Source organism: Taudactylus pleione, unplaced genomic scaffold (assembly GCF_031769625.1).
Source record: "Taudactylus pleione unplaced genomic scaffold, aTauple2 ptg000079l, whole genome shotgun sequence".
Classification (NCBI taxonomy): domain Eukaryota; kingdom Metazoa; phylum Chordata; class Amphibia; order Anura; family Myobatrachidae; genus Taudactylus; species Taudactylus pleione.
Window position 1 is genome coordinate 2,073,453 of NW_028284481.1, and position 220,676 is coordinate 2,294,128.

The window sequence follows — 220,676 nt, forward strand, 5'->3', positions numbered from 1 at the left end:
GATAGATAGATAGATATGAGATAGATAGAAGATAGATATGAGATAGATAGCTAGAAGATAGATAGAAGATAGACATGAGATAGATAGATAGATAGATATGAGATAGATAGATAGATAAATATGAGATAGATAGATACATAGATTTGAGATACATATATATGAGATAGATAAAAGATTAATATGAAATAGATAGATAGATAGATAGATAGATAGATAGATATGAGATAGATAGAAGATAGATATATAGACGATAGACATGAGATAGATAGAAAATAGATATGAGATAGATAGATTTGAGATAGATAGATGATATTAGATAGATAGATATGAGCTAGATAGATAGATAGATATGAGATACATAGATATGAGATAGATAGATATTAGATAGATAGATACGAGATAGATAAAAGATTGATATGAGATAGATAGATATATATGAGATAGATATAAGATAGATAGATAGATAAATATGAGATAGATATAAGATAGATAGATATGAGATAGATAGAAGATAGATATGAGATAGAAAAAAATTGTTAGATAGAAGATAGACATGAGATAGATATGAGATAGATAGAACATTGATATGAGATAGATAGATAGATATGAGATACATAGATATGATATAGACAGAAAGATATGAGATAGACAGATAGATATGAGCTAGATAGAAGATAGATAGAAGATAGACATGAGATAGATACAGTAGATATGAGATACATATATGGATGATAGATATGAGATAGATAGATATGAGGGCCTATACTGAGAAAGGGAGGAGCTGTGGCCAGTGCTGGTCATGTGACTCACTTACATCACAAAAAGACATTGTGATGTCACTCAGCTTGGGCTAGAACATTCTGTTGTCAGGTATTTCTGCTGGCAGCACATCTCACAGTGTAAGGTAAGCTTATTTTATCCTAAATGTTACATGACAAATAAGTTAGATTTCACATTAATCATATATCTGAAATATAGTTTAATATCTTTATCCCAAAGCGAAAACTCCAAAATAAATAGGCTTAAACACTTCCATTCAATGTTCTGAAGTTGTTAACAACACAGGATGACCGAAGACTATAATATAGCCCCATCTGAATTTAAAAAGTTGTAGCCTGAAAAAAAAAACAACAACATTGGATCAATAGTTATACAATATTAAGATGATTAGAAAATAGTTTGATAGATATATAGATATGACATAGATATGAGATAGAAAGATGTGACACAGATATGAGATAGCTAGATAGATTATGAGATAGGAGATAGATATGAGATAGATAGATAGACATTAGATAGATAAATAGATAGATATGAGATAGAAAGATATTAGATAGATATGAGATAGATATATATGATGGATAGATATAAGACAGATAGAAGATAGAAGATAGGTGATAGATATGAGCTAGACAGATAGATAGAAGCTAGATATGAGATAGATAGATAGATAGATAGATAGATATGGTATAGACAGAAAGATATGATATAGATAGATATTAGATAGATATGAGCTAGACAGATAGATAGAAGATAGACATGAGATAGATAGGAGATTGATGAGATAGATAGATAGATAGATAGATATGATATAGACAGAAAGATATGAGATAGATAGATAGATATGAGTTAGATAGATAGATAGATAGAAGATAGATATGAGATAGATAGAAGATAGACATGAGATAGATACAGTAGATATGAGATACATATATGGATGATAGATATGAGATAGATAGATATGAGGGCCTATACTGAGAAAGGGAGGAGCTGTGGCCAGTGCTGGTCATGTGACTCACTTACATCACAAAAAGACATTGTGATGTCACTCAGCTTGGGCTAGAACATTCTGTTGTCAGGTATTTCTGCTGGGAGTACATCTCACAGTGTAAGGTAAGCTTATTTTATCCTAAATGTTACATGACAAATAAGTTAGATTTCACATTAATCATATATCTGAAATATAGTTTAATATCTTTATCCCAAAGCGAAAACTCCAAAATAAATAGGCTTAAACACTTCCATTCAATGTTCTGAAGTTGTTAACAACACAAGATGACCGAAGACTATAATATAGCCCCATCTGAATTTAAAAAGTTGTAGCCTGAAAAAAAAAACAACAACATTGGATCAATAGTTATACAATATTAAGATTATTAGAAAATAGTTTGATAGATATATAGATATGACATAGATATGAGATAGAAAGATGCGACACAGATATGAGATAGCTACATAGATTATGAGATAGAAGATAGATATGAGATAGATAGATAGAAAATAGACATTAGATAGATAAATAGATAGATATGAGATAGAAAGATATTAGATAGATATGAGATAGATATATATGATGGATAGATATAAGACAGATAGAAGATAGGTGATAGATAGATAGATATGAGCTAGACAGATAGAAGCTAGATATGAGATAGCTAGAAGATAGACATGAGATAGATAGATAGATAGATAGAAGATAGACATGAGATAGATAGAAGATTGATGAGATAGATAGATAGATAGATAGATATGGTATAGACAGAAAGATATGAGATAGATAGATATTAGATAGATATGAGCTAGACAGATAGATAGAAGATAGACATGAGATAGATAGAAGATTGATGAGATAGATAGATAGATAGATAGATAGATAGATAGATAGATAGATAGATAGATATGGTATATACAGAAAGATATGAGATAGATAGATAGATAGATAGATAGATATGAGCTAGATAGATAGAAGATAGATAGAAGATAGACATGAGATAGATACAGTAGATATGAGATACATATATGGATGATAGATATGAGATAGATAGATATGAGGGCCTATACTGAGAAAGGGAGGAGCTGTGGCCAGTGCTGGTCATGTGACTCACTTACATCACAAAAAGACATTGTGATGTCACTCAGCTTGGGCTAGAACATTCTGTTGTCAGGTATTTCTGCTGGCAGCACATCTCACAGTGTAAGGTAAGCTTATTTTATCCTAAATGTTACATGACAAATAAGTTAGATTTCACATTAATCATATATCTGAAATATAGTTTAATATCTTTATCCCAAAGCGAAAACTCCAAAATAAATAGGCTTAAACACTTCCATTCAATGTTCTGAAGTTGTTAACAACACAGGATGACCGAAGACTATAATATAGCCCCATCTGAATTTAAAAAGTTGTAGCCTGAAAAAAAAAACAACAACATTGGATCAATAGTTATACAATATTAAGATGATTAGAAAATAGTTTGATAGATATATAGATATGACATAGATATGAGATAGAAAGATGTGACACAGATATGAGATAGCTAGATAGATTATGAGATAGGAGATAGATATGAGATAGATAGATAGATAGACATTAGATAGATAAATAGATAGATATGAGATAGAAAGATATTAGATAGATATGAGATAGATATATATGATGGATAGATATAAGACAGATAGAAGATAGAAGATAGGTGATAGATATGAGCTAGACAGATAGATAGAAGCTAGATATGAGATAGCTAGAAGATAGACATGAGATAGATAGATAGATATGGTATAGACAGAAAGATATGATATAGATAGATATTAGATAGATATGAGCTAGACAGATAGATAGAAGATAGACATGAGATAGATAGGAGATTGATGAGATAGATAGATAGATAGATAGATAGATAGATAGATAGATATGGTATAGACAGAAAGATATGAGATAGATAGATATTAGATAGATAGATATGAGCTAGATCGATAGAAGATAGATATGAGATAGAAGATAGACATGAGATAGATAGATAGATAGATATGATATAGATAGAAGATTGATATGAGATAGATATGAGATACATAGATATTAGATAGATATGAGACAGATAGATAGATAGATAGATAGATAGAAGATAGATATGAGATAGATAGAAGATTGATATGAGATAGATATGAGATAGATAGATAGAAAGATATGAGATAGATAGATAGATATTAGATAGATAGATAGATATGAGATAAATAGAAGATAGATATGAGATAGATAGCTAGAAGATAGACATGAGATAGATAGATAGATATGAGATAGATAGATAGATAAATATGAGATAGATAGATACATAGATTTGAGATACATATATATGAGATAGATAAAAGATTAATATGAAATAGATAGATAGATAGATATGAGATAGATAGAAGATAGATATATAGACGATAGACATGAGATAGATAGAAAATAGATACGAGATAGATAGATTTGAGATAGATAGATGATATTAGATAGATAGATATGAGCTAGATAGATAGATAGATAGATAGATAGATATGAGATACATAGATATGAGATAGATAGATATTAGATAGATAGATACGAGATAGATAAAAGATTGATATGAGATAGATAGATATATATGAGATAGATAGATAGATAAATATGAGATAGATATAAGATAGATAGATATGAGATAGATAGAAGATAGATATGAGATAGAAAAAAAATTGTTAGATAGAAGATAGACATGAGATAGATATGAGATAGATAGAACATTGATATGAGATAGATAGATAGATATGAGATACATAGATATGATATAGACAGAAAGATATGAGATAGATAGATAGATATGAGCTAGATAGATAGAAGATAGATAGAAGATAGACATGAGATAGATACAGTAGATATGAGATACATATATGGATGATAGATATGAGATAGATAGATATGAGGGCCTATACTGAGAAAGGGAGGAGCTGTGGCCAGTGCTGGTCATGTGACTCACTTACATCACAAAAAGACATTGTGATGTCACTCAGCTTGGGCTAGAACATTCTGTTGTCAGGTATTTCTGCTGGCAGCACATCTCGCAGTGTAAGGTAAGCTTATTTTATCCTAAATGTTACATGACAAATAAGTTAGATTTCACATTAATCATATATCTGAAATATAGTTTAATATCTTTATCCCAAAGCGAAAACTCCAAAATAAATAGGCTTAAACACTTCCATTCAATGTTCTGAAGTTGTTAACAACACAGGATGACCGAAGACTATAATATAGCCCCATCTGAATTTAAAAAGTTGTAGCCTGAAAAAAAAAACAACAACATTGGATCAATAGTTATACAATATTAAGATGATTAGAAAATAGTTTGATAGATATATAGATATGACATAGATATGAGATAGAAAGATGTGACACAGATATGAGATAGCTAGATAGATTATGAGATAGATAGATAGATAGATAGATAGATAGATAGACATTAGATAGATAAATAGATAGATATGAGATAGAAAGATATTAGATAGATATGAGATAGATATATATGATGGATAGATATAAGACAGATAGAAGATAGGTGATAGATATGAGCTAGACAGATAGATAGAAGCTAGATATGAGATAGCTAGAAGATAGACATGAGATAGATAGATAGATAGATAGATATGGTATAGACAGAAAGATATGATATAGATAGATATTAGATAGATATGAGCTAGACAGATAGATAGAAGATAGACATGAGATAGATAGAAGATTGATGAGATAGATAGATAGATAGATAGATAGATAGATATGGTATAGACAGAAAGATATGAGATAGATAGATATTAGATAGATAATAGATAGATAGATAGATAGATAGATAGATATGAGCTAGATCGATAGAAGATAGATAGTTAGAAGATAGATATGAGATAGATAGATAGATATGATATAGATAGAAGATTGATATGAGATAGATATGAGATACATAGATATTAGATAGATAAAAGATTGATATGAGACAGATAGATAGATAGAAGATAGATATATAGAAGATAGATATGAGATAGATAGATATGAGATAGATAGAAAGATATGAGATAGATAGATAGATATTAGATAGATAGATATGAGCTAGATAGATAGATAGATAGATATGAGATAGATAGAAGATAGATATGAGATAGATAGCTAGAAGATAGATAAAAGATAGACATGAGATAGATAGATATGAGATAGATAGATAAATATGAGATAGATAGATACATAGATTTGAGATACATAGATATGACATACATAAAAGATTAATATGAAATAGATAGATATCTAGAAAGATAGATAGATAGATATGAGATAGATAGAAGATAGATATGAGATAGATATATAGACGATAGACATGAGATAGATAGAAAATAGATATGAGATAGATAGATGATATTAGATAGATAGATATGAGCTAGATAGATAGATAGATATGAGATACATAGATATGAGATAGATAGATATTAGATAGATACGAGATAGATAAAAGATTGATATGAGATAGATAGATATATATGAGATAGATAGAAGATATATAGATAGATAAATATGAGATAGATAGAAGATAGATATTAGATAGATAGATATGAGACAGAAAAAAAATAGTTAGATAGAAGATAGACATGAGATAGATATGAGATAGATAGAACATTGATATGAGATAGATAGATAGATAGATAGATATGAGATACATAGATATGATATAGACAGAAAGATATGAGATAGATAGATAGATATGAGCTAGATAGATAGATAGATAGATAGAAGATAGATATGAGATAGATAGAAGATAGACATGAGATAGATACAGTAGATATGAGATGCATATATGGATGATAGATATGAGATAGATAGATATGAGGGCCTATACTGAGAAAGGGAGGAGCTGTGGCCAGTGCTGGTCATGTGACTCACTTACATCACAAAAAGACATTGTGATGTCACTCAGCTTGGGCTAGAACATTCTGTTGTCAGGTATTTCTGCTGGCAGTACATCTCACAGTGTAAGGTAAGCTTATTTTATCCTAAATGTTACATGACAAATAAGTTAGATTTCACATTAATCATATATCTGAAATATAGTTTAATATCTTTATCCCAAAGCGAAAACTCCAAAATAAATAGGCTTAAACACTTCCATTCAATGTTCTGAAGTTGTTAACAACACAAGATGACCGAAGACTATAATATAGCCCCATCTGAATTTAAAAAGTTGTAGCCTGAAAAAAAAAACAACAACATTGGATCAATAGTTATACAATATTAAGATGATTAGAAAATAGTTTGAGAGATATATAGATATGACATAGATATGAGATAGAAAGATGCGACACAGATATGAGATAGCTACATAGATTATGAGATAGAAGATAGATATGAGATAGATAGATAGAAAATAGACATTAGATAGATAAATAGATAGATATGAGATAGAAAGATATTAGATAGATATGAGATAGATATATATGATGGATAGATATAAGACAGATAGAAGATAGGTGATAGATAGATAGATATGAGCTAGACAGATAGAAGCTAGATATGAGATAGCTAGAAGATAGACATGAGATAGATAGATAGATAGATAGAAGATAGACATGAGATAGATAGAAGATTGATGAGATAGATAGATAGATAGATAGATATGGTATAGACAGAAAGATATGAGATAGATAGATATTAGATAGATATGAGCTAGACAGATAGATAGAAGATAGACATGAGAGAGATAGAAGATTGATGAGATAGATAGATAGATAGATAGATAGATAGATAGATAGATAGATATGGTATAGACAGAAAATTATGAGATAGATAGATAGATATGAGCTAGATAGATAGAAGATAGATAGAAGATAGACATGAGATAGATACAGTAGATATGAGATGCATATATGGATGATAGATATGAGATAGATAGATATGAGGGCCTATACTGAGAAAGGGAGGAGCTGTGGCCAGTGCTGGTCATGTGACTCACTTACATCACAAAAAGACATTGTGATGTCACTCAGCTTGGGCTAGAACATTCTGTTGTCAGGTATTTCTGCTGGCAGTACATCTCACAGTGTAAGGTAAGCTTATTTTATCCTAAATGTTACATGACAAATAAGTTAGATTTCACATTAATCATATATCTGAAATATAGTTTAATATCTTTATCCCAAAGCGAAAACTCCAAAATAAATAGGCTTAAACACTTCCATTCAATGTTCTGAAGTTGTTAACAACACAAGATGACCGAAGACTATAATATAGCCCCATCTGAATTTAAAAAGTTGTAGCCTGAAAAAAAAAACAACAACATTGGATCAATAGTTATACAATATTAAGATTATTAGAAAATAGTTTGATAGATATATAGATATGACATAGATATGAGATAGAAAGATGCGACACAGATATGAGATAGCTACATAGATTATGAGATAGAAGATAGATATGAGATAGATAGATAGAAAATAGACATTAGATAGATAAATAGATAGATATGAGATAGAAAGATATTAGATACATATGAGATAGATATATATGATGGATAGATATAAGACAGATAGAAGATAGAAGATAGGTGATAAATATGAGCTACACAGATAGATAGAAGCTAGATATGAAATAGCTAGAAGATAGACATGAGATAGATAGATAGATAGATATGGTATAGACAGAAAGATATGATATAGATAGATATTAGATAGATATGAGCTAGACAGATAGATAGAAGATAGACATGAGATAGATAGGAGATTGATGAGATAGATAGATAGATAGATAGATAGATATGGTATAGACAGAAAGATATGAGATAGATAGATATTAGATAGATAGATATGAGCTAGATCGATAGAAGATAGATATGAGATAGAAGATAGACATGAGATAGATAGATAGATATGATATAGATAGAAGATTGATATGAGATAGATATGAGATACATAGATATTAGATAGATATGAGACAGATAGATAGATAGATAGAAGATAGATATGAGATAGATAGAAGATTGATATGAGATAGATATGAGATAGATAGATAGAAAGATATGAGATAGATAGATAGATATTAGATAGATAGATATGAGATAGATAGAAGATAGATATGAGATAGATAGCTAGAAGATAGACATGAGATAGATAGATAGATATGAGATAGATAGATAGATAAATATGAGATAGATAGATCCATAGATTTGAGATACATATATATGAGATAGATAAAAGATTAATATGAAATAGATAGATAGATAGATATGAGATAGATAGAAGATAGATATATAGACGATAGACATGAGATAGATAGAAAATAGATACGAGATAGATAGATTTGAGATAGATAGATGATATTAGATAGATAGATATGAGCTAGATAGATAGATAGATAGATAGATATGAGATACATAGATATGAGATAGATAGATATTAGATAGATAGATACGAGATAGATAAAAGATTGATATGAGATAGATAGATATATATGAGATAGATATAAGATAGATAGATAGATAAATATGAGATAGATATAAGATAGATAGATATGAGATAGATAGAAGATAGATATGAGATAGAAAAAAAATTGTTAGATAGAAGATAGACATGAGATAGATATGAGATAGATAGAACATTGATATGAGATAGATAGATAGATATGAGATACATAGATATGATATAGACAGAAAGATATGAGATAGATAGATAGATAGATATGAGCTAGATAGATAGAAGATAGATAGAAGATAGACATGAGATAGATACAGTAGATATGAGATACATATATGGATGATAGATATGAGATAGATAGATATGAGGGCCTATACTGAGAAAGGGAGGAGCTGTGGCCAGTGCTGGTCATGTGACTCACTTACATCACAAAAAGACATTGTGATGTCACTCAGCTTGGGCTAGAACATTCTGTTGTCAGGTATTTCTGCTGGCAGCACATCTCGCAGTGTAAGGTAAGCTTATTTTATCCTAAATGTTACATGACAAATAAGTTAGATTTCACATTAATCATATATCTGAAATATAGTTTAATATCTTTATCCCAAAGCGAAAACTCCAAAATAAATAGGCTTAAACACTTCCATTCAATGTTCTGAAGTTGTTAACAACACAGGATGACCGAAGACTATAATATAGCCCCATCTGAATTTAAAAAGTTGTAGCCTGAAAAAAAAAACAACAACATTGGATCAATAGTTATACAATATTAAGATGATTAGAAAATAGTTTGATAGATATATAGATATGACATAGATATGAGATAGAAAGATGTGACACAGATATGAGATAGCTAGATAGATTATGAGATAGATAGATAGATAGATAGATAGATAGACATTAGATAGATAAATAGATAGATATGTGATAGAAAGATATTAGATAGATATGAGATAGATATATATGATGGATAGATATAAGACAGATAGAAGATAGGTGATAGATATGAGCTAGACAGATAGATAGAAGCTAGATATGAGATAGCTAGAAGATAGACATGAGATAGATAGATAGATAGATAGATATGGTATAGACAGAAAGATATGATATAGATAGATATTAGATAGATATGAGCTAGACAGATAGATAGAAGATAGACATGAGATAGATAGAAGATTGATGAGATAGATAGATAGATAGATAGATAGATATGGTATAGACAGAAAGATATGAGATAGATAGATATTAGATAGATAATAGATAGATAGATAGATAGATATGAGCTAGATCGATAGAAGATAGATAGTTAGAAGATAGATATGAGATAGATAGATAGATATGATATAGATAGAAGATTGATATGAGATAGATATGAGATACATAGATATTAGATAGATAAAAGATTGATATGAGACAGATAGATAGATAGAAGATAGATATATAGAAGATAGATATGAGATAGATAGATATGAGATAGATAGAAAGATATGAGATAGATAGATAGATAGATATTAGATAGATAGATATGAGCTAGATAGATAGATAGATAGATATGAGATAGATAGAAGATAGATATGAGATAGATAGCTAGAAGATAGATAAAAGATAGACATGAGATAGATAGATATGAGAGAGATAGATAGATAAATATGAGATAGATAGATACATAGATTTGAGATACATAGATATGACATACATAAAAGATTAATATGAAATAGATAGATATCTAGAAAGATAGATAGATAGATATGAGATAGATAGAAGATAGATATGAGATAGATATATAGACGATAGACATGAGATAGATAGAAAATAGATATGAGATAGATAGATGATATTAGATAGATAGATATGAGCTAGATAGATAGATAGATATGAGATACATAGATATGAGATAGATAGATATTAGATAGATACGAGATAGATAAAAGATTGATATGAGATAGATAGATATATATGAGATAGATAGAAGATATATAGATAGATAAATATGAGATAGATAGAAGATAGATATTAGATAGATAGATATGAGACAGAAAAAAAATAGTTAGATAGAAGATAGACATGAGATAGATATGAGATAGATAGAACATTGATATGAGATAGATAGATAGATAGATATGAGATACATAGATATGATATAGACAGAAAGATATGAGATAGATAGATAGATATGAGCTAGATAGATAGATAGATAGATAGAAGATAGATATGAGATAGATAGAAGATAGACATGAGATAGATACAGTAGATATGAGATGCATATATGGATGATAGATATGAGATAGATAGATATGAGGGCCTATACTGAGAAAGGGAGGAGCTGTGGCCAGTGCTGGTCATGTGACTCACTTACATCACAAAAAGACATTGTGATGTCACTCAGCTTGGGCTAGAACATTCTGTTGTCAGGTATTTCTGCTGGCAGTACATCTCACAGTGTAAGGTAAGCTTATTTTATCCTAAATGTTACATGACAAATAAGTTAGATTTCACATTAATCATATATCTGAAATATAGTTTAATATCTTTATCCCAAAGCGAAAACTCCAAAATAAATAGGCTTAAACACTTCCATTCAATGTTCTGAAGTTGTTAACAACACAAGATGACCGAAGACTATAATATAGCCCCATCTGAATTTAAAAAGTTGTAGCCTGAAAAAAAAAACAACAACATTGGATCAATAGTTATACAATATTAAGATGATTAGAAAATAGTTTGAGAGATATATAGATATGACATAGATATGAGATAGAAAGATGCGACACAGATATGAGATAGCTACATAGATTATGAGATAGAAGATAGATATGAGATAGATAGATAGAAAATAGACATTAGATAGATAAATAGATAGATATGAGATAGAAAGATATTAGATAGATATGAGATAGATATATATGATGGATAGATATAAGACAGATAGAAGATAGGTGATAGATAGATAGATATGAGCTAGACAGATAGAAGCTAGATATGAGATAGCTAGAAGATAGACATGAGATAGATAGATAGATAGATAGAAGATAGACATGAGATAGATAGAAGATTGATGAGATAGATAGATAGATAGATATGGTATAGACAGAAAGATATGAGATAGATAGATATTAGATAGATATGAGCTAGACAGATAGATAGAAGATAGACATGAGAGAGATAGAAGATTGATGAGATAGATAGATAGATAGATAGATAGATAGATAGATAGATAGATATGGTATAGACAGAAAATTATGAGATAGATAGATAGATATGAGCTAGATAGATAGAAGATAGATAGAAGATAGACATGAGATAGATACAGTAGATATGAGATACATATATGGATGATAGATATGAGATAGATAGATATGAGGGCCTATACTGAGAAAGGGAGGAGCTGTGGCCAGTGCTGGTCATGTGACTCACTTACATCACAAAAAGACATTGTGATGTCACTCAGCTTGGGCTAGAACATTCTGTTGTCAGGTATTTCTGCTGGCAGTACATCTCACAGTGTAAGGTAAGCTTATTTTATCCTAAATGTTACATGACAAATAAGTTAGATTTCACATTAATCATATATCTGAAATATAGTTTAATATCTTTATCCCAAAGCGAAAACTCCAAAATAAATAGGCTTAAACACTTCCATTCAATGTTCTGAAGTTGTTAACAACACAAGATGACCGAAGACTATAATATAGCCCCATCTGAATTTAAAAAGTTGTAGCCTGAAAAAAAAAACAACAACATTGGATCAATAGTTATACAATATTAAGATTATTAGAAAATAGTTTGATAGATATATAGATATGACATAGATATGAGATAGAAAGATGCAACACAGATATGAGATAGCTACATAGATTATGAGATAGAAGATAGATATGAGATAGATAGATAGAAAATAGACATTAGATAGATAAATAGATAGATATGAGATAGAAAGATATTAGATACATATGAGATAGATATATATGATGGATAGATATAAGACAGATAGAAGATAGAAGATAGGTGATAGATATGAGCTACACAGATAGATAGAAGCTAGATATGAAATAGCTAGAAGATAGACATGAGATAGATAGATAGATAGATATGGTATAGACAGAAAGATATGATATAGATAGATATTAGATAGATATGAGCTAGACAGATAGATAGAAGATAGACATGAGATAGATAGGAGATTGATGAGATAGATAGATAGATAGATAGATAGATATGGTATAGACAGAAAGATATGAGATAGATAGATATTAGATAGATAGATAGATAGATATGAGCTAGATCGATAGAAGATAGTTAGAAGATAGATATGAGATAGAAGATAGACATGAGATAGATAGATAGATATTATATAGATAGAAGATTGATATGAGATAGATATGAGATACATAGATATTAGATAGATATGAGATAGATAAAAGATTGATATGAGACAGATAGATAGATAGATAGATAGAAGATAGATATGAGATAGATAGAAGATTGATATGAGATAGATATGAGATAGATAGATAGAAAGATATGAGATAGATAGATAGATATTAGATAGATAGATAGATATGAGATAGATAGAAGATAGATATGAGATAGATAGCTAGAAGATAGACATGAGATAGATAGATAGATAGATATGAGATAGATAGATAGATAAATATGAGATAGATAGATACATAGATTTGAGATACATATATATGAGATAGATAAAAGATTAATATGAAATAGATAGATAGATAGATAGATATGAGATAGATAGAAGATAGATATGAGATAGATAGATTTGAGATAGATAGATGATATTAGATAGATAGATATGAGCTAGATAGATAGATAGATAGATAGATAGATATGAGATACATAGATATGAGATAGATAGATATTAGATAGATAGATACGAGATAGATAAAAGATTGATATGAGATAGATAGATATATATGAGATAGATATAAGATAGATAGATAGATAAATATGAGATAGATATAAGATAGATAGATATGAGATAGATAGAAGATAGATATGAGATAGAAAAAAAATTGTTAGATAGAAGATAGACATGAGATAGATATGAGATAGATAGAACATTGATATGAGATAGATAGATAGATAGATAGATATGAGATACATAGATATGATATAGACAGAAAGATATGAGATAGATAGATAGATAGATATGAGCTAGATAGATAGAAGATAAATAGAAGATAGACATGAGATAGATACAGTAGATATGAGATACATATATGGATGATAGATATGAGATAGATAGATATGAGGGCCTATACTGAGAAAGGGAGGAGCTGTGGCCAGTGCTGGTCATGTGACTCACTTACATCACAAAAAGACATTGTGATGTCACTCAGCTTGGGCTAGAACATTCTGTTGTCAGGTATTTCTGCTGGCAGCACATCTCACAGTGTAAGGTAAGCTTATTTTATCCTAAATGTTACATGACAAATAAGTTAGATTTCACATTAATCATATATCTGAAATATAGTTTAATATCTTTATCCCAAAGCGAAAACTCCAAAATAAATAGGCTTAAACACTTCCATTCAATGTTCTGAAGTTGTTAACAACACAGGATGACCGAAGACTAAAATATAGCCCCATCTGAATTTAAAAAGTTGTAGCCTGAAAAAAAAAACAACAACATTGGATCAATAGTTATACAATATTAAGATGATTAGAAAATAGTTTGATAGATATATAGATATGACATAGATATGAGATAGAAAGATGTGACACAGATATGAGATAGCTAGATAGATTATGAGATAGAAGATAGATATGAGATAGATAGATAGATAGATAGATAGATAGATAGATAGATAGATAGACATTAGATAGATAAATAGATAGATATGAGATAGAAAGATATTAGATAGATATGAGATAGATATATATGATGGATAGATATAAGACAGATAGAAGATAGGTGATAGATATGAGCTAGACAGATAGATAGAAGCTAGATATGAGATAGCTAGAAGATAGACATGAGATAGATAGATAGATATGGTATAGACAGAAAGATATGATATAGATAGATATTAGATAGATATGAGCTAGACAGATAGATAGAAGATAGACATGAGATAGATAGAAGATTGATGAGATAGATAGATAGATAGATAGATAGATAGATAGATAGATAGATATGGTATAGACAGAAAGATATGAGATAGATAGATATTAGATAGATGATAGATAGATAGATAGATAGATAGATATGAGCTAGATCGATAGAAGATAGATAGTTAGAAGATAGATATGAGATAGATAGATAGATATGATATAGATAGAAGATTGATATGAGATAGATATGAGATACATAGATATTAGATAGATAAAAGATTGATATGAGACAGATAGATAGATAGATAGATAGAAGATAGATATATAGAAGATAGATATGAGATAGATAGATATGAGATAGATAGAAAGATATGAGATAGATAGATAGATATTAGATAGATAGATATGAGCTAGATAGATAGATAGATATGAGATAGATAGAAGATAGATATGAGATAGATAGCTAGAAGATGGATAGAAGATAGACATGAGATAGATAGATTTGAGATAGATAGATAAATATGAGATAGATAGATACATAGATTTGAGATACATAGATATGACATAGATAAAAGATTAATATGAAATAGATAGATATCTAGATAGATAGATCGATAGATAGATAGATATGAGATAGATAGAAGATAGATATGAGATAGATATATAGACGATAGACATGAGATAGATAGAAAATAGATATGAGATAGATAGATGATATTAGATAGATAGATATGAGCTAGATAGATAGATAGATATGAGATACATAGATATGAGATAGATAGATATTAGATAGATAGATACGAGATAGATAAAAGATTGATATGAGATAGATAGATATATATGAGATAGATAGAAGATATATAGATAGATAAATATGAGATAGATAGAAGATAGATATTAGATAGATAAATATGAGATAGAAAAAAAATAGTTAGATAGAAGATAGACATGAGATAGATATGAGATAGATAGAACATTGATATGAGATAGATAGATAGATAGATATGAGATACATAGATTTGATATAGACAGAAAGATATGAGATAGATAGATAGATATGAGCTAGATAGATAGATAAATAGAAGATAGATATGAGATAGATAGAAGATAGACATGAGATAGATACAGTAGATATGAGATACATATATGGATGATAGATATGAGATAGATAGATATGAGGGCCTATACTGAGAAAGGGAGGAGCTGTGGCCAGTGCTGGTCATGTGACTCACTTACATCACAAAAAGACATTGTGATGTCACTCAGCTTGGGCTAGAACATTCTGTTGTCAGGTATTTCTGCTGGCAGCACATCTCGCAGTGTAAGGTAAGCTTATTTTATCCTAAATGTTACATGACAAATAAGTTAGATTTCACATTAATCATATATCTGAAATATAGTTTAATATCTTTATCCCAAAGCGAAAACTCCAAAATAAATAGGCTTAAACACTTCCATTCAATGTTCTGAAGTTGTTAACAACACAGGATGACCGAAGACTATAATATAGCCCCATCTGAATTTAAAAAGTTGTAGCCTGAAAAAAAAACAACAACATTGGGTCAATAGTTATACAATATTAAGATGATTAGAAAATAGTTTGATAGATATATAGATATGACATAGATATGAGATAGAAAGATGTGACACAGATATGAGATAGCTAGATAGATTATGAGATAGAAGATAGATATGAGATAGATAGATAGATAGACATTAGATAGATAAATAGATAGATATGAGATAGAAAGATATTAGATAGATATGAGATAGATATATATGATGGATAGATATAAGACAGATAGAAGATAGGTGATAGATATGAGCTAGACAGATAGATAGAAGCTAGATATGAGATAGCTAGAAGATAGACATGAGATAGATAGATAGATATGGTATAGACAGAAAGATATGATATAGATAGATATTAGATAGATATGAGCTAGACAGATAGATAGAAGATAGACATGAGATAGATAGAAGATTGATGAGATAGATAGATAGATAGATAGATAGATAGATAGATAGATAGATATGGTATTGACAGAAAGATATGAGATAGATAGATATTAGATAGATGATAGATAGATAGATAGATAGATAGATATGAGCTAGATCGATAGAAGATAGATAGTTAGAAGATAGATATGAGATAGATAGATAGATATGATATAGATAGAAGATTGATATGAGATAGATATGAGATACATAGATATTAGATAGATAAAAGATTGATATGAGACAGATAGATAGATAGATAGAAGATAGATATATAGAAGATAGATATGAGATAGATAGATATGAGATAGATAGAAAGATATGAGATAGATAGATAGATATTAGATAGATAGATATGAGCTAGATAGATAGATAGATATGAGATAGATAGAAGATAGATATGAGATAGATAGCTAGAAGATAGATAGAAGATAGACATGAGATAGATAGATTTGAGATAGATAGATACATAGATTTGAGATACATAGATATGACATAGATAAAAGATTAATATGAAATAGATAGATATCTAGATAGATAGATAGATAGATAGATATGAGATAGATAGAAGATAGATATGAGATAGATATATAGACGATAGACATGAGATAGATAGAAAATAGATATGAGATAGATAGATGATATTAGATAGATAGATATGAGCTAGATAGATAGATAGATATGAGATACATAGATATGAGATAGATAGATATTAGATAGATAGATACGAGATAGATAAAAGATTGATATGAGATAGATAGATATATATGAGATAGATAGAAGATATATAGATAGATAAATATGAGATAGATAGAAGATAGATATTAGATAGATAAATATGAGATAGAAAAAAAATAGTTAGATAGAAGATAGACATGAGATAGATATGAGATAGATAGAACATTGATATGAGATAGATAGATAGATAGATATGAGATACATAGATATGATATAGACAGAAAGATATGAGATAGATAGATAGATATGAGCTAGATAGATAGATAGAAGATAGATATGAGATAGATAGAAGATAGACATGAGATAGATACAGTAGATATGAGATACATATATGGATGATAGATATGAGATAGATAGATATGAAGGCCTATACTGAGAAAGGGAGGAGCTGTGGCCAGTGCTGGTCATGTGACTCACTTACATCACAAAAAGACATTGTGATGTCACTCAGCTTGGGCTAGAACATTCTGTTGTCAGGTATTTCTGCTGGCAGTACATCTCACAGTGTAAGGTAAGCTTATTTTATCCTAAATGTTACATGACAAATAAGTTAGATTTCACATTAATCATATATCTGAAATATAGTTTAATATCTTTATCCCAAAGCGAAAACTCCAAAATAAATAGGCTTAAACACTTCCATTCAATGTTCTGAAGTTGTTAACAACACAGGATGACCGAAGACTATAATATAGCCCCATCTGAATTTAAAAAGTTGTAGCCTGAAAAAAAAAACAACATTGGATCAATAGTTATACAATATTAAGATGATTAGAAAATAGTTTGATAGATATATAGATATGACATAGATATGAGATAGAAAGATGCGACACAGATATGAGATAGCTAGATAGATTATGAGATAGAAGATAGATATGAGATAGATAGATAGAAAATAGACATTAGATAGATAAATAGATAGATATGAGATAGAAAGATATTAGATAGATATGAGATAGATATATATGATGGATAGATATAAGACAGATAGAAGATAGGTGATAGATAGATAGATATGAGCTAGACAGATAGAAGCTAGATATGAGATAGCTAGAAGATAGACATGAGATAGATAGATAGATAGAAGATAGACATGAGATCGATAGAAGATTGATGAGATAGATAGATAGATAGATAGATAGATAGATATGGTATAGACAGAAAGATATGAGATAGATAGATATTAGATAGATATGAGCTAGACAGATAGATAGAAGATAGACATGAGATAGATAGAAGATTGATGAGATAGATAGATAGATAGATAGATATGGTATAGACAGAAAGATATGAGATAGATAGATATTAGATAGATGATAGATAGATAGATAGTTAGAAGATAGATATGAGATAGAAGATAGATAGATAGAAGATAGACATGAGATAGATAGATATGATATAGATAGAAGATTGATATGAGATAGATAAATAGATATGAGATACATAGATATTAGATAGATACGAGATAGATAAAAGATTGATATGAGATAGATAGATATATATGAGATAGATAGAAGATAGATAGATAGATAAATATGAGATAGATAGAAGATAGATATTAGATATGAGATAGATATGAGATAGAAAAAAAATAGTTAGATAGAAGATAGACATGAGATAGATGTGAGATAGATAGAAGATAGATAGAACATTGATATGAGATAGATAGATAGATAGATAGATATGATATAGACAGAAAGATGAGATAGATAGATAGATATATATGAGCTAGATAGATAGATAGATAGAAGATAGACATCAGATAGATACAGTAGATATGAGATAGATATATGGATGATAGATGTGAGATAGATAGATATGAGGGCCTATACTGAGAAAGGGAGGAGCTGTGGCCAGTGCTGTGTGGGTGTGACCATTGCTTTGTGGGTGTGGCTAGAGCCACGTGGACATCCTAAGCTATGAGCCCCACTGTCTCCCTAAATACAGAAAAGTAGAAAAATTACATCATTTTGTGAGAAAACTAGAAAAAATATTTTAATACTTAAGACCACGGAGGTCATCCTTGTATGACAGGAGTGACATAAACCTCTGGTCTGGCACCAGGCACGCTTTGCAATGCAGAATGGGTTTAGCAGTTCTCAAGGAGAAGGGTTTTTTTAGAGCTGGTGATTTAGCCAATTAGCTCAAGTTATGAGTTAGCCAATAAGCACAAGTTATGGGGGGGTGGAGTTTGAGCTGGAGATTTATGGGTAAGTTAGACTCCATTCTCCCTCTTTTCTTCTGGAGATTGGATTGGTGAAGTACTGTCATCATTACTCTGTGTATTTGACTGTATTACGGTTGCCAGACTTTATATTTTGTTTAGTTGTGCTTTATATTGTTATAATACACCCCATCTGTTTCTACCTGTCTCTCCTTACACTTAACCCCTCTGCTACTTTTCTTACTTACTCCTTTTTCCTTCTCTTTCCATTCCTTTTCTCTTTCCTCACCCTCATGGATCGCCCCCGGCGTGCTGTGGGCATACCTGCCCGATACCTAGTTGATGCGGTGGCCGCGGGAGCGGGACCACATATCACCGTGCGCGGTAGGTCCGCAGGCCGCGACCTAACGGCTGGCCATCAGCGGGCGAGGGAGGGGGGCAGGCTTCGCGCGGGGGCTCGCGGACGGGCGGCCATTAGAGGGCTGTCTAGCTCACCCATCCCGGCCGCAGGGCCAGCGCCACGTGGATCACCGCGTGTAGCTGGTTTGGAGTCTGGCCGGGGTGGGGACGGGCCGTCCGCATCTATGGCCATGAGGCGCAGCAAGAGGAGGGGAGCGGCACCTTCCCCTCCTATGCATAATGCGATACCCTCGGCTCACGTCGGATCCAGCGGCAGAAGTAAAAAACAGAGACCTGCTTCTCGGCGGGGAGCGGCCAGATGGGGGGGATCGTGCCCGTCTCCATTAACTGTTCCCGCGGGGTCTCCCGTGCCGAGGCGTACAGTGCGCCCGGTGGCCCACAGCGGCGCGCAGTCCAGTAGGGCTGCGGTTGTGTGGGACCGGAATGCCCAAAGCAGCGGGATGGTAGGCGACGCAATGTGCGCCATCTGCTGGACGAGGGGGTCATTACGTCCCCCTCTGACACCAGTGAGTCCTTTTCCATCGATGGCGGGGCATCCGTTAGGGGCAGCACCCCGCCCTCAGCTGGTTCCACGGAAAGGACGGGGGGAGGTGTGCCTGTGCGGAGTTTTAATAGCAGGTCATATGCGGATGTGGTGCGCGGGTCCACTGCGCCCCGGACAAGATCCGCGTCTGCATCCCCGATGGAGCCAGTGCTGCGCGCAGAGACCGTATCAACACTGTGCGCTTCACTGCTCTCTGCGCTGGTGCCCTTGTTGGCTCAGAACAGCACTCAGACAGCTTCGGGAGGGGGCGACGTAAGCGTTGCAGCGCTGGTGGATAAGCTTGTCGGCGCTTCGGGTCCCCGGGCGCCCCAGGAACGCTTCAAGGTTTAGATAGTACGGGCATGGACGAATCGCTAGGCCAGGGGCGATCAGTTTCTGTACAAGACAGCATTGTTTGTGTTCCAGCAGGAGAGAGCTTATTCAATTCTACGATGCAGAGTCAAGACAGAAGCGAAAGGCCCCTAGCCACGGTCGCAGAAGGTGCGGCTAGTCAGTCGGATGGTGAGTCTTCCATCGATCCCGATTGGATCGGTAGCTCTAGTAGTAGCCAGGAAGCATCGGCGCAGCGAAGCAAGAAGCGTAGGCGACATAGCTCAGAGCAGGGAACAAGTAGTCTTTCCTCCACCTCCTCGGATTCCTCAGAGGTGTCACGACGAGCTGGCAGGAAGAGGTCCAGGCGATATAGGCGCAAGCACCGTTCGTCCAGCAGCAGCATGTCAGTGAATTCGGATTGTTCGGAGGGAGTCTTATGCTCTAACACAGCGGTGCTGCGTGGGGTTCGGCCCAGGATCCGGGACCGGATCAGGCGCGGACGTTATGTCAACGTATTCACGCTTACCAGCCGGGGGAAAAGAGCTTGGGTATCTGCGAAAAAGAATGGAGGGTCGGCCCGCGACGGTGTCATGTCCTATCATGTTTGGTTTAAAAACATGTATATCTTTGCCTCTTGCTACTTGGAGACACGTCCCGACGAGCATATGCGCGTGATTAGGTACATGTACTTAATTCATGATATGTTCACCAACTCCAGAGGCGGCGCATGGCGGGTGTACGACGAAGAATTTCGTCGTAAGCAGCACGGTAGGGAAGTTATAGACTTCGGGACAAAAGACGTCGAGATTTTTGTGGACGTCACACAACCACAGCGCACGCAAATAGAGGGGGCACCCTTGCAGAGGAGTTTTGGGGGACAGTCAGTTGCACCAGGCAGAGGATCGGCGCGGGGTGCGGGTTTCAAGTCAGGACATGGCAAGTGCTTTGCCTTCAACAATGGGCAATGCGCATTGGGCGGGCGGTGTCGTTTTCGACACACATGCATCCATTGCGGTGGCCCCCACCCAATTAAGGAGTGCTCAAAAGGTCCCAGAGGCACGTCAGGGGGAAAAGGAGGCAGTGCCAGCCGTGGCCCTAGTGCCACCTCCATCAAGTAAGTCAACCATTCTAAGCAGAGCCTCCACGCCTGTCAAGGCAAGGGCCATGGCACCATGGCTTGAGGCGTACCCGCTTCAGGACGTAGCCACGTTCTTGCGCAAAGTTTTTACGATAGGGTTTAGGCTTCCGTTAGCAGCTAGGGTGCAGGGAGGTTCCGGACGGAACCTTCGTTCAGCTCCTGATATGCCGTTGATTTTACAAGGGAAGGTAAATAAAGAAATAGAATTGGGTAGGATACTTGGCCCTTTCTCGGAAGTTCCAATTCCGGGTCTGGTTTTATCACCGGTTGGAGTGGTCCCCAAGAAAACCCAAGGTAGCTTTCGTTTTATTCAGCACCTCTCGTACCCGAGCGGTCTGTCTGCTAACGATGCTATCCCCAAGGAACTTTGTCACGTGGTCTATCAATCTTTTGATGACGCGCTTGACTTGGTTCGTTCTTTCGGGGGAGGGGCGCTGATGTGTAAAGTCGACATCGAATCCGCATTTCGACTGCTTCCCTGCACCCGGAGGTTTATCATTTAATGGGGTTCAAGATCAACGAAGGATTTTATTTTGATTAATGTCTGCCCATGGGGTGCTCTATTTCGTGCGCCTATTTCGAGAAATTTAGTACCTTCCTACACTGGTGCCTGTTTAGGGAGACGCATGAGCCGGGCATTGCTCATTACCTAGATGACTTCTTATTAGTGGGACCACGAGATTCCGTTAGGTGCGCGCAATTGCTCGAAAACACGCTCAAGCTGTTTTCCGATTTTGGGGTTCCCATTGCGGAAAACAAAACCCACCTCAAGACTTTCCTTTTTGGGAATCGAAATCGATACGGTTGCAGGTTTTTGTCGTTTGCCGGTTGAAAAGGTCCAGCGATTGCGGGATGAAATACTGTTGGCCCTGTCAGTGGGTAAGCTGACATTAAGGCAGACCCAATCGCTGTTGGGTCTTTTCAACTTTGCGTGTAGGGTCATTCCGGTCGCTAGGATTTTCTGTAGGAAGCTCGAAAGACTGACGCAAAAGGCTCGAAGCGGAGGTCATCCTTATATGACAGGAGTGACATAAACCTCTGGTCTGGCACCAGGCACGCTTTGCAATGCAGAATGGGTTTAGCAGTTCTCAAGGAGAAGGGTTTTGTTAGAGCTGGTGATTTAGCCAATTAGCACAAGTTATGAGTTAGCCAATAAGCACAAGTTATGGGGGGGGGGGGGGGGTGGAGTTTGAGCTGGAGATTTATGGGTAAGTTAGACTCCATTCTCCCTCTTTTCTTCTGGAGATTGCCCACCCACCGTCCCTCACTTGATTAGGTTTCTAGTTGATGTCGGCTTAAGTATGGCGGCTGGTCTTGTATGGCCTTTTAGTTTTGTCGAGTTATTGATAGTTTTAGTTCATCCCTGGGGGGTTGCCCGTGCGCCTGGGGCGGACTTTAGGGCATCGTCAGTACCACCGGTCCAGGTGGTACGGTCCCCCTCACTGGCAGGGGGGCCCCCCAAGTTGCAATCCCCGCAGGGTCAGGCAGAAGGCCAACACCCTGCGAGTTGTAGGGAACGGAGGGGCAGATGGTCCCGAGGTTCCATTGGGCGGGCTATTCAGGCCAGCTAATTTATTATTTTTCTTGCATTATGTGTGATATGTTGTGTTGCATAATAGGCCATCCAAGCCCCCGCCACCATTTTTCTCTCTCACATTATTAGATTTAAGAATTTAATAAATAGGTTCACTTAAATAGTTTACCGTAGTTTGAATAAAAAGCTGACCCATTTCACCCAACGCAATGTGTCTGTCTTTATTTTAGTTAAGGCGTTGTGTGATTGTGTTGCATGAGCGTGTGAGGTGATCTGACCTAGAGCGTTTAAGATATATTTTCGGCAGTGCGGTAGCTAGGCAGCTGGTCACTATCATGCTGCCATGAAAATGGGCCTATTTTTATGTGGAAGCCTGGAGCTGGAGCTCCATCCGCCCCATTGTTAATCTGGCCCTGGTTGGGGGGAGAAGTTTCTCTTAGGGCTTGCTCATATTTTACATAGGGTTTGAAATGACGGAGTTGGGTGCGAGCTCTTTCTCAATTACATTCTTAGGGGTCAATAAAATTAGCGTCGATGGCCACAAAATGCAGGCGCATCGCTTGGAACGCCGGCACTTCGTGGCCAGTAACATCGCACACTTTCTCTCGTTCCCCAGTAGCGCAGGAGAATGCGCACATCTCTATCGCGCGTTGCCAAGGATTGAATGGCCCCCTGAGCATCATACATAGATGATTATATGAGCACGTCTAACGTTGGGCGCTCAGGCCGGGTCACACAAGGCACCATTAGCAATGTTTTGGAATAGAGAACGATTGAGCCTGACCTGTCCTCAGGAGGGGCCACACTATCTCCATTCTCACTACCTGACTGGAATGTGAACAATATTAGCTTCTCATGGCCTCTATGCATTCCGTACGTGTAATCCCATCTCCAGCAGCCTCGCACTGACGGAATCCCTTCCATTCATGGCCCAGAGCGGCCTCTCAGGCTGTGAAGTGGTTAATACACAACTCATTCTTCAGATTCTGCTGCTGGCCGAAGGGGGCCGTGAAATGATTTACAGCCATGGGAACTGTTGTCGGGGGCAACCACAAAAATAACAGACCCCCTCCTCATTGTCACATCAATGAACAGATGAATAATAGACACTGGTCCCTGGTGGAAGGAGGAAAGACGGAGCAGAGCTCAGTGTATCCCAGAGAGATCGTGGAGGACCCGTATAAAGCGCAGGAGCGTGTAAGTGCGGACATCGGACAATGGCGGTACTCGAGTTTATTGCTGGGTCTGGCCGTTGTATAGGGGTTATAAAGTTACTGTCGTGTGCGGGGGATGTTAGGTGACTTTATCATGTCTTATAAAACTTTTGTGGACCTTTTTTATTAAATTGTCTGACACCTACTTCAGGGTGTAGAACAGCCTCAATTTGTGATTAATTTAAAAGTTTCAGTTTACATGTAACAGCATGCTGGGTGTGTATTGTCTACATGGCTGTTTACATACTGTATGCACACATACATATATATGTGTATATACATAGATAGATAGATATGAGATATATAGATAAAAGAAAGATATGAGATAGATAGATAGATAGATAGATAGATATGAGAGATAGATAGATATGAGATAGATATGCGATAGATAGATATATAGATAGATAGATAGATATGACATAGATAGATAGAGATACATATATAGATATATAGATAGATATATATATATATGAGATAGATAGATAGGAGATATATAGACAGATAGATAGATATGAGATAGATATAGATAGATAGATATGAGATAGATAAATAGATAGATATGAGATAGATAGAGAGATAGATATGAGATAGATAGATATAGATAGATAGATAGATATGAGATAAATAGATATGAGATAGATAGATATGAGATAAATAGATAGATATGAGATAGATAGATATGAGATAGATAGATAGATAGATAGATAATTAGATATGCGATAGATAGATAGATAGATAGATAGATGTGAGATAGATAAATAGATATGAGATAGATAGATAGATAGATAGATAGATATGAGATAGATAGATAGAGAGATATGAGATAGATAGATAGATAGATAGATAGATAGATAGATAGATAGATAGATAGATATGAGATAGATAAATGTATTTTTTCTTTTACTTAGATATTTTCATAAGATTGTTACACCAATTTTGGTGCCGTGAAGGAAAGCGTTTTCTATCCCTAAGGGGCCTATTTATCAATAATCACATACACAACGCGATCTGGGTGCGATATTAGCGCCCATGATCGTATTGCAGTATGCAATGATAGCGTCGAGATGTATTAAATAGCACCGGCAGGAGCTCCGAAAGGCCCAGAATTGTCCTCAAAATGAAGTGACCGCATCACTTAATCTCCATCTCGGAACTCCTGTGCATGTGCGTCTTCAGGCCACGCAAGCATGGCAGCCATTGCCGGGGAGGATCCCTCTGGAACATTCTCCCGGTAATTTTTGCAAAGTGTAGCCCCTAGGACAAAGCAGCACGAAGCCATCTACAGATTCGCATTCCGGAGCGTGGTAAATCTGCCAGCATGGCACCCCCCATAGAAACCTATGCCAGAGATATCTGCTGCGATCCCTCCATAATAAATCTGGGGGGTACTTAATATTTGCAGTGTTAATATTTGCGGGTGATTTCGGGGAATATGCCGCAGCAAAACCCTCAGGACCAGATTAAGGTCTATGGGGGCCCCACACAATATATACCCATATACAAAAAAAACACAATATACACCCACAGGGGAAAAAAAACCTACACATATAAGCACCCACATGAAATATTAGCCACCAGTTGCGCAATCTTATCCACATTACACTGCACATAGTGCCCCTGATTCACATTACACCACATAGTAGTGTCCCTTATTCATGTTATGACACACAGCAGTGCCCCTTTTACACAATGCCCACAGTAGTAGTGCCTCTTATACAATGCCCACAGTAGTAGTGCCCCTAATACACATAATGTCCACAGTAGTAGTGCCTCTTATACAATGCCCACATCAGTAGTGCCTCTTATACAATGCCCACAGCAGTAATGCCCCTTATGCACTGCCCCAAGTAGTGGTACTGACCTTTATGCAGTGCCCCTTATGCAGTGCCTCCAGTAGTGGTGCTCCTTATGCAGTGACCCAGTAGTGGCAGTGCCCACAGTGGTAGTGCCTCTTATGCAGAGCCCACAGTAGTGGTGCTCTTTAAGCAGTGCCCCCAGGAGTGGTGCCCTTTATGCAGTGCCCCCAATGTAATGTCCCCATTAGTAGCACCCCCAGTAGTCATGCCCCCAGTAGTAGTGCCTCCAATAGTAATGCCCCAGTAGTCATGCCCTCTATTGTAATGCCCCCAGTAGTAATGCCCCCTGTAGTATTGCTCCCAATAGTAATGCCCCTTATAGTAGTGCTCCAGCAGTAATGCCTCCTGTAGTAGTGCCCCCAGAAGTAGTGTCCCCTGTAGTAGTGCCCCCAATAGTAATGCCCCAGCAGTAATACCCCCCAGTAGTAATGCCCCTTGTAGCAGATCCCCCATAAGTAGTGCCCCCTGTAGTTGTACCCCCAATACTAATGCCCCCTGAAGTAGTGCCTTGTAGTAGTGCCCCCAGTAGTAGTGCCCCCAATAGTAATGCCCCCTGTAGCAGTGCCCCCAGTAGTTATGCCCCCTGTAGCAGTGCCCCCAGTAGAAATGCCCCCTGTAGTAGTGCCCCCAGTAGAATGCCCCTGAAGTAGTGCCCCCTGTAGCAGTGTCCTCTGTAGTAAAGCGGCTTATATGAATAGAAAAACACAATACTTACCTTAAGCCCCGCTCCCGCGTCTGCGTCCGTCTGGCTGGCCGCTCCTCAGAACTATGGGAGAGACGTCATGACGTCTCTCCCATAGTGCACTGCGGGAGCCGGAATCCGGAGCTCAGGTGTGAGCTCCAGCCTCTGGCTGACGCTGCGGGTAGGGAGCTGGGCGCCAGCTGGTAACAAAATCTCAGCCTGGCTAATGGAACCTCCCTGCGGCGCCGGGGTTAGGTGGGCCAGAGGAGGCGGAACTGGTTCTGTCTTCCATTCCAGCCCACTTTAACCCCTGGTGGGTGTGGGGGCCCCGGGACGACCGCCCTTGTCGCTCCCCCCCTTTAATCCGGCCCTGGGAATCCTTGTGGCTGCATATTAATAAAGGCATAAATAAAGGATAATAATAATAAATATTTAATGATAAACAGGCCCCTAAAACAGAATTGCTATATTCAAAGGCCAATCAAACATGCAGATGTGTTAGACTAGAGTACCCTGGTATAAACCCACACTGGTGCTCCCACAACCCGCCTAATTATGGCTTTTAAATTAGCAACTACAGTTTACTGTTAAAAAATCATGCACTTGGGTTTCAAAAACCCAAAGGCTAAATATAGTATCAAGGGCAGGGCCGGTGCAAGGTTTCTGGGTGCCCTAAGTAAAGATTCACCTTACCACCCCTGCTCCCCCCAGCAATCTAGATAAAACCTCACACATTTTTAACCAAACTTTGGGAACAACATTTGTGTGTACACTCTGGACAGTAAAATGCTATATACTGTATCAGTGCCCCCAAAACATAATATGTCACATAGCTGTGCCCTTAATACATGCTTATGCCAGACATCAGTGTCACATTCACAAAATGTCACACATATGTGCCCAATATGTAATTATACCACACATAAGTGCCCAATATGTAATTATACCACACATAAGTGCCCAATATTCAATTATGCCACACATAAGTGCCCAATAAGTAGTTATACCACACATAAGTGCCCAATATGTAATTATACCACACATAAGTGCCCAATAAGTAGTTATACCACACATAAGTGCCCAATATGTAATTATACCACACATAAGTGCCCAATATGTAGTTATGTCACACATAAGTGCCCAATATGTAATTATACCATACATAAGTGCCCAATATGTGATTATGCCACACATAAGTACCCAATATGTGATTATACCACACAAAAGTGCCCAATATGTGATTAACCCACACATAAGTGCCCAATATGTAATTATGCCACACATAAGTGCATACCTCCCAACTGTCCCGCATCCAGCGGGACAGTCCCGTTTTTCTGGGACTGTCCCATTGTCCCACCCGCGGGCTGCAGTGTCCCGCGGTGGGGGGGAAGTTGGGGAGAGCACAAACCGCTGCTCTGCATAGCAGAGCAGCGGGTGTGCAGGAGGAGAACAGATGCCGTGCGCATCTCAGAGAGTGCTTGGCACTCCCCCAAAGTGACGAAAATGGGCGAAGCCGCGAGGCTACGCCCTGCTTTCAATAGACCCGCACCTTTTTGTGCAAGCCACGCCGCCTTTTCGGCCGCGTGTGCCAGAGGCGCGCGACCTGTCCTTCCTTCATATCTTAAAATGTTGGGGGGTATGTAAGTGCCCAATATGTAATTATACCACACATAAGTGCCCAATATGTAATTATGCCACACATACGTGCTTAATATGTAATTATGCCACACATAAGTGCCGCAGTACATATTTATGCCACACACGAGTGCCGCAATACATAATTTTGCACACATCAATACCACAATGCACATCAGTGTGTCCAATCCAATAATCATACCATAACACATGTAAATACATCTGTTTACCTTAGGCCAGGTTGATGCAAAGATAGACAGAAGTGTAACTAATGGGGCATACACACTTGACGATTTTTATGAACAATAACGATATTGTCATCGTTCATATCATTCATATCGTCCAGTGTGTATGCAGTGAATGACCAACGATGCGCGCTCCTGCTGGTCGTTAACGATATACCCAGTCGCCTGAACATGTAGGATTTCGTTAACAATGCCATGTGGATTTCGTTAATGATGCCATGCTGCCGAATGCAGCATGGCCAACATTGGTAAGTGTGTATACACTTACCAATGTCGGCAGTCCCGCCGGGTCCCGTCGCTTACACACATTGTCTAGTGTGTATGCGGCTTTATACTCCAAAATGGTCATGGAGGCAGAAAACAGATGTCTCAGTATAGGAGGCAGCGCGGCACTAACTTCCTCCAATCCAAATGACTCTCGTTCGGAGCTCAGAGCAGCATTCCAAAAGGGGCTAGGTGCATTTTTCCATCTGCAAGATGGGCAGTGAACAGCACCCTGCTGAACCAGCCTGGCATGAACCTACACAACCTGTCTGTAAATCTATTAAACATTGCTGTATACTCAGAGAAACCCAATTTGCCTATTCACCTTCACCACCATTTACCCCAGCAACCCGCTCACCCATTTATCAACCATTAAATTCCCCCCATCCATCACCCTTCCGCTGAAGAATCCATGAGTTAACCCCTTATTAAGCAATTCCCTCATAGACCCACCAATCCATTATGATTACCTATTCCCGTCCATTCCATCATCATTTCACTCTCCCAGCACCCACTAACTCTTTCATCCACTCTATCAGCTCATATAAAAATCTCCGCACACAGCACCCATCATTAACACCCCCACTCGGCACCTAATAACTACCCTCCATCCAGCACTGATTAACCCATCAGTCATGTCACACATTCCAGTATCCTCTAAAGCATTCATTCACCCTTTCAGAGCTCATTCCCCTCACACACACACCTATATACACATACATACATACATACATACACACAAATATACATAGATACGCACCTATATACACATACATTCATACATAGTGCATACATACAGTACATACATGGACACAAACCTATACACACATACATAGACACCTACTGTATATACATACATAGACACACACCTATACACATACATGCATACATAGACACACCTATACACATACAAACATAAATAGAAACACACCTATACATAGACACACACCTATACACATACATACATATACACACACCTATATACATACATACACAGACACACACATACATACATACATAGACACAAACCTATACATATACACATATACATACATACAAAGACACAAACCTATACACATACATACATACACACCTATACACATACATACAGACATACATACATAGACACACTCCTATACACATACATACATAGATACACACCTATACACATACAGTACATACATACATACACACCTATACACATACATACATACAGACATACATACATAGACACACACATACATAGACACACACCTATAAACATACATAGACACACATACATACATACTATACATACATTCATACATACATAGTCACACACCTATACACATACATACATAGACACACCTATACACATACATACATACAGACATACATACATAGATACACACACACATACATACATAGACACACACCTATACACATACATACATACAGACCTATACACATATATACAGACATACATTTACACACACATACATACATACATACCTATGCACATACAGTACATACATACAAAGACACACACCCATATACATACATAAATACATAGACACACACCTAAACACATACATACATAGACACACACCTATACACATACATACATACATAAATAGACATACACCTATACACATACATACACAGACACACACATACATACATACACCTATACACACAGACAAACACCTATACATACATACTGAACATACATACATACATAACTACTAGACACACACATACATAGACACACACCTATACACATACATACATACATACATACATAGACACTCACCTATACATACATACATACTGTACATACATACATAAATAGACTCACCAATACACATACATACATACACAGATAAACATCTATATACACATACATACATAGACACACATCTATATACACATACATACATAGGCACACACCTATACACACATACATAGACACACATCTATATACACACACATACATAGACACACCTACACACATACATCTATATACACATACATACATAGACACACCTATACACACATACATACATAGACACACCTATACACACATACATACATAGACACACATCTGTATACACACACATATATAGACACACCTATACACACATACATACATAGACACATCTGTATACACTAGGGGTGAGCGGGTTCGGATTTCTGAAATCCGAACCCCCCCGAGCCCCCCGATCCGAGTCCGATCCGAATCAGGCTCGACTTTTCCCGCCTGACTCGGATCTGAAATCGAGGCAAAACGTCATCATCCCGCCTTCCGAGTCTCGCGGGTTTTGGATCCTATATAAGGTACCCGCGTCGGCGCCATTTTCTCACTCGGCTGTGGACAGTGAAGAGGGAGGGTGGGAGTTAGGGCTGTGTAGTGTAGTGTAGTGTAGTGCTGCTGTTGTCCACTACTTCAAAGTCCTTAGGGGCTGGCTGTGTTGTGCTGTGCTGCTGTTGTTAATAGGGGCTGTGTCCACTACTTCAAAGTAGGGGTGTGCACCGGCCACTTTTCGTGTTTTGTGTTTTGGTTTTGGATCTGGATCTTTCTTCGTGTTTTGGATCTGGATTGGTTTTGCCAAAACCACCCTTCCGTGTTTTGGGTTCTGGGTTTTGTGTTTTGGATCTGTATTTTTTGAAAAAAAGCATAAAAACAGCTAAAATCACATAATTTGTAGGTTTTTCTGCTCCTATGCTATTATTAACCTCAATAACCTTAATTTCCACTCATTTCCAGTCTATTCTGAATACCTCACACCTCACAATAGTGTTTTTATGTCCAAAAGGTTGCACCGAGGTAGCTGGATGACTATGCTAAGCGACACGAGTGGGCGGCACAAACACGTGACCCATCTAGGCGTGACACTGCAGTGGCAGACAGGATGGCATTGAAAAACTAGGCCCCAAACTGTACATAATGCAAAGAAAAAAAAGAGGTGCAAGATGGAATTGTCCTTGGGCCCTCCCACCCACCCTTATGTTGTATAAACAGGACATGCACACTTTAACAAACCAATCATTTCAGCGCCAGGGTCTGCCACACAACTGTGGCTGAAATGATTGGTTCGTTTGGGCCCCCACAAAACAAGCTGGCAATTTATCTGTCCCTGCACAAACTGGCTCTACGGAGGCAAGATGTCATCCTCATCCTCCTCATCCACCGATTCCTCACCCTCTTCAGTGTGTACATCCTCATCCTCACAGAGTATTAATTCGTCCCTGCTGGAACCACAGGTCCCTCTGTACGTTCTGGAGGCTGGTCTCCCTGGAAGAGTTGATAATTCATTTTATGAACATCATCTTCTCCACATTTTGTGGAAGCAACCTCCTACGCCTTTCGCTGACAAGGTTCCCGGCTGCACTAAACACTCTTTCGGAGTACACACTGGAGGGGGGGCAACTCAGGTAAAATAGAGCCAGTTTGTACAGGGACCTCCAAATTGCTTCTTTTTCCTTCCAGTACAGGTACGGACTGTCTGACATGCCTACTTGGATGCTGTCACCGATGTAATCCTTTAACAGACAGACGCACACGCTTGTCGCTGCTGCTTTGAGGATTCAAGTGCGGCTACAGCCCACACAATTCACAAAGACAGAAAAAAAAAAAGAATATTTTTATTGTTTGGGGAGCACACTTTGAGGGTTACACCACCCTTTAACAGACAGACGCACGCTTGTCGCGGCTGCTTTGAGGATGCAAGTGCGGCTACAGCCCACACATTTCACAAAGACCGAAAAAAAAAGAACAATATTTTAATTGTTTGTGTAGCACACTTTGAGGGTGTCACCACCCTTTAACAGACAGACGCACGCTTGTCGCTGCTGCTTTAAGGATGCAGGTGCGGCTACAGCCCACACAATTCACAAAGACAGAAAAAAGAAGAATATTTTTATTGTTTGTGTAGCACACTTTGAGGGTGTCACCACCCTTTAACAGACAGACGCACGCTTGTCGCTGCTGCTTTGAGGATGCAAGTGCGGCTACATCGCACACAAGTCACAAACACATTAAAAAAATAGTTTTTTATTTTTTGGAGCACTTTGAGAGTTACACCACCCTTTAACAGACAGACGCACGCTTGTCGCTGCTGCTTTAAGGATGCACGTGCGGCTACAGCCAACACATTTCACAAAGACCGAAAAAAAAGAACAATATTTTAATTGTTTGTGTAGAACACTTTGAGGTGTCACCACCCTTTAACAGACAGACGCACGCTTGTCGCTGCTGCTTTAAGGATGCAGGTGCGGCTACAGCCCACACAATTCACATAGACAGAAAAAAGAAGAAGAATATTTTTATTGTTTGTGTAGCACACTTTGAGGGTGTCACCACCCTTTAACAGACAGACGCACGCTTGTCACTGCTGCTTTAAGGATGCAGGTGCGGCTACAGCCCACACAATTCACATAGACAGAAAAAAGAAGATGAATATTTTTATTGTTTGTGTAGCACACTTTGAGGGTGTCACCACCCTTTAACAGACAGACGCACGCTTGTCGCTGCTGCTTTGAGGATGCAAGTGCAGCTACATCGCACACAAGTCACAAACACATTAAAAAAATAGTTTTTTATTTTTTGGAGCACTTTGAGAGTTACACCACCCTTTAACAGACAGACGCACGCTTGTCGCTGCTGCTTTAAGGATGCAGGTGCGGCTACAGCCCACACATTTCACAAAGACCGAAAAAAAAAGAACAATATTTTAATTGTTTGTGTAGAACACTTTGAGGGTGTCACCACCCTTTAACAGACAGACGCACGCTTGTCGCTGCTGCTTTAAGGATGCAGGTGCGGCTACAGCCCACACAATTCACATAGACAGAAAAAAGAAGAAGAATATTTTTATTGTTTGTGTAGCACACTTTGAGGGTGTCACCACCCTTTAACAGACAGACGCACGCTTGTCGCTGCTGCTTTAAGGATGCAGGTGCGGCTACAGCCCACACATTTCACAAAGACCAAAAAAAAAAGAACAATATTTTAATTGTTTGTGTAGCACACTTTGAGGGTGTCACCACCCTTTAACAGACAGACGCACGCTAGTCGCTGCTGCTTTAAGGATGCAGGTGCGGCTACAGCCCACACAATTCACAAAGACAGAAAAAAGAACAATATTTTAATTGTTTGTGTAGCACACTTTGAGGGTGTCACCACCCTTTAACAGACAGACGCACGCTTGTCGCTGCTGCTTTAAGGATGCAGGTGCGGCTACAGCCCACACAATTCACAAAGACAGAAAAAAGAAGAAGAATATTTTTATTGTTTGTGTAGCACACTTTGAGGGTGTCACCACCCTTTAACAGACAGACGCACGCTTGTCGCTGCTGCTTTGAGGATGCAAGTGCGGCTACATCGCACACAAGTCACAAACACATTAAAAAAATAGTTTTTTATTTTTTGGAGCACTTTGAGAGTTACACCACCCTTTAACAGACAGACGCACGCTTGTCGCTGCTGCTTTAAGGATGCAGGTGCGGCTACAGCCCACACAATTCACAAAGACAGAAAAAAAAAGAACAATATTTTAATTGTTTGTGTAGCACACTTTGAGGGTGTCACCACCCTTTAACAGACAGACGCACGCTTGTCGCTGCTGCTTTGAGGATGCAGGTGGAATCTAGACGGGATTTGGAACCGAGGACACACTACCTCCATCAATTGTCTAAATCCCACTGCACTAATGTCGGATACCGGACGCACGTCTAACACCAACATAGCAGTCAAGGCCTCAGTTATACGTTTTGCTTCAGGATGACTGCTGTCGTACTTCATCCTCATCGCTAGGGACTGTTGGAGGGTCAATTGTTTAGTAAAAGTAGTGATGTTCCTACTTCCTCTCTGGGATGATGAACAACTCCCAGCAGCAGCAACAGCACTAGGAGGAAGTGGTTCTTGATCTTTCCCTATTTTATTTTTATCGGAGAAAGTTTGGTCCTCCATTTATGTTATATTGATATATATACGTGCGGCTAAAGTGCACACAAACACAGAAAATATTTTTTTATTTTTGCTGGAGAGTAGTGCACTTTGTGGGTTACACCACCCTTTAAGAAATGAGCCAGCCGGCTCTTTACTTATGGGACACAGGCGCACGCTTGTTGATGCACGTGCAGCCACAGTGCACACAAGTCACAAACACAGAAAATATATATTTTTTTGGTTTGGAGTGTACTTTGGGGGTTACAGAACCCTTTAACGGTCAAGCCAGCCGGCCCTTTACTTATGACACAGGCGCACACTTGGCACTACTTTGTTGATGCACGTGCGGCTACTGCGCACACAATTCACAAACACAGAAAATAATTTTTTTTTTGGTTTGGACTGGACTGTACTTTCGGGGGTTACAGCACCCTTTAACGGTCAAGCCAGCCGGCCCTTTACTTATGACACAGGCGCACACTTGGCACTACTTTGTTGATGCACGTGCGGCTACTGCGCACACAATTCACAAACACAGAAAATAATTTTTTTTTTGGTTTGGACTGGAGTGTACTTTGGGGGTTACAGCACCCTTTAACGGTCAAGCCAGCCGGCCCTTTACTTATGACACAGGCGCACGCTTGGCAATACTTTGTTGATGCACGTGCGGCTACTGCGCACACAATTCACAAACACAGAAAATAATTTTTTTTTTGGTTTGGACTGGAGTGTACTTTCGGGGGTTACAGCACCCTTTAACGGTCTAGCCAGCCGGCCCTTTACTTATGACACAGGCGCACGCTTGGCACTACTTTGTTGATGCACGTGCGGCTACTGCGCACACAATTCACAAACACAGAAAATATATATTTTTTTGATTTGGACTGGACTGTACTTTCGGGGGTTACAGCACCCTTTAACGGTCAAGCCAGCCGGCCCTTTACTTATGACACAGGCGCACACATGGCACTACTTTGTTGATGCACGTGCGGCTACTGCGCACACAATTCACAAACACAGAAAATAATTTTTTTTTTGGTTTGGACTGGAGTGTACTTTGGGGGTTACAGCACCCTTTAACGGTCAAGCCAGCCGGCCCTTTACTTATGACACAGGCGCACGCTTGGCACTACTTTGTTGATGCACGTGCGGCTACTGCGCACACAATTCACAAACACAGAAAATAATTTTTTTTTTGGTTTGGACTGGAGTGTACTTTTGGGGGTTACAGCACCCTTTAACGGTCAAGCCAGCCGGCCCTTTACTTATGACACAGGCGCACGCTTGGCACTACTTTGTTGATGCACGTGCGGCTACTGCGCACACAATTCACAAACACAGAAAATAATTTTTTTTTTGGTTTGGACTGGAGTGTATTTTCGGGGGTTACAGCACCCTTAACGGTCAAGCCAGCCGGCCCTTTACTTATGACACAGGCGCACGCTTGGCACTACTTTGTTGATGCACGTGCGGCTACTGCGCACACAATTCACAAACACAGAAAATAATTTTTTTTTTGGTTTGGACTGGAGTGTACTTTCGGGGGTTACAGCACCCTTAACGGTCAAGCCAGCCGGCCCTTTACTTATGACACAGGCGCACGCTTGGCACTACTTTGTTGATGCACGTGCGGCTACTGCGCACACAATTCACAAACACAGAAAATAATTTTTTTTTGGTTTGGACTGGAGTGTACTTTGGGGGTTACAGCACCCTTTAACGGTCAAGCCAGCCGGCCCTTTACTTATGACACAGGCGCACGCTTGGCACTACTTTGTTGATGCACATGCGGCTACTGCGCACACAATTCACAAACACAGAAAATAATTTTTTTTTTGGTTTGGACTGGAGTGTACTTTCGGGGGTTACAGCACCCTTAACGGTCAAGCCAGCCGGCCCTTTACTTATGACACAGGCGCACGCTTGGCACTACTTTGTTGATGCACGTGCGGCTACTGCGCACACAATTCACAAACACAGAAAATAATTTTTTTTTTGGTTTGGACTGGAGTGTACTTTCGGGGGTTACAGCACCCTTAACGGTCAAGCCAGCCGGCCCTTTACTTATGACACAGGCGCACGCTTGGCACTACTTTGTTGATGCACGTGCGGCTACTGCGCACACAATTCACAAACACAGAAAATAATTTTTTTTTTGGTTTGGACTGGAGTGTACTTTCGGGGGTTACAGCACCCTTAACGGTCAAGCCAGCCGGCCCTTTACTTATGACACAGGCGAACGCTTGGCACTACTTTGTTGATGCACGTGCGGCTACTGCGCACACAATTCACAAACACAGAAAATATTTTTTTTTTTGGTTTGGACTGGAGTGTACTTTCGGGGGTTACAGCACCCTTAACGGTCAAGCCAGCCGGCCCTTTACTTATGACACAGGCGCACGCTTGGCACTACTTTGTTGATGCACGTGCGGCTACTGCGCACACAATTCACAAACACAGAAAATATATTATTTTTTTAGCACTTGGGGGGAGCACCCCTGATGGACAGAGCACCCCTGGACAACACTACAGCACCCCTTTAGGACTGGGACACTGCACAGGACTTTGGAGTGGACACAGCCCCTATGGAGAACTGACTGCACAACACAGTCCAGCCAGCCCCTATGGACTTTGAAGTAGTGGACACAGCCCCTATTAACAACAGCAGCACAGCACAACACAGCCAGCCCCTAAGGACTTTGAAGTAGTGGACAACAGCAGCACTACACTACACTACACTACACAGCCCTAACTCCCACCCTCCCTCTTCACTGTCCACAGCCGAGTGAGAAAATGGTGCCGACGCGGGTACCTTATATAGGATCCAAAACCCGCGAGACTCGGAAGGCGGGATGATGACGTTTTGCCTCGATTTCAGATCCGAGTCAGGCGGGAAAAGTCGAGCCTGATTCGGATCGGACTCGGATCGGGGGGGGCTCGGGGGGGTTCAGATTTCAGAAATCCGAACCCGCTCACCCCTACTTCAAAGTCCATAGGGGCTGGCTGGACTGTGTTGTGCAGTCAGTTCTCCATAGGGGCTGTGTCCACTCCAAAGTCCTGTGCAGTGTCCCAGTCCTAAAGGGGTGCTGTAGTGTTGTCCAGGGGGTGCTCTGTCCATCAGGGGTGCTCCCCCCAAGTGCTAAAAAAATAATATATTTTCTGTGTTTGTGAATTGTGTGCGCAGTAGCCGCACGTGCATCAACAAAGTAGTGCCAAGCGTGCGCCTGTGTCATAAGTAAAGGGCCAGCTGGCTTGACCGTTAAGGGTGCTGTAACCCCCGAAAGTACACTCCAGTCCAAACCAAAAAAAAAATTATTTTCTGTGTTTGTGAATTGTGTGCGCAGTAGCCGCATGTGCATCAACAAAGTAGTGCCAAGCGTGCGCCTGTGTCATAAGTAAAGGGCCGGCTGGCTTGACCGTTAAGGGTGCTGTAACCCCCGAAAGTACACTCCAGTCTAAACCAAAAAAAAAATTATTTTCTGTGTTTGTGAATTGTGTGCGCAGTAGCCGCACGTGCATCAACAAAGTAGTGCCAAGCGTGCGCCTGTGTCATAAGTAAAGGGCCGGCTGGCTTGACCGTTAAGGGTGCTGTAACCCCCGAAAGTACACTCCAGTCCAAACCAAAAAAAAAATTATTTTCTGTGTTTGTGAATTGTGTGCGCAGTAGCCGCACGTGCATCAACAAAGTAGTGCCAAGCGTGCGCCTGTGTCATAAGTAAAGGGCCGGCTGGCTTGACCGTTAAGGGTGCTGTAACCCCCGAAAGTACACTCCAGTCCAAACCAAAAAAAAAATTATTTTCTGTGTTTGTGAATTGTGTGCGCAGTAGCCGCACGTGCATCAACAAAGTAGTGCCAAGCGTGCGCCTGTGTCATAAGTAAAGGGCCGGCTGGCTTGACCGTTAAAGGGTGCTGTAACCCCCGAAAGTACACTCCAGTCCAAACCAAAAAAAAAATTATTTTCTGTGTTTGTGAATTGTGTGCGCAGTAGCCGCACGTGCATCAACAAAGTAGTGCCAAGCGTGCGCCTGTGTCATAAGTAAAGGGCCGTCTGGCTTGACCGTTAAAGGGTGCTGTAACCCCCAAAGTACACTCCAGTCCAAACCAAAAAAAAAATTATTTTCTGTGTTTGTGAATTGTGTGCGCAGTAGCCGCACGTGCATCAACAAAGTAGTGCCAAGTGTGCGCCTGTGTCATAAGTAAAGGGCCGGCTGGCTTGACCGTTAAAGGGTGCTGTAACCCCCGAAAGTACAGTCCAGTCCAAATAAAAAAAAAAAATATTTTCTGTGTTTGTGAATTGTGTGCGCAGTAGCCGCACGTGCATCAATAAAGTAGTGCCAAGCGTGCGCCTGTGTCATAAGTAAAGGGCCGGCTGGCTTGACCGTTAAAGGGTGCTGTAACCCCCAAAGTACACTCCAGTCCAAACCAAAAAAAAAAATTATTTTCTGTGTTTGTGAATTGTGTGCGCAGTAGCTGCACGTGCATCAACAAAGTAGTGCCAAGCGTGCGCCTGTGTCATAAGTAAAGGGCCGGCTGGCTAGACCGTTAAAGGGTGCTGTAACCCCCGAAAGTACACTCCAGTCCAAACCAAAAAAAAATTTATTTTCTGTGTTTGTGAATTGTGTGCGCAGTAGCCGCATGTGCATCAACAAAGTAGTGCCAAGCGTGCGCCTGTGTCATAAGTAAAGGGCTGGCTGGCTTGACCGTTAAAGGGTGCTGTAACCCCCAAAGTACACTCCAGTCCAAACCAAAAAAAAAATTATTTTCTGTGTTTGTGAATTGTGTGCGCAGTAGCTGCACGTGCATCAACAAAGTAGTGCCAAGCGTGCGCCTGTGTCATAAGTAAAGGGCCAGCTGGCTTGACCGTTAAAGGGTTCTGTAACCCCCAAAGTACACTCCAAACCCAAAAAATATATATTTTCTGTGTTTGTGACTTGTGTGCACTGTGGCTGCACGTGCATCAACAAAGGAGCAGCGCCAAGCGTGCGCCTGTGTCCCATAAGTAAAGAGCCGGCTGGCTCATTTCTTAAAGGGTGGTGTAACCCACAAAGTGCACTACTCTCCAGCAAAAATAAAAAAATATTTTCTGTGTTTGTGTGCGCTTTAGCCGCACGTATATATATCAATATAACATAAATGGAGGACCAAACTTTCTCCGATAAAAATAAAATAGGGAAAGATCAAGAACCACTTCCTCCTAGTGCTGTTGCTGCTGCTGGGAGTTGTTCATCATCCCAGAGAGGAAGTAGGAACATCACTACTTTTACTAAACAATTGACCCTCCAACAGTCCCTAGCGATGAGGATGAAGTACGACAGCAGTCATCCTGAAGCAAAACGTATAACTGAGGCCTTGACTGCTATGTTGGTGTTAGACGTGCGTCCGGTATCCGACATTAGTGCAGTGGGATTTAGACAATTGATGGAGGTAGTGTGTCCTCGGTTCCAAATCCCGTCTAGATTCCACCTGCATCCTCAAAGCAGCAGCGACAAGCGTGCGTCTGTCTGTTAAAGGGTGGTGACACCCTCAAAGTGTGCTACACAAACAATTAAAATATTGTTCTTTTTTTTTCTGTCTTTGTGAATTGTGTGGGCTGTAGCCGCACCTGCATCCTTAAAGCAGCAGCGACAAGCGTGCGTCTGTCTGTTAAAGGGTGGTGTAACTCTCAAAGTGCTCCAAAAAATAAAAAACTATTTTTTTAATGTGTTTGTGACTTGTGTGCGATGTAGCCGCACTTGCATCCTCAAAGCAGCAGCGACAAGCGTGCGTCTGTCTGTTAAAGGGTGGTGACACCCTCAAAGTGTGCTACACAAACAATAAAAATATTCTTCTTCTTTTTTCTGTCTTTGTGAATTGTGTGGGCTGTAGCCGCACCTGCATCCTTAAAGCAGCAGCGACAAGCGTGCGTCTGTCTGTTAAAGGGTGGTGACACCCTCAAAGTGTGCTACACAAACAATTAAAATATTGTTCTTTTTTCTGTCTTTGTGAATTGTGTGGGCTGTAGCCGCACCTGCATCCTTAAAGCAGCAGCGACAAGCGTGCGTCTGTCTGTTAAAGGGTGGTGACACCCTCAAAGTGTGCTACACAAACAATTAAAATATTGTTCTTTTTTTTTCGGTCTTTGTGAAATGTGTGGGCTGTAGCCGCACTTGCATCCTCAAAGCAGCAGCGACAAGCGTGCGTCTGTCTGTTAAAGGGTGGTGTAACCCTCAAAGTGTGCTCCACAAACAATAAAAATATTCTTTTTTTTTTTCTGTTTTAGTGAATTGTGTGGGCTGTAGCCGCACTTGAATCCTCAAAGCAGCAGCGACAAGCGTGTGCGTCTGTCTGTTAAAGGATTACATCGGTGACAGCATCCAAGTAGGCATGTCAGACAGTCCGTACCTGTACTGGCAGGAAAAAGAAGCAATTTGGAGGTCCCTGTACAAACTGGCTCTATTTTACCTGAGTTGCCCCCCCTCCAGTGTGTACTCCGAAAGAGTGTTTAGTGCAGCCGGGAACCTTGTCAGCGAAAGGCGTAGGAGGTTGCTTCCACAAAATGTGGAGAAGATGATGTTCATAAAATGAATTATCAACTCTTCCAGGGAGACCAGCCTCCAGAACGTACAGAGGGACCTGTGGTTCCAGCAGGGACGAATTAATACTCTGTGAGGATGAGGATGTACACACTGAAGAGGGTGAGGAATCGGTGGATGAGGAGGATGAGGATGACATCTTGCCTCCGTAGAGCCAGTTTGTGCAGGGACACATTAATTGCCAGCTTGTTTTGTGGGGGCCCAAACGAACCAATCATTTCAGCCACAGTTGTGTGGCAGACCCTGGCGCTGAAATGATTGGTTTGTTAAAGTGTGCATGTCCTGTTTATACAACATAAGGGTGGGTGGGAGGGCCCAAGGACAATTCCATCTTGCACCTCTTTTTTTTCTTTGCATTATGTACAGTTTGGGGCCTAGTTTTTCAATGCCATCCTGTCTGCCACTGCAGTATCACGCCTAGATGGGTCACGTGTTTGTGCCGCCCACTCGTGTCGCTTAGCATAGTCATCCAGCTACCTCGGTGCAACCTTTTGGACATAAAAACACTATTGTGAGGTGTGAGGTATTCAGAATAGACTGGAAATGAGTGGAAATTAAGGTTATTGAGGTTAATAATAGCATAGGAGCAGAAAAACCTACAAATTCTGTGATTTTAGCTGTTTTTATGCTTTTTTTAAAAAAAATACAGATCCAAAACACAAAACCCAGAACCCAAAACACGGAAGGGTGGTTTTGGCAAAACCAATCCAGATCCAAAACACGAAGAAAGATCCAGATCCAAAACCAAAACACAAAACACGAAAAGTGGCCGGTGCACACCCCTAGTATACACACACATACATAGACACACATCTATATACACATACATACATAGACACACCTACAGTATACACACATACATACATAGACACACATCTATATACACATACATGCATAGACACACATACATACATAAATTATCCATTCCTCACAGCAGCTCCTCGTTTAGTCATACAGGCAGTGTGGTGGACACCCCTTCCCTCTCCTCGGGTCTCCTCAGTGACAACAGAACACATCAGCTCTGAGGGGTCTATTTACTAAGCAGTGTTAGGAGACAGAGTGAAAAGTGATAAGAAAGTGATAAGGTGCCAGCCAATCAGCTCCCAACTGTCATTTTTCAAACACAGCCTGTGAGATGACAGTTGGGAGCTGATTGGCTGGCACCTTATCACCTTTCACTCTGTCTCCTAACACTGCTTAGTAAATAGACCCCTCCTGAGTCTCCGATGCTGACAGTCCAGAGGCCACCACGACAGAGACTGGCAGTCTGGAGTCAGGACAGGTATCGGTGGTTGCGACTGCTTAGACCAGTAGCCGCCACCAGTGCAATGTAAAAGAAGGATGTCTCTTTCAAAGACATCATTCTTTTATGTTTGGTAGACTCAGCGGCACCCTCCAGGGTCCGCGCCCTTAGGCAGCTGCCTAAAGTTGCCTAATGGTAGCGCCGGCCCTGAGCAAGGGTACTCTAATGGAAACTACAGAGGAGGAAAGGGACCTAGGAGTCACTTTTTCAGGTTGAGTACGGGATGTCAGCGCTCAGGATCCCAACGCCGACATCCCGACTTTGTTACAATACCGACACTTACCGATAAGTAGGCTAACTCTACTCGTAAACGTAACCCTGCCCCCCGTCCCCACAGTCTAAACCCACCCCCCCCTACAGCCCCAACCCTTTCCCTAGTGCCTAACCCTCCCCCTAACACCAATACTTACCATTGGGATGTCAGTGGTCAGGAGGCTGGCGCCGGCTTTCTGACTGAGGTCAGGATTCCGGCATTCTGAGCGCCGGGATCATAACTACGGAATGGGTTTAAAATACCAGCGGCTATGCCCGACAGGATGAAGATCCTGACTGGGGCAGTTAAGTACCCTAACCCTCCCCTGTCTCCCCTAACCCTCCCTTAGTGTGCCTAACCCTAACCTCCCCCCTAGTGCCTAACCCTAACCTCCTCCCAGGGGTGCCTAACCCTAACCCCCTCTTACCGCTCCCTATAACTAAGCCTAACGGGGGTGTGCCTAACTCTGATCTCTCCTTGGGGGTGCCTAACCCTTTCCCTCCCCCCTAGGGGTGCCTAACCCTAATCTCTCCCCCCCCAAGCCTAACCCCGCTAGACTCCCTAATCCTAACCCTCCCCCCGCGGCTAACGCTAAGGGCGCTCCGGACTTGCCTTCCTTCAGCCTGGCATCCTCTGCGTTCCGGCATCGGGATTAACATAGGCGTTGGTATTTCAACGCCTATGTTAATTCCCTTGCCAGGATTCCGATGTCGGGATTTAAACCGGTGATCATGCGGCCGCCGGTCTCATAACTACATCCCACTTAAAGGCAGGTAAGCAATGTAACAAAGCAATGAGAAAGACAAGTCACATGCTTGGTTTCATAGGGAGAGGAACCAGTATGAGGAAGGAAGAAGTAATATATAGGTCATTGATACAGCTTCATCTAGAATACTGTCAGTGGCGGTTCTAGGGGCGGGCAAGCAGGGCTATTGCCCGGGGCGCTGCGGCCTGAGGGTACATCCGCAGTCACCTGCCGGCGCCATCTAATTAGTCGACGTCCACCCGCTCTTGTCCGCCGCAGCACTGACATAATCTCAAGATCCCTCGTCACAGTCTTACTCCAGTCCCTCGACTCTCCCAGTTCCCTCCCACTGCCTCAGAGTGCTGGGCTTGACGATGTCACGAGGCGTGACGTGGTCGTGGCCGCGCCGTCGCGGTAACTTACCACCAATATCATTCTGGGAGTGAGCGGCCGCAGGGGAGAGAGCAGTGGCCGAGCACCAGTTTGGAGCCGGAGCAGCATGCAGAATCCTTAGCCTGGAGTAGCTAGAGTGGAGAGGGTTAGGGGAAGAGGAGGGCATTACTGAGTGTGGCAGGCATTTACACTGTAGCAATCAGCAATAGGGCTGCGATGACACCACACTCCTTGCAGCTATCACCTATACCTGCCTCCAGGGGGTCGCTGCAGCACATTTTGTGTAAAGAGCATTACTGAGTGGCATATTAATGTGTAAGGGGCATTACTGAGTGGCATATTAATGTGTAAGGGGCATTACTGAGTGGCCGACTAATGTGCAAAGGGCATTACTGAGTGGCATATTAATGTGTAAGGGGCATTACTGAGTGGCATACTAATGTGTAAGGGGCATTACTGAGTGGCTTATTAATGTGTAGGGGGCATTACTGAGTGGCATACTAATGTGTAAAGGGCATTTCTGTGTGGCATACTATTGTGTAAAGGGCATTTCTGTGTGGAATAAGGTGTAAGGGACATTACTGCGTGGCATAATGTGTTAGGGGCCTTATGTGTCATAATGTGTATGGTGCATTACTGTGTGTTGCATAATGTGTATGGTGCATTACTGTGTGTTGCATAATGTGTAAGGTGCATTACTGTGTGTTTAATGTGTTATAAGGGGCACTACTACAGTGTGGCATAATTTGTGTAAGGAGTACTACTGTGTGGCATAATGTGAATGGACTATGCTGCTGTTCCCAATTCCTCCCAGTCTTCCAGATTGGCGGTGGTGGCGTCGCCACGCATGGCATTTTGGGAGCAGCCACGGGAGACAATGGTGCAGCAGCACACAGTCCATAAATACATTAGAGACTGTACAAAGAAGGGCAACTAAAATGGTGCACGGCCTACATCAAAAAGCTTACCAGTTAAGACTAAGGGCCGTATTCAATTGGCGGCGATAATATGGGACGATCTTGCAGATGTTTGCGCAATATTATCGCCAATTCCTGCATGAGCACTCACATTTTTTAAAAAAAAAACAGGCAAAAACGGGTAGGCGCGATAATTTATTTAGAAGTGTATTAGTGGCCGTAATAAAATTATTTTGGTTACTTAAATTGCGTCGGTTGGCTGTGATTTGCGTATATGAAAAAATTTGGAAAAATGATAGAAATTACTGCTGCACATAAATTGGGGGTACATAAAAATTGGTGCAAGTATATTTTGGTGTCGTAAACATGCACTTTTTAAAAAAGTAAAAAAAAATACCTGCTGCAGCCACGTGCAATGTTGAAAACACTTGTCGCACTCATACAGCTCCCCAAAATACCAGACCAATACAGAAAAAACATTTTCAACAATTTTTTTTTCACCCAAAACTTGACAAGTTATTTTTGGCCAAATTACGCAAATTACAAACAACTTTTGGGGTAATTTATCATGGGGGGGGAGGGGGGTCCAAAGGGTTCTGAAAGAAATCCCCACATTTTTATCCAAAAATAGTGATTTTGCATATTTTTCACCTACTCTGAGATGGAGAAAAATTATCGCCTGTTTCAATCTGCCCAATTATCGTGGGTGTGATAATATCGCAAAATAATCGGCGATAATCGGCCGGTATCGCCGCTAATTGCATACAGTCCTAAGGGGTCTATTCATTATGTTATTTATCGAGACCCAATAATTAACATTTCATCTCGCCGTGAGCGCCAGAGCAATTCATCAGCCCCACGGAACTTTTCACTGCTCCTTTCAGAACAGTGACACAAGTGTGCATGTGTGACGTAGGAAGGTAAGCAGGAGATATCTTTGATACTAGTGTATGGGGACAGCGGGCCATTCCGGGAGAGGAAGGTAAGCAGGAGATATCTGTGATAAGAGTGTATGGGGACAGCGGGCCATGCCGGGAGAGGAAGGTAAGCAGGAGATATCTGTGATAAGAGTGTATGGGTACAGCGGGCCATGCCGGGAGAGGAAGGTAAGCAGGAGATATCTGTGATACTAGTGTATGGGGACAGCAGGCCATGCCGTGAGAGGAAGGTAAGCAGGAGATATCTGTGATAAGAGTGTATGGGGACAGCGGGCCATGCCGTGAGAGGAAGGTAAGCAGGAGATATCTGTGATAAGAGTGTATGGGGACAGCGGGCCATTCCGGGAGAGAAAGGTAAGCAGGAGATATCTGTGATACTAGTGTATGGGGACAGCGGGCCATTCCGGGAGAGGAAGGTAAGCAGGAGATATCTGTGATAAGAGTGTATGGGGACAGCGGGCCATGCCGGGAGAGGAAGGTAAGCAGGAGATATCTGTGATACTAGTGTATGGGGACAGCAGGCCATTCCGGGAGAAAAAGGTAAGCAGCTTAGATATATGTGATACTAGTATATGAGGACAGTGGGCCATTCCGGGAGAGGAAGGTAAGCAGGAGATATCTGTGATACTAGTGTATGGGGACAGTGGGACATTCCGGGAGAGAAATGTAAGCAAGAGATATCTGTGATACTAGTGTATGAGGACAGCGGGCCATTCCGGGAGAGAAAGGTAAGCAGGAGATATCTGTGATAAGAGTGTATGGGGACAGCAGGCCATGCCGGGAGAGGAAGGTAAGCAGGAGATATCTGTGATACTAGTGTATGAGGACAGCAGGCCATTCCGGGAGAGAAAGGTAAGCAGGAGATATCTGTGATACTAGTGTATGGGGATAGTTGGCCATTCCGGGAGAGGAAGGTAAGTAGGAGATATCTGTGATACTAGTGTATGGGGACAGCGGGCCATTCCGCAAGAGGAAGGTAAGTATGAGACATCTGTGATACTAGTGTATGGGGATAGCGGGCCATTCCGCAAGAGGAAGGTAAGCAGGAGATATCTGTGATTCTAGTGTATGGGGGGACAGCGGGCCATTCCGGGAGAGAAAGGTAAGTAGGAGATATCTGTGATACTAGTGTATGGGGATAGTTGGCCATTCCGGGAGAGGAAGGTAAGTAGGAGATATCTGTGATACTAGTGTATGGGGACAGCGGGCCATTCCGCAAGAGGAAGGTAAGTATGAGACATCTGTGATATCTCCTGCTTTACCTTCTTGATAAATGGCCCAAATACTTAATTTCTACAATTGCAAGTGAAAATTAACATTTTCACCTGCAATTATAAAAATTAAGTGATGATGAATAGGCTCCTAAAAGATCCTAATATGTATAGTCTGGAGCAGAGAAGGAAAAGGGGGGACATGATAGAAAGTTTCAATAATATCATGGGTTATGACTAGGGCCGTTTCTAGGATCTGGGGCTCCCAGTGCGAACAGTCAAAATGCAAGAGAGAGAAGCAGTAGATACTAATTTTGCGCTTGCCTACGGCGAGCGCACCTCCAGGAAGGGGTGTGGCCTCATTGTAAGGGGTGTGGTCTTACAGTAAGGGGACGCGGTCTCATATAATTGTGTTTTTCCTGGCCCTCCGAGGAGTGGGAGCGGCAGTTTGACCTTTTAATGCCCATTGTGAAATCAGTGATACAACTTAATTTAATAGTTGAAAAAAATGAAGGTTTGGGGTATTTTCATTTGAGATTCTGAAGGATGGATGAGGAAGATAAGTTAGACGTCAGCCCGGGATGCCGTCTGTGTGTATAAACACTGGCGTGTATGTGAGTTGTAGCTACTGAGTGACCGTCATTGTATGGCTTGGCTTACGCCTCTTTCTCACTACAAGTCATTACTGTATGTGACAGGAGATCCATCACCATCTGTGTGCGCTAGCAAAACACAGCATTGTATTCCCAAGCCAATATTTGCCTTCTGGAGTCTGTGATGTGAAACCTATTACTGCCTGTGTATACAGGCTCCCCTAATGCAACTAACACTTACAGTGCCAAGCCCGGAGAGCCGCTAGCAAAATGCTGGGATAACACAAGTAATATTATCAGGATCATATATACAGTATATGCGTGTGTGTGAAGGGCTGGCAGGGCTTAGCGCCTGTGGCTCACGGTTTCCTCGGTATTAGTAAAACATGTCAACACCCCAGGGAAAACAATTTTTTATTCAACCACTTTTCAATGATAAGCACATGTTTAAGCCAAAAGGACAATCAATTTTCAAACACGATAAGCATAAAGGGAATTGGAGACGAATATCAAGCAGGATATTTCCGAACTGGTCTCCTCCTCCTTCTCACTATAAGAAAATTTAACTGCTCCCCCCCGGCCAACTGCCACTCGCCGTTCCAACTGTCACTTTGCCTTACCATCCACCTGACCCTGCTCACATGACATACTCTCGACCCCTCTTCTCTTACTTGCTTATGGGGTACTTTTCCTCGGGGTGTTGACATGCTGTACAAATGCCGTCTCTCTCCTGTCTCTCAAGTGTGCTGCCTAGGTGTCACCATCGAATCCTTTCTTTCTTTCTTTCACCCTCCACATTCATTCTATCTCCCTATCATGCCGCATTCACTTAATAATATCTCCAGGATCAGATCCTTTCAGGCTACCAAATCTCTTACTTATGCCCTTGTCATCTCTTGCCTGGACTATTGCAACCTATTACTTATTACAACTTCCTATCTCGTCGCTTTGATTCAACCTTTTCTCTCTTTCATCTCCTTCACTGGGTCCCCTTCCCTGACAGACTCCAGTTTAAGCTTCTCACTATTACATTCGAAGCATTCAATCACTATTTCTCCGATTGCTGCTTCTCCACTGCTTACCTCCTCCCACTTCCACATCTGATACACCTCTAAAACATTATTTATCAAATCCCGCCAGCCCTCCTCACACGCTCAACTCACACCCTCTGTCCCCCTCCTCATCTCTTCCCAGTTTTCCACACAATTATACCACACACTCCCCTAGAATGTAGGCTCTCGCGGCCAGTGCCCTCCGCCTGCTTGTTTCTCCCCCTGCACTATCCTCGTCTCCAGTGCGACAGTGCCTCTGATTATTTAGTCTCCCTTCCCAGTGCCCTGTGTTATTGACTGTATTGCTATAAAGTAACTGTCATTCACTTAGGGACAGATGTACTATAGCGGCACTTATCATGCAGCTTTATCTCTTCCTGCCTCGCCTCTTTTCGCAGTAAAGCACAAGGCAATAATGCCAAGATGTACTGACAGAGAAAACTCCCCCCTCCAGCGATCTGTCCAAGACCCACAATGCATCAGCCTAGTGCTGATGGGCTGTGTGTTACCTCCTGGCCGGCTCCACTGCGCAATGCCTGAGATCCCCACAGAAGCCGAGGTTCAATGTGAGTGTCAAATAGTGCTGGCATTTACCACCTCTTCCTACATCTCCCCCTTTGTTGTTTAAATATCTCACGTTTGATTTTTTGGGATGCAGTCAGCACTGGCGCCGAGAAGGGGGGGGGTACAATTTACCTGGGCCTGGACTTCCAGAGGGGCCCGGCGGGGGCCCAGGTTCGGCGCCGCCCCCCCTTCCTCCCTCCCTAGCAGCAGCCCAGCTATCCGCGCTCGGCGGTGGGGGCCCAGGTTCGGCGCCCGGCTATCCGCGCCCGGCATCCCTTCGATCGGGATGCGTCGGCCTCCCGGCGTATGTCTAATGACAGGCGTCGACATATCAACGCCTGTCTTTAGACTAGGGGTGTGCACCGGCCACTTTTCGTGTTTTGTGTTTTGGTTTTGGATCTGGATCTTTCTTCGTGTTTTGGATCTGGATTGGTTTTGCCAAAACCACCCTTCCGTGTTTTGGGTTCTGGGTTTTGTGTTTTGGATCTGTATTTTTTTTTAAAAAAGCATAAAAACAGCTAAAATCACAGAATTTGTAGGTTTTTCTGCCCCTATGCTATTATTAACCTCAATAACCTTAATTTCCACTCATTTCCAGTCTATTCTGAACACCTCACACCTCACAATAGTGTTTTTATGTCCAAAAGGTTGCACCGAGGTAGCTGGATGACTATGCTAAGCGACACGAGTGGGCGGCACAAACACGTGACCCATCTAGGCGTGATACTGCAGTGGCAGACAGGATGGCAGTTTGAAAAACTAGGCCCCAAACTGTACATAGTGCAAAGAAAAAAAAGAGGTGCAAGATGGAATTGTCCTTGGGCCCTCCCACCCACCCTTATGTTGTATAAACAGGACATGCACACTTTAACAAACCAATCATTTCAGCGCCAGGGTCTGCCACACAACTGTGGCTGAAATGATTGGTTCGTTTGGGCCCCCACAAAACAAGCTGGCAATTAATGTGTCCCTGCACAAACTGGCTCTACGGAGGCAAGATGTCATCCTCATCCTCCTCATCCACCGATTCCTCACCCTCTTCAGTGTGTACATCCTCATCCTCACAAAGTTTTAACTCGTCCCCACTTGAATCCACCACCACAGGTCCCTCTGTACGTTCTGGAGGCTGGTCTCCCTGGAAGAGCTGATAATTCATTTTGATGAACATCATCTTCTCCACATTCTGTGGAAGCAACCTCCTACGCCTTTCGCTGACAAGGTTCCCGGCTGCACTAAACACTCTTTCAGAGTACACACTGGAGGGGGGGCAACTCAGGTAAAATAGAGCCAGTTTGTACAGGGGCCTCCAAATTGCCTCTTTTTCCTGCCAGTACAGGTATGGACTGTCTGACATGCCTACTTGGATGCTGTCACCGATGTAATCCTCCAACATTCTGTCAATGGTGAGAGTATCATATGCAGTGACAGTAGACATGTCAGAAATTGTTGCCAGGTCCTTCAGTCCGGACCAGATGTCCAAACTTGGTCCTGCCTGCCCTGCATCACTGCCAGCGGGTTGCTTAGGATACCTAAGTTTTTTCCTGGCAGCCCCAGTTGCGGTAGAAAATGAAGAAGGAGCTGTTGACGTGTCACATTCCGCTTCAGCTGACAGTGTGTTCACCAGCAGGTCTTTGCACCTCTGCAGGCTTGTGTCGGCCGGAAAGAGAGACACCACATAGGCTTTAAACCTAGGATCGAGCACGGTGGCCAAAATGTAGTGGTCTGAGTTCAACAGATTGACCACCCTGGAATCCTGGCAAAGCGAATGAAGGGCTTCATCCACAAGTCCCACATGCCGAGTGGAATCGCTCTGTCTTAGCTCCTCCTTCACTTTCTCCAGCTGCTTCTGCAAAAGCCTGATGAGGGGAATGACCTGACTCAAGCTGGCAGTGTCTGAACTGACTTCACGTGTGGCAAGTTCGAAGGGCTGGAGAACCTTGCACAACACGGAAATCATTCTCCACTGCGCTTGAGTCAGGTGCATACCCCCTCCTTTGCCTATGTCATAGGTGGATGTATAGGCTTGAATGGCCTTTTGCTGCTCCTCCATCCTCTGAAGCATATAGAGGGTTGAGTTCCACAGCGTCACAACCTCTTGCTTCAGGTGATGGCGGGGCAGGTTCAAGAGTGTTTGCTGGCGCTCCAGTCTTCGGCACGCAGTCGCTGAATGGCGAAAGTGGCCTGAAATTTTTCGGGCCACCCAAAGCGTCTCCTGCACGCCCCTGTCGCTTTTCAGAAAATTCTGCACCACCAAGTTTATTGTGTGAGCAAAACATGGGACATGCTGGAATTTGCCCAGATGTAATGCCCGCACAATATTGGTGGCGTTGTCAGATATCACAAATCCCCAGGAGAGTCTAAGTGGGGTAAGCCACTGGGCGATGATTTCCCTCAGTTTCTCTAAGAGGTTGTCGGCGGTGTGCCTCTTACTGAAACCGGTGATACACAGCGTAGCCTGCCTTGGAACGAGCTGGCGTTTCTGAAATGCTGCGACTGGTGACGCTGCTGCTGTTGCTGCGTAAGGTGATACATCTACCCAGTGGGCTGTCACAGTCATATAGTCCTTAGTCTGCCCTGTTCCACTTGTCCACATGTCCGTGGTTAAGTGGACATTGGGTACAACGGCATTTTTCAGGACACTGAGGACACTTTTTCTGACGTTTCTGTACAGTCTCGGTATCGCCTGCCTAGTGAAGTGGAATCTAGACGGGATTTGGAACCGGGGACACACTACCTCCAGCAATTGTCTAAATCCCACTGCACTAATGGCGGATACCGGATGCACGTCTAACACCAACATAGCAGTCAAGGCCTCAGTTATACGTTTTGCTTCAGGATGACTGCTGTCGTACTTCATCCTCCTCGCTAAGGACTGTTGGAGGGTCAATTGTTTAGTAAAAGTAGTGGTGTTCCTACTTCCTCTCTGGGGTGATGAACAACTCCCAGCAGCAGCAACAGCAGCAGCGGCAGCAGGAGGCGTAGCAATGCAGGATCCTCCGGAGGAATCCGGGATAGGAGAGTCAGTCATGCCAGTGACATGGCCTGCAGGACTACTTCCGATCCTGACTAAGGAGGAAATTGACGAGGAGGGAGTTGACGGTGTGGTTTGCAGGCGCTTGGATACAACAGGACAACGGGATTTAGGTGTCCCTGGAATGCTTACGGTCTTAGCCAAAGTTTCTGAACTTGACAGAAACTTATTATGAACGCGCTGCAGGTGCCGTATAAGGGAGGATGTTCCTAGGTGGTTAACGTCCCTACCCCTACTTATTCCACCTTTACATAAGGTACATATGGCAAGACAGTTGTTGTCCGGATTTGGATAGAAATATTGCCAGACCAAAGAGGTGGAATGTTTGGTCTTCTGCCCAGGCATGACCATGATGGGCTTTTTCATCCCACGGACAACAACTGTCTCCCCCGGAGCCTGATTTAAACAAACCACATCACCATCAGAATCCTCCTCGCCAACTTCCTCCTCAGCGCCAGCTACACCAGTATCCTCATCCTGTTGTACTTCAACAGTGACATCTTCAATTTGCATATCAGCAAGTGGACTGTGGGTGCTCCTTTCAGCACTTGCAGGGGGCGTGCAAATGGTGGAAAGAGCCACCTCTTCCCGTCCAGTGCTGGGAAGGTCAGGCATCGCAACCACCACCACACTTGGACTCTCCTTGGGGATTTGTGATATCTTCTTAGAAAGCACAGTTCTTCGCTGTGCTTTTGCCAGCTTAACTCTTTTGATTTTTTTAGTGGGAGGAGGGCTTCCATCGTCATGTGAAGCTGAACCACTAGTCATGAACATACTAGGGATCGACCTTAGCCGTTCCTTGCCACTCCGTGTCGTAAATGGCATATTGGCAAGTTTACGTTTCTCTTCAGCTGATTTCAATGTTTTTTTCAAGGTCATTTTCCTGAACTTTGTCATTTGGGATTGTATGTGCCCTCTATTATGACATTGGGCATCGGCCTTGGCAAACGACGTTGATGGCATGTTATCGTCTATGTCATGACTAGTGGCAGCAGCTTCAGCACTAGGAGGAAGTGGTTCTTGATCTTTCTCTATTTTATTTTTATCGGAGAAAGTTTGGTCCTCCATTTATGTTATATCGATTTGATATATACGTGCGGCTAAACACAGAAAATAATTTTTTTTTTGGTTTGGACTGGAGTGTACTTTGTGGGTTACAGCACCCTTTAACGGTCAAGCCAGCCGGCCCTTTACTTATGACACAGGCGCACGCTTGGCACTACTTTGTTGATGCACGTGCGGCTACTGCGCACACAATTCACAAACACAGAAAATAATTTTTTTTTTGGTTTGGACTGGAGTGTACTTTGGGGGTTACAGCACCCTTTAACGGTCAAGCCAGCCGGCCCTTTACTTATGACACAGGCGCACGCTTGGCACTACTTTGTTGATGCACGTGCGGCTACTGCGCACACAATTCACAAACACAGAAAATAATTTTTTTTTGGTTTGGACTGGAGTGTACTTTCGGGGGTTACAGCACCCTTTAACGGTCAAGCCAGCCGGCCCTTTACTTATGACACAGGCGCACGCTTGGCACTACTTTGTTGATGCACGTGCGGCTACTGCGCACACAATTCACAAACACAGAAAATAATTTTTTTTTTGGTTTGGACTGGAGTGTACTTTGGGGGTTACAGCACCCTTTAACGGTCAAGCCAGCCGGCCCTTTACTTATGACACAGGCGCACGCTTGGCACTACTTTGTTGATGCACGTGCGGCTACTGCGCACACAATTCACAAACACAGAAAATAATTTTTTTTTGGTTTGGACTGGAGTGTACTTTCGGGGGTTACAGCACCCTTTAACGGTCAAGCCAGCCGGCCCTTTACTTATGACACAGGCGCACGCTTGGCACTACTTTGTTGATGCACGTGCGGCTACTGCGCACACAATTCACAAACACAGAAAATAATTTTTTTTTGGTTTGGACTGGAGTGTACTTTCGGGGGTTACAGCACCCTTTAACGGTCAAGCCAGCCGGCCCTTTACTTATGACACAGGCGCACGCTTGGCACTACTTTGTTGATGCACGTGCGGCTACTGCGCACACAATTCACAAACACAGAAAATATATTATTTTTTTAGCACTTGGGGGGAGCACCCCTGATGGACAGAGCACCCCCTGGACAACACTACAGCACTCCTTTAGGACTGGGACACTGCACAGGACTTTGGAGTGGACACAGCCCCTATGGAGAACTGACTGCACAACACAGTCCAGCCAGCCCCTATGGACTTTGAAGTAGTGGACACAGCCCCTATTAACAACAGCAGCACAGCACAACACAGCCAGCCCCTATGGACTTTGAAGTAGTGGACAACAGCAGCACTACACTACACTACACTACACAGCGCTAACTCCCACCCTCCCTCTTCACTGTCCACAGCCGAGTGAGAAAATGGCGCCGACGCGGGTACCTTATATAGGATCCAAAACCCGCGAGACTCGGAAGGCGGGATGATGACGTTTTGCCTCGATTTCAGATCCGAGTCAGGCGGGAAAAGTCGAGCCTGACTCGGATCGGACTCGGATCGGGGGAGCTCGGGGGGGTTCGGATTTCAGAAATCCGAACCCGCTCACCCCTACTTTAGACCCTTGCCGGGATATGAGTTGGGAAGCCGGCTGTCGGGATTGGGTCTGCCGGCTTCCCGACTGCATGCAGGAGAGAGGCCACTTCTCATCTTAATAAATATGCCCCAAAGAGAAAAGTGGAACCAATTACACTCAAATGTATAATATGCTGATCAACTTGTAGAATAATTTATTGGGTTTATTGTGTTATTTTTTGTTGTTGTTGTTACTAGTAGATTACCATCCCCTTTAAAAGCATCCAGATTATTGGGGGGTCTCATGTTGGTTGGTGTCTACGACATACTATTCCAGGCCTCCCAACTGTCCTGATTAGTGATGAACATCGGAAACCGATGGTTAGCAACCATCAATGTTTCCGATTTGATGGAAGTACTTTTGCCATCGAATACCGGGAATTTGATGGTTGCCAGCCATCGGGTGCAGCTTTCCAATGGCTGGCTGCAAGTGGTAGAATAGATGCTGTGCCAATGCGCACGGTATCTATTCAGTGTTAGGGTGAGCCTGGGGGCAGCCCAGCATATCAGAGAGTGCTGGGCACGACCCCACAGTAACATGAACAGGGGTGCGGTGAGGCTCCGCCCCTTTTCACAGTGGCTCCGCCCCCTGCCTCTAGTCATTTAAATAGTTTTAACCATCAAATTATTTTGATGTGATGGTTAGTTGCCATCACATCGAAAGTTTCAATGGTGGAAGCCCAGCCATCATTTGATGTAGGCTTCCGATGTCCATCCCTAGTCCTCCTGATTCAGAGCAGCGGTAGATAGATGCACAAAGAGAAGTACTGGGGGTTGCCCAGCAGTCTGGGAAGTGCTGGTCATGCCCCGACCGTGCTGTAAAACGGGGGCGTAATGCGCGGCCATGCCCCATACCACGACTCTGAAATTGGGACAGTCAGACAAACAGAAATTGGGAACCAACAAATAGATGGTGTTTTATATATACACATAGCTCTTCAACACCCTCAGAATAAACAGATGTGCTGTGAGATAAGTCCCCACCAGGAAAGGCAGTAGTGGAACTTAGGGCCTGATTCAGACCCGGTCGCAAGCGCTGTGCGCTCGCAACCGGGTCGATGGTGGGCCAGTACGCATTCGCAAGAGCAAGATAGCGACGGACACTCCGTCTCTCCGGGTCTAGCAACAAAGGGGGCGGGTTGTCGATGTTGAGTGACAGCCTTTGGTGGGCGGGCCGGGGGAGTGGCTGCCCAAACGGAGGCGTGCCCATGTTAACGCCTCCGTTTGGGGGCGGTCTCCGTTTGGGGGCGGCCCCACTGACATCACGAGTGATGTCAGTGGGAGAGATTTCGGCTCTATCAGAGCCGAAATCTCTCTGGGGCTTGCGGCAACGAGACCCTACCACAAGGCCAATAGGTGATTGTTCTACATAGAGACATTAGTGATTTGTTACCTGCAATAGAAAGAGTCTGCGGATCAAGAATACACAGTACAAATACCGGCTACACAATATGCCCAGCTAACCCTCACAACAGGACTCTCATCTCCCTTTCTGGCTTTCCTACTTATTCTCCAAATCCAATCACCTGTCATGCTTATTTTCATGTCAATTGTCACAAGTAACCTGCAAGATGCATGGGGCGAGGGGCACTGGTTGCTATACTGTGTATGAGAGGGGCACTGGATACTATACCATGTATCAGAGGGGCACTGGATGCAATACTGTGTACCAGGGAGGGGGGCGGGTAAGGTCACTAGTTGCTATACTGTGTATAGTGGGCACTGGAAACTACATTGTGTGTGGGGGAACTGACTGCTATACTGTGTATGGGTAGGGGGCACAGGAAGTTGTATCGTGTATAGAGGGCACTGAATGCTATACTATGTGTGAGGCGAGGGTCACTGGAATGTATCATGTGTGTGGGCCACTGGATGCTATACTCTGTATGGGGCAATGGAATTTATATTATGTATGGGGGGGCCACTGGAAGTCATATTGTGTATGGATGGCATTGACTGCTATGCTGTGTTTGGGGAGGAAATGCTATGGCAGCTGTATTGTGGAAGGGGGCATTGCTTGCTATACTGTGTTTAGAGGTGAGGTGGGCACTGAAAGCTATATAGTTTGTGTGGGGACCTGGCAGCTATAATCTGTATAGGTAAGGGGGTGGGGGGCACACTGGCTGCTGTACCGTGCATGGGGCACTGGCTGTGAAATATCTATGGAAGTGTGTACTGGAACATATATTGTACATGGGAAAGAGGGCGGCAGTTATATTGTGTTATATTGTATGTCTTCTATACTGTGTATCGGAATGGGGGGCCAGTGACAGTTAGAATGTGTATGGGGGGTGGGCGCTGGCAGTTATATTGTGTATGGGGGCTACTGGCAGCTATACTGTATATAGGGGAGGAGTACTGATAGTATTATTGTGTATGGAGGTAATGGCAGTTATACTATGTACGTATGTATGGGGGTGGGCACCGACAGTTATCTTGTGTATGTGGGAACTGCCAGCTATACTGTGTATGGGGGAGGGGGTACTGACAGTTATATTGTGTATGGGGGAACTGCCAGCTATACTGTGTATTGGGGTGGGCACTGACAGTTATATTGTGTATGGGGGGGTGGTACTGGTAGCTATACTGTGTATTGGGGTGGGCACTGACAGTTATATTGTGTATGGGGGGGTGGTACTTGCAGCTATACTGTGTATGGTGGAGGGGGTACTGATAGTTATATTGTGTATGGGGGGGTACTGGCGGCTATACTGTATATTGGGGAGGGTGTACTGACAGTTATATTGTGTATGGGGGGGTGGTACTGGCAGCTATACTGTGGATCAGAGGTTCCCAAACTCGGTCCTCAAGGCACCCTAACAGTCCAGGTTTTAGGGATAACCATGATTGGGCGCATGTGATTAATTAGTGTACATCAGTCAATTTGATTTAACCATCTGTGCTCAATTACGGATATCCTTAAACTAGGGGTGAGCGGGTTCGGATTTCTGAAATCCGAACCCCCCCGATCCGAGGCCGATCCGAGTCAGGCTCGACTTTTCCCGCCTGACGGGTCTGAAATCGAGGCAAAATGTCATCATCCCGCCTTCCGGGTCTCACAGGTTTTGGATTCAATATAAGGTACCCACGTCGGCGCCATTTTCTCACTCGGCTGTGGACAGTGAAGAGGGAGGGTGGGAGTTAGGGCTGGCTGGGCTGTGTAGTGTAGTGTAGTATTGTGCTGTGCTGCTGTTGTCCATAGGGGCTGTGTCCACTCCTCCAAAGTCCATAGGGGCTGGCTGTGTTGTGCTGTGCTGCTGTTGTCCATAGGGGCTGTGTCCACTCCTCCAAAGTCCATAGGGGCTGGCTATGTTGTGCTGTGCTGCTGTTGTCCATAGGGGCTGTGTCCATTCCTCCAAAGTCCATAGGGGCGGGCTGGACTGTGTTGTGCAGTCAGTTGTGCATAGGGGCCTGTGCAGTGTCCCAGTCCTAAAGGGGTGCTGTAGTGTTGTCCAGGGGGTGCTCTGTCCATCAGGGGTGCTCCCCCCAAGTGCAAATAAAATAAATATTTTTTCTGTGTTTGTAAATTGTGTGCGCAGTAGCCGCACGTGCATCAACAAAGTAGTGCCAAGCGTGCGCCTGTGTCCCATAAGTAAAGGGCCGGCTGGCTTGTCCGTTAAAGGGTGCTGTAACCCCCAAAGGGCACTCCAAACAAAATAAAAAAATATATTTTTTTGTGTTTGTGAATTGTGTGCGCAGTAGCCGCACGGGCATCAACAAAGTAGCGCCAAGTGTGCGCCTGTGTCATAGGTAAAGGGCCGGCTGGCTTGACCGTTAACGGGTGCTGTAACCCCCAAAGTGCAAATAAAATAAATATTTTTTCTGTGTTTGTGAATTGTGTGCACTGTGGCTGCACGTGCATAAACAAAGGAGCAGCGCCAAGCATGTGCCTGTGTCCCATAATCAAAGGGCCGGCTGGCTTGTCCGTTAAAGGGTGCTGTAACTCCCAAAGGGCACTCCAAACAAAATAAAAAAATATATTTTTTTGTGTTTCTGAATTCTGTGCGCAGTAGCCGCACGGGCATCAACAAAGTAGCGCCAAGCGTGCGCCTGTGTCATAGGTAAAGAGCCGGCTGGCTTGACCGTTAACGGGTGCTGTAACCCCCAAAGTGCACTCCAAAAAATTTTTTAAAATATATTTTTCTGTGTTTGTGAATTGTGTGCACTGTGGCTGCACGTACATCAACAAAGGAGCAGCGCCAAGCATGCGCCTGTGTCCCATAAGTAAAGGGCCGGCTGGCTTGTCCATTAAAGGGTGCTGTAACCCCCAAATTGCACTCCAAAGAAAAATTATATTTTTGTGTTTGTGAATTGTGTGCGCAGTAGCCGCACGTGCATAAACAAAGTAGCGCCAAGCGTGCGCCTGTGTCATAAGTAAAGGGCCGGCTGGCTTGACTGTTAAAGGGTGCTGTAGCCCCCAAAGTGCACTCGAAACCAAATAAAAAAATATTTTCTGTGTTTGTGAATTGTGTGCACTGTGGCTACACGTGCATCAACAAAGGAGCAGCGCCAAGCATGTGCCTGTATCCCATAAGTAAAGGGCCGGCTGGCTTGTCCGTTAAAGGGTGCTGTAACCCCCAAAGGGCACTCCAAACAAAATAAAAAAATATCTTCTGTGTTTGTGAATTGTGTGCACTGTGGCTGCACGTGCATCAACAAAGGAGCAGTGCCAAGCGTGCGCCTGTGTCCCATAAGTAAAGGGCCGGCTGGCTCATTTCTTAAAGGGTGGTGTAACCCACAAAGTGCACTAGTGTCCAACAAAAATAAAAAATTATTTTCTGTGTTTGTGTGCGCCTTAGCCGCACGTATATATCAATATAACATAAATGGAGGACCAAACTTTCTCCGATAAAAATAAAATAGGGAAAGATCAAGAACCACTTCCTCCTAGAGCTGTTGCTGCTCCTGGGAGTTGTTCATCATCCCAGAGAGGAAGTAGGAACACCACTACTTTTACTAAACAATTGACCCTCCAACAGTCCTTAGCAAGGAGGATGAAGTACGACAGCAGTCATCTTGAAGCAAAACGTATAACTGAGGCCTTAACTGCTATGTTGGTGTTAGACATGCGTCCAGTATCTGCCATTAGTGCAGTGGGATTTAGACAATTGATGGAGGTAGTGTGTCCCCGGTTCCAAATCCCGTCTAGATTCCACCTGCATCCTCAAAGCAGCAGCGACAAGCGTGCGTCTGTCTGTTAAAGGGTGGTGTAACCCTCAAAGTGCGCTCCACAAACAATAAAAAAATTCTTCTTTTTTTTTCTGTCTTTGTGAAATGTGTGGGCTGTAGCTGCACCTGCATCCTCAAAGCAGCAGCGACAAGCGTGCGCCTGTCTGTTAAAGGATTACATCGGTGACAGCATCCAAGTAGGCATGTCATACAGTCCGTACATGTACTGGCAGGAAAAAGAGGCAATTTGGAGGCCCCTGGACAAACTGCCCCCCCTCCAGTGTGTACTCCGAAAGAGTGTTTAGTGCAGCCGGGAACCTTGTCAGCGAAAGGCGTAGGAGGTTGCTTTCACAAAATGTGGAGAAGATGATGTTCATAAAAATGAATTATCAACTTTTCCAGGGAGACCAGCTTCCATAACGTACAGAGGGACCTGTGGTGGTGGATTCCAGCGGGGACGAATTAATACTCTGTGAGGATGAGGATGTACACAACACCGAAGAGGGTGAGGAATCTGTGAATGAGGAGGATGAGGACGACATCTTGCCTCTGTAGAGCCAGTTTGTGCAGGGACAGATTAATTGCCAGCTTGTTTTGTGGGGGCCCAAACGAACCAATCATTTCAGCCACAGTCGTGTGGCAGACCCTGGTGCTGAAATGATTGGTTTGTTAAAGTGTGCATGTCCTGTTTATACAACATAAGGGTGGGTGGGAGGGCCCAAGGACAATTCCATCTTGCACCTCTTTTTTTTCTTTGCATTATATACTGTTTGCGGCCTAGTTTTTCAAACTGCCATCCTGTCTGCCACTGCAGTGTCACTCCTAGATGGGCCACGTGTTTGTGCCGCCCACTCGTATCTCTTAGCATAGTCATCCAGCTACCTCGGTGCAACCTTTTGTACATAAAAACACTATTGTGAGGTGTGAGGTGTTCAGAATAGACTGGAAATGAGTGGAAATTAAGGTTATTGAGGTTAATATTAGCATAGGAGCAGAAAAACCCACAAATGCTGTGATTTTAGCTGTTTGTATGCTGTTTTTCAAAAAAATACAGATCCAAAACACAAAACCCAGAACCCAAAACACGGAAGGGTGGTTTTGGCAAAACCAATCCAGATCCAAAACACGAAGAAAGATCCAGATCCAAAACCAAAACACAAAAAGTGGCCGGTGCACACCCCTACCTTAAACCTGGACCGTTAAGATGCCTTGAGGACAGAGTTTGGGAAACTCTGCTGTGGATGGAGGTGGGCACTGGTGGGCACTCCCCCCACAGCCATAGGAGACTGCTCTGGCTGCAGCAGCAGCCGCGAGCAGTCTCACACTGCAGCCCAGCACAAGCTGTATGCTGAGCTGCTGTGAGGGAGGGGGGGGGCGATGCCGGACTCGGGCCCCGCCGGGCCCCTCTAGCAAGCCCGAGCCCGGGTAAACTGTACCCGCTCCCCCCCATCTCGGCACCCATGAATATTATACCCAGCATTAATAAAGTGTGTGGAGGATATTTAGTTTGTCTGACAATTTCCTTACGGCGTAACCGTTAGACCCCCCACATAGTGTATATTGGAGAGCGACTTTGACCTACAGTATGGCACTGCCTATTCCACTTAGGCATAACCTTGGCGCATCCTGGCCACATCAACATCATTACGCTACATACCTCGCCCATGGTATGATACACAGGAATGTTGGATGGAACCACACTCCCATTATTATGGAGATAACTGCACTTATCACTCCACTATTACACAGCAAATGTCACTAATTCTGAGATCCCAGGTGTCACACAAAAACCTATGAGGCTGAGGGCCTGATTCAGAGCCGGACGCTCTTTCTGAGCGCTCGCTCTGAATCAGTGTCCTCCCTCTCTTTTTTTATCTTTCTATCAGAGCCAAAAGCACTCCCACTGACATCACTTGTGATGTCAGTGGGGCCGGCCCCAGACGGTAGGCGTTCCCATGGGAATACCTCCGTCTGGCCAGCCACGCCCACGGCACGCCCACCAAAGGGGGCGTGCTGTCACTCACCATCGACAGCACGCCCCCTTTGTAGCGAGACCCATAGTGACAGCTTGCCCGTCGCTATCTGGGTCTCGCGCATGCGCACGACAGAGCCAGGTCCGTCGTGCGCATGCGCACTGGCCCAACATCGACCCACTTGCGAGCGCTCAGCGCTCGCGAGCGGGTCTGAATGAGGCCCTGAGTTCATCCTGTCATCCTATGAGGTATGAGGCTGAGTTCATCCTGTCACTGAGTCTGACAGCAAAACAAATCCTTGTAGAAGAAGGTTGTCTTTGCTGGAGGTCCAGAGCATGGTAAATATTGGTGCTAGATAATGATAATCACCTCAGCAACTTATTGTAAATAGACTCCATAGGCTATTCTCTCAGTCTATAATAAGATACTTTATCCAGTGGTTAACAAACTGGGTGCTGTAGCACCCTAAAGTTCTGCGGGGCTTGATTGCGGTAGCATTCCCCATCTTCAGATGGCATTTGCTACCGCTACCGGCTCCTTTCCTATGGGAAGGAGTCCCGGGTCGTGAAGAGTGATCCTTTCGGATCCCTCCGCCCCTGTACTACTCCTGGTGCCGGACGTCAGGGCTCTTGTACACATGTGTGACCTGTGGGTCATGCATGCGCACTGCTCTCGTGAGCAGTGAAAAGATTCCCTACTCCAAAAGGAGCAGTGAAACCGCTCGCTGGGGCTGCTGATTTTCGAATCAGCTGCCTCAGCGCTGGAGCAATAATGAATTGCTCTGGCATCCGCAGCGAGTCAGGGTGTTAATTATCAGGGTCCGTTTGGACCTCGATAATTAATGTCTTGAATAGGCACTTTGTTAGAGAGCAGAATGGTTAGTGACCGTCACGTCTCCTACAGGAAGCAGACATTCTTTAAAATGCAGCCTATGAATATGTCTAGTGATGTTACCAAAGTAATGTTATTTCTGCCTAGGGATTTTAACTTAGTTGAATATTAAGTCCAGGAAAAATGTCTGTCTTCACTGTGTTTAGAGGATGTAAAGGAATTGGTATAAAATAAAGTTGGCTAGATGTACTTCCATATACTGACCACTAGATGTCACTGGACACCAGTATTGTGTCTCCTCTGGTATATTGTGCACTCACTATTTAAACTGTTTGTATCCACTCTTGCTGTTTCAGCACTCTGGCCAGCTCCTATACAGCAGCTTGGTGCACAATATTTTCTGTGACTTGCTTCACTAAAATCATGACTGATCGGCTCCCTTCTGTCACAGATAAATGTTTAATACACCTAAACTTTCCTCGGCCAATGCTGCTTACAATAGTGAAAACCCCATCAAAATCTGTCCAGTGGTTCAAGAGATTAGCTCGAACGAACAGGCCGATGCCTAAACCGGGCGGGGTGGTTATAACGCTCATGAAAGTTGTACCGTGTGTACGCACCATAAGTTTAGTCACACCGCCCGCTGTTTCTCCATCTGCAGCCGTAATCGCTTTAGTATCTGCACTTACACCATCTCTATGCTGGGTGCAAAAGAGCCGTCTTAAATTAATCAGGCTTCCCGACAGCATACGCATGAGTCTCTTAGTAGCGCTCACGACTCTCACACGTCACTTCAGCGAAATGAAACTCTTGCATGTATTAATAAGGTAGATACCCGCCTGACACCCTGAAACGCCCATTTCATGTACAGAGAGAATATACGTGTACATATTGGCTCATGCACAGTTTGCTAATAATCACTAGATGCTTTCACTTTTGGACTTGCATGCAATTCAGAATCACACCCTTAGAGGGCAGTATTCAGCCAATAAATTCACATGGAAACAGCGATATCACTCAGTAATATCACCAGGTGCTGGGGAACTGACAGGCAATCTCCACTGTCCGCAGGCGACACTTCCACTGCAACATACCAACGTAGAATGCAGGGACAGTCATAGGTATTAAAGATTTGTCCCTATTTTTCAGTGCTGACCTGCTGCACAATACAATCCCTATTCTCCTGCTTGTTACATGCAATTCTAACCATCTATTCTTATATTTATTGAAAAGCGGGATTATATATGGAGAATAGTTCTTTATTATGTATGGCATTCAGTGGGAAATCAGGGGACATAAGGACATACATCTGATACGCTCATATCCCTCATTACGGGGGAGGGGGTGACCACATAGATATATAAAAGTAAACTATAAATTAGGGGGAAGGGAGCTGGGGATGTCATTTAGTCATTCTTGCCCACTAACCCGGAATTTCCATGAGACTCCCGAATTTGGATCAGATTCTCCCGCTAGATTGGGCAAATAACACGCATGTCCACCAGCTGACACTGATCTTTTATGATCATGTGACCACCTTCCTCCTCCTCTCCTCAGGTCTCCTGGACCAAGACTTGCCAAAATCTGCAAATATGACTTTGGAAGTCCCAGATCATCTGCCTGTAAATGTTTGCTGTGCTAGGAGCTGACTGTTACCGTTTTATATGAGGGAGCCCATTTGCGGTCTCTGTGCGTCCCCTCAACCTCGCGCTGGCACATGCACTGAGAAGACGTGCGCAAGGGCACATCTTCGGGAAAAAGGTGCTGGTGCCATGGTGGAGGAAAGTTAAGTATATAAGTGCAGGGTAAGCACCCATTATAGTTACACCTCTTGCTGTTCCTTTTTGGGGCACTGTAGGGATCTAGGGTCTCATTCAGACCCAGTCGCAAGCGCTGAGCGGTCGCAACCGGGTCGATGTTAAGGCCCTGCGCATGCGCAGCGGCCGCACTGCGCGTGCGCAAGCCCCGGAGCGAGAGAGAAACTCTTGCGTTCCGGAGCTCACTACAAAAGGGACGGCTGTCGATGGTGATCGACAGCTCGCCCCGTTTTGTAGGCGGGGCAGGGGGGTGGCTACACAAACGGAAGCGTTCCCAAGCGAACGCCTGCTGTTTTGTGGACGGCCGCACTGACATCAGCAGTGAGATGTCAGAGCAGAGATGTCGATCAGAGCAGGAAGCTCCCTGGGGTTTGTGGTTGCCGAGACCCAACCTTAGGGTCTCGTCGCAAGCCCCGATAGTCGCGATGGTCTTGACCATCGCGACCATCACCCTGGTCGGTCGCTAAGCTGTGGGTGGTAACCCACAGCTTAGCTAGCGACCAGGAGGCCGCACTTAAACAAACAAGCGACCGCCCTCATTCAGAGCGACCGCTTGTATCTAGCGATCGACTCTGAATGAGGGCCCTAGTCCCGATCTGTCAGCTCACTCTTTAATATTTTAGGCTAGGTCGCAGAACAGGTCAATCTAGACCTCCAAACACAGAGAGACGGGGACGTGCAGTCATGGTAGGTTTATTGTAATAATTTTTATAGTTAACACTCCCCAGCTTTGTGGAGCTCCCTGGGACTGCAGGGAAGACGAGAGATGAGGCAGCAACAGCTCAGCCTCGCTTCTGTATAGTCAGGCACTGCTTGCAGAGCTGGGACCATGGGCAGTGAGCTGCACAGAAAGAGAGCTAATAGAGGCATGCCTCTGAGTATGGGGCATGTCTTGAGTGCTGATGGACACTTTGGATGTGTCATGTGACCAGAAAGTGCACTGCAGTGTTTAAAGATGGAGCTCAGTCAGCAGCAGCAAGAGAAGACACAGCGATGCAGGTAGGAGAACCAATGGACACTGAAGCTAAACCTGGCCACACACATAGCGATTTGCACACGATCAGCCGATGTGTATGATTTCCCTTGAAACTCTCCCCGGCAGCTCTGCACACGATCTGCACATGACTTGGTGTCCAATCTTCATACGATCTCTCCTGCATCCAGACTATCACAGTGCATCGCCTCCTAGATTGTCAGATCTGCCCTACTGCACGGCAGATCTGACGATGCGATGTACGACCAGCAGGGACGCGCATCGCATCATGATCGTGAATGGGGACTCACAATTTGCTCAGGATTTGGCCATATTTTACACAATCTGTCGTTCCAATGTGTCGGAATCGGCCAGATCGGGTAAAATATCGCTATGTGTGTGGCCAGCATTAGTGTAGTGAGGAGAGAGTTCCAGTGAGTAGGGGGAGAGACAGGCTCCCAGCACTAAGACCCACCTCCATGTGTGCCTCCCCAGCCTTTTTCCTCACCGCACGTCACTGCAGAGAGAACAATAAGTGTTACCCATCTTACATGTTACATGGTAGCTCTGTGTATCCTGCAGTCTGACACCATCACTGTATCAGTGACATTTCCATCCCCAGGGCTGCGTCTCTGTGACATGCTAATTACACAGGCACCCGTCCAGCAAGAATGTGGTTGTCATGGGCCCGGAACCCCAGAGGCACCTGGCTGGCAGCACCCCGGGGTGTAGTGTAATGCAGGAGCTGGCTGTGTGATAGAAACCTGGTAGAGAGCAATCCTTCAGACAAAGGGGCTTGTGCGTAACCTGTGCATGAATAGAGCTTTGTACTTCATACTGGGCACCGAGCCATCTGCACTTACTACAACAATAAGTCCCATCCTCGCAGAACGGATTGGACGGAAAAACCTCCAGGTGAAGAGTGAGGGGGACATTAAAAGGACTTTTCCTTCATCCTTATGAGAGGGCAGCACACACAGCTAGCTGTCAGATACTTTTCCTATCCGTATGCCTCAGTTTATTGTATCGGTAACGCATTTAGGAAGGAGAAAGTGGGAGTGCAGTTTCTGTAACAAATCAGTTGCAGGAACGGTGATCTGCTATGCAGTTTTGTTAAATAGAAGTTTATTATTGCAGTACAAAAAGGACATTGGAAATGTACAGTTATTAACACATACAGTATATGGTGCTGAAGAAAAATGAGCTATAAATATTGCAAAACGATCCTTGTTCTGCCTGTAGACTTCCCAGGTGCATGTCTGCTTCAGGAAATAATACCCCCATAAAACCAATCTGCTTTATACCCGCAACTGGCTTTTAGTTTATACTCTAGAAAATGCGTACTTGGAAACCTCATTCCACCTCAGTACCATGCATTTCATATAACAGCTTACTGTACATTTACGTAGAGATGAGCGGTTCGGATTTGGCTCGTATCTTCCCACCATGTTCCGATCTCAGGACGAGGCAAAACGTCATCTTTGTCCGTTCTGAGATCCAAACCTGGCGAGAAGATCTGAGCCAAATCCGAACAGCTCATCTCTACATTTATGTCCTAAGTTGCTGGTGAGTTTAGCTTCATTGTAGAGTCTCGGTGTCACTTTATGCCCACCACGTAGTTGGGTAGTGCCCATTTATCTAATTTAAAAAAGCACGCTGCAAAATGAAATCTCATTCTGCCTGTGGAATGGGCCTATTCCTTACTGATCAAGGTAAAACGTGGATCCAACCATCAACCGGTGCAAAATGGTCCAAAAGGTACCACCACCTTGGGCCACAAAATGTGCTTACCAGTGGTGTAACTACAGGGTGGCTAGACTGTCAAATGTCCAGTGGCTCACAAGATGAAGGGGGCCTACCGCCACGCACCCTGCAGTAGTGATCTGTAGTCCCCAAACTCACCTGGGAGAGTGCACCAGACACCCACAACAAACCTGCTGCTGCTGCGAGTGGCTGGAATGCAACAGTGCTCGCTGCCACTGGGAACGCACGTGGATGCGCAGTGAGCACAGAGAGAAGTGATTGGCTGGCCGCTGCATGCTGGGCTGAGTGAGGAGGAGATGAGCCCGGGCAGGTCGGACACTGTTGCTGCTATGGATGGAGATGATGAACGATAGGGATGGAGGCTACCATTGGAAAGCCGCCATCGAATGGTGAAAACACTTCTATCAAAAGGAAAACATCGATGGTAGTGAATCATTGGAAGCCGATGTCCATCCCTAATCTCAAGTGCTGATTGCATAATTAGAATCTCTCGCAAAAATGCTGGGGAAATGTCCTTGCTGTATGTATCTGTGACCTCTTCGGCTTTATGCAGGAGGTCAGTGTGACTTATATTTAGCAGAAACTTAGGTTCCAGAACGCTGACGTTTGACACCTCTTTCATCATCTCCATCCACAGCAGCAGCAGTGGTAGCGATGGCCATCCAATGTTAAAAAAATACAGCTGAATTTAGCTATTTAGCATGGGGTACGGCAGTGGGGTGCTATTGCGCTTGCGGAAAACAGGAATGTTTGTGCATGCGCCAATCATATCAATATTTTTTAACATCAAATTCTTTTGATGCGATGGTTAGTTACCATCGCATCGAAAAGTTTAAATGGCGGAAGCCCAGTCATCATTTGATGGTGGGCTTCCGATGTTCATCCTTAAATGAGATCACAAAAGTGGCAACAATCAGTGGACCCGCCTGTTTTCTCATAGTAAACAATCACTTTCTTTCATCCAGTTTTCCTGGAATTTGTACAGCTCCGATGTTGTTTTTGACCAATCCTGTCACAGCTGCCAGTGCGGAACGTTCTTTTTCCAAACAAAAAACTATCTGAGAAGCGCCAGGAGCCAGGAAAGCGTACTTGCCTACTTTTGAAAACTAGTTTCAGGTAGGTTGTAGGTGGTAGCAGAATGTGCCGTGCGTAGCCGGATGTGACACTGAGCTGCGCCGACGTCACATGTTCCTCACATTGGAGGCTCTGTGTCCGCCGGCAATAAGGACACGTTAGAGAGGGTTTCGGGTGACATGGCGCTGCGCATTGGGCCGGGGGGGGGGGGGGAATGCCGGGCATGGGATGTGGCTTCGGGGGGGGGGGGTGTGCCTGGCAGGTAATGCGGCATTGGGGCAGGTGATGCAGCATTGGGGCAGGGGACATGGCATTGGGGCGGGGGGAGTGCTGGATTGTCCATCACAGTGCAGGGGCGGTGTCAGCCTGGAGGGCTGAGATCCCTCTCCCTATATAAAAGCATGTGTGGGCTGTTCGGATGGGAACAGTCGCCTGAACATGCCCCACATGAGTCCTATGTCTACTCAAGTGGGGCCAGTATCTTACCAGTCCTAGTCGGGATCTTCACTGTTCGTGCTTCCGGCGTCTGTATTTGGTCCGCCAGGGAATAGATCCGGCGGCATTACATACAGATCCCCTTCTGATAATTATTTATTTTGCATATACAATAAAACTCCAATTCTTTCGAATGTCCTTGGCTGAACGGGTTTACATATGTTGTGTTGTATATGTTGATCGATGAATTGAAGTTTCACTATAAATTGTATTTAGAGTTGTTACGTATTTCTAATATGCTTGATGCAGAAATTATTTGGATATGATAAAACAAGTAGATCTAAGAGCTTATAGAAATCAAATAAGAGGCCCAACCTGAGAGTTTAACAGGGGCTTCCAAGCCTCTAGTTACACCCCTGGCCCTCACCCATACATATTGTATTTTCTGCAAAAATCGGGGCATGACCTCATAAAACAGCTTACTGTGGGGTTGTGCTTAGGAGCGCACCAAGTGTGTATGCAGGGGGGAGTGACAGATTACCTAGGATCAGGCCTCTATAGGGATCTGGAAGTGCAGGGGAGATGTAACCACGCCCCCTGCGATGCCGCAATCAGGCTCTGCCACTGCACGTGAATCGTAGTTCACAAGTCACAGCAATAAGGAATTTTTGCTCACCGGAATGTGCGATCTCTCATCAATAAGAAGTAAAGTGATTGCATATATGATCACTTCTTCCCGAATCTAACCTTCCACCCCGACACACCTCCCCGCGCTGCGCTTCTGTGCATGAGCCGACAGACATCAGCTCATGTGCAAGCGGACAGCACTGGGGAGGGGTCCTAGGTGCCAATTGCCGAAGCCAAACATTCCGGAACTTTGTAAATTCGGCAATTAAGCAGCCCCCCATAGAAACCTATGGGTAATGCTTTTGAGAACAAAAACAGGTGTTCTTGGGGGGAATATTTTGCAAATATGCTTTGCTAAACAGGCCCCATAGACTTAAAACAATAAGAACCTAAAACTAAAATAAAAAAAAATTTAAATAAGATTTTAAAATCAGTAATTTTCTCAATTTGTGGTGGCCAAAAGCGACGTGTTTTGCGGATCGCAGTCCGCTTCCTCCACTATTTTTTTTTTTATTTTTTTTAAAAAGGTAAATTATTGCTTTATTTAAGTCCGTTGAAGTTAAATCAATGCATTAAGGTAATCCTTAAGACAGACATGGTTATTGATTTTTTGAACATTTTTTTTTTTTTTAAAGGAAATAATTGATCTGTAGGTTCATTTCTGCTGTCAAATTCTGTTTCAAATGTGACCGCAGAAAAAAAGGGAGAAAAAAGGCGTAGAACATAATGATAGGATGTAAATGTATCATGGTGAATGGGGATCACAGGGGGCGTTCCCATTGTCTGATTTATAAACCTGGGGCAGAGAGCATCCCCGCTCCTAGGCATTGTGCAAATAGTGACCATGCAGGTATCTGTCGCTCATTCATAAAGACTGATCACCAGCAGGTACACTTACACAATAGCACAAGAGACAATTGCAAGGGCTTCACTAGAAGAAAGTAAGTGGCCTTAATCAACCTAGATAAACCTGTTTAATCGTCTGACCTCAGCCTATGACAGCAGCTATTAGGTGCTGTCCATCATCCGTCCAACGAAGCATAATGGGTGAAAAGCCACCCGCCTGCCCGGAGCACAGAGACTCACAAGTGAAATCGCATGTCATACTGGGGCTAAATTACGCCACGAGTAGCAATTTAAAGGTCATTCATTCCATGTGTCTCATTCACGTTTCGTAATGTTTTTACTCCAGTCGTTTTTACGGCGCTGACCTGGGAACACTCTCAAATTGTGCAAATTGCCCGTGGGTGACATAGGGGGTGAAAGCCCCAATCAGCCCAGTTCAGAAGACAATTTTGCGCCATCTATCGTCAGTACCATCTTGGAGCACAAACCAGTGTGCTTTGGTAAAAACAAGTAGAATGGCGCAAAGACCGGCACCACAGGACGCCGTGCTCTGCACCCTGCATTTTATTTGTTCTTTACAGCTATTTAAATGCCCCTTAATGTAAGGCGGGGCCACTGAGCGCTCTGGACAATCAGACTCCAACGTGATTGAATTTGATTGGCCAGCGCAGGAAATCTGGATAGTTGGAGGCCTACTTCAGACTGGAATAAACCATGCTGAAATGCAAAGGGTGCAAATACATGTATAATTGTACATGCAGTATATAAATAGTAAATACTGGCTCCTTATTGCATGTTGCAAACACACACTGGACAGCTTTAGTTTTACTCTGCAATTTATAATAAATCTAGGATATGTCCTTCCTATCAATAAATCCCTCTGCACATTTTATATACCCCCCTCCTCCTGCAGTGCAGCATGGTTTACCCACGGTGCAATATGCTCCTAGTTTGCTCTCACACCTATCTTGATTGTAAGCTCTCAAGCGCACAGCCCTCAAAGTTAGAGCATGTTAATTTGTCAGGAACCAGAGACATCTCTGAGGGAGGGTCTGGGTGCGAAATGTCGCTTTTATTTATTATTTCTGCTGTAATGTAACGGCCATAACTGCTCCAACCCCTTGTCTGCAGCGCAGAATGGCGGAGCGTTCAGGAGAAGATCCATCCTTTTACCTTGTCCCATTTATTACTCTATTCACCAGATATTTTGGATTACATTCTAAAACTAATTTTCTTTCTTAAACAAATTAAGGGGTCTATTTACTAAGCAGTGTTAAGAGACTGTGGGGTCTATTTACTAAGCAGCGTTAAGAGACTGTGGGGTCTATTTACTAAGCAGTGTTATGAGACAGAGTGAAAAGTGATAAGAAAGTGATAAGGTGCCAGCCAATCAGCTCCCAACTGTCATCTCACAGGCTGTGTTTGAAAAATGACAGTTGGGAGCTGATTGGCTGGCACCTTATCACTTTCTTATCACTTTTCACTCTGTCTCATAACACTGCTTAGTAACTAGACCCCTAAGTCTTCTTATTTTTGTTTTTTGTGTGGGCATTATTATCACTTGTCTATTCCATAAAATCTTCATTTAGTGACCTGAAGCTGGTGCAAAATGCGTTTCTGCCGTTTGTGAGCGGTGATACCAGACGCAGCCTGAGGCCTCATAGCGTGCACTGAAGTACGCAATTCCTGAGTGAGGTCTGACCCGCCTTACCTGTGTGTATAGGTCCGATGTTACCGATGTTACTGATTAAGGGGAAGTGGGCGTCCTTATGTCAGGCTGCGATCGCAATGTGAATGCGAACGTTTACATATTACCGCTGATATTAGCAACTGCGTTGCACGCGTATAAGCAGAATAGCGATCCTTAGTGAATCAGGGCCAGTGACAGCAGCACCAGGCGCTTGTCTTATGTATCCTAATGTCTATACATGTCCTCTTACAACTGATGCAGGATAAATGTTCTGTGATAGTATATATCTCTTTATAGTTTGAATAGTGTATTTATTGTGACACAACTTATTTCTCATGTATTAATGTAAAGTAATAATAACAATAATATTACTAAATAATCTTTATTTACATAGCACCTTTCTCCCAATAGGACTAAAAGTAATTTACATGATAATATAAATATATATAACGCTGGCTCCTCGTACCCATCACATATATATATATATATTAGGGGTGAGCAGGTTCGGATTTCTGAAATCCGAACCCCCCCGAACCTCCCCGATCCGAGGCCGATCCGAGTCAGGCTCGACTTTTCCCGCCTGACTCTGATCTGAAATCGAGGCAAAACGTCATCATCCCGCTTTCCGGGTCTCGCGGGTTTTGGATCCTATATAAGGTACCCGCGTCGACGCCATTTTCTCACTCGGCTGTGGACAGTGAAGAGGGAGGGTGGGAGTTAGGGCTGTGTAGTGTAGTGTTGTAGTGTTGTAGTGCAGTGTAGTGTTGTGCTGTGCTGCGCTGTGCTGCTGTTGTCCATAGGGGCTGTGTCCACTCCTCCAAAGTCCATAGGGGCTGGCTGGACTGTGTTGTGCAGTCAGTTGTCCATAGGGGCTGTGTCCACTCCAAAGTCATGTGCAGTGTCCCAGTCCTAAAGGGGTGCTGTAGTGTTGTCCAGTGGGTGCTCTGTCCATCAGGGGTGCTCCCCCCAAGTGCAAAAAAATATATTTTTTTTCTGTGTTTGTGAATTGTGTGCACAGTAGCCGCACGTGCATCAACAAAGTAGTGCCAAGCGTGCGCCTGTGTCATAAGTAAAGGGCCGGCTGGCTTGACCATTAAAGGGTGCTGTAACCCCCAAAGTGCACTCCAAACAAAATAAAAAATATTTTCTGTGTTTGTGAAATGTGTGCACTGTGGCTGCACGTGAATCAACAAAGGAGCAGCGCCAAGCATGCGCCTGTGTCCCATAATCAAAGGGCCGGCTGGCTTGTCCGTTAAAGGGTGCTGTAACCCCCAAATTGCACTCCAAAAAAGAAAAAAATGTTGTGTTTATGAATTGTGTGCGTAGTAGCCGCACGTGCATCAACAAAGTAGCGCCAAGCGTGCGCCTGTGTCCTAAGTAAAGGGCCGGCTGGCTTGACCGTTAAAGGGTGCTGTAACCCCCAAAGTGCACTCCAAACCAAATAAAAAAATATTTTCTGTGTTTGTGAATTGTGTGCACTGTGGCTGCAAGTGCATCAACAAAGGAGCAGCGCCAAGCATGTGCCTGTGTCCCATAAGTAAAGGGCCAGCTGGCTTGTCCGTTAAAGGGTGCTGTAACCCCCAAAGGGCGCTCCAAACAAAATAAAAAAATATCTTCCGTGTTTGTGAATTGTGTGCACTGTGGCTGCACGTGCATCAACAAAGGAGCAGCGCCAAGCGTGCGCCTGTGTCCCATAAGTAAAGGGCCGGCTGGCTCATTTCTTAAAGGGTGGTGTAACCCACAAAGTGCACTAGTCTCCAACAAAAATAAAAAATTATTTTCTGTGTTTGTGTGCGCCTTAGCCGCACGTATATATCAATATAACATAAATGGAGGACCAAACTTTCTCTGATAAAAATAAAATAGGGAAAGATCAAGAACCACTTCCTCCTAGTGCTGTTGCTGCTCCTGGGAGTTGTTCATCATCCCAGAGAGGAAGTAGGAACACCACTACTTTTACTAAACAATTGACCCTCCAACAGTCCCTAGCGAGGAGGATGAAGTACGACAGCAGTCATCCTGAAGCAAAACGTATAACTGAGGCCTTGACTGCTATGTTGGTGTTAGACGTGCGTTCGGTATCCGCCATTAGTGCAGTGGGATTTAGACAATTGATGGAGGTAGTGTGTCCCCGGTTCCAAATCCCGTCTAGATTCCACCTGCATCCTCAAAGCAGCAGCAACAAGCGTGCGTCTGTCTGTTAAAGGGTGGTGTAACCCTCAAAGTGCGCTCCACAAACAAAAAAAAAATTCTTCTTTTTTTTTCTGTCTTTGTGAAATGTGTGGACTGTAGCCGCACCTGCATCCTTAAAGCAGCAGCGACAAGCGTGCGTCTGTCTGTTAAAGGGTGGTGTAACCCTCAAAGTCAGCTCCACAAACAATAAAAAAATTCTTCTTTTTTTTCTGTCTTTGTGAATTGTGTGGGCTGTAGCCACACCTGCATCCTCAAAGCAACAGCGACACGCGTGCATCTGTCTGTTACAGGGTGGTGTAACCCTCAAAGTGCGCTCCACAAACAATAAAAAAATTATTTTTTTTCTGTCTTTGTGAATTGTGTGGGCTATAGCCGCACCTGCATCCTTAAAGCAGCAGCGACAAGCGTGCGTCTGTCTGTTAAAGGGTGGTGTAACCCTCAAAGTCAGCTCCACAAACAATAAAAAAAATTCTTTTTTTTCTGTCTTTATGAATTGTGTGGGCTGTAGCCACACCTGCATCCTCAAAGCAGCAGCGACAAGCGTGCATCTGTCTGTTAAAGGATTACATCAGTGACAGCATCCAAGTAGGCATGTCAGACAGTCCGTACCTGTACTGGCAGGAAAAAGAGGCAATTTGGAGGCCCCTGTACAAACTGGCTCTATTTTACCTGAGTTGCTCCCCCTCCAGTGTGCACTTCGAAAGAGTGTTTAGTGCAGCCGGGAACCTAGGCCCTCATTCAGAGCCGCTCGTTAGCGGCAGTACGCTCGTTCCGAGCGATGTTAGCACATCTGCGCATGCGTACGCGTTTTAGTACGCATGCGCGAACCAGTCAGTGCGGCCGAAAATCCTTTGTACGCTATATAGCGAGTGCCTGCTATTTTGAGTGACAGAATGAGGCGTATGTGGGTGGTAACAGGGGAAGGTGCTTGAAAATGGGGAGTGGAGATCCGAACGCAGGCGTGCTTAAAGGTCAAAACGGGCGTTTTATGGGTGTGTATATTTAAAACAGCAGCGTCATTGACCACGTCACTGGGTTATTTTATAGCCAGAACTGCACGCAAATTTGTGGTAGCAAACACCAACCACAAGAATAGCGAGCAGTTCATACGCTGGTCGATGTACTCGATTAATCTAATAAATAGCGGACATGACGTAGGATGCGAGCGGCCAGGGGGCGTTTTTAAGAAATAAACGAGCGTATGTTTTGCACGCTCGTTCAGACTTAGAGGTGTGAACAGACAGCAATGTGCGTACGGATCATTTGAATAGCCACCCCTCGTTTTTAAACGAACGACCGCAAATAGCGAACGGCTCTGAATGAGGGCCCTTGTCAGCAAAAGGCGTAGGAGGTTGCTTCCACAAATGTGGAGAAGATGATGTTCATAAAAATTAATTATCAACTCTTCCAGGGAGACCAGCCTCCAGAACGTACAGAGGGACCTGTGGTGGTGGATTCCAGTGGGGATTAATTAATACTCTGTGAGGATGAGGATGTACACAACACTGAAGAGGGTGAGGAATCGGTGAACGAGGAGGATGAGGACGACATCTTGCCTCCGTAGAGCCAGTTTGTGCAGGGACAGATTAATTGCCAGCTTGTTTTGTGGGGGCCCAAACGAACCAATCATTTCAGCCACAGTCGTGTGGCAGACCCTGGCGCTGAAATGATTGGTTTGTTAAAATGTGCATGTCCTGTTTATAGAACATAAGGGTGGGTGAGAGGGCCCAAGGACAATTCCATCTTGCACCTCTTTTTTTTCTTTGCATTATGTACTGTTTGGGGCCTAGTTTTTCAAACTGCCATCCTGTCTGCCACTGCAGTGCCACTCCTAGATGGGTCACGTGTTTGTGCCGCCCACCCGTGTCGCTTAGCATAGTCATCCATCTACCTCGGTGCAAACTTTTGGACATAAAAACACTATTGTGAGGTGTGAGGTGTTCAGAATAGACTGGAAATTAGTGGAAATTAAGGTTTTTGAGGTTAATAATAGCATAGGAGCAGAAAAATCAACACATTCTGTGATTTTAGCTGTTTTTATGCTTTTTTAAAAAAAAATACAGATCCAAAACACAAAACCCAGAACCCAAAACACCGAAGGGTGGTTTTGGCAAAACCAATCCAGATCCAAAACATGAAGAAAGATCCAGATCCAAAACCAAAACACAAAACACGAAAAGTGGCCGGTGCACACCCCTAATATATATATATATATATATATATATATATATATATATGTAAATGATTTCAGTAGCTCCTGTATGTAAGGTAACTTGTATTCTGGAGACATCTCATTGCAATGAAAGAGAGGGGAGGGAGAGGATCATACAGGTGATTACATTCTGGGCGGGAGGCTGAAGTGCTGTCAGAACACTATACATGTCACCTGGGCCCAGGCAGATAGACGGCACGGCAGGGGTTAAGCTCTGGTCTCCTGCTGAGAGTCCCCATGCTGCTAAGGACACTCAGGTGTGTACACTCCCAGGTATTAACATAACAATGGACAGGTCTGTCCCAGGAGTGACACTTCACACTACAGCTCCCTGGTGCCTGGTTACCTAGCAGCCCTGTTTACCTGTGGTATGTGGAGTTTACCTATGGCATGCAGAACGCACCTGTATGTGTGAAGCTGACACTGAACTCGTCTCTGCCTGGAACCCAGATACTAATCTCCAGCACTCAGCCTGTGGGTCAGTACCAGAGGCATACAATCAGGTAACAGCCCGTTGTGTGTGTTATCAGGATGGGTGTCTGTGTGCTGGGTCACCCCCAATATTTGTCTTTTGTCGCTACTGGGGGTGCAAGAAAATGTGTTTTTTCAATATAGGTAATAAATATGCCCGGTGGAACCTATATACCTGCTGCATACATATGCTAGTAGTGTAAAAATCAGCATCCTACTATCTCTATTGATTGTTTAGCTAACCCGTAGTGGTCTACTGCCCCCTAATTTGAAGGCATAATCCCATGTTTTTGTCTCTAAAAATCTCCCTTTTTGCACAATACAATCCCAATCTTTCCTGCATGATAAATGCAATTCTTAAGGTGCCCATCCACTAGGCGATTAAATTGAGCGATTGAACGATAGCGATATAGTTATTGTTCCATCGTTCATAAATTGTTTGTAAATCGTTTGCAAATCGATAAGAAAAATGTCCACAACGACCAGCGATGTGCACTCCCGCTGGTCGTTTAGACATCGATCATCGGGCAAACATGCTGGACAACCTGACGATATCGTCAGGTTCAGCATGTTTGCAGATGAAAAATGACACTATTATCCCATTCATTCCACATGATGTGATGGGGCTTCTGCTGCTGTTGTGGCCAAGTCAGTAAGTAATCCACAGTGGTGCACCGGCTCAGTGGCTAAGCGCTCCTCGGAAAATAACTTAAAATGTTTATGGTATATGATTTATATAAATCAGCAAGACGCTGCCACAGTTATAGACTGTGGAGTTACTTTTCAGCATATTTCAAACCTGTGATACGCCCCAAAATAAATCTTATTGGCTCTTTTCTTCCTGATTGTCAGAACTTTTTTTAGCATACAGTATATCTGTACATGATATATATATCTCTTTATTTGTATCGCTAGCTATTTATACTAATTGCAAGAAGGGTCAGTGTTCTTCTGCCCATCATAAAGGATGTTTTGTCTCATACATGATCTGGATATTTGGAAAGCAAGATATAGGGCCATATTCAATTTGAGGCGAAAAGTCAGTTGCCGGACTTTTCGCCGTCATCGGAGCTTTTCTGGGCAAAAAAGTATTGGGCGCGTGCCCGCATATCCCCGTATTCAGTTTCAAATTGGCGATAACGGGACCCGGCGAAAAGGTAATTATTGAAAAAGCCGTGTTATTTTTGTGGAAATCAGCTTGTCACCCCCCCAAAAAGATGCACTGACATGGGAGATTACTATGGGTACCCCCGAATAGCCCTGCTAAAGGTATTTGGGGGTCTTTAAACGGTCTTAATAGGTGTTTTTATGCGTCTTTGACAAAGTGGTGAAGAATAGCATTTAGCAACATAAAAATCCACCTGCCGCAGCCAATCGCAATCAAAGAAACAACTGGGGCGTACTTGGGGATCCCCCCCCACAGTCTTTTTTGCTAGTTTAAAAGTTGTCCCCCAACTTTTTTTTTCACCCCAAAACGAAAGGGTTTTTTTGGGGTGTCCTGTGGAACTTTTTGAATTTTTTTGATACACAATACCTTTGGGGGACAGTCCAAGGGGTGCAGGGTATTTTTTTTTTTGTTTGTTCCCCAAAACTCCAATTTCTGCACTTTTTTTCGCAACCTATTCTATGGTAATCTTTTCCCTGGATTTTTTAATTGAATACGAGGAAAAGTGAAAACGGCGAAAATGACGTCATCGGCGAAAAAGTTTCGCCGAGAACGGCTTTTTGCTCCAAATTGAACACGGCCCATAATATACAGTACTTATATGTAGGGGTGAGCGGGTTCGGATTTCTGAAATCCGAACCCCCCCGAGCCCCCCCGATCCGAGTCCGATCCGAGTCAGGCTCGACTTTTCCCGCCTGACTCGGATTCTGAAATCGAGGCAAAACGTCATCTTCCCGCCTTCCGAGTCTCGCGGGTTTTGGATCCTATATAAGGTACCCACGTCGGCGCCATTTTCTCACTCGGCTGTGGACAGTGAAGAGGGAGGGTGGGAGTTAGGGCTGTGTAGTGTAGTGTAGTGTAGTGCTGCTGTTGTCCACTACTTCAAAGTCCATAGGGGCTGGCTGTGTTGTGCTGTGCTGCTGTTGTTAATAGGGGCTGTGTCCACTACTTCAAAGTCCATAGGGGCTGGCTGGACTGTGTTGTGCAGTCAGTTCTCCATAGGGGCTGTGTCCACTCCAAAGTCCTGTGCAGTGTCCCAGTCCTAAAGAGGTGCTGTAGTGTTGTCCAGGGGGTGCTCTGTCCATCAGGGGTGCTCCCCCCAAGTGCTAAAAATATAATATATTTTCTGTGTTTGTGAATTGTGTGCGCAGTAGCCGCACGTGCATCAACAAAGTAGTGCCAAGCGTGCGCCTGTGTCATAAGTAAAGGGCCGGCTGGCTTGACCGTTAAGGGTGCTGTAACCCCCGAAAGTACACTCCAGTCCAAACCAAAAAAAAAATTATTTTCTGTGTTTGTGACTTGTGTGCGCAGTAGCCGCACGTGCATCAACACAGTAGTGCCAAGCGTGCGCCTGTGTCATAAGTAAAGGGCCGGCTGGCTTGACCGTTAAGGGTGCTGTAACCCCCGAAAGTACACTCCAGTCCAAACCAAAAAAAAAATTATTTTCTGTGTTTGTGAATTGTGTGCGCAGTAGCCGCACGTGCATCAACAAAGTAGTGCCAAGCGTGCGCCTGTGTCATAAGTAAAGGGCCGGCTGGCTTGACCGTTAAAGGGTGCTGTAACCCCCGAAAGTACACTCCAGTCCAAACCAAAAAAAAATTATTTTCTGTGTTTGTGAATTGTGTGCGCAGTAGCCGCACGTGCATCAACAAAGTAGTGCCAAGCGTGCGCCTGTGTCATAAGTAAAGGGCCGGCTGGCTTGACCGTTAAGGGTGCTGTAACCCCCGAAAGTACACTCCAGTCCAAACCAAAAAAAAAATTATTTTCTGTGTTTGTGAATTGTGTGCGCAGTAGCCGCACGTGCATCAACAAAGTAGTGCCAAGCGTGCACCTGTGTCATAAGTAAAGGGCCGGCTGGCTTGACCGTTAAGGGTGCTGTAACCCCCGAAAGTACACTCCAGTCCAAACCAAAAAAAAAATTATTTTCTGTGTTTGTGAATTGTGTGCGCAGTAGCCGCACGTGCATCAACAAAGTAGTGCCAAGCGTGCGCCTGTGTCATAAGTAAAGGGCCGGCTGGCTTGACCGTTAAAGGGTGCTGTAACCCCCAAAGTACACTCCAGTCCAAACCAAAAAAAAAATTATTTTCTGTGTTTGTGAATTGTGTGCGCAGTAGCCGCACGTGCATCAACAAAGTAGTGCCAAGCGTGCGCCTGTGTCATAAGTAAAGGGCCGGCTGGCTTGACCGTTAAAGGGTGCTGTAACCCCCGAAAGTACACTCCAGTCCAAACCAAAAAAAAATTATTTTCTGTGTTTGTGAATTGTGTGCGCAGTAGCCGCACGTGCATCAACAAAGTAGTGCCAAGCGTGCGCCTGTGTCATAAGTAAAGGGCCGGCTGGCTTGACCGTTAAGGGTGCTGTAACCCCCGAAAGTACACTCCAGTCCAAACCAAAAAAAAAATTATTTTCTGTGTTTGTGAATTGTGTGCGCAGTAGCCGCACGTGCATCAACAAAGTAGTGCCAAGCGTGCGCCTGTGTCATAAGTAAAGGGCCGGCTGGCTTGACCGTTAAAGGGTGCTGTAACCCCCGAAAGTACACTCCAGTCCAAACCAAAAAAAAATTATTTTCTGTGTTTGTGAATTGTGTGCGCAGTAGCCGCACGTGCATCAACAAAGTAGTGCCAAGCGTGCGCCTGTGTCATAAGTAAAGGGCCGGCTGGCTTGACCGTTAAGGGTGCTGTAACCCCCGAAAGTACACTCCAGTCCAAACCAAAAAAAAAATTATTTTCTGTGTTTGTGAATTGTGTGCGCAGTAGCCGCACGTGCATCAACAAAGTAGTGCCAAGCGTGCGCCTGTGTCATAAGTAAAGGGCCGGCTGGCTTGACCGTTAAAGGGTGCTGTAACCCCCAAAGTACACTCCAGTCCAAACCAAAAAAAAAATTATTTTCTGTGTTTGTGAATTGTGTGCGCAGTAGCCGCACGTGCATCAACAAAGTAGTGCCAAGCGTGCGCCTGTGTCATAAGTAAAGGGCCGGCTGGCTTGACCGTTAAAGGGTGCTGTAACCCCCGAAAGTACACTCCAGTCCAAACCAAAAAAAAATTATTTTCTGTGTTTGTGAATTGTGTGCGCAGTAGCCGCACGTGCATCAACAAAGTAGTGCCAAGCGTGCGCCTGTGTCATAAGTAAAGGGCCGGCTGGCTTGACCGTTAAGGGTGCTGTAACCCCCGAAAGTACACTCCAGTCCAAACCAAAAAAAAAATTATTTTCTGTGTTTGTGAATTGTGTGCGCAGTAGCCGCACGTGCATCAACAAAGTAGTGCCAAGCGTGCGCCTGTGTCATAAGTAAAGGGCCGGCTGGCTTGACCGTTAAAGGGTGCTGTAACCCCCGAAAGTACACTCCAGTCCAAACCAAAAAAAAATTATTTTCTGTGTTTGTGAATTGTGTGCGCAGTAGCCGCACGTGCATCAACAAAGTAGTGCCAAGCGTGCGCCTGTGTCATAAGTAAAGGGCCGGCTGGCTTGACCGTTAAAGGGTGCTGTAACCCACAAAGTACACTCCAGTCCAAACCCCAAAAAAAATTATTTTCTGTGTTTAGCCGCACGTATATATCAAATCGATATAACATAAATGGAGGACCAAACTTTCTCCGATAAAAATAAAATAGAGAAAGATCAAGAACCACTTCCTCCTAGTGCTGAAGCTGCTGCCACTAGTCATGACATAGACGATAACATGCCATCAACGTCGTCTGCCAAGGCCGATGCCCAATGTCATAGTAGAGGGCACATACAATCCCAAATGGCAAAGTTCAGGAAAATGACCTTGAAAAAGACATTTAAATCAGCTGAAGAGAAACGTAAACTTGCCAATATGCCATTTACGACACGGAGTGGCAAGGAACGGCTAAGGTCGATCCCTAGTATGTTCATGACTAGTGGTTCAGCTTCACATGACGATGGAAGCCCTCCTCCCACTAAAAAAATCAAAAGAGTTAAGCTGGCAAAAGCACAGCGAAGAACTGTGCTTTCTAAGAAGATATCACAAATCCCCAAGGAGAGTCCAAGTGTGGTGGTGGTTGCGATGCCTGACCTTCCCAGCACTGGACGGGAAGAGGTGGCTCTTTCCACCATTTGCACGCCCCCTGCAAGTGCTGAAAGGAGCACCCACAGTCCACTTGCTGATATGCAAATTGAAGATGTCACTGTTGAAGTACAACAGGATGAGGATACTGGTGTAGCTGGCGCTGAGGAGGAAGTTGGCGAGGAGGATTCTGATGGTGATGTGGTTTGTTTAAATCAGGCTCCGGGGGAGACAGTTGTTGTCCGTGGGATGAAAAAGCCCATCACGGTCATGCCTGGGCAGAAGACCAAACATTCCACCTCTTTGGTCTGGCAATATTTCTATCCAAATCCGGACAACAACTGTCTTGCCATATGTACCATATGTAAAGGTGAAATAAGTAGGGGTAGGGACGTCAACCACCTAGGAACATCCTCCCTTATACGGCACCTGCAGCGCGTTCATAAAAAGTTACTGTCAAGTTCAGAAACTTTGGCTAAGACCGTAAGCAGTCCAGGGACACCTAAATCCCGTTGTCCTGTTGTATCCAAGCGCCTGCAAACCACACCGTCAACTCCCTCCTCGTCAATTTCCTCCTTAGTTAGGATCGGAAGTAGTCCTGCAGGCCATGTCACTGGCATGACTGACTCTCCTATCCGGGATTCCTCCGGAGGATCCTGCATTGCTACGCCTACTGCTGCCGCTGCTGCTGTTGCTGCTGCTGGGAGTCGTTCATCATCCCAGAGAGGAAGTAGGAACACCACTACTTTTACTAAACAATTGACCCTCCAACAGTCCTTAGCGAGGAGGATGAAGTACGACAGCAGTCATCCTGAAGCAAAACGTATAACTGAGGCCTTGACTGCTATGTTGGTGTTAGACGTGCGTCCGGTATCCGCCATTAGTGCAGTGGGATTTAGACAATTGATGGAGGTAGTGTGTCCCCGGTTCCAAATCCCGTCTAGATTCCACATCACTAGGCAGGCGATACCGAGACTGTACAGAAACGTCAGAAAAAGTGTCCTCAGTGTCCTGAAAAATGCCGTTGTACACAATGTCCACTTAACCACGGACATGTGGACAAGTGGAACAGGGCAGACTAAGGACTATATGACTGTGACAGCCCACTGGGTAGATGTATCACCTTACGCAGCAACAGCAGCAGCGTCACCAGTAGCAGCATCTCAGAAATGCCAGCTCGTTACAAGGCAGGCTACGCTGTGTATCACCGGTTTCAGTAAGAGGCACACCGCCGACAACCTCTTAGAGAAACTGAGGGAAATCATCGCCCAGTGGCTTACCCCACTTAGACTCTCCTGGGGATTTGTGATATCTGACAACGCCACCAATATTGTGCGGGCATTACATCTGGGCAAATTCCAGCACGTCCCATGTTTTGCTCACACAATAAACTTGGTGGTGCAGAATTTTCTGAAAAGCGACAGGGGCGTGCAGGAGACGCTTTGGGTGGCCCGAAAAATTTCTGGCCACTTTCGCCATTCAGCGACTGCGTGCCGAAGACTGGAGCGCCAGCAAACACTCTTGAACCTGCCCCGCCATCACCTGAAGCAAGAGGTTGTGACGCGGTGGAACTCAACCCTCTATATGCTTCAGAGGATGGAGGAGCAGCAAAAGGCCATACAAGCCTATACATCCACCTATGACATAGGCAAAGGAGGGGGTATGCACCTGACTCAAGCGCAGTGGAGAATGATTTCCGTGTTGTGCAAGGTTCTCCAGCCCTTCGAACTTGCCACACGTGAAGTCAGTTCAGACACTGCCAGCTTGAGTCAGGTCATTCCCCTCATCAGGCTTTTGCAGAAGCAGCTGGAGAAAGTGAAGGAGGAGCTAAGATGGAGCGATTCCGCTCGGCATGTGGGACTTGTGGATGAAGCCCTTCATTCGCTTTGCCAGGATTCCAGGGTGGTCAATCTGTTGAAATCAGACCACTACGTTTTGGCCACCGTGCTCGATCCTAGGTTTAAAGCCTATGTGGTGTCTCTCTTTCCGGCCGACACAAGCCTGCAGAGGTGCAAAGACCTGCTGGTGAACACACTGTCAGCTGAAGCGGAACGTGACACGTCAACGGCTCCTTCTTCATTTTCTCCTGCAACTGGGGCTGCCAGGAAAAAACTTAGGTATCCTAAGCAACCCGCTGGCGGTGATGCAGGGCAGGCAGGACCAAGTTTGGACATCTGGTCCGGACTGAAGGACCTGGCAACAATTTCTGACATGTCTACTGTCACTGCATATGATACTGTCACCATTGACAGAATGGTGGAGGATTACATCGGTGACAGCATCCAAGTAGGCATGGCAGACAGTCCATACCTGTACTGGCAGGAAAAAGAGGCAATTTGGAGGCCCCTGTACAAACTGGCTCTATTTTACCTGAGTTGCCCCCCCTCCAGTGTGTACTCCGAAAGAGTGTTTAGTGCAGCCGGGAACCTTGTCAGCGAAAGGCGTAGGAGGTTGCTTCCACAGAATGTGGAGAAGATGATGTTCATCAAAATGAATTATCAGCTCTTCCAGGGAGACCAGCCTCCAGAAGGTACAGAGGGACCTGTGGTGGTGGATTCAAGTGGGGACGAGTTAATACTTTGTGAGGATGAGGATGTACACACTGAAGAGGGTGAGGAATCGGTGGATGAGGAGGATGAGGATGACATCTTGCCTCCATAGAGCCAGTTTGTGCAGGGACACATTAATTGCCAGCTTGTTTTGTGGGGGCCCAAACGAACCAATCATTTCAGCCACAGTTGTGTGGCAGACCCTGGCGCTGAAATGATTGGTTTGTTAAAGTGTGCATGTCCTGTTTATACAACATAAGGGTGGGTGGGAGGGCCCAAGGACAATTCCATCTTGCACCTCTTTTTTTTCTTTGCATTATGTACAGTTTGGGGCCTAGTTTTTCAAACTGCCATCCTGTCTGCCACTGCAGTTTCACGCCTAGATGGGTCACGTGTTTGTGCCGCCCACTCGTGTCGCTTAGCATAGTCATCCAGCTACCTCGGTGCAACGTTTTGGACATAAAAACACTATTGTGAGGTGTGAGGTGTTCAGAATAGACTGGAAATGAGTGGAAATTAAGGTTATTGGGGTTAATAATAGCATAGGAGCAGAAAAAACTACAAATTCTGTGATTTTAGCTGTTTTTATGCTTTTTTAAAAAAAAATACAGATCCAAAACACAAAACCCAGAACCCAAAACACGGAAGGGTGGTTTTGGCAAAACCAATCCAGATCCAAAACACGAAGAAAGATCCAGATCCAAAACCAAAACACAAAACACGAAAAGTGGCCGGTGCACACCCCTACTTATATGTATGCCAAAGGTTTGACATGCCTGTATATAAAGATACAAATAAATGAAAAATGACCAAAAAATTCTCCAATTTAATAGAACTACTTTAATGCATTGAGTTCCCTGTAGAAAGGAATTTATCTGTAACAGGAAAGTTAACACAAATGAGGGACGTTCTTGAAACATTAGAGTAATATATTATAAAAAAAATTTTTTTCAATCCTGCTTATTTACACCCAGTGAATTTTGCGGTAGTGCTCAGGGGTTAGCAGGACTGAGTCCTTTTGTTTTTTGGTCTAACTTTTTTAATTCTTATAACTAGTTACAGAAACGAGAAGAAATCAGAAAAATAATTTATAATCGAATAAAATATGCATCTTCTCACTTATCGAGAGTGCGGACGCTGCTATAAATCTTATCTCCATTTGTAACTTTAGCTAAGCACCGGTAGCGTGTTTCATAGGAAAAAAAAAAACACTAATTACCAGATGTGAAATTTGTTTTTGTTTATTTTTTGTTCTGAGGAAAATAACGTTAATAATAGAAAAACATGCAAGAGCGTAAAATTTGAGAATTTTTACCATAATTTTCTGCAAAACACAGAAAAAAGTGTATTGCTATTTTATCTTTTGGACAATCTTGTGGAGTATATATATATATATATATATATATATATATATATATATATATATATATAATGTGTATATATAAAATCCAATGGACCCGGCACACTGTTAAAATAGTAGATGGCTCAGGTGCCCTTCCCATATGATAATATATACAGGAAAAATCAGGAGGCACTCAAGAAGACTTCACGATCAGAGAAATAATACACGGCAATACTGTGCTCTCTTATGTCTGATCGTGAAGTCTTCTTGAGTGCCTCTTGATTTTTTATTTTTTTTCTCTCTCTCTCTCTCTGTGTCTCTCTCTCTCTCTCGCTCTCGGAATATTATTTTTGCAATTAGCAAAAGATAAATACAGTGTAATAAAATCTGCAGGGTGATTTATAATAACAAGAGTGCATGGGGCAGTATAATCAGATATCGGTCTGCTGTAACCATATGACACCAGAATTGCTATGTGATAATAAGATGGACGGGCTAATAACCTCTTTCCGTTATGATTTACTGTTATGAGCAATTCCGGCTGGAAAGTGTTATTTTGCACCTTGGCTAAACAACGGAAATATATTATGTGTGGACAGATAAATACCCCTATGTACTAAACATTGGAGAGACATAAAGGACCTCATTCAGACCCGGTAGCAAGCGCTGAGCGCTGGCAACTGGGTCGATGTTTAGGCTCTGCGCACGCACAGCAGCCGCACTGCGAGTGCGCAAGCCCCGGAGCGAGAGAGAAATTCTGTCGCTCCGGAGCTCACTACAAAAGGGGCGGCTGTCGATGTCGGCCGCACTGACATCAGCAGTGATGTCAGTGGGGAGCTTCCTGCTCGATCAGAGCAGGAAGCTCCCTGGGGCTTGCGGTTGCCGAGACCCTAACGCAAGCCCCGATGGTCGCTATGGTCTTGACCATCGCGACCATCAACCTGGCCGGTCGCTAAAGCTGTGGGTGGTAACCCACAGCTTAGCTAGCGACCAGGAGGCCACACTAGAAAAGTCAAGCGGCCGCCCTCATTCAGAACGAGCGCTCGCTTCTTGCGACCGCCTCTGAATGAGGGCCAAAGTACCAACCAATCAGCTCGTAACTGTCATTTTTCAACCACAGCCTGTAAACTGACAGGAGCTGATTGGTTTTTGCTTCCAGAAGTTGCAGAATTTCCCTGCATGAAATAAATAGCATTTATAAACCCCTCCCATATCACAATAGGATGTCTAGGGGCAGAATTCACCTTTTGTTGGATTTGCGCTTAATTCTAAATGAGACCCATAGCAGTGATTACTGGGACTTATCAGTTAGTTATAACCAATTCATATTTACAAAAGGGGCAAATATCCCTAGTACCATCAAGTTTTTGCTGGCATTAAGGCTCATATTTATTATGGATTACATCTCCATGAATCGCTTATCCCGCCCCACTGTAACCTATGTACAGTAGTGTACCAAGATGGCTGCCTTGTGTGGTACCTTCATGACAGGACAAACAGTCAGTGGAACCGATGATTCTGCTGGATAGTCTTGTTCTTTTATTATATTCCATCCTTTGTATCTCACCAAAGTGTAATCCTAAATTATCTCCACATATTGGTTATCCCATCCATTGTACTGTACAGTATGTAGTGTGCCCAAGATGGCTGCCTCGTCTGGTACTTTCATGGGCAGGATGACCAATCAGTGGAACTGAGGATTCTGTGGGTATCTTGTATCCTGTGCTGTGTATTTCATATTCTGTAATCACTCACAGTAACTATTGTAGTGAGCAAAAGATGGCTTCCAGCTTTGTCGTATGGTTTATTTACTGCAAATGTAAAGTGTTTTCAGTTCTTTTGGAGAAAAGCACTATATTTTATTATTATTATTATTATTATTATTATTATTATATTTGCTTTACCCACCATAAACATCGATCGCTCCAGTATTTATATTGTTGTTTTTTTTTTTAATCCAAACATTTGAGCGCAGAGTGTGGGCATCAGATAAAGGGGGCCCCTCACCTCTGGACCCCCTAGCAGGGATGTAATCAGTATGCCGGCCACCGATATCCCGACACCGGAATCCCGAACAGGATGAAGATCCCGGTGCCAGCATCCTGAAGGTAAGTATCCGGCTTACCTTTAGTGTTAGCCTGGGGATGGGGGGGTTAGGTTTAGGCAGCCCCGGGGGGGATTAGGGATAGGCACCACCCTTGGGAGGGTTTAGCTGTGGGGAGGGAGGGTTAGGATTAGGCACCCCTGGGGGGAGGTTATGGTTAAGGACCACCCCGGGAGGGTTAGGTTTAGGGTGCGGGAAGGGGGTTAGGGTTAGGCACCACCAGGCGGAGGTTAGGGTTAAGCACCACCAAAGGAGGGCTAGGGTTAGGCAGGGTAGGATAAGGAACTTACCAACTGTAGTCGGGATTTTCAACAATCAGGCTTCCGGTGTCTGTATTTGAACGGGATATCCTACCCAATGATAATGAAAATTCCACCCCTGCCCCTCTCCCCATTCATATCACATCCACCAGGAGCCCAGTCTTTGTGGTGTTGATTTTATGATACAGGAGGCAGCTCCGGTTCCCATTGTTGTGTTTTGGTTACACAGTAAAGAAACTCAGCAATGAGAACCCAATTAACTGCATCTTAGAATGTATTAATATTTTGTAATATTTTCCTGGTAACAAAAACCTCGGCTTTGATAAGAGGCTGTCCCAGCAATGAGTAAATAGTAATGTGATAGTTTTCGCTTTACTACAGGTTCTGACGAGGCTGACCCACCGTATACACCCTGCCGTATACAGCCTGCTTCTGCATTGAAAAAGCATCCAATGAGCTACAATGGTTAACGCTATCAGGGCCGAGTTCAGAAAACCATTGCTTTTCAGAGCTTGGTAAATTGGACTGCATCACCGTTCCTACGTCTGTGGGAATAGTTGTATTCTCTGGGTCCTTCGTTACTCAGGATATACCTGTGGTATCTCCTTTGTTAATGCTATCGTAACTGTTGCCCATACTACAAGTTTGGATAATCATGCAGAAACAGCAGAATGGACCGAAACAGGGCTCTATGCAGCCTCTAAACACAGGGGCCTCATTTATCAACGCGTTTTATCATTCACAACGAGTGATAAAACTTATTGCGTATGATAATGGTGATCCAGCCAATCAGCTCTCAACAGTCATCTATTTGAAAAATGACAGTTGGGAGCTGATTGGCTGGAGCACCATTTATGTTATCTTACACAGTGAGTTTTATCACTCGTTGGTAATTATAAAACTCGTTGATAAATGAGGCAGATGATGTCATATCTAAGGGGCGGAGCACTGCCCAGAGCATCCTAAGGATACTCCGGGCAGGTCCATGGGCTGCAGGGGGCCTGCCCAGTGTGTCCCTTGGACTTAGGGAGTGTAGCGGGGTTAGGGTTAGTTTTGGGGGGGAAGGTTAGGGTTAGGCACCCCTAGGTAGGAGGGTTAGGTGTTAGGTTTAGGGTGCGGGAACGGGGGGTCAGGTTTAGGCACCCCCGGGGGGGCTTAGAGTTAGGCACCCTCCTAAGGGAGGGTTAGGGGGGGGCAGAGGGGAGGGTTAGGGTACTTACCAGCTGGTGTCGGGCTTCTCAATATAGGGATTTGAACCGGCGGTTTAGCCGATGGTATTACATACTGATTCCGTGCGGTGGTCGGGGGGGCTGCTAAACATGTTTATCAGAATAAAACTGTTGGAATGTGTGTGTACTATTGGTAGTAGTATGGCAGATTCATAGTACACACCAGCGGATCCCCTGAAGTCAGCGAACAGCCCAGTACTTGACCAGAGGAGTGGTTTATTCAGCAGTAATCTGGATATACAGCCGTAGTCACCAATAAGCATGTAACAGACTGTCAGCATGGAGTGGAGTGTTCCACTGTGATGCTCTAACACAGTGTGACAAGATGGCGCTGCACATGCACAGAAATAAAGGCGGCCATCTTGGTCAGGGATTGAAGCCTCCCTAAAGGAAACAATATGGAGACTGCGCAGTAGCGCTCTCCTAACTTCAGCAAAAACAGAATGATAAATAAGCCCCATGTATAATATAACATAAAATATTGCTTGTGTCCACTTTTTGATGTATTATAACCAGCTGGAGCACTTTCATGTAATAAGGGGAAGTCAGACGCTGGACTTGAATGTGACCTATTACTCTTTGAAGTTTTGCGTGAAAGGTATGAGGAAGGGAATCCCCTTCCCATTAGTGTAATTACTAACGATTTATGTGTTCATTCCATAATAATGGACTATTACACCTCTAACCTAGTAACTGGATCACAGCAACTGGGAATTCCCAGGTACTCTCTATATAGGATAATGGTGATCATTGTTACATTAACACAGGGGCTAATTTGTATCATTGACAACTGCCAGTAATGATGCAATGTTCTGTATTACAGTCTGGCACAAGACAGATTCTTAGAGAAAGAAAGTGGTGGTTTGTGTATCATCACCTTGAGTACAAAATTACAGTCATCGTGCAAAATGTTCTTTGGCAGAACTCACTGAAAACATGGAAGCTTGGAAAGCCTATTTTTTATGTTTCTTTTACACCTAAGCATGACCTCAGCCACACTGGACAAAGGGTTTCTGGTCTGGTTGCTTAATTTCTTGTGCCCTGGGGTCTATGATTTGTCTCAAAATGTTTTATTCAATAATTTTAGGTAATAATTTAGTTTTATCTCATTATAATGTTTACGTAGCTTCCAAGTGAGTTTAGGGATCATATTCTCTGAAGATATTAATAAATGCAAAACAGGGACAGATCTGATTAAATATTCAATAAAACTGAAAGATTACATAGAAGTGAGTATCTCATATATGGCACATTCCTCTCTGCCTCTTAATGCTACATATTCTTCTTATGTTACTAAATTAGATGGGTAGTATTGGACTCAGGCTTGTACTTGGGTAGCAGAGTGTCAGCAGCACACAGATGGCAAAATTTCAGAACTTAGTATTACATTATGGTAGTAGATTTTCAATAACTCAAGATTACACCTGGGTAGCAGAGTTTCAGGAGCACAGATTGCATACTGGTAGTAGGATGTCAGGAACTTCAAGTAGTACTTGGGTATCAGAGGCCCTGATTCAGAGCCGGACGCTCTGACAGAGCGCTCGCTCTGAATCAGGGCCGTCCCTTCTCCTTTTTGGAGCGGCCTCCTGGCCACTCGCATAGCTGTGGGTGACCACCCACAGCTATAGCGAGCCGCCAAAATAATGGTCGCGATGGTCAAGACCATCGCGACCATCGGGCTTGCGACGAGACCCTGTGGTAGAGCCAAAAGCACTCCCACTGACATCACTAGTGATGTTAGTGGGGCCGGCCCCAGATGGTAGGCGTTCCCATGGGAACGCCTCCGTCTGGGCAGCCACGCCCCCGGCACGCCCACCAAAGGGTGTGTGCTGTCAATCACCTTCAACAGCACGCCCCCTTTGGTGCGAGACCCATAACGACGGCTTGGCCGTCATTATTCGGGTCTCACGCATGCGTATGACGGAGCTGGCTCCCTCGTGCGCATGCGCATTTGGGCAACATCGACCCGCTTGCGAGCGCTCGCGAACGGCTCTGAATCAGGCCCAGAGTTTCATGGACTCACAATTGCACACAGCAATGTGACAGAACATATTTTCATGCCAAGCCAGAGTTTTAAAAACTAGGCAAAAGATACAGCTTATTAAGGCAGGCAGGAGGATTAACTGCTTTAGTGCTGTAACTGAAGAAATCCAATATACAGGAATACCTCATACTACTACAGAGTAATTTTTTATGCTACTACTTATTCATCTTCACATTATGCTACTACACAGTCCTCTCCTCCTTTTACTACCCCACAGTCCTCTCCACCTTATACTACTCCACAGTCCTCGCCACCTTATACTATTCCACAGTCCTCTCCTCCTCATACTATTCCACAGTCCTCTCTAAAATATACTACTACAGTCCTCTCTACCTTATACTACTAACAGTCCTCTCCACCTTATACTACTCCACCGCATACTACTACTACACAGTCCTCTCCACCTTATACTACTAACAGTCCTCTCCACCTCATACTACTACTACACAGTCCTCTCCACCTTATACTACTAACAGTCCTCTCCACCTCATACTACTACTACACAGTCCTCTCCACCTTATACTACTAACAGGCCTCTCCACCTTATACTACTAACAGGCCTCTCCACCTTATACTACTAACAGGCCTCTCCACCTTATACTACTCCACAGTCCTCTCCATCTTATACTACTAACAGGCCTCTCCATCTTATACTACTAACAGGCCTCTCCACCTTATACTACTAACAGGCCTCTCCACCTTATACTACTAACAGGCCTCTCCACCTTATACTACTAACAGGCCTCTCCACCTTATACTACTAACAGGCCTCTCCACCTTATACTACTCCACAGTCCTCTCCATCTTATACTACTAACAGGCCTCTCCATCTTATACTACTAACAGCCCTCTCCATCTTATACAGGACTCTCCAATTTATATCAATATTTAGTCTCCAATTCATGATACTGCAGTTTTCGATCTCCTTATATGAGATCCGCTAGAAGTTCTTGTACGCTGCGTTCGGATATTGATTACTTTAGACTTTAAGCTCTTGGTCACATCTTGTAGAAATCATATAAAATAAAGACCTTAAGGGTCATTTGTGTGAAATTATTATTATTATTATTATTATTATTATTATTATTATTATTTATAAAGTCAGGGAGCTGGAGGAATATGACAGAACTACTGAGAGAGGGTGTACTCCATCTTGATGTAAAGTATTATATATGATATATATATTCTTATATATATATGTGTGTGTTATACACTATGGGTTTGATTCAATTAGACTCAATAGGCTGCACTTACAGTAACTCCAGATTTGCACATTTTTGTTCGCAGTACCATAGGGCTCCGTACAAATATCTGCGAGTTTGGGATAAGGTTGGGCCACAAAGGGGGTGAAATAAGGTGCAGTTACCGGTGTTTCATAGTACACGTCACATGGTTGTATTTCACACTGAAGTGATCGCAGTGCTTGCGGCAGGGTATAGTCAAGCGCTGCGATCGCATCCGATGGTGCTCGATGTACCAATGGTTCCATGCACTTCCAAGAGATGACGTGCGCATGTGGACAGCTTATGAATGGCTGGTAGGCATCTGCATACACATAGCGATCGCACGCCAAGTCATAGTGGGCGTGCTAATGCCTTGCTGTGCGAATGCCTGCCTTGCTGGGCGTGCGCTGGATTTGCATACGTTAGGTGCGAACGCATCCAGCGAGCGGGTCTGAATGAGCTCCTTTATTTGCAGTCAATACAATGACTATTACAACATGCTTAAGGAAATGGGTTGTGGAACTACATATCCCAACAAGTCCTGACTGCCAATACGTTTCTGCTTGCTGGATGGATAGCTCCACGGCTTCAGGTGCATGCATGCAAGAAAGCTTCGTGATTGGCTCATAGGAGAAAGTGCGCAGTTATTTACATATCCCTACCCAGACTCCTTAGGTGTATTTTTTTTTTTTTTTATTCATTGTACCTCAAAACACAGTGTCTCAAAGTTGCAGCAGGATTGTATAGTTCAATAGAATATTGTGGGGATATTGGGTGTTATTAGCTATATTTTGTCAACGTATACGGTAAAATAACTGACACCTAACTTGGTAATATCAAACCGCCATGTTAACAGTAGTGGAAAAAAAACCATGATATAAATCAGACTGGTACATACAGCACATTAATATTTCTCGTCAGGAATAGACGGCGTCAAGAACATTCCCGTAACCGAGTTTATTTACCTCTGTTTACCTGACACGCAGCCAAACTGATTCTCCCATGTTGACTAAAGTCGAGTCTAAATTTATCCTTAATGAATGTTTTATTTACTGCGGTTGCACTAAGTGTTTACTGTGTTGAAAGGGGAAGTAGTTGTGCTATACCCAGGTGACATTACTGTGCCCAGAGCAGTCTCTCCAGCCAAAGATCTGTTTGTGATGTGCGAGTTCCCAGGAAGAAGCTGAGGCTTGTCTCCTGCCAATGTGGTGAGATGCTGCCAGCTCACAGGAGGCCCAATGAGCCTTTGGTGATAGTGTCCTGCAGGAAGTTGGCTGCTTGTTTTGGAGTTCAGGCCAACAGTCATATAACTTTCATTAAACTTTTAGGTGGGAATTCAATTCCTCATGTTGTACCACGATGTTCGGCTGCGCACATTACCGCCTATTACAAAACTCAATCTTCGCTAATTTTCCTGCACACCGGGGATTGCGAAGGCAACTTGGAGAAGATACTGCCTTTGAGCTACCGTTTTGGAGTCAATTCGGCTGACAGAAGTCCAATAAGACTGATAGAGGGTTAAACAGTGATGCAGAGCCAGGCTTGTTAGGGAATCGGTATGATTTACCGCCGGACGCCTGTCTGGCGGTTGGAATCCCAACAGCGGCAGCCCGACATGGGTGAAAATCCTGATCGTCCCCTGGTCAGTATTCACTAACCTAACCTCCCCCCCTTAACTCTAACCCTCCCTTAGGGGTGCCGAATCCTAACCTTCCCCCCCAGTGCCTAACCCTAAATCCCCCTTTAAGTGCCTAAACCTAACCCCCTCTTCCCCGCCGCCTAAACCTAAGTCCCCCGGGGGTGCCTAACCCTAACCATCCCTCCCCCTAGCTGAATCCTTACCTCCCGGGGGGGTGCCTAACCCTAAGCCTCCCCCCCGCAGCTGTCCGCTTTCGGCGCCCGGCATCCCTTCGATCGGGATACCGGGCGCCGGTCTCCCGGCGTCGGTAAAATGACAGGCGTCTAGAATTAGACGCCTGTCATTTAACCCTCGCCGGGAGAAAGCAGTCGGGAAGCCGGCTGTCGGGATTATGTCCGCCAGCTTCCCGACTGCATACCCTTGTTAGACATGAGAGAAAAAGCTCCTGCTGGAGACTGCTAAGCATATGACTGACCTGAGCTTTAGCCAATCAAGGTGAAGCTAGGCATTATGGGTCTATAGGTGTTTGGTACGAGTGGAAACGAACATACATTTGGGGGATACTTATTATTTGCAGGGTGTTTTTGGGGGGATATTGTTATCATAACGGCGTTGCCGGTGATGGAATCCCAACACCAGTCAGAATCCCGGCACCTGCATCCCGACCGCCAGCATCCTAACGGTAATAAGTAGTGTTAGAGAGAGGGTTAGGCACTAATGGGGGAGGGTTTGGTTTAGGGTGCAGGGTGGGGAGGTTAGGTTTAGGCACTGGGGGGGAGGGTTAAGTTTAGGCAGCAGGCAGAAAGGTTTAGGGGTAGAGAGAGGGGTAGGGCTAGGTATCCTAACCCTGTTGGGATGCCGGTGTCAGGATTTTGAATGCTGGGATCCGAGCACCAGTAGCCCGTACCCAACCCGTTTTTGAGAAGTATCCCACAAATAATTATTGATAAATAGACCCTTAAGAGAGAGATGTGAGTTGTACCTGTGGAATATGTGTGCACTATTTTTACGATGGTATAATCAGCCTAGTAGTGTGGTTTAATGAGTAGTAGTAAGTTTATACAGTTGTACTCACTGTTGCATACACCAGAGGCATATTATAAACACAAATGAAAAATAAACTGCGCTCAACTAGACGTGGTTATAGAACGTGGAGGGTGTTTATATATAGATATAGATACTATGGGTCAGTATCTAGACAAAATTACACTACACATATTAATGATCTCTGTATTAATGGAATAGTTCAGTGACCAAAGATTGTAGGAAAAACCTACCATAATAAACTGATACTGACCTGTTGGACTACTAAAAAATCACTGAGTATGCTGGTACATGGATAAATAATTTAATGGAAATTGAAAAATAAAACAGAAGTAAACTCAAATATAATTGGACATATCAACATATAGGTTCAATAAGTATGAAACACACAGTATAAATAGTACATAGGAATTAAATAGTAAAAGTTCCCAATCCTCTGATTGGCGTGAATAAAGATCAATTATGTAGGGGAGATCGGTTACAGGATCTGCTGATCATGAGTGGAAAAGACCCCCGGTAGGTCAATAACTGTATATATCAATTTCTGGAATAGATCACAAGGAGAATTGTCCTGGTGGGTGATTGAAAGGAGAATGTAGGGGAAAAATCCGGTATGTGGAACGGTGATGGTACCAGCGGCGTCCCGCTGATACTTGATGTTAAGTCCTGGTGTTATGTACAGAGATGCCCGGGGTAGACTTCTTTGAGGAGGGAGTATGGATTAACCGCCAAGTAAGGGGTGTATCTCGACCAGTAGGCACTCCTATGGCGACTGTCGGCGGAACGTCTGGTCCCAGGCGTTCGCCAGCACCGCTACACGGAGTGACCACTATGTTGGTGGGGAGGGATATTTGAGACATTGTGATTCTGTCATTTTCATTGGAGATCTGTTACACAAGACTGCTTACATTGAGACCCACTAAGCCGCGGCTTGATCATCATCACGTGACCACAACCCAAAAGTAAGGAGACGGAGGAGAAGATTGTATACGCGCGCACCCCAGCCATCGTTGCCACGCGAGGAGAAGGACGCGAGACTACAAGCAAGCACCGGCCGGAGGAAGGAGCGGACAACGGCGAGAGACAGGAAGGTAAGTCTCCAAGTGCGGAGGGGATATATGGTCACCGGCTCCAAAAGCTCGAGCCATAACATCCCTCCCCACCAACATAGTGGTCACTCCGTGTAGCGGTGCTGGCGAACGCCTGGGACCAGACGTTCCGCCGACAGTCGCCATAGGAGTGCCTACTGGTTGAGATACACCCCTTACTTGCCGGTTAGTCCGTACTCCCTCCTCAAAGAAGTCTACCCCGGGCATCTCTGTACATAACACCAGGACTTAACATCAAGTATCAGCGGGACGCCACTGGTACCATCACCGTTCCACATACCGGATTTTTCCCCTACATTCTCCTTTCAATCACCCACCAGGACAATTCTCCTTGTGATCTATTCCAGAAATTGATATATACAGTTATTGACCTACCGGGGGTCTTTTCCACTCATGATCAGCAGATCCTGTAACCGATCTTCCCTACATAATTGATCTTTATTCACGCCAATCAGAGGTTTGGGAACTTTTACTATTTAATGCCTATGTACTATTTATACTGTGTGTTTCATACTTATTGAACCTATATGTTGATATATTCAATTATATTTGAGTTTACTTCTGTTTTATTTTTCAATTTCCATTAAATTATTTATCCATGTACCAGCATACTCAGTGATTTTTTAGTAGTCCAACAGGTCAGTATCAGTTTATTATGGTAGGTTTTTCCTACAATCTTTGGTCACTGAACTATTCCATTAATACAGAGATCATTAATATGTGTAGTGTAATTTTGTCTAGATACTGACCCATAGTATCTATATCTATAAATAAACACCCTCCACGTTCTATAACCACGTCTAGTTGAGCGCAGTTTATTTTTCGTTTGTGTTTATATGTTCAGGGTTCGAGTCAGGTACCCTAAACTGCAGCTCACTTAACTTGGACAGTCCCCAGTGTTTCAGTGCGCTAGTATTCTCTCTTTTTATACACCAGAGGCACCTAACGACCGCTTGCGTCGAAGACGCCTCATGACCACACCCTCTGCTTTGTCCCATTCTGGGGGCGTGACTGTGTGTCACATCCCCATCTTCATCACACTGGGGGCTTTCCCAGCGCTCCGGAAAGCCGCCAGACTCTACCAGAACAGTTTAGATGACATGCACATGCGTGCGTCATACATCACTGCTGCAGCTCTGCTCAATAACACCATCTGAGGGGGCAAGAAGCTCTGCTGTTTTGATGTCACCCCCTGGAACCACCCGCACCCCACAAGACTGACATACACTATCTGGAAGAAGTGGAAACATACAGAGCACCATCCAGTGATGCATGTGGGTAGCGGTGACAGCAGGTATACTCTGGAAATATCGCAGGGTCTCAGTGGCACTCTAACACAGTGACAATATGGCGCCACACATGCACAGAAGACCACATAGTGGCAATCTTGGTAAGGTACTGATGCTTTTCTAAAGGAGCACCATGGAGACTGTGCAGTAGCACACGCCATACTTCAACACCCCCCATGCTGCAAGCTTTTCCATGATACACAAACATTTTTTACTTCATGCAGCAACCTGTAAAAAAAATTAGATTTAGAAAAGCAGGATTATATCTACATTTCAAGGGAGTCTAATCCACATTTCTTGGTAAGGACATCAGCAGAAATCTTAATGACAAGAGTCGTGACTTCATAAAGGGCCCAATTTATCAACAAGTTTTATCATACGCAATGAGTTTTAAAACTTTTTTACGTATGATAAATGTTGCTCCAGCCAATGACAGTTGGGAGCTGATTGGCTTTTGCACCATTCACCATATGCAACTCACGTATGATAAAACTCGTTGATAAATGGGCCCCTAAGTGACTTCATTACCTTGTCTATCGATTTCCATTCAAACCGGTCAATTCTTGATTTTGGCTCTTGGATATCTTGAGGTTCACTGAATGCAGTATTTGCAAATTCCTCATAGGATCTCCTTGGTGGTTTTCCACTGTTTGATCTCATAGAAGTTCTTGTTTGTGGTTGGATTTCGACACTAGTAGCCGCTGGTTCAGATATGACTGCAGTGACACATACTTTTCTTAGCATTTCTAACTCCAGTTTCTATTTAAGTGGTGCTGTTTCTTTGAATATAACATTTCTTGACTTGACAAGCCTTCTAGTATTCGGTTTCTAGAGTCTGTATCTTTTACTCTCAAGACAGTAAGCAAACATGATACAGTTCATGGACTTTGAATTCAGCTTGTGTCTTCTTCTTTTGGTATGTGTACATATGCGGTACCCCCAAAAACTCTGAGATGTTTGACAGCTGGTTTTCTTCCTGACTGCGCTTCCATTGGTGTTTTGTCTTTTAAGGCACCTGTAGGAGTACGATCCTTCAGATACACTGGGCCTGATTCAGAGATGGACGCTAATGCGATTTTCACGCAGCTCGAGCGATTGTTTTGCTTGCGTATAAGCTGCGTATAAGCTGCACTGCGCATGCGCATCAATTGCATTGTGATTACGGACACACAGAGAATCCCATCGCAAAGTGACTGACAGGTTGTCAGCGTTTAGGGGTTGTCACAGGGGGGTGATCAAAAAAACGCAGGCGTGTCTGACCATTTAAACGCCATTTCATGGGTGTACATAAATTAGCCCTTGCGATTTCCTATGCAGCATGGGAGCCCTCTGTGTGTCAAGAGAGCTGCTGAATCTGCTGCTGGTAAGACGTGCTGCAAGGGCAAGATGGCCGATCGATGTGTGTTGATGTTACCGATATTCACACTGGTAAGTGACACCGTACACATGTAAGAAGGCACCAGTGTCCTCAGTGGGCATCTTTTGTCAATGTAGTCACTCATACTTGTGCATTCATAAAACTTGGTTTTATGCAATACACGCCTCATATTAATTAGCTCTCATCAGACCCAATTGTCATGCTCCACCTACAGTGCTGTCCACATGTCTTTTGCTGGCACTCTCCTATGTACGATGGAATACATGTGTTGTTAACACTTAAGCCAATTGTTCCCATGGCTCTCTCTATATCATCTGGGTTCAGACTGTCACTTGGATCAACTGTAACATTTCACCTTTCTTTAAATGCATTTCCATTGCAAACTTCCATGTGATATCATTTTCTGCACCTCTCAGTTTAATGGACCCCCATCATGAGTGTGACATGCATGTATTGTATGTTGCGCACTGACATACTTATGCAACTTAATTTCTTTATTTCTCTGGTTAGCACACTGTGCTGACATGCTATGCTGGTCACACTGTACTGGAAACACTCTGTGCTTTTTCACTCAGTGCTTGCACATGTCTATGATGTTTGTGTGCTGTTGGGCATTTAGGTGCTTGGTGCCTGTGTACCTGGCACTTGTGTGCCTGGGCCCATCACCTGTTGAATATGTGTGTACAGTAGAGTAATGGTGTCATTACTGGGCACTACGGAAACCTCTGATGAGGTTAGGAACCAGGGGGTTGCAGAATAAGTCTCCTAATTGCGGCCAAAGCCAGGTTTGACTAGACCTTCCCAGAGGCGCGTAGTCTAACTCACTTGGTGGTTTTCTCCAGTGACCCCTCCAATCGGGATTTGGGTTTCCGCTGCACCAAATGAGCAGGTTGCGGCCCTCTGGACAGGTGCCTGGGAGTGACAGAGGACTGAAAGTATGTATATGAATATATATTTATATATATATTAAGGATACTGCCTTTGAACCTCTATATACCCCTACCTATACCTTCTAATATCCTTCCTATAAACCTCTAAGGATGACGCTATTTTGCGTACGCAGTCATCCAGTAAACAAAGACTCCAGACCTAGAACATGTGGTTCCAAAGCACAAAGTATTATTCAAGTAAAAGTACAGCAGTTAATGCTATGATCCTCATATAATCTTAGCGCAAAGAGATTATACAGACCCAAGTACAATTATACATATGCAGCGCTCTCTGGTCCAGATGTTAGGCATCAGCAAGAATCCCCTCGTCAATCAGCATTCAACACAAAGACTAGAAACCCAGGGTCAGACCACACATATTTATACCCCCCAGAAATAAACAACACAATACAGAAGTTTGTTGCTGATACCATTGGTCCTAAAGGAGAGGGCATATGTTACAAGGCATTTAACAGGTTGATTCAAATAGACACAACCCAGCCTCTAACAACTGGGGGTCTCTGGTTTCCTGCCTCATGCAACATCCTAACAGTTGTTCATATAATGTACATTTTGTTGCTTGAAGTCTCTGCGGTCCATAAGTTGAGAATGCATGATGCGATCTCCACACCGATGGTACCGGAATACTGTTGAAAGAGTACGCATCAGTACAATACCGATCACGGCTTACTTATCATGTATAAAACCTTAGTTGCCAAATAATCTTTATTTCACAGAATGAACAAACTTAAATCTTATACTTTAAAGGTTATTAAACCTCTTATGTGAATATGTAATGTGTAAGTATGCGGGGTGTGATGTAAAGATGCTAGTTAACTTGGGGCAGATGCGTGTGCATGAAGCTAATAAACAGCATTTTCATACAGGATCTTATGCATTCGCTAATATGCGATTAGTTAACAGCGCAATTGTGCGTATTAATGTGTGTATGAGAAATGGTGCACTTAAATCTCACTTAAACTAAGTGAACACCTAGCAGTGTGGAATGCTGAGCCTTATAGTTCCATGACTTGCTCATGCCCCAGCAGCCCCCACCCTTTTCAGGCTCCAAAATACTGGTCTTTGTTCTCCCAGGGCCTGTGTGGATGCAAATTAGCACAGCTACAAGACCCAAACCTCAGATAACACTCTTGGCTTTGAAGGCATTTTATTGTAGGAAGCCTGCTAATGTAAGGTGCTACAAACGACCCTCTTGCTGTATTCGAGCAGGGCCACCTGGAGTGATAGCAGATGTTATGTCGAGGAAGCTTGTCTACACAGGCTAGTTGGCCATTTGCTCTGTTTAGCTAATGCAATCCAATTTTGACATACTGTACAGCCATTTCTGAAATATATCCTTTAGGGGAATTATAATAATATACACTTTATCCAGAGCACCCAAACTATGTAAAGTCATGAAATGGGCTTTTGATGAATCGCCATAACTTATGGTGAAGGTCACAGATGCAATTGCATGGTGCTAATAGTAATATCGCCACATGTACTAAAGTGTGAGTTTATCTAAAATGACGCTTAGGCGGCCATTCGCAAAATGGCGTCTTGCGATCTCATTTCCAAGATGGTGTCTTGCGGCCAGTCGCAAGATGGTGTCGCTGCGATTCAATTTTAAACTGATCTTGTCTCAGCCAATAATCCAGCTTCGACAGTCCATCCTTTGATAGCGAACAATATGCTATCACAATCTGATTTTAAAATATAATTTAGGCTTACATTTATATACTATTTAGTGTTATTATAGGATGGCACAAGGTAGTTCTTAATCCATCAATAATGTTTCTCTGAGTGGGGGCATAAAACTACTATTATACGCACACCGCGGATCTTGGAAGATCATTTGAAAGGTGGTCTTGAAGGGGAATTGAGACTTTACATTATCTGAGGTGTTTTTAAAAATCACATTTCAATAATACATTCTATGCATGTCTACATATAATACATTAAATGATGGTATTTCCTAGTTCAGGGTTGTAATGCAGTTCTGTATTTACCTCGGTATTCATACTGACCACCATCATAATTTCGTTCTTTCTTTTAACTCTATTTTTACATTTTCCACACTTCAACACAATAGGAACACACCGGACACATATGCCAATTATTATGATGACAATCAGTATAAGGATTAAGAATTTGCCTATACTGGCGATCACTTCCTGGACCCATTCCCCTAGACCTGAGAACCATTTCACTGGGTTCAGCCATGACACCCATCTTTCTATCTTCTCCCTTACTTCAGCCACTGAAGCGTTATGGTTCTTACTAAACTCCCATTTTAGCTGCAGAATTTCATCCATCTTCCGGTCTATCACCTCCTTGGGGTCGCTGGTATCATTGGTGACATAGGTGCAACATTTTACTCCAAATTTGGTGGCCAACGTTACGCAATACCCTCCAGTAACAGCAGTTAAATAATTTAACACTAGCCTGTGTTGCACCAGTTCTTTCTTGTATGCTTGCAATTCTCTCCCTGTATAGCTGAATGTGTCATCGTACATCTCGGTGATATTATCTATCAATTTAGCAAGTTCCTGAATATATCTAAAGTTTAATGTACCCTGAGAGATCCTGGTGGGATCCAATGCGACTAAAACTTGAAAGCCAGTTGTCTCACTAATTAACTGAGTGGCCTTGTGCACATCACCAGGTATCATATTTTGTTTGCCTCTGTGTTCATATTGTGTGTGAGGATATGGTGACGGTGTGTTTTTATGTATACCAAGCATTTCAACATGTGTGAGGGTCATAACTTCTGGGACTACTCTTCCCAGGTAACACAAACCTTCGGAACTCAGGGAGAGCCACTTATACGCTTTTCTTCCACATATAAAATATACATTATCAGGGAGAACATAAGGAATGGTATGCATCATTATCATTAAGCACATTTCCCTTGCAAACAATCCTATTTCTGGGTCTTCCATCTGGTACATGCAAGTTTCGGGCTGTATTATTTTAGCACAATAACCATCTGGCACCTTACCAATAATTTCTTTGGTGGAACTCAATGTATACCAATACCTAAAATGTTTCCCCACTAGATTTAATTGAGCGTAACAGATCATGGTTAATGGACTCATTATCAGCTCTTTGTGAGAAGGTCATCGTCTGATTATTCCCCGTCACTTCCCAACTCCCGGGTTTATTAGAGTTGGTTATGTTTAAACACAAAAGTGATCTATCTACTTGGAATTGATATAGTTTCAAATGAGGTAGTTTGGATGAGAGAAATTTTCCATCCAATGTTTTCCCTTTTTGTAATTCTAAAATTTCCGTGATATTCAGCGGAAATGGCACCAACCCTACATTATGCTGTCCCTGTGGCACATGTGAACACACCCAGCAATCAGTTTGATTAAACACTTTGCCTACCATGCTATAATAATCCTCTAAAGGATATCCACCCCAGTACGGGTTATATTTAGGTTGGCACCGTTGGATACAGTTGTCATCAACTAGGGACCCACAAAGCTCACAAATACAGGAATCTTCAGACGATAAACCTCCACACCGTCCCCGAGTATCCGGAATGACAGCTCTCTTAACAATAACAGTACTAAGATTGGTCAGACACTCCCCTGATTGGCATTGCTCTCCTCCTGACTCCACTCCATCAGCATTGCCATCAGCTCCCATTTCCTCAATCGGTCTCCCATCACAGAAACTGGATATTCCCGAACCGACCAGGATGGTGAACACTCTAAAAGAGAATATGAGAATGAACACAGCAGGCCCATCCATTGTCACAACAAGACCTACAAATTTCTCTTAGTTCAGGTTTCTCAATACGACCTTTTCAATCCTCCCGGAACAAGCTTGCGAGCGACAGGTCCACGCTATCAGCCTTGTCTCCGACTTGTTTCTCCACCGGTTGATTGACCTTTTTGCAGTGAGTGGAATGGACCCAGGTATCTCTCTCAGCCACCTTCAAAGATGTAGTACTTGTCAGCAGCACCTGACAACCTGAACACAAGAAATGTCTGATCATAACATATTCTCCTGGTTCAACATCATGACAGTTAGTTTCAGGCATATCATGGGACAACAATTTCAGTTTCTGCTGCTGTTGCTTTATCTGCTTACTCATTGATATAAGATACTTTACAGTTACCTCGTTGTTACCCTTCAAGTCTTCCTGTGGACTTATAATCAAATGAGGTTGTCTACCGAACAGTATTTCAAATGGGGACAGATTTAGAGGGGGTCTAGGAGTGGTCCTTATGCTATGTAGGACCAAAGGTAATGCTTCTGGCCATCCTAGTCCAGTCTCTGCCATGATTTTACTTAACTTATTTTTAATAGTCCCGTTCATCCTCTCTACCTTGGCACTGGCTTGCGGTTGGTAGGGGGTGTGAAGTCAACTATTAATACCCATCAGCTTACACATATTTTGAAAAACATCACCTGTGAAATGAGTACCCCTGTCACTCTCAATGATTTTAGGGATACTGTACCTGCATACAAATTCCTGAACTATTTTCTTGGCAGTAAACGCAGCAGTATAAGTGGCCGTTGGGTAGGCCTCAACCCAATTAGAAAATACATCAGTGCACACTAATACATACTTAAGATTCCTGCAGGGTGGTAAGTGGATGAAATCAATTTGTATCACCTGGAAAGGTCCATCAGTTGGTGGAATGTGGGACGGTTCGGTAGGGATCGCTTTCCCTATGTTCTTCCTCAAGCAGGTCAGACAGGACATTGCTATCTTTTCTGCTTGTGAAGAAAAACCTGGTGCGCACCAGTATGTTCTCACCAACTTGCACATACCTTGTTTTCCCAGATGAGTCAGACCGTGTGCTGCCTCAGCCAGGCTGGTGTAATATGCCTTGGGGGCTACTGGTTTACCTTGTCTGTCCCTCCAGAGCCCGGAGGACTCTTGCCCACATCCCTTGGACTTCCAAATGGACTTTTCCTGAATTGAACACAAATTTTGCCTCTCAATTAATTTCAGCACATCAATTGTTTGGAAAGACATAATTTTTTCAGTGGGAGAAAACATTTTTAACCCTGCTGCCCATTTTGCAGCTTCATCGGCTCTGTTGTTGCCCGGTGACACCTGATCATCCTCACATGTATGGGCTTTACATTTAATTACTGCCACCGCTTTGGGCAGTTGGATTGCTTCTAAAAGATGTTTTATGTGTCGGGAATGTGCAACTGGTGTGCCTGCTGCTGTCATAAAATTTCTCAGATGCCATTGAGCCCTAAAATCGTGCACCACCCCGAACGCGTACCTCGAGTCAGTGTAAAGGTTAGCAGATTTGCCTGCTGCCAGTTCACATGCTCTAGTTAGTGCTACTAACTCTGCCACCTGGGCTGAGTGAGGAGGACCAAGAGGTTTAGCTTCTATGATGTCTGTGTCATTTACAACAGCATAACCTGTACATAATTCACCTGTGTCTGTTTGTCTATGACAACTCCCATCTGTATAAAAAGTCACATCCACATTCTCTAAAGGTGTGTCGTGTATGTCAGGTCTAGCAGTAAAGGTCTGATTCAGATATTCCATACAATCGTGCGTATCATTATGTCCGCTGAACTCACCTCCCGCCAGCAACTCGCCTCCTTCCACCCTTTGTACATCATGTTGTACATAAGGTAAATACATTGCTGGATTCAGCGTGCTGCAACGTTTAACAGTGATGTTTGTGGGTGCGATTAGAGCTTGTTCCCATTTGGTAAACCTAGCCGAAGAGACGTGTCTGGTTTGAGCTGAGTTTAACAGAGCAGATACAGCATGGGGAGTGTAGACAATCATATCATGACCCAGTACTACGTCCTCACTTTTACTCACCAATAAAGCGGTAGCTGCTACACTTCTCAAACAAGTGGGCACTGTAGTATGCTACGAGCCTACTGGCATCACCATGTTTTTGTGTAAGGACACCTGCAGCACAACCATCGGCTTTCGTACAATACAAATCAAAAGGTTTTTCATAATCAAGTATTCCCAATGCAGGAGTTTTTGTCAGACTATCCTTAAGATTAAGAAAAGCCTGCTCTGTTTCCTCTGTGTGTATGACACGATCGGGCTTTGAAGAAGAGACTAAGGCCCTCATTCAGAGCCGCTCGCCATTTGCGGTCGTTCGTTCTAAAACAAGGGGTGGCTAGTCAAATGAACCGTTCGCTAAATGCGGTCTGTTCACGCCTCTAAGTCTGAATGAGCGAGCAAAACTTGCGGTTGTAATTTTGAAAAATACGCCCCCTTGCCGCTTGCACCATACGTCATGTCCGCTATTTATTATATTAATCGAGTACATCGAACAGCGTATGAACTGCTCACTATTCTTGTGGCTGGTTTTTTCAACCACTATTTTGCGAGCAGTTCTGAGTAAAAAAAAAACAAGTGACGTGGTCAATGAGGCTGCTGTATTAATTATGCACTCCCTTAAAACGCCCGTTTTGACCTTTAAGCACGCCTGCGTTCGAATTCCACACCCCCGTTTTCAAGCACCTTCCCCTGTTACCACCCACATACGCCTCCTTCTGTCACTCAAAATAGCAGGCATTCGCTATATAGCGAACAAACGATTTTCGGCCGCACTGACTGGTTCGCGCATGCGTATTAAAATCCGTACGCATGCGCAGATGTGTGAACATCGGTCAGAACGAATGAACGGCCGCTTACGAGCGGTTCTGAATCAGGGCCTAATTCCTGTAAAGGCAAGGCCAAAATAGAAAAACCTGGGATCCACATTCTACAGTATCCACACATTCCCAAGAAGGTACGAATTTGCTGTTGATTCTGCGGCAGTTTCATGTTCTGTATGGCCTGGATTCTATCATTCGTAACCCCTGGGTTAGGCAGTGTCCCAAATATTTTACTCTGTATTGGCATGGTTGTAGTTTGTTCTTAGCCACCTTGTGTCCTGTATGCGAGAGATGAAGCAACAAAAGTTTAGTATCATTCAAACATGACATAAACGAGTCAGAACATAGCAATAAATCGTCCACATATTGAATTAGAACAGATCCATTGGCAGGTTGAAAAGATTGTAGATCGTGCAATGCCTGGGAGAAGATACTGGGGCTGTCTATGAAACCTTGGGGTAACCGTGTCCATGTGTATTGTACACCTCTGTATGTAAATGCGAATAGGTACTGACAGTCAGGGTGGAGAGGCACAGAGAAGAAAGCAGAACAGAGGTCAATGACAGTGAAATGGGTTGCATTTGGTGGGATCTGCATTAGGATGACAGCTGGATTTGGCACTACAGGGAATTGGCTCTCTACTACCTTATTAACACCTCTAAGGTCTTGTACCTGCCTATAACCCCTCCCACCACTCTTCTTCACCAGGAAGATGGGACTGTTGGCTACCCTAGCTGTACGAACTAAAATTCCTTGTTGCAATAATCGCTCAATTATTGGAAAAACCCCTAATTCTACCTCCTGTTTTAGTGGGTATTGGGGAATTTTTGGAGCTTGCCTACCGCTTTTTAAATTTACCATTACAGGGCTTACGTTTGCCATTAATCCAGTGTCCTGTCCATCCTTAGTCCAAAGGGAATCTGGAATTTGGGACAACATTTCATCTACCTGAGATGGATTTTCATTTAAACTTGTAGAGTGATACATTATCCTTTGGGGAGTGTCCAACATATCCCGCACCTCGCATGCAACTCTCTCTGGGATATCTAAAAATACACCATCAGGGGTGCAATATATAACACATCCCATCTTACATAACAAGTCTCTACCCAGCAGGTTAGTAGGAGTCGCAGCAGCCAGAAGGAAAGAATGCCTGGTATGCAATGGTCCAATAGTAACCTCTGTGGACTTTGTTAAAGGATAATGTTGCACTTTACCTGTTACACCCATTGTTGGTACTGTCTCGTTGGTCACCTGTAAATTAACGGGAGATTTCATCACTGACCTGGTTGCCCCTGTGTCTACAAGAAAAGGATATTCAGTACCAGCTACATCAACCATCATGACCGGTTCTTCCCTAGTACTTCCCGTTAACCTGACTATCTGTAGACTACAGGTATGACCTGTCCCCTAGCGTTGGCTACCATTCTCCAATAAAGCATTTACGGCCACAATTGGAGCTGGTGCCTGCTGGATATTTGCTGGTCTCTGTGCATATCCCTTATGGGGATGTCCCGGTCTTCCCTGATTTGGGGTTCCTACTCTTTTTACTGTACAGTTTCTACTTAAGTGTCCTGTTTGTTTACAATTAAAACATGTTCATGGATTGGGTGAAGACACGTGTTGTTGTGAGGTTTGAGCAGAGGGTAAAGGTGGTGGATATGGGTAAGGATAGGGAGGGTAAGGGTATTGTGGGGGATATGAGGTTTGTGAGTATAGAGCTGTGTTTGTTGTTGCGTGGGGTTAGTGAGGGCATATAACTGTTCAGGTGCAGGTGTGTGTATTGGCTGTGATGTTACCATCATTCCCTCCAGAGCTTGTATACTGACTGCCATTAGTTTTTCGCTCTGGGTCTCTCTCTTTTTTTGAGATTTTGAGATGTTTTTATCATGTTCTATGGCAGATTCTATGAGGGTATCTATTGTGACTCCCCTCCAGCCAGGTTGTGAGGTCTGAACCCGAGTCTTTAAATTCTCTTTCAGACCGTCCATGACTACCATGACTATCATTCCCCTGTGGTGAATGCTATCTTTAATATCTTCTAACCCAGTGTACTGGGTGATAGCCTGCAGAGCCCGGTCGCAATAATCTTCTGCAGATTCACTCTCCTTTTGCTTAATGGTGAAAATTTTGTTCCAGTTAACTACTACCGGAAAATATATACCCAATTGAGTTACAATGTGGGAAATGTTACCTTGGTTTACTTGGTCTGTTAAGGGAACGTCGCCATCCAATACACAATCCGTGATAAATTTTGTCACGTCGGTATTGCGTGGTAGACAGGCCCTTAACACCACACGCCAATCTTTATTAGTTGGCTCTTGAGAACTACCCAAATTTCTCAAAAATCTTTGACATTTGGCTAGTTCCTTTTTGGGATCGGGGAAATCATTTATGATGGAATTTAGTTCTGCTCTTGTCCAGGGACAATGCATTACTACTTCCCTCGTGGGCACTACACCGTTCGCATCTGCATTTCCATTCGGAACGGTTATTGTCCGAATGGGATGCAAACTGGCAGCGCTGCTACCTTTGACCTTGTTACCTGGCTGGGGGTTTAATCTGTTGCTGCTACGTATGGTATTAACAACTTCCTCTACGGGTGCAGAGGGTGTTAGCACTTCCCTTACTGTTACTGATGGAGATGACGGCACCACTCGATTGTTGTGATGCAGCATTTATCATCTGTACAGCATGGGAAATGGCAGACATTACAATAGGCTCATCATCCACATCATGAACATTTTCTTTATAGTTGCTTAAGAGAGGGTACAAATTGCTTGTTAAATTTTTATGGGTATTTTTGGTAACTGTACTTGCACCTCCATCCACATAAGGTGGGGGTGGTGAGTGTGAACTGCTGGCAATACTCTCCACAATGCTACATTGCTGCACGTGCGCACCATTTTGCGGCTCGCCCATATTGCAATTCAGCGTCGCGGATGTATTCTCTGGCAATGCACTCGCAATGCTAGTTTGCGTTGCTTGCGCATTTTTAAGCCACGCATCCCCTTCATGCTGCCACAACTTTAAACATTCATAATATTTGACCTTTTTCTCTCGGGAGCTCATCAGACTGATGTGATCCCGGACATTATCTAGTACATTTTTATCAAAACTACCAATTCTGGGAAACGGTCTAACACTCTTCATCGTCATTTTAAACCATACATCACAATACCTTATCGCATAAGTACCGTACTTAGTATGCATAATACGACGGACCAATCCAAACGGCGCTTCCATTAGCAGCACATCATTGTCTAACATATCTATTGTTTGCGCGCCTCCCATTCTGAGACAAATCCTACGCTTTTCAATAAAGATTTAAACTGGTGAAAGACAATCAAGATACTTTCACTTACCTGTGGACGATTTAAACGGCAGCGCCCACACACCTGGATAAGATTTGAAAAAGGCAACTTCCACACCCGGATAAGATTTAGTAAGGCAACTTCCACACCTATGGAAGTTTAAGTCGGCTACTTCCACGCACCTCTCTACAACAAAGACAACATGTACATCTGCTACTGTGTATAGAACGGTAAGCTGCTTACCAAGCGACTAGCACTTAGCCCTTAAAGGTCATACGGTACCTCTAACTGTAGGGAACAAGTTATCCCTACCAACAGATACTCACTGTTACACACTTTTTCCTGCGCAGAAAAATACACGTTAACCCAGATATTGATAACAATTGAAAAATGTAAACCTCAACGGCTTTATTTAAACACGTGGCAGCACAACCGGAAGTACGTATATGCCATTGTGCGACCAGTCACATACACAATAATGCGACTACCACACAACCGTATGACAACTTTTTTAGCTGCATACGCAACAGTACGTCTTTACTATGTGCAAAACTGCGACTCAGCCGTGTGTTCAATACTGCGGCACCCCTTTAAATGTTAGGTTCTATCAACAAAGGAAAACAAACTTTTTCCTCTCTTGTCCCTGGATTCTAGTCAACTTCCTTGGACACGAAAACGGATAGCGATCTTTCAGCACAAAGCGGTTGCAGGTAAACCTTGCATGTGGCCACTCCACCCTTTGCTGAGATATTGATAACCGTATGTGCCGTGTGAGTAGGTAAGTGACTTCACTATGAGCCCCCAACTAAGGATTCTGCCTTTGAACCTCTATATACCCCTGCCTATACCTTCTAATATCCTTCCTATAAAACTCTAAGGATGACGCTATTTTGCGTACGCAGTCATCCAGTAAATAAAGACTCCAGACCTAGAACATGTGGTTCCAAAGCACAAAGTATTATTCAAGTAAAAGTACAGCAGTTACATGCTATGATCCTCATATAATCTTAGCGCAAAGAGATTATACAGACCCAAGTACAATTATACATATGCAGCGCTCTCTGGTCCAGATGTTAGGCATCAGCAAGAAACATCAGCAAGAAACCCCTCGTCAATCAGCATTCAGCACAAAGACTAGGAACCCAGGGTCAGAGCACACATATTTATATCCCCAGAAATAAACAACACAATAGAGAAGTTTGTTGCTAATACCATTGGTCCTAAAGGAGAGGGCATATGTTACAAGGCATTTAACAGGTTGATTCAAATAGACACAACCCAGCCTCTAACAACTGGGGGGTCTATGGTTTCCTGCCTCATGCAACATCCTAACAGTTGTTCATATAATGTACATTTTGTTGCTTGAAGTCTCTGCGGTCCATAAGTTGAGAATGCATGATGCGATCTCTCCATCGATATTACCGGAATACTGTTGAAAGAGTACGCATCAGTACAATACCAATCACGGCTTACTTATCATGTATAAAACCTTAGTTGCCAAATAATCTTTATTTCACAGAATGAACAAACTTAAATCTTATACTTTAAAGCTTATTAAACCTTTTATGTGAATATATAATGTGTAAGTATGCGGGGTGTGATGTAAAGACGCTAGTTAACTTGGGGCAGATGCGCATGAAGCTAATAAACAGCGTTTTCATACAGGATCCTATGCATTCGCTAATATGCGATTAGTTAACAGCGCAATTGTGCGTATTAATGTGTGTATGAGAAATGGTGCACTTAAATCTCACTTAAACTAAGTGAACACCTAGCAGTGTGGAATGCTGAGCCTTATAGTTCCTTTACTTGCTCATGTGCCAGCAGCCCCCACCCTTTTCAGGCTCCAAAATACTAGTCTTTGTTCTCCCAGGGCCTGTGTGGATGCAAATTAGCACAGCTACAAGACCCAAACCTCAGATAACACTCTTGGCTTTGAAGGCATTTTATTGTAGGAAGCCTGCTAATGTAAGGTGCTACAAACGACCATCTTGCTGTATTCGAGCAGGTCCACCTAGAGTGAGAGCAGACGTTATGTCCAGGAAGCTTGTCTACACAGGCTAGTTGTCACGTGGCCATTTGCTCTGTTTAGCTAATGAGATCCAATTTTGACATACTGTACAGCCATTTCTGAAATATATCCTTTAGGGGAATTATAATAATATACACTTTATCCAGAGCACCCAAACTATGTAAAGTCATGAAATGGGCTTTTGATGAATCGCCGTAACTTATGGCGGTGGTCACAGCAGGGCCGCAACTAGGGGGGGGCTAAAGGTGCACGTGCAGCGGGTGCCGGAATGCAGGGGGTGAAACAAGCCTGACTCGCGGTGGCTCGGGGGCTGCAGATTCAGAAAACGGCCATCCAAAAATGCAAAGGGGGAAACAGATGCTAGAGGTCCTACTGGACCTCTAGTGTCTGTTAGGCCAGCGCAATGCACACAGCGTTCCCGGAAGTGCCAGGAATGCTGGCGCTGCTGGGAGAAGATGCTGAAAGCTGCATCTTCTCCCGTGAAATCCCCTGGCAACGAGCATAAACCCCATGGCAACGAGCATGTAACTCCCTGGCAACGAGCATAAACCCACTGGCAACGAGCATGAAACCCCTGGCAACGAGCATGAAACCCCTGGTAATGAACATAAATCCCCTGACAACGAGCATGAAACCCCCTGGCAATGGGCATGAAACCCCCTGGCAACGAGCATGAAACCCCATGGCAACAAGCATGAAACCCCATGGCAACTAGCATAAACCCCATGGCAACGAGCATAAACTCCCTGGCAACAAGCATAAACCCCCTGGCAACAAGCATAAACCCCCTGGCAACAAGCATGGAAATGGTAATGAGCATAAAACCCCTGACAACGAGCAGGTAATTTTAAAGTAATTAGAAGCCTTACTGTGGGGCATAAAATGGTGTCGGGCAAATATGTAAGTGGCACTTTGGTAATAGGCATTACAGTGTGTGGCATAATGTGTAATGGGCATTATGGTGTGTGGAATAATGTAAGTCACTATACCAGGGATGTCTGAGTAGTGCACTGCCTTATGGAGGAGCATGGACAAAATTCAGGTACAGGAAGGAAGGGGGCACAAAATTGTTGCCTTGCACCGGGTGACAGATATCCTAGTTTCGGCCCTGGTCACAGATGCAATCGCATGATGCTAATAGTAATATCTCCACATGTACTAAACTGTGAGTTTATCTAAAATGGTGCTTAGGCGGCCATTCGCAAAATGGCGTCTTGCGATCTCATTTCCAAGATGGCATCTTGCGGCCAGTCGCAAGATGGTGTCGCTGCAATTCAATTTTAAATTGATCTTGTCTCAGCCAATAATCCAGCTTCGACAATATATATATATATATATATATATATATATATATATATAGGGAACACTAGGAATAAGGTCATTTTAAACAGTAGTTAGCGCTCACAGAATTCCCCCCCAAAAAAGGAAGGAGGGGGGGTGGTTCTTTTTGTGGGGGTATACCACTAGCTGCTGGCTCAAGGAGGTGTCCTAACCTACTTAACATAAGTAATTTCACACAGGGGAGCAGAGCAAGCGCTCTGTGGTATTCGGATGTATTCTACTTGTGCATTTAATATGTGAGAAGGATTATGTTTGGATAAATAAATCAGAATAGATGTGCAGCTGATTATGTAAGTCTGTTAGGCAATAACTGTGGGCAGGGTGTTCGTCCTGTAATGAGGACTATATTATTGTCCCAAATAAATGTCCAGAAAGTAAAAATCCTTAATCAAGCACTGAACAGATAAGTGTCCTTAATTCACTGGTGGGCAATAACTGTAGGCACAGTGTACTTTAGATGTTATCTAACTGTCTTTAGTAGATGAGGTGATGTTATTCCTCTGTGTACTTGTCATGAGTGTCTTTTAGTCACAGCCCGAGCGTACCTTGGGGATAATGAGTGCAGTATCAGGGTGGATGCGGACACTGTTATGCAGATGTTTAAATAAGTAAGATGCTGCTCACCAAATAATTTCTGCTGGTCCTCCGGTTCCTGCTATTCTGCACACCCGTATAGTAATTACATGCAAGTATGGGGGCTGTATGAGAATGTATGACACTGAGAGTGTATCAAATAAAAGCAAATGCTCACAGTTATTGGCAATATACACTAAGTACATGTAATATGGCAGCTACAGTACTGAGGTAAATAAGGTTAAAAAGTAAATTCATTAAATCAATGGAACTAGTCCTTAGTCTTTCCCAATGCGTTTCATCCCAGTCTGGGACTTTTTCAAGGGCATATGAGGTGATCTGTGTCTCCTAGGCTTTATACTTACAGTCTCCTGGTGATTTTGATTGAATAGCAGTGATTGTGAGCCACGCCACTGGGCTCCGTTGCCATCACTTCCGGGTCACATTTCCGGCGCTTAGTCAATGAGGTAAGGCTCTTCTGTGTGTATGTGTCTGTGCTAGCTGTTGTTGGCCGTGTTGTGCTGTGTAGCTCCCATTGAGTGCTGCCTCTAGTGTTTGTTTGTTACATAAGAGCAGAACCCAGCTTCATTATTTTTGTGGTCAGGCTTTGGTCTTCTTTAAGGGGGCGGCCATTTTTGGATGGTCTCAATTCAATACTTGTCATTTTATTTTAGTTCAACACTTATCCAGTTCCATGTTTGTGACTTATAGTGCTATCAATATTGCAATCTACTCATATACACATGTTTTTACTTTATATTGTGTGTTGAGCTCTGTAGTCACCATCATATTATAATTATGTGAACGTTCAACATTTGCAAATATAAGTCTGCACCAATATTTTTATGGGGAGATGTATAAGTCTTTCAACATACATTGTTGAAAGAAAATATATAGTATGAGATGAAATGAGACAGGGGATAAGAGGAAAAAGCAGAGCTGCAATGGTTGTTAGTAGCTGATGTTAAACTGTAATAATTGTTGGTGATTCCTTATGTGGTTTCTAGGATGTTGCGTTATAATACTTAATCATCTAAGACTGTATCTATTATGGGATGAGTATTTTAAAATGTTATGATTAAAAAACAGAAAATATATATACCTTGGGAGAGGTTGATAAATAATTATAGAATATAACTCTAATAGGGTCTGTTCCCTATCCATATAATGAATATGCTGGTTATATGATAATCAGATAGTGCCTGACATGATGTAATATGTAGTCAGGACTAGTTATAATAAGAGGAGATATTTATATCAATTTAGGGATCCATATTGAAGCCCTCTGGATGTAGGGTGCGTAGCTCAAAAATCCATCTACTCTCAATTCTATCAATCTTTTCTGTCCTGTTTCCTCCCCTCCAGTTGTAGTTAACTTTGTCAATACCAACAAATTTTAACCCCTTAGGGTTGCACTGATGGCTGATTTTGAAGTGTTCAGATACGCTATGATTCTCATATCCTCTGGCTATGTTTCTGAGATGTTCATATAGTCTAATTTTTAGGGGTCTGGTCATTCTCCCTATATATCTGAACCCACACGGGCACTCCAACAAATAGATTATGTTATTGCTATCGCATGTAATTCTACCTGATATATGATATTCTTTTTGTGTTGATGTAGACTTGAAGGTACTGGTTGGTTTCGTGCTGTTGTAGCCTAACTTTCTGCAGCCTGAGGATCTGCCACAATGGTAGAAGCCTTTTGCTATCTTAGATCCATCTAATGTTTTTTGTTGTGAATTACTGTGAGATTTTAGATGGCTGCGAGTTAGCTTATTTCATAGATCTGGTGCTTTGTGGAACACAAGATCAGGTTTATCTCTTAGTACTGTACTTAATTTTTCATCCATTTGCAGGATGTGCCAGTGCTTCCTAAGAATACCTTTGAGCTTGTCACTGCCCCCTGTGTTGTCTATAATGAAGTAGACTTTTTCTCCTGTATTAGTTGATGTTTTAGATTATTTTTTAGCAGTCTATTTATGTTTAAATTGTTGTTTGAGGTTGTTTCCCTGCATGATATAAACTTCCAGTTTAGTGCAGTTGCGTCTGAGTCTAGTGAATTGCCCTTTAGGGATGCTTCTGATCCAGCTAGGGTGGTGGTTGCTGTCTGCCAGTATATAGCTGTTCACATCGACCTGTTTGTGATGCGTCTTAGTCTCAATCTCATAGTTGGAGATAAAAATGTCCAGGTCTAGAAACTGAACCCTTTCTTTGCTATAGTTTGAGGTAAAGTGCAAGTTTCTGTCATTGTTGTTGATGTATTTTAAAAACTTTTGTAATGATGCTTCAGCCCCCTGCCAGATGAATAGCACATTGTCTATGTACCTTCTCCAGAGAACCAAGGTTGCCCCAAAGCTTGCCGGAGGACCAGATCTTATTGTCCTCTCAGTGGCTCATAAACAAATTTGCGTAACTTGGGGCAAACTTGGTTCCCATGGCTGTACCTCTTAGTTGTAGGGAGAACTCCTCCATAAACCACATATAGTTGTGTTTTAAGATGAACTCTATTCCATTCAGGATAAAGTTCGCCTGCTCCCATCTTATTCTGGATCTTTCTCCAAAAAATATTTTATACTCTCTAAACCTTGGTGGTGGTTGATAATGGTGTAGAGCGATGTCACATCACTCTTTACCAGCTAATAGTCTTCCCTTCATGTGATGTTTTTTAGGACTTTCAATGTTTGTGTAGTGTCTCTTAGAAAGGACTTCTGTTTTTTTTACATGTTTTTGCAGAAAATGATCTATATAATCGGAAAGTGGGGATGTGATGGAATTTATACCAGATGTTATAGGTCTGCCTGGTGGTTGTATTAGATCCTTATGGATTTTCGACAAATAATACAAAAACGGAATTGCCGGATGAGCTGTGTTCAAAAAGTCAAACTCTTGTTTATTGAGGATACCCTGTTCCTTACCCTCAATCAATAGGGGTTTAAGTTCTTTTTGGAAATTGTTGGTGGGATCCCCTTTCAACTTTTTGTATGTGTCTTTGTCACCTAGAATTCTCTGGGATTCTTTTAGATAGTCCTCTCTATTAAGGATAACTATACATCCCCCCCCTTATCTGATGGTTTAACCACCAGGTCTTTGTCTCGTTGTAATTCTCTAAATGCTGTATGCTCTGCTTTTGTGAGGTTTGGTCTTTTTGTTCTCATTTTAGGTCTAATCTCTTTATATCTTTTAATACTGCATTTTCAAAAGTATGCACAAAACTGCCCTTCATATAACTATGGACAAGTTCTGTGTGTTTGTATATAGTTTTTGCGGTTGTGTTCAAATTTGTATCTGTGTTTCTCCATGTGCTTGCATTCTTATCCAAAAAATGTTTTTTAGGCTTAATTTTCTTGTAAAGTTTATTAGGTGCTAAATTTGTCTAATTGATTGGCCAGGGCAAATTTTAATCCATTATTTAGTAAAGTAATCTGGGATTCGGTCAGCGTTTTATTGCTCAAATTGAATATTCCTGTTGTTGGTTCTTTGTCTAAAAAGATCAACCTTACGTATCAACAATACATGAAAAGGATACATACCGAAACCACAACACAGGACATCAGCATTAATCTTTAGACTTAACTACATATAGCGATAATTTTGACAGAAGTGAACAAGGGTCCGACGACAGTTTCTCTGTATATTCAATTGAAGAAGCTGATAACGATCTGGACCAGTTCACATCCCTGACACGACAATCATTTGAACAAGGGTGGAGGAATGTTGTTATCAACAACTCTCTGAATAACATAGATAACATCGGTAACACAGCCCAAGAAGCTGTAGAAACTGCTGACAAGTAACAGGATTATACAAACAACAAAAAATGGGGAGATATCACAGAAAAGAAAACTATACACACAAGACGAGGATGCAGGGGAGGGCAAAAAAAGCAAACTAGACACAGAAATGGACCAACAGACAAAGAACCAACAACAGGAATATTCAATTTGAGCAATAAAATGCTGACCGAATCCCAGATTACTTTACTGAATAAGGAATTCAAATTTGCCCCGACCAATCAATTAGACAAATTTAGCACCTACCTTGACCTAAAAAACTTTACAAGAAAATTAAGCCTAAAAAAATATTTTTTGGATAAGAATGCCAGCACATGGAGAAACACAGATACAACTTTGAACACAACCACAAAAACTATATACAAACACACAGAACTTAGACCAAAGTCTACCTTCAACCAGAGTCATATATAGGGCAGTTTTGTGCATACTTTTGAAAATGCAGTATTAAAAGATATAAAGAGATTAGACCCTAAAATACGAACAAAAAGACCAAACCTCACAAAAGCAGAGCATACGGCACTTGGAGAATTACAACGAGACAAAGACCTGGTGGTTAAACCAGCAGATAAGGGGGGTGGGGGTATAGTCATCCATAATAAAGAGGAATATGTAAAAGAAGGCCAGAGAATTCTTGGTGACAAAGACTCATACAAAAAGCTGAAAGGGGATCCTACCAACAATTTCCAAAAAGAACTTAAACCCCTATTGATTGAGGGTAAGGAACAGGGTATCCTCAATAAACAAGAATTTGACTTTTTGAACACAGCTCATCCGGTAATTCCATTTTTTTATTACTTGCCGAAAATCCATAAGGATCTAATACACCGACCAGGCAGACCTATAACATCTGGTATAAATTCCATCACATCCCCACTTTCCGAATATATAGATAATTTTCTGCAAGAACATGTAAAAAAACAGAAGTCCTATCTAGAAGACACTACACAAACATTGAATGTCCTAAAAAAAACTTCACATTGAGGGAAGACTATTAGCTGGTAATGAGTGATGTGACATCGCTCTACACCATTATCAACCACCACCAAGGTTTAGAGAGTATAAAATATTTTTTGGAGAAAGATCCATAATTAAGATGGGAGCAGGTGAACTTTATCCTGAATGGAATAGAGCTCATCTTAAAACACGACTATGTGGTTTATGGAGGAGTTCTTCTTACAACTAAGAGGTACAGCCATGGGAACCAAGTTCGCCCCAAGTTACACAAATTTGTTTATGACCCACTGGGAGGACAATAAGATCTGGTCCTCCGGCAAGCTTGGGGCGAACTTGGTTCTCTGTAGAAGGTACATAGATGATGTGCTATTCATCTGGCAGGGGGATGAAACATCATTACAAAACTTTTTAAAATACATCAACAACAATGACAGAAATGTGCACTTTTCCTCAAACTATAACAAAGAAATGGTTCAGTTTCTAGACCTGGACATTTTTATCTCCAACTATGAGATTCAGACTAAGACGCATCACAAACAAGTTATTGTGAACAGCTATATACTGGCAGACAGCAACCACCACCCTAGCTGGATCAGGAGCATCCCTAAAGGGCAATTCACTAGACTCAGATGCAACTGCACTAAACTGGAAGTTTATATCATGCAGGGAAACAACCTCAAACAACAATTTAAACAAAAAATGTACAACATGGGAGAAGTGGAGGAAGCATTCAGAACATTAGAAGACACACCAAGAGATAGACTGCTAAAAGATTCCTCTAAAACATCAACTAATACAGGAGAAAAAGTCTACTTCATAACAGATATACACAGGGGGCAGTGATAAGATCAAAGGTATTTTAGGAAGCACTGGCACATCCTGCAAATGGATGAAAAATTAAGTACAGTACTATCAGATAAACCCGATCTGGTGTTCCACAAAGCACCAGATCTAAGAAATAAGTTAACTCACAGCCATCTAAAATCTCACAGTAATTCACAACAAAAAACATTAGATGTTTTTTGTTGTAAACAGACCACACACTGATACACTGTAAAAAAAAAAGAAAAAAAATAGTAAAAAAAAAACTTACCAGAGTCCTGGGACCGGAGATCGGTGCACCGGTGATGTCCTCCCTCCAGTCAGCTGGTCTCCTATCCTGCACTGTGACCTGGTCATCAGCTGACCGGATCCCAGTGCAGGATGGGATGTCAGCTGACCGGAGCCACGGAGTACATCACCGGAGCACCGATCACCGGAGGTAAGTGTAATAAAGGGAGGGGAAGCATCATGGGGGGGTCGCGATCACGGGGGTGGGTCTTAGCAGCAGCCAGTTGGTGCATGTGTGGGTGCTTGTAACTGTATTTTTTGTGAAAATACCGTGATAAGTGTGCAGAGGGGATTTGCAGGGATGCAAATTCAGTTGGTAATATCACACTACAATCTGCATTCAAAATGCGGATTGTAGTAAATAGAGCCCTAAATCACAGGGCTTTACAAGAACACTGAAGTTCTGTGAGAGCTGAAGTGACACACAGGAATTTAGCATGTAAGCTAATATAAGTAGCACTGGTGGTCAGCGTGAGGGATGCAACATCAGACTGTAGGTTCTTCTTGGGAAACACCAGAGAGTATAGTAATCACAGGAACAGCGAAGTTGATCAGCAACTTCCTGTTGCAGAAGTCGGACCTAAATACTCTTAGGAAGCTGGTCATTGGATCATGAGATCAGCTGGGAGACCGCAGGGCTGCCATTATAGGCGACTCATCAGGTGAGATGAATCAACATGGTTGCGCCCATGTCTGCTAACACAGGAACCAGGACGCACAATGGAAGCTCTAGCTGGCCCCGGGGAGAATACTCAGCCATAACTCATCACTACAACTGGCGCCTGAACTCCTCGGAGCCTAAAGACACCAGTTCAGCGGTGAGTAAAGGCCGATCCCAGGCTGCATCCTGACAAATGGTATACACCAAGGGATCCTCAAAGTCACCAAACAGCCCAGGACTTAACCAGTAGTGTGTGTTATTGAGTGGTAGTAAGCTTATACAGCCGTACTCACTGTTACATCCACTCAGTATCTGGATGGGGCGGAGCTTGAGCAGAAACATACAAAGCACCAGCCGGTGCTGTATGTGGGTAGCGTTGCATATACCAGCAGGTATGCAGTGGATATATTGCAGGGTATATATGCAGTGGAGTTAAGCAGAACACATCCGTATGCCACTGTGGCATGTGCAAAAGGCCAAACGGCAGCCATCTTGGTAAGGTACTGATGCCTCTGTACTTCAACAGTATAATTTGTTGATGTTTCTCAGCAGATGCAATTATGTTACGTTAGGAACCAGTTTGCAAATATGAGACACTATACAGACAATATGGGCCAGTCTCCCTGTGCATTATTTAGGGTTAGGGCTCTTGTTTAGTCCATGCCCTGATGAATGGCATTTGGACTACCGTATTTATCTACTACCAGTGCTAGTATACTTATTAATATCTAATAAAGTGGTTACTCATGCTGACTTATGCTTACACCCATTGGTCATACTTACCCAATCTCCTGTGATGTCAGGGAGAGTCCGGAGTTTCTGGGAGTTCTCCTATATTCCAGAGAGAGTGGGCCAGCCTCCCGCATTAAACCTCCCATCCTGCAGTTTGATGATGCGATTTGTATATTGAATTACATTACCGTGGCCCCTAATCACCATGTACAACGCTGTGAATCATGGCTTTGGACAGTGTGGAGGGTCCGTGATAATACAATTGCAATGCCCACCACTTTGCATCACCTACATGGTTTTTCAAAAGTTGAGAATGATGTTTAGTATAAGTGACATAAATGTGTACTGTGCACGCCCACAGAAAAGCATACACCTATCACTAACAAGTGGGGGCTGCTACAAAGACACACCCTCTTCTGATTGGCTCATTGTGAAGCTGATACAGTATGTGCATATACTACATGGTTTGTGGATGTATGTCAGAATACACGTTTAGCCTATGTGATCCTTTTGGTGCTATGCTGTGCTTTGTAAGGGCCGTGTAGTTAATACGGTGCTGTACTGGGTTTTGTGAGTGTCGTGCTGTCCTTATGGTGTCATGCTGGGTTTTGTGAATGCTGTGTAGTCCTTTGGGTGCTTTGCTGGGTTTTGTGAGTGCTGTTTCATCCTTATGTCTGGCTCAGCTCTAAATCGCAACGTTAAAATAAATGTGCCTGGTACAGTATTCGTCTGCTATGTGTAGGAAGAGGCAAAATTTTCCCTAAATGGAAAAAAAAAAATTGCATTTCCACCCCTTACATCACTACATTTTTCATCCAGGTGTTAAATTTCACCCCTTATCTGGATTTACTCAGTCTCTAATTCTAAATAAACCTAGCTAAATGAGTGCCCTAGGCAAGGTTTTGGGTGCCTGTCCATGGGAACCCGGAAAAGACGGTGTGGCCTCACAGAAGGGGCGTGGCCTCAGTTCTGTGGCTCCTCCCCACATTGTGCTGCGCTCCCAGCCCAGCACCCCTCTTTCATCACTGATCATAGCACAGAGCACAGTGATCACAGCACCCCTCTCCCAGCACATATCACAGCACCCCTTAAAACTCTCCCAACACAGCACAGATCACAGCACCCCTTAAAACTCTCCCAGCACAGCACAGATCACAGCACTCATCACCAACACAGCACCCCACCCATCACAGTGTCAGCACCTCTCACCTGACCCAGCATCCCTATCCCAGCACAGCACCCCGCTCTCCCAGCACAGAACGGTGTCAGCACCCCGCTCTCCCAGCATAAGACCCCTCTCCCAGCAGTGAGCCCCACAGCACCCCGCCCCTCTCCCAGTCCCAGATTTATTTTACTTGAGTACAGCCTGCAGAGCAGCCCGACTTGAGGCACAGCAAGCTGCGGGTGGCGGACCCGCTTTTCCCAACTCAGGCTGGCAGGCCACGCCCGGTGCATGCCATTTCGGACCCGGCCCAGCGCTAATCACTAGCTGCCATCCAGGAGCCCCATCCTCTCAATCCGCCACCAGCTGTTCTGCTGCTGCCGTGCTCAATCGGAGCTGTCAGCTGAGCTCCGATCGTGGACGCTGCGCAGTAGCAGCTACCAGTCTCTGTCCAACCAGAAGCAGGTATCCCGGCCGTGCCTGCCCAAATCTCTGCTGGCTCTTGGCAGGCTTGGATGCCCCTAGGCATTCCAGATGCTCTAGGCATTTGCTTAGTTTGCCAATTCCTAGGGCCGGCTCTGGTGAAGCTCATTAGGAAAAAGGAGCTTCTTTAGGATTGGAGGATTCATACACAAGGGGCAGGTCCAGTGATGTCACAGTATGAAAGAGGCATTATAACATATATGCAGTAAGTAACTGATTTACTTGCATTCTTTATATGTTACAGGCTGCTTACATTTTAGGGTTTAGTTATGTTGTGTGCACATCTATCCCTTTCAAACTCCTTATTAAAATAACCTCAATTTATTTGAACATTTTTTTTTCTACATGTGTTTTATGCATGAAATGAAATGCGAGAATATTGCAGCTGGGTGACAATAGTTCAGACTTCACATCGGAGGGGGCAGCCAGGTTGGCTTCCTCCTCACAGTAGGGGGGGCATAGCATAGCAATGAGCAGTACAGTGGGCGTGGTGGCTTAATCGCGTCATTGTGGCCCTGACCCCGCTGTACAGAGCCAATATTACAATCACTGTAAAGTGAGGGGCAGAGCTACGATGATGCAATCCAGCGCGATTCGTGTCATTGCCCCCTCCCCCGGACTGGTCACTTTTGCTTTAGGGGGGGGTGCAGGCAATAACAGGGGCTGTGGGCCGACGGTGGCCAGTTCCGAGAGACTATCCTACTCTTCTGGGTGGCCAAGACCGCTACCCAATTTTCAGGAGCCTCCCACCCATTCTGGGAAAGTAGGCAGTATGCAATAGTTGGTATAATTTCCATGAGTGGTCCTCAGAGGCCTATGCTGCTCCTTTACCGCTACCGCCAACTCTCCTTCCCTCTGACCTGAAAATAAAGTACCTCTGTCCAGGGATAGATAGTAGGGTCTGGCCCTTGTACTGTAGAGGGAGTGGCCTAATGGTGGAGGTGTGGCCACTCCCGTATTGTGTGCGCTGCACAGTGGGACACCTTGCACCCCTTAGCCAGTGACAAATCCGGGGGGGTGGTTGAGATGTGTGCAATTGCTTCCCCTCGCACATCATGAAGGCAGAGGAGACTGATGTTACTCAGCGGCAGTGGCGTCATGAGAGGGGTGCAGGCCTCCGAGGGTGACACCAAAATGCTGGCTCCTCTACAGTGACGGGAGCTGAGTGTTGTAGTGTAACATTCTCCTGCAGCACCCAGCTCCTGTCATAGAAGAGAAGCCAGCAGTGCTGACAGCCCAGCCTCCGGGGGCAGCCCAGCATCTCCGCCGATGCTGGTTTGTCCCCGGAGAGTGGTTTTCAGATGCGGGCGTGCTTCCGGCACGCAGGGATAGTCGGAGAGTGCGCACAGGGTGTCACCAGACCCGGGTGATGCTTCTGTTCAGCGGCATCAGCCTCCCTGAACCCACATCACCTGACAGGTAAGAAAGGGGGAGAGGAGGGCCAGACCCAGGCCCCTTCCAACAAGCCCGGGCCTGGGTAATTATTACTCTCTCTTCCCCTCATGGCGCTCCTGCCTCTTTCTGCGCTTGTGCAGGGGTCTGGTGCAGATACACATGAGGAACATTCATTATTACCACAAGTATGTTATAAAATTCTATATCTAGAAAGATAACTTTTATTTTAGTTTTTTTATAACTCCATTTCATAATATGGGGGAAAAAATGGCAAAAAGGGGTTATTGTGCCTTTAAATTCTGCAACAGAGGGATATAAATCCATGGAACACAGCAGCGGATGATATCTTGGTGCTTATCTGCCGTGTAGAAATTGCCGGGCGCCGTTCACAACAGTCTGTCTGACACAAAAGTACCTGCCGTTTCCTTACAGCAACTTGTTTATGTGAGCTCCCTGTCAGTGTTTGCTCCAAGCATTTTTCACTTTCAGACTCTCAGCAACATGTGATAAAACTGATAAAATACTGTATATAGGAGCTCATTCAGAGCCGCTCGCAAGCGGCCGCTCGCTCATTCGCAGCCGATGGTAAGCGACCGCGCATGCGTACGCTTCATTCTGTGTGTGCGCGAACTGCTCGGACCGATCGGAATCCGCTCGCTTGCCCAGCAAAGACAGTCCAGTGAAATGAGTGACAGGAGAGGCCGTTTGTGGGTGGTAACAGGGGCAGGACACTAATAATGGGGGAGTGGAGGTGCGAACGCAGGCGTGCTGAGTGTTTCAACGCCGTTTCAGAGGCATACATAATTAACAGCCAGCGTCATAGTATACGTCACATTCCTGTTTTTAACACAGAAGTCCTTGCAGTGCTTGCAGTAAGGTAAGGCAACCACAAGCGCTGCGATCGCTTCCGATTGTCCTCGATGTACCAATGTTTTAATACACTTCCTGGAAATGGCTCTAGTGGGCTTCTCCTCATAAGCTAAAGGGCGTCTATAGAGACAAAGTGATCGCTCGCCAAAACAAAGTGGGCGTGTTTATGCCTTTCCGAGCGCCTGCCATGCTGTCACTTAGCCGAATTTGCATACGCTGGGTGCGAGCGATCGCATCTAGCAAACGGGTCTGAATCAGGTCCTTAATGCATTCCGGCGCGTCCTGACTAACTAACGGCAATAATTTCTGGTTTTGTTTTTTTTCTTTGTAACTGCAAGAGAATTTTTCGGTATGGCTGTTTTATAAGTGAAGATTTATCCCCTGCTTATTATTAATTCTTGTTTTCATTTTACATATTATCTTTTACAAGAAATTGCTTTATAGAATTCAGAGTAGACAGTGGCCCTGATTCTGAGTTACAGGCAAAAGCGCACACAGCAGCGTCTATTGGCGGTCGCCCCGTCTGCGGCTTTATGCAAATGCCGCCACAAACTTCTTTCTTTGTGTACATCCGATCAGCTGAATGTGCAGGGACTGAGGCGGCCATGTTTAGTGTCCGTGCGAGCTGTAATGCTGATCGGTGCGTCTATATACGCTATCATCAGTCGCATCACCGAAATTTGCACCAGCCCTATGGCAGGTGTAACTACTTCATCTGACGATGGCCGATTATGCCTGCGGCTCTGTGTCGCGGAACACCGCTGCTTGCACTGACACACCCGCGACACTCCCCTAACATAAGCACGCCCCCTTTACCTTACACACATCCGTAATACTTACCAAGACTGCAAAACCATCGGTAACATGGAGGACAATCGCAGCCTCACGCACACTTGCACAAGGTCTGACCTTACTCAGGAATTGCTAACCTCATCGCACGCAGTGACAGCCCAAGCTGCGTATGGCATCGCAATGGCTAATTTATGCACGCTCCTGCAACGGCGTTCAAACGCACTGGCACGCCTGCATTTCGCTGACCCCACCCCCTTTCATCACCCCCAAAGTGTACTTCCTGTCAATCACTCTGTGATGGGTCTGCGTTGTCACTCTGATCGCAGTCCCGATTGCGGTGGAGTCTTTGCAAACGCGCATTGCGATGCATACACATGCGCAGAAAGCAACAATCGGACGATTGCGTGAGTAATCGCAGTTGCGATCGCTGCTGAATCAGGCCCAATATCACCTGACAGATGGAACCACTAGCAAATTACGTAGGGGTGACGCACTGCACGGCAGCACACACTTGGTCTGTTCTGGGTGCTGGGTGCGCACCCATAGATACACCACTGGTTCCTACTTGAACCTGAAATTCCCATATCTGAGTATTAGTTATGCTGGGAAAGCAGGAGCAGTCACTATGGGAATATACTAACTTGTTACTGCTACACAACTAATGCTATACACATGGGTTTTCTATGTACCTTAGAAACTGTCAGTCCATCGTGGCGCGAGTAAGTACGGCAGTACGCCACACTTACGGTACGCCACACTTACGGTACGCCACACTTATGGTATAGCACACTTATGGTACGGCACACTTATGGTAAGATACACTTATGGTACGCCACACTTATGGTACGCCACACTTATGGTACGCTACACTTATGGAATGGCACACTTATGGTACGCCACACTTATGGTACGCCACACTTATGGAATCTCTGCACTTGTAGATTCTTGTTTTGCAGCCTCATTTCTACGCAGTTGCAACAGAAAAGCGCCCCCTTTGTGGATAATTGGACTGAGCCCTATGTCCAGGAGCGTCTTTAGAGAGGAGGGGGCCCCTTGTGCATCTTCCATCACGGGCCCCCTCCTCTCACCCCGGCGGCCGGCAGCCGACTGACGTGGCTGGCTGGCCACCGCAGAATCAGTAGACTGGGCACTAGTGTGTGTGCCCAGAGTCTACTGCGCATGCGCAGATTGCTGAGGAAATGGAGCTAGCGCCTTTTTTCCCGACTATTTCCTCACAGCACATGTTCAAAACGCTGGAAAAATGGCTGTGGCGGCCATTTTCCGGCATTTTGAGCAGCGCTGAGAGGGCCGACATGTGACCTCGGAGAGAAGTTTTAGATAATATGGGTGCTTGGGTGTGTGGTGCGGGCCCCCCTGGACCTGGGGGCCCGTGTGCACCGCACACCCTGCACCCATTATAGATACACCTCTGTGTCTGTCTAATGTATTCCAGGGTGTTTGCTCGATCTTTAGAAACACCTCTTTGAAAGCAATCTGCGCCTACATCACTTCATTGACCTAAATGGACTTAGGGCCTGATTCAGGCCGGCTCGTGAGCGCATATTGCTCGCAAGTGGGTCGATGGTGGACCAAATCACTTGCTCCGGGGTTCGCTGCAAGACGGGGCGAGCTGTCGATGTTAACTGACAGCTCGCCCCGTTTTGTAGGCGGGGAGGGGGGGTGGCTGCACAAACGGAGGCCCCCCCCTCCCCCCTCCCAAATTCAGCACTCTCCGGACCTTCAGGGAGAATTAGCAAATACTATGTGGACAATTTATCAATGAGCTTCATAATTCTCAACAAGTTTTACAACTCATTGCATATGATAAATGGTGATCAAGCCAATCAGCTCCCAACTGTCATTTTTCGAACAGATGACAGTTGGGAGCTGATTGGCTGGAGCACCATTATTATACACAAAAAGTTTTATCTCTTGTTGTGGATGATAAACCTCCTGATAAATGAGACCCTATATGAGTACGTAGCTGTTATGGCTGCCTCACCCTAACATTTCTCAGATGGAGTCGGTTAGCATAAATCTGACCATTTCAGTCACGGTTTTCCCCTGCTGCAGCTACTAATTACGCTCTGGTGTATGTGGCCTTTTATTGCGCAATGCCGCGTCATCTTAAGAAGTTCTCTGTTTATGTCCTGTAAATTCACTGCCATTGTTGTCCCTTTGAGTGCATATTGCTGACACTTGACGCTTGCCATTGTTACATTATCCTGTAATTTGTCCAATACGTCATCTTTGTTCTGCATCAGAATCTTGAACACTTAGTTGTCTGGAAGAGTCACTATACACTGTTGGCTCCCTATGACGGGAGTTTCATAGTACCGCAGACGTCACTGTGTATGAGATTAAGAGTTTACAAAGCTCTGCTCTGACTTATTTTAGGAATTGTTGTTCTCGTTGCTATAACTTTAATGCAATAATCACACCTCCTCATTGCCAGGCAAGGTGCTATGTAAGGTCCTGCATTTGTAGTCCCTGTATGCTTTCCAGGTGACTGTGCCACATATGAATGCAGATATCGGGCAAAATGTACTAAGCGGCAGGTTCTAAAGGAATCGGTATGAATTACCGCCAGCCGCATTCCTGGCAGCACCTGGCCGACAAAAGCAGAGTTCCCGACAGCGCTGGAAATCCCGATAGTCGCTAAGGTAAGTATAAACTAACCTAACCTAACCCCCTAACCCTCCTTAGGGGCGCCTAACCCTAACCTCCCCTCTAAGTGCCCACCCTAACCTCCCCTTCCCCGCTGCCTAAACCTAAGTCCCCCGGGGGGTGCCTAACACTTATAACCCCCGGGGGTGCCTAACCCTAACCCTCCATCCCACTAGCCTAACCCTAACCCTCCCGGGGGTGCCTAACCCTAAGTCCCCCCGCGGCTGTCCGCAGGTGGCACCCGGCGTCGGGGAAATGACAGGTGTTTAGATATAGACGCCGGTCATTTATCCCACGCTGGGAAAAAGCAGTCGGTAAGCCGGCAGCCGGCTTTCCGACTGTATACCGTTCTAAACCCCGGCAGTTTGACGGTGGGTTCTATTCTGTTCTAAACCCCAGCAGTTTGGTGGCAGGTACTATTCTGTTCTAAACCCCGGCGGTTTGGTGGCGGTTTGACGGCGGGTTCTATTCTGTTCTAAACCCCAGCAGTTTGGTGGCGGGTACTATTCTGTTCTAAACCCCGGCGGTTTGGTGGCGGTTTGACGGCGGGTTCTATTCTGTTCTAAACTCCGGGGGTTTGGTGGCGGTTTCTAAATGACAGTCCTGTTCTATTCTATTCTAAAATGTGTTTTGACAGCAGTTTTTCAGCGGTTTTGACCTTAGTAAATCTGCAGATAGCAAAACCGCCGCCATACCGCAATCAAAACACATTTTAGAATATAATAGAACAGGGCTGTAATTTAGAAACCGCTGCAGAACCGCCACCAAACCCCCAGGATTTAGAACAGAATAGAACCCGCCGTCAAACCGCCACCAAACCCCCGGGGTTTAGAACAGAATAGAACCCGCCGTCAAACTGCTGGGGTTTAGAACCCACCACTTAGTAAATTTTGCCCTAAAGGTTCGTTTTGATGTCTAAACATAATCCACCATCAATCCCTGTCAGTTTAGAAATGACAACACTATGGCGTTTTCTATTTGGCAGCGATTTCTATTGAAACCACTGTGGTATCGAATCAATTTTATTCATATTCATTTATTGGTGCTTTTACAGAAAACAACATTCACCTGACATCATAGAAACAGACAGCTGCTACACTTTGTGGGTTTATGAGGAGTGTTAAGACCCCCATACATCTATGACGGATCGCCGCATTCCTGCGATGCCGGATTGGACAATCCGTGAAATCCAACATGTTGGATTTCACAGATTTGCCGATCACGATCAAAATATGATCATGTTTGGCACACTGGTGAAATTTAACATGGAGAATTTCACTGATGAAGTATTGCGGAACATCAATGGCCGCCAGTCGGCATTTCCAACCGGCGGATTGGTGTTTCCGATTCCATCACATGATCTCCAGACCAGTCGGTAGATGTATGGGGGCCTTAAGTGAAGAAGGAGAAAGTTGTAGCAAGTACTGTACATGGAGAAAGATATTAAATGACCGTGGTGAGATGTCATTAAAGTTGTCTTGTTTTGTATTTGTCTATTTGAGGTGTTTTCCATATGGTCTGTTTTTTTGTTTTGTTTTTTAAGTCCTGTGTGTGTTTTATTTATGTGAGTGTGGTGTGATTGTGGTTTTTTTTTATGTTTTATATTTTTGTTTGTGTATTAGTGTAAAAGACCAGTCATGTGAGGAGACATCCTAATACTCCATAGTCCAATTGGATGATATTCCTGTCAATCAATGTTGTCTGTCAAAAACAATGGTCAAAATTTACTAAGCGGTGGTTTGACGGCGGTTTCTATTCTATTCTAAACCCGGCGGTTTGGTGGCGGTTTCTATTCTATTCTAAACCCCGGGGGTTTGGTGGCGGTTTCTATTCTATTCTAAATGACAGCCCGCCGCCGGGGTTTAGAATAGAATAGAAACCGCCGTCAAACCACCGCTTAGTAAATTTTGCCCAATGAATTTACCTGCTGTTTAAGCAAGCACACCTGTCTGAGGCTAGTAATTTTTTTGGGTGGCTTTGTCGGCGGTTTTACGGTGGTTTTCAAAAACCCCTGCTTGATAAAGCTGGTGTTTTCTATTCTTTTATTTTTTTCTATGGCCTAAAACTTCAATGGTGCTTTGATATTCTATTCTATTGTAAGGTGTGCTTTCTCTGCATTTTTGGCCTTAGTAAATTGGCGTGTTCCAAAACCGCCACGATTTAGTACCCGTTGTTTAGTAGTTTAGCCCTGAGCGTGCTTAGGCCCTGCTTCAGAGGCGCTTGCTATTTGCGAGCGCTCGCTCTGAATCAGGGCGGGCAGTTTTTTTGTTTTTTTTACACCGGCCTCCAGGGTGACCACCCACAGCTTTAGTGGGCGGCCTGGCGATGGTCGCGATTATCGCGACCATCGGGCTTGCGATGAGACCCTTGTGGTAGGGTCTCATCCACCGCAAGCCCCAGTGAATTTCCTGCTCTAATAGAGCAGGTGATGTCAGTAGGGCTGCCCACAACTTTACATCTGAAACTTTAAGGGCCAATTCCGGTGACACTATCCATGTTCCTTTTTGGTTGTCTCAAAGACTAATGTCCATTTTAGCATACATTTCCGAGTGGTCTGTGCCCATGGACCCGTTCTGCACATATCTCGCCCGCAGATCCTCCCAGGCCGCAGTATTATTCACACACTGTGGTGTTTGGGGGGCAGAGCAGGGCGTAGCTGGTCACCGTTCCCTCGAAAGTGACCAGGAACCGGCCCGGTTGAGGTAAACTTTAGTATCCGCAGCCTGGCTAAAGGAGATACCATCATGACCATCGGTTCTGATGGTGATTCCAAGCGCTGGGATCGCAGGTGCAGGAAGGGGGTGACCTCCACAGACTCTTCCTGCTGCATTAGCATTTTAGATGGACGGAATTGCACCTGCGCTTGTGTGCGGCTCTGCCATTCCGTCCACCGCTGAATCAGGGCCCAGCGCACGGTATTTGTCAGGTTAGCCGCACAGAAGTTTACAGTAGTTGCCGTGTTTCTTTTTTTTTTATGTCCTCACCTATTGAGTTGTGTTACGGTCTGTAGCATTCCGTTCATTTATTGTTTATTTATTACCATTTATTTATATAGCGCATATTCAGTTGCATTTTACAATTGGGAACACAGTAATGTAACAATACTGGGTATTAGCAGATAGACAGAGGCGTAATAGGGCCCCGCTCACAAGCTTACAATCTATAGGGAAATGGCAATTTGATACACGACTGTTGGCAGCAATTTTGGCCTGGAATCAGAGGGTTGTTTGCGTATGGAAAGAACACATGTCAGTTTTGTTTGTACTGTGTAGAGGTAATTAGAGTAGCTAAAGCTGGGTATCAGTGGTCTCCAGCCCGTAGCTTGCGAGCTACTGGTAGCTCACAGTCTTAATTTTGATAGCTCACCTAGCTGCAGTACTGCTGTGTCAACTAAGAGGGTAGCTTGGAATCGGTATGAGATGCCGAAGCTGGAAGGATGAGAATCCTGACGGGCGCACGTAAGGACCCTAACCCTCCCCTCCCTTAGTGGTGCCTAACCCTAACTTCCACAGTGGGAGCCTAACCCTAACCTACCCCCGGGTGTGCCTAACCCTAGCCACCTCTTCCCGCACCCTAAACTTAACCCTCCTGGGGGGTGTCTAACTCAAACCTCTCCCCAGTGGTGCTTAACCCTAACCCCCAGTTCCCGTAGCCTAACCCTAACCCTCCCTGGGCATTGCGTAATCCTAATCCCCCCCCATCCCCGGCTAACTGCTCATACTTACCGCCATCCAGATGTTCGCTGCTCCGGTTGGTTGCCGAAGCCGGTATCCTGATGTCTTTCTGGGTATCGGCGTTATGCCGGGTGGCGGGATTACGTCGTCTGTGTTTTGGCTGCCGGCATCCCATCCGCCGGCATATAAACTGCATCCCGGTAGCTTGCCTAGCTGCAGTACTACAGAGTCAGCTAGAAACCCAGTACTACAGAGTCAGCTAGGTAGAAGTGACCTCTGATGTATGCTCCCCTGTGGCATCGAGGCCGTGGGCGGAGCCATGATGAAGTGAGTCAAGTGATTGCCATAGGCGCTAAGATCACCTGACGTGCTTCCCCGAGATTCCGCCCACTTCATCTGCGCCACGGTGGAGCGGCACAATATGTGACAAACATTTAAGTAGCTCTTCAGAAGGTTTAATTTGTCTCGAGTAGCTCACACCCCATATGCGCTGCGATCGCACTGCGACTGATGCATAGAGGAATCCATCGCAGAGTGAGTGACAGGCTGTCAGCGTTTGGGGGTACTGACGGGGGAGTGGTCGGAGAAACGTGTGCGTGCCTGTCCGTTTGAACGCCGTTGCTTAAGCGTGTAAATTAGCCACTGCAATTGCATACGCAGCTTGAGAGCCCTCTGCGTGCGAGGAGACTTGCAGTGTCTGCGGCAGGTCGGAGCTGCTGTAAATGCTGCGTCACTGGTCAATGTGCATCGATAGCACCGATGTTTACGCAGAAGAGCAACATTGGCTGTATGTGAGAAAGCAGCAGTGGGCGTCTTTATGCTGGCTGAGCATTGGAAAGTATTAGCATGTTTTTGCCGCTACGTTCCATGCGAAATCTCCGCTGTAATTGTGATCTGTACTGAATCAGCCCCAGAGAACGCTTGAAGGCCTGCAGGCCAGAGGGATATCTTCTTGGCCATGGAAAGGCGTTCCACAGAGTATAGAGCCTAATTCAGACTTATAAGCAAACCCGATGGTTTGCGTATAACTGCGATGGTGGGTGGACTGCGCACGCGCAGGACCACGGCAGCAAGGAAGACTGACAGTCGCCCTGCTATGGTACTGATTTCTTCTAGGCTGTTTTTTTTTCTGTCATGTCCAAAACACATTTTGATTTTATTTTACAATGAAACGTTAGAACTAGGGGTGAGCGGGTTCGGATTTCTGAAATCCGAACCCCCCCGAGCCCCCCCGATCCGAGTCTGATCCGAGTCAGGCTCGACTTTTCCCGCCTGACTCGGATCTGAAATCGAGGCAAAACGTCATCATCCCGCCTTCCGAGTCTCGCGGGTTTTGGATCCTATATAAGGTACCCGCGTCGGCGCCATTTTCTCACTCGGCTGTGGACAGTGAAGAGGGAGGGTGGGAGTTAGGGCTGTGTAGTGTAGTGTAGTGTAGTGCTGCTGTTGTCCACTACTTCAAAGTCCATAGGGGCTGGCTGTGTTGTGCTGTGCTGCTGTTGTTAATAGGGGCTGTGTCCACTACTTCAAAGTCCATAGGGGCTGGCTGGACTGTGTTGTGCAGTCAGTTCTCCATAGGGGCTGTGTCCACTCCAAAGTCCTGTGCAGTGTCCCAGTCCTAAAGGAGTGCTGTAGTGTTGTCCAGGGGGTGCTCTGTCCATCAGGGGTGCTCCCCCCAAGTGCTAAAAAAATAATATATTTTCTGTGTTTGTGAATTGTGTGCGCAGTAGCCGCACGTGCATCAACAAAGTAGTGCCAAGCGTGCGCCTGTGTCATAAGTAAAGGGCCGGCTGGCTTGACCGTTAAGGGTGCTGTAACCCCCGAAAGTACACTCCAGTCCAAACCAAAAAAAAATTATTTTCTGTGTTTGTGAATTGTGTGCGCAGTAGCCGCACGTGCATCAACAAAGTAGTGCCAAGCGTGCGCCTGTGTCATAAGTAAAGGGCCGGCTGGCTTGACCGTTAAAGGGTGCTGTAACCCCCAAAGTACACTCCAGTCCAAACCAAAAAAAAATTATTTTCTGTGTTTGTGAATTGTGTGCGCAGTAGCCGCACGTGCATCAACAAAGTAGTGCCAAGCGTGCGCCTGTGTCATAAGTAAAGGGCCGGCTGGCTTGACCATTAAAGGGTGCTGTAACCCCCGAAAGTACACTCCAGTCCAAACCAAAAAAAAATTATTTTCTGTGTTTGTGAATTGTGTGCGCAGTAGCCGCACGTGCATCAACAAAGTAGTGCCAAGCGTGCGCCTGTGTCATAAGTAAAGGGCCGGCTGGCTTGACCGTTAAGGGTGCTGTAACCCCCGAGAGTACACTCCAGTCCAAACCAAAAAAAAAATTATTTTCTGTGTTTGTGAATTGTGTGCGCAGTAGCCGCACGTGCATCAACAAAGTAGTGCCAAGCGTGCGCCTGTGTCATAAGTAAAGGGCCGGCTGGCTTGACCGTTAAAGGGTGCTGTAACCCCCGAAAGTACACTCCAATCCAAACCAAAAAAAAATTATTTTCTGTGTTTGTGAATTGTGTGCGCAGTAGCCGCACGTGCATCAACAAAGTAGTGCCAAGCGTGCGCCTGTGTCATAAGTAAAGGGCCGGCTGGCTTGACCATTAAAGGGTGCTGTAACCCCCGAAAGTACACTCCAGTCCAAACCAAAAAAAAATTATTTTCTGTGTTTGTGAATTGTGTGCGCAGTAGCCGCACGTGCATCAACAAAGTAGTGCCAAGCGTGCGCCTGTGTCATAAGTAAAGGGCCGGCTGGCTTGACCGTTAAGGGTGCTGTAACCCCCAAAAGTACACTCCAGTCCAAACCAAAAAAAAAAATATTTTCTGTGTTTGTGAATTGTGTGCGCAGTAGCCGCACGTGCATCAACAAAGTAGTGCCAAGCGTGCGCCTGTGTCATAAGTAAAGGGCCGGCTGGCTTGACCGTTAAGGGTGCTGTAACCCCCGAAAGTACACTCCAGTCCAAACCAAAAAAAAAATTATTTTCTGTGTTTGTGAATTGTGTGCGCAGTAGCCGCACGTGCATCAACAAAGTAGTGCCAAGCGTGCGCCTGTGTCATAAGTAAAGGGCCGGCTGGCTTGACCGTTAAGGGTGCTGTAACCCCCGAAAGTACACTCCAGTCCAAACCAAAAAAAAAATTATTTTCTGTGTTTGTGAATTGTGTGCGCAGTAGCCGCACGTGCATCAACAAAGTAGTGCCAAGCATGCGCCTGTGTCATAAGTAAAGGGCCGGCTTGCTTGACCGTTAAGGGTGCTGTAACCCCCGAAAGTACACTCCAGTCCAAACCAAAAAAAAAATTATTTTCTGTGTTTGTGAATTGTGTGCGCAGAAGCCGCACGTGCATCAACAAAGTAGTGCCAAGCGTGCGCCTGTGTCATAAGTAAAGGGCCGGCTGGCTTGACCGTTAAAGGGTGCTGTAACCCCTGAAAGTACACTCCAGTCCAAACCAAAAAAAAAATTATTTTCTGTGTTTAGCCGCACGTATATATCAAATCGATATAACATAAATGGAGGACCAAACTTTCTCCGATAAAAATAAAATAGAGAAAGATCAAGAACCACTTCCTCCTAGTGCTGAAGCTGCTGCCACTAGTCATGACATAGACGATAACATGCCATCAACGTCGTCTGCCAAGGCCGATGCCCAATGTCATAGTAGAGGGCACATACAATCCCAAATGGCAAAGTTCAGGAAAATGACCTTGAAAAAGACATTTAAATCAGCTGAAGAGAAACGTAAACTTGCCAATATGCCATTTACGACACGGAGTGGCAAGGAACGGCTAAGGTCGATCCCTAGTATGTTCATGACTAGTGGTTCAGCTTCACATGACGATGGAAGCCCTCCTCCCACTAAAAAAATCAAAAGAGTTAAGCTGGCAAAAGCACAGCGAAGAACTGTGCTTTCTAAGAAGATATCACAAATCCCCAAGGAGAGTCCAAGTGTGGTGGTGGTTGCGATGCCTGACCTTCCCAGCACTGGACGGGAAGAGGTGGCTCTTTCCACCATTTGCACGCCCCCTGCAAGTGCTGAAAGGAGCACCCACAGTCCACTTGCTGATATGCAAATTGAAGATGTCACTGTTGAAGTACAACAGGATGAGGATACTGGTGTAGCTGGCGCTGAGGAGGAAGTTGGCGAGGAGGATTCTGATGGTGATGTGGTTTGTTTAAATCAGGCTCCGGGGGAGACAGTTGTTGTCCGTGGGATGAAAAAGCCCATCACGGTCATGCCTGGGCAGAAGACCAAACATTCCACCTCTTTGGTCTGGCAATATTTCTATCCAAATCCGGACAACAACTGTCTTGCCATATGTACCATTTGTAAAGGTGAAATAAGTAGGGGTAGGGACGTCAACCACCTAGGAACATCCTCCCTTATACGGCACCTGCAGCGCGTTCATAAAAAGTTACTGTCAAGTTCAGAAACTTTGGCTAAGACCGTAAGCAGTCCAGGGACACCTAAATCCCGTTGTCCTGTTGTATCCAAGCGCCTGCAAACCACACCGTCAACTCCCTCCTCGTCAATTTCCTCCTTAGTCAGGATCGGAAGTAGTCCTGCAGGCCATGTCACTGGCATGACTGACTCTCCTATCCGGGATTCCTCTGGAGGATCCTGCATTGCTACGCCTACTGCTGCCGCTGCTGCTGTTGCTGCTGCTGGGAGTCGTTCATCATCCCAGAGAGGAAGTAGGAACACCACTACTTTTACTAAACAATTGACCCTCCAACAGTCCTTAGCGAGGAGGATGAAGTACGACAGCAGTCATCCTGAAGCAAAACGTATAACTGAGGCCTTGACTGCTATGTTGGTGTTAGACGTGCGTCCGGTATCCGCCATTAGTGCAGTGGGATTTAGACAATTGATGGAGGTAGTGTGTCCCCGGTTCCAAATCCCGTCTAGATTCCACTTCACTAGGCAGGCGATACCGAGACTGTACAGAAACGTCAGAAAAAGTGTCCTCAGTGTCCTGAAAAATGCCGTTGTACACAATGTCCACTTAACCACGGACATGTGGACAAGTGGAACAGGGCAGACTAAGGACTATATGACTGTGACAGCCCACTGGGTAGATGTATCACCTTACGCAGCAACAGCAGCAGCGTCACCAGTAGCAGCATCTCAGAAATGCCAGCTCGTTACAAGGCAGGCTACGCTGTGTATCACCGGTTTCAGTAAGAGGCACACCACCGACAACCTCTTAGAGAAACTGAGGGAAATCATCGCCCAGTGGCTTACCCCACTTAGACTCTCCTGGGGATTTGTGATATCTGACAACGCCACCAATATTGTGCAGGCATTACATCTGGGCAAATTCCAGCATGTCCCATGTTTTGCTCACACAATAAACTTGGTGGTGCAGAATTTTCTGAAAAGCGACAGGGGCGTGCAGGAGACGCTTTGGGTGGCCCGAAAAATTTCTGGCCACTTTCGCCATTCAGCGACTGCGTGCCGAAGACTGGAGCGCCAGCAAACACTCTTGAACCTGCCCCGCCATCACCTGAAGCAAGAGGTTGTGACGCGGTGGAACTCAACCCTCTATATGCTTCAGAGGATGGAGGAGCAGCAAAAGGCCATACAAGCCTATACATCCACCTATGACATAGGCAAAGGAGGGGGTATGCACCTGACTCAAGCGCAGTGGAGAATGATTTCCGTGTTGTGCAAGGTTCTCCAGCCCTTCGAACTTGCCACACGTGAAGTCAGTTCAGACACTGCCAGCTTGAGTCAGGTCATTCCCCTCATCAGGCTTTTGCAGAAGCAGCTGGAGAAAGTGAAGGAGGAGCTAAGACGGAGCGATTCCGCTCGGCATGTGGGACTTGTGGATGAAGCCCTTCATTCGCTTTGCCAGGATTCCAGGGTGGTCAATCTGTTGAAATCAGACCACTACATTTTGGCCACCGTGCTCGATCCTAGGTTTAAAGCCTATGTGGTGTCTCTCTTTCCGGCCGACACAAGCCTGCAGAGGTGCAAAGACCTGCTGGTGAACACACTGTCAGCTGAAGCGGAACGTGACACGTCAACAGCTCCTTCTTCATTTTCTCCTGCAACTGGGGCTGCCAGGAAAAAACTTAGGTATCCTAAGCAACCCGCTGGCGGTGATGCAGGACAGGCAGGACCAAGTTTGGACATCTGGTCCGGACTGAAGGACCTGGCAACAATTTCTGACATGTCTACTGTCACTGCATATGATACTGTCACCATTGACAGAATGGTGGAGGATTACATCGGTGACAGCATCCAAGTAGGCATGTCAGACAGTCCATACCTGTATTGGCAGGAAAAAGAGGCAATTTGGAGGCCCCTGTATAAGCTGGCTCTATTTTACCTGAGTTGCCCCCCCTCCAGTGTGTACTCCGAAAGAGTGTTTAGTGCAGCCGGGAACCTTGCCAGCGAAAGGCGTAGGAGGTTGCTTTCACAGAATGTGGAGAAGATGATGTTCATCAAAATGAATTATCAGCTCTTCCAGGGAGACCAGCCTCCAGAAGGTACAGAGGGACCTGTGGTGGTGGATTCAAGTGGGGACAAGTTAATACTTTGTGAGGATGAGGATGTACACACTGAAGAGGGTGAGGAATCGGTGGATGAGGAGGATGAGGATGACATCTTGCCTCCGTAGAGCCAGTTTGTGCAGGGACACATTAATTGCCAGCTTGTTTTGTGGGGGCCCAAACGAACCAATCATTTCAGCCACAGTTGTGTGGCAGACCCTGGCGCTGAAATGATTGATTTGTTAAAGTGTGCATGTCCTGTTTATACAACATAAGGGTGGGTGGGAGGGCCCAAGGACAATTCCATCTTGCACTTCTTTTTTTTCTTTGCATTATGTACAGTTTGGGGCCTAGTTTTTCTAACTGCCATCCTGTCTGCCACTGCAGTGTCACTCCTAGATGGGTCACGTGTTTGTGCCGCCCACTCGTGTCGCTTAGCATAGTCATCCAGCTACCTCGGTGCAACCTTTTGGACATGAAAACACTATTGTGAGGTGTGAGGTGTTCAGAATAGACTGGAAATGAGTGGAAATTAAGGTTATTGAGGTTAATAATAGCATAGGAGCAGAGAAACCAACAAATTCTGTGATTTTAGCTGTTTTTATGCTTTTTAAAAAAAAAATACAGATCCAAAACACAAAACCCAGAACCCAAAACACGGAAGGGTGGTTTTGGCAAAACCAATCCAGATCCAAAACACGAAGAAAGATCCAGATCCAAAACCAAAACACAAAACACGAAAAGTGGCCGGTGCACACCCCTAGTTAGAACTGAGTATACTGTATGTAGTGAGGTATTAGGTACAGTTTTCCGTTTATGACTCATGTATAAATTCTCCCCAGTCTCCGCTGTATTTCAAAACTGCTAATTATGGCCGCTTTGTGTTGGTTTCTCATTCAGGCTAATGATTGTTCAAACAAACACCTGGTCCAAAGGTGTATCATTTGCACAAGTCTGTTATGCAATCAGTGCTCAGGTGATCGGGCTATTGTCTCCACTCTCCTCTCAGTAACCCTAATTGTTATTCTCACACATGACAAGGAGAAGGCCCACAGCAAACCCTTATTCTGGATTTTGGAACTTCCCCCTTAAAAATGTTCTCTGTTACCTATTTCAGGATTGTGGGCACAGCTTCTGTGGTGCATTTTGAAAATAGTTAAAAATTAAAATGTTACTTCAAAGTCCAACTAATACTGCTTTTACACCTAAATCCTGGGTCTGACCCGAGATTTGGAGCACAGGGTCTGATTCAGAGCCGGACGCTATTTGCGCTCGCTCGTTCAGAAAAAGGGGGTGGCTATTCAAATTAACCGTTTGCTCTTTGCGGTCTGTTGACGCCTCTATGTCTGAGCGAGCGAACAAAACTTGCGGTCGTAATTTTGTAAAAAACGCCCCCTGGCCGCTCGCATCATGCGTCATGTCCGCTATTTATTAGATTAATTGAGTACATCGAACGGCGTATGAACTGCTCGCTGTTCTTGTGGTAGGTTATTCATACCGCAATCTTGCGAGCAGTTCTGACTATAAAACAACCAAGTGACGTGGTCAATGACGCTGCTTTATTAATTATGCACACCCTTAAAACGCCTGTTTTGACCTTTAAGCACGCCTGCGTTCGGAATTCCACTCCCCGTTTTCAAGCACCTTCCCCTGTTACCACCCACATACGCCTCCTCCTGTCACTCAAAATAGCAGGCATTCGCTATTTAGTGAGCACACGATTTTCGCCCGCACTGACTGGTTCGCGCATGTGTATTACAATCCGTACGCATGCACAGATGTGCGAACATCGCTCGGAACGAACGAGCGGCCGCTTACGAGCGGCTCTGAATGAAGCCCACAGTCCCAAAACGAATCAGACCCAGGACAGACCTTTTCTACTGCGGGGTGCTGATCAGGATTATTGTTGTATCGGCGCCGTTCAGACTGCACAGCGCTTGGAGATGACATAATCTCAAGCGCCGAGAAACCCGGAAATCCCCATGCTATAAACGAGAGCCGGGTCTAATGACCCGGGGTACCCGTTTACACTGCACTGTTTCACGGGTTGTTCCCAACCCTGCCTGCTTTTACACCATGGAGCTACCTGGGTTAATCCTGCAATAACCTGGGTGTTAGCTCTGGTGTAAAAGGGGTATAACTAATGGTGCATACACACGGTCAGATTTTTCTTCAGATCTGAACGATAACGATTTTAAAAATCGTTCAATCGTTCATATCTGAAGGAAAATCTGACATATCTGACATGCCTGAACGATGAACGATGCGCGTTCCCGATTGTCAGATAACGATATCTGACATCTGATGTGTTTGCAGTCAGACTTGGACAATTCCATTCATTTTAATGCAGTCAAAATCGTTCAAATCTTTGGTAAAATATTTTATGAGGGAGGGGGGGAAGCAGGGATAGAAAAATGTGGGGCTGGGAATATATATAGATAAATAATTGAAAGATGTTGGTGCTCAGAATTAGCTGCACGCACTGTGGGCCGTATTCAATTGTTATAGCGGGCCTGATCTCCCGTCTAAAGTGATGGGAGATCGCGTGGCGCTGTTCAATTGGCGCTGTTTTTCGCGCTGTTAGCTCCCAAAGTGGTGGTCATTTAGCCGTGTAAAATGGCTACCCCCGACCAAAGTGCTGGGCGCGATCGCAAAAAGTGCTGTTTGGGTGCCCAAATAGGTCACTTTTTGCCCACTTCAGCTCGCACCCCCCTGGGGGCAACAATGTCTCTGATATCAATGTCTCTGGCAACAATGTCTTAGAGTATCACCACAGATATGGAGAATAGGTGGAATTAAGACATTGTTGCCAGAGACACTGGTATCAGAGACATTGTTGCCAGAGACATTGTTGCCAGAGACACTGGTATCAGAGACATTGTTGCCAGAGACACTGGTATCAGAGACATTGTTGCCAGAGACACTGGTATCAGAGACATTGTTGCCAGAGACACTGGTATCAGAGACATTGTTGCCAGAGACACTGGTATCAGAGACATTGTTGCCAGAGACACTGGTATCAGAGACATTGTTGCCAGAGACACTGGTATCAGAGACATTGTTGCCAGAGACACTGGTATCAGAGACTTTGTTGCCATAGACACTGGTATCAGAGACATTGTTGCCAGAGACACTGGTATCAGAGACATTGTTGCCAGAGACACTGGTATCAGAGACATTGTTGCCAGAGACACTGGTATCAGAGACATTGTTGCTAAAAACTTTTAGACAATTAGGTGCGAAAAGTATCGTACTTTTCTCACGCCGGACCTTTCGCCGTCATCGCTGGTTTTCCATGCGGAAAAGTATCGCGCGTGTTCCCGCTTATCCCCATATTTAATTAGAAATCAGCGAAAATGGAACCCGACGAATTCTGCCTGGCGAAAAGTACTGTCAGAAATGGGGAAAACACTCTGTACCCCCCGAAAAGCTGCACTAACATAGGGGATCACTATAGGGGTGTTCTAGTACCCCTAATAAAGCAAATCTGGGTTTTCTTTCTCTCCAAAAGCTTGCTATTAGCGTTTTTACATAAGTGGTGAAGAATGGCATTTAGCAATATTTTTTCATCAAAATAAGTAGTCCCAGCAAGTTTGGGGTACATGATAATGGGTGCTATCATATTTTGAAGTTGCTATTGTGAAATTTAAAAAAAAGTAAAAAATCCACCTGCCGCAACCATCTGCAATCTTAAGTCTATTTTAAGTTTGTCCCCCAACTTTTTTGTTTTTTTCCGACCCCCAAAATGAAAGTACTTTTTTTGGGTGTTCTTAAGATTTTTTTAAAGCTTTTTTTTGACACCATTTACCTTTGGGTGGCTGTCCCAAGGGTGCAGGGTGGTTCCCGCAAGCTTGCACCCCAAAACATAAATTCTGCACTTTTTTTCGACACGTTTCATAGGCGAATCTTTTTTGCCGATTCCAATGCATTGACTTTCTGCACCGGCGAAAAGCCTTTAGAATTGAATACGGGGATACGTTTTCGCCTGGCTAAATGACATCACCGGCTAAACTTTTTCGCCAAAACCAGCTTTTCGCACCTAATTGAATATGGCCCACAGCATGATGTAAGAGGGAAGGGAGGGTGGCGCCAGACCCGGGCCCCCGCCAAGCCCCTCCAGCATTCCAGGGCTCAGGTAATTAGTACCCGCTCCCCCCCCTCTCGGCGCCCCTGCCCAACATGACCAGTTCCTGGAGGGACAAAATGCTCAGTTTCTGGACTTAACCTCTTAATTTATGATTACCATTACGTCGTCGGTCAAGCAGGGTGGTGTGGTGTGGAATGGGGGCGTGGCCGGGAATATTACCGGTGATGGGGGCGTGGCCACGGAATCGATTATCGGCATTGTGAAGCAGGGGCAGGGTCTTGATGATGTGGTTCAGCGCGAATCGTGTCATTGACACCCCTTCCCTGCTGGAAGGCTTTCCTACTTTTCCGGGGGAGGGGGTCAGGAGCTGAAACTGGCTATCTGGGGCTGGGCAGGATGGCTGTATGAGGCTGGCTGTCTGGGGCAGGGGCTGGCTGGCTAGGGCAGGGGCTGCCTGGCTGGGTCTGACCTAGCTGAACTGGGGCTGGACTGGAGACAACAGTCAGACAGTAGGGCTGGGCTGGAGAGATAGAAGGGGGCTAGAGGTTTCAAAATTGAAAAGGAAGCCAAAAGACTGTGCTGCCTTCAGTGATAGAAAGATTATCAGAAAGATTATCTCAATTATTGACCCCTCATTGAAAATACTTGTACCATACATGCCTACCCTCCCGGTTTTCGCGGGAGGATCCCGATTTTTAGGGTAACCCCCCTGTACCCCCGGAAGGGTAGGCACTTCTCCCGCATTCAGAATGGGGAGAGTTTCCGCGGCGATCGCGGGTCCTCGTGTAGGGGGCGGGGCTTCATGACGTGATTATTCATCGATCACATCATTTAGCCACACCCCTTATTTAAATTTAAGCCAATCGCGGCATTTTGCAGTGAAGGGGGTGGGGCTTAACAACATGACCCGTCAGGCCCCGCTTCCATCACAACCCACCTGCTTCTCCTCCCCAGGCTTCTCCCGGGGAGGAGACGCAAAAGGTAGGCAAGTATGACTTATACTCACATAATTGGTGCTGTTCAAAAAAGGGGAGGGGCAAGGGGGGGCACCATTTCTGATGGCAGCTCTGGTGACAGGCATCCGAATGAGAGTGGTATTAGGGGAGAGGAGGGGTCTGGGAAGCAGCCCAGAGATTCAGGATCTTATTATCTCTTCTTTCAGAATTACAAGTATAGATGAACATTTTGCCTATCACCAGAGAAGTACTGGCACACTTGAATTTTGACGTCTGTATTTTGAGGTACTTGTAACCTGAAACAGAGCTCAGAGATGCACCCAGCAAAGATACTGCAGCAGTCCTCATCAGCAACTCTTAGACTTGTACCCGGCTACAGAAAGTGCAAAGATACTTGTTAACCAATATAAGATGCATCTCGAAGCAGCGTGGCTGACTTGCATGTCCATGTTGTTACTGCATTTACACATGAACATGTCTGACCCACCACACAAAGCACAAGGGGCCCTAACGCAACATTGTGTGTCCCAAAATCCTCAGTGACGGCTCAGCATGGGGGAGGTGGAGGGCAAATGAAGCTGCATAAATAGAGGTCTATTCATTACTTTTAACTATTAACATTTTCAACTGCTATTGTAGAAATTAAATTTTAAGGCCATTCATCATAAAGGTAATGCAGAAGATAGATATTTCCCGCTTACCTTTCTCTCCCGGAGTGGCCCGCTGTCCTCATACACTAGAATCACAGATATCTCCTATTGACCTCTCTCTCCCTAGTGGCCCGCTGTCCCCATACACTAGTATCACAGACATCTCCTGCTTACCTTCCTCTCCCGGAATGGCCCGCTGTCCCCATACACTAGTATCACAGATATCTCCTACTTACCTCTCTCTCCCGGAATAACCCACTAGTATCACAGATATCTTCTGCTTACCTTCCTCTCCCGGAATGGCCTGCTGTCCCCATACACTAGTATCACATATATCTCCTACTTACCTTTCTCTCCCGGAATGGCCCGCTGTCCTCATACACTAGTATCACAGATATCTCCTACTTACCTCTCTCTCCCGGAATAACCCACTAGTATCACAGATATCTCCTGCTTACCTTCCTCTCCCGGAATGGCCTGCTGTCCCCATACACTAGTATCACATATATCTCCTACTTACCTTTCTCTCCCGGAATGGCCCGCTGTCCTCATACACTAGTATCACAGATATCTCCTACTTACCTCTCTCTCCCGGAATAACCCACTAGTATCACAGATATCTCCTGCTTACCTTCCTCTCCCGGAATGGCCTGCTGTCCCCATACACTAGTATCACATATATCTCCTACTTACCTTTCTCTCCCGGAATGGCCCACTGTCCTCATACACTAGTATCACAGATATCTCCTACTTACCTCTCTCTCCCGGACTATAACCCACTAGTATCACAGATATCTCCTGCTTATCTTCCTCTCCCGGAAAGACCCACTGTCCCCATACACTAGTATCACAGATATCTCCTGCTTACCTTTCTTTCCCGGAAAGACCCACTGTCCCCATACACTAGTATGGGGACAGGAATTCATCAAGCTCTGAAAATACAATATTTTTGGAGCTTGACTGTGGGAGCATTCGCCATCTTCACAGTGTGCAGCCTCTAGAATAACATTACAGCCAGTGATCAGCACAGAGCAAGATTCCTGCTGGAAGCTCTCACTGTGCTAATCACACTCTGGACTAACAGTCCCACAGGGGGAAGAGAGTCCTCCCCTGAGACTGCCAGCAATGTGTGAGATTAGCAGGTAGAGCCTCCAATAGAAAGCCACTACACTGCTAACAGGGATACGGTCAATATCCCAACAGCCGGAATGTCTGTGCCAGAATCCCGAAAACCTGTCCGAATCCCAGTGCCGACATGCCAAAGGTAAGTAGTGGGGCTAGGGGGTGGGTTAGGAGTTAGGCACTAGGGAGGGAGGGTTAGGGATAGGCGCCGGAATCCCAAGCACCAGCATCTCGTTCCCAACCCTGCCAACACATGCCGGGCAGATCTACACAGGGATACTGTTTCCTGCTCCCTGCTGTACCTGCCCTGCTAGCGATGATCGTGTTCATGTCTGTGAGTGGGGGTGTACCAGAGCCAGGACTGGAGTTCACTGGGGACTCGCAGTGGCATATTTTTACTGGGTGCTACAGTCCCCAAGGTAAAATCCGACACTGGTCATTAAAGTTTCTGTATTGTGTCATTAGGGTATCTGTATTGTGTCCATTAGCTATCTGTACTGTGTCATTAGGGTATCTGTATTGTGTCCATTAGGCTATCTGTACTGTCATTAGGCTATCTATACTGTGTCATAAGGCTATCTGTACTGTGTCATAAGGGTATCTGTATTGTGTCCATTAGGCTATCTGTACTGTGTCATTAGGCTATCTGAACTGTGTCATTAGGCTATCTGTACTGTGTCATTAGGGTATCTGTACTGTGTCATAAGGGTATCAATACTGTGTTGACTCATTGGAGTATATGTACTGTGGCCCTCATTCAGAGGCGGTCGGAGGATGCAAGCGGTCGCTTAGAAACTGGGCGGCCGCTTGCATCCTGACCGGCCGCCTCTGTTTCGGTCGTTAGGCTGTGGGTTAACACCCACAGCTCTAACGACCGCTCGGGTGATGGTCGCGATGGTCATAGACCATCGCGACCATCGAGGCTTACGACGAGACCCTAGGGTAGGGTCTCACTTGTCGTAAGCCCCAGAGAGCTTCTGGCTCTGTCAGAGCTGGAAGCTCTCCACTGACATCACTAGTGATGTCAGTGGGGCCTCCCCCAAACGGTAGGTGTTCCCATGGGAACGCCTCCGCTTGGGCTGCCACCCCCCCGGCCCGCCTTCCAAACGGGGCGAGCTGTCAATCAACAACGACAGCTCGCCCCCTTTGGAAAGAGACCCGCTACGACCGGCGCTGTCGGTCGTAGCGGGTCTCACGCATGCGCACGAGGGAGCCGGCTCCCTCGTGCGCATGCACACTGGACAAACATCGAGGCGGCCGTGCGGTCGTAGACCGTACGGCCGCCTCTGAATTAATCCCTGTGTCCTTAGGGTATCTGTATTGTAGAACAAAAAGGAAGAGAGGAAAGAAGACTCTTGTACGGGGGCACTTTAAAATAAATAGTTAAAACTTAACTTTTATTGGATCTATTCTGGATCAAACAAACTTACTAGATATAAAACTTGGTACTTGGTGAGATAAACCATTATTTCTCACTGGTACCAGGATCAACACACGATTAAAAATGTATGAAATCAGAAAATCTATACACAGGCGTGTGTCATGTTTTCTCAGTGAGAAGCTATAAAAAAGAAAATTCCCACAGAGGAAGGACATATTAGGAATCCGTGTATAACATGAACACATTTGTCAAATCCTGTTGTCTAACAACAGAACATTGCCGCCGTGCAACTGTAATTTTATGTGTATAAAAATCTTTATTGGATATTTTATGATATTACCGCCGTACAATTACACGCTATTTGTAGAAGATAATTCTTGTTACAAGTGAGGGTGGTACAATACAAGATATGGGGGTCTATTTACTAAGCAGTGTTAGGAGACAGAGTGAAAAGTGATAAGTCTGTGATAAGTGCCAGCCAATCAGCTCCCAACTGTCATTTTTCAAATACAGCCTGTGAGATGACAGTTGGGAGCTGATTGGCTGGCACTTATCACAGACTTATCACTTTTCACTCTGTCTCCTAACACTGCTAAGTCTGTGATAAGTGCCAGCCAATCAGCTCCCAACTGTCATCTCACAGGCTGTGTTTGAAAAATGACAGTTGGGAGCTGATTGGCTGGCACCTTATCACTTTTCACTCTGTCTCCTAACACTGCTTAGTAACTAGACCCCATGGTATTATTAAGGCAGAGGAACTGCAACTGAATAATTATAATGAGACGTATGTTTTCTTGACATATGAGACTGATCAGATGCCTAAACATCTAATACGTGTGTGTTGTGGGCGATCTATAGTACAACCTACTGTTACCAATTGGACATGTAACACTGATTAGCTTGATATCACCTGACTATATAGATTTTTTGATTTCATACATTTTTAATCGTGTGTTGATCCTGGTACCAGTGAGAAATAATGGTTTATCTCACCAAGGTACCAAAGTTTTATGTCTAGTAAGTTTGTTTGATCCAGAATAGATCCAATAAAAGTAAAGTTTTAACTATTTAGAGTGCCCCCGTACAAGAGTCCTCGTTTCTCTCTTTCTTTTTCTTGTCTCTTTACTGACTCTAGGGGAGCACCGCCGGGAGGAGATATAACTGCTCATCGTCTCTAGAAATATTAATCAAAGTAGACGAATGATTACCGGTTGACATTTTCTTTGCTACGCAGACTTAGTGCGTCAATACTTGTGCCCAGACCAACCCCCAAAACACTGCATAGGTATCTGTATTGCGTCATTAGGCTATCTGTATTGTGTCATTAGGCTATCTGTACTGTTGTTGTCTGTGAAAGTGAAACTTGCTGTGTATTACACAATGTGTGATCCTTATCAGTAACTTCTCATTTATCTTTCTTAGGACTTTATGGAAGGACATAACAGGAATCTCCGTACAGCTGCAGAACAGGCAACACAATGACCCATAATGATTTTACTGCAGGTAACAACCTGTTGAATCACCATGGCTACGGAATTCATAAAGGCAGACCTGTACCTAGCCAGTCATTAGAAGACCCCCACACAGGAAATACACTTTTACATTGAAACTAGTTTTCATGTGGCCCTCAGCTCAGGAGAGAGTATAAGGACACACAGCACCATGTATAGCATTGTTGTTTATAGTTTAACCAGAAATTAAATCTCTAGTTAGGTTCTAAGAACAAGAACTAACTGTAGAATACTGTATGTCTACAGAGCCTGCCTCATGATTATCTGTAGACATGACTTGTACATACATTTTCAGGGAGGCCCCTGGCCCCCTAAAGAGTAAATGGTCCTCCCCCATCCCGTCCATGTCCTCATGAAGGAGGCAGAATGGGGTGCAGCGCGGCCGGTGGGGAGGAGTTAAGGCCATTATAGCGCGATTCTATGATCATTTGGGGTTTAATGAGGCAAATAGTTTGCCCCCGCCCCTATCAGCTGTCACCTGGACTAAATAATGTAATATTCCCACATATTTAATGGATGTGTGCGCAGTACCTGTATATATTTCATTGCTTTTATATTTATTATTATTATTATTATTATTATTATTTTAATAAAGGCATCATTATACAATGGTAATACAGAGCAGAATAGATCAACCGGCAGAAATTAAGGATTAAGAAATAACAGGAAAAGTGTTTGTTGAACAAAGATGGCGGCTGGCCACAATGTCCCAGAATTTGTTTGGGATACCTATGAAAAAAGAGTTTATAAGCGTTCTCCTTAAAGTGAATAAAAATCTTAAAATAATTCCCTCCAATTGATGTATATGATCTCTGTCACTAGTGTAGTGTAGTATAGTGTAGACACTTTTCATAGCTGGTGTTATATAGTGTACATGATCTCTGTCACTAGTGTTGTGTAGTGTAGACTCTCTCAATAGCTGGTGTTATGTAGTGCACATGAGCTCCATCACTATTGTAGTGTAGTGTAGACACTCTCCATAGCTGGTGTTATATAGTGTATATGATCTCCATCACTATTGTAGTGTAGTGTAGACACTCTCCATAGCTGGTGTTATATAGTGCACATGAGCTCCATCACTATTGTAGTGTAGTGTAGACACTCTCCATAGCTGGTGTTATATAGTGTATATGATCTCCATCACTATTGTAGTGTAGTGTAGACACTCTCCATAGCTGGTGTTATATAGTGCACATGAGCTCCATCACTATTGTAGTGTAGTGTAGACACTCTCCATAGCTGGTGTTATATAGTGTATATGATCTCCATCACTATTGTAGTGTAGTGTAGACACTCTCCATAGCCGGTGTTATATAGTGCACATGAGCTCCATCACTATTGTAGTGTAGTGTAGACACTCTCCATAGCTGGTGTTATATAGTGTATATGATCTCCATCACTATTGTAGTGTAGTGTAGACACTCTCCATAGCTGGTGTTATATAGTGTACATGATCTCAGTCACTATTGTAGTGTAGTGTAGACACTCTCCGTAGCTGGTGTTATATAGTGTACATGATCTCCATCACTTGTGTAGTGTAGTGTAGACACTCTCCGTAGCTGGTGTTATATAGTGTACATGATCTCTGTCACTATTGTAGTGTAGTGTAGACACGCTCCATAGCTGGTGTTATATAGAGTACATGATCTCCATCACTATTGTACTGTAGTGTAGTATAGACACTTTCCATAGCTGGTGTTATATAGTGTACATGATCTCTGTCACTATTGTAGTGTAGTGTAGTATAGACACTCTCCATAGCTGGTGTTATATAGTGTACATGATCTCCATCACTATTGTAGTGTAGTGTAGACACTCTCCATAGCTGGTCTTTATATAGTGTACATGATCTCCATCACTAGTGTAGTGCAGTGTAGACACTCTTCATAGCTGGTCTTTATATAGTGTACATGATCTCCATCACTAGTGTAGTGTAGTGTAGTATAGACACTCTACGTAGCTGGTGTTATATAGTGTACATGATCTCCATCACTATTGTAGTGTAGTGTATAGACACTCTCTATAGCTGGTGTTATATAGTGTACATGATCTCCATCACTAGTGTAGTGTAGTGTAGTATAGACACTCTACGTAGCTGGTGTTATATAGTGTACATGATCTCCATCACTATTGTACTGTAGTGTAGTATAGACACTTTCCATAGCTGGTGTTATATAGTGTACATGATCTCTGTCACTATTGTAGTGTAGTGTAGTATAGACACTCTCCATAGCTGGTGTTATATAGTGTACATGATCTCCATCACTATTGTAGTGTAGTGTAGACACTCTCCATAGCTGGTCTTTATATAGTGTACATGATCTCCATCACTAGTGTAGTGCAGTGTAGACACTCTTCATAGCTGGTCTTTATATAGTGTACATGATCTCCATCACTAGTGTAGTGTAGTGTAGTATAGACACTCTACGTAGCTGGTGTTATATAGTGTACATGATCTCCATCACTATTGTAGTGTAGTGTATAGACACTCTCTATAGCTGGTGTTATATAGTGTACATGATCTCCATCACTAGTGTAGTGTAGTGTAGTATAGACACTCTACGTAGCTGGTGTTATATAGTGTACATGATCTCCATCACTAGTGTAGTGTAGTGTAGACACTCTCCATAGCTGGTGTTATATAGTGTACATGATCTCCATCACTATTGTACTATAGTGTAGTGTAGTATAGACACTCTCCATAGCTGGTGTTATATAGTGTATATGATCTCCATCACTATTGTATTGTAGTGTAGTATAGACACTCTCCATAGCTGGTGTTATATAGTGTACATGATCTCCATCACTAGTGTAGTATAGTGTAGTGTAGTATAGACACTCTCCATAGCTGGTGTTATATAGTGTATATGATCTCCATCACTATTGTATTGTAGTGTAGACACTCTCCATAGCTGGTGTTATATAGTGTACATGATCTCCATCACTATTGTAGTGTAGTGTAGACACTCTCCATAGCTGGTCTTTATATAGTGTACATGATCTACATCACTAGTGTAGTGTAGTGTAGTATAGACACTCTACGTAGCTGGTGTTATATAGTGTACATGATCTCCATCACTATTGTAGTGTAGTGTAGTGTATAGACACTCTCTATAGCTGGTGTTATATAGTGTACATGATCTCCATCACTAGGGTAGTATAGTGTAGTGTAGACACTCTCCGTATCTGGTGTTATATAGTGTATATGATCTCCATCACTATTGTAGTGTAGTGTAGACACTCTCCATAGCTGGTGTTATATAGTGTACATGATCTCTGTCACTATTGTAGTGTAGTGTAAACACTCTCCATAGCTGGTGTTATATAGTGTATATGATCTCCATAACTATTGTAGTGCAGTGTAGTGTAGTGTAGACACTCTCCATAGCTGGTGTTATATAGTGTATATGATCTCCATCACTATTGTATTGTAGTGTAGACACTCTCCATAGCTGGTGTTATATAGTGTACATGATCTCCATCACTATTGTAGTGTAGTGTAGTGTAGTGTAGTGTAGTGTAGACACTCTCCATAGCTGGTCTTTATATAGTGTACATGATCTACATCACTAGTGTAGTGTAGTGTAGTATAGACACTCTACGTAGCTGGTGTTATATAGTGTACATGATCTCCATCACTATTGTATTGTAGTGTAGACACTCTCCATAGCTGGTGTTATATAGTGTACATGATCTCCATCACTATTGTAGTGTTGTGTAGACACTCTCCATAGCTGGTCTTTATATAGTGTACATGATCTACATCACTAGTGTAGTGTAGTGTAGTATAGACACTCTACGTAGCTGGTGTTATATAGTGTACATGATCTCCATCACTATTGCAGTGTAGTGTAGTGTATAGACACTCTCTATAGCTGGTGTTATATAGTGTACATGATCTCCATCACTAGGGTAGTATAGTGTAGTGTAGACACTCTCCGTATCTGGTGTTATATAGTGTATATGATCTCCATCACTATTGTAGTGTAGTGTAGACACTCTCCATAGCTGGTGTTATATAGTGTACATGATCTCTGTCACTATTGTAGTGTAGTGTAAACACTCTCCATAGCTGGTGTTATATAGTGTATATGATCTCCATAACTATTGTAGTGCAGTGTAGTGTAGTGTAGACACTCTCCATAGCTGGTGTTATATAGTGTATATGATCTCCATCACTATTGTATTGTAGTGTAGACACTCTCCATAGCTGGTGTTATATAGTGTACATGATCTCCATCACTATTGTAGTGTAGTGTAGTGTAGTGTAGTGTAGACACTCTCCATAGCTGGTCTTTATATAGTGTACATGATCTACATCACTAGTGTAGTGTAGTGTAGTATAGACACTCTACGTAGCTGGTGTTATATAGTGTACATGATCTCCATCACTATTGTAGTGTAGTGTAGTGTATAGACACTCTCTATAGCTGGTGTTATATAGTGTACATGATCTCTGTTACTATTGTAGTGTAGTGTAGACATTCTCCATAGCTGGTGTTATATAGTGTACATGATCTCCATCACTATTGTAGTGTAGACACTCTCCATAGCTGGTGTTATATAGTGTACATGATCTCCATCACTATTGTAGTGTAGTGTAGACACTCTCCATAGCTGGTGTTATATAGTGTACATGATCTCCGTCACTATTGTAGTGTAGGAAGACACTCTCCATAGCTGGTGTTATATAGTGTACATGATCTCCATCACTAGTGTAGTGTAGTGTAGTATAGACACTCTCTATATCTGGTGTTATATAGTGTACATGATCTCCATCACTATTGTAGTGTAGTGTAGACACTCTCCGTAGCTGGTGTTACATAGGGCTCTATTTATTAACATTATTTTGACTAAAATATAGTGAAAAAGGGTGTTTTCACACCCTTTTCACATTATTTTAGTATCACCTGTAGTTATTACAGGGCAATTTGAGTAGAATTAGTAAAATTCTACTCCAGCCCCTAAGTATCACTTATTTTTAGTAATCAGATCGCATTTCCCATAATTGTAATGGGAAATGTGATCTGTCTGGTAGTTACTAAAAATAAATAGTGAAAAAAATACCTAGGGGTGCCCTGTGATAATAACGCCACCTGGAGGTGGCGTTATCCAGGTCCTCCCCCTGTTACCGTACTTCTACTCTGCTCTAACGGGCAGAGCAGAGCTGGGAGTCGGTCCCAGTAATCAGCTGTGTGGTCTAAACAGACCGCAAGCTGATCACTGCAAAAAAAAAATAGTAAAAAAAAAAATTTACTTACTGTACCTGACTCCAGGGACCGGTGATCGGGGCTCCGGGTGATGTCCTCCCTCCAGTCAGCTGGTCTCTCATGCTGCACTGCGGCCCGGTCATCAGGTGATCGGGTCCCAGTGCGGTATGGGATATCACCTGACCGGAGGCATGGAGTACATCACCGGAGGACCGGATCATGCAAGTAAGTGTAATTAAGGGAGGCGGGGGGGTCGCGGGGGTCTGTGCTCATTGGGGGCGGGGCTTAGCACCTGGGGGCAGGGCTTAGCGCCGGGGGAGGGGTAGCAGCGGCGGCCGGTCGGTGCATGTGCGGGCACTTTGTCATGGTATTTTTTCCGAAAATACCGTGACTAGTGTGCGGATGGGATTCGCAGGGACAGATCTTTATCGCAAGGTCTGTCCCTGCAAGGGATTTGTAGTAAATCCCTGTGATATTGCCTGAATTCGCATTGCAAATTCAGTCGTTAATATCACTCTACAATCTGCATTCAATATGTGGATTGTAGTAAATAGAGCCCATAGTGTACATGATCTCCATCACTATTGTAGTGTAGTGTAGACACTCTCCATAGCTGGTGTTATATAGTGTACATGATCTCAGTCACTATTGTAGTGTAGTGTAGACACTCTCCGTAGCTGGTGTTACATAGTGTACATGATCTCCATCACTAGTGTAGTGTAGACACTCTCCGAAGCTGGTGTTACATAGTGTACATATCTCCTTCACTATTGTAGTGTAGACACTCTCCATAGCTGGTGTTATGTAGTGTACATGATCTCCATCACTATTGTAGTGTAGACACTCTCCATAGCTGGTGTTATATAGTGTACATGATCTCCATCACTATTGTAGTGTAGTGTAGTGTAGTGTAGACACTCTCCATAGCTAGTGTTATATAGTGTACATGATCTCCATCACTATTGTAGTGTAGTGTAGTCACTCTCCATAGCTAGTGTTATATAGTGTACATGATCTCCATCACCATTGTAGTGTAGTGTAGTGTAGTGTAGACACTCTCCATAGCTAGTGTTATATAGTGTACATGATCTCCATCACTATTGTATTGTAGTGTAGTATAGACACTCTCCATAGCTGGTGTTATATAGTGTACATAATCTCCGTCACTATTGTAGTGTAGTGTAGACACTCTCTGTAGCTGGTGTTATATAGTGTACATGATCTCCATCACTATTGTAGTGTGGTATAGACACTCTCCATAGCTGGTGTTACGTACAGTACAAACCAATATTTTTTAGATGCCTAAAAATATTCACTTTTGTCTCTTGTGTTTTCTTCTGCTTATCACTTTCTTTTCTGGATTGCAAATGGTTAAAGTTGCTGATTTTAATTAATAGCCGGTGAGTTAAAAAAAAAATAGAATGTATGCGTTGTGCTGTAGATAAATTAGTTTATAATGAATTTATGGGAGTAAATATTAGACTTTACCAGTTGGCACCGATTCTCACCAGTTGGTTAACTCGATGGTTATTTGGTGGGTTGTGTTTAGCATGCTACATTCATATAATCCAACCAGACGCCAATGGGAACCAACTCAAACTATGTGGCTCTTAAAACTTTGGAGTTACTTACCAAGTCTATGTAACAAATATATTATTAAAGACTTTACCAATCTTTAGTCAAAGTCCATTGTCTGTCTGTCATGGAGGTGCCTTGTGTTGTGTAAGGGGAACGTTGCAGGTTATACAATGAAGGGATGAGAATGCTCCCAAACTTGTTTCTGTATAACTAAAGTACTTTGTTTCTCTTCACCAGCCAAGTTTAGAGCCCCTTTTGCTGTCTACTGTGGTAGTGTCCCCAAAACGAAACCTGGGTACACGTCCCTACGGAATGGGAGCATTGACTCAAACCTGCAGTTGTGTGGCAACAGATGGGGAGCTGACACAGGTCTGTAGACAGAGCGATGGAGTGATGGAGTAATGTCTTTACCTACTCTCTTTAATATAGTAATCTCTCCTGGTATCCACCAGCTTCTCTTCAGACCACGCTAAGCCTCCAGATGAAAAGGTCCTACTTGTGGGGTGGAGATGAAGGGGACTTTCAGCCTGAGATCCTGCCCCCGCCACTAGACTTAGCAGGGAAAAATGAGTCCCAACTACTCGTAACCTCCAGCTCCAACTATAAGATCCAGAAAGATCAGGAAGTGGACAGTGCAGCCCTGGAAACAACCAGACTGAAGGACAAACTGAAACGAAAAATGTCTGAAGGTTTCAGCGCCAGAGGAGGTGAGTGCAATGGACGCTTCTGTGGCCACTGTTATTCCAGCAAATGGTTAAGCTACAACACTTACTTGTTTGGTCTTCTCAATCCACTCAGCTGTTTCTTCACAGTTTCCAATATATGAGGTCATTTTAATTTTTGTAAAGCCTCTAACGGGATGTGGGCTCAATCTTTTTTTTATCTCTTCATTCTAGTAGCACCTGAATTATCTAGCGTGCTGAGCACTCCCCTTAAGCCGGCGGTTCCCAGGAGTGCCTCTCAGAGGTTACTGAACATCACAAAGCCAGTGCCTCCCATACAAAGGAGCACCACACCCCATACCAATGCAGCAGAAGAGAATGGCACGCAGAGGAATGGACTGGAAAATATGGAAAGTATAGAAGGAAAGAATTCCCAAAATCCATCAAATGTGGAGGTACAATGTAGAACCGAGTAATATATAGGATAATGTACCCCGTAGTGTCTATTATGAGGATATTAGAATTTATTGTGTGGCTCCTTTATAGTGTCTTCTGGAATGCCATATCAGTTTGCAACAAACTCATATCTATTCGTGATTTCTTCATTACATCACAAATTACTGAAACTTAACTACATCTCACAGACGCCATCTCTCCAGCTCATAGAAACCTAGAATTTGATGGCAGATAAGAACCACTTGGCCCATCTAGTCTGCCCCTTTTCACTTATCTTCAACCCTATTTGCTCCTGAGGTCTCTCTTAAGGATATTCTTATGCCTATCCCAAGCGTGTTTAAATTATTCAAACACGAGTGCATGTCCTCGTGTTTTTGTACTTCTCTTCCTTTCAGGAATGCTTTCCTCCTGGGACTCATATGGAGGACTTTTCTTCTCCCTCACTTCCAGACATACTGAGTTGATGTTGGTGGTCATCATTTCCCCCACAATTCCTATTGAACCCTCTCACTCCTCCTCCTGCAAGCTTAATTTAATCTGACTCTTCCATCCTATTAACCTCTGTGTCACTAACCTCTACCAACATCCTCCTGGTCCCATCTCCCATTATCTCGATAATCTCTGACTGAATCAATCGATCAATCAACCAGTTTATTGCCTGTGACCTACTCTTCCTTATCCTAGGTGACTATACCACCCCCAATAGATTATCCCACCAACCCTGCTACCTCTAAACATCTTCCCCTCTCCTCTTTGTTTGGCCTTACTCATAGGACACCATTCTCCTCTCACCACAGTAACCACAGCTTTCACTTGGTCTTCTCCCATCACTGCCTGTCCTCTCTCCGACCACCATTTCCTTCGACATTTCTCATCCATCTGTTCCTCCCCCCTCTCCGAAGGCTGCTCCAATCATAATTGTGATGCCCTTGTCCTGCTAGTACCTAATCCTTGTTGGGATCTCTTCTTTCCATCTTCACGACCTTTTCATGCATTGATGAATCTGTCTCACTGCATGGCCACATCCTAACTGGCCTTCGACTTTTAAGCCCCAGGTGGAACCATTAGCTTGAATCTGTCTCACTGCATGGCCACATCCTAACTGGCCTTCGACTTTTAAGCCCCAGGTGGAACCATTAGCTTACATGGGCCCCATCCTCAACTTTCATGTTCCACTTTAACCTGCTACAGTATCTCTAAACATGCTCTATCTCTACTGAGTACTTCTGGAGGAAATCACACACTCTAGCTGATTTCTTCCATTTTGAATGAAGTCGCTCCAACTAAAGTTCTGAGCTCTCAATATCTAAAGAATCCTTCTTTAAGTCTTTCAATATTCCAACCCTCAAAACGTCTCTTTGCCTTGACTTTGCCTATCATTTTTCAAAATTGACTTCACTGATATCTACCCCCACTGAATTCTTGGCTCTTACTCCCATCTGACTTACTGACCTTGAATTTCTTCTCCCTCGTGTCTCCAGACTTTCAGACCTTTCTCTAGTATCCTCCTCCACTTGCAATTTCTACCTCATTCCCTCTCATCTACTATGGTCACTCCTTGCTTACTCCCACATTTTCTTTTCCTCTGGTACCTTGCCCTTGTCCTTCAAACATTCACTTATCACTCCATTCTTGAGAAACCCTTGACCCTGCAAGTCTCTCCATCTACCCCCCCTATCTCACTCCTGCCCTATGCATCAAAGCTCCTTCAGTGGATTGACTTTATCTACTTCATGCATCCTTTCCATCCACTCCCTCCCAGATTGCCATGATACTGCTCTCACCAGGGTCACCAAAGACTACAGCAAATTCTAAGGGCAGCATCTTGATTCTTGAACTCACAGAAGCATTGAACCCCCTCTTCCTGCAATACTCCAAGACATTGCCCTTTCTTGGTTCAACACCTACTCGCCCACCCACTCCTTATCTGTTTCTATATCTCTACCTCCCCACACTCCCCATTACTGTTTAATTTTGCCAAGGATCTGTCCTTTGCCTACTTTTTATACTTCTATCCAGGGCTTAAAGTGGACCTGGAGAGGTGGTGGAACTCATCTCTCCTGCTGCCTTCCCCCCCCCCGCCCCCTTCCCCCTGCCATGCTAGTCTGACAGGCCAAAACAAGTGTGAAACTGTTCTTTACACACACACACACACACACACACACACACACACACACACACACACACACACACACACACACACACACACACACACACAGTTGTGTATAGAAAATGGTAAAGTGAATTGCGGGGGGATAGGAAACGGTAAAGTAAATTGCTGGGGGCCACCCAGGCCCCCAGAAGCTTTGGGGGCTATGACAGTGTGAAATACATTTTAGATGGTTTTTTAGCTCTCCTGCCATCAGCTGAGACTACAATGTTAGATCACTTAAAAAAAAAAAAAAATGTTCTATATCATCAGTGTTATTTCTCTGCTGTGCTTCCAAGTTTTTTTTATGGGGTACCCACAAACTTGTCTATGTCACTTGGATGCCTAATTAATTTTTTTTAACCCCTATGTAGTGCCTTCGCTTGATTCTTTCCTTACCTATATGCTGGCTTTTCTGCAGAAATTGAGCCTCCCTAGGCAGACAGTGAGTGGCTCTCTGTCTGTGGGACTTCTGTGCAGGGACTTGGTGGAGGTGGAACTAGTTCCACCTACCATTAGAGGTGACGGAACTCAGTTCCACCCCGTTCCTGCCCACTTTAACCCCTACTTCTATCCTTAGAGAGCTCATCAGCTCCGGCAGCCTCTGTTACCACCTCTATGCTGATGACACTAAAGATTACTCCTTATCTCCAATCCAGTCTCATATGAGCAGCCGCCTACCACCAATCACCTTAGACTCAATAAGGTTTATTTTCTAAGCATCATGTTCTAAAACCCGGCTCTTCCGATTGTGTTTATGACCGAACTTTTTAAAGGGCAATGCCGTGTTTCATTAGTAAATGCATTGCCCTTTTAAATTTTGGGCATAAACCTGATCAGAAGAGCCGGGTTTTAGAACCCGACGCTTAGTAAATAAACCCCAGTATCTCTAAAGCGGAGGTTATTGTCTATCCCCACACCAAATTCTCCTTTTCCCCTCTTTTGCCAACAGCACCCTCTTATCTGTCTCCTAAGTCTTCTGTCTGGGTGTTGCTGCCCAATCCTTCACCTATATTCTATCCCTCTCCAAATCCTGGATCAGGTCTTTTTCCCATCTGGAAGCCACTAAAATTATAATTCAGGACCTTATCATCTCCCACATTGATTACTGTAACCTACTCCTTCTTGCTTTACCTGACTCCTTCCTCGTCCTTCTTCAGCCCTTTATCACCACCGCCCTTTTTTTTTCCTCCCTTATCGCTCCACTTTTGCTGCCACCGATCTGCCAGTCACTACACTGGCACCCTGTTTATACCAAATCAAGTTTGAACTTCCCTCACTCACCGACAAATCTCTCAACCACTCTTCAGCCCTCTACATCTCCATCCTTGTTTCCTCACGCACTCCATCCCGCCAATCCTACTCTGCCAACCACTGTCCCCTCTCTACCTCCCTGATCAGTGATCACCACTACCCACCCACATCTTCAGGATTTCTGACTCACTCCTCGCAACCTCCTGAATGCTCTCCTAACATCTAAATATCTATATCTGTCTAATGTACTTACTAAGTTATTTCTGTATGCTATCCCCAATGTACGACACTAATTAAACCCTTGTGGCGCAATATAAATAAAATATAATAATAACAATAACAATATCAGGTACAATATAATACATGCTGCTCTCTAGTGGCAGTTCAGCAGAATGCAGGTTTCCTTACAATACAACCTAACCATAAATTGCCTGGTTTTACTGCTAAGTATCAGAAAATTGCATATGTACAGATCAACAATGGGGTCAGGAGTCATATAAACAAACTTTATTTACAAGCATTGCTCTTCTTGTGCTCTTTCTTCACAGTCTATGAGCTCCAGTGCAGAGAGGAAATGGAAATCTCATGGTGGGGTTTTAATTCCACCCATTCCAAAATCCTCTGGTGTTCCAGCAGAGCCAAGTCAGAGTGATACAGTGGCGGGTGCTGCTAGCATTCAGCAGCCTAGAAATTCACCTGTGCCCGGACAAGGAGCCTCTCAGAGAAGGTGACTATCTTCCATCATACAGCAGGTAGCTGCCATAGGGAACTTTAATGAGTGTAAAGGGGCATATCCATTAGCAGATCTTTCTGAAAGACAAAAGACTTATCTTTTGAAAATTCCTGGGGCTGCTGTGACAGATATCTGTCATGTACATGACAGATTTTTGCAAACGACGAAAGACGAACGATATTGCATGACATCAGTCTGGGAGTGGATTTTTTTTATGCTTCTATTCATTTTCATAAAAAAATCATTCGTCGTTCATCGTTTACCGCGACAGATATTTCTAATATCTGTCAGCGATAAACGATAATTGACCAACATGTTGGAGAGACAAAAGACCAAATTCTCATCTGCTGGAGTGCACATTTTTATCGTTCAGAGCCAATCCATTAGCTGATAAATTGAACGACTGAACGATAAATCGTTCATCGTTCAAATTTATCTGCTAATGGATAGGACCCTTAAGAGGGGCGGGTAGTTGGAAAGGAATTCTGAAAATGTTTTGTGGACTTTTGTATGGGTTTGTGATTTTCTAACTGCATAAAGATGGCAGATTTGGCGTAAGATTTCCTGTTGTGTGACAGCACATTTAAATATACAGGAGATTGCGCATTCAGCGAGACACTCAATTTACCAGTTGGCAATGCAACCTCACCTGCTCTCCCAGTGCCAAATTGACAATGAAACGAGTGGGACTAAGGCCCATATAAAGATAGGCCTACTATCAAAACAGTATGGTGATGACCAGCTGACCGTGTCGGCATAAATCATAAATAGTAAACCTGTTTCAATTTTCCTCACAAAATGATGCAATTTTTCTATCTATATGTATTTAGGGAGACATTGGCCGCACCCACACAGTACTGGCCACACCCACACAGTACTGGTCACACCCACACAACACAGGTCACACTTCCTCCAGAAATTCACAATAGGACCCTGATCATTTACAGCCCCAGCTCCATGTGGCCCTTAATCTGGCTCTGCTCTCTCCCCTTCTCTCGCTTTGAATGACCACACATCCTTGGAGCTGACTGAGGTCGGGCATCCATATTTTTACACTTTCATGAATTTAACTTCATGCCCCATCAAGATCTTGATTAATGCCTCCTTCTGCTGTTCTCTTACAGTGCTGCTCCAGATGTTGCTGGAAAATCACACAGATCTATCGGTAAGTGACAATATGGTGTACAGTTAGACAATACGGGCCTGATTCTGAGATGGACACAAGTGAAAATACTGCATACTGCACGCGCACCAAAGTTAGATATCTGCGACTGGGCATGGGCTGGCAGGAAGTTCCCTAGTGCATATCTGTCCATTGATTGGACCACACTTTCAGTAGCAGAATTTGGATGCCCGTTTCTGAGGGATCTTTTGCGTAGAGTGGGTGCAGCATGGATACTACTGATGATGAAAGTGGCGGCGGATATAAAAACACTGGACGGGACAGGCTACCACATGCAGAAGCATGGATCTTTGGCACATACGGGCGGAGTCTTGCATTAGCATGAGGCATACTTGCTAACTTTCCCAGTAACGCCGGGAGAGTTCCGAATATTGGATGGCTCTCCCAGCCTCCCAATACAGAGCTGGTCATTCTCATAGCGCCACCCGCTTCCCGATTGAGATGGGCAGCCGAAGGGTTGGATGACGCGATTCGCATTGTATTGCTCCATCCTGGTAGTCCCACCCCCCACTGTAGAATACAGTGAAACGCAGTTGTGAACAGCAGATGGCACAGGCGCAATGCAAAATGATGCCAACAGTGGCTTTAAACATCTGATGCTGATAATGCTGGCCACACCCCATCCATGACAGGATTGCCCCTCCGGAACTCTCACAGAGGGGTTTTTGGACGTATGGCATAAGGGAGTAAGCAGCTCGCTGCGGCCGTGGGTCCCACTTAGAATCAGACCTTATTTCTGTGTTTGAGAAATACCTATTGTAGGATCTAGTTATCAGATAATAAAATTTGCCATGTGTGTTCTATTAAAGTTATACTCTTACCTATATTGGAGCACATTTTTATACCCCACTTGGAAAGGAATGTGAAGGGACAAATCAGAAACCGTGATTGCAGCTTCTGATTGGTCCCCCCTCCAACTGTCTATCGAGTCCCATGGTTTTTGGCAAATACCAAGACAGTGCTGGGAAACCTGGGGCACATAATAGCCAGGAAGATAAAGGGGTCTATGTACTAAGCAGTGATAAGAGACAGAGTGAAAAGTGATAAGTCTGTGATAAGGTACCAGCCAATCAGCTCCCAACTGTCATCTCACAGGCTGTGTTTGAAAAATGACAGTTGGGAGCTGATTGGCTGGCACCTTATCACTAGGGGTGAGCGGGTTCGGATTTCTGAAGTCCGAACCCCCCCCGATCCGAGTCCGATCCGAGTCAGGCTCGACTTTTCCCGCCTGACTCGGATTCTGAAATCGAGGCAAAACGTCATCTTCCCGCCTTCCGAGTCTCGCGGGTTTTGGATCCTATATAAGGTACCCACGTCGGCGCCATTTTCTCACTCGGCTGTGGACAGTGAAGAGGGAGGGTGGGAGTTAGGGCTGTGTAGTGTAGTGTAGTGTAGTGCTGCTGTTGTCCACTACTTCAAAGTCCATAGGGGCTGGCTGTGTTGTGCTGTGCTGCTGTTGTTAATAGGGGCTGTGTCCACTACTTCAAAGTCCATAGGGGCTGGCTGGACTGTGTTGTGCAGTCAGTTCTCCATAGGGGCTGTGTCCACTCCAAAGTCCTGTGCAGTGTCCCAGTCCTAAAGAGGTGCTGTAGTGTTGTCCAGGGGGTGCTCTGTCCATCAGGGGTGCTCCCCCCAAGTGCTAAAAAAATAATATATTTTCTGTGTTTGTGAATTGTGTGCGCAGTAGCCGCACGTGCATCAACAAAGTAGTGCCAAGCGTGCGCCTGTGTCATAAGTAAAGGGCCGGCTGGCTTGACCGTTAAGGGTGCTGTAACCCCCGAAAGTACACTCCAGTCCAAACCAAAAAAAAAATTATTTTCTGTGTTTGTGAATTGTGTGCGCAGTAGCCGCACGTGCATCAACAAAGTAGTGCCAAGCGTGCGCCTGTGTCATAAGTAAAGGGCCGGCTGGCTTGACCGTTAAGGGTGCTGTAACCCCCGAAAGTACACTCCAGTCCAAACCAAAAAAAAAATTATTTTCTGTGTTTGTGAATTGTGTGCGCAGTAGCCGCACGTGCATCAACAAAGTAGTGCCAAGCGTGCGCCTGTGTCATAAGTAAAGGGCCGGCTGGCTTGACCGTTAAGGGTGCTGTAACCCCCGAAAGTACACTCCAGTCCAAACCAAAAAAAAAATTATTTTCTGTGTTTGTGAATTGTGTGCGCAGTAGCCGCACGTGCATCAACAAAGTAGTGCCAAGCGTGCGCCTGTGTCATAAGTAAAGGGCCGGCTGGCTTGACCGTTAAGGGTGCTGTAACCCCCGAAAGTACACTCCGGTCCAAACCAAAAAAAAAATTATTTTCTGTGTTTGTGAATTGTGTGCGCAGTAGCCGCACGTGCATCAACAAAGTAGTGCCAAGCGAGCGCCTGTGTCATAAGTAAAGGGCCGGCTGGCTTGACCGTTAAGGGTGCTGTAACCCCCGAATGTACACTCCAGTCCAAACCAAAAAAAAAATTATTTTCTGTGTTTGTGAATTGTGTGCGCAGTAGCCGCACGTGCATCAACAAAGTAGTGCCAAGCGTGCGCCTGTGTCATAAGTAAAGGGCCGGCTGGCTTGACCGTTAAAGGGTGCTGTAACCCCCAAAGTACACTCCAGTCCAAACCAAAAAAAAAATTATTTTCTGTGTTTGTGAATTGTGTGCGCAGTAGCCGCATGTGCATCAACAAAGTAGTGCCAAGCGTGCGCCTGTGTCATAAGTAAAGGGCCAGCTGGCTTGACCGTTAAAGGGTGCTGTAACCCCCAAAGTACACTCCAGTCCAAACCAAAAAAAAAATTATTTTCTGTGTTTGTGAATTGTGTGCGCAGTAGCCGCATGTGCATCAACAAAGTAGTGCCAAGCGTGCGCCTGTGTCATAAGTAAAGGGCCAGCTGGCTTGACCGTTAAAGGGTGCTGTAACCCCCAAAGTACACTCCAGTCCAAACCAAAAAAAAATTTATTTTCTGTGTTTGTGAATTGTGTGCGCAGTAGCCGCACGTGCATCAACAAAGTAGTGCCAAGCGTGCGCCTGTGTCATAAGTAAAGGGCCGGCTGGCTTGACCGTTAAAGGGTGCTGTAACCCCCGAAAGTACACTCCAGTCCAAACCAAAAAAAAAATTATTTTCTGTGTTTGTGAATTGTGTGCGCAGTAGCCGCATGTGCATCAACAAAGTAGTGCCAAGCGTGCGCCTGTGTCATAAGTAAAGGGCCGGCTGGCTTGACCGTTAAAGGGTGCTGTAACCCCCAAAGTACACTCCAGTCCAAACCAAAAAAAAAATTATTTTCTGTGTTTGTGAATTGTGTGCGCAGTAGCCGCACGTGCATCAACAAAGTAGTGCCAAGCGTGCGCCTGTGTCATAAGTAAAGGGCCGGCTGGCTTGACCGTTAAAGGGTGCTGTAACCCCCAAAGTACACTCCAGTCCAAACCAAAAAAAAAATTATTTTCTGTGTTTGTGAATTGTGTGCGCAGTAGCCGCATGTGCATCAACAAAGTAGTGCCAAGCGTGCGCCTGTGTCATAAGTAAAGGGCCAGCTGGCTTGACCGTTAAAGGGTGCTGTAACCCCCAAAGTACACTCCAGTCCAAACCAAAAAAAAATTTATTTTCTGTGTTTGTGAATTGTGTGCGCAGTAGCCGCATGTGCATCAACAAAGTAGTGCCAAGCGTGCGCCTGTGTCATAAGTAAAGGGCCAGCTGGCTTGACCGTTAAAGGGTGCTGTAACCCCCAAAGTACACTCCAGTCCAAACCAAAAAAAAATTTATTTTCTGTGTTTGTGAATTGTGTGCGCAGTAGCCGCACGTGCATCAACAAAGTAGTGCCAAGCGTGCGCCTGTGTCATAAGTAAAGGGCCGGCTGGCTTGACCGTTAAAGGGTGCTGTAACCCCCGAAAGTACACTCCAGTCCAAACCAAAAAAATAATTATTTTCTGTGTTTGTGAATTGTGTGCGCAGTAGCCGCACGTGCATCAACAAAGTAGTGCCAAGCGTGCGCCTGTGTCATAAGTAAAGGGCCGGCTGGCTTGACTGTTAAAGGGTGCTGTAACCCCCAAAGTACACTCCAGTCCAAACCAAAAAAAAATTTATTTTCTGTGTTTGTGAATTGTGTGCGCAGTAGCCGCATGTGCATCAACAAAGTAGTGCCAAGCGTGCGCCTGTGTCATAAGTAAAGGGCCAGCTGGCTTGACCGTTAAAGGGTGCTGTAACCCCCAAAGTACACTCCAGTCCAAACCAAAAAAAAATTTATTTTCTGTGTTTGTGAATTGTGTGCGCAGTAGCCGCACGTGCATCAACAAATTAGTGCCAAGCGTGCGCCTGTGTCATAAGTAAAGGGCCAGCTGGCTTGACCGTTAAAGGGTGCTGTAACCCCCGAAAGTACACTCCAGTCCAAACCAAAAAAAAAATTATTTTCTGTGTTTGTGAATTGTGTGCGCAGTAGCCGCACGTGCATCAACAAAGTAGTGCCAAGCGTGCGCCTGTGTCATAAGTAAAGGGCCGGCTGGCTTGACCGTTAAAGGGTGCTGTAACCCCAAAGTACACTCCAGTCCAAACCGAAAAAAAATTATTTTCTGTGTTTGTGAATTGTGTGCGCAGTAGCCGCACGTGCATCAACAAAGTAGTGCCAAGTGTGCGCCTGTGTCATAAGTAAAGGGCCGGCTGGCTTGACCGTTAAAGGGTGCTGTAACCCCCAAAGTACACTCCAGTCCAAACCGAAAAAAAATTATTTTCTGTGTTTGTGAATTGTGTGCGCAGTAGCCGCACGTGCATCAACAAAGTAGTGCCAAGCGTGCGCCTGTGTCATAAGTAAAGGGCCGGCTGGCTTGACCGTTAAAGGGTTCTGTAACCCCCAAAGTACACTCCAAACCAAAAAAATATATATTTTCTGTGTTTGTGACTTGTGTGCACTGTGGCTGCACGTGCATCAACAAAGGAGCAGCGCCAAGCGTGCGCCTGTGTCCCATAAGTAAAGAGCCGGCTGGCTCATTTCTTAAAGGGTGGTGTAACCCACAAAGTGCACTACTCTCCAGCAAAAATAAAAAAATATTTTCTGTGTTTGTGTGCGCTTTAGCCGCACGTATATATATCAATATAACATAAATGGAGGACCAAACTTTCTCTGATAAAAATAAAATAGGGAAAGATCAAGAACCACTTCCTACTAGTGCTGTTGCTGCTGCTGGGAGTTGTTCATCATCCCAGAGAGGAAGTAGGAACATCACTACTTTTACTAAACAATTGACCCTCCAACAGTCCCTAGCGATGAGGATGAAGTACGACAGCAGTCATCCTGAAGCAAAACGTATAACTGAGGCCTTGACTGCTATGTTGGTGTTAGACGTGCGTCCGGTATCCGACATTAGTGCAGTGGGATTTAGACAATTGATGGAGGTAGTGTGTCCTCGGTTCCAAATCCCGTCTAGATTCCACCTGCATCCTCAAAGCAGCAGCGACAAGCGTGCGTCTGTCTGTTAAAGGGTGGTGACACCCTCAAAGTGTGCTACACAAACAATTAAAATATTGTTCTTTTTTTTTCTGTCTTTGTGAAATGTGTGGGCTGTAGCCGCACCTGCATCCTTAAAGCAGCAGCGACAAGCGTGCGTCTGTCTGTTAAAGGGTGGTGACACCCTCAAAGTGTGCTACACAAACAATTAAAATATTGTTCTTTTTTTTTCTGTCTTTGTGAATTGTGTGGGCTGTAGCCGCACTTGCATCCTCAAAGCAGCAGCGACAAGCGTGCGTCTGTCTGTTAAAGGGTGTTGTAACTCTCAAAGTGCTCCAAAAAATCAAAAAAATTTTTTTAATGTGTTTGTGACTTGTGTGCGATGTAGCCACACTTGCATCCTCAAAGCAGCAGCGACAAGCGTGCGTCTGTCTGTTAAAGGGTGGTGACACCCTCAAAGTGTGCTACACAAACAATAAAAATATTCTTCTTCTTTTTTCTGTCTTTGTGAATTGTGTGGGCTGTAGCCGCACCTGCATCCTTAAAGCAGCAGCGACAAGCGTGCGTCTGTCTGTTAAAGGGTGGTGTAACTCACGAAGTGCTCCAAAAAATAAAAAACTATTTTTTTAATGTGTTTGTGACTTGTGTGCGATGTAGCCACACTTGCATCCTCAAAGCAGCAGCGACAAGCGTGCGTCTGTCTGTTAAAGGGTGGTGACACCCTCAAAGTGTGCTACACAAACAATAAAAATATTCTTCTTCTTTTTTCTGTCTTTGTGAATTGTGTGGGCTGTAGCCGCACCTGCATCCTTAAAGCAGCAGCGACAAGCGTGCGTCTGTCTGTTAGAGGGTGGTGTAACCCTCAAAGTGTGCTCCACAAACAATAAAAATATTCTTTTTTTTTTTCTGTCTTTGTGAATTGTGTGGGCTGTAGCCGCACTTGAATCCTCAAAGCAGCAGCGACAAGCGTGCGTCTGTCTGTTAAAGGATTACATCGGTGACAGCATCCAAGTAGGCATGTCATACAGTCCGTACATGTACTGGCAGGAAAAAGAGGCAATTTGGAGGCCCCTGGACAAACTGCCCCCCCTCCAGTGTGTACTCCGAAAGAGTGTTTAGTGCAGCCGGGAACCTTGTTAGCGAAAGGCGTAGGAGGTTGCTTCCACAAAATGTGGAGAAGATGATGTTCATAAAATGAATGATCAACTCTTCCAGGGAGACCAGCCTCCAGAACGTACAGAGGGACCTGTGGTTCCAGCAGGGACGAATTAATACTCTGTGAGGATGAGGATGTACATAACACTGAAGAGGGTGAGGAATCTGTGGATGAGGAGGATGAGGACGACTTCTTGCCTCCGTAGAGCCAGTTTGTGCAGGGACAGATTAATTGCCAGCTTGTTTTGTGGGGGCCCAAACGAACCAATCATTTCAGCCACAGTTGTGTGGCAGACCCTGGCGCTGAAATGATTGGTTTGTTAAAGTGTGCATGTCCTGTTTATACAACATAAGGGTGGGTGGGAGGGCCCAAGGACAATTCCATCTTGCACCTCTTTTTTTTCTTTGCATTATGTACAGTTTGGGGCCTAGTTTTTCAATGCCATCCTGTCTGCCACTGCAGTTTCACGCCTAGATGGGTCACGTGTTTGTGCCGCCCACTCGTGTCGCTTAGCATAGTCATCCAGCTACCTCGGTGCAACCTTTTGGACATAAAAACACTATTGTGAGGTGTGAGGTATTCAGAATAGACTGGAAATGAGTGGAAATTAAGGTTATTGAGGTTAATAATAGCATAGGAGCAGAAAAACCTACAAATTCTGTGATTTTAGCTGTTTTTATGCTTTTTTTCAAAAAAATACAGATCCAAAACACAAAACCCAGAACCCAAAACACGGAAGGGTGGTTTTGGCAAAACCAATCCAGATCCAAAACACGAAGAAAGATCCAGATCCAAAACCAAAACACAAAACACGAAAAGTGGCCGGTGCACACCCCTACTTATCACAGACTTATCACTTTTCACTCTGTCTCCTATCACTGCTTAGTAAATAAACCCCAAAGTAATAATATGATGTGCTAATTTCCCGTGACAAAATGTGTATTACACTACATCCTTGGCTCTTTAGAAGTGCACATTGAGTTCTCCAGCCTGCGCCTCCTAGAGTCAGCGCCAGGTAACAGGTGTTATGTTTTATCAATAGAAAACGGCAAACAGCTTACAATGGGCTTATAGATCCACGGGTGTTGTTCAATAGATCGACACCAAATGGTCGACAGTAAATAGGTAGAGAGGGACAAAAGGTTGTCAGGGACAAAAGGTCGACCCACAAATAGGTCGACATTGTTGTAGGTTGACAGTACAAAAGGTCCACAGGCTCAAAAGGTCAACATGGGAATGGTTAACACACAAATGGTCGACACATTTTTTTTTTCTAACCCTAATCTTCACCCTAACCCTAAACCTAACCCTCCTCTTAGTGCCTAACCCTAACCGTCCATCCTAGTGCCTGACCCTAACCAAACTGGTTAGTGCCTAATTGTTACCCCCCAAACAATGTGTTGACTATGCTGTGTCGACCAGTCACATGTCGACACTTTGAACATGTCGGCATAAACACATGTCAACATGCTGTGTGTCGACCTTTTATACCTGTTGACCTATTGTCCCTGCCGACCTATTGACTGTCAACCATCTGGTGTGGACCTATTGCTTGTCGACTTTTCGACTTTTTTACTAACGACCTTTCATCCGGAACCCTAGATCCACATTTGCCATCCTATTAGCTGCTTGTGTGAAGATGTTTTTCTTTTTTTGTAGCGTTCTGATATCCAATGTTATAAACTGAGTCTGTCGCTTTTTCATTAACTCGGCGCTGAAAGCCGACATCTCTCTGGAGACACACATAGCATTCTTTGTACAGAACAATTAGCTGTGTGACCTAATCGTGTGCTGGGGAAGTCATGTTTTCATGATTACAATACTGGAAACATAGTAGCCACTATTATTATACAGCACTAACTGTAAGGACATATAATATGATAATGACTGGGAGGTGACAGTGACACAATGGGCAGCAATTCTCTGACAATGGCATGGGGAGATTATGTTGCTTAAATACTGTAAATATTTTGTTTCAACAATGGAAGGCACAGCTTTACTAGTGCTCACACAAGGACACAGACTACAGAGCATGTTTCTTTAACCTGTGGCGTGCCAGCTGCTGTAGAGCTACAGGTCCCAGCATGCTATGCCAGATTTGGGCTGGTAACCTGCGGCTCTCCAGCTGTTGTGGTGCTACAGATCCTGTCTGTATATATGGAGTACTGGTGGCTAGTGTAGAAAGAAGATTTCTGGTCCTGGCAGCTAGTGCAGAAAGCAGACACTGTTGTGGCTAGCGTAGAGTCATTGAGCAGACCCTGGTTTTGGTAGCTGGTGTATACCCAATTCACACTGAAGTCCTGGCTCTGATCGTGTCCAACCTGGAATACTGAACAAGGGTTGAAGCCGGGGCTTCAGATACCTTATCCCATTCAGACTGCCCATTGGACCCCGGTTATTCCCAGGACATCGACGTTCTCACAGGACACTTCGAGATGACGTCATATCCAAGCACTCCTGAGCCAGCCAATCAGCAGCCTTTTAGGCATGACCCGGGTCAAACCTTTCACACCGCTGGCTACCCGGGTCGGACACAGGAATAACCCTTCTAGCGACCCGGGGAGTGGACCCAGGATTCATGACCCAGGTCAACCCATTCACACCGAGCCAGGCCCCGGGTCGCGCCAGATTTACCCGCTAATAACCCGAGTTCTTTGCTTGGTGTGAAAGGGTTAGTAGGAAACAGACCCTGATCCCAGTGGCCAGTGTGTAGAAAGCAGACCCTGGTCCTGCTGGCTACTATAGAAAACAGACCCTAGTCTTAGTGGCTAGTGTAGAATGCAGACCTTGGTCCTGGTGGCTAGTGTAGAATGCAGACCCTGGTCCCAGTAGCTAGTGTTGAAAGCAGACCCAGGTCAAAGTGACCAATATAAAAAGCAGAGGCTAGTCATTTTTTATGGTGTACAAAAAAGACCCTGGTCCCGGTGAGTAGTGTAGAATGCAGACCCTAGTCCTGGTGGGTATTGTAGACTGCAGACCCTGTTCCTGGTGGGTAGTGTAGAATGCAGGCCGTGGTCCTGGTGGGTAGTGTAGAATGCAGACCGTGGTCCTGGTGGGTAGTGTAGAATGCAGACCCTGGTCCTGGTGGATAGTGTACAAAGCAGACCTTGGTGTAGAATGCAGACCTTTGTCCTCGTGAGGAGTGTACAAAGCAAACTTTGGTCCTGGTGGGTAGTGTAGAATGCAGACCATGGTCCTGGTGGCTAGCGTAGAATGCAGACCCTGGTCCTCATGAGGAGTGTATAAAGCAGACTTTGGTCCTGGTGGGTAGTGTAGAATGCAGACATTTCTCCTGGTGGCTAGTGTAGAATACAGACCCTGGTCCCAGTAGCTAGTGTTGAAAGCAGACCCAGGTCAAAGTGACCAGTATAAAAAGCAGAGGCTAGTCATTTTTTATGGTGTACAAAAAAGACCCTGGTCCCAGTGAGTAGTGTAGAATGCAGACCCTAGTCCTGGTGGGTAATGTAGAATGCAGACCCTGTTCCTCGTGGGTAGTGTAGACTGCAGACCCTGGTCCTGGTGGATAGTGTACAAAGCAGACTTTGGTCCTGGTGGGTAGTGTAGAATGCAGACCCTGGTCCTAGTGAGGAGTGTACAAAGCAGACTTTGGTGCTGGAGGTTAGTATAGAATGCAGACCTTGGTCCTGGTGGGTAGTGTAGAATGCAGACCGTGGTCCTGGAGGTTAGTGTAGAATGCAGACCCTGATCTTGGTGGGTAGTGTAGAATGCAGACCCTGGTCCTGGTGAGGAGTGTACAAAGTAGACCTTGGTCCTGGAGGTTAGTATATAATGCAGACCCTGATCTCGGTGAGTAGTGTAGAATGCAGACCCTGGTGGCTAGTGTAGATATCACCCTGATCCCAGATGTATCTTGGGCTCTGGTGAAGCCACATCTTTGAGTTCACCCCCAATGGTAACCTATTAAGCTATTGGTCTGCGCAGTCACTTTCCCCTGCCTATCATCTGGGTAAGATGGGTTTGTAGATGTGCGGATGGGCCAGAAGCTGTGTTCCCTGGCTAATTGCCCCATCCAACCCCACCATAACCAGTCAGCTACCTCCCAAGGCCCGCCTTGGTTCATGTACTTTGTACCCACCTTACTCCCATGACATCACTGTTTTTTGAACATTAACAAATATCATCTGCAAAAGGCTGCATCCCAGAGAGAAAAACGGTCCCTTATTCTATATGAGGAACTGTTCACTCACTACTTAGATGCACACGTATAGATCTCTCGTACTTTATAGAATACCTACACACAAAATGCAAAATCATCTTCAGGGTGTTCTTCAAAAAAAAAAAAAAAAAGTTGTTACATTACAGAATTCTACTTACTTGCTGTCAGACTTCCCCAGATCCAAAGCTCCGAAATGAGGGTGGGCTTTTATTAAATAACACACAGAATTATCAGTGCCCCTCTCCCGTCACGGAGAGGCATTGGACCCAAGCTAAGTAGGATTCACTATTATAGATTCATTCATGGAACAACACTCAAAACTAACCTTTACCACTACAAGTTAGTGGCTGATATCTGTTTCCTGAGTACATGTGGCCAGACACAGAAAATTCCAAGATGGTTATAAGAATAAAATATTTAATGGTATCATGCGCTATGAAATATCATATGTTAACGTGTCTCCTAGAGTAGCTAATGACAATTACCTGTATTCTTTCAGTAGACACTGATCAAATAGAAAACCGTGCCAGGAACGATATAACAGACCCTTTGGAGTCGCTCCCAGTAAAAAGAATTGTGGCATCTTCATCCACGGATATCTCCCAAATACAGCAGTTTGTCAAGAATGAGGAAGGGAAGGAAAACACTGTAGGTCTTAATATTGAGAATATTCATGTACATGTGGTCTTAATGTTATTATGTGCATGCTACACCCATATCAAAATGAGATGTCGACATACAATCTCAATGTCGACAGTCGACATCAAAATCCCGACAGTTATGACATCATATCTCCGGTTCCTCCATTTTCGTTCACAAATAACTTCTAAGCATTTACTTTGCTTTTCACATATGGCTGGGATGGGCTCTCATCAAAAACGACCTTACATTAATTTTTCCCACCTAAAAATAGATTTTTTAATTGAAATATTAAAGTTCGGAAAGAGTATAATAAGCTTTTCAGGGCATCTAACTAAGGAAAACCACATTTACCTTCCTAAACAGATCAGCTTCACTATATCTAAGTCCGCGCAGGACAAGATGCGACAAAAGCAGCAGGAAATGGAGAATTTCCGAAACGAGAAGAGGCGGAGCCAGCAACAATTGCCGGAGAGGTCACAAGAAGCGGAGACTGGAGGTTAGCTCACCGCACACAATGTCATATTACAGATTAAAATTGGTTGTCGTAACTGTCAATTTTCTATTGCCAAATGGCCAACTATTTAGAATTATCTTTAGTTTAGTTCATGCAAAATATGATTTGTTCTACGCTGGGTTGTTTCGCAGGCAGACAACATGTTTTATTGCAATCAGTGGTGGGGCTGCAGCACCGTCCAGTAGTCAAATAGGGGAGCCACCCCAACTGCCAGTGATGTTTGCAGCATTTGGAGTGGCAGTTGGTGTGGCTCCCTTATTTGAACACTGGATTGCGCTGCAGTCCCACCACTGGAGCCACCACTGATTGCAATTTTATGTTATATTCCACAGAGCCAGCAGCTGTCGCATCATTCGGTCTGGGCACGGTGCCAATCGGCTCGGATAAGAGAAGAGAAGGCGCTAATATTGGCCTAAACAAATGGGTGAGCCGTACCTCTCTGCCCAGCATCCCGACTGTAAACCCGGACCCTACCGACTTTCGGCACTCTTCTGGTAGGTCCCATTTATAAAGATGAATGAATATTATACAACGATGTTCTCGTTGTGTGATGCGCATGTAGTGCAACCATTTTTATTTAACAATTTTGTTTTATTATGATCTAGCGCTTTGCTCCCAGTTGGATACAAAGCACTTTACATGGCATTTTTGCAGAAGGTCAACCATCTTGGACAACCTCAGGTGCTGTCCCATGTAGTCAATCATTAGTCCTTGCTCTATTGGAGCTTACAGTCTGAATTACCTGCCGAACACATACTGGGATCCATTTTTGTCTGATACCGATTAACGAACTGTAGGAGGAAACCGACGCAAACGCAGGGACGGTCATACAAACTCGCCACAGACTGGGCCCTGGTAGTGCATCAGTACTACTGGCCATTGCTATACTATACTAACCCTTAGTTAGATTCAGTGACAGCTCCAGAGGTGGAGCTGCAGCGCAGTTCAAAATTAAAATAGCGGAGTCACACCAACTGCCACCCCAAACATCACTGGCTGGGACATACTGGCAGTTGGTTTTGCTCCCCTATTTGAATTTTGGACTGCGCTGCAGCCCTTACCTCTAAAATATAATTAGTATACCTCTCCCCTCCCCATCGGGGAGAGAGGACACACTTATATCATCTGCGCCTCTGATGCAAGGTTATGTTCCCAATGTCAGTATCCATAGTAATTATCTAATGCTTCTTGGCGGGTTGGAGCTGAAAATTTAAAGCGGCACTTACATTCACTGTAAACCCCAGGGTGCTTTTCACTGAATGCGAGTGCCGCTTTAAATTTTCTCAATCATCCTATGAACAATATAATATACTGTGGGCTATATTATATAAAAAGTCTGGAATGTGGGACTGCAGCGTTGTGTCTGTGTTATGTACAGCATATTCCTTGCCTGCCACCTTCCTGGACTGCTTCGATTGGGACTCAGATTCAGAGAATGGCGGTCCGGGTTCGGGTCCCATGTCTCACCCAGAGCAAGGGATGATCGAGGCTCTGAAGTGGCTCCATCACAAGGACTGGTGAGTGTCTCCTATAGTATATTAGTCTCCTTATCATCTGCATATAGAAGACTAGTGTGTTGGGCGTCTGTGCTGAAATTATCATCATGTTTGTACATTACTAGCCTGTACAATATTGCTTTTTTTTCCTCCTAAGGGGGCGTGGCCGCACCTCCCGCATTTAGTCCACGCCCCCTTTACCCAGGCCCGGCACGCCTGTCTGCTTATACGCACGCAACGCATGTTGCTAATATCAGCGGTGATATGTAAATGTTTGCATTCGCATTTGTGATCGCAGCCTAACATAAGTACAAACACTTCCCCTTACTCACATACGTATACTTTGATAACATAGCAAAACAATCGGTAACATCGGACCCAGACGCACAGGTAAGCCAGGTCAGACCTCTCTCAGGAATTGCCTACTTCCACGCACGCTATGAGTCCTCAGGCGGCGCCTGGTATCTCAGCGGCTAATTTATGCACGCCCCTGCAACAGCGTCCCAACGCACTGGCACACCTGTGTTCGCCCGACCACCGCGGTCACCACCCACAAACGGCACTTCCTGTCAATCACTCTGCCATGGGTCTGCGTGTCCTCTGCGATCGCTGTCCCAATAACAGCGTCACATGCGCAATGTGAATTAATCGGCCGATTGCGTGCGTATAAGATTCAGAGCCGCTCGTAAGCGGCCGCTCGTTCGCTCCGAGCGATGTTTGCACATCTGCGCATGCGTATGGGTTGTAATGCGCATGCGCCAACCAGTCAGTGCGGTCGGAAATCGTGTGCTCGCAAAATAGCGAATGCCTGCTAATTTCAGTGACAGGATGAGGCGTTTGTGGGTGGTAACAGGGGAAGGTGCTTGAAAACGGGTGGAGATCCAAACGCAGGCGTGCCAAACGGTCAAAACGGGCGTTTTAAGGGTGTGCATAATTAACAAAGCAGCGTCATCGACCACGTCACTTGGTTGTCTTTTAGCCTCAACTGCTCACATGATTGCGGTAGGAAAATGCTACCACAAGAATAGCGGGCAGTTCATACGCCTTTCGATGTACTCGATTAATCAAATAAATAGCGGAGATGACGTATGATGCGAGCGGCCAAGGGGCGTCTTTAGAAAATAGCAAGCGCATGTTTCGGACGCTCGCTCAGACATAGAGGCGTCAACAGACCGCAAAGAGCGAGCGCTGAATTTAAATAGCCAGCCCCTTTTTCTGAACGAGCGTCCGCAAATAGCGTCCGGCTCTGAATCAGGCCCAGTGTTCCTTGCTGAATCAGGCCCTAAATCCCTTAGCACCAGATTTTGATTTGGTGATGCACATAACTGACCACATAGGATCCATGAAAGGGGCAGAGTATGGAAGTTTCTTCCAGCATCAGTGGTGCCTGTTATGAACCCCTTGGGTGCAGTTAAACCACAAATCACAAAGTATGATGAAACAGATGAAGATATTTATTGAGGGTTAATACAATAGCAGAGAATTCAGGCAAGCTTGATAATATTGAATCCAGGTACACAGTAGTCTTGCAATAAATGACAGAAACAATAGCAGGATGATAATGTGGTGAATTGCAGAAGCAAACAGAATCCCTAAACAAACAGCAGAATTGTAACCTGGTTAATAGCAGAAGTTCCTTCGCTTAGTACAAACAGGAGCTTGCAGGAACAAAACAGGTACTGGAATTCAAAGTTCTTGCAGACCGCAGAACAGGAAGCCACAGAAAACAAACATGAAACATTAGAGACCCAGCAATGACTGCTGGGCTCATACAGACTAAATTGCCAGCTGTCAGGTGTAGTCAATGCTGGTAATTGAGTCATTAATTACCTGACACCTGGGCACCAAGCACAGTCTAAATAGCAGCTTACATAACCAGAGGCCTGGCGACCTCTGGTGACAGGGAATCATACTGCAGGGAGACAATGCAAAAGAGACAGAAGACCTGATTCAGACCCGGTCGCTAGATGCGGCCGCTCGCTCCCAGTGTATGCAAATTCAGTTAAGTGACATCAAGGCAGCCGATCGCAAGGCATAAGCACGCCCACTATGTCTTGGCGAGCGATCACTTTGTGTTTATAGTAGGGGTGTGCACCGGCCACTTTTCGTGTTTTGTGTTTTGGTTTTGGATCTGGATCTTTCTTCGTGTTTTGGATCTGGATTGGTTTTGCCAAAACCACCCTTGCGTGTTTTGGGTTCTGGGTTTTGTGTTTTGGATCTGTATTTTTTTGAAAAAAAGCATAAAAACAGCTAAAATCACAGAATTTGTAGGTTTTTCTGCTCCTATGCTATTATTAACCTCAATAACCTTAATTTCCACTCATTTCCAGTCTATTCTGAATACCTCACACCTCACAATAGTGTTTTTATGTCCAAAAGGTTGCACCGAGGTAGCTGGATGACTATGCTAAGCGACACAAGTGGGCGGCACAAACACGTGACCCATCTAGGCGTGAAACTGCAGTGGCAGACAGGATGGCATTGAAAAACTAGGCCCCAAACTGTACATAATGCAAAGAAAAAAAAGAGGTGCAAGATGGAATTGTCCTTGGGCCCTCCCACCCACCCTTATGTTGTATAAACAGGACATGCACACTTTAACAAACCAATCATTTCAGCGCCAGGGTCTGCCACACAACTGTGGCTGAAATGATTGGTTCGTTTGGGCCCCCACAAAACAAGCTGGCAATTTATCTGTCCCTGCACAAACTGGCTCTACGGAGGCAAGATGTCATCCTCATCCTCCTCATCCACCGATTCCTCACCCTCTTCAGTGTGTACATCCTCATCCTCACAGAGTATTAATTCGTCCCTGCTGGAACCACAGGTCCCTCTGTACGTTCTGGAGGCTGGTCTCCCTGGAAGAGTTGATAATTCATTTTATGAACATCATCTTCTCCACATTTTGTGGAAGCAACCTCCTACGCCTTTCGGTGACAAGGTTCCCGGCTGCACTAAACACTCTTTCGGAGTACACACTGGAGGGGGGGCAACTCAGGTAAATTAGAGCCAGTTTGTACAGGGACCTCCAAATTGCTTCTTTTTCCTGCCAGTACAGGTACGGACTGTCTGACATGCCTACTTGGATGCTGTCACCGATGTAATCCTTTAACAGACAGACGCACGCTTGTCGCTGCTGCTTTGAGGATTCAAGTGCGGCTACAGCCCACACAATTCACAAAGACAGAAAAAAAAATGAATATTTTTATTGTTTGTGGAGCACACTTTGAGGGTTACACCACCCTTTAACAGACAGACGCACGCTTGTCGCTGCTGCTTTGAGGATGCAAGTGCGGCTACAGCCCACACAATTCACAAAGACAGAAAAAAGAAGAAGAATATTTTAATTGTTTGTGTAGAACACTTTGAGGTGTCACCACCCTTTAACAGACAGACGCACGCTTGTCGCTGCTGCTTTAAGGATGCAGGTGCGGCTACAGCCCACATATTTCACAAAGACCAAAAAAAAAAGAACAATATTTTAATTGTTTGTGTAGAACACTTTGAGGGGTCACCACCCTTTAACAGACAGACGCACGCTTGTCGCTGCTGCTTTAAGGATGCAGGTGCGGCTACAGCCCACACAATTCACATAGACAGAAAAAAAAAGAACAATATTTTAATTGTTTGTGTAGCACACTTTGAGGGTGTCACCACCCTTTAACAGACAGACGCACGCTTGTCGCTGCTGCTTTGAGGATGCAGGTGGAATCTAGACGGGATTTGGAACCGAGGACACACTACCTCCATCAATTGTCTAAATCCCACTGCACTAATGTCGGATACCGGACGCACGTCTAACACCAACATAGCAGTCAAGGCCTCAGTTATACGTTTTGCTTCAGGATGACTGCTGTCGTACTTCATCCTCATCGCTAGGGACTGTTGGAGGGTCAATTGTTTAGTAAAAGTAGTGATGTTCCTACTTCCTCTCTGGGATGATGAACAACTCCCAGCAGCAGCAACAGCACTAGGAGGAAGTGGTTCTTGATCTTTCCCTATTTTATTTTTATCGGAGAAAGTTTGGTCCTCCATTTATGTTATATTGATATATATACGTGCGGCTAAAGCGCACACAAACACAGAAAATATTATTTTATTTTTGCTGGAGAGTAGTGCACTTTGTGGGTTACACCACCCTTTAAGAAATGAGCCAGCCGGCTCTTTACTTATGGGACACAGGCGCACGCTTGGCGCTGCTCCTTTGTTGATGCACGTGCAGCCACAGTGCACACAATTCACAAACACAGAAAATAATTTTTTTTTTGGTTTGGACTGGAGTGTACTTTCGGGGGTTACAGCACCCTTAACGGTCAAGCCAGCCGGCCCTTTACTTATGACACAGGCGCACGCTTGGCACTACTTTGTTGATGCACGTGCGGCTACTGCGCACACAATTCACAAACACAGAAAATAATTTTTTTTTTGGTTTGGACTGGAGTGTACTTTCGGGGGTTACAGCACCCTTAACGGTCAAGCCAGCCGGCCCTTTACTTATGACACAGGCGCACGCTTGGCACTACTTTGTTGATGCACGTGCGGCTACTGCGCACACAATTCACAAACACAGAAAATAATTTTTTTTTTGGTTTGGACTGGAGTGTACTTTCGGGGGTTACAGCACCCTTAACGGTCAAGCCAGCCGGCCCTTTACTTATGACACAGGCGCACGCTTGGCACTACTTTGTTGATGCACGTGCGGCTACTGCGCACACAATTCACAAACACAGAAAATAATTTTTTTTTTGGTTTGGACTGGAGTGTACTTTCGGGGGTTACAGCACCCTTAACGGTCAAGCCAGCCGGCCCTTTACTTATGACACAGGCGCACGCTTGGCACTACTTTGTTGATGCACGTGCGGCTACTGCGCACACAATTCACAAACACAGAAAATAATTTTTTTTTTGGTTTGGACTGGAGTGTACTTTCGGGGGTTACAGCACCCTTAACGGTCAAGCCAGCCGGCCCTTTACTTATGACACAGGCGCACGCTTGGCACTACTTTGTTGATGCACGTGCGGCTACTGCGCACACAATTCACAAACACAGAAAATAATTTTTTTTTTGGTTTGGACTGGAGTGTACTTTCGGGGGTTACAGCACCCTTAACGGTCAAGCCAGCCGGCCCTTTACTTATGACACAGGCGCACGCTTGGCACTACTTTGTTGATGCACGTGCGGCTACTGCGCACACAATTCACAAACACAGAAAATAATTTTTTTTTTGGTTTGGACTGGAGTGTACTTTCGGGGGTTACAGCACCCTTAACGGTCAAGCCAGCCGGCCCTTTACTTATGACACAGGCGCACGCTTGGCACTACTTTGTTGATGCACGTGCGGCTACTGCGCACACAATTCACAAACACAGAAAATAATTTTTTTTTTGGTTTGGACTGGAGTGTACTTTCGGGGGTTACAGCACCCTTAACGGTCAAGCCAGCCGGCCCTTTACTTATGACACAGGCGCACGCTTGGCACTACTTTGTTGATGCACGTGCGGCTACTGCGCACACAATTCACAAACACAGAAAATAATTTTTTTTTTGGTTTGGACTGGAGTGTACTTTCGGGGGTTACAGCACCCTTAACGGTCAAGCCAGCCGGCCCTTTACTTATGACACAGGCGCACGCTTGGCACTACTTTGTTGATGCACGTGCGGCTACTGCGCACACAATTCACAAACACAGAAAATAATTTTTTTTTTGGTTTGGACTGGAGTGTACTTTCGGGGGTTACAGCACCCTTAACGGTCAAGCCAGCCGGCCCTTTACTTATGACACAGGCGCACGCTTGGCACTACTTTGTTGATGCACGTGCGGCTACTGCGCACACAATTCACAAACACAGAAAATAATTTTTTTTTGGGTTTGGACTGGAGTGTACTTTCGGGGGTTACAGCACCCTTAACGGTCAAGCCAGCCGGCCCTTTACTTATGACACAGGCGCACGCTTGGCACTACTTTGTTGATGCACGTGCGGCTACTGCGCACACAATTCACAAACACAGAAAATAATTTTTTTTTTGGTTTGGACTGGAGTGTACTTTCGGGGGTTACAGCACCCTTAACGGTCAAGCCAGCCGGCCCTTTACTTATGACACAGGCGCACGCTTGGCACTACTTTGTTGATGCACGTGCGGCTACTGCGCACACAATTCACAAACACAGAAAATAATTTTTTTTTTGGTTTGGACTGGAGTGTACTTTCGGGGGTTACAGCACCCTTAACGGTCAAGCCAGCCGGCCCTTTACTTATGACACAGGCGCACGCTTGGCACTACTTTGTTGATGCACGTGCGGCTACTGCGCACACAATTCACAAACACAGAAAATGTATTATTTTTTTAGCACTTGGGGGGAGCACCCCTGATGGACAGAGCACCCCCTGGACAACACTGCAGCACTCCTTTAGGACTGGGACACTGCACAGGACTTTGGAGTGGACACAGCCCCTATGGAGAACTGACTGCACAACACAGTCCAGCCAGCCCCTATGGACTTTGAAGTAGTGGACACAGCCCCTATTAACAACAGCAGCACAGCACAACACAGCCAGCCCCTATGGACTTTGAAGTAGTGGACAACAGCAGCACTACACTACACTACACTACACAGCCCTAACTCCCACCCTCCCTCTTCACTGTCCACAGCCGAGTGAGAAAATGGCGCCGACGTGGGTAGCTTATATAGGATCCAAAACCCGCGAGACTCGGAAGGCGGGATGATGACGTTTTGCCTCGATTTCAGATCCGAGTCAGGCGGGAAAAGTCGAGCCTGATTCGGATCGGACTCGGATCGGGGGGGCTCGGGGGGGTTCGGATTTCAGAAATCCGAACCCGCTCACCCCTAGTTTATAGACGCCCACCAGCCTGTCTTTAGCTGCCCACTAGGTAAGTCATCTCCAGGAAGTATATACAACCATTGATACATTGGGTTCCATCGGATCTGACCGCAGTGCTTGCCGTTGACTGTACCCTACCGCAAGCATTGTGAGCACTTCAGTGTATAATTCCATCAGGCGACGTGTACTATGACGCTGCCTGTTAATTATGCACGCCTCTGAAACGGCGTTGAAACACTCAGGCACACCTGTGTTCGCACCTCCACTCCCCTGTTACTACTGCCCTGTCCCTGTTACAACCCACAAACGGCCTCTCCTATCACTCATTCCACTGGGCTGTCTTTGCTGGGCGAGCGAGAGCTTCCCGATCGGTCGGACTAGTGCGCACGCGCATTGAGATGCATACGCATGCGCAATTGCATAACATTGGCCACGTACGAGCGAGCGGCCGCTTGCGAGAGGGTCTGAATCAGGCCCAGAGTCCTAACAGCGCCAAACATAATGCAGACCTCCTGTGATTATCTTCTAATTGCATTTACCAACATGTTCAGCAATTACTATAGGGAGCTGCCTTGGGACCACAATGCTGTGATTTTTAGACCAATTGCCCCATATTGTTGTTGTAGATATCGCAGTGTGTTTGGCCAGCATGAGATCTAAAACTATCACTTCACAAGCACAGACACACAGGATGGAACACTCTATGTATTATGTCTATTTCTAAGGCCTTGTTCACATTGCATCTTCTCCTCTAATGATCTGCTTGTAATGATTGTGTGATCCACAAGGGAACAGAAGGAGAAGGGTCTGCTCAGCGTGAGGTGCCTGGCTTCCTGGCACCCTGAGGTGCTCTTCTCCAGGCTCCATGATGTCTGTATAGCCGTTACCAGAGAGGTAAGTTGTTTAGAGCAAGCCATACTATATGGGAAAGTTGTACCTTGTACCTTACTGAGCTTCATTTCCATAGAATAACTTTTGATTAATCAGTAATGATAAAAAAAAATTACTTGGGTCCAACAAGACTGCATTACAAGTGGGAGGGTTCTACATATCCTAAAAGGGCTTTGTCACAGAATTGCCTTCTCTTATGACAGTGGCCCAATAAGTACGGTATGGTATATGGTTCGCCAAATGGAAGTAAACAAGAACAAAACTCCATATTAGCAGAGTCAAATCAGCCTTTGGCAGAACAATGAATTAGCTAACACTTCTTGTACTGAACATGTTTAATAATGGGATTTCTACCTTTTAGACAATTTTTTTTATTTACTGTCTTGTACATAGCTTCTGCAACAGTGTTATGCTGCTTCTGGAGGCAACTTTCTGTTCCTCTGTCCACACCATTACCAGATTTTACCATTATCATGTGTTATGGAGCGTACACACGGTCAGATTTGTCAGACTTGTCAGATTTGTCAGATGAACGACAGAACGACTAAACGATTTGGACGATTTGACCAAAGTTTTGAACGATTTGAACGATTTGAACGATTGAACGATTTTTGACTGCATTAAAATGAATGGAATCGTCCAAGTCTGACTGCAAACCCATCAGATGTCAGATATCGTTATCTGACAAACGGGAACGCGCATCGTTTATCGTCCATCGTTCAGGCATGTCAGATATGAACGATTTTCCATCAGATATGAACGACTGAACGATTTTTAAATCGTTATCGTCCATATCTGAAGAAAAAATCTGATCGTGTGGTTGCTAGCTTTGGGTGCGAAGTCTTGCGATTGGCCCGGACTGACCTTTGCTTCCCCTAGGGGAAGCTTTCGAGGTCCCCTGAGGAAAATCAATTTCTCTGAATCATCTGTGGTTCATTGATTCCCAAACCTTCTGGGCTGTTTTTATATTGCTGCGTGTTCTTTGTTCACCCTGGTCTTTTTGTGCTTTGTAACTTGGAAACTGGTGAGGAGCTTTAGTCCTCCAACAATTCTGAACCTTTTAAGTGCTCAGCTCCTGTGCCCTCAACACAACCCCAAGGTACAGTACCAGGATCCCCCAAATGGATTCAAAGAAATTGATTAAATGGTAAGCACCCACATTTTTCCATTGCCTGTGGATAGCACACAAAGCTGCTCTCAGGACACATTTGTGTGGAGTGCATAGAGCTAGACTCTGCCCTGTTGGAAAACACAGAAAGAAGCTAAAATTGGGAAAATTGTATAATATAAATAAAAGTTATACAAGGGCAAAAAGTTCCTCTAAGTGACATAATACTATAAAATCACATTTGAATATATTGCTTTGCCCACTGCCAGGTCAGCAATCTGCGGTCCAAGGTCTCTCGCCATGCCATCAAAACGCTTGGCGACTTGTTCAAGGCCCTGAGGAGAAACATGGACCAAGAGGTAGAGGAGATCACCCGGGTTCTGCTCCATAAGATCGGTGACTCCAATGATTTCATACGGGAGGAATCGGATAAATGTCTTGGAATCATGGTAGAATATGTCAGCCCTTCCAAGGCCATGTCTGCATTACTGGCTGGAGGTAGTAGGTGAGTATTAGTTTATCAAGACCTTTATGTTCATTAGTTTAGCTTGTAATGGGACAGAGGCTATCGCTCACTTATGCAGTCTTTGCAACTGATACAGAGTTGGACGGAAATCGGACGCATGTGCTCCCACAGTGCATGCACAGTAACGAATGAGTATATTTGCTAGCATGCAGTGTTGTACACATCTTGTCCGCACGCTTGGTTTTCTACCACTTGTCGTAAGCACACCAGGGCCGTAACTAGGGTGGTGTGACCAGTGTTATGGCACAGGACACCGCAGGACAGGGGGCGCTGTTTGGGCCTGTCTATTTTCCTGTATATTATCATTCTCACTTGTAGCGTCCTCTTCTTCTTTTATCTCCAGCTTAGTGAACGGCCAGGAGGCTGGTTCCAAAAAAAAATGCCGCCCTGGTTCAGAGCGAGCGCTCTGAAAGAGTGTCCGGCTCTGAATCAGGCCCAGAGAGAGATATCTCTCTCAACTGATCATCTTGGTGAAACCATGCTGCACTGCAGGGGGGGGCAGATTTAAAATGTGCAGAGAGATTTAGGTTTGGAGGGACATGTCCAAACTGACATCTAAATTGTAGAGTAATAATAAAGCTGTGCAGTATTTGTGGGCTACATGCAAAAGCAGCCAGTATTTACCCTACATGCAAAAAAAAAATTATGTATTTACACCCCTTGCATTGCAACATGGTTTGTCCAGGTTCACAGTGAAGTGCTATCTCTCTCTCTGGCCCTGATTCAGAGCCGGACGCTCTGACAGACCGTCCCTCTGAATTTAAGAGCGGCCTCCTGGCTGCTCGCATAGCTGTGGGTGACCACCCACAGTTATAGCGAGCGGCCAAAATGAGGTCGCGATGGTCTTGACCATTGCGACCATCGGGCTTGCGACGAGACCCTTGTGGTAGGGTCTCGTTGCCGCAAGCCCTGGAGTGCTTTTGGCTCTATCAGAGCCAAAAGCACTCCCACTGACATCACTGGGAACGCCTCCGTCTGGGCAGCCACGCCCCCGGCACGCCCGCCAAAGGGGGCGTGCTGTCACTCACCATTGACAGCACGCCCCCTTTGGTGCGAGACCCATAATGACGGCTTGGCCGTCGTTATTTGGGTCTCGCGCATGCGCACCACAGAGCCGCCTCTGTCGTGCGCATGCGCACTTGGCCAACATTGATCCGCTTGCGAGCGCTCAGCGTTCGCGAGCGGGTCTGAATTAGGCCCTCTATTCCCAACTCTGAATCAGGCCCAGAATGCATATGCATATACTGTATGTTTCATATACACCTTCTACACATAGTCTGCAGGTAATTTTATATATAATTTTGTGCATCTAACAAAGTTTGTCTACATACACAAAATTCATTTATTGTTTATATACACGCACCTTATACACACAACCTGAATTTTATTTTATAATTTGAATTTGATACAACCTTTTTAATAATTTTGTGCATTAAACAAAGTTTGTGTACATTGACGCATCAGAAAACAAAGGTGTCACTATCTCAGAATATTTGGATGTGGGAGACTCAACCTGTAGTATGTTTTCCTGGTCTGACTGGTTATCGGTGTGATTGCAATGAATGATGGGTCTGAGATTTAAGAATAGACACGATAGATAATTGCTCTTAAAGAAAGTGAAGAAATGCAACATCGGACGCATCACTGTAAGTTACAGTCGTTTAGAGCTTGCATGTAGCCCAGGGAACACACAGTAAGAAATGTGGCTGGCTCAGGTTCCATTGTGCTTATTTGTCCCATTCTCCCTGCAGTCATCGTAACAGCTCCGTCAGAAAGTGCATGGGGAAACATCTGCTGTTGGTGGTGGAACAGCTGGGGGTAGACAAAGTTCTGTCCGGACCCAGGGAAAGCACGGACACATTCCTCAGGACCCTAGTAAAGCTGGTGCAGGACGGACAACAAGACACCAGGTGACTTCAGTTTGTTTAGTGACTGGGCTGCATTATATCTATTGTTATCCCCTGTGCCCAGTGTGGACTCGGGGCCTGATTCAGTATCGATCACATATGAGAAAGTTTAAGTGAAGAACAGAAAAAAAGACAAATATGTCTGTGTGGGCGCACTCTTATGACAGATTATGAAAGTAATAAATAAAGAATATTAAAACTTAACTTTTATTATTTAATTTTGCTAAACAGAATTCTCTTCAATATGACATATCACATTTAATAATGAATCAGTATATTGATCCAATGATCAAAAAACATTCAAAGAAAAGAATAACACTTCAAGGTGATACAAAGGTATGCAAAACAAGCAATGGTATATAATGTTAGTAATTAGCCAATGCCTGTATATAGAATGCAAGAAAATAGGCGAACATTAATACTGAATTAAAAGGATCGGTATCGATCACAACTGCGATTGCAATAGCTATTATGCATGCAGTCTCACTGCGATAGTACGCTAATCCTCTGCGATCGCTATTAGGGATGTGCGCCGGAACATTTTTGCCGGATTTGGATTTGGTTCTAATTCGTCGTCCGGCTTTGGATTTGGATTTGCCAAGCTGCGGTGACTGGCTTTGGATTTGGATTTGGATTTTTTTTACAAAAATTGACAAAAAAAGCTAAAATCACATAAATTGGTCTTTTTTTTCTTCCTAGAGTATTATTAACCTCAATAACATTACTTTCCAGTCAATTTAGATCATATCACAGCTTATAATATTGTTTTCAACATTATTTGCCAAAGGCTGCAGTGAGCTGACTGGTTACTAAGCGACAGAGCAGCGGCACAACGACACAGCCACCACAGTATAAAGCACATCTATGACACATTGCCACACAGCAGTGGCAGAAATGAAAAGTTGTGCACCCACCCAGTGGGGTACGGCCAGCAGAGTCACAGTATTTGTTTACAAAGTGGGCTACGGCCCAAGGAGTCACAGTGCACAATCTTATTCACATTACACCGCACATAGGGCCTGATTCACATTTCACCATAAAGTAGTGTCTCTTATTTATGTTACGACACACAGTAGTGCCCCTTTTACACAATGCCCACAGTAGTGACCCTTTTACACAATGCCCACAGTAGTGACCCTTTTACAGAATGCCCACAGTAGAGACCCTTATACACAAAGCCCACAGTAGTAATGCCCCTTATACAATGCCCAAGGTAGTAGTGCCACTTATACAATGCCAACAGCAATAGTGTCCCTTACACAATGCCCCCAGCAGTGGTGTCCCTTACACAATGCCCCCAGTAGTGGTGCCCCCTATGCAGTCCCCTTAGTAGTAGGGCCCCCTATGCAGTGCCCCCAGTAGTAGTATGCCCCCCAGTAGTATGCCCCCCATTAGCTGGTCCCCAGTAGTATGCCCTCCCCAGTAGTATGCCCCCCCAGTAGTATGCCCCCCATTAGCAGCCCCCCCCAGTAGTATGCCCCCCCAGTAGTATGCCCCCTATTAGCTGGCCCCCAGTAGTATGATCCCCCAGTAGTATGCCCCCCCAGTAGTATGCCCCCATAAGCAGGCCCCCAGTAGTGTGCCCCCCCAGTAGTGTGCCCCCCCAGTAGTATGCCCCCCCAGTAGTATGCCCCCCAGTAGCAAGCCCCCTGTAATATGCCCCCCCAGTAGCAGGCCCCCCCCCAGTAGCAGGCCCCCTGTAGTATACCCCCCAGTAGTAGGCTCCCCAGTAGCAGGCCCCCTGTAGTATGCCCCCCCAGTAGTAGGCCCCCCAGTAGCAGGCCCCCTGTAGTATGCCCCCCAGTAGCAGGCCCCCTGTAGTATGCCCCCCCAGTAGTAGGCCCCCTGTAGTATGCCCCCCCAGTAGCAGGCCCCCTGTAGTATGCCCCCCCAGTAGCAGGCCCCCTGTAGTATGCCCCCCAGTAGCAGGCCCCCTGTAGTATGCCCCCCCAGTAGCACGCCCCCTGTAGTATGCCCCCCCAGTAGTAGGCCCCCCAGTAGCAGGCCCCCTGTAGTATGCCCCCCCAGTAGTAAGCCCCCCAGTAGCAGGCCCCCTGTAGTATGCCCCCCCGTAGTAGGCCCCTCCATTAGTCGACCTGTATCCCCGCTCCAGCCGCCGTCCACTCTGCTGTCACGCGCTGAGGAGGGAGCCGGAAGACGGAGCTCATGAGTGAGCTCCAGCCGGCTCCCTCCGTGCAGCAGCCAATGAGAGTCTGTGTGACTCTCATTGGCTGCTGTAACAAACACACAACTGCCGCTGGCGGCTGTGTGTTTGTTCTGTGTTTGTTCTGTGCGAGGAGCCCTGATGTCGGATTTTCTAGTGAGAATCCGACATCAGGTGGCCGCCGTTCGGCCCCGAACGGGGATCCGAGTCAGGCGGGGAACACCCGTACAGGGTTCGGGTGGACTCGGATCCCCTATGTTCGGAGCGGTTCGGATTCCACAGAATCCGAACCGCTCATCTCTAATCGCTATGCCACTGCAGCACAACATAAGGACGCCTACGTTACACACATCCGTAATATTTAGCAATACTGTGAAACCATCGGTAACATTGAGTACCATCGCAGCCTCACGCACACTTGCACAAGCTCTGACCTTACTCAGAAATTTCTAACCTCTTCGCACGCTGTGAGTACACGAGCTGCATATGGCATCACAATGAATAATTTATGCACGCCCCTGAAATGGGTTCACTTCAAACGCTCTGGCATGCCTGCGTTTCGCCAACCACCCCCCAATTACCACCCCCAAATGGTACATCCTGTCAATCACGCTGCGATGGGTCTGCGTAGTCACTGCGATCACAGTGGAGTCTTTGCACACTGCGATGCAATGCAAAATCGGTCTATTGCGTGCATTTTCGCAATAGCAATCCTTGCTGAATCAGGCCCTCAGACTCCTAATCGCGTACATTGGATGCCATACTGATGGTGCATTGGAGGCCATACTGATGGTGCATTGGAGGCCATACTGATGCAAGTTTGGATGGTGCATATGATAGTTGCGTTTCAAGAAGCCCAAAGTGGGCGTCTCAGTCCTTGCGCAATCAGGCGTACGGATTTACACCAGGGGAAAAGCTGATACTAACATTAGCATAAATTTGCATAAATTTGCAGATGTGACTGCGCTAAAACATGCAAACGTCATTGAGATTTTTTTTTTTTATAAGGTACCCACACTTCTACTGGCACCTCTATACTGTCACCTCTGGCACCTTTATACTGTGGCACTTCTATACTGGCACCTCTATACTGGCACCTCTATACTGGCACCTTTATACTGCCACCTCTATACTGGCACCTTTATACTGTGGCACTTCTATACTGTGGCAAATCTATACTGACACCTCTATACTGTGACACCTCTATACTGTGGCACTTCTATACTGGCACCTCTATACCGGCACATCTATACTGACACCTCTATACTGGCACATCTATACTGTGGCACTTCTATACTGGCACCTCTATACTGGCACATCTATACTGACACCTCTATACTGACACCTCTATACTGACACCTCTATACTGTGGCACTTCTATACTGTGGCAAATCTATACTGTGACACCTCTATACTGTGACACCTCTATACTGGCACCTCTATACTGGCACATCTATACTGACACCTCTATACTGGCACATCTATACTGTGGCACTTCTATGCTGGCACCTCTATACTGCCACCTTTATACTGACACCTCTATACTGACATCTCTATACTGACACCTCTATACTGTGGCACTTCTATACTGTGGCAAATCTATACTGACACCTCTATAATGTGACACCTCTATACTGGCACATCTATACTGACACCTCTATACTGGCACATCTATACTGTGGCACTTCTATGCTGGCACCTCTATACTGGCACATCTATACTGACACCTCTATACTGACATCTCTATACTGTGGCACTTCTATACTGTGGCAAATCTATACTGTGACACCTCTATACTGTGACACCTCTATACTGGCACCTCTATACTGGCACATCTATACTGACACCTCTATACTGGCACATCTATACTGTGGCACTTCTATGCTGGCACCTCTATACTGCCACCTTTATACTGACACCTCTATACTGACATCTCTATACAGACACCTCTATACTGTGGCACTTCTATACTGTGGCAAATCTATACTGACACCTCTATACTGGCACCTCTACACTGGCACCTCTATACTGGCACATCTATACTGTGGCACTTCTATGCTGGCACCTCTATACTGCCACCTTTATACTGTGGCACATCTATACTGACACCTCTATACCGTGGCACTTCTATACTGGGCACCTGTATACTGTGGCACTTCTATACTGGCACCTCTATACTGTGGCACATCTATACTGACACCTCTATACTGTGACACCTCTATACTGTGACACCTCTATACTGTGGCACTTCTATACTGGCACCTCTATACTGGCACATCTATACTGTGGCACTTCTATACTGGCACCTCTATACTGGCACATCTATACTGTGACACCTCTATACTGGCACATCTATACTGTGGCACCTCTATACTGGCACATCTATACTGACACCTCGATACTGACACCTTTATACTGTGGCACTTCTATACTGTGGCACATCTATACTGACACCTCTATACTGTGGCACTTCTATACTGGCACCTCTATACTGTGGCACTTCTATACTGGCACCTCTATACTGTAACACTTCTATACTGGCACCTCTATACTGTGGCATTTCTATACTGGCACCTCTATACTGTGGCACTTCTATACTGGCACTTCTATACTGGCACCTCTATACTGTAACACTTCTATACTGGCACCTCTATACTGTGGCATTTCTATACTGGCACCTCTATACTGTGGCACTTCTATACTGGCACCTCTATACTGGCACCTCTATACTGTGTCACTTCTATACTGGCACCTCTATACTGTGGCACGTCTATACTGGCACTTCTATACTGGCACCTCTATACTGTGACACTTCTATACTGGCATCTCTATACCGACTTCTCTATACTGGCACATGTATACTGTGGCACTTCTATACTGGCACCTCTATACTGACACATGTATACTGTGGCACTTTATACTGGCACTTCTATACTGTGGTACTTCTATACTGGCACCTCTATACTGTGGCACTTCTATACTGGCACCTCTATACTGACACCTCTATACTGTGGCACTTCTATACTGGCACCTCTATACTGTGGCACTTCTATACTGGCATCTCTATACCGACATCTCTATACTGGCACATGTATACTGTGGCACTTCTATACTGGCACCTCTATACTGGCACATGTATTCTGTGGCACTTTATACTGGCACTTCTATACTGTGGCACTTCTATACTGGCACCTGTATACTGTGGCACATGTATACTGGCACCTCTATACTGTGACACTTTTATACTGGCACCTCTATACTGTGGCACCTCTATACTGTGGCACTTCTATATTGGCACCTCTATACTGTGGCACTTCTTGACTGGCACCTCTATACTGGCACATGTATACTGTGGCACTTCTATACTGGCACATGTATACTGTGGCACCTCTATACTGGCACATGTATACTGTGGCACCTCTATACTGGCACCTCTATACTGTGACACTTCTATACTGGCATCTCTATACTGGCATCTCTATACTGGCACATGTATACTGTGGCACTTCTATACTGGCACCTCTATACTGACACATGTATACTGTGGCACTGTGGCACTTTATACTGGCACTTCTATACTGTGGCACTTCTATACTGGCACCTCTATACTGTGGCACTTCTATACTGGCACCTCTATACTGGCACCTCTATACTGTGGCACTTCTATACTGTGGCACTTCTATACTGGCACCTCTATACTGTGACACTTCTATACTGGCATCTCTATACCGACATCTCTATACTGGCACATGTATACTGTGGCACTTCTATACTGGCACCTCTATACTGGCACCTGTATACTGTGGCACATGTATACTGGCACCTCTATACTGGGACACTTCTATACTGGCACCTCTATACTGTGACACTTCTATACTGGCACCTCTATACTGTGGCACCTCTATACTGTGGCACTTCTATACTGGCACCTCTATACTGTGGCACTTCTTGACTGGCACCTCTATACTGGCACCTGTATACTGTGGCACTTCTATACTGGCACCTCTATACTGTGACACTTCTATACTGGCACCTCTATACTGTGACACTTCTATACTGGCACCTCTATACTGTGGCACCTCTATACTGTGGCACTTCTATACTGGCACCTCTATACTGTGGCACTTCTTGACTGGCACCTCTATACTGGCACATGTATACTGTGGCACTTCTATACTGGCACATGTATACTGTGGCACCTCTATACTGGCACCTCTATACTGTGGCACTTCTATACTGGCACCTCTATACTGTAGCACTTTTATTCTGGCACCTCTATACTGTAGCACTTCTATACTGTAGCACTTCTATACTGGCACCTCTATACTGTAGCACTTCTATACTGGCACCTCTATACTGTAGCACTTTTATTCTGGCACCTCTATACTGTAGCACTTCTATACTGTAGCACTTCTATACTGGCACCTCTATACTGTAGCACTTCTATACTGTAGCACTTCTATACTGGCACCTCTATACTGGCACTTCTATACTGGCACCTCTGTAATCATTGTTTCAGTGTCCCCTCTGTCCTGATTGCTGTAGGTTCTATGGGCGCAGGATATTCAGCTTGATAATGACTCATCCCAAGTTTGAAGGACTGATGGAACGTTTGATCCCACCACATGACCTCCGTGACCTGATCGCCGCTGTTAAGCAGAAAGTACGTGACCCTGTGCAATGTGTAACACGCACTCATAATTTGTGTCTGATTATTTACATAGATGTAGTCTGTTTTATGGCTAGTATATCTGCATTAATACTAGTCCTACTAATCCTAGGAAATGAGTGATAGCATTTCAGACATCCCGTCTGCCAGGAGACAGCGACCTCTCCAGAAGAGCAGTGTGGTTCCGATGGCCCAGGATGCCCAGAAGCTAGACCAGAGGTATGCTAACATTATATAGGACCTACTGACCAATGGGCCTGATTCAGAGCTGAACGCTCTGACCAGAGCGCTCGCTCTGAATCAGGGCCCTCCTCCATGAAAATGGAGCGGCCTCCTCGCCGCTCGCATAGCTGTGGGTGACCACCCACAGCATATGTGAGCGGCCAAAAAGATGGTCGCGATGGTCTTGACCATCGTGACCATCGGACTTGCGACGGAGACCCTGCGGTAGGGTCTCCCTGCCACAAGCCCTGGAGTGATTTTGGCTCTATCAGAGCCAAAATCACTCCCACTGACATCACTAGTGATGTCAGTGGGGCCGGCTTCAGATGGTAGGCGTTCCCATGGGAACGCCTCCGTCTGGCAGGCACGCCCCCGGCACGCCCACCAAAGGGGGCGTGCTGTCAATCAACATCAACAGCACGCCCCCTTTGGTGCGAGACCCGGAGCGATGGAAAGCCCGTCGCTCGCCGGGTCTCGCGCATGCGCACGACGGAGCTCCCTCCGTTGTGCGCATGCGCAGTGGGGAACATGGACCCGCTTGCGAGTGTACTGCTGCTCGCGAGCGTGTCTGAATGACCCCCAATGACCATGTCATAATGGCCGACATGATCCACAAGTACCTCCTACTACATTTACTGACAGGAGCACTGCTACTCAAGGCAATGAGGAGGGGGATGTCATAAGCATGAACATGATCACCAAACATCTCCTAATATGGTCACAGTGAGAAGCACTGCTACACATGGTAATAAGGAGGGGAATGTCACACACACAGGCATGATCACCTAGTATCTCCTGCTACAATCACAGTGCTGAGAACTGCTACACGTGTTAATAAGGAGGGGAATGTCACACACACACAGGCATGATCACCTAGTATTTCCTGCTACAATCACAGTGCGGAGCACTGCTACATATGGTAATAAGGAGGGGAATGTCACACACATAGGCATGATCACCTAGTATCTCCTGCTACAATCACAGTGAGCAGCACTGCTACACATGGTAATAAGGAGGGGAATGTCACACACAGGCATGATCACCTAGTATCTCCTGCTACAATCACAGTGAGCAGCACTGCTACACATGGTAATAAGGAAGGGAATGTCACACACGCAGGCATGATCACCTAGTGTCTCCTGTTACAATCATAGTGAGGAGCACTGCTACACATGGTAATAAGGAGGGGAATGTCATACACAGGCATGGTCACCTAGTATCTTCTGCTACAATCACAGTGAGCAGCACTGCTACATATGGTAATAAGGAGGGGAATGTCACACACATAGGCATGATCACCTAGTATCTCCTCCTACAATCACAGTGAGCAGCACTGCTACACATGGTAATAAGGAGGGGAATGTCACACACACAGGCATGATCACCTAGTATCTCCTGCTACAATCACAGTGAGGAGAACTGCTACACATGGTAATAAGGAGGGGAATGTCACACACAGACATGATCACCTAGTATCTCCTGCTACAATCACAGTCAGCAGCACTGCTACACAAGGTAATAAGGAGGGGAATGTCATATAAACAGACATGATCACCTAGTATATCCTGTTACAATCACAGTGAAGAGCACTGCTACACATGGTAATAAGGAGATGAATGTCATACACACAGGCATGATCACCTAGTATCTCCTGCTACAATCACAGTGAGGAGCACTGCTACACATGGTAATAAGGGGGAGAATGTCACACCCACAGGCATGATCACCTAGTATCTATGCTATGTTATGAGCACTTTCACATGGCAATAAGGAGGTTTGATTGCATTCCCCATATGTATCATGCTCTGGAAGGCAAAACTTTCCGGAGCTTGTACCCAATAAGGAAGGAATAATTCCCATAATATTTCACATATCCTGTAAGTGCTCATATCACAATGGGCAGCTCCCTTAGGAAGAGCGTCCTTTGCATTTACATTCAGAAATCTAAAGGCGTACGCTGCTATGCATTTGGTAAGTGTCGAGATGCATGATATTCAAAATGCTATACTTGATACATCCCACCGTGGAACACAGATTATTCGCGGGATGTACTATGCATCGCATCTGCGATGTGGTACATCCTGCCTCTCTTTGGGTACATAACGCTGTTGATTACCGCAGTATATACTTAGAAATGCAGTGTACATCGCAAAGGACAGCTCTCCCAATAAACGCTGCCCTTTGCGATGCTCCCGGACAGAGGGACTTCCGGGTTTAACACACAGAAGTCCCTCTGGCGTCCTTCTGCGTATTTGCAGAAGGACGCAAGTCATGGTGGATGATGGGAGGGATCCGACTAGATCCCTCTCAGGGGGAGCGTCCTGAAAAGAAGGCTTCTTTTGGGTAACGCCACCTGAAGATGGCGTTACCCACCGGGGCGAAGAACCCGAATGAATAGCATTCTGGTGCTTAGTACATATGGGGTATGTGGTAAAAACCCCGAAAATTGCATTTTGGGGGGTTTTACTGTATTTTCCCTTATAGTACATCCTGCCCTGTATGTTTGTAGTTGGCTTTCTGTACAAACATAGGGCTGCACACAGGGGTGTCTGTGGATTTTTTTCCAGTGTAGGAAATCATTTACCTAAATTTTTAGTAGTACTAGTGCACACACCATATTATCAGAGGTCTGCTCCTGGTATCCACTTACAGCACAGAGGAGGGTTTCACAGGAGTGCAGTCACACAGGAGGGATGGAGGGCAGACACTCACAGGAGTGCAGTCACACAGGAGGGAGGGAAGGCAGACACTCACAGGAGTGCAGTCACACAGGAGGGATGGAGGGCAGACACTCACAGGAGTGCAGTCACACAGGAGGGAGGGAAGGCAGACACTCACAGGAGTGCAGTCACACAGGAGGGATGGAGGGCAGACACTCACAGGAGTGCAGTCACACAGGAGGGAGGGAAGGCAGACACTCACAGGAGTGCAGTCACACAGGAGGGATGGAGGGCAGACACTCACAGGAGTGCAGTCACACAGGAGGGAGGGAAGGCAGACACTCACAGGAGTGCAGTCACACAGGAGGGATGGAAGGCAGACACTCACAGGAGTGCAGTCACACAGGAGGGATGGAAGGCAGACACTCACAGGAGTGCAGTCACACAGGAGGAATGGAGGTCATATACTCACAGGAGTGCAGTCACATTGGAGATACAGAGGGCTGACTCTCACAGGAGTGCAGTCACACAGGAGGGATGGAGGGCAGACACTCACAGGAGTGCAGTCACACAGGAGGAATGGAGGGCAGGCACTCACAGGAGTGCAGTCACACAGGAGGGATGGAAGGCAGACACTCACAGGAGTGCAGTCACACAGGAGGAATGGAGGTCATATACTCACAGGAGTGCAGTCACATTGGAGATACAGAGGGCTGACTCTCACAGGAGTGCAGTCACACAGGAGGGATGGAGGGCAGACACTCACAGGAGTGCAGTCACACAGGAGGGATGGAGGGCAGACACTCACAGGAGTGCAGTCACACAGGAGGGATGGAGGGCAGACACTCACAGGAGTGCAGTCACACAGGAGGGATGGAAGGCAGACACTCACAGGAGTGCAGTCACACAGGAGGAATGGAGGTCATATACTCACAGGAGTGCAGTCACATTGGAGATACAGAGGGCTGACTCTCACAGGAGTGCAGTCACACAGGAGGGATGGAGGGCAGACACTCACAGGAGTGCAGTCACACAGGAGGAATGGAGGGCAGGCACTCACAGTAGTGCAGTCACACAGGAGGGCAGACACTCACAGCAGTGCAGTCACACAGGAGGGCAGACACTCACAGCAGTGCAGTCACACAGGAAGGATGGAGGGCAGGCACTCACAGGAATTCAGTTGCAGAGATGTTTTTCCTATTTACCGACTCTTGTATATAGGAAGTAATACGGTGGCATGTGACCTCCTATTCCTTTACATTACAGTACTTGTAACTGACACTCAGGGCCCCATTTATCAATGCACCTAAATGTCAGCGGCATATTTTGTTTAGTATCGCAGTGATATAAATTAATATGGCACTGGTAGTCATCATTACTTACCTTGCCGGTGATGTCCAGCGACGTTCTCCTCTTCGACAGGGTCCTCCGCTCAGCTGCTGGAAGCTGCCGGCGACGGGCTACTCTGTCATGTGCAACAGTCAGTCTGAGCATGTGCAGGAGTGTTTAACCCGCTGAAGCCGGAAAGGCTGCTGCCAGGTTCCCATTGCCGACGATGGCGAGAGCGATGCAGTGACAAACAGCGGATAATCTTGGATTTCCGCTATTTGTTGAATACTGAGTATAAGGATAGTAAGGATGACATAACCCCTTTAGCGAGTGGTAGAGTTATTTTGCATTGCTGTTAAATGGGGCCCTCAGTGACCTGTGGTATGTTACTGCAGCTGTCTTCCTCTACTAACGTCTTCTGAGGGGCTGTTCTAACTTCTACAACTCCTGACCTTCCCTTAACTCTACCTGGGTCTTTTGACACAATGGGCCATATTCAATTTGGAGAGAAAAGTCAGTTACCGGACTTTACTGTCCCCGTATTCAATTCCAAATTGGAGAAAACGGGACCCGGCGAAAACAAAATCGGCTAAAAGTCCTGTCTTTTTTGAGGAAATCAACCTGACACCTCCCTAAAGATGCTCTGAAATGGGGCTTCACTATGGGTACCCCCGAATAGCCCTGCTAAAGGTATTTGGGGTTTTTAAATGGTCTCAAAAGGTGCTATTTAGAGTATTTGAGCAAGTGGTGAAGAATGGCATTTTGCACATTTTTGAGGGAAAAATAAGTGGTCCCATCAAATTTGGGGTACATGAAAATGGGTGCAAGTTCAAAATCACTAAAATCAAGCTTTAAAGTGCACCAAAAAACGCACCTTCAGCAAGCACCTGCAATCCCCCCAAAAAAACCTCCCCCATACTTGCAGACCCCCCCAAGGCTATTTTGCTAGTTTTTGAAGTTGAACCCCCACATTTAATTTTTTCGCCCACATTTTCAAAGTGCTTTTTTGGGGTATCCTTTGTGATTTTGTATGCCTTTTTTGACACAGTTTGCGTCAAGGGGGTTGTACAAAGGGTGCAGGGTGGTTACCGCACCTCTGCACCCCAAAACCCCAATTCTGCACTTTTTTCCGCCGGGTATTAATAGGTGAAACTTTTTCGCCTATTACATTGCGTTTTCGCACCGGCGAAAAGACGCTAAAATTGAATATGGGGATAAGTAAAATCGTCGAAAATTACGTCATCTGCGATACTTTTTCACGAAAAACGGCTTTTCGCTCCAAATTGAATAATGCCCAATGTATTGTATTAATGGCGATCCAGTTGAATGGTCTGCCTTAAGCATCAGTACATTAGTAAATGACTTAGTGAATTGGTTGTACATCTAACTAATGTCTTTTCCCATGCTGTCTTTCTTTGGAATGAATGTCTCAGGCATATATATAAATCATTGTGTAATTCCTCTTGTAGCGTAAGCAGGCCCGTAATGGAAGCAGAACCTCAGGAGTCCCCAGTCCCTCGGCGGCAGCCTGTCCGAGCAGCGGAGGTGACGGAGCAACTGAAGGAACTTCACAAACTGCTAACGGCCAAGGAATACCAGAACAAAATGGACGGTGTCACACTCCTGCTGGAACATTGCAAGAGCAACGTCAAGTTTGTCACCTCTAACGTTACTCAGGTGAGTGGTCGCCACAAAATGGCTTCCAGCGTAACTTATAAGCATTTTCTTTCTTCAATAGTAATGTTGCTTATATTCCAAAAATTGCAAACAGTAGCTGAAATGTTCTTTTGTGAGGTCGCGTGTCTACTTTCAGCTGGCCAAGATGGGGCGAATGGGAAAAGTTGGGTGGATTGGGACGTTCCTCTTTATTTTCCACCATACGTACTTGCCTAGTCTCCTAGAATGTCTGGGAGATTCCCAAATTTCACCTATCCCGCCTACTTCCCCAGTGAAGTGTGAAGTCTGTGGTATGGGCGCTATAATAACCCTTTATCTCAGGGACACACATGAATTACACAGGTTCTGTGGCTGGCTGACTTCAAGTCTCAATTTCATTTGGTTTTAATCAGCCACAGAGCCTGTATAATTCCTATGTGTGCCTGATTAAGGAGATATTACAGCAACCCTAGTCTGGGGGCTTCATGACATGAATTGAGCAAACCGTGTCATCGTGGCCTACACCCACTGTAACATGGTAGAAATTGCTGCATAACATACCGGCAGCAGGTAAATCACAGCACCATGCCACCTCGAGGCACCTTCTTGGAGCCCTCCAGGGTGTTGTAAATATACGGCAAGTACAGTATATTTTCCACCAATACCTTTCGCACTTTGAAACCCGCTAATCTAAGGGGTGGTTGTTTTACGGGGGCAGCGCCAAGGTTTGCCCAACATGTGCTTCACTCATCCTGAAAAATTTAATTATATGAAAACTCTTCTGCATGTGTATGTGTGTATGTATGTATGTGTATATATATATATATATATATATATATATTGGTGAGAGGGGTTGTCACTCAACTGAATTGCCCACATTCCTGTGGCTTGCACAAATCCAGCTGGAATCATCACTGGAGAACAGGAAGTGTTTAAAACTCTCATCCGCCTGATGCACTGGGCATTGACGCTGCCCAGTGGCCAGTTTAGTAGGCCAAAGTTTCTTTAGTACCAGGGACTGATGAAATTGGCAGTACTAGAAGAGCATGGCAGAATGTGGCTACAGGCCATTGCAGCAGACTGACCATTAAGCACTGGGAGTTTGGGATGTAGTCAAAAGGTCAGCAATAGCAATGTTGGCATTTATGATGTTGACATGTTGACAGGCAACATGTCGACATTTTCAGAATGTCGGCAGGTGTAATGCACGAGTGGGCGGGGTATTAGAGTTAGGCACTAGAGGGAAGGTGGAAGGTTAGGGGTAAGGATTAGAGAGAGGGGAGAAACACTCACTCATCCGAATGTTGGTGGATCTGAGATCTGACCAGGAAGTCACAGTCACATGACCGCCAGGACGCGGGAAACGCCGCTGGAGACGCTGCAGCCATCGGGAGCAGGTAAGTCAACATTCGGCCATCAGGGACGATATGTCAACATTCTAATATGTAGACCGTTCATCACAGTCTACATGTCATAACCCGGAACCAGTGTTCTTTGTGCGTATGTCAGAAAGTATTTGCTCTTCCCTTTTTGCTCATTTTTTACAGCTTTCAAAAACTTCCACCAGCTATGTTTTTTTTATTATTTATTTATTTTTTTCACTACAATTTTCTCATTTTAGATATTTGATGCATTTAACCCAAGGATGCAGGACGCCAACAAGAAAGTCAATCAGTACGCTCTGGAGTCTGCCGTGATCATGATCCCTCTCCTGAAGGACAGTCTTCATCACGTGTTAGTGCCAATGATGACCGTCGTCACAGACAACCTGAATTCCAAGCACACTGGCATCTACACTGCTGCAGGGACCGTTCTGGACACGCTCATTGCAAATATAGGTACTGTACTGCTACAGTCAATAGGTGTCTCCCTGCATAGTCATCAGCTGTCCCAGATATCTGATAAACTGTCTCATCTAGGCAAATAATCAGCTGCATTGTAATAACAGTCACATTCGAGAACATAATTTCATAGCATAAGTCTCTAATGGGTTGGGGCCCCTGGGTGAGGACAGCAATTACCCTCTATGTCAGGGGTGGGGAACCTTTTTTCTGCCGAGGGCCATTTTGATATATATATAACATTATTTGCGGGCCTGGTGCAGACCACGCCCCCTCTCCACATGATGTTACAAGGGGCGGCGTCACAAATCACTGGTGAATACAGCAATGCCCGGAGCATCCTGTGGATGCTCCTGGGAACTGTAAGGGCAGCTGTGTGACCATCTGAAGCATCCTAAGGACGCCCCAGGTGGCACTGCTGCATAGATTCTGGCTGCAGGGTACCATTCTAGGCACCCTGCTATCCAGATGAGACTAGCAGAAAAAAGCTCAGAGGGCCAGACCAAATGATTCCACAGGCCTTATATGCCAACCGGGCCTGAGGTTCCCCGTCCCTGCTCTATGTACTGTTTGCAAAAAAGGGACTTCTGTTTCTCTACCCTCCTTGCCTGCTCAGTGTCACATTTTCCTGGCCACATCCTAGTGATGTCACACTCTTCCACCAGTGATGTCACAGCAGGGGCGTTTTAAGAGAGGAGGGGGCCCGTGTGCACTCCCCGTGCGGGGCCCCCTCCTCTCTCCCCAGTGGCTGGCAGCCAACTGATGTGGCTAGCCAGCCACCCGTGCCTTAGTAGACTCCGGGCAATAGAGTGTGCCCGGAGTCTACTGCGCATGCGCAGAACACTGGAAAAATGGCTGCCGCGGCCATTTTCCCGGTGTTCTGATCAGCGCAGACACTCGACGTGGAACCACGGACAGGTAAGTGTAAAATAATATGGGTGCAGTGTGTGTGGTGCGGGGCCCCCCTGGACCCGGGGGGGCCCATGTGTACCCACACACACTGCACCCATTATAGATACGCCACTGTGTCACAGACATCCCTCGCCACCAGGCCTCACCTCTAAACTATTGTATTGTGAATGGACTGTCACATCTCTCAATAAGATTGACAGGAGGTCCCTGAGATGAGAGATAACGATTATGAGAAGAGAGAGAAAGGGGGTTTTTTACTAGCACCTTCATACAAACTACAGTAGGCAAGGCCCTAACTCTAGAATATTTTTTATTTATTCATCCTTTAATAATTACATCTGACCAATACAAAAAGTGTAGGTTTTGGATAGCAACATATTTTGAAATATGAAATATAATTCATAAATATGACCCTCGGGGAGATCCTGGAGGGGAAGTTCAGCTATGTGGTGCAGGGGCGTAATGCTGTGGCTTGTGTTATCGTGTCCCCGCGACCGCTGCCCAAAGCTGCGAATGGCGCTTGATGCCGCATTGATGACAGGATTCCCTGCAAATTGTAACATCGAGCCCCAGGCTGCCCACTTCACTGGATAAGTGAATATGATCCAGACAGGGGCGTTTCTAGAGAGGAGGGGGCCCGTGTGCAGTCTCCGACACGGGCCCCCTCCTCTCCGCCGCGGCCATTTTCCAGTCGCTTTACAGTGCCGGACCCCTGCGCTGACGTGGGACTCCGGAGAGGTAAGTATGCTATGAGTGCAGGGTGTGCGGTGGGCCCGTGTTCCCCGCACACCCTGCACCCATTATAGATACGCCCCTGGATCCAGAAGCTCTGTGAACTCTCCCCATAGGCAAACGTAGGGGGAATTTCCGGCTGCCTAGAGGCCCCCCTGCCCAGCCCACACTATGACCACAATAGAAATAGTAATATAATAGAATTTTACTAGTGCTACATGTTCTTCTCAGTTTAACAAGTGAAATAATTAGAACCACCTGTGGATCTATTAACATGTATCAGCCAGTAATAAATAAACCGGGCAACTAGGAGATATGGAAAACATGCACTGTTAGGGAAGTACTGCTATAGAGCCCAATAGGGTGGCAGTCGGGATGCCGAAGGTCTAAATGCCGACCGTCGGCATGCCAACGGTCTAATCCCGGCAGGGGTCTAATGACAGGTGTCGAAATCCCGACGCCTGTCATTTTACCTACGCCGGGAGCCGGTCATACAGATCGAAGGTAAGGCGGGCGCGGACAGCCGCGCGGGGGGGGTGGGTTAGGTTAGGGGCTCCCTGGGGGGGACTTAGGGTTAGGCACCCACCTGGGGGGGTTAGGGTTAGTCTAGGGGAACGGGGGGGTTAGGGCTAGGCACCCCCGGGGGAAGGTTAGGGTTAGGCACCCCCCAGGAGACTTAAGCTGCCCACCCACTACTAGATGCGGGGACGACGGCACGATTACGACGCCGTTGTCTCCCGCGGGGTGAAGTGCATACACTGAACGTTCAGACGTTCAGTGTATGCAGATCAATCATCCCCGAACATGACAACCTGACGGCGGTCGTCAGGTTGACCGTCATGTTCGGGCGATGATTGATGTTAAAAACGACCGGCAGGCACGCGCATCGCTGGTCGTTTTTAACATTTTACTGCCCGATTTGTGGGCGATTACCAAGCAATGGAGCAATAACGACGGTCGTTATCACTCAATCGCTAGGTTTAATCGCCTAGTGGATGGGCAGCATTAGGTTTAGGCTGCGGGGAAGGGGGGTTAGGTTTAGGCACTTGGGGGGGAAATTAGGGTTAGGCACTTGGGGGGAGGTTAGGATTAGGCACCCCTAAGGGAGGGTTAGGGTTAGGGGGGTTAGGTTAGTTAGTACTTACCTTTAAAGCTGTTGGGATCTTCACTGGTGCCGGTCTTCCAGCGTCGGGATTTGGTCCGGCGGTATTTCATACCGATCCCGCCCAATATGTACATATATGTCCAGGGCAGTGCTAGGTTCTTCTGCTGCTCCCCCAGGCACCTGGACCTGCTCCAATAGTCTGGAATGGTGCCTACAGTACATCTAATATAAAAACATTCAGCTCAGGCAGGCAGGATGGCCTACTGCCGCATCTAATGGCTTGCTGTGATCACTGGTCCTGTATATGTCGGAATTATGACACACAATACACTATGTATGATGCATATTAAAGCTGGATAAGTGCTAATTCTACCCTCTTCATGGACTGGCCACACTCACTCTAAAACCAAGCATTTGGACACCCCCCTCTACAAATCCTGTGTAAGCCACTGCTCCTGGTAGAGAGTATTATTTGATTACAGCTGCTAACTGCAGTATGTGCATTAACATCTTAAACTTCATCATCTGTTGGTGTCAGATCAGTCCCCACATTATAGGCCAAGTGCTATCCTTAAAGATGTAACCATCCATCATTGTATTACAGATCATTTGTGGCTCCTGCAGCCATTTTCCAGTAGAATCCGTTTCCTCAGCGGCCGTGCCATGAATGATGTGACCCATCGATTGTCAGGTATACCACCTGGTGATGTGTGCTGTAACCCATACCAGCTACAATCTGATTGGCTATTATTAGTCATATTATGCAAACCAGACAGAAATTTGAATTTGCCTCCAACTTGTTCAACTTGTTCTTGGTACAATAGTGACTACTTCAGCCTCCTGCCTTCAGCCTCAAAATCAAAATGGAGGCTCATTTACGAAGATCAAGGATGTAGCATGTATATGAAACACACTGTAACATCTTGCACATTCAAGCTTAAATTGTTGGAATTCATAGTTCTATAAATCAAAGTTTAAATGTTCTGTTCACATGGAAAAGTGTTAGGGGTCTATTCATGATGTTAATTATCGGGGTTCAAACGAACGCTGATAATTAACATTCTAACTCGCCATGGACGCAGATCCGAAAATCAGTTGTCTCCCCGAAGCGCTTCACTGCTCCTTTTGGGAGGTCACGCAGGCGAACAAGAGCCCCGAGGTCCGGCGGGAAGGAGCTGTACCCGGGTAGCAGGAGCACTCACCATCTGAAGATGGCGAATACTCCCGCAATCAAGCTCCAAAAATATTGTATTTTCAGAGCTTGATGAATTCTGTCCCCATACAAGTGTATGGGTACAGCGGGCCATTCTGCGAGATGTGATATCTCCAGCGTTACATTCTTAATGAATCACCTGATGACTTAATTCCTATAATTGCAGGTGTAAATGTTCATTTTCACCTGCTTTTGTAGAATTTAAGTGATGATAACAAGGCCCCTATTATTATACACTCCCTCTCTCATACCCACAAACTCACACTCCTTGACCCATACTCAGACTCACACTCTCTCTCATACTCACAGACTCACACTCTCTCTCTCATACTTAGACTCACACTCCATCTCTCATACACACAGACTCACACTGACTCTCTCACACTATGGACCTCATTCAGAGTCGGTCGTTGCGGCCGCACGGTCGTAAGGTAAAAGGGTCCGGATATGCAAATGAAGCGCTCGCAAGTTGCGTCGTTAAGATGGGATCGTAAGTTGGACGAGCGAGGGGAGGATGCGGCCGTAACACTAAAAATACGCCCCCTTCTCTTTCCCATTACACGTCATCTCCGGGCATATAAGGATTAATCGAGACCATCGGAGCTGGTCGTAGACCTTAAGGTTGCCCATACCCTCTCTTAAGCACTACGATCAAGTCAGTGTAAAAACCTACCATGTCACATGTGCCATGACACTATTTAGTTAATTATGCACTCCCATAAAACGCCGTTTGCATAGTCAGGCATGCCTGCGTTCGGATCTCCACTCCCCCGTTCACAAGCACCTTCCCCTGTTACCACCCACAAACGCCTCATCCTGTCACTCAAACTAATGACCTGGCCAAGTTGAAGGAGAGAGCAATTTCTGATCATAATAGCTAGTTTGCGCACGCGCATTGCGCATTTTACACATGCACAGTTTAGCGAACATCGGTGGCGTATGACCATGCGGCTGCAACGACCGACTCTGAATGAGTTCCACAGACTCACAATCCTTGTCTCTGGCTCACAGACTCACTCTCCCTCTCTCATACTCACAGACTCACACTGCCTCACTCACATCCACAGATTCACACTGCCTCTCTCATACCCATAGACTCACACTCCTTGTCCCATACTCACAGACTCACACTCCCTCTCTCATACACACAGACTCACACTGCCTCTCTCACACACATACTCACACTCCATCTCTCATACACACAAGCTCCCTCTCCCATACTCAGACTCACACTGCTTCTCTCACATCCACAGACTCTCACTGCCTCTCTCATACACACAAGCTCACTCTCTCTCATACACACAGACTCACTCCCTCTTTCATACACACACTCACACACAGACTCACACTCCTCTCTCACACACAGACTCACACTCCTTCTCTCATACACACACTCACTCTCCCTCTCTCATACTCAGACTCACACTGCCTCTCTCGCACAGACTCACAATCCTTGTCTCATGCTCACAAACTCACACTGCCTCTCTCACAGACTCACAATCCTTGTCTCATGCTCACAGACTCACTCTCCCTCCCTCATACACACAGACTCACACTGCCTCACTCACATCCACAGACTCACACTGCCTCTCTCACACACAAACTCACACTCCATCTCTCATACACACAAGCTCCCTCTCCCTCTCTCATACTCAGAGACTCACACTGCCTCCCTCACATCCACAGACTCTCACTGCCTCTCTCATACTCACACTGCTGTTCTCATACACACACTCACACTGCCTCTCTCATACTCACAGACTCGCACTGCCTCTCATACACACACTCACACTGCCTGTCATACTCACACTGCTGTTCTCATACACACACTCACACTGCCTCTCACACAGACTAACACTCCCTCTCTCATACACACAAGCTCACTATCCCTCTCTTATACTCACAGACTCACATTCCCTCTCTCATTCCACACAGACTCTCACTGCCTCTCTCATACACACAAGCTCACTCTCCCTCTCTTATACTCACAGATTCACACTGCCTCTCACACACACAGACTCACACTCCTTCTCTCATACACACAAGCTCACTCTCTCTCATACACAAAGACTCACACTCCCTCTTTCATACACACAGACTCACACTCCTCTCTCACACACAGACTCACTCCTTCTCTTATACACACACACACTCCCTCTCCCTCTCTCATACTCAGACTCACACTGCCTCTCTCACACACAGACTCACAATCCTTGTCTCATGCTCACAGACTCACACTGCCTCTCTCACGTCCACAGATTCACACTGCCTCTCTCATACCCATAGACTCACACTCCTTGTCCCATACTCACAGACTCACACTCCCTCTCTCATACACACAGATTCACACTGCCTCTCTCACACACATACTCACACTCCATCTCTCATACACACAAGCTCCCTCTCCCATACTCAGACTCACACTGCCTCTCTCACATCCACAGACTCTCACTGCCTCTCTCATACACACAAGCTCACTCTCTCTCATACACACACTCACTCCCTCTTTCATACACACACTCACACACAGACTCACACTCCTCTCTCACACACAGACTCACACTCCCTCTCTCATACTCAGACTCACACTGCCTCTCTCGCACAGACTCACAATCCTTGTCTCATGCTCACAGACTCACTCTCCCTCCCTCATACACACAGACTCACACTGCCTCACTCACATCCACATACTCACACTGCCTCTCTCATACCCATAGACTCACACTCCTTGTCCCATACTCACAGACTCACACTCCCTCTCTCATACACACAGACTCACACTGCCTCTCTCATACACACAGACTCACACTGCCTCTCATACACACACTCACACTGCCTCTGTCATACTCACACTGCTGTTCTCATACATACACTCACACTGCCTCTCTCATACACACACTCACACTGCCTCTCACACAGACTCACACTCCCTCTCTCATACACACAAGCTCACTCTCCCTCTCTCATACTCACAGATTCACACTGCCTCTCTCACACACAGACTCACACTCCTTCTCTCATACACACAAGCTCACTCTCTCTCATACACAAAGACTCACACTCCCTCTTTCATACACACAGACTCACACTCCTCACTCACACACAGACTCACTCCTTCTCTTATACACACACACTCCCTCTCCCTCTCTCATACTCAGACTCACACTGCCTCTCTCACACACAGACTCACAATCCTTCTCTCATACATACTCACACTGCCTCTGTTATACTCACAGACTCACACTGCCTCTCTCATACTCAGACTCACACTCTCTCTCATACTCAGACTTACACTGCCTCTCTCATACAGACTCACACTGCCTCTCTCGTACACACTCACACTGCCTCTCTCATACTCACACTGCTGTTCTCATACACACACTCACACTGCCTCTCTCATACTCACAGACTCACACTGCCTCTCATACACACACTCACACTGCCTCTGTCATACTTACACTGCTGTTCTCATACATACACTCACACTGCCTCTCTCATACACTCACACTGCCTCTCACAGACTCACACTCCCTCTCTCATACACACAAGCTCACTCTCCCTCTCTTATACTCACAGACTCACATTCCCTCTCTCATTCCACACAGACTCTCACTGCCTCTCTCATACACACACTCACACTCCTTCTCTCATACACTCACACTCCATCACTCATACACACAGACTCACACTCCCTACATACAAGCTCACTGTCATACTCACAAGCTTACACATGCTCTCTCATTTACAAACACTTACATGCCCTCTCATACACAAACACTTACATGCCCTCTCATACACACAGACTCACACTCCCTCTCTCATACACACACTCACACCCCTTCTCTCATACACACATGCTCACTCTCCCTCTCTCATACTCACAGACACACACTGCCTCTCATACACAGACTCACAAGCCTTGTCTCTCACACACAGACTCACACTCCTTCTCTCTCACACACACTCATACTCACATGCTCACTCTCCCTCTCTCATACTCAGACTCACACTACATATCTCACACACAGACTCACAATCCTTATCTCATGCTGACAGACTCACGCTGCCTCTCTCATAATCAGACTCACGCTGCCTCTCTCATAATCAGACTCACACTGCCTCTCTCACACACAGACTCACAATCCTTTTCTCATGCTCACAGACTCACACTGCCTCTCTCATACACACAGACTCACACTCCACCTCTCTCACACACAGACTCACACTGCCTCTCTCACACACAGGCTCACACTGCCTCTCATACACACAGACTCACACTGCCTCTCTCATACTCACAGACTCACACTGCCTCTCTTATACACACAGACTCACTCTCTTTCTCATACTCAGACTCACACTGCCTCTCTCATACTCACAGACTCACTGTCCCTCTCTCATACACACAGACTCATGATCCCTCACTGATACACACAGGCTCATGGTCCCTTTCTCATACCCTCCAGCTCACGATCTCTTTCTCATAACCACAGGCTCGCATTCCCTATCCTAAACTCACAGACTCACACTCCCTCTCTCACACACAGGCTCCGATCCCTCCCCATTGGCCCCCATTGATGCATGTTCTCCCTGTGTTTGCATAGGTTTCCTTTGGGTGCTCCAGTTTCCACCCACACTCCAAAAACAAACTAATAGCAAGGCTGTAATTAGGGGTGTGTGAGCCGTGCCGTCGCCAAAGGGCGCAGGGCCCTGTGGGTGGCACCATTGCTTCTCCATGGCACCTGCATGTGGCTAGCAAGGTGCCTGGAATGGCACTCTGCAGCCAGTGACACTGCTGCACAGCCTCTCGGAGCATCCAAGGAACGCACCAGGCATGGGTTTAGGGGGCGGTGGCATTGAGCCCTGTTTTAGCCATGACTGGTAGGTTAATTAGCTGCTGACTAAAATATGCCCTGGTGTGTGTGTTTGCGAGTTAGCAATTTTAGGGGGGGAATTCAATTCAATGCGATGTTAAATAGCCCCGGGAGAGAGCTCCTGAAGCTATTCAATTCACCGCGCTGTTTGGGCAGGCTAAAGGATTTCTTCTCACACCCCCTTGGGGATGCGAGGAGAAATCCAACAAAAGTTCTGGGTGCGCAGCCGTTTGCCGGCTTAGCATGGCGCTAACAGCCGCCCTTAGAATGCGTTTTCAAAACTAATCCTTGAACTTTTTGTCCAGGTCTTGTCCCTTCTGTTTACCCCCGGAAGCCTCAGGCTGTGGAACGCCACGTACTGCCGGTGCTGTGGTTTTTCCTGAGTAACATAACTGGGAACGGAGTGCTGCCAGGGCGGAATGGGAATTTCAAGGACGTGGTCACCAAACTGGCCAAAACTCTGCACAGGGTGATGGGACCGAACCTTCAGGAATACGCGACCGGACAACCACAACACGTCATTAAGATGCTGGCTGACATTCTAGGCACAAAGCACGAATAAGTGTAGCTATGGACAGCTCTGGGATATACACAATGTTCTGAATGTAATTTAGGTGTAAATTCTACACTATGGACTCACCGACGTACTGTAGACTCATCACTAGAGAGACTTTCTTAGGAAAGATATATGTGGCAGAACACCAATAACCCCACCTCCCCTCAGGTAAATAGGTCTGTCATTGGCGACAATACATTTAGTCATTGTTCAGGAGGAATACAACAAAATATGAATTACATGAGAGACGTGACAATGTATTAAGACTATTCAGACCCTTTATGGAAATAGAAGTAACATTAAGAAACCCTTCACCCATCACTTCTACTGTTATCTGTTGTATACTGTATATACCGAGCAATAATTTATAGATAACACATTCTGTTAAACCATCAATATCCATCGCTTAGACATAGATTTACTTAAAGTTGATAAAAAGGCAATTTCATGGGAAACTTTATGTACTAATGGGGAGATTTATCAAAGCCTGAAGAGAGATATAGCACCAACCAATCAGCTTCTGTCATTTTTCTAGCAAAGTATATAAAGTGACAGGAGCTGATTGGTCGGTACTTTTTCTCTCTCCACTTTGTCTTTCTCCAAGCTTTGATGAATCTCCCCCTAAGAGGAAATGACAATATCTTATGCTGGGCATACACTGTCAGACCAGCAGACATTTTATTTGGCAGTCTTTCACCCTGCAGATATCGTGGGCATACACTGAGATATATCTCACAGTGTATTAGTCCTGATATCTGCGCCCCGCCCCCGGTGAGGTGACTTTTCCCTAATTCCTTCCATGGGGAGGAACAAGGGAAATGTCTGTCTGCCGCGGCTGGGCATACACTGCCTGATGCGGCCGACATTTAACAAACAAAATATCGCATCGGACAGGCATACTGGACAATACGGCATTCCTGACTGATCGATATTTTTCCCTCGGTCGTCCGCACACACAGTGCAATTATCTGGGGGGATCCACTGATATCGGGCGGATCGCCCTGATAATTGTATTGTGTATACCCGGCATTACACAGGACTTCTTCAAAATTGCCCAGAGTTTGCTTTAGTGCGTGAGCCAGAGATATATCTGTCAGACACTTCTGTAAAGATATTGGGCCTTATTCTGACTCGCTCTTTGGGGTATATTTACTAAAGTGCGGGTTTTTAGAAGTGGAGATGTTGCCCGTAGCAAACCAATCAGATTCTAGCTATTATCTTGTAGAAGGTGCTAGATGAATGAGTAGAATCTGATTGGTTGCTAAGGGCAACAATTCCACTTTTAACTGATGGTGGCATCTTTAGGCGCACCAAGCGGTATTTCAGTGACTACTATACTGACAGTGGGTATCTCAGTCCTTACAAATTGGGTTGCACGGCTGAACACCAGGGAAGGGTCTTGTAGCGGCATTTGCATAAAGTCGCAATCCTGCAGCCGGTAGAAGACTCGGACGAGGCTGCATCAGACTCAGACACAATGTGACAGAACATGTGGGTAGAGATTAGTTGCAATGGATAAAAAAGAAACGGAAATTCCACTCAAATAGATGCCGTGTCCTACAATTTTCTACAATAGCTTCTGGCATTTCAAATAGGGCTTATACCCGAAATGGGCTGTTGATAACGCATAACTTTACTGCTGATGCCATTTGCTACATATGTTAATAACTGACTATGGAAACAAATGTTTAAATACCTATGTGTCAAATGGCAACAACAGTGCATTTTTAAGTTATCAAAAAGAGATTTCAGGCACACGTCCTGTTTCAGGTATCAGGCATTATTGTAGCTTAATGATATTAATTTGCTAACACATTTTAGGCGGTTACCGTCGTAGAGAATAGGATTCTGATTGGACTATTTCCTCTTCCTCGAACCAGACTACTAATATTTATAATCTGTTCATAGATCAACCTTTTCTTTTTTCTTGCAGATGTACATTAACATTATATCATATTGTACAGCTCTTTCTGCTAAATTTGAGTAGATTGAAAAAAATAATCTCCGGCTTTGCTTCAGTGTTCAACAGCAAATTTTCTGAGCACTAGGTTTGATCATCTAGAGAAATAATGCAGAACTAAAGCTAATTTATGTACATACTGTATTATGTGTATTAGCATTAAATTAATATTTTTATACATTGTTTCTGTCTTTGTTAAATAAATGTTTAGTTGTGTGCAGGACTGTCAACAGAAATTGTGTGGTCCAGTACAAACGAAACATACAGGGCACGCTCACATACCCTGTGGATGTAAAAGTGTGCCAGCTATGACCCCCAGATGCCCATTAGAACCCCCACATGAACATCAGACCTCCCAACATGCCTTCAGACCTCCCCACATGATCCTTACATGCTCATCAGACCTCCCCACAGGCAAAGTGCCTGTGAATTAGAAGCCACTTGCAACCAGGATCATTGATGTCATCAGCCAATGTGCAGACTCACGTGTGCAGAGCTGGATTAACAGAGAACATGGGAAGCATGTGTTCTGTGGACCCGTCTTTGAGCCCTCCCTCGTCCTCTTGGACCAGATGGGTTCATTGCCTTTTGCCTTAAAGGGGTACTGCAGTGTCTAACTACTCTGTGTGTTTCCCTGCTCCCACATATACTTCCACTTTTTTACTCTTCCTCAGCTTCCTTTCATTTGGTGGGGCCTGTTACTGTGGGATCTACAATTCTCTGCCCCCCACCCCTGTGTGTCTATCTCTGTCATTGGCACAAACCGGCAGCCAATCAGGAGTGGCCCGGGATGAGTAAATCGCGGCTCACTGCGACATCACTCCGCCCTCTTGCTCTGGCTTTCATTAGCCAATGCAAAGTGAGTAAGACAGAGGAGAAGGTAAAAGAGCTCCCAAAGAGGCACTGAAGATGGCTATACAGAAGTGGTGACCTGGCTGAAAGAAGAGTAATGGTGACAGAAGATCGGAGAAGGAAGACAGAAGACACCGGGTTAAGCCAGAAGACTCCAGGACACCTAAGCCCTGGCAGTAATGGAGCTCTTGCAAAAGAACTTATATCGGCCCCCTTGCTGTTCAGGTGAAGTCCGGCAAGCAGGACCGTAACTAAGGCAGGGCAGGGGGCGCTGTTTGAGCCCATCAATTTTCTGATTATAATCACTCTCACTTCTAGCTTCCTGTTCTTTTATCCCCTCCATCTGGCCACCTCCACAAGCTCCTTCAGTCACATCCTCTTTTATTTAACACACATTTCAAAATACTGTCATACCCAGGACTCAAACCTATCACCTCTTACATGACAGTCAGACACCTTACAAATGGAGCTTTCTGCCCCACAATTTCTAATGGCAGCCCTAAATACAGCCACAGATTTTCCCAACCTAGGTGTTACCAGCACACCTCAAGTACCCGTGCTGGTGAGTTCAGCTGCCGGTGCAGGATACATGCTGATATTTGCAGCATATACACTACAAGTAGTGCTCTTTCTATACCTTCATTCAGTGACCTATACTGCTCCAGGCTTGTGCACGGCTGTTCTGATGGACAAATCCTCCTGCAGGTGCAGCTTCACCAACGCTCTGCTACATCTAGATCGGAATGTAGTCAGGATGCTGGCGGCCGGAATGCCGACTGAGAAAATGCTGACACTGAAAGTCCGGCATGGGACTAAAGATAGGCATCTAAATACCGACACCTATCATTAGCCCTACGCCGAATCAAGACGCCCAGCATACCGAATGTAGGTAAGCTAGGCATCGGGAGCTGTTAGTCGAAGGGGGGGAGGCTTAGGTTTAGGCACCGCCGGGGGGAGGTGAGGGTTAGGCACCCCCCCAGGAGGGTTAGGTTTAGGGTGTAGGGGGGAAGGGTTAGGTTTAGGCACCTTGGGGGGACTTAGGGTTAGGCACCCCCCCGTTAGGGTTAGGCTAGGGGAAGGGGGGGATATAGTTAGGCACCACCGGGGGGGGGAGAGGTTAGGGTTAGGCAATCTCCTGGGAGGTTTAGAGTGTGGGGAGGGGGGGTTAGGCACCATGGGGGGACTTACGCGCCCTCCCCGGAATCTTAGGGTTAGGCACTCTCAAGGGAGGGTTGGGGGGGAGGGAGAGGGGAGGGTTAAGTATACTTACCAGCCGGCGTCGGGATTTTCTGCTGTCGGGCTGCCAGTGTCTGGATTTGAACCGGCGGCTTTTAAGCCGTCGATATTTCATACAAAACCCATCTAGAGCTGGTGAGCTATACTGCATAATTATTGTGTATCATCACTGTAGCCATTAGATTCACACTGTATTTGACAGTGATACCTGGATAACAGTGGTACAACGGGATTGGCACCCTTCAACATCGTATGGCACAATTTAGATTTGTCATGCCCCTTCCCCATGAGGCCACACCCATGTCTTATGTCCCTATTTGAAAAGGAAGGGGGGGGGGGCGCCAATGCTCTTTCTGACCCAGGGCATCAAAAAGTCTAGTTACGGCTCTGCTGAAGAGTCCAGTAGCCAGCGGAATCTAGCCAGCCTAAGAGGCAAGGCTCCAGCATTTGGCAAGCTAATGAGTGGCGCTGATCCCTGTGGGCAAGGGCCTGTACTGGCCAAGGTTGGCAGAGTGGGTACAGTCCCAGTGGGGCCTTATTACCACCCTAGACCACCATGGCATCAGGCTGTAGGTCCGTGGCAGGCAGTCTGGCAGTAGGCCCATGGGTATGGTAGGGGGGGCACCACTCAGTGGTGGTTCTAGACATGGGCTAGCAGGGCCGTCGCCCAGAGCGCAGTCCTGCCTGAATGCACCATAGCACGGCCGACTCCAGTGGAAAAACTGGCAGTGATTGACAGTCTGCTGCTGTTTGTGGCTTCTGGAGGGGGCGGCGATGTCCTCCGTTTCCTGAAACGGAGGCGTGTCGCCACCGTTACGGGGGAGGGAAGAAGCCAGGATCTCTGTTGGCTGACGGAGCTTTCCTGTCCTCTTCCCCTAAACTGCGGCGGCCGGCTGCGGAACCCCATGGGTCACTTCAGCCAGTCGATGGTACGCAGATTATCCGATGCTGCGTTGGACAAAGCAGTTCGGGTAAGTAATGCACAGGAGGCGTGATGCCTCATGCTGCATTACCATATCTGCAAGGATCGCAATTGCAAAGCTGCCTGAGTACATACATCATATCTATAGCCTGCGTGTATACATATCTATAGACTGCGTGCATACATCATATCTATAGCCTGTGTGCAGCTTTGCAATTACGATCCTTACAGAATCAGGCCCTCAGTGTGTGAGCTGGTGTGGCTACCGCTTCATGTCTACATCGCATAGCAGCACTTACAGATTACTGAGGCCGCTCTGGGCGTCAATAGTAGCACCAGCCCCTACGGCAGGCGCAGCGTCTCTGAACACGGCCTCTGTGGCTGCAGCTCTGCGTCTCAGAATTTATCAACATTTGTTCATACAGGGTAACAGATGCGTCGTAGGGGTCTTCTGAATTTTTGGCGCCTGCGCAGTAGCAAGTTATCACAACGCTATGTGCACATCGCCATTGCGTGCACTTAGTGTGTACTTCTGTGTCAGGCCCATTGTGTGTTATTGAAACTTTTAATTTGTTACTGTTGTATTCAGCCACGGCTCCTGCCCTTGCCAGCCAGGGGGTCAGAGCATCCAATGGGAAGTCACTGCCACTGCTGGGCAGTCTCTGCGGATGCAGGTTTTACTGGGGGGTAAAATCCGACACTGGCTGTATTCATAAGTAGCTGAATACAAATTAATATTGTAAAAAAGTTACTAGAGCTTTATCTGACACAGACATATTAGTTTTTCTTTATCTTTCCTATGTGTAACAGGCTGGATAATATTTTCTGTGAATCTACCGAGAAATATTATCTGCGGCTGAGCAAATACAGAAGGGTGCAATGGTTTGTTTTTTTTAATGGTGACATTTAGAGAACATGACACTAAAGTGTCACCCAGTCCCTACTTTATATTTGTGTATGTTCTGGCTCCATTTGCTAAACCAAACACTTGTAAGAAGGACACGTTTATTTCCACGAGTAGATTACATGATCCGCCTCTGTTTTGCCCTTTAGTGATCTGTTTTCTGACCTTTAATTCAGTGACCTAAACACCTGTCCCTGATACATGACTCTGTGCTTGGCATGACAGATACCAGACTGCCAATCACTCTGACCTGGGCCGAGCTGCCTGCATGGTCTGTGTGCAGCACACTGACAGGGCGTCCAGGGGTCTCACATGGTCAGAGGGCCACTGGGGAATACTATAAAGCCATGTACAGCTGTGTATAACCATAACAGCAAACAGATATGGGCCCCTTACTATATACTGCCCATTGTCAGACATGTACTCGGACCTTCACGTGACAATTTCTTATAATGCCAGTTGTTTCAAGTTTGGGGATAAAAAAAAAAGATATTCCCTATAATACAAAAGGGGGACCCCATTTGTGCCCACATAGGGGGTACCACATAAAAGCTCTACGTGGGCTTGCTTTTTGATGTTAACAATATGGGGTGATGTATCAAACCTTTGAGAGAAAGGACATGGAGAAGTTGAACAAAGCAACCAATCAGCTTCTAACCGTCATTTAAAAAACTACGCTAGATAAATGACCGTTAGAAGCTTTATCTCTAGCAATGGTTTGATACATCTCCCCCTGAATATTTATCTTAGGTTACATAGAGGAACCTTGGAGAGAGATAAAGTACCAACCAATCAGCTCCTGACTGTCACTTTGTAGGCTGTGTTTGAAAAATGACAGTTAGAGAAAAGTTCCAACCGATCAGCTCCTCTCTCCACTTTACCTCTATCTCTCTATCCAAGGCTTAGTACATCTCCCCCTTTAGGCCCATAAATGTAAATATACCTTGTATATGCCTTGCTGGCCCTAAACGAATGCGATGCTGGGTTCTGCAAGTTCAGAGATGCAAATGTTCCTTTTCTGGAACATGTGATTTTGGGAGGTATGATAAATCCTGCCATGGTACGGGAAAAAGCTGAAAATGACGACACCTCCCCATCGTACAGAACATACTGCAGCTAGGGATTATGGGTAACCATACTGTATGTCTCTTCAATTTCTCATACAGACAGTGTAATTACCACGGATCTTACCACACCTGCTTTTTCAACAGGGCCTGAAAAAGGGGTCCCTAGGGGTATTCAATATGGAGCGAAAACGCTGTTTCTTTTACACCGTATTCAATTTGAAAACTTTTCGCCGGTGCGATAACTATATTGCATTCGACCCTGCGAAAAAGTATCACCAAGGAATGGGTGGCGAAAAAATGTGCAGAATTGGGGTTTTGGGGTGCAACATTTTGGAAACCACCCTGCAACCTTCAGACAGTCCCCCAAAGGTAAACTGTGTCAAAAAATAAAAAAAAATAAACCTCAGAAGACCCCCCAAAAAAGCACTTTCATTTTGGGGGCAAAAAAAAAATTGGGGGGTACAAAGTTAAAAACTAGCGAACTACAATCTAGGGGGGTCCCCAAGTATGCCCCAGGTGTTTTTTCATTGCAAGTGTTTGCGGCAGGTGGATTTTTAAAGTTTTTTTTTAAATGAACTTTAGCAACTTTTAAATATGCTCACCCCCATTTTCAAGTACCCCAAATTTGCTGGGACTACTTATTTTCTGCAAAAAATACTTCTAAATACTATTCTTCATCACCTTCCCAAATCCCCAAAATAGCAGCTATTGAGCCCGTTTACAGACCCCAAAAGCCTTCAGCAGGGCTAATCGGGGGTATCCACAGTGATCCCCCATGTCATAGCATCTTTTTGGGGGTGTTAGGGTCATTTCCCCAAAAATCTGCGAAGTTTTCGCTGATCTCACATTCGCCGGGTGCCGTTTTCGACGATTTCATATTGAATACGGGTATAATCGGGGGCGCGCCCGATACTTTTCCGCCGGCAAAGGCTCCGATGTGCGGCGAAAACTTCAACCCGCATAGATGGCGAAGTTTACGTTTCATATTGAATACCCCTGTTAGTGTTCTCCCAAAGTAGCTCATTGACCTAATCAGTACCTTAGTCAATTTGAGTTAACCACTTGGACTAAAGCATGAATATCCTTAAAACTTGGACTTTAATGGCAGAACTTACCTTTGAGTTACAGTAAACCAGGCCTCAGAGTGCCCACTGATCCCTACACGGGAGCCCTCTTTGCCCTAATAGATGTCCCGGCTCTGTTCTGGACACAAGATATAACCTGTAGGTAGTCAGGTTACCGGCGGCAGGAATACCAGCGGTCGGAATCGCGACAGTGGAAGCCCGACCTGGGACTAAAGTTAGGCGTCGAAATCCTGATGCCTATCTTTAGCCCCACGCCAAAATCCTGATGGCCGGTAACCCGATAGAAGGTAAGCCGGGTTTCTTAGCTCGTAGTCACGGGGGAGGGGGAGAGTTAGGTTTAGGGACCACCGGGGAGATTAATGTTATGCACCCCTCGGGGAGTGTTAGGGTTAGGATACTTACCTCCATCCTTTGGTTTTTCAGCATCGGTATTTTCATTGTCTCCCATACTTCTGCCCCTGATCCTGGGGCTCTTCAGCCACTGGCATTACATACCGATTCCGATATAACCAATTCAACCAGCGACTGCAGATCAAGCACTCAATGTCCTAGCGATAATACGAGTTAGGCGTTCTATTCCGCATGGTGTAGGATGTGGCTATTCTGGGGCTAAAGGCAGGTCATTGTGGTAGGAGCCAGGTTTAATGTATAAATACAATGCAGGTGCAGAGTCGTCAGTCACATATTTTATTTTTGATCGCATCTTCTTTTAATTTGATGGTCTCTAATTTAGATAAATCTCTATATTATGAGATGGACGGAAGCCCTGTCTGTCTGACAGATTTATAGAGCAGTTCTTGTACCATAGCAGGTGCTCTCCTGATATGTGCGAGCTTTGTACTGACTGCAGCAAACGATCGCCCCAAAAACTATTAACAACCCGGCTAATGTG

The 220,676-nt window shown here is 44.7% G+C and overlaps 2 protein-coding genes across 7 annotated transcripts; both read left to right on the forward strand.

Moving 5' to 3' along the window:
• The first annotated feature begins 21,514 nt into the window (after window positions 1-21,514).
• On the forward strand, window positions 21,515-22,603 carry LOC148532326 (uncharacterized). The gene has a single exon (XM_088467996.1). It carries the CDS (start codon window positions 21,515-21,517, stop codon window positions 22,601-22,603), a length of 1,089 nt encoding a protein of 362 aa, XP_088324122.1.
• A 2,723-nt stretch (window positions 22,604-25,326) lies between these two features.
• Window positions 25,327-213,863, forward strand: TOGARAM2 (TOG array regulator of axonemal microtubules 2). Of its 6 annotated transcripts, none has more exons than XM_088467964.1 (20): window positions 25,327-25,354; window positions 149,843-149,923; window positions 156,957-157,088; window positions 157,172-157,426; window positions 157,616-157,836; window positions 161,789-161,967; window positions 163,098-163,138; window positions 174,401-174,549; window positions 174,907-175,039; window positions 175,390-175,551; window positions 176,436-176,574; window positions 184,185-184,290; window positions 185,665-185,900; window positions 187,673-187,831; window positions 194,538-194,655; window positions 194,774-194,880; window positions 200,342-200,549; window positions 202,150-202,366; window positions 205,723-205,809; window positions 211,508-213,863. In XM_088467964.1, the coding sequence occupies exons 2-20, from the start codon at window positions 149,899-149,901 to the stop codon at window positions 211,762-211,764; spliced, it is 2,931 nt and encodes a 976-aa protein (XP_088324090.1). In that variant the 5' UTR covers window positions 25,327-25,354; window positions 149,843-149,898; the 3' UTR covers window positions 211,765-213,863. The 6 variants fall into 6 exon arrangements, with proteins under 6 accessions (XP_088324090.1, XP_088324089.1, XP_088324088.1 ...); XM_088467963.1 differs by lacking the exon at window positions 25,327-25,354 and adding an exon at window positions 77,971-78,027; XM_088467962.1 differs by lacking the exon at window positions 25,327-25,354 and adding an exon at window positions 78,054-78,273.
• Window positions 213,864-220,676: the final 6,813 nt, after the last annotated feature.

Excerpts from the sequence above, each read along its gene's own strand:
- LOC148532326 (XM_088467996.1), top strand. The coding sequence starts at position 21,515 with ATGGACGAATCGCTAGGCCAGGGGCGATCAGTTTCTGTACAAGACAGC.
- TOGARAM2 (XM_088467964.1), top strand. The coding sequence starts at position 149,899 with ATGACCCATAATGATTTTACTGCAG. Across the intron at positions 175,552-176,435 it reads CGACTTTCGGCACTCTTCTG|CATATTCCTTGCCTGCCACC; the intron begins GTAGGTCCCATT and ends TGTTATGTACAG. Across the intron at positions 184,291-185,664 it reads GTATAGCCGTTACCAGAGAG|GTCAGCAATCTGCGGTCCAA; the intron begins GTAAGTTGTTTA and ends GCCCACTGCCAG.